This window comes from Serinus canaria, chromosome 2 (assembly GCF_022539315.1).
Source record: "Serinus canaria isolate serCan28SL12 chromosome 2, serCan2020, whole genome shotgun sequence".
NCBI lineage: Eukaryota > Metazoa > Chordata > Aves > Passeriformes > Fringillidae > Serinus > Serinus canaria.
This window is the reverse complement of record NC_066315.1, coordinates 27,289,883-27,578,240: the sequence shown is the minus strand read 5'-3', so window position 1 is coordinate 27,578,240 and position 288,358 is coordinate 27,289,883. Positions and strand designations below refer to the sequence as shown.

General features: G+C 36.6%; 1 protein-coding gene across 1 annotated transcript; it reads left to right on the top strand.

Moving 5' to 3' along the window:
* Positions 1-67,998: 67,998 nt before the first annotated feature.
* Positions 67,999-257,073, top strand: THSD7A (thrombospondin type 1 domain containing 7A). The gene is made up of 29 exons (XM_050971430.1): positions 67,999-68,321; positions 139,756-140,587; positions 156,061-156,309; positions 157,888-158,069; positions 159,767-159,835; positions 163,649-163,804; positions 166,196-166,399; positions 187,902-188,093; positions 196,217-196,451; positions 199,533-199,648; positions 201,824-201,956; positions 203,875-203,978; positions 214,366-214,560; positions 216,931-217,194; positions 226,975-227,153; positions 230,131-230,136; positions 231,684-231,817; positions 232,431-232,584; positions 233,367-233,508; positions 233,985-234,100; positions 239,331-239,448; positions 240,153-240,298; positions 240,854-241,028; positions 243,092-243,265; positions 244,247-244,342; positions 247,333-247,415; positions 247,736-247,946; positions 251,324-251,411; positions 253,079-257,073. The coding sequence occupies exons 1-29, from the start codon at positions 68,156-68,158 to the stop codon at positions 253,161-253,163; spliced, it is 5,004 nt and encodes a 1,667-aa protein (XP_050827387.1). The 5' UTR covers positions 67,999-68,155; the 3' UTR covers positions 253,164-257,073.
* The last annotated feature ends 31,285 nt before the right edge of the window (positions 257,074-288,358 follow it).

Sequence of the window (288,358 nt, the reverse complement as noted above, 5' to 3'; positions counted from 1 at the left end):
TTTGGACTCAAGGCAGGCTCAGCCAAAAAAAAAGACAACAAATCACTAGAAACACCTCCTAAGTGATTTTCAGAATAATATTGCTTAATAATCAGAATGAAGCTACTTCTAACAATATCTCAGAAAAATGGGACTTTCAGTGTAGAAATATTGTTCTTCTTAGTGAAATATTTTGGATGAAATTTGCAAGAAGATTTTCCAATGAACATTGCCACATGGGATAGTGTTTGGGTCAGTTTTACTAAGTAGAGAATGTTTGTCCTCAACTGGTCCCTATTCCTCTATTTCAAGTACTAAAAAGAGAAGACACTAGAATTGAGTTAAAGAATTTTCATTATTTAGATTGTCAAAAGAAGGAATTTGTATAGTACAAATTACAACAAACAGTAAATTTATATTCTGATTTTCCGTGGTTTTGTTTTCCGTCAATGAAGCTAATGGATAGTGCTCAGAAAAAAATAGTGATTTTTCTGTTGTGCCAACCTTTATATTAGTACTTGTTTACTCTAGTAATTAGTAAATAAAACACATAAAGCACTAATCTACCTTGAGCTGACTAGTGAGCCTCGAATGCCTGTGAATTCTGCATATCAATCTTCTCTGAGTATGGAATTCAAATGCTAATATATTTAATATGTGAGACCTTTACTGCAGAAAAAATTGTATATTGAAAAGTGATGCATCCACCTGATTAATTTATGTAGTTAGTTTTGAAGAGCCCACTCAAAATGGGTCAGGCTTGCAGTATTTGAGCTGACTTTGAGAAAGTTTGGAGGCAGTTGGTAACTTGACCTATATTTTTGAACTGGGACTTTAGAAACTGGGCTGAAGGAAAAATCTTGTAAACTTCTTTTGATGCATGGAAATATTGAGGTTTGGACACTGACTTAATCTCCTTCCAACATGAGATTTTTTCATCTTTTTTTCTTCATCTGAGAGTTTTAAGTGAAGTTCGTTATCATTTTATCTGTGTAAGAGCAGAGGAGGCTCAAGTTGTACTTAGCCAGGCATGTTTCTGTTGAAAAGGTATTGTAACTCTGAAAAGTGGTTCCTTCTGATTTTTTATGGTTTGATGCTTCTTCCAGTGGTGGAATTGAGTATTTTAGAAGTAAAACTTTATTTTTCTTTTAAAAAAGATTAAGAATGATACAGAACTGATACTGTGTTGCTGAGTGCTAGTGCATTGATTGGTGTCACAAGTCTCCAAGACTGTTTAGCTTGAGTTCTGCCTCTGGCTGTGTTCATATGCTGCAGTTTCTCAGAAAACACAGGCCCTTTTCCTATTGTGCTATTACCTGTTCATCACAGAAGAAACGAATTGTCTGACTTTAGAATTAGAAATTCTAATTCTAATTTCTTAATTTAAGAAACCCTGCTAATAGCATTAGTAAAGGTGTGATTGTTGGGGATGCCTGCTAATGATGTGACTTGGTGCATTGCTTTTTACATTACTGTCTCTACTTTTCTCAAGTGGAAAGATGGCCACCAGAATACAAAAAAGTTTGAAAAAGAAGAGGTATTTACCCTTAGTTACTGCAGTTTTTCTGTTGCTGATCTAGATTGTCCTCTTTTAGTTTTTCCAGATCTTTCAAAATCTTCTCCTAAGTCTCAATAGTTCTTATTTGCTAAGATTTCTGCATGAAAGAATCTTATATTTTTTCTTATATAGAAGACACCTGTAGTGTTCAAATAGATTTACACTTGGGCTTTTTGGCACTGACTACCACTAGTATTCTGTTGTAATTCAGTATTTTGCATGCTGACTTGGTGAGGCTTTACAAGTTTCCTGTGAGCATGTGCAAGGACCACTTGAAAACTGAGGAAGGTGGGTGTAGAAATCATCGAGCACACAGAAAAAGATGGCATGATCTCATCAGCTGATGCCAAAGACGTTGGAAAACTACTCAAGATGGGGTCCTTTTGGACCACTTTTATTCTCTCTTTACACCCATTTGCCATACTTTAAATGATGCTGCTTTCTAGGCAAACATCTTCCACGTAACAGATTGTAACAAATGTAGTTTTGAGGGTCTGTGTTAGAAGAATGTAGTGGCTTTCAGGTACAGTTTTGCCTGTCCCATTCAAGTTTTTAGGAGCACTTGGGACTATCACTTTTTTCTTCAGTTTCCCAAAAGAATCTTGTCAAGAGAGCATTTTAACTCTCTGTTGTGATGGCAGCAGATCTGGTGACCTAGCTGCTTAGTGAACTTGCACATTCATTTGAAGCAAACTTATTTGGGGAAAAGAGCAAGTAATTTGCACAGTTTTGCTACGATCAGCTTTTTAGTGTCAATTCTTTGTATCAGAGCAGAAGTTTTACTCATGGGTAGCAGTGGTATTACATGCCTTCCTTCTGAATGCTGCAGGGTCTTTGTGTATGCTTGAGGCATAATTTGCCATAAAAGTGCTACTGATGAAACAAAAGCCTTTTTCTTGGCTTTTTTTTCCTCGTAATTGCCAAATAAGAAGTGCAGACAATGAAGACTAACAATGCTTACTGAAATAATGTAAAAGAAAAATCAAGCTATTCAACTAAAGTAATTAGAACATTTTTGTTGTTTAACTTCTGTGATTTTCTTTTGTTAATATTTTTTTTTCTGTGCAATACTGTGGCTAGCCCTGCAAGCAGTTTCCTAATGTAGTATCTTTATATGGACTGAAGCACAGCTTAGGCATGGCAGGCAATTGCAATTCAGTGCATGTGGCGTGGGAAGAGTGACTTTGGGTAAAATCAATTTGTGAGGCATTTTAAAAATTAGCTTCTGTCATTTTTGTTTTCTTCTTCCTCATGAACAAAGGAGACTTTCTTTTGGAAATATAAATGGAAATGTATGCTAATGAGTAGAAAATTCCTTCATGAACTCGAAAAAAGGTTACAGTACCAAGAAGAATTGAGATTCTGGTTTCAAGCTTCAGCAGCTGAAGGATGCTGTTTGAAAAAAATTCTGCCTCAGGTCACAGCTAAAACATTTATTTAACTAGTCTCATTATAAAGCTTTATAGACTTCCAAGAGAATTTAATAATTCAGAAGGACATCTGTTAGTAAATAATTTAAATAACCATTTTTAAGCTAACAGTCATTAGTTATCTGTGTAATATTTCTGAAGAACAGTTCTTCAATTGAGAACAATGTGTGGCAAGACCATAAGAAGAGAATAATTTGACAGTGTTCAATATATGAAACACATTCATAGTATTTAATGATTTATGCCTTACTGCCCTCTGTAATCCTCATTTTTAGCATTTGACCTTCAGAGTATATTGTGACAATGAATTGCACAAAAATAAAGCTTCTGTAGAAAAACTGTTACTTGCCTTTGAGACTTGTCAGTAATTTTATTAAATGGCCTCTAGTTTGTGAGCCTCAATTTGTCTTTCACACCTTTGATTGTATGGATCTCTGCTCTAGCCACTCTGTGTGCATTTCTCTTTCATGATGAAAGGTACTTTTTTAAAATTTAAAAGTCACAGTATAATCTTTGAGCATCCATGTTGTTATGCCCTAATGTCTTTTCTAGTTCTTCTCTGTAATGGTATAAAACAAACAACCACCAGAACTGGAGCTTTCATGAAGTCACATTTTGAGGATTCTTGGTTTGCTATCGAAATCTTTTCCAATTAAATCTCTTCCCACTCTATTCCATTGCCAAAATGAATAGATTTTGCTCTGCTGCTGGACATCAGGGGGCATTTTCAGACTGCTGCTCTTGATGACTCGAAAATGCCATTTTTATAAGCTGGTATAGAGCCCATCTCTGTTTATATGTGATTGGGGTTGTGTGTGTGTATTTTTGTAATACATCACTTTATGTTTATAGGCAGTGGATTTCACCTGCAATTCAACTTTCCCCACTTGTGTGAAAGCCTTCTGCAACTTTGATCATTCTGAATTATTAGCAGGTATGTTTTTCCTTCATAACCAATTTTTGAACAGTTAACTTTTCTTCACATACATGTGGAAATGTAAAAGTCTCTATCTACAGATAGATTAAATATATTTTAGAGATCATATATCCACAATATATATTTATACCTATGTGATGTAATGAATGAATTCCTTTATAAATGCAATATATCCTCCATTTCCTGTATAATTTCTGTCTTCTATTGTGTCCTTTGTGCTACTGTTGAATACACATGCAGTAGATACTCATAACTGGTCTATTTATGATGAATAAAATACCATTTTACACAGAAGTGTGTGTATATGCACATACATGAATTCATATACTCCCATATTTAGTTTTATCATCCATATAAAAGCACAATCATATTTAATCTTAGCTTTACTGGTAATTTTCATATGTTCTGCTTAATCCTTACGCTGCTAGTTTTGTAAAATTGTCAGAGACAATTCCTAATTGTGTAGCCATTTTTTCTGCTGTCAAAATTATAATTATATCAGTGATGCTTGAGAGCCCCCAAATCTAAAACTTACATAGAGAGGCTTAAAAACAGCAGCTGGCATCATAACTAATTTTTAACAATCCCACATCTGCAATGTGGATTCACCTGAAGACAGTAATTTTTTTTTTTGGGGGGGTGGGGGGACGGCCTGGAATAAAAAACCTAAATTACTAAATTATTTTTATGAAGTTTAAACTTAGAACCACAGAGCCAGAGTTTAACAAACTTTTGCTTCAGTGGGATGGAGTAATTGTGATTTATAAACTATTCACTGTAATTTTGCATGTTTTTGGAAATAGATTTCTGGTAGAGAAGTTCCACAGCTGGAAAATATCCAGTCTGCAGAGATCAGTGACATTTCATTCCACCTGTCTCTTGTTGCTCTCTCTCTACAATTGCTGTTGTATCTTGGGGAGATTTAGTCACAGAAGAACCAGAGGTGTTCAAACTTTCTTGAGGTAGCACAGGAACTGCATGAGGACCAGCATGTGTGCACTCACCCCAGGTGCCAACACTTACATGGCAGCAGTGTTCCTAGTTCAGGGGTTTGCTGAACACATGGCGGGGTTCTGGGGGGTTTGTGAATCCTCACCTGGGGGACAGTTCCTCTTTCTGGTGTGCCTGCACTCAGACAGCAGAGCAACAGGGACTCCCTGGCAGCTGTGTGCTGTCCCTGGGCTTGTGGTGCAGGGGAGGGTTAGAGCCAGGTCAGAGCTGCTCACCTGCTGTGAAGGGTTATGGTTGGAAGCATTTTGTTGTCTTGATGCAATAGTAATGCTGCTCTATGTCACACCTGGGGCCTGCCAGACACTGAGAGGGCTCCACTGAGGGTGTTCCATGTGGTTACTTCTTAGTGTGTTTGGATGTGCTTCCACACTAGGAATCCATGAGCTCATTTAAAATATGGCTCTTAGCCCGTGGTGGGTAAGGACATCCTGGTTTGCTGTTTTCCTTGCAGTTGAGTGTGACAAAGAGCCTCTGTTTGTTGAGTAACTCAGTAAAGAGTTCAGCTGTGTCTGAACAACAGTGTTAAGGAATATCAGGCTCTCCAAACAACCCAGAAAGGATTATACCAATTTTTTTTTTTTCCAGCTGAGAGGCTGTATTAACAAAATAAATAAAACTGAAGGAAAACAATTACCTCCTTGCTTAAATAAACTTGGAGAGTTTTTTAAATGTTTTAAATCTGGATGTCACATTTAAATCTAATTAGACCTGGAAAGATGCATGGGGAGATTGAGCCAATGTCTCGCAGTCAGCCTTGCACTGCAGTGCTCCCAGCAGAAAGTTGTTGCAATGAGAAGCAGAGTTTGGACGAATTTCTCTTCCTGTTTTGTTTTTAATTTTATTCATTTTGGGTTTTGTGGGTTTTATTTTGTTTGTTTTTTTCTTCAGAGAAGTGCTTCTTAAATGCTGTTTATATGCTGTGACCTCCTGTGTGATATTGATTATAATTAATGTTGAATTAGGATGCATCTGCATTTAATTTTGGAAAGAATGAGCTGGAAGGCATTGCTTAGGATTGTAATTGTACTTTGTTTTCATGATAAGATGTGTTGCTTCTTGTTAGGAGAGGAACCAAATGTCTGTATGTGTCTTGAAATAGTCCCATTTATTGGATGTGAGTGCTTTTGTCTGAGTTCCAGTTTAAGCAGTGAGGGCAAGGCTTAGTCTGAAGATTTTTGATAACAGTACGAATTCATGTAGGAATTATCTTTTCTTGATTTAATCTTGCCTGTCAGCTATGAAGAGTTGTGCCTTGTGGTTTGCTGTTTATTAATTAGCTCTTGTCTGGCAAGCACAGGATGGAAAGTTACTCTTGTAGGCAAAGTCAAAGCCTCAGAGGGCTGAGCTAGTGTCATTTCTTACCCCTGGCCTCAGAAGGAGCCAGGATAAGCAAGAAATGTTGCCTTTCTTCTTCTGTGATGCTACTGTTTCTATAGCTCCTCATCTGAAGGCAAAATTGTTGGGAAAAGTAGACAAACTCATATGAACTTTAGTTTCTTTTGTCCAAGAATCTGATTTATGTGAGAATACTTTTTGTTTGTTGGTGTTAGAAATAACCAAAATAATTAGGACAGAGGACAACTCTGTGAGTGTTTTTCTGTGGGAGATAATTAAAAACTAAACCTGTGATTAAAATTTAGTATTTGTTAAATTACATTCAGTTGGGTTGGTAAGAAGAGGAAGGATCTAGCATTTTTATTCATTTTTTCCATTTAAGTTAGAAATTGTTTTCCTGTATGGATGATATACCATATCTGCTGAAACAGACTTGCTTTTCTGTGTGCTTCTGCTTCTTCTAGCCTTAAAAAAAATAGATACATTCCATGAAGGTACAAAGTGACACATCCTTGGGGCCCTTTCTGCCTAAGATTAATATCCACCTTCACTTTAAGTCAACCATAAGTTGGACAGAAAGTGCAGTGCACTTGTTAAGCTCTGGATGAGCTTAAATGAACTATTTTCCATTAGTAAATTATTCTTCTTACAGGTTTTTGCCTGGCTTTAATACAAAATAGGATTAAAACCTGCTGAACTTTAATCCTACTTAATCCATTTTGTTACCTCATGTGCTTAGCTGACTCCAAGTTAAATATTCTGTGACAAGTTTGCCACATTTGTCCATGCCTGGACATCTCAGGGGCCAGTGTTGTACCATCAGCCCCTCACTGTGAAAAGCATTTCACTTTCTTGGTAGCTCTAGATCATAATGCCTTGATTTTGGTGGTTTGGTTGTCCTGTTGCTCGTGGCACTGCAAGAAGTTTCTGGGGCAGGACATTACTCACGAGCCCTGTGTTGGGAAGCCCTGATCTGCTCCAGTGCCGCTCCCCATTGCTGCTGCAGGACAGAGCTGATGAGGCAGGACCCTTGCTCCAGCTCCAAGGGGAACTGGAGTAAGGGTCTGTTGTCTTGTTCTCAGGGGTCCCAGGATGAGGGAAGAGACGAGAAAGTTGACTCCATGTATCAGAAGGCTTGATTTATTATTATATGATAGATAATATATTAAAACTATACTAAAAGAATAGAGGAAAGGATTTCACTACAAGGCTAAGCTAAGAATAGAAAAGGAATGAAATAACAAAGTCTTGTCTCAGACCGAGACCGGCCGGACAGGTGATCTGAGATTGCCCCGTAATTGGAAACAGCCTGACGAGGCCAATCAGAGATTTTCCCTGTTGCATTCCACAGCAGCAGATAAGAATTGTTTACAGTTTGTTCCTGAGGCCTCTCAGTTTCTCAGGAGGAGAAAAAATCCTAAGGAAAGGATTTTTCATAAAACATGTCGGTGACAAGGGTCCAGCTTTACAAGCTGCATTTGTACTAAAGCTCAGTCACCTGGGCAGGGCAGGGACACCTCTGGCAGCTTCTGCACCAGCTCTTGCTCCCAGGCACTTGAGGAAGCTCACGAGAGCGAGCTGTGTTGTGTACCCAAAGGTGCAAAGCAGTGCCAGTGGTGTGGCTGTGCTGTCCTCCCTGCAGCTGCCTGAGGTGGGACCAGGGCCCTTCAGGCTGCCTGTGCCCCTCTGGCTGGCAGAGATCTCACTGCCTTTCATTGGCATCCCGTGGCTGTCTGCCTCCTCTCCCCATGCCTGCAATGCGCAGCACGTCCCTCTGCAGTGCCACGCTGCTGGGACTTGTCATGCTGGCTGCTGACATGGACCCTGTCCCTCTGGGGGTCCTAGCAGCAGTGCTGTCCTCAGGGCTGTTTTAAACCAATAACCATGTCTTGAAATTTGCTTAAAATTTTCCATAAGGAGAAATAGGCTTATGAGGTCTTTCTTCCTGGGAGGAATTTGCACCAGGCAAAACCTGTCACAGAGCATTTGCTGCACACTATCACACTGTGCTGCTAGGAAAAAGAGCAAGTGAAACTAAAATAGTTTATGCTGCTGTTAGAATTTCACTCCATGATTCTGTATATTACATGTGCTTTTAGGAAGACCAGACTCTTTAGGAACAAGGCTGGTTGGTGCTTTAAATCCTGAAATCTCAGGTTTCTGACACCTTTGTTTCTGCTGTAGATAGTTTTGTTGTTGAATAAAATCATGAATTTCAATGGGGAGTAAGAAGAAAAGTAACTCAGCATATGGAGAGACTTTCCCACAGAGAGGGAAGCCACAGAGTGGATGGATTTAAACACCAGGGTGAACTTACTGACCCTGATAAAGGCTTCTTCTGAGCCCTTGAAGTCATCTTTAATGATATGATCAGTTTTAATACTTGGTGGTGATTATGCAAATTTAGAGACTGATATAATGCATGTTATAAGATCTAGAGCCACTGTATCTGATACTTTTGACTAGACTGGCATGAGATAAAGTTTGCCTACTTGGCCTTTCTAGAAGCACTGTTTGTCTGCTGTGTGCTGACAAGAGCTAAGGAGTCTGTGTTTTCCCCTGGAATCTCCTAAATTACTTGTTCTTGAATCAGTGCTGAGGAAAGAGCACTACTTCATAACCTAGAGAACATGTATTTGTACTAAATAGTAAATATGTGATTTTGAAACTGTCACTTTTTGAAGAATTTTCATCTAATACTTAGTACTCAATGCAAATTTAATAACTAAAATTTATTTTGTTTGAATGGGCATCTCATCAAAAGAGTAAGATAAATAACCAGTTATTGGTGTTTTATAGGAGGATCAGGAGAGAGAGGATCTGGAAAGCTTGGGATTTTTTTATTGTTTTCTTCTTTTCTTTTTCTTCTTTTACCATCCATGGTAAAACTGATGGTATGCACCTTAGGCAGGGTGTGTTAAGCTGCCACCTGATCAAATCCTATCTATCACTGTTTTCAGTAAAGCAACTTCATAATTTGCAAACATTATGAATTATTAATATTTATTACTTTGTGCTCACTTCTGGATTCTGCAAGGATTAGTCACCAAAAAAACCCCAGTACAGCAGTACTCTTTAGCGATCCCATGTCTGAAGTTCTGTTTTATATTTATTAACATGTTTTTCATTAAAAACTCATATTTTATTAAAATAATCAGACAGTCTTAGAAGCATTTCAATTATTGGCTGTTGAGACATTGCCTTTTTAAATATAATTGTCTGTATTGTTGACCTTTCTGTGACATTTTCATAATCAGTGTCACACTGAGTGCCTATCTGGGGTCATCTTTTTTTGGTTGGCTGCTTTTGTTTTAAATACACCATTCACTTTGTCATTTTGCATTGTTTTACTTTGTCATTTTGCATTGTTTTACTTTGTCATTTTACATTGTTTTACTCTGTAACTGTTTGAACCTTTCCTTTGTTAAGGCAACACTGGGGAGCTCTGTTGGTGTTTTTAATCCTTTGGGATTTCTGTTTCTGAAGATCTAAAAATATTGTACAAATGGTCATTATTAAATAAACTTATTTTTTAATAACTGGAGCATAATAATCACTGTAAAACACTGATACATCATTTTACTTCCTTTATAAGCAGGAGAGATAGTTTTCAAACACTTTTGCCTGTTGTCTCCTAAAGAAAACCTTATAAAAAGATAGAAGCTTTTAACCCTGAACTCATTGCTTGGTAACTTAGGTGTGCCTTCTATTTAACTGTGAGAGCATCAGCAGAGTGTGTAAATGTGTGAAAGTTGATGCTTTCATGACCAGACTAGCCAGGAGATTTTCAACCATAACCTTAAGAATTCCATTTTGGGTGGGGGTTTTTGTTTGTTTTTTTTTTTTTTTAATGTCTAATGAAACTTGATCCAAATAGATCTGTGTTTGTTTAAGCATAAATTGAGCCACAATTCATCTTTTTCTCTAACTACATTGGTAAATTGGTTTTCGTCCAAAACTGGAGAATAGAAAGAGTAATGTTGAAATGTTTTAGGATCTGCTCTGTGAATGAGGCGATTAGAACAGACAGCTCCTGGCCCTGAAATCAACACAACTACAGAAGGGATTTTGGTTACTAAGAAATATCACAGTAATAGAAATGTTTCCTTTAGAAAACAGATTGGCTCCTCTTAGTAAAGAGGAGAATTTCTTTAAAACATATAATTTGTTTTAAAAGGGGTAATGTATATTCTGGTCAAAACACTGTGGATATTTTCATCACATTATCTAAGTATTTGGGAATCTTTAGGATTGTTGGAAATATTTTGGATTATTTTATCACATTCTTTTTATGTCTCTTTTTAATGTTTATTTATAAGCATTATAATATTTTAACTTCTCAACTTCTTTAAAGTATGTCCCATGATTTCAAGTAATCTATCATGAACTTCTAAGGAAATTGTTTTATTGTTAGGGTCTAAACAATGTTTACTACTCTTCTTAATTTCTCTCTGTCATTCTTGGGTGGTATTTTTTTTACTCAGGGAACTGAGCTTGGGTACTACAACGGAATATTGATACATTTAGTGCAAGCCCAGTCTGATTTTATTTTCAAATGTTTTTCTTTCCTGTGCTGAATCATAGTAAAGCAAAACCACTGTGAAATAAATCCAATAACTTGCTGAAAAACAGCATGTCAGTTGGTCAGAGCAGGGTGCTGACTATACCCTATCATCACCAAGAGTGTTTACTCATCAAGAGTAGAACTTATGAAATCTCTTATTTGGGATTTGAGTAATATCAATGTGTGGTGCCCCTCTCAGGAGCCATGCAGGAGGAAGCTGCTCCAGAAATGACATCTCTTACACACACTGCTTTCAGGTGATTTACTGCTGAGATGCCTTTGGATCCCTGGTGGAGCTGCTTGGAGGGCTTTGGGCTTTGTACTTTGAAAACAAAAGCCCTTTCTCTCCAAGGTATAAGTGACAAGTTGGTATTGAGGCAGAGCCTTCAAAAGTGTGTTTTGTTCATCAGCTGTCGGAGTGTGAGGCTTCCTCCCTTAACAAATGGTAACAAAACAGATAAAAGCCCTTACATGGTGTTTGATAACATCTTTGAAGGTCTCAGGAGGCCTGGTAACAGTTGGTTGTATGTGGGATTGTCTTCCATATAGTCCTTCAACAAAGAAGTTATAAAAATAAATCCTATGAGTTTTTCGGGAAGGAACATGAAAATGAAGGTTGCTAAGAACCCTTGAGCAGTCTGTTATAACAAATGAGTGCCAGGAGATGGGGGCTTGCTTCAGGGTCTTTGCTACCACAGAGCATTTTAAGACAAGTATTATAATTTGATCATAAAAGGAATAAGTTGAAAAATGTATCAGAAACCACAGAGCAGTTGTGGATATTATTTGTGTTTGACTGACAATGTACCAGGGAGAGAATGTAATGATACATCCTTCTCATCCACAAAGGCTTTATTTTTAGTCTTACTTTCACAGCTGTTTTCATCTCCACCACTGTAAATCATTCATACATCATAAACAATTTAAGCTGTGCTGTTTGTTCCTGAAGTATGAATTGGAGTATAAAATTCACTTTGTCATCTTACTGGTATCAATTTGTCCTCAGGTCCAAATTCTATCTGACTCTCAAGCTGTCTCCTAAGTAATTAGCAGTATTGAAAGACTTTCAATTTTCAAGACTTCCTAGTGATTGAAAGACTTTCAATTTTAGTTTAACTTAGCTTTTATTATTTGATCCTTTAATATGTTCAATCTTTCTCCTTTTGTTGCTTTAAAAACAAAGGTGTAACAATCTGGATTGATATGAAATCTTACATGAATTATCGAAGTTAATATTGCTGAGTTCTAAGGCTTCCCATGATTGCCAAAAAAGTTGAAAGATTATTTTAAGTACAAGCTTTGTCACCAAACCTAAAGCAATGCACAATTGATTTTGAGTACTTAAAAGCTAAATAAAATGTCCCATTGTAAATTTTGAATTCCCAGGTTGGGATGAGGATATTGAGCCCATTGTTTTCAGACTGGCAATTGTTAAAAGCAAATCACTAACAAGAATTCTGCTGTTACTTCAGGAGCTACACTGTAACCTGGTTTTCTACCTTAACTCTTTTAACTCTTTCTACAAAGGACTCAGAATTTCAATTTTTAGATTTTTGATTTTTAATAAGTGTCTTCTTACAGGCTGGTTTTATACCAAGGGCTTACAATGAGGGGTTTTACTGAATCCTCTTCCATTCCTGCCAACAAGTAAGCCATGCTGTGGTTTCCCTGATGTCCAGAAAGAGAAAAAAAAAAAAAAGGTGTTTAAAGTTTTTCTGTGTTATGATATTCTGCAGCACTTGATTTGCTACTGTTTATGCTCACTCCTGACTTTGATTGGAATTCAGCTAGGAAAGTTTTTAGGGGTCTTGTGCTGTGAGTTCTCATGTGAAACTGAGGCATTTTTCTCTGCTGTCTCTCAGGAGCAAGGTGGTTCTGCACACCTCATCTATAGCTAAATTTGGGAAGCATAAGTTACATTTTAGTGTTTGTCAATGCTGTTTTACAGAAGTTCCAGGTATTGTCCACAGAGAACTCTCCTTGCTTAAGAAATGGTTTAGAAAGTGTCATTCAGCTACCAAAAAGATGTTTAATTTGAATCTTTAGAAATGGGCCACCACAAATGAATTTAATTAGGACATGCTGTCCCAGAAAAAATTCCTGCTTGACTTTGAAGATCTGGAATAGTTATTAGACAACAGCCAGCTACAGGAGAGAAGAGGCAGCAGGTTTTTTGGTTGTGAGTTTTGATTTTTTAAAATTTAAATCACAATGTTTGCTTTTTTTTTTCACTTGCATGTTGATTTATCAGTTCAAAGTATAGCACAGTTCAGCATGAAAAAAACTATTTTAAAGTGATGGAAAATGGGGTGGTTGTTGAATGTGGTACTAGCAACACTGAACTAACAAGCAGTAATAATATTACATGTTAAGTTTTAAATACTTTGTCCTCTTCCCCATCCTTTTTAAATAATTAATTACATGTAATTGAAGAAAGATGATCATATGGCACAAAAGCTGTCCTGAATGTTGTTTAATCAGAACGTGCTGTCTTCTTTCATGCCCTACATTTTAATTTAGGCATAAACTTTTCAAAACAATTTAACTATAAGTACTGATTTTTATTCATTTTCATATCAGAAGACAAATGGATGACACTGTGACTTCCACTGGGTGTAGCTCACTAGATTTTATTGAAATCTAGATTTTAATATTTATTTATTCACCTTCTCCATGCTGTAGCAGTTGAGTTCTTTTTCAAAAAATAAGAATAATTTCCGCATTTGCTTTTTTAATGTTTAAAAAAGCAATCACCTGATAAGATTGTAAGGTTAATGACTGACTTTTAGGAGAAACTGAGTTTGTCATATCTACCTCTGAGTTGCACATCCAATGTCTGATTCCCTAATCAATGTGAGTTGATAAATAAGAGCTTGATTTTTTTTTTTTTAATTTTTTTGGGTTCTGTCTGCCTTTTTATTTTTGTTAATGGACCTGCCATGTTGCTTTGTCTTCTCTGCAATTTCAAGTGGAGATAATCTCATAGCTAAATAACCTTTTTCTAACTCGTCTCGTACACCGAAGATGTGGTTTGTATTTGTGCCTGTGTGCTCAGAACAAAGAGCTGGAAGATAAGAGACCTATAATGGAAAAAATCAAAAGAGTAAATGCAAAAATGAAGGGAGGATAGAAATAGAAATAGAAATAGAAATAGAAATAGAAATAGAAATAGAAATAGCCTCTCTGGTTGCAGCTTATTCAAACTCTCAAAGGCTTACCAGGAAAACCGGACTGCCAGTTTTGATCCAAAAGTTCAGAGGAGCAGGACTTTGTGTGTAAAATCCAGGGAGGGATTCCACTTCCAGTATCTGCAGAGGAGGTGGCAGGCAGATGGGTGATGGAGCATTGAAGGAGAAATGGCATGGTGACAAACCTTGAAAGGAGTGAAGGACAAACGAATCACCTTTGGGGTTTGTGGAGGATGTGCTGTTTTCCCCACGAGTTTCTGACTGTGTAGCACAGTGAAGAGTTGTAGGGATGGGGCATGGGTTGAACAGAAACTCACACAGCTGTGTCTGGGCCTGAGCTTGCCTACTTATTCTATAGGTCCTAACACTTACCTGGCATAGCAGGCCCAAAATAGATCACCAGTAGGAAAATTTCTTCTTGCTTTTTTCTCCCTTATTCTGGTCACTGTGGTATTTTCGAAACGCAGAATTTTTAATGGAAACTAGATATTAATAAGTGCTAAAATAGCTGTCCCTGAGCCAAGGTTTCACATTCCATGTTTTACATCCCAGACTTGTAAGGTGCATATCCCAATATCCAATGTGCATATGTAAGGTGAAGTCTTGCTGTGCAGGGGTAAATCTCTGTTGTTCTCTTTAGAGGAGATGCCTTTTCATGCCAGCTGAAGTCAAAGAAAGGCTGGAGATCTGAATGGGGCAGGGTGATAAATCTGGAGAGTGGGACTTGCTGCTTCTCCTGCCAGGACAGGGCCATTGCAAGGGACTCTGATTCCCTGAGGACATGCTCCTGTAATCAAACCTACATGAGCTGAAGAGAAACTAAATCTTTAGTGGCTCCCTCTTTGCAATGTCTCTTGACTAGGTAAGGAAACAAAGCTTTTATGGTTGTATTGTTGGAGGTGGTAAAATACCAGAACTTCTCTATGACTTGCTTGGTCCTAAATACAGTCCTCTGCCTTCATGGACTGTGTTCAGAGTTCAATGTAAAACTGAGCTAGTTTTAATCACCTTCAGCACCCTGGAAAAGATGCTTGAAGAGATTGTGTCATGTACTGGATAGCTTTCTTCAGAAGGGGTGCTTCTTTCCAATGCTAGTGGTCAGTTACTTTATGAATTGAGCTTCTGAAATCAATCACAGAAATCAGAGTAAGCCTCAATGGGCTCTTTCAAACAGCTCTTTTAAAAGAAATGTTCCAGGTGTCCATTTGGATAATTTATTTTAACCTCTTAGTACAATAAAATGCTTGTATTCAGTTAAAGCCATCTAATTGGATTCCTACTCATAGTCTCTTTTTCTTCATAAAAAGGTAATAGTACATCTTGACTTTTATTTTATTGCAGTCTGACCTATTTCAATTGAACTTAACTTCATTAGAGAGTGCTTAACTTGGGTAGAAGCAAAGCTTATTTTCTTACTTGTGCTAATATGGCAGTAATAATTCACTGAACAGGCTGAGGATGAGAGCAGGGTGCAACATGAACTACCGTATTGTAATTTCAGATTAATTGTATGTACCTTTTAAAAAAGATTGTTCTCATGAATATGTACAGTAGGAAGGCCTGGAGGAAGTTTGAAAAGATAAATTTGCATGCAGTTGAACATTCAAAGGACATACTGTACACATCAGCTCTTGCTGCCCTTGGTTTCAGTTTTCATAGGTGTTCATTTGTTGCAGTCTGAAAGTCAGTGGAAAGTGAGGAAGCTGCACAGGACCCTGTCTGAGCCTGCAGTGCTCACAGGGACCACAGCTATCTATTTGTTCTTTAAACACCACCTTTTGTGTCATTCACATTTCTCATGACTTTAAAATGACTAAGAGAATGTTCCAGCAATTCACAACCAGTGTGTCACTCAGTAGAATTTGATTATATTTGGGCTGTACTTGTGAGGTAGCTCTTGGAAAAAATCTTAGATGGCAAGACTTTCTTGGATTTCTTCCACATGGAATCCTAACTGTGACTTAAATCTGTATTGTGTAAGATTTGTTCTGTGATTAGATTAATTTCTTAATTGTTATAGTTACATAAAACAGATTTCTTTTCCCCTCAGACAGGAATTCTGAGCATTTGAATATCCTGATAATAATATCCTTTATAAAAGGATGGAAGTGTCACATTGAAACTTTTATGGAGTTTCTTTACTAGGCTATCAAGCATCAGACTGATGTGTTGCATTGTGTTCCCTTCCCTGGAAGTGTTTCAGGTAACAAGGTTATATGCAAGATATATTAAACCCTAGGTAATACAAAGGAACTGAATTATGCAGCTAGCTTTGCTATTTATTCCTTGCTTGGTCAAGAAATTGGGTTAAATGCAAGGTATGTATAGAGCCATGTGCAGTACAGTAACAGAAATAATTTGTTTTCATTTTCACTAGTTGCCTGTTGGATGGTGTTAAGGTTGACTTGGATTCTCATAGTTAGCAACCAAACTTGTCCATAATCTCATTGAAAGGTTAAAACAATGCAGCATTTTGTGGAAAAGGACCGTGTGCCTTTGTAATGGTAAGCAATCTCTAAAATAAAAAGTAAATAATTTGAGCTTTAAAATGAAAATTATTGTATAATTTTTTTGTTACTATTTTAAAAATTATTTTTAGATGCATACTACGACTGTCTTCACTACTGATTCCTCTTAATGGAAAGGCAATAAAAAGATACAGTCTTGCTCTAGGTTATTTGATAATTGCTTCAAGTTTTCTAAGTAGCTCAAGGCATTTTGACATAAGTCTAGGTCTGTTTCTGTTTTCTGTTTGGCAGTTTCTCTTAAAAATTCATGTCACATTTTGTATTACATCTGTAAGATGGAATATATGTTTTCTCCTTTTATATATTCTGTGTGAATAAGAGATACCTATCATTTAAGAGATAATAAATTATTATCAGTGAGTAAAGTTTGTCTTCTATTACCTCTTAACTATTTGTGATAATGTTATGTCATATTATGGGAGTTGTAGATTACTATGATGACAAAGGCAAACAGAACTTAAAATAATTGTATGAAATAAAAGAAAAAAATAGACAAAATCCAAGAACTCTGTCCTGCCATTGAAACAGATTATTTAATTTGGTGTTCAGTTTCATCACAGAACTATTGAAGTCATCTTGCAGGCATGTCTAAGTGAAAGTTGGTTAATAAATTTTGCTATGGTCTTTGACTAGAACCAGCTTCGTGTAAGAGGGTGGGGGTTTTTCCACTGTGATTTTTGGGAGCTATTCACATCACTTGCATCTCATATTTACTTTAGCTACTATGTTTGAAGTCAAGAACCTAACTTATAGTAAAGATACTTTTGGCTTGCACCCTAGAGGAGATTTACTTGTGTTATAAATGTTAACTAGGCAGTGTGAGCAGCCTTCTGGAGCCAAACTGTACATCCATGGTCATTCAGTCAGCTCCAGTGCACTCAGCAGGACTGCATGGGTACAGTAGAGATCAGAAATTGTTTGGTATGCTCTATTAGCATATATTCTTTCATTGAGAATAGTAGCCTATTCTATTATCCACTCCTTTAATGAAATCACAAAGATGTGTGTGATGAAAATGATCATTATGGGACTTTTTTTTCATGCCTTTCATGTTTGGAATTTGAATTGTTTATAAAGTGCTTTTTGTACCCAACAAAAAGCCCTCTCATTGGGAGAACTGATTTGGGTGAGTATGCTAATTCTGAGGCCAGAGTAACACTGTATGCTCATACTAAACAACAACAATCAAATTTTTAAAAGGAATTCCAGTAAAGAAGTAACTAGGCTGAAGGTGTGAGCAATACCAGGTACCCACCATAACTGGAGAAAACTGCTAGGGGCAAAATTCTGTAGGGTAAAATGAGGCAATAAGCTTTTCTAAGCCTTCCCTAGGGGGAGGAAAAAGAAGATGTTTGGCCTAAATTTACACCCTGAGAAAGAGAAAATCCATTTTAATTTCTTCCTATTAAATCTAATGTAACTTTTGCAACACCTGTTTGAAACCTCTGCACTTGGAATTAGCAATTTGTTAAGGAACTGTAAACACTACAGAGGCACTGGATATGGTAGCATTCTCTCACCCAAAGTTAAAAGTATTCACCTGAGTTTCTCAGGCTTCTTTTGTATTAATACTTGAGCTATATGGGTTTAGATGCAAACATCTGGTTCTGTATGGTTTACTAGTGTTCCACACAGCCTTGCTTTATATAGAATTTCTTGTAGAAGATTCTAACATGTTTTTTAAACAAAATGGCTGTTCTGTACATAAGAAGAATGTGAAAATGGGAATGGGTGTTAAAACTCTTCATGCAGAAGCCTAATCTGAATGCATGTTTTGTGAGAGAGTTGTGCAGTGGTTTCCCTGCTTTCTGAGAGGTAATTACCATGGCAGTTTGTTGTCAGAATGCTTAGAATGCATATATGAAGTCATCATTGAGAGACTTAAAAAACTCCTGTTAAAGCAAGTGAAGATTTGTTGAAGGGGAGAATCTGCAGGAATAATTCCAGTGTCAACAAGATCTATTTGGGATCAGATTTTTCTCTGTGCACCGTGGCTGTGGAATGAAACCCTCCGTGGGTTTCAGGGACCTTGGCCAACAGCTCCATACAAGAGAACTGAGCTGTCTTGCAAATGGTTTGACAGTGTGTCTTTATTGTAGAAAACAAGACCACATTATTGCCTGAAATGAGCAACAGATGTTGAAAGCTTCGTCATACTCAGGTCTTGATTCAGAAGGAGTTTTGAAGAAATAGTATTTATACTTCCTGTCTAAAGCTCATGAAGTTCTTTTTATGGCCATTAGTGTGTTTTGTTCAAGGTGATGTTTTGTGACAGCCAAAAACATTTTTAATTTAAGGTTTGATTTTTAGATTTGTTCTTTGATTTAGATAAAACAAAGGGCATCCTCTTTCAGCTTGGTGCACTTGTATATGTCAGGAAACAGAGGAGTTGGAACTAGAGGAACATCCATCTTTGATTTCAAATTTACCAGTGATTCAAACATTTTCTTTAGTGGTAAGCCTTTCGCTTTTGTCCAGAGGACTTGTATCCATGGTTCTGATTGCATAGAGTAGGGGAAAAATGTTTTCTGCCTTTGTGGAAGCATTCTGCAGCATGAAATACTACACTTAAAGAGGTTAGCTGATTGTAGTTGGGATAATCATTCTCGCTCTTTTCTCTAGTGAATATTCAGTATTGCCTTACAAAACTGGCCAGATCTCCTTGAGCAAGGTCTCAGGTGAATGACTCTGAATTTTGATCTCTGCTGCTCCAGTGGAATACAACTCTTACTGGAACTCGTAGAACACAACCTGTTTTGTTTGTGCAGTTGATTCTGAATATTAATGCCAAGATCTTAATGGATTAGAAGCTTCCAGGGAGGCATTAATGTTTTGTGACAGGAATTTCTTTTGCAGAAGATGGCCCCACTTTAGGAGATGTTAGGTAGATGCTTCAGCACATGCTACCTTTTGTTTTACTGTCCATCATCTTTGCAGTAATTAGTAAAAAGCTATATGAACTTCCTTCCTCTAAAGGAAACAGTGGAGAGTGAAATAATATGTTGTCTGTAGGAGTCCCTAAATTGTGTTTCCCTTCCAGAATAGTGATAGTCTTGGGATGGAAGATGAATTAAAATATTTAACATGTTCTACACGAACAGAAGGAAATGCTTATGCAAATGTCATGCAACAGTATCAGTTATTAAAACCAAGGTATATGATGAACTGGTCATGCATAGAACTTACTTCAGGCTTTATTATTTGAAACAGTTGAATGTTTTCATTATATCCAGAGGTGTTGTACATAATTAATTTTTTTTTTTTTTGTTTTAATCCTTGCATTTTTATCAAGCAATTCTTGGCTGCGATGGTGGTCAAACACTGGAACAGCCTTCGTAGAGAGATTGGTGATAACAAAACACACAACAGCATTCATAAGGCATCTGAACAATGCCCTTATAACCATATTTTACTTGATCAGCCCTGAAGTGATCAGGCAGGACCAGATTATCATTTCAGGTCCCTCCCAGCTGAAGTAGTGTATTCTATTCAAACATGAGCTGTGAGCTGGGTCTGCACTGAAAGTGTAAATTATACCTTCATACTGATGTATGTGCCATACTCCAGAGGATCTGGAAGTGTGCATTCCTCTTGAAGTGCAGCTGAATGCTGTCTGCCTGGTAGCACTGGGAGAAGGTGGCCCCTTGGAATTGTGTAACGTTCCCTAGAAAGTGGGCAAACAAAACACTTCTGTTTACAAATAAAATTGAGGGCAAAGATGTTCAAAGAGGATAAAACCAGGGCCCCGAGAATGAGATAAATTTTGGGAGACACTTTGTCCAGTCTTATGTAGAGCTGCGGGATTCTTATTCCCAGACAGAGGCTGAACACTTGGCGTATTTAAATAAACAAAGCAAAGGTAAAAATTATATGTGAGTGATACATTCGGGTTTTTTTTTTGTGTGTGCACATCTGTACACATCTGTCTGAAATTCCTGATATTTTGGCACATTTGATGGAGAAGTAGTTTGGAATTCCAGGTCCTTCTGCTTTTGCAAAGAAGTTCATGTGCTCAGTATTTTCAGCTTGTCCAGAGCATGCCAAAGTGTGTACCAGATTTCTCTTCAGTGAAGCAGAAATGACTGATTGTCTCTAGGAATGCTGCAATGAGCAGGGTGTAGGACTTGTTGCACTCTGTGGTGGGTGTATGTTGTGTGAGGGCTTTTCTTTGAGCTCTGGATAGCACACAATCTAATTCTACTGAAGAGTTGTTCTGATTTTTCTTTTTCTCAGTAGTAGTCTATTACAAGGACATAAAGCAGGATTTTGTCATTATCTACACTTTTTCTAGCTTCATTCAGTTCCAGAAATGAGAAAAGGCCAATTTAGACCTCAAAAAAAGAAATGTCCTTGCAGTGTCTTTCTACATCATTTTGCTTTTGTGAGTGAAAACATGCACTGCTGTGTTGTTATTTGGCCTGAGCATTTCCACAGATTATATGGTGCTGTCACAATTTCTACTAACTTCAACATTTTTTCTTTTAATAGAAGAATAGAACCAAATGACCCTTGACCCACAATTTTTTGTCATTGTTTTATTTTGCACGTGCCACACATTAGTCAGCTTCCAGATGTGCATCAAATTCTTGTGGTCTTTTGCTGAGCCACACATTCAAAACGGGTTTCATATTTTACTTACTTTTGGATAATAGAATATATAAACTATATGAAGTTTCATGGTTTTTAAAAACCAGAACTTCTGCTAGGTCAGCTAGCATCTGGATTTACATTCACTTAGATACAAAAGTATGCACCAAAAATGTGGACAATAATGTGATCATTTGATAGAATTAAAAATTTTTAGATTCAAATGCTTGTGTATCAATAGGATTGTAGGCTGATTTTTTTTCTTTGCAATTTTAAAATTTAATTTAATTTTTTTAATTGAAGAAATAGCTCATTTATTTTGTATGCTGTTTCCCTGTAGTCTAGCTGAATGAGAGTCTTTAAGCTGTTTAAAATACTTTATTGTGGCAAAACTTTGCTACTCTCTCTAGTGTTTTTTAGGATTAAGTGCAGTTATTTTAAAGTTCTTCAATGCCAATATATTTTTTTCTACAATAATGATTAAATAAATAGTCAATAAACAAGGCTTAGCAATATTCAGACCTTCAAATGAAAAAAAAAACAAGACAGCATGTAGAAAAAAGGATTAAAGAATATGGGAAAATCACAATCAGTTTGTATTAAGGCTATGTAAATGGCTTTGACCTCTTACTTAAAAGTTGGGATTTTTTTTAGAAATCATTTATGCATAGTTAAGGCTTTGGGGGTTTCTATTTATTTTGTACATGGGAAGGAGATGAGTTGGGGAAAAGGAAGAGGGGATTTTTTTCTATTTTTAAAATATGCATTCATCAGTTAAAAGCATGAAACATTTTGCAGTGTCTGTAATTTCAAAGTAATGTGTCTGCATTTTTTTTTTCCTTCAAGAAAACTTGGGAATTTGATGTATATGAAGAGAATTTTTCTGCCCAGCACTTTTCTGGAATGGATTTCAGTTCTTGATATTTTAGACACAAATGCATTTAATTGGAACTTTTCATGAGAATACTTCTCTCTCTTAGAATTGTTTGATTCTTCTTTTATCTTTTCAGTGCTACATCCCTGCTCTGCTTCTGCAGACCAAAGAGTTCCTCCATCTCCTGACAGATTTCTGGGAATTTAGAGCTCTTGGTCATTCCTATGTGGCTTAAATGACTTTGTATAAGTTGTGCATCTTTACCATTTCCAGTCATAGCCCTTGGTCTTTTGCAGATTTTTTTTTTACTTCTTAATGTGTAATTTACATGGAAAGGATGTTTAAATAGACTTAATGACCTTAAATGACCTTGATATTTCCCTGCCCACTGAGGTTTGCCCATTTTTCTTTCTATCTTCATCTCTATTTATATCTTCTATCACATATTTTTTTTGTTTGCTTTTGTTATTCCTTTTTCTGGCAAATTTACTTTGTTTTTTCAATTTTCATGTTTTAAAGTACTTCCTCTGGCGATAAGTATTGTGCACCACTTCTGTAGAAAAGAATAACCATATAATGGTCTGGCATATCTGAAATCAGTCTTTGTCAGTAACCTCAGACAGTTTAAAATTGGGATTTAAACTTTTTTTATTCATCACTGGTTTTAGGCACAATTTTCCTTTGTATTTAAATGTTCAGATTCATTTGTATTCATGGTTATCAAGTCTAGCTAGCTAAAGAACATTTTTGTCAGCTTACAAGGATATATTTGACTTATCTTTACTAATCTCAAGTCCCGTTTGTCTTCAAGTCTCCAGACATCAAGATGTTTATCTTAAATTCTTTCATTCTTATTTTAGCAGAGTTAGCATATAAAAAAAGTTGCTGCAGGCTTGTCCTGAAACAGCAATGACATTGGTTTCCCAGAACCACTGTGTGAAGCCTTGGGGATCTGCCTGTAGGGAGCCATGTATCTCTCTGCCTTAATCCTTTATTAAGATCAAATGGGGCAAGGACTTCACTCAGTATAAATACTCTTAGTTCTTGAGCCAGAAACTCTCCATTGTATCACTGTAATAATTTTACTGGGGGTTCCTGACTGATTGCAGCCCAGAGGCCATCCCATGCTATGCAATGATTATATGCTTTCTGTAAATCTGCTCTGAAGTCTGATCTTGTTTCTTTCCTCTCTTTCATTGTCAGCCATGTGATTTAAAATACTCGAAACATGGTGGGCCAGTCTTTGCTTATTTCCTCCCTTATTTAAAAATAATTAGGTGGGAAAGACATTGATGATGTTAATAGCCTGGGATTTTGAAAAGAATGCTGCACTGGAATGGAAATTGTTCTTTCCCTTAGCTTCTTATATATTAAAAAAAAAAGATTTTTAGGTAAACCAGAATGCTAAGACAGTAATGTTCACACATTTCCAAAAAAGAGAATTCTGTAACTCTTCAGTTTTCGACCTTTTTGTAGTTTAGAAAGGAGCAAAAACTGTAACAGTTAAGAGTTAAGGTTTCAGCACAACACATCAGCTTTTAGACATTAGAAAAGAAACTTCAAACAAGTGAAAAAAGGACTGATATAGGCTCTCTTCCTTGTATTTTCTTCTTGCCAAAATTCTGTAGGTTTGTGCTGACCAAGTTAGACTCGGCACAATAAGTCTTGTTTGCCTTTGCTGCAGCAGAGTGGATTTCAGGCAGGCATCTCGAGGTGGAGCCTCCACACCACCTCTTTGTTGGGGAGCACTGGGGGTCCTCCCTGGGGTCTTGCTTGGTCTGGTGGAAGGGTGTGCAGGGACCATCTCTAGAATAGATGTCTGGGTACAAGAATGCTTGTTTACAAACCTGTAGATATAATAATAGCTAGGTGATAAAAGTACTAGTTCTTTCAGCAGTAACTGAACAGTGATTAATTTCCTTATCAGCTGCAGTGGACATTAACTTTTGAGTTTGGTCAGTGTGAGCTGGAGTTTTCTGAGAGCCATGCTTTCTCTGTTTCCATATATAAAGAAAATAGCAAGAAGAGGCTGTTTGAGAATGTTTATTTTCTCTAACCAGAATATCATGGTTTGGTTGTAGCTTTCTTTTTTGGTTATTCTTATTTCCAGAGCTTATACCATTGGACATCATATGGAAGTGTTCTTCCTCATCTTCTTTAAGTTTCTTAAAAATATTTTTAATATCCTTCTTGATTAGATTCTGTTATTGGATTTAGGTTTAAAGTGCAGTCCCATACCTGCAGCCTTCTTAAGTCAGAATGCCTTTGCAAAATCTGTATGTAAATATTGCTAATTCTTTCAGAATTGATCATGTGTCTTAGTATCTTTCATAGGGAGAGATCTGGTTTTTGTTGCCTGCAGTGTTGCTGTGCACCACTGAGTTAGCATAAGCACCACTTAGAGCTGGGGGAGACAAAGAGGCACTTCAAGGTGTCTTTCATTTATTCTAGATGTCTGCTTCCAGGGTGACTGGCCTTGTTCATAAGCAGCATTGCCTAGGAGGCTGTCTTAGGTATCTACCTTACATCTGTTTTTAAATAGAATTTTTTTTTTATATGATAAAAGGTTAATCTGAAGACAGGAGTGTTCAGAGAGTGCAGCCTTCACTTGATAGTTTTAAAATTTAGGAGTGCCCATTGCATGAGTGCTTGGTTTAGATTAGGTTCAGCCTTATCCCAGGAAATAGGGAGATATAAAGCCAAGAATACCAAGTAGTTTCTAAGATGCTGGAATATAAATGTCATGATAAGAATGTATGGGTGAGAAAGATTAATGCTGGGGGGTAAATCTTTTCACAGAAGCTTGACATTTAAACCTGATCTGCCAGAGAACCACTCATGGATATAAAATCCAAATGTCACTTTTGTGCTTGTGGGTTTGTTTCTTTTTGTTGTGAATATCTAAAGCTGTAAAATACGTAATCAAATTTACTACAGCAGTAAAGTTTGGGGGGTTTTTGTTTGTTTTTTTTTTTTTTTTTGTCAAAGTAAGGAAATCATTATAATGACTACTGAATTGTGACTGTCAAAATCAGGAATCAAATTAATGCAGGTGGAATGCACTTTCTGGAACCATTTCCGGACCTTTTCATTGTTCTTGTTTGAATTTGCAGAATATGTGTCAGTCTGGTTGATAAACTTTTACAAAACCTGGGTATCTGTGGTTTTTTTGGATATTTTTGTTTTCTTTTTGATCACAATGTACCCACCAATATATTCCAATTTTTTCTTTACTATCAGTGTGATTATAGAAAGCGGTGAGTACTACTCATTTCTTGTGGGTGATTTACAGTACTTATTTTATAAGGAATGGCATAAATTGAAAACCTTTAGGGAACTCAGTGAGAAGTCTAATTCTTTATCTCCCTGGACTTGCAGTACAACTTGCTGGAGTTCAGGATTCCCAGCCACCACTGACACCTAATACAATGCAAAAGCCAAAGCTGTGGCCAACAGGTTGACCAAATTATAATGCTACCCACAGTGTCTTGCTTGCTTGCTAGTAATTCCCAAACCCAAATATCTATGCATAGTTTGTTTAGGTAATAAGAATATTAATCTGTAAATGAACCGCTGAGATGCAAATATAATGTGCTGAATAAATATCAATTATTATTCATTAAAATGCAAATGCAGATAGGCACTTTAGAGACAGTTTAGGCTGTCAAAATAAATGAAGTAAAAGTCAGGACATTAGTAATTAGATACTTACAAGAGGTGTATAATATTTTACCACAGTTGCTGTACCAAGACAATATAAGGCTTCCTTTTCCTTCAGCTTTATGTTGCAGCCTCACAACCCCTTTTTTCTCCTATGACTCTTTAAAGTATTCAGGTTCTGCAGCTCATACTTAAATTTTATTAGATGTATTCTAAAGAGAATTCTTTCTGTGGCAGTAAATTTTAGCTGTATTCCTTCTGCTCACCTTAATGAATTCTGCAGTTAAATCCCTGTGTGCCATGTAAAAAACCCTAATCTCAGTTTACAGAACAGCGTGAATGGCAATATTTATTTTAGCATTTGATGAGCATATGTTTTCTAGGTTTACACAGGTTTTATACTTTCAGTTCAGCACTCAAGTAAACCATTCAGCCATCTACACACAGATGTCAGTTAAGTAAGTTAAGAAAAATGATAATGAAATGTTGTGAAGTTTTCTTCTGAATGATATGAAGGGCTTGTTACAGTAAGCACTTGTAAGGGTGTAGCTCAATAAAAGAGGATTTGTAGACTCTGGTTGGTGTTTAAAGTGCTATCACAAATTGTGAACAACAAAGTTTGGGGCTTTTGTGACATGGGCCCTACTGTAATAAGTTGTTATTAACTTTTACACACCCTTTGAGGTTATAAATGTGCAGTAATCTACCAATGGCTGCATAATAACAGAGATTGCACTTGGTCTGATAACAGGGCAGTTATGGCTTCATTAGGCCATATCTGGGTGCATGTGTACTCCTGCATCATTAATGCTAAGTACAGTCACATGTCAGCTTCATTGTCTTGTGAGTTAAATCAAGTAACATGAAAGTAATTGTAGGTAATTTTAGTTAGTGATCTGTTGAATCCCTTAAATCTAGATAGGAATAGAATCCAAAGATAAATTGGATATTGGTACCCTATCTACTAATAACCATATCCTAAAGCAAATTAATTTAGAAACTATTGAGAACATGACTTTTTATGTTTTAAAATGAGTTTATTAATTTTTTTAATGTGTTCAAGGCAACTCTTCTATTGAAGAGTTTCTTGTGGTCTTTTCGACCAATAGTATTTTTAAATTTGATCAAGTAAGAACCTCTTTTAGGTGTTATGAAATAAGGTCTAATAAGAATTAATTGCCTTTTAGTAATTTCTGTTTGCACTATGATAGCACCAAAATGAGAGATTATTTTAATGTCATTAGAATTAATTAACATATATTTGGCAAATATAAATTATTATCAAAGTCCTTAGTGAATTCCAAATTACATTCAAGTTGCCCTGCTGTGAGTGTGTTTTTCAGAGGGCAGTATCCAAGATTTTCTGTTTGTGTCAATCCCTGAAGCATAATGTGAAAGAACCATTAGGTAAAATCCCATGGGAATTGTTTTGCTGTTTCCTGAAGCCAGGCATTCAGTGGCATCAAAACCAGATACAAAGTAGATGAGGTAGTGATCTGGAATTGTAATGATGTGGGGAAATGAAAAGGTACAAGAATTAAGTATTTCATAACATTATTCTGGTTAAGTACAGGAAAGGAAGAGGAAAAGGAGAGTTGCAATAAAATGCTCTGTGTAAACACTGGAGCAGGAGTTGGATGATTTCCTTCTTCCTTTATGTATGTGGACCCTTAAAGTAACTGGGAAGGTGGTGCTTGTAAATTTTCATACTGATGTGACTCACTGCATCTCTGCCTGTTATAAATGCCCTGAAGTAATAAAAAAGATGGCAGATCTCCTTTTCATATGAGGGAATATTTGGCTTGTTTTCCATAAAGGGCACGGTGTGCTGTAAAGGACAGCAATTAAATTCTCTGCATAGTGATAGGAATGAAATAACACCACTAATGAAGGCTAGAAATAAAAATCCCTCTCCACTCCTCTTAGGAAGAACACAGAAAATGGATAAAACTTCATTTCTTCCCTTGAGTTTACTTCCAGTAGTTGCATAAGGACCTAGAAATACTTGTAAAATATCATTGACTTTAGATTACCTTTTTGCTCATTCATCTAACACCTTCCATCTGCCATGCTGTTATCTCTCCCTGTCCAGATGAACTCGTCTCTCTAAAAAATAGAGTATTTTATAGTGGATTTTTAAAATGTGTATTATCTTTCATTTTGGTGTCATTTAAGGATGTTTAGGTATGGTAACCAGTAATGTCCCTATTAGGCCTGCTTAGGCCTAAGGAGTCATAGACAGTGTTAATAAATCTGAAGAAAACCTTCCAGTGCCAAAGCATTTATAGCTGTGGTGGGGATTCTGTGGTTTAAATTTATTTATTTAATGTAAGCCTTGCTGTAAAGTTGCTGTTTCTGAGCCTATTATTTTTCTGTTCTGATCTATGTGTGTGTGTGTTATAATATTTGCAGATGGGAATATTGGATACAAATAGTATATACATATGGTAAATGTCAGAAAAGACACAAAGGAAAAGAGTCGAAGTGAATTTGGACTCCTTACATGTCTGAGACACAATTTCAAGACAGATTAACATGTGCAAAATTGAGATGAAGAGCTGTCTTCATACTTCAGCTTGGGTTTAATTACATAAATGACTCTTCTGAGGAGCTGGTTGGGTGTATAGCATATAGCTTAGAGAGGAGGGTCCCAAAGGCTTGGAAACTTCTCACAGAGTATTCCCAAGTGTAATGAAAAAATCACCAACTCTGTTAACCTAAAGGAGGAAAAGGAGAAAGGGAGCTGTTGAAAATGCTCTCCCTCTGTGTGTGGGCATGCTCTGGACACATTGTACCTCAGAAAATTAGGGTTTCTGTCAAGAGGGCTTAGTTAAAATGGGTTGCATGAGCTGTATGTATTCATACAGTTCAACTCCATGGAAGGTGAAAACACTAGATTTTATCTAGGGCTGTTTAATGGATCTACATAACAGTTACAGAATGCAACAGTGTGCCACTGGCATTATTGCTGATATGCCAGTTGTTATGGAACAAGGTATTTTGAAAATATATATTTTCAAAACTGCAGTGTACATTGGTGGGAAAAAAACTGTATGGAAAAGAACTATCCAGCATTTATTTTGAAAGTCAGCATTAATCAAACAAACGTTGAAAGACCATGCTCTGATTGAAAATGAGGTTTATCAAATGATGATTGAAAAAAAGGAAAAGCAAACCACAATGAGTAAAAACAGTGTTGAAATTAGTTTTGCAGTCCATCAGCTGTCAGCAAATTCTGTAAGGTATTACTTTGTAGTTTATATGTATTTTCATATAAACTGATCACAAAGTTAGCAAGCACAACTAAAACAAAACTGCTTATGAAAAGCTGTACCTTTTGCAAAGGAATGTATCCTCTTGTGAGCAGGAGGTCATCACATCAAGACTACTATAAAAAAGTTTGTGGAAAGTCCCTGTTTCATGAGTTTATATATTTTAGTAATTGCAGCTATCACAGTAATCAAAAAATTGTCTATTTTTAAGTCTAACACATTCATATTAACTGATAAACTTCAGTGTGTTAGAATAGTAAACTGGGATATTCTGGCATTCTAGTTTTAATGGTCTTATATCTCTTTGCAAGTCAACAGGATTCATATGATATTTATAAGTTTTGGATGCTGTATTGGTGTCATGGTGTTTCATTGTGCAATCTGTTGCAGATTCTTATCATAAATGACAGCAAATGACAGCCCTCCCCTGGTTATGCATTTCTTCTGAATGCTGTTAGTGACACCACTCTTTATTAATGGAAGGCTCGGAACTAGTTTTGTTTTTTTAAAAAAGTTAAAACTTAATTATGTGGCAGAAGGTGGGAGAAATCTACATCAACTGTTCATTGCATTAAATCACTGGAGCTGTATTTAAGTCACAAGGGTTGGAACTGAGCCACAGGAACAAGTGTCCTTCTGCTTTTGCAAATGATATGTCTCATTTTTAAATACTGCTGTCAGAGATTTAATGGACCCAATTGGCTTTATGGATGAACTCCGAAGAATTTCAACTTTGAACTTAGGAAGGGAAAAGAATCTGAACTTTCTCTTGTTGATAATAATGTCCCATGAATCAAATAGAAAAAACATAAAGAGTTACAGATTCTGAATGTGAGATGTATCTTATTTCTCAGATTTAGATTCATTTATTTTGAAATGTCAAGAATAGAGAAACCACCCTCTAGCAGAAACTCGTTTGTGTGGTATGGGCTTGTCAGCATTTTATTATAATTCTGTCCTTCAGGCTATAAAAATTTGCTTTAAGCCAAAAGCTGGATGTGAAATATTAACCTTATGATAAACTTGATTTATCAAATTTGGCTGAATTTGGCTTCATTTTCAAGGAAGGTTCAGAGGTTCAACCAAAAAGGAAATTTGTTTCTTTTGACCATTCTGCTGTGTGCATTGCTCAAATTACTGCTTGTCTGTAACTGGTTGTTTTGTGCTGCTGATGTGAAACTCTCTGAGTGTTTACTTTATATGGTTGCCATTTTCATGGATGGAAAATAAACACTAATACATGGATGAGTTATCTCCCAAACTAACTCATCTCAGTTAGACCTCCATATTGCTCCAACTGAGCTTGGTCTAAAATTCTCTGAAACAGTGTTTAAAGCTGGTGGGCTGCTCGTTCCTTCTCCAGTGGGATGGGAGAGAGAATCAGAAGAGAGAACTCATGGAATGAGAACTCATGGATTGAAAAATAATGACAGTTGAATAGGTAAAGCAAAAGTGTTGTGCTGAAGCAAAGCAAAACAAGGAATGCATTCACCCCTTCCCCTGGGCAGGCAGGTGTTCAGCAATGCCCAGGAGAGCTGGGCTCCATCATGTTTAACCTTCCCTTGGGAAGAAATATGCCATGACTCCAAAAGTCCCTTCCTGCCTTCATCCTTCTTCCTCCAGTTTTATAGACGTGGCTGAGCATGGCACCACATGGTATGGAATATCCTTTTGTTCACTTAAAGGGGTCATCTGTCCCAGCTCTCTCCTCTCCCAATTTCTTGTGCTTCTTCCTGCTGTATGAGCAGGAGAAAAGGCCTTGACTCTGTGTAAGCACTGCTCAGCAATAACTGAACCTGTCATGTATTATCAGCACTGTTTTCAGTAAAAATCCAAACCACAGTCCCATATGAACTACTGTGAAGAAAGTTAGCTCTATCCCAGCCCAAACCAGTACATTGAGTTAATTCAAAGAAGACTAAAAGCAAAGTAAGATGAATTTTCACTTTGATTACTGACATAGATTTGCTGCTGAATGAAGGTATCTAACTCAAACAGCTATTGATGTAAAATAAACCACAAAGGATATTTAATTCTGTTTTCCAATGGGCTTTTTGCCTGAGCCTGAGTTATCTTTTTTGACTTTTAACAAGACAAGCTAAAATAGGCTTGGAAGCTCTCAAATAAGATCGGATATAATAATAGAATTTTCTCAATGTAGGCAAATATGTGCAGCTAGGGGAAAAGTCCTGGTTGTGGTCCATCTTCTTATATTTGACTTGTTCTATTTTTCTGTGTCCTTAAGACATCTGATAAGATGTTAGTTGAAAGGCTGAGGATTTCACTGGACTCCAAAAAAAAAAGGAATTGGGACCTAGAGCAAATGGAGCAGAAGTGAATGGCTAACCATTACTATTTTTTTTTGGTTTAGCTGGCATATTTCTCATATTTAAGGAAATTTGGAGCTGTGATTGTATAAATGCAGAATCATTCTGCCTGTTAGTGCCAATGTTCTGCACTTAGTTTACTGGATTACATTTGTATTGCTTGGTTGCCAGGCCAATTAATTGTCAGAAGGTTGGACTTTTTTTGATTTTTAGTAAACCTCTGTAAAAATTTAATCTAGATTGTTTGGGGCAGTAAGCCCTGACAGATAAAAGATGGTGTATATTTTTTAGTTTTTAAAAATAATTTCAGATTGAAAATAAAAGTGTTTTTCAATAGACTTGGTAAGGAATTGGCAAGACTAAGCCATGATTCAGAGGAATGTCCTTTTAAATTAGAACTTTGAGATGGAGGTAAGTAATGTGCTCAGATAGCATAAATAGGAAAAAAAAATGGGAGTAGAAAAGGTCCCAAACAGCTGCCTGGCAGCAGTTTTTCACAGAAACAAAAAATGTGTGGAATGTCCAAGACATGATTATACAACTGAGAGGTAAACGTTGGGCTACTTAGGGAAATTCAAAAGTGTCTAGGGGCACCTGGGACACAGTAAACTTTGAAATGTTGGGAGCTGTTAAAATATGCTTCAAATATCTTCAGATGTTCTTGGCTATACAGAGATGCTGATGCTGAATTAACTATCACCTTTGCAAGGTTTAGGTCATCACCACCTCTCCTTTAGTGAGTCCTCAGGGGAACTCGTGTAGGTAATTTGTTCAACTTTTGCCTTCTTTTGTCTGCTTATTTATAGATTGCTTTTGAATCATTGCATGGACGTTTCCCATCCTTGTGGTACTGATTTGACATGCTCTGGAATCATGATGGTTGTGAAGTCCCTGGCTGGCAGTGGAGAATTAATGTTTGGTGTGGCAGAAAGGTGCGTTTAATTTGTGCTACTCACTACTTTCCATGTGCAGCTTGTTTCTGTCCTAAAACCCCTTTGATTCTTCTTACAGAAAATTTGAAATATCTTGAATCAATAGCAATTATCTTTGCCTAAGATGTAATTTATAGATAGAGCTGCTTCTTCATGAAGCAGTCCCACAAGTAGACTGCTAAAATGGACATGATTCTTATGTGGATATCAGAGAGCTGCAGTTTATCTAAATGAAATGTAGAGAGTTTAAGGTTTATATTTTTGTTCAAGTCACAAATATGAGTAAAGAAAGTCTGAGTAAAGAAAGCTGGGAATATCTTTAGGAAATAATAGCTAACTTGCTATTGTGCACTTAGGTTATCTCACAAGTCAAAAATTGATTGAGAAATTGAACAATTCATCATAACTGAACCTATCTGAGGGTAACATATCTTTGACCTGAAATATAATTGTAGGTAACAAAATAATGTTGTTTTTTTCATCTGCAACTTATTTGTCTCTATAGTTTGACCATAAATCCTACAGTGATCAGAGTTGCAAAGATTAATTTCTGACCAGGATAGGAAAGAATCTTTCCTCTGAAATAGCCTGATTTTTAGTCAATTCTTGATCTTTAGGAACAAAGCCAGGGGTTTTTTGTGGAGTCACTATTTTAGCAGCCAATAGGCTGACTAGGATAACAGTTTTGTGCTACTTATATTTCAGTCTGACAAACCTATTTAAGTCACTTTTACATAGTGGCTTCTAATTTATTTGCTTTTTCACTGTGGCAGATCTGACCTCACAGTGTACACTTTCATAATCTGCAAGCTACTGTATTTTTCCAAATTATTTTATTTTGTTCAACAGATTTTGGACAAATTTCTATGAAACATGGGGAAATTTTGGAGCAAAAATCCTATGGTAGGGAGATATGGCTGGATTGTCTAAAAGTACTAAAAAATCTTAAATCCTCTCAAAAATCATCAACAATCATTTCATATTAACTACATAAAATATGCAGAGTGTATGGTGTAGCTGATGCATTACTGACAGTTGTCCTAACAAACAGATGTGCTGTCATTCAAAATTTATGCCAGTAAAACCACTAAAATAGTGCAAGCATTAAAATATTTGTTTATTATCTTCCATAAATCATGCATCTAACATGCTGTTATGAATATTCTAAAACTTCACTGATTTTGTTTTGTTTTGGGCTTTTTTTCTTGTTAGAAATAAGAAATAAAAGCTAAAAAAAAGTTAGTGGTTGCGTGGTAGAAATTAAAGATGAAGTAAAGCCAGAATGTTCAGATATTATCATGAGAAAGGGAGGGAGTACTAGTCTTTTTGATTTCTATATGCAACATAGAAATAATATAGAAAATATTTGGCACATTATCATAATTACATTCATGTTCATGATATCAAGGTCAAACAAAATAATATTTTTAGAAGGATGTCATTTTACGGATTCTGGCAGATATTAATTGAGGTTACAATAATTTGGTGGTGCTGAAAAGAGACAGGTGAATATCAAACCCAGAGGACTTCCACTGTATTGCATATTCTTTACCATCTGTTTTGGGAATTCCATATTCAGCCATGGACTGGGAAAGGATGAAAAGTTATATCTCCTTGTTTTCCATTTCACTTCTTTAAAAATGCTGCATTCAAGTTAATAATATGATGGAATGTGTATATTTTTAATTTGAACTTAAAGGTTTGGATTTTTATAACAGAAAAACATGTTTTCTATTAAGTGTTTATATTTTGAAGCACTGAACTCTTCACTATTTATTCTGGTTCAAATACTATTTCTTTGGTCATTAATGAAAATCATTAATAGTTTCAGCAATGAGTGCTGGCTGTTTCTCTCTCCTGTCTCTGAAATCTGTTGTAATAAGAGGAACCATTTACTCTGCCCTTTTAGTGGTAAAAAAAAAGAAGTCATTTAAAAGATTTATGCCAGTAGAACATGGAGAGTATTAAATGAGCTTCACATTGGTTCTAAACCCAATAGATATTTAACTGAACAGTATTAATGGATGTTCAAAGGCATTTTGATTAGTTCATGCAACCAGCTCAACTTCCTAATAGAGGAGGCATGGTGATAAATGTGTTAAAAGAACCCTGTTGATTAAGCAGTGTTGCTCTTTTATGCAGTCCCTGGCAATGTAACAGCATAGGAAGTATAAAGTCAAAACTTTACCAGCTGAATCAACACAAGAACATTTTGTTTGGGTTTTACATAAAACTGTTGTTGTGATAGTTAAAAGATACTGCTTCCTAAGTTCTCCAATATCTCATTTTGCTTTAATTAAATTTTCTACATGTTGAATAAATATTGGATGTAAGTTTGAATTGACAGTAAAGTTAGAAAATCAAACAGTGTGTGTGTCTTAAATTAAAAAAAGCAATGATTCTTTTCTGAGTCCAACTGGCTGATCTGATTTAGCTAAAGCTTTGCAAAAATGTCATCTTGATGGACATATGGAGCTGGAAAACATCATCTGATAATTTGTCAAATGCACATATGTGTTTAAGAAGATCTCAGAATGGAAACAGTTTTTGCTTAATGAGAGAAACTTCAGGCTCATTGATACATCCAACCTCAGCTGATCTCTCACAACAAAGGGAGCACCCAGCTGCCCTGGGTGTCCCACACAGCCCCCAGCAGCTGTGTAGGGATGGGCACTGGGCATTTTGGGCTAATGGAACTAAGGCCATAACAATGTGACTAAACACTCTAGTCTCAGCCCTTAAAAGATGAAGCAGTGTTTGCTGAAGGTGACCTTCTGTCTGAAAATGAATTGCATGTGTTACAGTGATTGTGAAACAATGGTTTTCATATGTTATGGAAGTTTTCAGTTTTTTTATTTGTGCTACAGAGCAAAATGTCTTCAACAGAGTGTGATCAGTGGCAGATTTAACAGAATATGGCTGTGCTAAATAATTGGTCTTTGAAACAAATGAAAAAAACCTCTCAATCTTGTGGGTGGTGTGTAAATGCAAGGAAAATAAATGTTTTTTCAGATCACCCAAGAAAAGTGGGTAAATGCTTAAATAGCTGCATATTTCTGTTAAAATGTGTCAGTGCTTGGCTAAAATTATGGCACTTAAACAGATTTACATTTTGAACCATGAAAAAGAAAGCATTTGGGTTCCAGCTGGTAATTAACCCCTACCACTTTTTCCCTGGCCTCAGCTCCTCTGGCAGGGTATGTATTCTGGAGGGAGGACCTAATCTGTCTTTTATCCTCTCTAATTGCTCCTGTAATTGGGTGTGTATGTCTGTACCCACTGCAGTGATTGTGGCCCTATCTTCCATCTCAGGAAGATGGCATTACTGAATCACATCTGCCACACCTGGCACAAGGATCTCAAGTTTACAATGAAAGTGGAATATTTCTAAATTTAGTAGCATGTATGGAAAAGGAGAAGAAAGGACATCTAGGGCTTTTGTTGTTCTGTTGATTTAGCCTGTTTTGTTTTGTTTTGTTTTGTTTTTTCTTTATTTTTGTATTTTTCCCTGTTTCTCTTATTTATTCTCTGGGAGCCTGTGGCAGTTGGTGTTGCATTTGCACAGATCTGAGTGACATGACTTTTGGCCATGGGCTGCATCAAGTCTCACTGCAAATATCTGATTACCTCCTGACCAGCAGCTAGCCCTGCTCTCCAGCTGCTCAGTGAAGAAGGAAATCTCCTCTCCAGCCATTAATCAGTGTAATCTGTTACTGGCCTTCTCACATCAGCCTTCACCACATTCTCCCTGCTTTTATTTCTGTTTTCCCCCTGCCTGTCAGGTACTCTGAGACCTGGGTGTCCTCCCAGCTTCCTATTACATTACTTTTCAGTGGCTGGCAGGAAGAATTATATAGTTATCCATGGACATTGCTACGAGATGCATTTAATGAATGGCCAGGCTGTCAAATGTTTGAAATTGATGCAGGAGGAATGTTTCTTGCCAGTTTGAATAAGTATCTGAAATCTGGGATTTGCTCTAAGTGTACAGGTTCTCAGCTTGTCTGGGCAGCAGCTGCCTGCCTGCAAGAGCTCTGGAAAGGGAAATTAAGCTGTGGAATGGCTGTGCTTGTAAAAAATGTCAATATTTGCCTGCTGTGTTGCTGACAATTTTTAGTTCTTCTTGTTAAATGTTCCCTAATTAACCACTGGCATGAGATGCTTCATGGGAATTAGACGTCAGAGTTTTCAGAAAGAAAGGAAGAAATATTTCTCATCTAACTGGGAGGAATTGGCAGCTGTGCCCAAAGTCTTGATATTGCTAAGTCAGTTCTTTAACTGAAATGGAGAGTCAGATTAAGGCTTGTGAAAGTTGCATGATAATTTAGTTTCTTTCTTATTGGTGTGACATGTCTGATACGCAGCTCCTCTGATTCTTTGCTCTGTACTTTTATGTGGGTTTGCATAAATATGCTGCTTAAGCTGAATCACATTTCCTTTGCCCTTACAATTCTCCATGAGCAATGCAATTAAACAGCTCATGAAAAATGGCATGGTAGTAGGATTTGGTTTAGGCCAGTGTTTATAGCACTTAAACCAGTATATCTTAGGCCTATCCTGTGTTGACATAAAAAGCTCACAGAGAGCACTACATTATTAAAGGTATAGAGCTGCTGTAATGTACATAATCATATTGTTCTCTTACAGCCCTTAAGAACTTTTTCCCTATATAGACACCTGCTTTGTGTAAGAGGGAAACTTCTAGGATATTAAGCATGCTCACATTGTGTTAATATTTGAATTTTGGCACCAGAACTGGTATTGACAGTTAGTCCATGCTGTAACATGCTGCATTCTCATGTTTCTTAAACAGTGTTTTTTCTGCTTATTAATAATAGGTACTTTAGTGTTGCTCTACAATGTAAAGTAGAGCTGGTTGAAAATGATCTCAGGTGGAGTAATTTTCAGTAAGAGACAAGTCTGGGGACAGCAGAAAGCCTGATATAGGGTCATTCCTGCCAGATACAAGAAAGTATTCTAGTGAGATCCTCATGGATAATACTTTTATAGAAGTAGGATGTTTTGTAGCAGATACAAAATTAGGACTTCGAAAATGAAGGACATGGGCAAAATCAAAACTGCTACTTTGCTTCCTTCATCTGCATACACAGGCTGTCAGTATTCTAATGCATGGTAGAAGCATGATTCCCTATTTTCTGGGGAAAAGGGCTTCCATGTGCCTGGAAGTAGTAAAGTAGCAACCAGCTCTCTGGAATTGGCTTTTCAGGATCAATGGCTCCTAATGAATAAATTGATCCTTCTCGGTTTCTTAATGTTTATTATATGCATAATGTTTAGAGAATATGTGGATGTAATCAGTAACATAATTATTAATAGTTATATATTGATTATTGCAACATTATGTAATAATTACTATTGCAATTTTTGATAAATGTGTTGTAAACTACACAGGCTAGCTGAAAAATAAATGGTCTTGAAACTTGGAAGCTGTTACTAAGAATATGTGATGACTTGCAGTTTTTTAATTAATTAATTAAATCCTTCATTTTCGTTTACTCAGAAATGTGTCTGGATTAGTAAGGATGTGCAACACATTAAAATAAATTTTTAATTATTTTCCATGTAAAAGATTTAGAGCAAGAATTATTTCTCTTGCATTGCATTTGCACCACTTTTTATGTTTTGAATAACAATTTCAGATACAAAGTGACTCCTCAGAAATATCATAAAATGAGAAAAGCTTAAGGGCAAGTTGTGCTGTTAGTGAGTGATGGTATTTCTATCTGGCACTTCAGTTGGCTTGAATAATACAAGGTTTATGTGATTTATTATCTTACAGTGCTGAAGTAGTCTACTAATACAAATGTTTCCATTTAAAAAGAAAGTGAACTTGCTAAATGGAAAAGATAATGTTTTATTAATTTTTCTTCTTGGTTTTATATTCTTGTGCCCTGCAGCTGTAGTGCAGCTGCTGTAAGTGCAAATGCAAATACCAGCTTGCTTAATGGGGTAATTAAAGGCAGTGGAGGAAAGTTATGTAATGGATACTCACTAAGTGTAAAATGTATTCAAGCCATACCATATGATATTTTAAACAGTGGAATTGTCTCCTGAGGTTGGAAAGGCATTGTATATAGCTTGTGGAATAGTTGTTTTTTTCTGAAATTGGATGTAAAAAAAATAAAAAGCTCTTCCTAATTCAACAGAATCTAGATACTTTTTGTTCATTTTACTTAAGTAGGGTAATTTGACATTTTTCCCCATTATTAACCCACCTTCTCAATATAGTTAAAAAACAGTGTATTGAAGTCCTGGCTAGCAGCTGCATTATTAGAGAGACCATTATGGAAAACCAGTTTTCAGGAAAAATGCTTTGTCTTCAGATTATGTCCATCATTGCTCTGCTCATCTTTGTGTAACTGAATGTGTCTGAGGACAGACTACAAGGACACAGAGCATTGTGTAGTTTAGCAGGGGAAATAAAAGCTGTTTAACATGTTCAGAAATCTGTGCTTAGATAATTGAAGGCTTTTGTTTTCAAAACTGCCAGGTTTTGAGACTGGACTTTGTCTTTTTCAAACAACTGTGCTATATTTTGAGACAGCTTCCAGTATGCTGGACTTCACAAATCTTTCCAAAGACAGTATTTGGCTTAGTCACTGGAATTATTTCCTTTTGTAGCAAAGCCTGAAAATCAAGTGTAGTTCACAGTGTAACTACAGTGATAAAGTTATAAATATATAGAATTCAGTGCACATTTGAAAGGAGATTTTCTACATTTTAAAGAACAAAGCCTAAAGTGGCTCTGCTATTCATGTGAATGTATATGGAACTACAACATATTTCAGATGGATTGAATGAAAGTTTGGGCAAATAAGGAGTATGGCCCCAAATAGAACCAAGGGAAGTTTAGATTGGATATTAGGAAAAATGTTTTTCATGGAAAGAGTTGTCAAGCATTGGAACAACCAATGGAACAGGCTGACCAGGGAAGTGGATGAGTTGCCATCTCTGAAGGTGCTCAAGAGATGTGCAGTTGTGGCATTTAGTGATGGAGTTGGCAGTGCCATGTGAACAGTTGGACTCCATGGTCATAAGGATTTCTGCAGCCTAAATAATTCCCTGATTCTCTTATGAAATATTAGATTATGGTACTGGAAGCCTTGCAATGGGTGCTCCCATGGCATATGAAACTTGGTCTTTTTGATTTAGGTGGGATCCAGTTTGAAATGTTTCAATCCTGAGCTTACAATATCAGTATCACCCACAGTTTTTCCTCTCTTTCCTGTTCTCAATCCACTCTCCTATCCCAGTTCATACTTTAGAATTCCTTACCTAATATTCTAGTCTGGAAATTTATTTCTACTACCTACCATCAGGTGTCTTTATGGAGGCAGTGTGGGAACAAAGGGAACCTGCTCCAGATCTGCCTTGCAGTGACAAAATCAAGTGCCAGGAAGGTCCAGGCTTGGCTGCTGCAGCAATGCTTCTCATGCTGGCAGGGTTGCACCTGTGTGATGAGTCTCATACAGAATGTGGAGTGCAGTTGGTGTAATGAAACCTTTGACTGATCTTCTGTGATTACTGCCTCTGCTAGGAATTCCATGACTTGTGATTCTTAAACTTTTATTAGAATTCTAAGAGTTCTTTTCTTGTTTTGAGTAGATCCAAAAGGTGCCGTTCTCTGCTTGCCAAACTTACAACTCTTCTGTCTTGAAAAAGTATTACTATAGTAATTTTTAGGGAATTAATTGGCAGATATTTATTTGTTAAATTGTGGGTGTTCTGGTGTTTTGTTTGTTTGTTTGAACTAACTTTTTATTCCCCACTCCATAAATAGAATCCAGGGAAAACAAACCCAAAATCATGACTACAAGAATCACCCTAAGGAATATGTTTGGTTGCAGAATAGCTAGATTAAATTAGTAAAAATCAACTAAAATATACTTTTTCAATGAAAATTGTTAATATCGAGCACAGGTATAACTCTCATTAGCTAAATATTTAAGACTAACATTTTAACTGCAAAGCTTTTTATATACATTACAGAAACATTCCAAAGGACATAATTTTATTTTTATGGGGCCTCTAATAATTTTGTTACTGTAGGAAAAATAGGATTATGGTTTTCTCTTTCTCTTGGATGATATGGTTGGTGGGAGGATGCTTAGCAGTTGGTGGATTTTAGTGTTGATGCATTTCTTACCCTTCTGTTTCATGGGCTTTTCTTACCTATTTTGGGAAATTTAACACTGCTTTTCTCTGTTCTCCTTCATGAATGCAGAAGGTAAATCTTCATTTCATTAAAAAAAAAAGTCTTTCTGCAGATTTTTCATTTTGGAAATATCTTCTGCTTACCTAAGCTTATTTATTGATCTGATTCCTCCATTCCAATGGAACTACTAGTTGAGATGCTACATTGATATTAAAACTCATGGTTTACTCTTTCCACGTAATAATTTTGCTAGATTTTCTTGTTTACTTATTTTTTTCAGCATTTCTCTCCTGGAGTTTGTCTGAGGGCTTCTGCTAGAGTTGAAATAAAACTGTTTTGAAAATCTGTTATAAAAATATTATTTCTGAAGTCTAAAATCTCATTTCCTATCAGACTGCAAGATAAGAGTCTTTTAGAGTCTGTAAGATAAGAGTCTAACAGTAGGGACTCACAAAGACATGTGCTGTCATTAATCCACAGTGATGGACTGCATTTACACCTTCTCTGCTATTTCTTCAGCTGGACACGCTCAAAATTATGTCACACTGTGATTATATTAAAATTATCTGATATTGCATGAATGTAAAAAATTCTGATTGGTATAGATACTTTTGTTTAATGTATAGATATTTAATGTGTATTTAATTGTGACCATTTTTTGTCATGCATAATGTTGGATATTGCAGTTGAAATGTTCCACCAGTGGATTTTTTTTTTTTCCTTGTGTTTTTCTATTTTTAATTTTTTACTTTTAGGCCTTTACCTTTAGGTGAGCTCCTCTTTGACAGTGTGGAGGTGGGGTTACTGTGTACCTGGAATTGTCCCTGCCTGCAGCCAGGGACAGGGTTCCCCTGTGGTTTGTGGGTGCTGTTGTTGCCACCAGTGTGAATTGAGCACTGGGGGCTCTTAGCAGCACCTACTTCTGTGCTGGCTGGCTCTTTTTAGCACTTTTCCTAAGACCCTTGGGAATCCTATAAAAAATTACACAAGATTATTGTCAGTTTGAGTCTACCATATTGAGGGTTTAAGGTTTTGAAATTCTTTTTGTGTTTGTACTTCATCTCTGAAATCTGCACGCTTCTCCACAGGATTGGCTGCTCACAATTTCAGCTCTATCACAGTTCTATCAGCCTTCAAATTAACTCAGAATATGGTGCCTTTCCCCAGCCTCCCTTCCCAGAGCTGAAATATCTCCAATGTTTTTAATGTGTTTCCTCACCATCACAGCTGAACACATGAGCCAAGAGTTGTGTAGAAGGAGTTGAATGCTTGCAATAAGAATAATGATTTTTAAAAAGTTCTTGATGGGACATATTTTCCCTTGAAATATATTGACTGGCACTTCATTATACCTTGTCTTTAATTCAGTATTTTCATAGAATCATAGAATGGTTTGGGTTGGAAGGGACCTGTCCTGGAGTATCCCAAACCAGGATAGGACCTTGAAGACCATCTAGTTCCAGCCCCTTGCCATGGGCAGGGACACCTTCCACTAGACCAAGTTGCTCAGAGCCCCATCCAATCTGGGCTGAAATACTCTCAGGGATGGGTGTCCACAACTTCTCTTGGCAATCTGTTTCAGTGTCTTACCACTCTCAAAGATTTTTTTCCCCTAATATCTAATCCAAACATACTCTGTTTGAAACAATTCCCCTTGTCCTGTCACATTTTACTCATGTAAATAGCCTCTCTCCAACTTCTCTCTGGGCTCTCTTCAGGTACTGGAAGTCTGTGATTAGATCCCCCCAAAAGTTTGTCTTTTCCAGGCTCAACAATCCCAATTCTCTCAGTCTTTCCTCATAGTAGAGGTGCTCCATCCCTGTAATCATCTTGGTGGCCTTCCTGTCCTTCCTGTGCTGGGACCCCAGAGGTGGATGCAGCCCTGTGGGTGGGGTCTCAGCAGAGCAGAGCAGAGGGGCAGAATCCCCTGCCCTGCCCTGCTGCCCAGGCTGCTCTGGATGCAGGACACACTTGGCTTTCTGGGCTGTGAGTGCACATTGCTGGGTCAATCCAGCCTCTCATCCAGCAGCAGCCCCAAGTCTCTCTCTGCAGGGCTGCTCTCAACCTGCTCATCTCCCAGCCTGTGTTGATACTGGGGGTTGCCCCCACCCAGATGCTGAACCTTCCATTTGGTCTAGTTGAACTTCAATTTTATAACCTATTTTATAACCTATTTTATGACCTATTTTATATGTGTTGCATATACCCTCTAAGGTATTTTAATGTTATCTGGTAAAGATGAGTAGCCAAGCTTTGATTAAGACATGGGAAGTGACTAGTGGAATTCTAAATAGAAATTTACTATCTGTCTAGAAGTGAGAAATAAAAAAAAAAAAAAAAACAACTGTGAGGGAATATGCATCAGCTGGATGAAAATGTGTTATTGGTCACACTGCAAAAAAACCCAAACCTGGGATCATTGCTGAATTATGTTGTTTATGTTGTACAGACTTGTTTTAGGAAACAGTGATATTTTATATTTTACAAAATAGACTGTCTTTAATTTTCAAAATCAGTGACCATGAAATTTGCAGTTGATAGCTTGTTTTTTAGAGTTGCAGAATATTCTGGACTGGCTGATAATATGAATTTATGCAGGTAAAATATGATTTGGTCTAATAAAATCAAAATGATTCCTCTAGAAACAAGAAGTGCAGGCCTTATTTTCAGAGAGCTCCTGAATTCTTGACTGAGGAAAACAGTGACTCTAGAGAGGGCTTAGGGAGTCAGAGAAGAAAAAGTAACTCCTCAAGAGCAACTAGTTTGACAAATATTAGTTCAGTCTCTGGCTGTGAAATAGTGCAGGAAAGACTAAAATTCAGCATTTAGTAGAAAGACTAAAAGACATGTTTTCATCTGTGAAATCAATACTGGAAGTATTCTCAGTGATTGATGTTGATAGGTTAAAAGCTTGCAGAAGAGCAGGGGAAGATGTAGAAAAATATCACATAAATATTGCTTGAGGAAACTGCAAGAACCCCCTGTTTATTTCATTGATAGCAATCTTTAGTATTGCATGGTATAAGAGGCATAAATCCTTCAGATGGGGAATAAATATTGGAGGCTAAAAATATTCTGTTAAAATAAATGTGGTTTTGAAAACTGGAAGGGATCACATGTAGTGATATGGAAATACCTGGAGGAGCTTAAAGTGTGGTAATAGCAAAATCTGGTCCAGTAAATCCTAGGAACATGTGAAACTCTGAGGCAGCATATTTTGCAGGTAGTCAGAGATGTGTGAGGAGTACAAGTCCCTCTGTGTAATAGTGGACACAGATAAGATAGGTTGGAATTTGATAATTCCAAGGCTGAGCTGAGATTCTGTAGCTCCATAATTTTAATTTCATAAATGTCTTCTTTTGGGGAAAATTTTGTTTTTTTAAATTATTTAAATAATAATAATTTCAGTTTGTATCCTTTTAAATCAGTTGATGGAGTTTATTTTGGGAGGGGAGTGTTGTGTCAAAGTTGTAGGCCAGCTTTTGGTGGTAAGGAAAGTTCCATCCCTGACAAATATCTTGTGTTATGCACTTTGGTTATCATCAAATCAGGGAACTTTAGGTATGGTGATAATAACTTCAATTAATAGAATAAAAATCATTGCCTTGCTGGGTGATAATATATTATATTATCCCTTAGAACCCAACCCTAGGCTCTCAAACCTACATTCCAGCCTGGCTTCAGAGCATTTTGCTTGGCAGTGGCAGCTGTGTTTTTCTGCATTTGATTATTGTTGGCAGGTTGCAGAGGCTGTTGTCCTCTCTGCCTAGTCAGATCTCTACAGCTGTCTGTCATACTGGAAGTGTAAGAAAACTTCAAAATGACCTAGAAACTATTACATGTTTATGGTCCAAATTTTGTAAATGTTTCTCAGTCCAAAGCAGTGATTGGCTGGAAGGGGAGCTTATGAGAAAACAGAAAATAGAGTGCTTTATGAATGGAGGTGCTGAAGAATTGTAATTACCATATAAATAAGATTTTTTTATTGTTACAGAAGGAAGGAACATACTCCAAATCTGAAAGCCAGATAACATGGGCCTAATCTAATTTAGGTGTCTGTAGCTGAGTTCATAATATGGCACTTCTTCTGTATTCAAAGTGTATTTTGATATTTTAAGGTGAGATGCTTCTGACTGGTTTTAGAAATATACTTCCAGACAAGATAAATTGTATCTTATTGACTAGGCCTTTATTGACTGTCATGAAATATAGCTGAAATGTAGTTAACAACAATGGACACTGATGAATCCTTTTCAAGATATGTATTCAGAACACCACAGGCAGTGCAATATTGCACATTTCCATCAAAAATGCATGTACTTCTGAAATAGTTGTGAGAAAATTATACCCATTCTTCCCAGCCTAGCAGTGTGAAAGTTCATGCACTTGATTAATAGAGAAAAAGAAATCAAATGCATTGTATGCTTGACTGATTTATGCTGAAAAATGCTCTTTATCTTTGAACTCTCAGATTGTAGGTCAGACCACATTGTGTAACTTTTGTTTCAGAACATTCTGTGCAGATGTGACTGAGCAGAAATGTGAAGAAAAGAGTTCTTTCAAACAAAAGCTGAGCAGATTTCTTTAGCCACTGTCTATCCTGGATACAATTAATGTAGGCTTGAGAAGCAGCACCAGTCCTAATAAACTGCAGTAAACTTTTAGCTGGTGTTTTGGAGGGAGAGGAGGTAAGTTCTGATGAGTGGTTCTGACCCATCTTCCTCTACTTTCTCCCCTTCAGAAGTATTTTCCCTAAGTTTCCTTTTTGTATTTGTTCATGTACCTTTCCACACAGACGTCGAGGTTTATTTATATACTTCAAAGAAATAATTTTACAGGAAGTACAAGTATTTTAAAGTGACTGCCAACATACCCAGGTTAAAATAGACATTGTTCTTTTAATCTTTGTTAAAGTTGTTTGATTAAATAGTGAACTTCTATAAGCCTTTTATTGTTTTTCCCTTTTAATGTAACTTGGATATTGAAATTTAATGAGTTTATACTTTTTAATGAGAATATTGAGATCTTTTGTATTAGTTGAAGTGTTAATACCAAGAATATGCAATATATTAAAATAATAGAGCTTTGGTGACTTAGTGGGATGCTGCCAGGATCACTGTGCTTTTGCATCAGCTGGCAAGCAGGCTTCTATATCACCTAAAGGTTTTAGTCAACACATTTCAAATTTAAAAGAAATTATTAAAATGCATGGAGGAAAGCCTTACAATGGCCTTCCTGATCAGTCTTGAAACAAGGAAAGGAATGTTTATTTCTTTATAATAATATTGAAACATTATTTTTATAATATTATATATTCTCTGTATCCTTTCCAATTTTGTGGAGAATGTAACTGTCAATAAAATTCAAAATGCAGGACTGAAGCAGTTGAAAGAATATTTATTCATGAAAAGTACAAGGTATAACATCAATGGACAGGTTGTTGTAGCTTTAAAATGTTCATGGTAGGAGGTGAAACAGAGAACTTTAGAATTCAAGAATAATAATTTCTGTTGATTTCTACTCTTTTGTTGAATAGAATAAAAGGTTGTGAGCCCCAAGTGATCAGGCATGTATTGACCACTTGGGTTTCTTCTGCTGTTTTGGACTGCTCATTTTAACACCTTGAGCTAATTGGATGTGTGAGATGCTTTAATTAATTTAACAATTCAGATATGTTTACTGTTATGTCAGAGAGTAAAGGAGACTTCTTAAGTGCTGTGTTGTGGTATGTATCCTCCCGACCCATGGAAATTCCATGGAAATACTGATTTGAAAGCTTAAGAGCTTTGATAATGCTTCTTGTTAAGGAATCTGCTCATGTTTGTATTCAGAACAGTAATTGGGAGTGGAAAAGGTCTCATTTTTGGTAATTAAAACTACAGCTCAAATGCTGTAGCTTGATGCAATTTCTTAGTTATTCTATTCCCGCTTTTATACAGTTCCTGCTGGAATTTGCAAGGCCAAGCACTTATTCCACATTCTACAGGAGTGCTGAGTCCTGAAACTTTGCTTGCTGCACATACTGGTAACACATGTACATGCAAAGAAGGGGATTTGGGACTGATTTGCACCCTGAAATGTAGCACCACCGTCTCCCTCAATAGCTCTCAGGTATTCAGCCTCCCTTTACAAATGAATAGATGTTTAGTCATTAAGAGGGAGGTGTCCTCTTGTGTACTTTGGCACAAATTTTCATCCTGTCTCTGTAAGGAGGTTTGGAAGAGTTGAAGAGTTGAGCAAACAAGCAGAGCTGCCAAGAGCTTTGTGCCTCCCAGGACATGAGTGCAGTACCCCTGGCAGCTTTGAGGCACGTGGCTGAGGTGGCTGATGCTCAGCCTGCAGGTGTGTTCTTGCCCTGCTGGGAATATTCTGGTTTGCTGTAGAGATCTGCCCCTGGAGCAGTGCTGGCCTCAGGTGCTGACCAAGGTGTGCTGCCTGGTGGTGCCACATGCCCCATCACCCTCAGATGCTGATGCCCTAAAAGCCATCACAAGTGCCTTCCTCCCCAGCATCTCCCTCAGTGGCCAGGCAACCACAGTGCTCACCATGCCACAACCCTTCCTCGCAAATATCCATCAGAAAATTGAGGTGGAGCAGATATATTTGCAAGGATTGGACTAGAAACTTTTAAACAGAAAGATGCAAGGAAGTGTAAACAAAGGAAGATAGTTCTGTTGATATTTTATTGTATAATCCAAATTAGCATCTCCATGTTATATTTGTAATATACTTAAAATTATTCTTTCAAGTTATTTTTTTTGGTTTTTGTTTTGCTGGTTTCAGAAATAAGGCAGGTACACACTGAAGGATGAGCAAATAGTAATTTCCAGCTTTTATCTGCCTTCATACAGTGGTTGAGGATGCTACTTCTGAGTACACTTTGTAGAAGTATCCCATTCAGATAATATTTCTTTTTATTGGTTTTTCAGTGGTTAGTCTTGGCTTCCATGTCTGCCAAACAGCCTCTCTGAGGAGCCTACATGTAGGAAACATGAATTTATCTGTAAATGCAGGGAAATAATCAGGAAAATGAAATAAAAAATAATTCTTCAAGGTGAATTACAAAATAGCTTTAGAGGTATTGGTTATACATATTCAGACTGTAATTAATCTCAGATCTCTCTTGTACAGCTAAATATTTTCTGTTGTAAGTTCTACTATAAGGATAGAAAAATATGTATTTAAGTTAAACATTGAGTTATCTTATTTTTACTTCCTCTGGTAATATTTAGTGGCTTCTCTTTGTAGTTCATGTTAGCTTCATTCTTTTTTTGTTTTTCTGCATGAAACAAGATCCTGCTCACAGTTTGATAACTCAATCTTAAGGAGAAGCATGTCCATGGGTGCTAGCAGTGAAATTAAATCTTTATCACTTTCAGTATATAGATTGCTTGGACTATAAATTAATTACAGCACTATGTGATTCTGTAGGACTTCTGGTTTATGGATAATAAATCCATCTCTGTATTTTTTTTTCTGTCTTCTGTGTTACAGTGATTCCTTGCCTTGGTGCTTATATATATATTTTTCACTAGAATCATAGAAGTGAGGACTACAAATAGACATTCCATCACTAGTAAGAAATCTGTATGGATTTTGATTTTAGTGTTATTTTTTTCCCAGTACCTCTTAAAATAAATGGCCTGATAATATGTTCCTCTTCTGCTTTTATCTGTAGTTCAAGGTGTCAGTCTGTCTTTTCAGGATTAGGACATGTGTTCCATTAACTTTCATGCCTCCCTGGCATGAAATGTTGATAATGAAATGATAGATATTGAAATAACAATGAGAGATAAGTGTGAGAACTCTCCAGGAGCACATTGTACTAACATAATGCCATACTTGATATTTGAACTGTCTGATATTTTTCTCACACTGTAAACTAAAAAAAAAACCACCAACAAACTCTTGGTAGAATGATGGAGTTATATGAATCCATTTTAATTTTTATGTGCTCTCACATATTAATGAAAGTGTTTATAAGTTTTATAGAGAAGATATAACCTAAGTCATAATATTACAGTTTAGAATTATGACATAATAAGAGTTTGAAGCACTTAATAGAGTCAATTTTGCAGTCATCTATAGCTTAGAACTCTCACATTTTACATAACAAAAATTGCCTAAAATACCTTTAGTGACCTTGACTGGGAGATTTTACAACAGTGCATTTGGATTTATTCCAAATTCTATTATTATTTTGAAAACAGTAGAAGCTACTCCTATATGAATTTCTTAAACAGTAACCTATAGTTTCAAATGACTGAGGACTGAAACATTGCTAATATAATTTCACTGTGGTCAGAATTCTTGAGATTCTTTGTTAGAATAATTAGAAACCATGGATTTACAAACGATGTATCTTTATACAGATATCCTCAGTAAACATAAACTTTATTGTACTGCAAAATCCTGGGTCCTGAGCAGCAACACTGACTGGTGTAAGACATTTGTGTTTTCTGTGAAATCCCATTCCTGAGCAACCACCAGCACTGCTTAGCATCTTTCTGTCTTCAGGCTTTTCTTACCATAACATTGATCTATTTTTTAGCATTAAAAAGGCAAGGTTTGGACAACCTTTGGTTGTTTTTTTGGTTTTTTTTTTTTGGGTTTTTTTTTTTTTGTTGTTGTTGTTTTTTTTTTTGGTTTTTTTTTTTTTTTTTTTTTGGTTTTGGTTTTTTTTTTGCTACAGTAGATGTTAGGAAGCTGAACTTCCACAACACAGTTTGCAATCAACACAGTTATTTTGCATAGGTTATACCTGCTGAAAAAAAATGAACTACAGGTCCAAAAAGTAAATCTTCAGAGTATTAGATTTCAGAAAGAAAATATCTGAAGTGTGTTCAGACTAATCTTGCCAGTAATTGAACATTATTTACATTCTTTTATTCTTCAGAGTACACTGCAAAACTCAGTAAATTTTAAAAGGCTGTGATGGCACGTAGGAAGTGATCAGCCTCTTTAGCCAAAATATCCAAAAATAACCAATAATATGACCAACTTATGAGGTGTTCCACAAAAATAAGGTTATTTCAACCATTTTTTTGGTTAATTTTTCCTCATTGTGTCTTTCTTTTCAGATGATCTATTATTTTTTGGTAAAACTAAATTCTAGGGTCTTGTCAAATTGAAAATGTTGAGATATGAGGGTAGATCAGTTCACTTCACTATAACAGAGCTTTTCTGTTGTGGATTTATTTGTACATATTTACTTGATCTTGCTGGGTATTAGAGCCAGTATCCAAGCAGTCTATTTAAACATAGCATGTTCACCTCAATCTAGAGAAATAGGTCAAATTCTGACATACACTATGAGTTCATTAAATTAGAATTTTGTCTTTATGCTGCCAACAGATTGATGACAAATTTAACTTGAAAATACTTAGGGTTCATCCCCTTTGCTAATGTTGGGAGAGCAGCTTCAAGCTTATTGTAAAAGATAGGAACTGTGTTTTGTGCCTTTCTCTAGTTGTGTTATATTAAATGAAAAAAGGGTTTTGCTCTGCTTCACTTTAGAAAATGTATTATGTATAGCAAGTTCTGTTGTTTATCACCCCAAGAGTTGAGTGTCAGATTGGGGTCAGATTGCTGCCAGGCCAATGGCAGATGTAAGGTGGAAAGATGTCCTTAGCTGGGGAGTTCTGTAAGGTATGTAAGTGTAGTGAAGTCCTGCTTTGTAAAGCCAGGAGCAACTTCTCTTATTGTTATTATTCTCTTTCTGTGTTAGTGCAATGGTGAATGGAAAAGAGAAGGTAGAAGCTAGAGCAGGGCAAGAATCACCCAGACATTGGTCTGAATGATCTTGGAGGTCTTAGCTGGGTTTGGCCACAATGGTCTGCTTATTTGTAATGGGGTAAACCTTTGTGGCTTCACTCTGAAGAAATGTACTGTCAGCTCTAATGAAAACTATTGCTCTCAGAAATTACACAGAATGACTGTAATAAAAACACTTCATGTCAGAATATGAAAATATTGCTTATTTGTGCTGAAAATAATCATATTCCAGATGTTTTATGCTCATTCCTAACATTATACTTACTTCTGTGTACTGAAAATAACTGCTTGACAACATGTTTTGGAGATAAGTACATAGTAAACCTTGCTTCTCTTTCCCCCATGGTGTATCACAGATGGAGTAAATGGGGCTGGAACTCCCCTGGGTTCTTAAAAATGCACTGCCTTCGTTCAGATGCTGGAGCTGCATCATTGCCTTGCTACTAAAACTGTCTGACTCAGCCTGGCATAGTGGATGCAAAGCCCTTCTAGATGAAACTGACAGCTTTGCTTAAAATCTCTTTATGGATTGTTAATCACCAAAACAGAGGCCATTCTGCAAATATTTACTGGGCTGCAAGTGTTCTTATGGCTGGATAATCTGGTAGATTTGAAAGGCAATGGTGAGCAGCTATTGTGAATTGGTGAACAGCTATTCTGAATTAAGAACCACATAAAATACCAAAGAGGTAGCTATAACAAGAGTTTTGACTTAGCTAATTCAAATTCTTGTCTTTCAGCTCAGAATAAGTCTCTCCCTGGAGTTCAAGGAAAGATTTCAGAATTTATTCTTAGAAGGATCATTTTTAAATGACAGGAGGGAGGATTTAAGTGAATGAAAGCTTTGTTTAGAAACACTTTGAATGTGTTGAATTTTCCTTTTTATTTATGATGTATGTTGAAACACAGAATACAGTTGGAATTCATGAAAATCTGTCTGCTTCTACATCCACTTCCCTTCTTTTATTTTTACCACACATTAATATGTAATAGGTGGATCTGTGAAATCTGTTTTAAAGATTATTTTTTTTCCTCACATTTTTCCCCCCCAGAAGGAATTTTTCTCCCCTTTAAGTATGGTTTGGTGTTTTCTACTTACATAAGTTGGTATAATAAATTTTAAGTAACCTTTTAATTCAGTTGAGGAGTTTGTTTCCTGTCAAAGGATTTGTTTTTAAATCTTGGGTCTTACTCTTCCCTTGCCCTATGACAAATACATAGAGGAAATTAATGTTCCAACCTACTTGGAAAGCACATTTAACAGGAAAGGGAGGGCTATTTTTAAAGTAGGAAAGGAAAGTGTTAATTGTAATAGGATTTTAAAAAACATAATAACTGTACTGAAGTAACTTATTGTATTAATGAATTTATATCAAGGTGGTATCTAAATAGAAGAAATGCAAACTGTGATGTGTAGTAAGATACACGTTTTGTCAATACAGCTCATAGGTTGAGCTGTGTTGTTATTGTTGTGTAACAAATATGTTGTGATATTTTGGTAGTTTCTGAATCCTAGTGCTGACTGAAATGTCTGGAAACTTTCATATTTCCCAAAGTTTAACATGCACAGAAAAGGCATTTCTCTGTTATTTTTGAAATTATTAATTTAACTGACGCATTTTCTGTGTTCAAAATCCTGCATCACAGCCACAGAAGTCCCAGCTGAAAGCAATCTAATGGCACAGGTGAGGAAGACAGCAGTTGAGGGATGCTAGAAAGGTGAAAGTAGTTCTTATTGCAGCCATGTGGCTAAGTGCTTTTGACTCCAGGGGATGTCAGGTGAATTCTTTATCCCATACCAATGGAGTGCTCTTCTCTTACAACTTAGCTCCTCTGTGCCCTTTCAAAGCGGCAAAATTCCTGAATGACTTCATCAAATTGGAAGTATTTTAATTTCCTCAGTTTTTCTTACATGTTTATCAGACTTCCACTATGGTTAAGGTAGCAATTTGGGATCAGGCACAAAATAAAAAGATGTTTTATGAAGGTACTATTAATATTAAACTTTGTGGTACAGCAGTGTGTCCTCTGAAGCCAAGGTCCAGCCTGTCTGATGGGGAGTGAAAGTTTTCCTGATGCATTCCCAGTTCCAGGCCCCCTCCCACAGAGGGCTCTTTTAGCACAGCCCACACTCTTGCCTGCTGCTGCTGAGCCCTTTCAGCTCATTCATTGTCCCCCAAGCCATGGCAGAGCAGCACTCTCAGAACTCTCATTCTTCTGCACTGTTGAATGAGGGGCTTCAAACTCACTGTTATGGAATTATTTTTGTGGCTCTTCTGTTTTGGACAGCACAAGTGTAGGTCCTGCACCTTTCCTGTGCTGATTTCCTGATTCACAGTCTGTGCCAGCTCCCACTAATGTCAGGACTGGGGCCATTCCAGCAATTGTTTTGGATGGAGAGCAGAGGAGGAGTCCTCGATTGAGCTCATTTTCAGCAGATTAACCTTTTATTTGCTGGTCTGTCTTCTAATTGCATTTTTGGTGTCATTACAATGTATCTATAAAGTTTTCATATGACAAAATTACTTTGCTCTTTGCTAAATAACTAAGAGGCAGTGTGATGGAGGCAGAAACACTCCTGGAATTTCAGCTTCCATATTTCTGTTGCTACCAATCTTTCCTGTTTGGGATTTGTAGTTGGGGAGCTATGTTTTTAATAAGCTGTCAGTCTGACCAGCTGTATGTAGTGGATCTGGAAGTCACTTCTTTCTGGAGTCTTTGTTTTTCTTTTTAACCTTTGTTAATGGACTGTCAGGCATGGTTGGGTTAATAGCTAAAGGACTTGTAACTGTTACCTTCAGTAATGCTTAGTTTTAGTTGTTTTATTACCACTGTGAGCAGAGTGGATGAATGTGAGATAAGCTTTGCACCTGTTTGGAGTGGGAGGGGTTCCACAAAGATGTCCAGTTTCCCTCAAAATGTGCTTCTTAACATAGTGTAACTGCATTGTTCCCCTTTTAAAGGCACATCTGAAATGTGAATTTCACAAAAATCAAAGTTTTTCTTTCAATGATTTCAACATTTTAATTTACACTTTAATTTTTATGAATTGAGTGATTTAAATATGGGGTTTTTGGGGTTTAAAATTATATAATTGTATGATAATTATAAGTATTACTTAGGTACAAGTTACACTTCTGGTACTGTAGTTCACATTGTAATTTGCTCCAGTATGAATTGATGAGTCTATTAATGTCATGATTTAGAAGTGGTGTTCTCACAGAAACATCCCAAAACATGTGCATCATTTATGAAAGTTTACCACTCAGCTAATATCACTATTTGGAAAAAATAAAGGCAAAAATAAAAATGTAACAGTGCACTGTGTTAAACCTGTGATCTTAAACTGCAATTGTTTCATTTAGCATTTCTTCCCTAGAGTGGAAATTTCATTAGGCCCATTACTATTGTAGAATGTATCATTCATCAGTCAGCCACTTGTAACATTGCTTTTTTTAGGTAACTACAAAATTGAATACCTATTTTACAAAAATGAATACCTCTTTTCCTTTTTGTTCTTTTTTCTGTTTTGTGGGTTTGATGTTTTTTTGTTGTTGTTTTGTTTTAGTGTTAATTAATTGTTGGAAATATGGGAAAAAAAATAATTTCATGGGCAGTTTCAAATGTGCAGGAGAGCAGTAGATTGGCCTGAACCTGGAGAGTGGGAAAGTGAACAATGGAGGCATGTTTTCATTAGATTAGAAATTATATTCTTTGGAACTCAAGGTGCAAATTATCCTCTGCCATAATGTTCTTTTCAAACACACAAGATAAAATTTGCATATCTAAATTGGATCAGCTTGAATGGGTTTCCCTGCTGTCTCATCCCCTCAGCTACAGTCTTTCTGAAATGGCCTGCAGGTGGATCCAAATAGTAGTTTTTAAGTCTATTTTTAAGAGCATCTTTGAGATATTTTGTTTTCTTTTAGTTTTATATTGATTTCTTGCAATGAACATCAGCAAAATTTCTCCTGTGTCACATCTAAGTATAATTTACACAATCATTAGAGGTTTAAATTTAGCTGTGCTTACATTGGCTTTAAGAATAACAATTTAAACTGAGTCAATAAAATCACAGTTGTTTCATATTGTTAAAATAATAACTTTCATTTTCCTCCTTTCCTTTCATCTTAGAAGTAGTGCAATGTTTTATTATAAATGTGACAAATTTTGCCATCCAAGGGAAGACCCTGCAAGCAATCTTGTTCTTCAATGCTGTGCTTTTCTTCTGTATTTTCAAGGTAGACTCGCTGATCCTGTACTGATTTGGATTTCTCTTCTCCCTTTCCATAAACTCTCACAACTTTGATAATATTTTATTACATTAATCAGGATGGAAGTGGATATATTATTCTCACCTCTACTAAAACAATGGTATTATTAGATTTTTATCAAGTATCGGGGAGACCTCATCATGGTCTGCAACATCCTCATGAGGGAAGGTGGGGGACAGGCACTGATCTCTTCTCTCTGGTTGGCAGTGGCAGCACCCAAAGGAATAGCAGGACACTGTGTAAGGGGTTTCTGAAGCTGGATATTAGAAAAATGCTCTTTTTCAAGAAGGTGGGCAGTGGATCAAGCTCCCCAAGAAAGTGATCACAGCACCAAACTTGGAAGAGTTCATGAAGCTTTCAGGCAATGCTCTTATGCACATGGTGTAATTTTTGGACCAGAAGTTGGACTGTGTGCTCCTTGTGGGTCCCTTCAAACTCTGAATATTCTATTATTCTAATTAATTTCATCCAGCTGTTCAATTTATTTTGTGTTCATTTGGTAGCATGACTTCTTCTGACATATCAAGGAGAAATAGCAAAATAAATAATTTAACTTCTGTGGACAACAGGGCTATAGCTCAAGGAAAATATTTTTTTTCCTGTAAAACATTTAGAAAGTTTTAAGGGTAATATTTTTATAGTGTCTCTCTGATGTATGAAAAAAAGAATTGTAGCAAAATCTTAGGCTTTGATGGTTTCTATACCAAGGAATGGATGATGACCTAAATCTTATCCCAGTTCATCTGTGTTTTTCTAGCTGTTCATGTGTATTAACTGCCAAATACTGATGTAAGAATAAGGAGTAAGCTGTCAAGATGGTCCTTGAGCTCCATTAATGAACAAAGAGAAGCAGAAAAGGGTTTGACATCAACAGAGCTTCTCCAGAGCCTCTGTCCAAGGTGCTGAGGGTTTTTGTTCATCTCAGCATTGTGGGACAGAGCCTCGTGTGCTGAGGGACTGCCTTAGGGGGTGACTCTGCTCACTTGCCACCATTGTGCTTGTCTCAAGGTTATATCCTGGGTGGGTTTGGGGTTTAGAGGCCTTTGGTTTAGGTTTGGGTTGGGTTTTGAAGTTTTGTTTCTGTTTTTGTTGTTGCTGTTGTTTTGTTTATGTTCTGGTTTTGTTTCTAAACTTCTTACCTGGTCTGTGTAGAATGTCAGGGTGTTACAGAAAAATCAGATTTGGTTTGCTAGTTTTATGTGCAGATGACTAATTCTCAACATTATCATCTCTCTCAGTTTATCTACTGTCCCTAGTTCATGTTGGTGTTTCTGTTTCTTTACATTGGAGGTCTGAAGACCCTATTCAGATCTATAAATAGTTCTCATTTATGTGTTGTTGGAGTTGGTTTCTCTTGTTCTTGCCCAAGTAATTTGAAACTTCATGAGAATAGGCTAGGATTACTGCTGTATCACATGATGATGATACTCATTAGTCAGAGAGAAAACCCACCCTGATTACTGTTTCTGTGATGCAACATTAGCATTGCATGGGTTTTTTTGAAGATCACAGTAACTGCCTTTTCCCATCTGGATGATATTCAAGGAGCTGTGATTGGCCTAAATGCCAATTTAGGAGCCCACACAGTTACAGTAAGAGATTAATGATATTACTTCTGCAAAAACATCTTGGATATCATTGTGGGGAATAAAGAATAAGAGATATTCCAGTGGTTGTTCTTGGACTGTAGGATTAGTTCTCTTGCTTTAGGCTTTTAGGGAATACAGTAAGGTCTAAATGCTATTTCTGCCATGGGGAACAAAAGATACCAGCATTTAGGGAGCAGGTTCTGACTGTGTTGTGATGGGGAAGGGAGGAGTTGGACTCTATAGACAATAGAGTGCTGTTGTGCTCAATTTGTTAGTGAACCAAAAAGGAAGGATGGGCTCTGTGCAGGAAATCTCACTTGTGCAAACACAAACATGCTTATCTTGGAAGTTACCTGACACATGCCCCACTTATCCCTGCAGTGACCTGGCACAACTGAGCTGGGGGGAGCAGAGAAGGCAGCTTTCTCTCTAGCTGGCTCCACAGGCAGGCTCTGGGCAGTGGAATAGTGACAGCCTCCTGCACTTCCCCAAATTTGGGCACTCTGCATCTGCAAGCCACTGAGCCTGTGTCTAAGCTGTACTTCCCCACAATCTGTGTGTGTGTGTGTGTGTGTGTGTGTTAGCTAGGCAGGCACAGACCACCAGGGAAATCAGCCCACACTGGCATCAGGTTGCACCTTTACTGACTTTCAGGGGTTATCCTGGCACTTGCTGATTCATGGCCTGTGCTGATGTTCATAACATTTTAACATAAAGCACATTTCCAGATGTCACGTGGATATTGTACTTCTGAGATTAGATTGAGTAGAACAATATTTTTGAATATTGTGAATGTTTAACTTCGTTTATATACCCACATATGTTAACATAATATGTTCACCATACTATAGGTGTGGTGTTTGGCTTTCTATGGGGTGTCTCAGGCAATATTTCATCATTGTTTAATAATCTGTAATGAAATTGTAATGAATTGGTAAGTTGTAATGAATTTCCTTGCTGTTGTCTCTCTGATTAATCCTTAGTCTTTTAAATTGCATTTACTGTTTATAATCCAGTGTGTTTCAGTAGAGCAGACATAACACTTGTGCTAAGTGTCATTTCTTATCTTGTAGTTCTTAGTGTTTACCAGCAGATAGAACATGGATTATTAGTTCATTAGGGAAAATCAGGATACAGAAAAGTAATTTAATAATGAGAGAGTTGTTTCTATGTAAGACAAGAAATACCTTCAAAGTTTTCCAATAATCTTTGTTAAAAAATGGTGTGTGTGCTTTGCAAAGAAACCATTTGTTCTGTGATAGTGAAGCTAATTATTCTCAGCACACTCTAGCTATGTCAAATTGCAAAAAGAACATCAGACTCTGTATGTTGTAGGAATTAAAACACCATCAGTTGAGTTAATGAAGAGCATACAATGAATATGATCTCATTTTTTGCAGTGCAGTTTAAGTGAAAGCCTTTTAAGAACTGTTGCAAAAATCATAATTTGGGGGGGAAAGAAACAATAAAGCAAATGCTTGCTATCTGTTTTAATTTCCTGCTTAGAGGTATGCATTAGGTTTATTTATTGTTTGATTTCAAATTATTTCTCTTAAATGGTTTAAGAATACAGTGGCTAATGATCCATTCTGAAATCAAATGAATAGAGTCTTCTGTATTCCATTATACAAAGCCAAAGAAACTAATTTTTGATTGTTTCATTATGACATCGTGTGAAGATCACTACTTGAAATTATAGATTAGCATAAGCATGGGAACCTGAAACAGAATATAAAACACAGAAGAAAAAGGGAATTAGTGCAATTTTTTTTTAAATGGGAAAAAAAAATTAGAATGGATTTCTGAATTATGTACCAACTATGAAAGTAGTGCAAATGCCATCCCCTATTAACATTTCAATTATTTTTCTTTCTGTAGAATTCCTTACAAAGACAGCACTGTGAAAACCTCCCTGTAATAGATCTCCTTGAAAATTTTAAATGTTTGGTGGAAAGAAGATATTTTGTTTTGACCAAAGATAATAGCAATTTTAATTGTGCATACATGTAAGAGAGATTGGAAGATTTTTTTTCCTCCTTTCCACCAATGATTCCCTGTGTCAAAACTGTATGTACTTAGAAAACTTAGGATATGAAGTCAGAAGCCTGAACTCTTAACAGAAGCAGGGAACCTTTCTGATACTTCACCAGTCCCTTCAGATATGAAAATTAAGTTTTGGGAGTTTAGAGGAAGCCCTGTCAAACTGCCTATCTGCAAATCAAGAATAATTTTTCTCAGAGATCACTGCACTCAAATAACTCAATATAGTTAAGTTTTATATTTTAAAAAATAATCTTGATTCACAAGGTTGAAAATCAAGCATTTTGTTGACTGCCAGTCAACCAGTTATTGACAGAGAGGGGGTTTGGTGTAGGCCTATGCATGTTTCAAATGTTTGATATAATGGTTCTTTGCTGAATCCTGTCAGTGTATTACTTTGCTATGGCAACCCTGTGGCTTTCAGGAGATGAATTTATAGGATTGCACCCTCCTTAAGCCTTACTGAGGTACAATGTGCTCTGCTATGCAGTGAGTTTCAGTATTTAAGATGCAATCAAAAATGATGGGATATTTAACTTCCTTTAGATAAGACCATGTACAATAATCAGGTTTGGGCAAACTTCTACATCTGTTATGGTTTTTCTTGTATATCTGTGGAAAGAAGAAAGGACTAAAAAGATCTGGGGATTTAACATTCAGTTATCCTCCAAGGTTTCCAAAGCAGGTTGCTTATAATGGTTTTCTAACAGCTTTAGGAGAAAGCAGAATATTTTTTTTTTTATGTCTTTGTGTGAAAGTCTGAATTATTTGGTTTTGGAGTTGATAAAGAAAAAATACTAAGTAGTAATATACTAGAAATAGCTTTTGTACATATGTAAGGATTGAAAATACCTCTGATCCAATCTGTCTGATGGAGAAATTAATATTTGAGCATATGTAGAAGTGTCTGCAGGAAGTGGGTGGAGGTGGACCTGGTGGTGAGAGTATTTTAGCAACATATTGCAAAATTTGCTTTTTTCCTTTCACTGTGTGGGATGTCTTAGTAAAGTAACCTTATACTTTGGCATTGATACATCAGTCAGACAACTGAAGTTGTGTGTTGTATCTGTATTTATATATGGGGGCTAAGAAAATTTAAGCTGACATAAATTGTGTTAGGATCTAGTAAACATTAATTTTAATATATGTAGCTAAATAATAAATCATTATTATGAAAACATATCTTATTTTTTCCTATTGATACATCTAGGAAACAGGTTTGTATGTGAAGTTTGACTTCTGCTTTATACATGATATATCTTTTTTTTTACCCCCCCACTGGTAAATCATGTCTATCTCTTTACCTGAACTCAGGTTGTTGTTTTACCTGAACTCAGCATCATTTGAGCATTGCCATTGTGGTTTCAAAGTCGTGCTTCAAATTTTTAATGCTCTCCACCTCACTTCATCTGTGTAAATTAAATTTCCTTGTCCCAAGGAAATCATGCTCTATTCATCTAGCTGGATGGTAACAGCTGAACTGCATGCTGATCTAGAGACACCTGCTTTGCAGGCTTCTGTAATATTTCAATAATAGTTCAGTCACTGAGAATCTCCTCCACACCATTCCTTCCTTCAGTGAGCAGTATGTCAAATGAAGCTATCTTACATTCTATTTAGACCAAGGTTAGTTTTGAGTCTCAAGGGAAAAACCTGTGGAAATACCAGGGCTCACACTAAGGGTTAATTGGAAAACTTTTTTTTATTTTCAGATACACAAATGTAATAAAGATTGGAGAAAACAAGTTATATTGTCTTTTGTCATCACAGGGAAAAGCAATGATGCCAATTTTATGAAAGTTTTTCCCATCCTGAAAGTGTCACATCACCTTAAGCTTGATTTGAGCTCTTTTAAGGAGGCTTTAGTTATAATGCTAATGCTGATAGTTTAGGATAATTTTTCAGCAGCACACAAAATGTATTAAACACATTGTGATATATATGCAGAAAATTAAATTAAATGTAGTTGTGATATCAGGTATCTTGGTGCACAGGTTTGGCTACTTGCTTTATTTTGCCATGGAAATATTGGTGTAATGAAATGGAGGTGAGGATGGTGCTCAGCAGTAGGGGAGGAAGAAAAGGCAGCACTGAGGAGAATGGGAGTTTTTTTAACACAGCTCAGAATTTTTGCAGTCTGTGTGTTCTGAAATAATAACTTGCTTTGATTACTTAGAATTTGCTAACTTTGTGACCTTCTTTATTTAGATTTACTTTTTGCATGGTGGTTTGCTCCAGAGTTGACTTTAATGAGTGACCTATAGTTTTCAATAGTAAGATTGATCAGTAGGAACAGATTTGCCTTCCATCTCCCAGTTAGAGCAACTACCATATAATGGAAGTATGACAGATGGAACAGACTTGTGAAGTTTTAGAAAGTATTCCAGAGGCTTTATTACACTATTAGTATTACAGGCTTTATTTTGAGATACCATATTTAGGGCTGCAATTTTAATTATAACCTAGGATTCTGCAAAGTATTATTATTAATGATAAAATGGGGTTCTATCTTAGAGTTTATTAAGTTAGCAAGTCCCAATTGAACCTTATTTATTAATTTAGAATAGTTTAAATCTCACTTCAGCTTACCCTGTGTCTGAATGGTGTGAGATACATTAATCAGTTTACTGAACTTGCATTACTCTTGTTTATTGATCTGTTGAAGCCAGCAAAAACCACACAGCTGTACTTTTGGCCAGCTAAATTAGGACTCTTAAGAAGTTAACAAGTTATTAAAAGCTGTTTCCACCTATATTGTGTTTGTCACTACTACTGAATGTATTGGTTAAGTTGAAAAAAGCTACACCAATGAAACAACTCACTAAAGAAATATCAGCCTTGTTTAATTTTCTTATTAATTTGTATTACTTAACTAATTTGAGAATTGATAACAGAATGGTTGAGTGATTTATGGCCTGAAAAAGAGGACCAATGTTTCCCTCCTTGAAAATGGAAATTGGCTTGTCAGACATTTAGATGAAGAATGATCAATCAATAGGATTTTAATAAGGAAAAGCTTTAAAATTGACTGAAGGTGGCTTTTGTTTAAGGTGATTTGGTATGTGCATATTACTAAGCTCTCCCTGGAGAGGATTTTCAAAGGCAGTAATGGGCACTGATTTTCTTTGTTTATTTCATTCTCTTTCTGTTCCCCTTTTGCCAAGGATTTCAGTACTTACCTTTCCATTGTGTCTTTGAAATCTCCCTGCCTGCTCTTCAGGTCCTGTGAATAATTTTTCTTATTTGCATTTAAAACTATGAGTTTTAACCACTATTTTTCTCCAGTGAGCCAGTTGTCTAGACAAACACTTATTTTCAGTCTAACTTCATGCTAGACATGGGGGGTAGCTGTTCCCATTGATTTTAGGAACACAAATTTCAAAAGTACATGCATGCACTGGAGGAACAGATTGGACTTGGAAAGATCCATTGAAATACTGTATTTTGGTTACCTCTTGGAAAATCTAGCATAATGGGCTTGGAGTTAAAAAGTAAATGGCAGTTATGGTCAACTGGGTTGGTTTGTTTTGTCCATTAGTGGAGTCCCTATTGGGCCTTCTGAAACTTAAGTAACTAAAGTTAGACTGAAAAGGCTCCATTCTGTGTGCAGTCTGATTCACATACCTACACAAACTGCAGATCCACAGCTAATGCATTAAAAGAGTAAATAGTCTCCAGCACAGCCACACAAATTCTGGTTGTCACTACTTCCTTGCAGTCTTTTTTTTTTTCCAGTTAGGTTTCTTATCCTGATTTCAGCCTTTTTTCTTGGCTCTTCCTCTCAATATTTTCCAAGCTTTCTATCCTAGTGACTTAGAGGCCACCATTATGTTCCACTTTTGTAGCCAATCTTATTTTGTTTCCCCTCAGCAGTCTGTAAGCAACTGCATACAGGGATCACAATTACAGAGGAGCTTCTAGGTGGTGAAGGCTTCTCTTTGGAGTTTGTGATGGGAAGAGCACACTGATAATTCCCAGCACAAATGAAAGGGGTTACCAAAAGTTTCTAAGTGAAAATTTCACCATTTTCCTCATGCTTTTATTTTTTCCTTTTTTATTAAGGCATAAAAAGTCATGGAGCCTGTTTTGATCTTCTCATCCAGTTCTCATCTTTGGATAGGATCTTCTTCACGTGGTTGGCATTGAAGCCAATGTAATCTGGGCAGAAAGGACAATGTTTATTCACAGTTTAAAGCCAGAAAGTAAAATCAGGCAGTTTATCTGACCTTTTTCAGTCCTTGGACCATTGCATTTCACCGTGATATTGATCTTTTTAGCCCAGTAGCCTTTGGTTACAGTACCAAGCAAAAAAACTAACATTTTTCTTGAAAACAAAGATGGTAAATACAGTTTTTCATCATGTTTCTTTGATCCAAAGCTGGGTGCCCTCCTTGATAAATTCATTGATTTCTTACTTGAATTCTTCTAGCTTGATCTCCCAGCAAGCAGTTCTAGACATACTGGCTGTACCTCAGCGTGCTCTCCTCACAAACTCCCTACTTGTTTTCTGGGAGTATTTCATGCCAAGGATGTTGTTTTTGTTGCCTACATTTTTTTTTTTTTTTTTTTTTTGTAATTGAAAAACCCCACCCTATACCTATGGCTATGAATGTGTCCAGGTATGGCTATGAAAATGAAAATGTCCAGGTATGAAATAGATTAAAAACCAAACAAACACCACCCTTCCTCCCCCAGTATAATGAAACAATAAAACCAAAATCTTTAAAAAATATTTATCTGTCCAAGAATTGCCGTCTTAACTTAATAAAGGCGAAGAATTTATAAAATCAGAACTAGATGATGAGATGTTTCTAATCATTCATGTAAGTAGAATCTTTATCAATTTTTCAAAAATAACTTTTTCTTGTGGCAATTTTTTGTAGTAATCAGGAAACACTGAAGAGTTTAAGTGCATGATTAATATACTCCAGACACTTTGTACATGTAATGCTTTCTTACTTTTCTGCAGTTTACACATATAACTCTTTAAGTTCATAATTTGTCCTCCAAATCCATGATCTAAAAGAATGAAACAAATTTAGCAGACAGGCATCATGATGGTTGCAAAAACAGTTATTCTGAGAAAACCATAAAAAACTGTACTACTTGTATGAAAGAGGCTGGGTTGCTTTTGTTTCTTTGTTTTAAAAATTACAAGTTTATAAAGGGGATGTGGCAAAAAAACCCTGAAAGGGTAAAATCAAGGCCTCTTACCTGTTGTGAAAGCAAAAAAGAAATTTCTAATAGCATATTATGACATGGTAGAGTGTGACACCTAGAGGCCATATGTTTAGGATTCCTAAAGAATAACTTCAGCTGCAATTTTGGACTTAAAAACTGGAGCAGGCATATTTTGAAAAATTAACATAATTTTTTTTTCAGATTTTTCATGTTTAGCATATTTTTGTGGCTTCCCTGACTAGGATCCCTAATATTCATATAAATAAAAATAAGAGACTGCTTCTGAATCTGATAAAAGAGTTCTTAAGGCTGTGCAGCAAAGATTAAAAGAGCCCTGTGCAGCTTATTCCAGCCTGAAGTACTCAATAACTAATGAAATTCTTTCAGGTCCCATCTGAAGAGAATTATAATAATATGCTTGTCACCATAGTAAAATATCTTCTTGAATGTCAGGCTCTCACACAATGCAGAACTAGAATTTAGGCCTGTGAGTTTGTCAAGGAATGAAGAGAACAAAATCTTCTTTTAACTGTTATGTGAATTATTTAGATCATGGATATTACAAGGAAATATACATATAACAGAACACACTGCACCTTCCTAGCCCCTCTAAAAGTTAGGGGGGCAACCATGCCACTGCATCCCATGAAATGGATATATCCAAGGACATCCTACCTCATATGGCAACAGAACCAGATCAGCACGTTACAAATTTATAATTCTTATCAGAAATATTTGCCACTCTATTGTCCTGTGGGCATTGGCTGTAATAAACTCATTATAACCTCAGAGCTAAATGAATAGGAGATAGGTGACTTGTTTGTTTTTGGCAATATTTGTTATTTTCATACCTAAAAGAGGGGGAAAGGTCTTGGAGACTAATCAAAACTAGCACAGTTCAGATGAAGAGGACTTTTACTTTACTACACAAGGAATAAAATATTTTTCACTCTCTAGAATCTGGGCTATTCTAGTACTCATTCTGGAGGGTTTTTTGTACTAGTCTAGTACTCATGCAGCAGAGAGGATTTAGTGGGGCGCAGTTTTAGAGCTTATAAAACATCTTCTACAGATCTACAGAAATTAATTAAAACTTCTCTAAAGGATTCTGGCTTGACCAGTCTGAAATTGAAGGCAGATGAAAGTGATGCTGAACACTTCTCTTTGTTGTGTATTGCTTACTCTAGCAACAAATGTGTGTATATATTTAGTAGTCTTTGCATGCTTTTTGGCCTTACTATGTGTAGAAATACAACATCATCAGGATATAAGGTAATATGATCCTGAAGCTTTGATTCATAAAGAGAAGGGTGTGACCATGGGACTGCCTGGTAGCAGAGGAATACTGCCAGATGGATTCTATATTGAAATATCTTATCGTTTCCCTCTCCAAAAAATAAGAGGTATTTCATGCTTACTTTGTCATCCTCCAACTCTTTAATGGTAGGAAATGTGAGCAAAGTTATTGGAATATTTCATGACTAACACGTAATTTTGGTAAAGGTGTTTGAGGTTAGTCATACTTTTTGAAGAGAAATGAAAAGGTGCTAAGTTGTCAATGATTTGTTTGAGTAGTTTACAGACTTTTTGTAGCTGTTGTGCCTCAAATAAAATGATAAGATTATTTAGTTTGGAAAAGATGTTTAAGACCATGGAATTCAGTCACTGACCTATCTCTGCCTAGTCCACCACTAAACCATAACCCCAAGTGCCACCTCTCTGTCTAAATATATAATTCAGTCTCTTGAGAGTCATAGGTTGGTGCTCTAAGGAGCAACAATTGCGCTATTAAGTTTGTGGTATGCATTCTAATGTCAATTATAGTTTATTTCTATGCTTTGTCTAGAGGCTTCTTCTGAGAAATACTTAACCATTTATTTGGGAATGTCTAAGCCATAAACAACTAATAAATTATGATTGTTAAGTATCTATTAGAAGATTGCCAGTAGGCTGGAAATAGTGCATTGTTTCCTAGAGGGAGGTCCCACATTCACTGTAGCAAATGGGAGAGGATAAGAGGACATCAGATACACTGGAAATGGCTAACAACAGCACTCCCAGAAAGGCAGGCTGACAGCAACAGAAACTTAAAATCAGGATATATTCCCTCTTGTTTGAGAAGCCTAATTCCTGCAGTTAGGTTGGTGAGGTTGTTGTTGGTGTTTGCGTCTTCAGGCACCAGCCTACATTTGGCCTGGGGAATCACTGGCTTTCCCTATCAGAGTAATAGATGAGTGCATGTAAGGCATAAGTGGGTCCCAAAACCAGTTCTTCAGTAATCCTCTTTTTTTCCAGACACACAAATACTTTTTGCAGAATAAATATTCCTTCTATTTTGTCTCTGTGACCTATTTCTGAACAGTTTTAATTCATTATATCTTCTGACAAAAAATAAAGTAGAATTATTATTTTGGGGTTCATCTATTTTGTGACTGGTAAAATGGTAAAACCTTAAAAAGTAGTGTGAAAATATTTTACTTTGATAATCTATATTTTAATGGTTTTGAAGTATGCAGTTCTATAGTTGCACAAATATAAGAAAATATTTGAGTGTTTGTGTACATGTGCTTACCCTCTCTCATGATGCTGCTTTGTTCTGCTGTCAAAACCCACTTTGATTCATTGTGCCAACTACATGGATGATCTGTTCCCTGATGATGTTTCCAGATGATCTGAGTCACGTACAAAATATTCTCAGAGGCTTTCTTTATACATTCATTAAAAATTCCAGATAGAACCCATTGTATTTAATAACTCTGAAAAGGGTGCCTTTTCCCCTAGTCTCTCTGTAAACTTGAGTCTTCCTCTCCTGCATAGCTCTGGCTAAAAAGCCAATGTTTACTCTTAATTTTTCAAAGGAATATATAAGCTACATATGTTTTAAGTAGGCAAGTCAATACAGCTATTGTCATAGATTTCCTGAGGTTCTCAAAACTTCTTTAAACCCTTAGATTCTTATTTCTATTTTTCATAAATTGTGAAGCTGGCATTATTTTGATTATGTCAAATACTCTCAAGTCTCTCTGCACAGCCTGTTAAATAATGTGTGTGTAATTAACCACAGATGTAGCTTTAAAATTGATGTAAATCAATGAACTCAGAAAAAATTTTGGTTTAGATCAGTGTTCTCTCTAGCACAAGGCAAAGGCTGAAGAGGAAACCATGCTTTCTGAAGCGATACAGCATGATGTAGAAGTGAATAAAATGTATCTCATGAAGTGCTTTTAGCTGAGGGTACAAGTTCTGGACCAGGATGCTATAAATTTGTTAAGATCATGGCTTTCTATGTATCCCTTATCAACCTATAATCTCCTGATTGTTGCCTGTTTTTCAACAGCTGAGGAACAGTAATCCACACTTGCTTATCTCTCTTAATCACAGCCTCATGGTGCTATAGCTCCCTGAGCCTTTAATTCCCTCTTAGAGGCGTAACAGAGTGGAAAGTAAACAAAGACGAATTTGCAACCTTCAACATTGCTAATTTGCTCTGATGTCAGAATATTTAAACAGGCAAGGACTTGGGAATTATTTGATCACAACTGATTTTAATCTAATGCATGTGAAAAGGCTGAGTCTGGGAAGGTTGTGCAAAATGACAGGCGTCCCAAGAGGGGTTGACTGAAGGTTTCTTCTTTAAACAACAATAGCTCCATCATTTTTCAACTCTGGGTCCTGTGCTCTTACTGTGTATTCTTGTTTGCATTTTTAATGTAACTTTCTGAATATGATATTGGTTTTCTTGAAAATTCCTCATTTGCTTCCCAATTTATAGGTGTCAGAAGCCCAATCTTTAGGCTTGTTATAGTGTCTGTTCACTGCTTAGTGGGTGGGAGAGATAAAGATCTCTATTTAAAAAGCTTTGTCTCTCTCCTCGTTTTTGTACCATCCTGACAGCCTAATGTACCCTGCATACTTTCATATGTAAAATGATTGATAACTTGATCTTCAAATTATTTTAAATTACACAGTTGACGTTTATGCATGTATATCTGTGTACATACTTGCTGGATAAGAAAGGATGTTATCTTGTGTTATATATTATGTGCACACTTCATCTACCACAGAGGTGATGGGCTTACACTTACATACAAATTATCATACACACATATTCATCTTTCCTCAGAGCAGATAGCTGTATGCCATTACCTGAAATAGATTTGATAAATACATGCAAGACAAGGTAGTCTTTTTTAATTTTTGTTTTCTAGATTTCCTTCAATTTGCCTTCATATGGTCTCAATTGTCTGTTCAATGCATGTGCAAACACTTATTTTTTGTTGTTTACAAAATGGTTAATGCAGCGTACATAGTACTACCAGGACAAATGTCTGATGCTCTCTTAATTGTTATATATTGTTCTGTTTATATCTGTTCTGGTTGAATGACCGGTGTTTCTGAAGCATGTCTGATGATGATTTCTTCTTTTCTTCTTGTGTGTATCACTTGGGATATTCCAGGGAGAGACGTGTCTGGGAACCCAGCCTTTTGCAGTCACTCTCTGCACTGAGATTACAGCGCCGGGCTATTTGTGTTTCTCCTCATCCCTGTTTCTCTGTCTCTCACTCTCTCCAGCTGGTGTAAATGACTGCTGCTGCCTCCCAGAGCAAGATAACCTGCTCAGTCAGCTGGAGCCCCCTGCGGACAGCTGTCTCGCTTTTAGCTGATGGAAAACTGCTATAAGCGCTGAATGGAAGAGCGTGGAGCAGCGACCATACCGGCACGAGGAGCTGCTGCAGCAGCAGCCACAGCCAGCGAGGACTCTATTGTTCCCCGGTGTTAAACAGCTTTTCCTTCCCAACTGCCATGCACAAGGGCGGGAGAGAGGTTTGCGGTCCCTTTCTCCCCGCGAAGAGGTTCTGAGGAGGGGAGGATCTTTGGAGGAGGGTTTCGCGGCGGTGCTGCGGGTTTTGGAGGCGGCAGCGGCGGTGCTGCTGGAGGCATGGGGCTGAGCGAGGGCAGCGCTTCTCTCTGCCCGGCTCCGGGGCTTTCCGCCCTGCCCGCCCGGTGCGGGGGAGTTCTGCTGCTGATGCTGCTGCTGCTGGCGAGCCGGGACACTCGAGCACAAAGTGAATTTCAAACTTCATCTGTGTATTTGTGGAAGACTGGTAAGTCAGGGTGCTGTGATAACGCAACAGCAGCGTGTTGAGTTTTTGTTGTAAGTGATAACCTTTTTGTGTGCTTTGTGTATGTGGAGGGAGAAAGTTAATCTAAATAACTAATGTTTACTGGCAGGATTATAGGGGGAAAATAGGTCATCCTACAGGATTCCACCATCCAGGCAAAGATTGCAATTAAAAAACTCCACATTTGTGAGTCTGTGGCACTGTTACTGAGATTTCTTATATATTTTTTCACTCTGTTTAGCAGCTCCGTGTTGTACATAAAGGACAGAGCATTAGTGCCTGTCGTCAGTGAGAAGGAACAATTATCACAATTGGAGTCAGCATTGTTAAAAGTGCTCTGAACATACTGAATTTTCACAAAGAAAGATGTGATTCAGCACATCTAATCTCTGTGTCCTGTGCTGACATGTAATATATTTGGTGTGGTAATTGATGGGGAGTTGGGTTTGTTAAATTTAGGTTTATTCCACGGTATATAGGACACGTGAAAGCTAATGATGGATTAGGTGAAATAATCCAAGTGATGCCAGATCTCATAACCAAGGAGCCAAAGGCAAATAGGCTGTGTGGATTCAGCACCACAGTAGATGGATAATTTCCCCTACTTTGATCCTAATGAGTTACGTGTCTGTTTTAAAGATTGCATAGTCATAACAGTGTTTCAGCCTTAACTCTGCATTGAAAATCAGTGGGGGATTTTCCTGTGTCTATTAATATATTGCATTAATTCAGGACTTAAGCAGTGATGAATATGTGCATTTTAGCTGTCTTGATACAGTTGTAGTTCAAATGCAAGTAGACTCAAACTCTCATTTAGGAAATTTAAAAATTTCTGACTGGGAAATATTTCACATTGGCTTTGGCAGTTAGCTTCCTTTTCTGTATGTTGCCAGGAACAAAACAATCCAAAAAGTAGTAGATTTGTATAAAAAGTGGTTTTTCATTAAAGGGTAATACAATAATAGGAGAGATTGCAAATTAATCATTTGTCTGAAAAATAACTTGGAGAAGACAGTCTCTTTCCTAGATGGAGGGACACTGCTTTCTGCAACAGAAGCAGATCAATTTACAATTACAGTGATATCCTGAATTTTTTAAGAGGCTCCATCTATCCAGCTGCTCAGAGAGGAGATTAAAAGGAAATTCATTTAAACAAGAAGACAAGCTTTCCAATAACACTAGAAAGAGAAATCTGAAGAAGGGAAAATCCTTTGCAACTTTCACTTCTGACTGCAAGATGGGTTACACAATGACAGTGACCTTTTTTCCCCTTTAAATTGTTGACAAATTAAAAACAATTTACAGTTCCATTACAGATCTGTAAATGTTCAACAGACACTTAAAAAGAGATGATATATATGCACAGGTTTATGGAAAGGCACAGTAATAATACAACACTCTCATAAAGCATTTCACGTTTACCCTAAGTTGCTAGGCATCAGCAGAATATACTCTCCAGCATTTTATTATGTCTCCATTTAACAGTGGATTGTAAATGTTAAAACAGTAACATAGTTTGAGGATAATAATAATTCTAGTGAACTACTACTTAAGAACACGTGCAATCAATTTGCTATGGACTTAACTCTACTTGCTTTGCACATAGTACACGTGATCTGAAGTCATGTCTGATAAACCAGCACCAAGGAAACTGCCTTGGCTTTTGTCTTCCCCCCGTTTCTCCCTTCCTAGCAAAGACTGCTCTTCAGAAACTTTAGTGTAGGACAGGTATGATCCAATTACTTTGCCTGATGAAGAGCTAGCTCTTCCCTTCATCTTCTGTGACATCTCTTGCCTGTTTTGCCTACAGTAAGAAATATTGCAGCCATAACATCAGTGATGAAATGGAAACACGATGAAAAACAAGTAATGAAAAACAAGAGTGGCTCTTTTCAGATGATGAAAGGCAAGATGCAATGAATAAGACACCGCATCTGTGGTTGGCTCCAAATTAAATTTTTGCGCTCTTTTTCTTAGCTGTGTGTTGAATTATTTTGTTTTCCCTCTCTCCAGTTGTGGGAGGATCTAGGAAGAATTGCTGGTCAGTGGTCTGAAGTGACATGTGGTATGGGATGTACAGAGTTCAGCTAAAGTATCAGAGAGAAAAACAAAACTGAACAGTAGTGAGCTCATGCACTTCAGATGGTATTTTCCTTCTCCTTCTGTGAATGAGAGAGGTCAGGACAATGTGGCTGAGACTTTGTCAAGGCAATTAGCTTGATTATAGGCCTTTTGGGACCTCTTATGTCCATTTTTTGAGAACCATGCTATTTTTGTATTGAATTTAGCCTGTCATCAGCTTTTCTAAGTGCTGTTCATGACCTGCAGCTCTCTTGTTTTTATTTCTAAAGGTTTTTGAAATAATGTCTGCTCTGTGTCTTCTATACTGCTTTACTGCCTTATGTTTTCTTAAGGATGCCCTTGACAATAATCTGCAATGGTTATGAGGTTTGAGTTGAGGCATGCTTTGTTTTATATAATAATAATTTCCTTTTTTTTGTTTTCTTATGTTTATGGGGTTTGAAAGGTTTTTGTTATTGTTGTTTTGTTGGAAAAGAGGGGAGGAGTGTTCTAATTCAAATTTGCAGTGTTTGCTTTCAATCCATGAAAAGCTCTCAGAGGACCTGATTTCCTGTTTACTACCATCCTCCTGTCTGCTACCATAAAAATCTGAGGTTATTGCAATACTCAGTTTAACCATTTGGAGGTTTAGTTATCTTTGGTTCAACATATACAATGTTGGAAATAATCTGCTTTGAGCAGGCAGGTTGAGCTAAAAGTTGTCTCCAGAGGTCCCTTCTAATCTCCACCCATCCTGTGATCCCTGAGTCATTTTTACTTCTCCAGCTGAAAAGGCTTTGAAATTTTGGCTTTTGTTACTTTTTTTTGATCTCTTCAGAGAATGGTAATTTGGTTTTCTGGTGTGTTTAATGGACATTCAGAGTTTTGAATGGCATTTAAATAAGCTTAGTTGATTAGAGCTTCAAGTGATTGAACTAGGTTTCTCACCAAACTTTCTCATTCCATTCTGTGAGGACCTGGTGTATGCATTTTATTTGGTTACAAATACACAGATGCTTCATTTTGTGTGTTCACTGGGAAAGCCATCTTGGCTTTTTAACATAAACTAAAGCAAAGTAATGAAACAGCAAGATTCCCAGAGCTGAGTCATGGTGGGGATCTGTTGATGATCTGAGCTTCACAGCAGCAGCTTTTAGCTACTCATGGAAGAGAAGCTGTGAAACTGGGGACTGGTGATTATATTGGTGTGGGGCTGACACAGACTGCCAAGTGTTGAGATATTTATGTTGAAAAGATTTTTAAATGGCATGTTTTGTTCATGAGTAATTTCCTTTCTCTGATTTAACTGATTTCATTTGCAATGAGCAGCTGTTTGCTTGAAGTTCTACACTGCTACACTGAACTTCTGGGAGTTTTTCAAATGCCTTAACTTTTCCTCTTTGCTTTAGAATTTTGCTGGATGTTATTGAGTTTAATCTGAAGGGGAGTTGTCAAGACTGGAAGAAGGCTTTTCTCAGTGTTGCCAAGCAATAAAACAAGAGGCAATGGGCAGAAACTGATGCACAGGGAGTTCCATCTGAATATTAGGAGCAATTTCTTTACTCTGCAGGTGACCATACACAGGAACAGACTGTCCAGAGGGGCTGAAAAGTCTCCTTCACTGGAGATATTCAAGAACTGTCTGTGTGCAATCCTGTCCTGTGTGCTCTGGCATGACCCTGTTTTGGTGGGGAGGTTGGACCAGATGACCCACTGTGGTCCCTTCCAGCCTCACCCATTCTCTGGTTTTCATATTCAAAGACACCTTAGGATCTTGTGATACTGCCCACCGTGGGCTCAGATATTGTTGTATCTGTAAGTTTTGCATAGAACAGTGTGATGACTGTGACTCCTAAATGAAGACACCCATGAAGTTTTCACTTTTTTCCCTTTACATGGAGATGCATACTTTTCTTAGCCTGTCATGTCATCTTGCAGGACATATATTTACCATTCCTTTACTCAACTGACTAAGCTTAGGTGCTTCTTGGCCCATCAGAAGTCTCTTTTACTTCTTTCTACCCTCTCCTTCATATGTTTTTGTTAAATGAGTTCACATGCTGATCTGTGATGCGCTGTGTGGCTGTTTACAGTTAGTAAGATATATATATATATGTATGTATATATATGTATGTATATGTATATGTATATGATATGTTGTATATATGATATATAAATTATATGCTGATTAATTACTGAAGAATGCACAAAATCAGCAAGATTTGATCTCATTAAAATTTCATCTTCCAACAGCTTGAAGTAGTGCACACTACACCTTTGAAGTGGAAGATGCAGCATTGGATTAATATCTCTGTAATAAAAGAAGTCATAAGAAAAAAAAATCCAGGAGGCAGTGCCTTGTCCATTATTATTTGTTTTAAAGACTTGATCAGATCTCAGACAGTTCAGACAGATGTAGCTCTGCAGAATTATTTTAAGTGTCTGCAACTGTTGATACCAAGACTTGGTCTTTGGTGTAACAATTGCAGTTGGACGTTTTCCTTTCTTTTTAACAAGGGTAAAACTTGAAATGGGTTTTTTGTGGACAACAGTGCTGTTTTAAAATTAAAGTGGAAAGAGGAAAAAGGCATGGTTTCCTGAAGAGAGCAATTTAGTATCTATATTTTCCTGCTTATGCTGTGTCTCCTAGATGGGAATTGGTCCTTAGATGATAACTTGCTCAACCTTTGATGCAGTCAAGAAGTAGAGGAAAGACAATAATATGTGTGTAGGCAACATACAGAATATCATTGGTTCTTTAGGGGTAGTGGAGGCCTGGAGTGAAACAGGGGGCCAGGTGGTTTCCACTGGGGCCAGAGGGGTGTTGCAACCTCTGCAGGCAAGAGCTCTTTTTAATCACTTTTTGGTCTTTTTCAGCAACAGCATCTGTATAGGATTTATTCTTGTTCCATTGCACAGGCAAGAGGGCTACACAAAGGCCTCCTATTTCCATAGCCTGTAAACAAATGTTTTTTGTTTCAAGGTGTTACTTTGTCATCTTGTAACCAAATCACCCTTCACTGCTTGATAGGAACTTGGGTCTCAATACTCTTCTGATTTTCAGCCTCTTGGTTTCCTACTTACCCAGAGAGAGCATCAAATACATCTGTACCATTGCATCCCTGTCAGGTTTTACATTCTAAGGGCCAAATCTAGCTTAAAAATAGTTTGGTTCGAAAAGTGGAATTTCCAGCAGTTCTGAAATTCCTCTTCTAACATCTTTGTTGCCTAAAATCCATAAAATCACAGAATAAAAAGTCTATTTTATTTTCCCTGTGTATGACCCTAGGACTGTCCTATTTTCACTGCACTGAGTGTTCCTATCTGCCTGAGGACGACAGAAGTCCTTCCTAGGACTGGCAATCCAGCAGGCATTTCAAATTGTACCTAAATGCACACTGACAGGAATTAGCAGAAGGGAAGAGGGAGAGAGAAAAATTACCTAACCAAACCTCTGATTAAAGCAAGCCTTTCAAGGGCTGTGTCATCCTGTTGGAGCTGTTCCGTTACATAGGTGAAACTCCCCCATTTGTTCCAGTATTTCTTTGTTTTGGGGAGGGAGGGGGAGGGTTTTTTGTCTGGTTGTTGGGTTTTGTTTTTGTTGTTATTTTTTGTTGTTTGTTTTTAAAACCTGAGTAAAGACTCTTTGAAGTAATTGTACCTTGAGACTGAAGACAGAAAAGCCTGTGTCAGTAACTAGGAAACTCCTGATTTTAAAGAGATTATGAAGAAATGATCTGAAGAGGAGGATTAGATGCTAAGGCAAATGCTAAATGAGAAAAAGATGTTTTATCTTGAGGCCTAACTGTCAGGAAGGGAATTCACATATGATGATGAAAGAGGGCAGTGAGGACCTAGTTATGGCATGGTGAACTTCAGCTGGTGCCTGCATATCCTTGAGAAGAGAGGTCTGTCAAGGTTTTTAAACTGTCATTGATTGCAAAAGGTGTTTTTGGGGATTCATCTTTTTGATTCTCTGGTCTTCAGCTACACAATAAGATAAAAAGAATATTAAGAAAAACTGTATTTCATCAGCTTTTCAAAGAATAAAAATCATTCAAGCAAAATGTGCTAAAGAAACATTACTGCTAAATATAAATGATCCTCCAGGATAGAATCTGATTAAGTGTTGGTTACACATACACTGCATAAATTCATATTAATTAGAATTTATCACTTTTATTACACTCTGTTATGTGCATCTAAGCAACCACACTCTTTGCTGTCATCTCCCAGTAAAATCTGATTTTATGTAGTCAAATAGGGCTTGTCTATCTGGGTCTTGAATAAGGCTGTATTCATTTTCATTAGGCATGTTCATCACTGTTGCTCTTTGCCCTCACTTATAAAATATCCTTTCAGATATTTTATTCAAAAGAAATTTTGCAAAGCATGCATTAAGTCTTTGATTAATGCAAAAGACTTGTAGTGCAGCCTGGCAACAGAATATTTGGCAGAGATGCAGAAAATGGGTTCTTTAAGGAAATTATTTATAAATGTTATTTAGTATTCTGTCCTTATTTAACAAAATCAAAGTAAATATTTAAATGTTTGGATAAAAATGTTGTGCTGTGAAATTCTTTTTCCTATGCATCTACTTTGCCATATTTGAAGTAGGAAAATAGAGAAGTGTGGCTGATAAGTGTAAACCTCTAGTTAAGATAAACAAGTACTATGTGCTAGGGTAATGGTTGATTTCACTTGGAGGATGGCATTTTGAAGCTGTCAGACAAGTCAAAAATGGTAGTAGGTAATGTACTGGTAGCAGAGGATGTCTGGATTGTTTTTAGCAAGTGCCCTGAAGTGCTTATGCTAACTGGATCAGCTCAATCCCTCAGCTCATAGGGATGCTGGAATAGGAGAGTGCCTCAAAAGCTATGGGTTTTATTCTGCAGGCTGGGATCCAGTCTTGAATTAATTCAGGTTTTTTAATGCCTTATAGACCGGGGTTTAACTTTACAGTTCCCTATTTCACTGGATGTCATTTTTTTATCCTGCGTGTCCACTGAGCTCTGCAGATAACAGAGTGTGTATCTTTTAACACAATAACTCCAGATTTAACAGAAAGCCCAATTCCCATAAGAGAATGTACAGTATTATCAAAGACAAGTAAGAATCAATATTTGGAGTTAAATTTTTCTATGGTATAAATTAAACTAAACTTAATTAATTGTGCATTAAACTTGGTATTGTAAGTAATTTCTGGGGTAAAGGAAAATTCAAATATTTATCTTGTTTTTTGAGACGTCCTGGATTCACATGTCTTTTTTTCTTCTATTCTTCTGTGGTCTCTTCAAAAACAAGTCTTCTCTTTGTAACAGGGCAGAAAGACCCTTTTTCTGGATGCATGTCCAGTCAACATCTGCTTCTCTTTCATAGACTAGTGAAGCTGAAAAAAGTGGTGGGTTCCTTAGGTGGGCAGAGATATGTTTAAATTCTCAGTAACAGAAGTTTAAGATCTGGTGGGTTTGTGTAGCACCACAGAGAAGGTGAGGGGCTGACAGAGCCCACAGTGGGAGGCAGCAGTAGCATTGGCTTGGGTTCTGTTTATGGCTTCTTCCTTCTTCTTATGTCTGTTTCTGTCTAGTAAGGCAGAAAAAATATATGGAGTCGCTAAAGTAATGGAACAATTAGAAGAGAGAACCATGTAGAGAAATCCTAAAAACTGATATTATAAAAGTTTTCCTAAATAATCATAATTTAAATAACTGTACTATGTGGCTATTAAAACTCAGTCAAATGAAAGTTAATGCAAGCACTTTTGTTACTGCTAGCACAAAATATTCTCCCCTAGGAAATCCCAATGCTTACCATTTTCATATGAGTGCTGTACAGTGTTAAACTTATCAGTGTCTGGAATTTCAAACAAAATCCATCAGCCATTTATTGTAGCAATCAGCACGTTCTCAGCATTAATTAGCACTCTGATTTTTGGTGCTGCTGACATTGCTCAAAGTCATCAGTAGACCACAATAGCTGGAGGTTTTTAAATTGCTTTCTGTACTTTGTGAGCATTTCCATGAGTGTTTTGGCATTTCATGTCTGTGGAATAGAGAAGGACAATCTGGTGTGTTTGCATGGATTCAGGGGAGGAGGGCCATGAGATGCAGGTCTTATTGAGTGGCTCAGGTGGAGGTTTATGTGTGATCTCTTGTGAATGATGTTGTAAGAAGCAAGTTTTCCAATGTCCAAATACCAGTAAGAGATTTCCATAGGTATTTTGAAGGGAAAGAGATTGTGTGACCATTCCTTGCAGTGTTTATTATATTAAGTGAGTTTGAGGGTACTCATTGGAAAGGGTTTCTGATGTAGTGAGACATTTTTAAGATTGATGACATCCACTAATCCATTAAGAAATTTCTTAATGAGAGACATTATTACTTTCTACCTCCTGTATTACGCAAAATGAAATGTTTTATTGGTGAACAATAGTATAAATCTCTTTATGTGTGCTGGGGAATAGCTATTTTACCACTGAGCCATTAGAGAAATAGAGAACAGAACAAAGAGAGATTGTTTTATAATGACTTGTGTTTGTGTAATGCCTAGCACAATTGAATTATCTTCATTTGCTGGTATTCCTGTATTCCACAGCTTTATACAAAACAACATAATTATGACTTGCTAAAGATGCTGTTTACAAAGATCTGAAGATTATTAACATTCTAAAGGAGCATCCAAATAACATCAAGTAGTTCAAATAGCTGATATCAAGACGCCATGCTAGAGGATGCTGGAGGAGAGAATTATTTTCATCATAAAAAACCTTGGAAAGCTGATTCTCCGTGTGGTAGTTCCAAAATGCATTGCTGGGATTGAGATATTGAGAGAAGAGGCAAGTTTGTAGAAGTTGCTTCGCATTTCTGCAGACGGTTTGCAGAGGTGACACTGGGAATCTGCTTGTCTGTAAAGTGCCATTTACATGAATATAGTTTTCTACAGGTCTGTGCAAAAACAAAACAGAAGAAACTTTGAGTCTTGAGGTTTTTGATACAGTTATTAGACAGTACCCAAGGTACCAGTGCTCTAGCACACTCATAGTACGTGGCATATGCAAGCAAAAATGGATGTAGTGGAGAAGACCAGGACACTTGAGAGAAAGGAAGAAAGAAGTTAACATGAATGGAGAATTCAAATATGAAAAGCATGGGGTAAGCAACCAGCAGGTTTAGGTTTGGGGTTATTTTTCAATGTTGAAATAAAATATTTAAAATAGACTGTGAGATTGAAAAACTCAGGGGGCTGAGAGAAGGGGAAAATTCTTTTATGAACAGATACAGACTTATTAAACTAACATGATTTTTCTAATGAATCAGTCTGGAAGCTATTTTCATGCCATATAAAGCCCTATGTGCATGCTTGCATATGTGATATGTATGTGATGGTCTAAAGGCATTGTTGAACAATGCTGTGTGGGTCCAGTAGAAGTATTAAAAAAAAAAATATAGATTATCCAAGTCATCTTCTTCCTGAACAGTGGCACAGCTTGAATTAGTGGTCATATCTAATAAGAAGTCTATTTATTTTATACCACTAATTCCTTTATAGCAAATCCACCTTCATGGCTGCTGAGCTTGCTGTTTTTAAGAGGTAAACTTTTAAGGCTGTCATTGAAATGACTTTTTTTTTTTTGCTTGTTTATTTGTTTGTGTTTGTAATCCTAAATGAAGTTCACAGTCAGCATTGCTTTTTAGATGGCAGCATAGGAAAAACTGACTTGTTCCTGCAAGGTGTTCTTGGTGCCAAGCAGGAGATAATGAAAGGAAGAGGAGGAAGTGTGATAAAGTGACAGAGCATGCAAGGAAGATTTGTAGTCTTTAACTTGACATGGATGAATGACTCATGACTCTCCATATTTCAACTTGATGTATGGATGTCAACACCTTGAGAGTAGTTTGGGTACCTGAACCATAAAGGCAGGAAATTCAGGTTATTTTCTGTGTTGTACTTCATGTCTTTGTAGGGAGCTTCAGGATAACTTTACTCTCTGTGCTCTCTGAAACTTCACAAAGTGCATTTTATGACAGATTTCTATAGTTGATTTATATTTTCTTCCCCACTGTGTTAAATATACTTTAAAAGCTTTGTGGAGGAAATCCAGGTGGTGAGCAAATGTATAAGTGAGTCTTGGTTCTTTTCTCACAGTACAGATTTGAGCTATTCTACCAGGTATGCTGCCAATTACATGTGATGAGAGTAAATTTAAAATAGTGAGATTGTTATAAAACTATAGTACAACTTGTGTTTTGAGGTAGTATCACTTTTTGCCTTTTTTAATCTTAACTCTGCAAGAAGTTAATTTTACTGCTCTGAGGATGTGATATAGTGAATGCCTTCTCTTGAAGTCTCTGAATTTTCTAGATGACATGCTTCACAGTTTCTTCTGAACAGTATACTGCTTAGTTTCTCTCTTAACAGGAAAGTAGTAGTGTTGAAGGGTCAGGGTCCACAGAAGCCAAAATTGGGCAGTTAAGAGTTTACTTTTTGGATGCAGAAGTAGATATTTAAAATAGGTATATTTTGCTGAAGCCTCACATATAAGAGGAAATTGATGGATAGAAATGGAGTGACAGTTCAGTGAACTAAAAATTACTGCCATGCATGCAGAAAAAAGTCTCTTTAAATAACAATCTGTTGCTTACATAATGTCCTCACCACTCTCATTTAAGAAATAGGTTTTCTCATACTGATAAGAATATTATTTTGAGACTAGAAAGAGACAAACCAGTGAACCTGTGTCTTAGAGGAAATGACATTGTTGCTGTTCACATATAGATGCTATTGTTTGGTGTAAGCCATTTTATGAAAGATGGTGGATAATTTTCTTGTAAAGTTAACTTATGTATCTTTTACAAAAGTTGTGTATGTGCCTTGTGAATTTGCAGGTTTAGTTCATTAAAGGCCCTTTTCAGTATATAAGCCCATGTCCTTCTAAGTATGTTGTTTCTCAGATAGTATAACACACTGCTATCCAGAAACTTGTTTATTATCATCATTATTTATTATTATTAATCTATGTATGGAATACATTCTGTATATAATCCTATGAGAGTGATAAGTAGCACAGCTAGAGGCAGGTGTTTATTAACAAAATATGGGTTTAAGGAGAAGGTGAGATGAAGAAAAGGTGCAATTTAATGAGAGAAAACTGTTAAAAGGAAGAATAAAGAATTAGTTTTCAGTCTTGTCATGCCTATATTAGTTGCTAATGCAATTCTGTGTTGCAATTTCACTCCCCTTTAGGACAGACATTCATCACATTTTATGCAAATATTCCAAAGAGAGTTATTTTGGAAAAAAAAGACAAAATATATTAAGAAGCCATAAAAAAGATGCCCTGCTTGCTGTATAATGAATCAGATAATAAATGCCTTTTTGTTAACTGTTTTTTTTTCATTGAGAGTATGTAAAAAAGAAACAAGCTGTCATTAGCTAAGGCTTATTAAATCTTCAGAATGTTATTAAAGTAGTTTAATCTAGTCAGGCATATCTAAAAAAATGAAACAAGCCCAAATATATAAATTGGAATGTGGACCATAAAAGATATCACGTCAAATAAAAAAATATATAACTATTTTGTGTTCTATCACTTTACCTGTGTCTGGAGCTGAGGCTCAGAGTTCACAAATTTTGCTGCAATTGGTTATAAAGAGGAGTCCACTTGAAGTAGAAGTGCTGCTTTTGGGTTTGAATTTTTAAAGTAAAGATGAAGAAGACTCCCTGAAGAGAGAATTCATTAAGAAAGCCAAAGACTTTTTGGAGAATATGTTCTATTCAGGGTGGTTTTCTGTTCCCCACTTTGTATGTCTCAGAGCACGCTGGAGCTCCTAATGAAAAAATAATACAGATCATTAATGTGGAAAAACTTCTGAAAGTAGCTACAGTCTCACAGCATTCTGGGAATTAGTTTGAACATAATTGGTTGGATGTCAATGTTAAAAAGCACTCTAATGAAAAAGAAAATGCTCAAGCTATGATAGTTTGCTGCTTCTGATGAAAAATTTAATGAGGCTGAATAATTAACCCCTTTTCTCTTCTTTCTTCCCAAACTGCCATGTCTTTCCTAATTTCTGCTTTCCATTTATTCTAAATATTTTAAGCAGTAGAGTTTCTATGACTGTAATAGAAAGGCTACACTATTGTCTAGATGTTGCACTATAGCCAGTTTGCTTTTTTTTTAAAAATCCTTTTTACCTTCATGGCTAGATGACTCCAGTGGACTGTTTGTCAGTTGTCATGCCCCTCAGCTATGACTTAGCTGAACTGTGCTTCATGAAGTCTAATCTTTCCAGATAAATCCACTGATCAGTGCTGTGCCAAGCAGCACAGGACCTGCCATTTACATAATGGTTACTCTAATTGGTTTAATGTGACTTCCAACCTCAGGCTGAGAATCACTTCCTTCTGAAATTTGATCATTGCCCAAATACATACACTTTCCACTCACTGAGTTTACTCCTAATCACTTATTTAATAAAGTTATGAAGCAGATGGAAGCTTTTTCATGCAGAACCTATTCATAAAGAAATATACATAACAACTGAGGAGAATAAAACAACACACACAAACAGAAAAGTCAAAAACTAAAATGTGGACATTTTCCTCTGATATCTGAGTTGCCATCAGTTTGATATGATATGCATTGTTTTCTTAAATATATTGAACTCTATGTCAAGTACAGATAGATGAGAAATGAAACATTTTGACTAATTCTTTAAAACACAGTAGGTTTTTTATAACACAGAGGTTTTACTAATTTTTCAGATCTGTAATCTCTGATTATTGTTTTGGTACATATGAGAGTTTTTAGGTCCTCATCCCAGCTTTTGCATGGCCTGTATTAGCACTTCCATATCTTCCCCTTCTTTTGTTTCAGTGGGCTGATGGGTGCTGTATGAGAGGTTTGTAGCTGTGACCTGGGTCTGTTCCAGCTGTCTGTTCAGTAACTGCTCAGCATTCTGGAGAAGAAAGGTGTTTGTACTGCCACAGGCCTCTACCTGCATCAAGAAATAGTGGTTCATCCTTTTTGTCAAGTTGTGTTAATGTACTTCCAGAGAGAAAGATGAACCATGAAGATGGTCCTATTTATCTCATGCTGTCAACACCTAAACATTTTATCAAAGTTGAATTGAAATAAGAAGACAAAGCTTGAACCAGTTGGGTGCTTTTGTGAATGATATTCCAGATCTGTATAAGGTACCAGCACTGTATAAGGTACCACATCACAATGGCAAGGCAAAAGTGGATTTAATATTCAGCTACTCTCTGTGGAGACATTTGGTGCTTCAGGAGGCTGCTGTTCTCCAGAGCCTGCGGCCTCAGAGATAACCTGGAATGCCAGATAAGGAAATTGATAAAGCTGTCAGTGGTTTGCTGTGCTCTATTTCCCAGGGTATGAGCCACCTTGTCACATGTGACACTCATGATATCATCCAGTCCATGACATTGAGAGATAACAACTTTTTCCTCACTTCCTAAGAAAGTGAGAAACTTTTAGTGTAAGTTTAATAAACAAAATGTGACACCCACCTATACTATCTGCAAACAGGAATTTTTGCTTTTAACCTAATTCCATTTCATTCAACAACTGTATGAATTTTTTTCTTTTCATCACAGTCAAGAGAGAGGTAAATTAGAATCTTTCTAGGAGGAAGTTTCATTCAGCTAACTAACTGTTGGAATAACAGTGTGCATATGTTTGATTTTTCCATTGGGAAGATTAAATTCACAGGAGATAAATGTATATTAGGTTGGACCAAGAAATTTTATTTCGTGTCTCAAGGTAACAGTGCAAGTGCTCATCATTTTTATGGGATAGTAAAGGAGGAAATTGTCTCCATGAAACATTTCTAGATGTTTCCTTTTTGCATTTTAATTTACATTTTTAAAATAAAAATTAATCTTTTTTAATATATATTTTGTAGTATCACTTTCTTCATGCAACTCAATACACTGAGACTTCCTTTGTTGCATCCATTTAATTTTAATACATATCACAATGATGGGGCTTTCCCCATCATGGAGGCATGCTGAAACTTTCTTCTGCCTTGTTGAAATTACATCTGACTTTTCAGAAGCTCATGCACTTTACTTATATATTTTTTTTCAATTTCATTTTAAGGAATGTGTCTTGGTGTTGCTGACACAATATACAATCAGACAAAATTCTCAGTGCCAATTTTCTTGTGTTTGAATAACCATGTTAAAATCTACTTAAAAAAAAAAAAAGCTATGAGTTGTCTTGACCTTATTCCCTTTTCAGAAGATTCTTGGCTATTAGGTAGCTGAGCCTGTATGCCTTAGTTAAGGAATAACACCTAATCCTTGAATCAGAAGGAGCTGGAAGCAGAAGATCAAATGGAGTTAAGTGACAGTGTTTCCTCTTGGTTTAGAATAATTTTTAGAACAGGTAACTCCCTTGTCCTTCAGGAATATGGGTGCCTGTTAGAATCTATTCTGAGCATAATGCCAATATAGCTTTATCAAGCAGACTTGGTAAGAAAACAGATATTTGAGTTTTAGATTAACATGAGATATTCTAACATCCTTTAAAATTTTCACTTGTAAGGAAGGATGTATTTTTTAGTTGAGGGGGAAGTTTAATGTAGATTTTTGATAACTCTTATAGCTACTGTACATTTGTAGTTAATGGTTCAAGATCTTATTTAGTTCTTCTGATTTATGTGCATATCCCATTTGTCTCCTTTCTGCTCCTACCAAGGAAAACTATGGAATTGAAGTAATGAAAAATGCTACTTGCTCACGTGGTTCTTACCACCTCTGAGGTGCTTTGGATTTGTAGGAAAAAAAAAATCAAATTTTAATGCAGTGTAGGTGAAAAGGAATTTACTCCTTGCAATAACAAAGAAGTCTCTGTGAATTAAATTTTTCAAGTTTAATACCCATAATTTTAAAATCTGGTAAATGAGTACCCATGGCTTGGCTGTTGGCAATGATTTTGTGTCTAAATAAGCTTTTCACAGCTATTCTGTTTCCAAAGCAGAGAATGCTGTGTGTGTTTAAAAATAACTGGTTTCAAGAGGAGTTTCAAAATGAGAACAAGTTGTTTAAAAACCTTCATAATGGAAAAGCTTTCAAATTGAAATTTACTTCATGGTAGCCATTTATGAGTCAGGCAGTTCAGAATATTCCAAGCTGCTGCTTTTATCTGCCTTGATAATAATGCATCAATCTGCTGGTAAAGATACAGAAATTGATCCCAGCAGCACAAAAGCAACACCCATTTTGATTTTAAAGGTCATGCTTGTGCAATGCCTTTTAATGAATTAGTAATTAAGTCATTATTTTTTGATAATTTTGGTTAGCCTTTGTTTTTGTGAAGTGTTCAGATGATTTTACTTTTCCAATTTGGTTTCCTTACGTAGCTTTTCAGTACAGTTTGGAAAGTAAACAATCCTTCAGCTGCAGGGATGTAACAAATGTATAAGCATCCTTGTAGCTCTAAGATTGCCTGCAGTTTCAGTGCCATCCAGCTATTCACACTGGCTAACACTATTCACACTGGCAGTTTGTTTACAAACAGGAAATTGGATAAGGCATTTTGAAATGCATTATTTATGCTCTGCCTGGTGTAATTAAGAGTTTCTTTTATTAGACTATTTTATTATTACTCACGGGCTTGTAAGAACATATTTCACAAGTGTATTCTGGTGCTTCTGTGTTTTTAGAATATTCTTAAATACTTTGTGGTGATTCTAAGTAGCCTCTTGGAAATGACTCTAACATTGTAGTGATGCCACAGAATTACTTAATATAGTTTCCTTCAGAAAGACCTTTGCTGTCTCTTTCTCAGTGTCAGGATTTCTAACATCCTGACAGATTATTGTAACTCAGCAGATGGTCTCAGACTTGATCCTTAATCAGTGAACTCAGGCTGAAAGTTTGGTGTTTATCTGCTTCATTTTAGCTGTGGACTAATAGTGGGGCAGATGGATTCACCACCCTGTTCAGTGGAGTTGTCATAAGGAGTGCTCTTTGGAACTGTAAATGTTGCTGTGAAAGGCAGCTAGTGCTGCTGACACTTTGGATTGTTGTACTTGACTTTTGATGTCTTTACAATCCTCATTTGTGGAAAAGACAATTTTATTCCACTTTTCACAAAAGCCCTTTACGATTTTCAAAGGGAGGTCAACTAACCTTGTTTAAGAAAAGATGAGTACTTGAGCCCAAATAAGGAAACAGATATCTGTATTTTGCAATAAATATATTAAATAAGGAACTTCCTTCATGTGGGTTTTCAACTTAATTGCATATTATGTAATATTTTTATTGTTTGTATTAACTTTTTCTGAACATTTGAAACAATCTGCCTATGAGTGTATTTTTGAAGAGTTTATACAGTCAAAAAAGTATATTTGAAAAATTATTTGATTATATATGCCAAGCTTATAACTGCAAAAGAGATTTGTGGGGGTTTTTTTGGTTTTGTTTTTTGAGAAGCACATATGTTAAAGCTGTCAATACAATGGTTGGTTATAAGTAAAACTCACAGAACTATTAATACTACTTTCTCAGCATGTTGTTTTCATACAATGTGTTCTCTTTGTGTCAGAGTATTCTGCCATTAGTTCAGTGGATTTGGTGACAGGTTGTTATAACTGCATTTCAGAATATAGAGAGAAAATCATGATCTCTATAAATACATATCTCTGTCAACCAGAACTAGCTTCTTCTCACAAAGTGTAGAGAAAAATTACTTTCTGACAGTTTTTAAAAAGTTGGTATTTTTTTTTCTTTGTTAAAAACAAAGTTTCTAGGTAACAGGAAGAAAAGAAACATTTTCCTGATTAAACCTGATTATTTTTAGGTGTGTTTCCTTTTTGGTACCTTGATGCCTTCAAGTATGAACCTTAATTTCATCATCATAAATTTTGATTCCTAAACCCATCTATGTTTCTTCAAAGCTCTTGATGCTATCCCTGCTTGAAAGTGCAACCTGAAATGATACTTTCTAGATTTATTCCTGGTGTTTAGAAATAACAGTTTTACATAGTGAAAAGTAATTAAGTGATTCTTAAATGAAAAATACAAGGCATACATGAGACTTTTTTTTTTGTTGTTGTTTTGGGCAACCTTCCCTCAGTAAGGAGTTATTAATGATAAATCATTTTGGTAATTATTTGTGATTGGACTAATTATTAGTAATGGTTGCATTTCAACTCCCTCTTTCTTCCCCCTAAGCATAGTATCCTGGATATTCAGTGTTGAGAACTGCATTAGAAAAACATGCCATATGGTCTTGCTTGTCTTCCCTGATTGAATGTAGCAGCTGTAGCACCAGCTGTTACTTTGCAGATTCCTGAGTAGACTGTATAGATTTCATCTGCAAGTGCTCAGGCATTCACTTTCATATTTGTTTTCAAATGGATGGATTGTCTGAAAATTAGATTGAGATTGATTTGAGAATATGAGACATCCAAGTATGAATATTGTTTAAAAGTAGGAGTATTTTCAGTTAGCAATCTGGGACTTTATAGACAAAATAAAAGCATGGCATTTTCTGACATTTTGGTAATGCATAAACTTTGCTGGGTTTTTTTGCAAAGTTGCACAAATAGAAATAATCAATTGTATCTCTTTAAAAAAAGTAAAACAAAGAACAAACCTCTGCATGGCATCAGGCTACATGTGTTACTTTTCCTTGTAATATCAACACATACAATGCACAAATGTTACATTGCGTAAAATTTTCCTGCTTGAATGCTTCACATTTATTAGGATTTTAGAATTACTAAAGTATTTTAATTTCATTAAAATGATGATATAATGCTTTTCACAACAATGTAAAGATTTGGTTAGAGTAAAAGCTAGGAGGCTTTTATTGACATTTAGAGGTTTGTTAGTAACTGGATCAAAATAACAAAACAGTTTGCTGTGTCAGAGGTTGGACAGAATTCATATTTATTTATTTAAAGTTTCCAGTAAGCATTTCTTTTATTGCATTTTTCTGGTGAAAAGGTCCCAGCAGAACTAAGCAGGTACTTTGGAATGCTGGAAAGAGCAGGGTATTCCCAGAGTGACTGTTAGAACACCCAAAAAAAACTTGAGAGGCAAAGATTCAAGGAAGGAGTTTGTACTCTCAAGTAGCAGCAGATAGGGTGGTATTCATAGTCCTATGGGAAAGACTATACTGTGTATCAATAGTTTATCTGTGTGTGTTCCATCTTCTTTTGCCCCAAACTGGTGGATGAGAACCTTTGGTCCCTTCAGGTGTTTATTTTGTGGCCTTTCAAATCCCTGCCTTACATGTGAGTGTTCTGACTGCTCTCTGTCCCCCACAGAGTGGGTGTTTGCTTTCAAACATTCACAGTCATTCTGGCTGGATGGGTTATTGATGAAATTGCTGTTCAGATCTGATGACAATTTAATACAGTACATGATAACTGAGCTGAGTGACCTTTGCTGCAATTGATGTTGGCCTTTGTCCCTGTTAAGTGACCGCCTAATTTATCTAACTTAGAGGAAGTACTGTGATTGTTGCATAAACTGTCTTGGACAAAGATATCTGCCATTCATCCTGGAAAGGTTGAGTGGACACTAGTAATCAGAAAAGGTCAAAGAGCCTGATTTAAGATTGTTTAATTTTAGTGCTCTTTTTTGGAGGTGAAAGTATGTGATGTAACCAAGTGTCTATATCCAGTGTAGGTGGGTCTGGTGGAGGCAAACCAGTGGCATAGAAGATTTTAGAGTGTCACCCAGGCTTAGATCAGTTTATAGGTATTAGAACAAAAGACAAGGTTTAGACTTGTCATCAGTTTTCACAGAAGACATCCAATTTTTTAGTTATATCATAAAATTCGTGCACATGTAGTTAATATTTCATAGAAGCAGACACAAACCTTTAGTGAAATCTGCTAGATATTAATCTATTAAAATGTGGTATTTTGGTTAATTTACCAGGCTATTTTCTGCAGTGTTTCTGCTGTTTGAGAACTCGCCTCATTCAAATGGCATTGGCTACCACTTCTATGCTGAAGCTCAAAATTGCCAAAGACAAATGAAGAGCAATCAGTCTGCATGCTTTTCTTCAACATATGTTGTTCTAATCCACAAAAATTATTTTCTGTTTGATTATTCTGAATTTTGGAGTGATTTAGGAAGAGAAGTGATGTTGTTACCTCCTGCTTTCTCTGTTAACCTGATCACATTAGCCCATTACTTGTGATGCATGCATACAGAGTGCACAAGAATTTCCTTCCTACTTAGAATATTGTTTAGTCAGTTGGGACTTTTTGCCATGTATGATAATGCCCCCCTCACCTCCTCTGTTTTTAATTTTATTTTTGTATTTCAGCCTAAAGCATTTGGAGATAATTTTTTTTTTTTGTTAGATTTGGTTCTGAGTCTTAACCATGGCTGGGGGTTAGCAGAGTGACACCAAAATTTAAGTAGATGCAAGCATTGTTTCAGAATCATCTAAGTGACCAAGTCTATTCTAACATGAATTTATTTGCAACTCATCACTCTAGGCACCCAATTTCCTAATATATTTAGAAGTTAGTCGGTTTGAAACAGTAACTATGGATATCAAATTACTTCAAATCATTGAGATTGTATAATAAAATTATTTTTTTGTATTTAATTAGGTAAATTTCAGTGTGTGTTTCCATAGCAGGGGTGCATTAGTGCAGAGAAGGGATATACTTACACAGCTGTGAGATTCATGGCTCCTTGGGATTGTCCTAACTCGACCTGTATGAAGTGCCCTAGAGGTAGAGATGGAGCCACTTTCATCTCTCATCCTTATCTTGGTCACTGATGAGATGTATGTAAACAAGGGGCACTTCAGTCTGTTTCACCCTGTTTTTATTTTACTTTCACTCATTCCACAGGACTGTAGACACATGTGCATGTGTGTGAACAAGCTTATTTACCCAGGACACAGTGTGACTTGATTGAAGTTTCATTACAAGCTTGTTAACAGCTAGGTTAAAGAGAGTGTGTAGACTGTCTGGGATTTAATTAGTTCCCATCAGCAAAATTATTAGCACAGTAGGTCAGAGTTACTCCAGCCAAGTGAGAGCTTCAATAATCAGTGCAGTATCTGGGTCAGAGACCAATCCCATCATAAAAGCTGCCATTGCCTGGGCCTGGAGGGGCAGGGTCAGAGCCAGTGGTGCTGCCAAGCTTGGGATGGGGAGCTGCTCCTCATCACTGATACCATTGAGTGCTGAACATTAGCTGTGGCTTTTTTTTTTTTTTTTTTTTTTTTATGTTTTTGCTGACACTCTGGAATATCAGGCGCTGTCAATGTTCAAGCATGAGGCAGCAGCTTGCATGGTGAATCACCACCACAGGAGATGTGTGAATTGGGATGTTTTTCCTATGAAAATATAGCTCTAATAAGGATCCCATCACAGAAAGTGGGAGATAACAGTCAAAATATGAGAAGTTGCTCTTCAATTAGCTAATCTGTCTGAATTTGCTCATAAGTTTTTCCTTATGTTTAATTCAAATGGAAATAATCTGTTATTTTAAACATGTGTGTACCTTTCTGTTCTGAGCCTGTACAGGGCATCTTTAATGCTGAAGTGTGTTTGGTGAAAAAAGTTGACAGGGCTGAGACACAATCCTACTGATGTGTCTTTAAAATGTCTGTTTATGCAGTTTACCTAAGAGTAATAGGACAGAAGGGAAATGAGAATGGGGACAGTTGGTATCTAAAGCTTTCCCATTTTATAAAGGACAGCTGTAGTATTGCTCCATCTGCAAAGAAATCCTGCCAGTAATTCCCCCAGAACTGTGGGTAGAATATCCAGCTCAGCTCCAAGGCAGAAACACTGTCATTCATAATACATCCTTTCCATCAAGGTTGTTTTCTTTCTGAGAATTACATGTGCACTCACAGGAGAACATTTGGGCATCTTCTGTGATAAACTGAAACATAAAGGTATGGGTTTGTCTCCAGGAGGGGAAAAAAAATGTGAGCCAAGTTGCATGCCAGAAAATATTGTTGATGATAGTTTTGAGGAAAGCAAAAACATATGGTGGGTGCAAATAGATAATTCAAGTAAATACTTCCCTGTTAAAGTTACTGTAGACTAGAAATTTCAAGATGTTGCAACATCCAAACTTTTACTGCTGCCAGTGGAGCTGTCCCAATGCCTGTATATCAGTGTAACATCACTGGTTCTGTCTGAAAACTGAGAAATTATTTTACATTTACAATTACTCACTTCAGAAGAATCACATTAATGTGTATTTTGATTTATCATTCTGTTCTTTGTTTTATGTCACTTTAAATACAAATACATACAATTCAGATTTTAGGGTTTTTTCATCATTTTCTTAAAAAGTAGGTGAATAAGACAAATCAGTTGGTATTGTTTTCCAGGGCAGTGTCAATAGAAGTTTCTTTTTGGTCTATTAATAGCAGAGTAAGGTGGCAATTTGGAACTGTTTGGAATATAAGGATTTTGTAAAAGGTAAAGTAGAACATCTTTTGAGAAATCATAAACCCTGTTGTAATTACCCATGGATCTGCATCCAAACATTTGAGGCTGGTTTATAATAAGTTAAACTTTATAAAGGTGGTGAACCCACATAAGAAAGTGTTTAAACAGAAAAGTATGCTGTTAGCTGTTCAGTTTCATACACATTTTTTGCTTAATTATAAATAAGTGTTCTTCAGAAAAGACTTTGTCCTTTTCTCTGCATCAGCTAGCAGTCTTTGCTGTACTTTGTGTTTTCAGTTTGCATTCATAAGGGATATTTTTTTATAAGGCTTAAAAAGTCACATCAAAAATAATGGAAAAATAATGATTGCTTTGGTGCTCTTTGAATTGCTTTTGCAATTGGAAGCCAAATGTTCCAATGACAGTTCTATGTACTCATGTTTTCTTCTCAAAACATGTTCATGGCTTTAAAAAAAAAGGAGAAATAAACAATTATCTTTAGATATTCATACATCATTATTTTGCCCAGTTATCTAAATCTCTTAAATTTTATATTTTCCGGTGGTTTTCAAGTCCCAATGTACAATTCTAACACTCAAGGGATTTTTTTCTTCCCCATTTATCACAAATTTCCCGCAGTCTTGCAGCAGTGTTAGCAACATTTAGTGTAACATTAGCAGCATCTAAATTAGAATGGCTTTATTTGAGATTGTATTTCCTTAATTGTTGTACAGATATTTTCCTTGACTGGTCTGGAGTATATAAATGCACTGTTCAGGAGACTTCACCTTCTAGTCCTAATGTCTTATGCTTAGATGGTCCCGTTCTCTTTGGGCTGGCATGATCTGCTCTCTGACACAGGCTGGTGCTGTCCTGCTTCTTGACCTTGCTTTTCTTTGTCACCCTCATCACAGAGCTGAAGGTGCACTCTGCAGCTTTTACCTTCAAGGTCCTGTGCTGCTGGTGCTTCTTTCTTTCCACTCTTTAAAGCTTTGTTAGTTGTTAGGGAGCAGCTTAGGGCTGAATGGGAAATGGATATCATTCCTTTGTTATATGCTGGTTTTTTTCACCTGTTAGTGCTAGCAATGAAGCCAAGGTCTCTTAAAAGGCAAAGTTTTGTGCCATGTGTCAAAAGGCTTCTGGAATTATTTTTAGTAAGTGTATCTTCTTAGTTGTCTTCTTCACATTCATCTAATTGCTTATTGTATGACTGAAATAATGTTGTAGTAAATAAGAAATGTCTGGGTATTAGTGATACAGAATACAACTATAGGACTCCTAACATACCAGTCTTCACCCAGTCCTTGTGAAAACACAAATATTTGGAACTGCTCTTTTTCTTACAGGCAGGCTTTACCAGGAGTTTGGTAATAGATTACTCCAATAATGAGTGGTACTGGAGGAAATAGCTTATGCTGTAAAATAAAGGAGTGCATTGGTATAGTAATAAAACATAGAACTTACTTTTTTTTGAATGTTGGTTGCAAATGTTGCCCTGATGTTGTTCTAAACTTGTCTATCCCTTACACTGCTCCTCAAGTAACAATATTTAGTCAGCTTTAATTTTTTTTGGTCATGTTGGAGTTAAAGTGGCCAAAGAATTTAAAATATATAGTAAGTGAATCCTTAGACAAAAAAAAAAAAAACAACAAAAAAAGCACTACTCCATTGTGGGCCATGTGTTTGTGTGCTGGATCTCAAACCATTCTTTAGGCACATTTCTATTTTCAGGAGAAAGTGTTAGAAAGAGAAGCCCTTGAATGGAATAACCAAATGGATTTGCCTTGCCCCTATGGTTCTCTTATTTCTTTTACATTTCTCTTTCCTTCCTCAAACCAGTGCTTCTTGTAGCACATGTTTCTTCTGTTATCCATTTCTGTAATTTTGGACCTAAGGGCATTAAATAATTAAATGTAAAATTTAAATCTAGAAGAACTTCAGAGACTAAAATAATTCTTAAAAATGTGTAGATGGGAATATCCTGGAAGGAAACCCACAAACTACTGTCCCAACTGAGAGTAATCAGATAAATGGCTTTTTCATGAACTGGCCACATTTCAACATTCTCTTTCCGTTGTATAACAGCTCTTCTGCATTTTTCACTCAAAACTAATCAAACTTCTGTATCAGTCTTTAAATTCCATCCTACAGCTGGAATGAAAGATCTACCCTAAATTCATAGTTTATATCTAGTATTTTTTTACATCTCTTCTCAGTGTATGACCTGATCCAAAATTAACCCAGTGTTTTAATTCCTGACCCTCAATCTGTGAGGCAAAACAGCATTTCAGAGAGGAGTCTTGCTCTGCTTGCCATGTGCCCACACTGATGAGTAGTGCCAGCTCTTGAGTGAGCATGGCACCACGAACTCAAGTTCATCAGTGTCATTTGGCCTAAGAAATTACTTAAAAGAAATTCTCTCAGTGGCTGTGGGGCCTGTGCTGGCAGCATTGGGCAGAGCATCCCTCTTCTCCCTCCCTGAGCCATTATATAATTGCCTGCTAGATTTTCAGGCTCTGTTAAGAATCTGGTGCAAGCCAAGCTTTTAAATAGTCATAGTGGGCACTCAGCAATGTGTGAACAGAGTGGGAGAGCCCTGTCAGGCCATATTGTGTGCTTTGACATGACTGGTAAATTGCTGCTGCTCTGGAAGAAAAGCTTCCTCCGTGCTTGAGTTGCTGTCCCCAGCTCCAATACCAGCTTACAGAAATTATAGGTTTTGTTGAGATGGGGCAAGTAACTGCTGGGAGACTTCTGGCAGCAGTGGCATGACATCTTCCTCTGCCCCATCTTCCCAAAATCTAAACTCTGCTTCAGGGACCACAGGTAGGGAAGGGGACCGATGACAGCAGCAGCAAGCGATCTGCTTTGTTAGACATTTGGGATGTTTGAACAAGTCTTGTCTTCCTTTCTGATTTTAAGATACAATTCATTGACTATAAACAGCAGGTTTTGGCATCCTACGTTTCTACAAATACACAGCAATGTACAGAATGTGAGAAAAATGCTGTCAAAAATTGGTCACACTAATGAAACATGTAGAAGAGAGAAAGAAGAGAAGACATTTTACTTTACATCCTGAGTAAGATATAACATACTGCTTAATACTGAGTATGTTATTTAATGCAATGGTTTTGGCTCCAAAATTTGTTATCTGTTTAATTGCAGACTTTTATTCACAGGATGACTTTAATCAGATATCCAAATACTTGAATGTAACATGAAGCAAGTAAGATTTTTAATATATGCAGATCTAGGAGATGGGAAATGGGGGAGCACAATGAGAAACAATCAGAAGTGGGACAAAATAAAGCATTTGATTGCTGAAAGATAAATGCTAGATACAAAGGAGAACAGGAATTTGGAGATACAAAAAGAAGAGCAAAGAGAGAATGAGGAGGGTTAAAAAAATCTAATGAAAAATTTACTGTTCAGTCTATTGACCCCTCAGGCTGCTAGAGTTGCTTTGCTCTGATAGGTACAGAAAAAGGGATAAATTCCCAGTCCCAGTTTTGGATTTTTGATGTGGATACTGTGATGAGGCAAATTCTCTTAAGCGCTCTTCACTGACTTGAATTAGGTGACTCTTGGATAGAAATTATTCCTACAAGTTGTGCCTTATTCTACTGTAGCATGGATAAATTAATTTTCTTCATGTTGTCATGAAGAGGGGGATCTTTCCCCTTCACTCAGCACCATTGAGGTTTCGTCTGGAGTGCTGTGTCCAGCTCTGATGATTCAGATGATTAAGGGTCTGGAGCTTCTCCTCAGTGAGAACCTTCCTTAATGCCTGCATATCTTTTTTTGCTACGCACTGCATATCGGTGTTTCTAGCAAAAAATATGTCTGTAGGGAAATTCAAAAAAGTGTATTTGCTATTTGTTAAATTGTGCTTTGGTTTCTGATGGTTTTCAATGAAAAACTGAATGCTTGGTGAATGGGATTTTGTGCAGCTCCAAAGGATTGCCTTGGAAAAAAATGGACACTTAATTGAAGTGTAACCCTTCCCTTCTTTTCAAGGAGTTTCTATGGTTTTATTTCAATGTTGAAATTCAGAGAATAACAAAAATAACTGTATCTGCAGTAACTCTTATTTTGTAATTAAGAAAGATGTTTTTTTCAAAGTAGTGTAAGAATGCTCAAAAATCTGTTTAATATAGGTGAGAAAGTATGATTAGAAAAACATTGCTATTGTCAACCACAAAGCTCTCCTTAAGTCCATAGCCAATTAACTGCTGATTTTAAACTGATTTTAAAGAAGACAAACATAGCTTATGTATCCTCTGTAGATAAGAGCTGTATAACTTTAGATATTGGTATGTGTGCATTTCTGTATAAAAAAGTACGACTGCAAGTTGCATTTGTACTCCAGTGCAGAGGTTAAGGTTTTGCTGTTAGATTTTATTTCTAATTTGCTGCAACCAGCTTTATTCCAAATATTCTAGTCTCTCATCATCTTCAAGAATCCCAAGTGCTATTTTAGCACTATGCAAATCTCCCCAACTGCAAACTAGAAGAAGGTAAGCACATTCCCCATTTATAGGCAGCACAACAGGACTACTTTTAGCTCAGTCTTTGGAATACGTTAGTAAAGTAAAAAAGCAACTTCACCATTAAATGCAGACATAATCAATGCAAATAAGGAGTGTAAATACTTGAAGTATGATGCGAACCCAGATCTGTAGAGTGTATTGGAAATATGGCAAACTATGCTCATGTCCCTGCCTTACCTGCTTTACTTACTGTGATCTTGTGAATTGGGAATAAAGGATTCATTCTCATTACAAGCTGTGGCTGATCTAAGTGAGTTTCATGTACCTAGTGAAATGTTTTCCTCTAGATCTGAGAACTTTCTGATGCACATTACAAAAATATGTGTGTGAATTTATAGATATGTATGCAGAGAAATAACATATTCAGAATTAGTTATATACTATCAATATTAACATACTATATAAAACATTATAATTTTATATATTACCAATAGAATAAATATATTCTATAGACAACATACTATTATAATACTATATAAAATTTGTAATGTGAAAAATGCTAAACATGGTAGACATCTTATGTATAGCACATATGTACGTCACGGCCACACATGGCAATTCTTGATACATTTTGATTTCCTGATCAGTTCATATTTTTTTCTTCTTAAGTCATCATCTGTCAGAGTTATAATTCTTCTGTATGGTTATAAATCTTTCTCATTTGTTTGTTTGAGATAGGACTAAATTAATTGCAAGCTTTGTGGTATGAAAGATCTGTTACATTTAGTGAAGTATTCAATCAAAGTTTTCATTCTAATGAGATGTATGCAAGTGTCAATTCTGTCTCCCACTTTGTTGTTCCTTCAATATCCTTCTGTACTGTGACAACACATCTTTTATCCTGGTTGTCTGAAGTTTGGCTTGTATCAGCATTCTTTTATTGTGCTGAAGAGATAGGAATCCCTGTTATTGTCAAACCTTTCTCTACAATACTTCTTAACAGGGGCTGTCTTTATCAGACTACTGTGAAAGATCAGCTGGTGTGACTTTTTTGCTTCACAAAGCCCAGTATTTTAATTTCTAGCTCATTAAAACTATACTGTGGTGGCAATTCTGACATTTGTAATGTATTTTGTTTTAGTATCTGTACATGCAGTTCTAGGGAGCAAAGTCAAAGCACTGTAGAAAATTGAATTAGAAGGAACATTTACTTCAGCCCTGGAAAGATTACTTGGTTTTAAACCTATGTTAGTAGAGGTTTCATGATATTCATGGGCAATCTGATGCTATGTCAACTGTCCTTCTTTTACATGACTCATTAATTTTACAACGTTTTATCTTCCTAATATCTAAGCTAAGTTTCTGGCAAGCAAATGAAATTAATTATTTGTGCTATTTCCCATGGACAACTTTTGAAATTTTCTCCATGAAGCAAACTTTTTCTTCTGTGAAGTGTGTTTTGCCATAATTATGTCTTTATTAAAATCAAAGATAGTATTTTTTTTTCACTCCTTACTGTAGGTTTTTTTGGTATTGTGCTTGTTATCCTTGTTATCTTGATTCTGTGCAATAGCTCTGGTAGAAAGAAGTCCTAAATAAGCTTTACTTGATTGATGCAATTTGATTTATATTTCTAATGGTATTTGATAAAATAACTCTGTACAGAAATCAAGGCCATAATTCTGAGACATTTCAGAAAAAAAGTAATTAATTTGGTTTGATATTCTGAATGTAGACATAAAAATGAGCAAACCCTTTTTTGTCAGAACTAAGAGTCTTGTGGGTAATACTGTATAACAGCTGAAAATGATGCTACTGCAGACAACTGACTCCCACAAAGCACAGGAGAGTGGAAAATAAAACCAGAGTTGGGAGGGAGACCATGCTCTGGATGATGTTGCTGGCAAGGGGAGTGAGGTGACATAAACAGGAAGTAGAGACCATTATCCTGTTTGCTTTGAGAAGATATGACATTTTAATATCTTGTCTTTCACTTTGTAATCCACCTTCTGTGGGAATGCCCTCTAATCCTATCTGGAAAATAAAGTCAGTGGCTGGGAAAAAGGGAGCAAATTACAGCTAGATGAGTATGAGGAGCTTCCTTTTTGTTGGCCACCATTTGCAGAGAACAAAAGGATGTGTTAGGGAGAGTTTTGCAAATTTGACTGGCATTGAGTGAAAAACTTGTGAGATTTATGAAAAATGTTTTGAAGAGGAATAGGATGACACGGGTGCTATGCTTGGAAGGATTGATTAGAAAAAATCACTTCATTAGAAAAATAGGCAACAATGTATTACTTGTCAATTCAGCATTATATTTTAATGCATTAACATTTAATCTTTCAATTGCTTTATACACTTAGCATTCTGATTGATTACTGACTGTTATATCCATCAGCACCATAAAAATGTTGGTCAACTTTCACAGCAACTATCAAACCAGAACTAGTAAATAAATACAGCTAGTCACAGAACATGTGATAATCTCTAGTAGTAGTGTGAATTATGAAATTCCATGATTCTATATAAATTATAAAATAAAAGAGATGAAATATTATTTACTTGCATGTTTTGGAGATTTGAGGAAAAATGATCAGTCAGATTAGGAAGTTGTATTCTCAGAAGAATATGTTTTGGGCAGCACATTTTATTGTGACCCTGAATGAGCTGGATCATGCTGCAATTTTATGCAGTCTTTAAGTAAGAAGAAATTGCTAATTTTTTTTTTCAGCAGCTGACAATGGAAGGAGAAATGCCACTTTGAATGAATAATTTCCTTTTTGCAGCCTGACTTCCTTCTTCTTAGATGTGAAGGTGATAAATCAACGGGTAAAACAACATAAAACAACAGCAGGGATCCTTATTAATAACAACTTTCAGCACTCTTTGCAATCACTCTGAATGCAAATGGCACTGTAGAAATGTAGATTATTTTAAAATCTGAAATTTGCATTTCCTGCTAGCTAAGAAATTTGCCTGGATTGAAGGGAACCTTCAGGTGTTGGATCTTTTGGTTTGGCTTTGGGAGTGCTGTGGGTTTTGGTTACAGGCATGTTGTCTACAATTCTGTATGGACAGAGCAGGAAAAGGGAATGTGAGGCAGTAATTCTGTGATGAGAATTAATTGAGATTGAACTTTTAGTTAATGCTCTGGCCCTTCTATTTCTTAGACAAAGTAAAAGAAAATGTTGGTTTAGTTTTTGGTTTGTGCAAAGTTTGTTTTTTTCTTAAATGCCCTAGTTTTTGTTGGCACTGATTTTTTTATTTTTCTGAAAAACACCCGCATCTGCAATGAGAAGCCTCAGCAAAGACTGTGAAATGGGCAGAAAATACCTAAACAGGATAAATTTAGCTTTTATGACAAAGTTAATAAGAAATTTTGATTTTTACCTTTGTCTTCTGTAAACCTTTCCTAACGTTTTAATTTAAGGATGGTAGCTTGGGAGACCTTTGTTTCTCAAGAGAAATACCTATTAATCAGGCCTGGTACTACAGGATGCCCGAGGTACATTTGCATTAGTGTTTTAATTTGGGACAGGAATGTGATTTTTGTGTGGAGCTATGCATTGGTCCCCATTTGCTGTGCTTCCCTTCATACTGGAAATCACTGGGTGCATATCAGGTTCCTTTGGGTGAAACTAAGCTGAACTCTGCAGTTTGGGAGCACAGTAGGCGTTGTCTCCTACTCCTGAATGGAATTTGGCCCATGGAATGAAACCAGAGCTAGTCCTTGAAGGCATGGATTTCTGTGTTGCATTGACACTGCTTGCTTGGGAACCTCAGTTCCACCCTGTGTAAAAGCAGCATATACAGGACTGGAATGAGGAATTCTGTGGTCACAGTAGACTTCAGTCTCTGAGAAGATTCTTGTCACTTTTTGTAAATGTTTGAGTGTCTACTATGTAGAATACATAAAACATCTACTTGTATTTGCTGGGGAACAGTTACTTCCTTCTCCACTTGGTCTGGGTTGGTTTCAGTGTGTGACTGTTCATATGTGATTGCAAAAGGATGCCACCACAGTCTTATGGTCATTTTCTTTCTTTCCAATGTGGAACTCAAATGTGGTTAACAACTACTAGGGAAGGCTATTTCTATTACAGATCTGACTTTAGCTGCTTCTTTGGAATGAGAAAGAATAAGTTTATCTAATAAAACAATTCACTCAGTAGAAACATGTCCTTTTAGTTGACTTCAAATCATACATAAATCAAGGACAGCTCTGGGAAACAACTTTTATTGGCTGAGAACTTTACTAGAAATTACTAAGTGGCTCTGAGTTGCTGGTTTGATGTTGTCATTTCTGTAGTATTAGGTAATGATGTAAACACTAGCCCAGCTATTCTCCATGCAGAAACACAAACAGTATTTAGTTTGTATTAAATTCATTTTAGAAAAAAACGAGAAACTTGCAGGTACAGAATGTTGTTACTCATCTAAGTGCACTCAGGTAAGTTAGAGGGGCTGGCTGACACACAGAGTGGTCCCCAAGTTTCTAAAGATGCCTGTGGGTTGAAACTGCAATTCAGTGTGTTGAGCAGTCTTCTTTACTAAATAGCAGTCTTTCCTTAAAATACAGTGCAGTATGAACAATATGAGCCCCAGCATCAGTCCCTGGGGTAATGTGCTTCATAGTGAACATCAGCCACAACTTGAGCTACTGTTTGCCAGACTTTGAGCCCAGCAGTCCAGACAGTTTTCAAACTGTGGTCTTGTTCACAAGGGTCCCAGGATGAGGGAAGAGACGAGAAAGTTGACTCCATGTTTCAGAAAACTTGATTTATTATTATATGATAGATAATATATTAAAACTATACTAAAAGAATAAAGGATTTCACTACAAGGCTAAGCTAAGAATAGAAAAGGAATGAATGACAAAGGTCTTCTCTCAGACCGAGACCGGCCGGACAGGTGAAATGTGATTGCCCCGTAATTGGAAACAGCCTGATGAGGCCAATCACAGATTCCCCCTGTTGCATTCCACAGCAGAAGATAAGAATTGTTTACAGTTTGTTCCTGAGGCCTCTCAGTTTCTCAGGAGGGGAAAAATCCTAAGGAAAGGATTTTTCATAAAACATGTCGGTGACATCAAACCATCTAGAAGTCTGTCCAGTTCTCATCTTGACTCCTGCAGGAGTTAACATAAGTCTTCTTGAAATCAAGTTATATTGCACTGTTTTCTCCTCATGCACAGGAATGATCTTCCCTTGGTAAATCTGTTTTGAACTTTCATGATACTGCCTTATTGTACTTGCTGTTCTTGTGAGTAATTTCTCAGAAATGTGCTTCATGACCTTGGCTGTGACCTTACTGTATCTGGCCAGGCCACTTCTCCCATTATCCCCCTCCAGTTTTTTTTAATCATAAACATGGCCTCGAAGGCACAGCAGCCTGTGTTCAGCACCCCCACCTAAATAATCTCTAATTCTATGGGTTTTCATATGTCCAGTTTCTTTGGGTAGTTTATAGCTTGTAGCTCTCCAGTTTGGGCTGTCACACTTCCCAAAGCTTGCTGTTATGGTCTGTGAAGAACAAGACAATGAAGTTTTGTTGAACTTTGTGTCAGTCGATGCCATATCATCCTTCACTAGCCAGCCCACATCCAACCCACCCAGATCTCTGAGTTTGCTTTTGCTGCTGACAATGTATTTATGGGAGTGCATTTTAAAGATGTCACATACACAGCCTATACATGTTGGGCTGTACTTTGTATAGAGCACATCTTGTTTTGGAAATTTGTGAATGTTTTTTAGTATGTTCAGCCAATTCTACAATATATAGCATTTATATCCAGCACTCAGCACTTAACTGAACTTGAATATTAGGGTAATATTTCACTTGATTATTAGGTCAATATTCCTCTTGCATACCTTCTTTGAAAGGTATATTATTATTTTTATACTTTATTCCTTCTCTTATCATTCCAATAATATTTTGAAGGTCTTGCAGGTGTCATATTGTCTCTTTACAAAAGGAAAAGCTTCCTAGGTAAATATTCACTTTTATTGTAGACAGCAATATATAAAGTTCATTTAATTTGAGTGACAGTTGCATAATTCTGTTTTCTTGACAAGTCCATGAAAATGGATGAGCAGGGTTTATATTCAAGAAAATAATGAAGTTCCTCAGATTTTGAGTAATGATAGTAAAAATCCTTTATTGTTACAATCTATATAACAATGAATTCAAAGGTTTCCTATTCATTTCTGGATCAGAATAATAAGCCCATTTATAAAGTTCCATTTCATTTTATCATTGTAATTATTTCAGCATATGAAACTGGAATAGTAAAACTCAAGCTTTCAGGAGGTTATTAGTGATTTAGCAAAGGCTGCACTTGACTTATATTGCTCCTACCCAAAAAGCTTGCAATAGAATCCAAACAGAATGATTTGTATTAACCTTTCTCCTAATAAATATGTAAATATGCCTGAGCAGATTGAATCTGGAAATTAAAATGCCTAAATATGTTATGATACATATAGGGAGACTGAAGATTATGTCCTCCAATATAAAATGAGAAAAGATAGCTGATTCAGTCTGAAGGTGAACCCTAGATTTAAATCACAACTATTTAAGTATTCTGTTACAATTAGTTTGCTATTTCACTTACAATACAGAAGAATTGTATTTCACTTAAAATACAGAAAATTTTTCAGAAAAAAAAATCTACAGAAGAAATGTAGGAGTTGGCTGTTTAAGTTTTATATTAGGATGAGTATTTTCCTATCAAATCTGCCTTCCTGTGTCTCAGAAATCTCCAAGCACAGACCAGGCTGCTGTAATATGCCTGCTGGTGTAAGAGGAGCACACATGTTTGGCTGCTCCTTCACCAGACAGTCACTTAGTCCATTATTTTATTTGCAATGCTGCAAAAGCAATATTGAAAAGAGGCACAGCTCTCTGCCCACCAGCAGCCAGGCACCTGTACTACTCGTGGTGAAGCCCAGCAGTTCTTTGCTTTAGGGAAGGCTTCACACAGGGATTGTAATTTGGTTCTTGTAGATTTATGGTATCTGGGCATGGACCACATGCTTGTGTTGATATTATTCAGTAGTTCTCTAAAGTAAACTCCTCATGACTGTTGGAAAGAGTAAACTTTATTCTGGCCAACTCCCTCACAGGCACTCTGTCTCTAGTTGCTAGAGAACTGTCATGTCTGCATTGGTGATTTTTGAGTTAACACTGCAAGAGGAAAGAACACTTTCAGAAGTTAAGGAGTCATTTAATTATCTCGTGTGCTGCATGAATAAACATTCTAACTGTGTGATACTGCCTGATCCTAAGAGAGAAAGGGTCAGCTTTTTCAGGCTCACATTTCCTAGGCTGGTGTCTTTCAGAGTGAGTTGTGTTTAGTTTTGAAAGGGAAACAGGATTCAGAATTTATAGAAAAATGTGGATTTGCTAAAACAGTACGTTTCTCTACACTTACAAAAGGGCAATGCAGTGAATTAAAGGTGATGAACTCTGTTAAACTATGCATATTTAAATAGTATTTGGATCAATTTCAGTATTCCCTTGGAGTATTGAGAACTCTTTTCTTTTGAATCTTAAATTTTATTTATAATCAGCACTGGGACAACTCTATGGAGTCTGTTTTTTAAATATCATCATAGTCAATGCCAATTTAGGACAATTTGGAGCCGAAGGATGGAAAGGGGAGTCATTAACACACATACACAGAAACCAATCTATGGTATCTGTTTGCCAGCTGACCTCAGGCCAAAATAGATTGAAGATCAAAAGTAGTCAAAAGGGAAATTCTGTGTCATTATGAAATGCTTCAACTTGTCTTCTATTATGTGAGTAATGAACCTTTAGTTTTGGATTAGCATGTTTACAGTTGCAGCTTGATGTCTGAGTCACAATTATACATGGTTTTGATAAGCAGAAATGGTTTAGACTGAGAAGCAACTGTGAAATGTTCACTGTCAGAGTAAATATTATTTTAGTTCCAAGTACAGAGAAACAGAAACAAGTCTTCAAAACTGGATGGTTAATCTTGATCAAAAGCCAGCAGTAAAATAGAATAGCTACAGCTTTCAGCCATCTGATAGAAGTTATTCTCTGGAATATTTGTGCCTGAAATGTAAATTTTCATTTTGTCCCGTTCACCAAACTATGAAAGAATTTCAGAAATATGTGGAAGGATGTAATTTACTGGCAAATTATCAGTGAAGCTGACAATGAATGATTTTTAATCAGACATTTACAGGAGCTATAGCTCAAGCTTTGTAGTTAACCATCGACTTTGCATTATTGAAAATGATAAAATTAATTTATGTTGAGTGCTCTTTTTCCCATGGTGACTGTTTCTAGTAGTGACAATTATTCATTTGTTTTGCATCAGTGTTTTTTTCATTTTGCTTGATGTCCCAGAATTTTAAAATGGGACAGTGATGGTGAGATGAAAAGCAATTTTTTATCTAATCTTATGATCTAATAGTGCTCAAATATTTTCATTTTATTGTATTGTTTTCTGTAACTATATTGCCCAATTTTAATAATAGAATATGTTGATGAGAGTTTTTTTCAACTTTCTTATGTAAGAGGAAAACATATCTTTTGAACATTTTATTTAATGCTTTAGAAGATGGATGTTTCTACAGAGTAAGGCTGTTTTGGTATAGTTACTACACATACTACACATATCTATATATGTGTAGTAACTATAGTTACTACACATATATAGATATGTGTGTGCATGTGCAGTTATAATTTTTCTCCCCTACTTTCCATTACAAAGGTTAAGAAACCCAAAAACTTTCAATTATTTTCAAGCAATAAAATAACTGTTCCTCATATCCAACACTTTTCTGCCCCCAGTTTCATACCCCAAAATATCAACATACCATACCACTAATTTTTTTGTTGTTGCTGTTCTCCTTATTCAACCAAAAATAGACAAACACTGTTGTGCTGACCATTTTGTTTGAAAAGCACCCAAACTACTGTTATGTCCATCATTACAAATAATTTGAAAGAGGCATCTAAAACAGTAGAATAAAAAGATTTTATCTGCAGATCTTGGATATATTTTAGCATATTGACATGAGTGTTCTTTACTGCTCTTTAAACAAGTGCATTGCACTAAAAAGAGTGAAGGTGTAAAAATGTGAATTGCTATCTACTTTGGAAAGTAAAAAATAAAAGGTGAAGACAGTTCTTTGCAAGGTTGCACTGCCACTGAGCAAGTAATCATATATTGACTGGAATAATTCATTCCATGCTGCAATACATTTCTTCAGAGCAGAAATGTAAAGTCATTGCCTTCTGACAGAAACACTCAAAAGTCTCTCCATAAGCTTCAAGTAAATCAGTGAAATAAGAAGCAAAATACTTTTCAAGAGAGAAAGAAAATGTAACAATTTTTCTCCAAATTTGAAAGCCATCTTGCTGTAATACCAGCATTTTGTTTTGACATACAGCTGCTTTTAACTCCTGGTGATTTGTGACACCTCTGTCATAAAAGGATGTAATGAAACTTGGGGGTTTTATTGCAGTTCATACAAAAAACAAGTCTATGCCTGGTCAGGATTCCTGTAGCATTGCTTCAGAATACTATTCCCAAATTCTGGAATTGTAGGATATTTTTTGTATAATAGCTTGGTACATTCCATTTTGGCATGTGTGTACATTAAACTAAAATATAGGAAAGTAATTTTGTCAATATTCTTATTTCTAACTGTGGGGTTTTTGATAATTGTCCAACATCATGTTCAGCATTGGTCATGCTAAAGGTACTGTGCCATAAAACAAAAGTAAAATACCACTAACAAAATAAATACTTGGTTAACTTTATCAAGCAGGCAGGAAGATTGCTTTGTTTTCTTAAGGCTTTTATAAATTTATTTGCACAAAATTCCAGATCAGGTAAGACTGATAACAACTTGGGCATATTTCATTTTTGTAACTTTTGTATAAGAGTACATTTGTGCAGAGAATTGGGTTCGATTGACCCCACCTCTGCTGAAGTGGATTACCCTCAGTGGCTTACAAATGGGTGCAGGATTTACTGATATCCAAAGTCTAGGTTACCATTTGCCAATTTCCTTCATGGACACACCCCAGTTGTGTTGGTTTAGTTGCCTGTCCCTGGCTGTTTGGAAAAACAAGTCTGTATCTGAATACCATGTGCATAGGGAGGCACATATGGGATGAGAAGGTAAAATGTGTTGGGAGGATTAAGGGAGTCTGCAGTTTAAATCTGAATGTTGTATTGAGATTTGAGAAAGCAGGGCTGGGAAGAGCCCTGAGAAGGAAGAGGCTGGCTCAAGTGGATCTGCAAGAGTGATGAGGATGGAGAGGCTGTGTGATGTGCAGGGCCAGGGTCTGCATGTATAACCACCATTCTGGATAGGTCAGGACCATATGCATAGTTTTAATAAATGAATAACATATTTCATTGATTTTCTGTTTTACTCCCCCACATTGAATTAAGGCCCAAATGCACAGGTTTCATTATATGTTATCTGTAATTATTAGTTATTAGTTGATCTCTATTGAAAACAAAAAAATACTGCTTCCAAGTGGTTGTTGCTGAAGTTACTGCACATATTTTCCATATTTTTGAATCCTTCTGTTGACAGAAGTTTGTTTCCAATATTTTAAAACCATTGGAACAGTATGGATGCGTGTCCTTTACCCCTGAAGAAAAAAGACTTGTGAATTGTCTTATTAGTCTCTCATTGAATGATTACAGCAGTTGCTTGACCTTGAGAGAAACGCGACACTGCTGGCATTCTCCAGAGGCTGCTGTTATTACTGCTGGCTGACCTCGGGGAACTGGGTGACCTCCATTTCACCTCCCAATCTCCCAACACCAAAACAAAGCTGTATTTTGCAACATCATGTGAATAACAGACAAAGGATGGTTGTTTTTATATCTAGGGGAAGAGAGAAAGAGTCTGCTGTGGATTTGATTAAAAAACGCAAGGCAATATAAATATGTCTTGTAAAAAATGGAAAAACTAGACTGTTCTACACACTCTGACACTGATTTCAAACTTGGGTTTTTCACTTAGAGGACACTGGGCATAAATCTCACTGTATATGCTACAGTTAGTGCTGTTTTTAAGGAAGAGGATGGTCCATAGTGTCCTGTCTCAATTAGAGAATCACCTTTCCCATTCCATCCATTCAGTGCAGCTGCCACATGCATGCTGTTAAACATTCACTTTTCAAGATTGTGTTCGGTCTTTTGACAAAGGGGCTGCTGTTGACTTGAAATGTTAGGCCACTGTTATAAAATCCAGCAATATTCCACCAATGCTTCGGAAAATATGACTATGTGACTGTTTCTATTTTCAGCTAACTGAAAAAAAAATTGATGAATACTTTTCCTAGTTGCTATTGATAATGTTTTGGGTAGAAGCTTATAGTCTTTCAAGTTGAAAGGAAAGAGCAAACTCTAGCATGTTCTTTTTCTGGTCAGTGACTTAAAAGCCATGCTTGGCTTGCAGCTGGACTGATTCTGCATCTATCTCAAATAAAGAAGATAAAAAGTAATCATGGTGCTATTTAACATATCACTTTTGGCCTCCTTTAACTGTAGCTGTCAGTCTGGAAGGATTCCAAAAGTTATTCAAATATGCATGGATCAGATCCTTGTGAATTGCTGTAGGCTGACAAATGCTTACCAGTTCTTCTGGAGTATAACTTGCAGTTGTTGTGAAATGCCATGTATCTGAGAGAGTGCCTTAGGACTATATTTTCTCTAAGAAAAGAAATTCAGCTTTTCTACCTCATTATTTTGGCTCAAGACCAAAATAGTTAAAACTGAAGTACAGTGCTAGATTATACTTTTTATGAGAGGTGCTTTGAATGAGGCATCTGAGTTTCAGACAATGGATTAACACATTCCAAATCTGCTATTTGATTTCATTCTGATTAACATTACTATTTATACACATACTAAGCAAACTTAATTTGATCCTACTGGTGGAAGAGCTGATTTATGTGGCTGTTCTTTAGACCACTTTAGGTAAGTTGGCCTTCCTTCACAATCCCAGAGAAGGGAAGGCCACAAAAGGTAAGCAATGGGCTTGGAAGGCAAGGGTGTGATGGTGGTGAACCCATTTGTGAAAGTATCTACCTTTGTGTCCTCTGCTGTACCTTACAGCCTGTTGCCTCCTTTCTGGTGTGCCCTGGGAGTGGTTCTAAACCATTCTATCTCTAATTTTAATAGCTGCATACATGAAATTCACTGAAATACATTCCTTGCTGTGAAATAAATGATGTATTGCAGCATAATATATCACAAATGTATTCCTGCTAAGAGACTTGTATTTTTGGTACCTGCAGTCTGAAGGCTTTGGTATTTGTTTACATGCATGCAAAGATAGCCTGGTCATTTTAATTGTGTGTATATATATGCTATATGCCTGGTTTTGTTCTCCTTTAAATCACACACACAACTTGAACTGCCTTTTCTTTCAGGGGTCGTTGCTTGTATTGTTTAGAGTTCAGTGAGATGGCAATCTTGTCAGAATATTGAAGCCAGAGGCATTTTCAGATTGGAATGGATTCGGCTAATCAAATAACAGTACTGACTTTTTTGACACTGAAAAATTATGATATATTGTAGTATAAATTGTACTTTGGCCCAGTACTGACTAACACACCTAATTGACCTTGGGTCACCTAATATTTGTAGGAGTGTGAGAGGAGAAAGAACTCCATGTCTGAGAGCAACTCTTTATCAGAGTTTGGAAGATTTACTGGCAGGTTTGGTATAGGATGGAATGAGTTATCTAATATTTGTTGTCCATAAAGTGTATATAATATATGTTTTTCCATTAATACCACTTTCTGTTGCTTCTAATATTTAACCTTCATCTTTTATAATTTTAACCTCTGTCATGCAACTTTAACTTGGAATGAATCCAAGTGGCATCATGGTTAAGTCATGAATGATCTATTTCATAACTGCAGCTGTGATAGAAAAATAATAATTAAAAAATAATTATAGAGGCATTTGTATGTCACTTGGATGATATAATAGCTAGTTCTCTGCTGCATCAGCCCACTGTGGAATTTGAGATTTTTTGGATCTTCTTGAACACTCAACCAAAGGTATGGGGTCTGGGTTTTTGTTTATTTTGTGGTGGATTTTATTTGATTTTCTAAATTTAATTTCTGATCTTAATTATATCCTATAGCCAAGCTGATTTTCTGAGGGCTTGGACCTTTTCCTTGCATTGGATTTATGGATTGTTCTTTCTGTTAAAGATTGGAAGTAAATGATTTGCAATATGTTTTACATCTTGCTTTTGTACTAAAATTTTTAATGTGCAGCAAGCCTGGAACAAATTAATAAAAATATTCTCATGTATCTGTCAGATACTAGTAGTTTATCCATTCAGGTGTCATTTGTGGCACAACTGCATTCCAAAGCCTGTTTATCCTGACTTTTCCACAGTGAACTGCAATTGTATAATCTGGAAAATAGCATGAAAGTATCAAAGGTCTGATAGTTTAAGAAGGAACTGTGAGAGGAGCAAGCACTCGGTCAGTGAAGGAGTACAGTAGGCTCTGAGAGAGGTCAGACAGATACTTTAATACACCAAGGGAAGAGTGCTTCACCTTGCCATGGGTGTCTCCAATAACTAACTGAGGAGAATGACTGGGGATCCTGAGCTCATGGAGAGTGCTTTAGAGAAGTAATGGATCAGAGACAAAGGCAAGTGTAAAGTGTTGACATGTTCCTTTGAATTTCTCTATCTCCTGTGTTAGGTATTAATTATAGCTGCAAGTGGGCATATGTGTGTGCTTCAGCTGTTACCTAAACTGGAGATCTGAATCATAAGACAAGAATACTCCTGGCAGAAATGTAGCTGTGTTTGAACTACTTGGCAGCACGAAGGGCTTGACCCTGGCTGCAGCTCCTGCTCTGTACAGTTCTATTTCTGTGGCGGTGTAATGTCTGTTTTTTCCACATGCTAAATGGCTATCCAGACACAGTCGGACTTAGGTGTCCCAGATTTAATGGCACTTCAAAACAAATACATTATTTATGTGATAGACTTCACCAGCCCTGTAAGTCTGTGATGTATATTTAGACTGGGACAGAGCCAGATCCTTAATGAAAGCTGATGATTTGAATGGGTGGAAAGCATTTAAGGGTCCATAACCTCAGCACTCTAAAAAATGGTACAAACCCATAAAATGACTTCCATACACATCATCTATGTTGATATTAGACTAAGTTAGACTGGGTGACAGAGTCTAGAAAAAATATAGAAATTAATACCATTTTATCTACTGACCCTTATTGTCCTGTAACAGCTGAAGTCAATGGCCATGGCATGAGCAAGTGAAAATATTAAAGGTTACTTATTTTACAAGACTGGAGGAGGTGGAAGTCAGCAAGAATGTGTGCCCTAGAAGAAAGCAGGGATAGGTTTTTGTTGCCTGTGGTGCAAGCATACTGACTGTACAAGAGAAAAAAAAAAAGCCTTTTGCCAGGTGCTAAAAAAGAAAAGGCGTTTAGAAGAAAAGGTTTCTCTGATCAAAAGTCTCACTGGAGAAAAATAAGGGACTTTTAAAGAACAAAATAAATGAAAGTTTACCATACACACTAGAGAGTGAAAGAAGGCCTCAAAAGAATATAAGGTAACTGTAAAAATACAGTCAGAGAGAGAAGGATAGTCTCTTACTTCATGGCTTCAAGTTGATTAATCAAGAACTGTGTCCTTCTGATTTTCATAGTAATGGCAGGAAAAACTCTGGTAGCATGATGTAAATCAAAGGACATGGTTAGCAATGGGTGCATACTACAAGTGGTGGAAAAAAAAGTTTCTGTGGCAGATGGCCTCATGTTTCAAAGAGTTCACAGGATCAAGAGGTTTAGACTCTGAATCACTGCCTACTTCATTTGGAAAATCCTCATTGCTTCTCTTTAACAAAAGTGGAATTCTTCATGGAAACCTCACAGTATTCATCCCCTTCATTTCCCCTGCAAGTTTTGCTCATTCCAGAATATTCAAATTTGGTCTCAATTTATTACTAATATAACAGTTTTTTGTTGCTAACTCAGTCCTGAAATGTATAATTTCATAATGCTGCAGCCTTTGAAAGCATGACAACAGTATGTATTTGAATCCTTACTATGTGTCTTCACTCACACAATCCATTTTCCTTTTGATTGTTAAAGCTGGTAGAACAAAATGATTTCTGGAATTTCTTTACTTTTCCCATAGATGCACTTAATTTCAAGAAGTCATTTGTAAGTAAAAGCAAGAGAGCTACCATGCCTAGTATATCAGTCAACATAAAAAGCCTGTGGCTGGAATCAGACTTGATCTGGTTGTTGATATATCTACTGTATTTGGGTCACAGTATGGCCACAATGAAGTCAAATAGTCAAATGATAGTGATAAGAGAAAGACTAATCACTTACCTAAATACAGTTGAAAGGATGGCTTATGTACAAGCTATTGGTTTTCTGCCCTTTGATAAATGCATGTAACTTTTTTTTTTCTTTTTTATCTGAGGCTTAATCTGCTAATGGTCTTCACAGAAGGTGATTACTTTTTAGCTTGGTACAGATTTGATAGGACTTGTGTTGCAAGTGCCGTGAGCATAGCCTTTGGGACAGAGTCAGACTGTCAAATCCAAATGTAACAGTCATCTTCTGGAGTATATTTTTTGCTAATAGAAGTCTCTCTAGATTACATACATTCAGCATAGCCTCTCGTGCAGATTCAGTACCAGAGCTCTGAAGCATTGTTTAATATAATAAAAACATGAGTGCTGATGTTGAGTTTACATTTTTCTGTGGTTAGAAAAAAATGCATGTATTCTTTCTGAACATAAGGCTGACACATGCAGAGCTGGAGAGTGATCACAGCACTACTGTTTATGTGAAAGCTGCACAAACACTGTTGCCTGATATATGACTCACTCCCTTGTTTACCCTTCTTTGCTCCCAAATGTAGCACATTTTACTATGATACAAGCATAGTTTTCCACCTTTTTGGTAGTGCTTATAAACCATTTAAGATCTGCATTTTGATTGTCACATAAATCAGAATACTTTTCTCAAAGATTTAAATTGGGATCCCAAAAAGCAAGCAGTAAGTGTAAGCAACAATATTTAATGAGTACAGAAATGCCAGAAAAGAATGTGATGTATAAAGGAGAATTTTTGTACATGACTTTTATTTAGACTTCTGTGTATGATGATGTGATATGACTGACATTGTGTCTGGTTTTGAACTCAATGTGTAGGTCACTGTAATATTTTTAAAATGATGGCCTGTCTAGTGATTTACAATTTTTTTCAATACAAAATATGTAACTTGGGAGGCTCTTAAAAAATTATATAGCACAGCTATGAAATTTTAACATCCAATCAGATTGTCACATCTGATATTTTGATTGATTTCACCATCAATATTCTGATGTTTGGGGAAAAAAAGAAAAAAAATAGTTAATAGAATTAATTGTTGCAGCTGCAAAAGAATAATGCTTGAGGTTTTGGCTATTCAAAGAAGGAAAAAATTAGAGGGTAGTAAAAAATTCATATACAAAACCAGTTCCTGTACATTGAATAGTTTCTTAACATATTATGTAGCTGGAATTTTTACTCATTGTTGCCAAATTCAGAATCATGGTTGAAGTAAAAAAAAAATTAGGAATTTGGCTTGAAGGTTCCATGCAGCCACTGAAACTGTGAAGTTGAAATGCAGGTTAAAAATGCTTCTATTTTATGTGGTGATACAGTTTTGTTAATCAGGCTCTTCCTCCATAAAGCAAACAAAGAGAAACCATTCAAAATCTAAGAGTCGTGCATAAAACATGTACTTGTGAGCATCAAGGAGATGTTCAGCCCCCCTTGCAGGCTGCTTTGCTCAATCAAGGCGTGAAACTTTAAAGAAAATGCGTTTCATGTTGTCCTTGAACACATTTGAAAGAAAAATATCAGAAAAATTTCTGTGAAAAGAAACTTAATTGTGCATTAACAGATTGAAGATGGAAAAAAAAATATAAATATGTATATATGTGTGTGTATATATGTATGGTAACAGATAGAAATGGAGAGGAAGACTTGGAAACAGGTTTCTAGATTTCATACCAGTACTAGCAGTTTGGCTAAAAGGCCTAATTCTTTTCAGAAAACATCATAAATTACAGAAATCTTTTGGAGAAAAAGAGAGTTAAAATGATGACACAAATAAGTTTGTTTTCAGCTCTCTTACCCCCTTGTTATCTATTGAAAAAAGAATTATTTTGGACATCAAAAAAATCTGCACCTACCTTAAGTAGAAGCAACAAATTGTCATTTAGATGTTGTATAAATGCCTCAGTTTTATATTTTGTGAATTTTGAGGGGTTCTCTAAAGCCTCTCTAGAGGGACTTGGAGCTTCTATAACTGCTTTGATACACAAATTGTGCTCCCCACTACATCTTTTGTCACTGCTTTGCTGAGTGCTACCCTACTCACTCAGACAAGAATCCCAATATGCTGATAGCAGCACCTTTCCAAGTAACTCCATTTGCCTCTAGCATTTTCCATATAGGCTAAGCCATAGTGCTACAAATACATCTGCACTTACTCTCTGCTGTCTTGTGTGCCTGTCTCCTTCCCCTTGTGTAAAGGCCTAGAAAGTCTCTGCACATCACAATATCACTGCCCAGCTGATCAAATGAGAGAGCCCTTTTCTGAAAGAAAGATGAGATCAAGAATTAGAGAGTATTGAAGAGGCTGATTCAATGCAGTGCATTTGTCACAAGGCAGTTCTCTGACATGTTCCCCTTTCTCTGTTCCCCTCTGTGTTTTCACCTCCTCAACAGTTTCAGCATCATCCATCACAGCTGTGCTGAATGACACCTCTTGCTTCTGGCCCTTCTCACTCTGGCACTTCCCCAGTGTCTTTTGCATTTCCTCTTTGATTTCTCAGAATGTTTTAAGCTTTGTGTTTAAGTTAGTTTTAAACTAACTATTCTTTGCTATTCCAACTGCATGTTTCTGATCCCTTCCTTAATTCCCCTGTCACATGCTGACAGGAATTACATTGTACACAGAACTTTTACACTGCATAAACATACAATCATCATGTTGAGAGTGAGTTGGTCCTCTAATTTGACCATGGCCATCCGGAAAGGTGTTTATCTTCACTTGTTTTTCAGGAATTCCAGAGTTAGGAATCCTGTGGCATCATGAGATAAAGTATTTCAATACTTCTTTACTATTTTTGTAAGATTTTTTTTTCCTAAAATCTAAGCTGATTGGTGCTGCAGTTTAACCACAGTCCTCTCCTACTGCTCATATTGCAATGTGAGGAGTGTAGCTCACCCTCCTTGCCTTCAAATCCTGTAACGTTCTGCACAACATTCTACACAACATTCCCAAAATCCTACATTCCCAATCCTACACAACATTCCCAAATCATTCATTAAATTCAGGAAATAGATATATTCTATAGAAAAGGATTATTTTTGATCCATGATAGTTTCATCCTAGGGAATGTTATCTTGACTGTTTTCTATCATGGTATTCCTTTATATATATCTCATGATACATTTTGCTTCAGCTGATAAGTTTTTAAAATCTTGGATTTATTTGTTTTGTCTTCAAGGCTGTATCATTGGCATGAAATGTCAGTTAAACACACCTGGATTTTTTAATGGTTTCCTCACTACAGTCATACAGAGTTCTTTTGTAAATAGGCTTAAGTAATGCTGTAAACAAATCAGCAGATTCACTTTGATTTATCCTTTAAGTTCTTCTTGTGTAGATTAAGTATCAACATTTTTTATGGCTCATAGAAGCCACTAATTAAGTAGTACACTAATAACTTCAGAAATCTATTCTGTTGCTCCAACAGTCTTTGACTGTTGCTAATTACAATCTCATTAGTCTCTATTTTACTGTCAAAACATGTTCATGAAGTGTTTCTTCTCAGCATAGCTAATATTTTTTCTGTAGTAGAAATCTCATTGGGGCTCGAGTTTCTTTTTCTTTCACAAACCAAATACATCACAACTGCTATTAATTACCCCCTTTTCCTCCACATATAATTCCTTGACATTACAACTTAATAAATGAAAATCTACAGGTATATAGACAAAACTTCTGCTTACTCTAAAGAAGAAACTCTTCTTCAGATACAACAATCTTCTAATTCTTTCAGTCCATTTATTTATTCCTTTTAGAGACTGATTAATAACTGTTTTCTTCTCATTTTTTTTCAACTTTTAGGTTTCCAAGTTCACTCAGAAAAAAAGGAAACATTCTGTGAAAGAAATAGCCTTCTTAAATACAAAAAGAGAATGGTGATCTGGGATTTACAAATATATTTATTAATGCTTTTAAATAGAAGCTATATGCAAAAAGCAGTATAAATTTTATGAGAACATGAAAGATCAAATGTTGTTAGAGGCTTGCAGTCATGTCTAGCAAATAATCATTATTCTGAGAAAGGGAATGTGCATTGATGTAATCACTTAGAATAATCTCCAAAATGACTCTAATCCTGAAAATAACTTTTTTGAATTTGTAGAAGGATAATGAAAAAAGGAAGTATTAGGTGAACTGCTTATAATACAAAATCAAAGTAGATAAAATACCCTAAACTCATGAAAGTGATAAAATTCAGATTGTCAAAAAATTTCTGTAAAACATAATAATAAAAAAGTTGAGAAATGAAGTAGCATAATAAAAGCTATACATGGTGATAGCCATAAAGATATTTTGCAGAAATGTAAGCACATAGGCACTTTGAAGCAGGATTTTAAATGCAGGCTTTTTTTTTTGCTTTCTTTTTTTCTTTTTTTTCCAAAAACTAAATAGATTCCTACTTTCTCATAAAAAGTAAGAAGTCTGAATTCAGAGGGACAATTTGGAGAATATTATCAGAAATGTCATTGTGGCTTAGGAAGTAGAAGTGGAGTTGTTATGAACTGAACCAAGATGTAAGGGATGGTGGTGCCTGGCATATCCACTGACCTGAGAATGTGTTCAGCTCCTTCATTCTTCTTGTGTTCCCAAGACTGTGACTGATAGATACATATTTATTTAAATTCCTCTCTGTGTCTTAATGCAATAAGGTATCTGAAGAATCTAAAATCCCTCCTTAGGGAATGAAAAGGTAGTTTGAAAAATAAAAATATAAAATATTTCTATGGCTTGATCAGTTTGTGATGTCAATACTCTGATATCTGGGGTTTTTCATAAATGCCATCTGTGCATTGGCATTGTGCAAGTATTGGACATGGTGTTCATGAGAGGTAGCAACATTTTTAATTACAGTTGGTACTAACCAATTCTTTGTTATTTATAAAGGATTGATTAGCACCCAGTGTGATTGAAAATGAAGATGTCCTAAAAGATTTTGTCAATGTTAATTTTTTTTCATTATTTTAACTATATAGTTTTACTTCATATAATTCAGAGCAAAAGTTTATTTCTGTTCCTGATTTCAACATTTTGGAATTTCAGAAGCCTGTGGGAGAGGGAACGAGTGTGCATCTAGTTTGGCTTCAGACTTTGGTTGTGTAGATTAGGTTTTTTTTTTTGTTTTTTTTTTGGTGTCTTGTATTGAAAAGAAGCAACAAAAGTGTTTAGGGTTTATAATATGATAGCAGAGCTAAGAGAGAATGTGAGATGCAGATTCACGTTTTAGGGGTTTGTTTTGGTTTGGTTTCTTTTTATGGTATAGCTTTTATACTATTAGGCAGATTGCCTAAGTATTAAAACCCAGCATTTTGTCCCAACTATTTTTGCCTGTTTGATGAAATGGGAATGTGTGTGCATATGTCAGACTACATAGCTAAAGAAATAAGGAATGCTTCAGTATTTGATAAAAGTGATCTCTTTTTTTCCTCTTTCTGAAAAAGGTGTTTTTCAGAAAGGCTGTATATAATTAATTCATGTGTTTGTGATTCCTGGTATATTATTATGAAACAAGAATCAGACATCTCACTGTACCAGCTGGGTTCTTCAGTGTATGGGAACTGATGCTGTTCAGCTTGTGCTCAGGCTTCACACATGGAGATGGCTGGCATTTCATATCTTGAGGAAGTTGGGACAGTGGTTTTCATTCTTTAAGGGTTTTTTGGATGTGTGAGCATAATTTACTTCTTTCTCATTAAGCTGTTACAGTGAAGATCTCAAGGTTTAATATTGTTTACTCTGGTCATTCTACACTAGTTTGTAGCTGGACAGCAAAGTTGATGCCTTCCTGATTTTCTTCAACCATCTTTTTTTACATCTTTCAAAATGACAGCTTGTGCAGCCTCTGTTAGCACAGGAATACCTTTCAGATTCTTGTTTATCTCCATGTTATTCACTGTACTTAAATGTGCAGGGCTGAGGCTGTGTGAAAATTATGATCTCTTGCAGGATTTCTTGCCTTCCTAAAGCCGATAAAGAAAATTCTAATAAAAACAGATGATAACTTATTTTGTGCAAAAAGATAGTCACATTTTAATATGAAAGAAGTAACAACAGGCATTCATAAAGTGACAGCAGTATCCAAACTGAAAATTTTTGATGATATTTGGTGTAAGTAAGGTGGGCAAAGACATATCACATGCGCTCAGTGGCATATGACAGGAACCTTGTGCTGACTCTGAAGTCAGAGTGAATCTCGGTCATTTTGCACCTCCATTCTACTTTCACACATGGTGTTTCACAACAGGGACTGACTAATGTGATAACCTCACACTAAGGTGCAGTATCAGCCTTGAAATAAAAGGTGGAGTGTGCTGAGCTCCCTAAGAGTGCAGCCAATTAGCACATTCGGTAATGGGGTCTTGCTGTCATGGGATGAGGGGTTTATTCCCTTCAAATGGAAAAATATCCAGGCTCCTTAAAGATTTTCTTCTTGAGAGCTGCTTTATATTTTCTGAGTAGGGAACAATTTGGCAAAAATTTTGTCGTCTTATAAAGCCTTAAAATTCTGATTATAGATAGAGCTATGTGAGGTTTATTTTTTAGTTACTGATTAGAATGGTAAATAAGAGTAAATTATTCCACTCTTTAGATATGTGGCTATTTCTGCCTTTTTCCTACATAATTTTCATTCTTTTCCCTCCCCCCTCCCTTAATTAATAGGGCACATATACAACCAGTTGGTGTTTTGTCTATGCAACACTAAAAGTAAACTAAATTTTATCAAAACTTGATAGCAAATTTATGTTTTCCCATAATTAATTGATAGGTGCATATGCACCCATGTAAATGTATTTAAAAAGAAAAAAAAAGGAAACAGCAGCCCTGGAAATATCATCTGTTTCTACATCATAGAAAGATATTTAATCTAATTCTACATAATAATGAACAAAACTGTTCTACAGGTATTTATCTTGCAAATGATTTACTGAAATATCCAGAATTAAAGGAGAAGAAAGCCTAGAGTTGCTCTGGCTGTTTTTCCTTTGAGCAAATAACTTTTAGGAAGTTTTCCTTTTTCTTTTAGGCTTACTTTAGATTTTCTATATGATTTTCCCCTAAAGTAATACTTTTTTCATAAGATGTATCTGTTCATGCTCTTCCACCTCACAGTTCAGTAAGAATTTGTTTTTTATGGAGCTCCCTGTGTTAAGTGTGGTGACATGTGGGACATACAGGACAGCATGGACTTTGCTGGATTTAATGAAGCATACATGATAATTTGGGGATAGAAGGAAGAATTCTATCAGCATGGATGTTTATACATGCTAATTAAAAAAGAGAGAACTCATATCAAATCAAAACAAATGTGAATTTAACAGAATATCCTTTTTGTGACCTTGCCTGTGTCTGGATGCCTGGGGAAGAGTATGAAATGAGGACAGTAATGTACAGATACCACCTCTAAATACTATCCTTGCCTCCAGCAAATTGAGTCTTTCTAAACCAATGGCAATCCCTTTCTGTGTAATAACTACTGGGAATTTTTTCCTCTCTAGCTATGTCCTACTGCTCTTTGCACACAACCACCTACAACAAGAAGTTTCCAAGTTTTTTTTACATGTTTTGTGAGAAACATCCTGTTTTGTATGATTTTAATTGCAATTTTCTTCTACTTATGTTTGAAAACCCTCCTTCATTTATTAAAAAATGTTGTAAATACTCAGTTCATGAAAAACAAGGCTTGTCCAAATCTTAGCATCGTGGGTCCCCACCACCTTATTTGTATGCAGAAGTGTAAATGCTAATCCCAGTGTGGGTCTCCAACACCTCAGATCTATGCAGTTTTTCACAGGAATAATGTGTAATTATAAAACCTGTAAAATAAATAAATGCTTTTAAAGTTCCTTCCTTTAGGCACTATTAGCTCTTCTGAAACAGCAGACAGAAAATGATAAAATTGTTGAGGTCAAGAGCTTAGTAGATTTCAAAGAAATAGATATTTATTCATTAAGGAGATCAATCACAGGTAAAATATGGTCATGTAGAATAGAAGCATTCTGTTATAAAGGACTTACAAAGATAATCTATTCTAGCTGCCTGACCACTTCAGGGCTGACCAAATGTTAAAGCCTATATGCTGATAACCCAGCTGTAATCTAGCCTTTCGCAGGGAGCAGACCTCAGGAACATCACAACACCCTGACAGGGACAGTTTGAGCATGTAGATTGTCTCTTGTCCCCAGAGTTGGATTTTTTTCCTCTTGTTTTCCTTTTGGTTTGGTACAGTTCTGGTTTTGAACTGTTTTGTTTTGTTTTCCCACAGCCATCGTGTATTTATTTAGGCCACAGCTTCCAGGACAGTGATAAAATTTACAGTTGGGAAGCAGATTGATTTACTAGCTGTGCTCCTACTGTGCTTTTTGGATTGGTGTTGGAGGATTTCCCTAGGCCACAATTCTGACCTTGGCATGATCATCAGAGCATTTCCAAAATAACAAGTGTAGAGAAGCATGCAGTCCTTCCTGTGTCTCTGAAGGAGGACATCAGCAGAAAATACAGGGAAGCCTCTACCAGAAGTTGCTGCTTAGCCATTGTTTGTTACTGTCCAGCCACCTGCTAGTGTCTTTTGGGGCTCAGCTTGTCTGGATTGCAAATTTGGACTTCATCTGGGACATCTTCTGTACATGGTTCAAAATCTGGTGTCATCACTAATGTGGTATAGCAAGTCTGTGTGATGAGCATCCCAAGTGCTAGCTCCCGTAGTCAATGGGTGTTGGAGATCTGCCTGTTGTGAGCCAAACTTTTAAATGGTGATGTAACAGTGAACCCTAAGGGACCAGAAGAGTGAAGAGAGAGCCTGAGATGCTTACAGTCAGTTCATTTGCTTCCTTTGCTCTTTACCAGCATTTTTCATTCAATCCAAGATCTGCAATGAAACAGTGACTACTGAAAAGGGGTTTGTGGGGGGTGTTAAAGAATGAAGGAAAATAAAGTTGTCATGGCTCCATAAGCATCAGAAGAGTATGGCCTAAGTCTTCTCTGAGATTTTTGTTTAGAATGTTCTCTGGGCAGGGATTTGAAGGAGGGTGTGCATCTTTGAGATGTGGCTCAGTGCCCTCGACTGCCTGTTATAAATCAAGGGCCCAGAGCTTGCAGAAGTTTTCAGTCACCTGAGAGTGACTCACACTGACTTGTGCTTGCTGCTTAATGTCTCTAAACTCATTGAATGGCATCACCTCTCTCTGCAAAGCCTCCAGGTCCTCTCTTGCCATGCATTTGAAGTGTTAGCCTGTCACGAGGTGCTTCAGTAGGAGCATTTTGTGAGCACTGAAGCCACTGCTCTTTTGACAGCATTAGGTGGTACAGGAATGTGTGTAGAGGAGGCAAAGGCTTATTGGATCATTTCTCATCTTGAGCAGTCTCAAGAGATTCCATTTTGCCACACTGTGAATGCAGTTGTGTATTTAAGATAGAGGTGAACTTGGGATTAACTTCTGAGAGCATGACTCACCTAATTATTTTGTCCATCTCTTCCATGAACTCCTGTAAAAAAAGTATCTTGTAGTTGGTTTCTAGTACTCTGAAAGCATGTGATTTCAGATAAAGAAAGCATTTCCTGTGTGGGTATTAATGATCCAGCATCTTGGACCTCTTGAAATATACAGACAAAAGCAAACTAGACTGTAAAATTGTTATATATGTGTGTGTATATCTATATCTATATAGAGATATATATATACAAATATATGTATATATATACATATGTATATTTGTGTATATATATCTATATCTATATAGATATATATAGAAATAAATATATATGTATATATATATATGTATGTATATACATGTATAGTGCTCCTGTGAGGCTTTGATGGTTGCAACCAATGGATTGTAGCTGTGGTCTTGTGCCTCATCTGAAATATATTAATGGAATTCCCTTTGATTGAGAAAATAATCTTTTTAACCTACTGAAAGTGCCATTAAAAATATGAAATGTCTTTTGAAATGTTTGTTCTCAATATGTATGTATTGTGGAAACTTTTATGGTATTATCTTGACTTTGAAAGGAGTTCTGACACATAATTCAGTGTCAAAGAAATGCATTATGTATTTCCCATGAACCAAAAATGCACTGAGCTGGAATGTGAAAGCCTTTGGTTTTGTCGCTGATTTTTTGAATTCTGTGTGTTGAAGCAAATTTTCAGGGGTCCAGTTCTTTGCTATGCTGTTAGAAGTAATAAATTCTTAGTTCACAGTACTGTTGCAGAATATAGATTTTTAGTCTGCAGCTCTACCTTTTTCCATTGCTTCTAGTTGATGTTGGTGGGAGAAAGGAAAAATAATCTTATGTTCTTCAGGATGACATCGTTGTCTCTGGGCAAGTAATTTTCTTTGCTCCCCATCAAGGTTTCCAAGCTGCAATCTCAGTGTTTCCAAACCCTGTATCCCCAAAACACTTTCATTCCCATTTTTTAAATAATTCCCTGTACTGTTTGCTGTGTTTTCAGTTAAAACCCTAGGAGGTCCATATGTATTAAAACCTCATTAAAGGCTAGAGTAATACCAGGAATAAGTAAGCATTGTTGAATAGAAATAGACTGCATGTATTGAACAGATGGGTACCACAAAGTAACAGAAACAGCCTTCCTCCCTTGCTACTATTATATGTGTGGTAGAAATCAACTCGTTAATGTCCAAAAGAGGGGATATATATGCCATTTATATTGAAATGTTGATGTAAGGCCTCAGTTAGGACTGTGAATTCTTTGTAGATTTCTTTTAAATCATGCAGCACATTTATTGGGAATGCTTTGTGCCATCTGAGAAAAGAGCATGCATCTGAATAATGGGGTGGGGAGGGAAACATCCTGATTTTTGTTCTTGAAACTTCTAGGCTTTTATGTGATGACAATGGGTCCATATCTCTACACTTTGCAAGTGTTTTATGCTTTGCAAATGTTTCTTGCAAACCAAAATCAAGACATCAGCCTGATGGTTGTTGCAGCACAACAGAAATATGGACATCCCCGGTTAGAGAAACATCTTTAATTATTCTTTTGTTTTTGACCTTTACATTTGGAAAGTTTCAAAGAAACATAAAGAAGATGAAGAATAGTTAGAAGAATAATTTTATTACAAACCATTCCAGATAATTTTTACTATCTATAGAAAACATTGGGTAATTTTATAGCAAATCTCTTGCATTGCCTTTGAGACACTTTTTTTTATTTCTGCTCTGCAGGTTGCATAGTACAGTTGACCTGTGTAGATGTTGATAGTGAAAATCCTGTTGGCTATCAAGTGTGGGAACTCAGCGCATCACCTCGGATGCTCTGAGTCCCAGGGAGACCCCTCGGGGGGCTCAGAAGTCCTGGAATGTAGCCAAAGGCACCTGGTGGCTTGATTTTGACCCTTCAAGGGTCGTGCTATCAAAGCATGAGGATATAGAAGTTTCAGAGGTTTGAATGGTGTAGGGCAGGTGTTTTTATAGAATAGAACATAGATTTTAGGATTTTGGTACAGGGGGGTCTAATGGAGGCAAGATGGAGGATTCAGGCCCGACCTCGTGGCTTTTCTCCTTCTTCTTGTCATCCATCTTCTCTGTGATGTGTGCATTTTAGATTGGTTCATACTAAAAGTGCACTGTTTAATAAAGGTGATGGGCATTGGGGAAAAATTGTAAATATCACATACGCAATTATCAGTATAAGAATGTACGACCGCCCTAAAGGGGCAGAGAGTGCTTGTGGCTGCCTTGCTGGTCAGATCTCGGCTGGGCAGAACAAAAACCTTAGAGATAAGCTTTAATAAACAACCTGAAGACTGAACTATAGAGGAGTCCAGACTCGTCTGTTCATCGCGGGCTGCCTGCGAACCGTCCCACGCGAACCACCCCACGCATGTCCGACAGAGACACACAGCCGATCGGACAATCAAGAGCATTTGAAGTGAAACATGCAAATAATACTAAATTTGCTTGGATAAAGGTTCAGTTTCTTTCAGAGAAAATAGGAAACTTAGTATCATTCCTAATAATAAAGGTCTCTTAGTATCAGGATTAGTGACTGAAACCAAGGTCTTAAAGGCCACCAAGGGAGTAGTAGAATCACTGTCTGAACTTCTATTGTTGGATTTTAGCTATTAGTGTTTGAATTATTGAAAAAGCAAAGCACTAAAAGAGCTGGGTTTTTTCCAAATCTCTCACTGTAATGTGTCTCTCCTTATTTAAAAATCAAAATGTACATTCAATATAAGCCACTGATCTAAATAAATTTAATTTGAAATTTATGAATCAGTATGCTCAGGTACTTCGTAAAATGGTGCTCTCTGCAGCTTTAAATTAATAATGGTTTGTAGACAGCATGTGTTTTATTTTATTGTCCCTTAAAAGGCAAGAAATCAAGTTCACCCACTAGTGTGTTTCAAGCAACGTTTTATGTCATATTTTACTCGTTTAACATAGAATCATAACAGATTATTTGGATAATATTATTAGACTGCTTCAAATTAATTTATGCTGGAAAAATGCTTCCTGATCAAGTTATGGTATTTTTACTCTGAGTTAGCATCTATCTTAAATTTAATTCTGGACTTGCAACAGGTGTCTTAATTTGAATGCATGGTGAGGTGCTGTGGTTCAAACAGTAATGGGACCTGACAAGACCTTATAAACCACAGCTTTAAGGAGACAGTAGGAAAGATGAGCAGCATGGCACCCATATGGCCACTCACTTAATCACCAATAGCTAACACGGGGTCATAAGAGATGCCATGGCTGTGGCAAACTGCCAGGGATGCTTGGAGTATGGATGATCTGGCAGCAACAGCCCCTTATGCAAATGCTTTTGCAGTGGGTCAGGTTAGGATGCTCCTTGGCTGCAGCAATGCCAGTGTGACTGGAGGAAGTCCAATCTCACATCAGGGGTGTGAGCAGCATTCCTCCTGCGCCGCTGCTGCCGGGGGCGGGTGGGCAGTGTGCCGGCGCTGCCAGCACTGGTCAGGCTGGGGTGTCTGCAGGCAGGGGGTCAGGGCTGAGTGAGCAAATGTTTGTGTGAACGTCCTTAGGCGTTCTGCAACAAAATACTGTGCTAATTTGTGTGGATTGCACAATTACTATCAGTTTTGAGAATGATTAAAAATTCCTGCCTAACTGAAGCAAGTAGATTTTGAGACAGTTGAAGACTTGCTACCTGCAGTAGCAGCTTCAGAAATAAGTAAATTCAGGGGGTTTTGTTTGTGAAATCCACTGTGTTTATTTCTCTTCCTTTTCTGGTTAACGGTTGAGATGTTTCTTCTTGCCTTTCTTATTGTTGCACTCAAACTTCTTACCGGCTCCTCTCTACAGTTTTCCTTTTTCTGTTTAACATAAACATTCCCAGGAAAGCCCAGCAAAGCAAGCAATCAAAGAAAAGCTTTAGTCCAACTAACACACAGTCATCAAGTTGTTTATTCTGCATGTGCATTGTACATATCTCAATGTAGCCAAGGTATCTCCTGAGCCCAGTCCGGCCTGTGAGCTCTGTGGAGTAGCACCTGGACACTCCAGGTCTCTGGAATCACACAACATCTGGCACAGGAAGGTCAGGTGTGTTTGAATCTTAGAAAAATAGAATGAACATAAGTGATTGAATGCATCTTCCAGGACAGCATCTAGTTTCATTCTCAAAGTTTCTAGGGAGAGAATTCTGTCTTCCTGGTGATTTGTTTGAATGGTTGAAAGAAAGAAGTCTCCTTTCTGATTTGAGTTCCTTTTCTATTTTACAATGCCCTTTCTCATAAGATAGAAATACATTGTCCTATGCTAAACTGGTGAAATTCTGTTTGACTGGCATGAAGTTGGGTTTCTTATTGCTATAAATGCCTTTTCTGGAATATCTTCTTTGCCTTTAAAAATCTAAACTGGAAGGAAAAATGCAGAGCTTACTAATTAAAGAGAGTGCTGTGATTTGCATATAATAATAAGATTCCCGTGGTTGGGAGTATATTTTATTCTCTTTGCTACCCAGCTGACTTTTGTTTCTTACAGTGTTTCAGCTCATACAGGCTTGAGCTTTCCTTTGCTTGCAATAACCTGCTGTTGAACAAATAAATGTACCCTTCCTAAAGTGTGACCATCGTCTAGATGAATGTGGCTGTTCTCACTTCAAGGAAAAGAAGCATCCTAAATAGTGCTGTTATAAAGTAAGAAGAGGAACAAAAAGGCACTGGAATAGAAAAGTCAATAATGAGGTCAAGGTTGACAAATTTAGGCTCCTGCATTTGATTTATAATTGTTTTATTATACTTCCCCATGAAGCAGTTGTTGTTATCCAGTCATAAATTTTATATTTTAAAAGGAAGCAAGAGCTTCTCCAATTCTTCAGTAAAATTGGAATTGAGTCAAAGTTTACATTATGATGGAGACTTTAGCGAAATTCAGATGTGTTCCTGCTTGAACACATTGCTTTTTCCCTAGTGCATCTGAAGAAGGTGAGAGAGATTTTGTGACTGCTAATGTAGCCTGGATGGGTAATTACCTATTGTACATCCTCCAGAAAAATAGGCAGTGGCCATATGATCACTTTCAATGTCCTTTGTGACATTGAAATCCCTATAACAGGTTTTTTTCTTTGTTTATGAACCCAGTGAACATTTTGATGTTGATAAGTTTTTAAAAATTATTAGGAAAGGTTCTCAGTCACTCTTACCCCGTTGTAGAGAGTCTCCTTGAGACAAAATGACCTTTCTGTTTTTCAGGGCCTTTTGAAGATATTTCTGCATAATTCAGGCTGATAAGTATCTTTGCATCACGTACTTGGCAAGGGGGCCAGTGTTTCTTTGTCCAACACTAACCTTCCTTCTCTACTCATTATCTCTGGTGAGGGCTGTTTTAATTGAAGTTATCCCTCTGGAAAGATATCTCCAGTGCAGTTCATTATTGATTTTGAAAGATCTGACCTGTTAAAATTTCCTTGCCAATGAGTTAACCTTCTTTCCTGAAGGTGAATTAAAATAGAGAATGACATTTCTAATTTCTTAAGTGATGTAGCCAAGGAGCTGTGCTAAAGTGGTATAATGTTATCTCAGTCTTTTAAAAGGATAGGATTTGTTATTTAGCTCAGTGAGACTTCTTGGGATGTGCAACAATAGCTTCCCACTAAGGTACTGTTGCCTTCTGGAATGGCCTTTAATAGAATACTATTATACCATAAAATGACACATTTGGACTTTCCCTCTTTCTTGAAGTTCTGTTTTAAGTTACACAATGCATTCAGGTATAATCAGGCATTAGCAAAATTGAAGAATGTAAAGTAAACTATTTACCTACCTAGAAATTTGATTGACCTGATAGCATAGCATCATTCAGCAGCTTTGATGACCTAAATTCTGTGGAAAATTATTATCTCAATAATTTTCTGTCTTAAATCAAATTTGCAAAAGGACTGATCCTTCACTATTTAGAAAATGAGTATTTTTCTAATACTTTGAGGTACTGGAGGGCTTTTTGAAATGAATAGAAGTATACATTGCTCAATGAATCTTAAACTATGAGATTTAGCATTTGTGGTAATCCATAAAAAGTGCATTATTAAGATTTTTCAATGTATAATTTTAAATTTTTTCTGCCATTTTGTATCTGTCACATTTCTTTCTCTACTCAACTCAATGTAATAATTACAAATACCATTTAGGAATTAGTTTCTAATGTAGTTAATGTTTAATGGAGTGTGAGTACATATTGCACATTTAAGTTTATGGTAGTTGTCTGTTAGTTAAGTTTTAAATTCTATAGATGGTTTTCATAATAAATTGTTCTTCCTTCAGCTTTCTGATACAGACTCTGTGGCATAGAATTAAATTGCCTTTTCTAGAAAGGTATAGATTTTATAAAAACACCAATGATTCATGGATTCCAAACCTTAACAGAGAGCATTTTCTTGCTGTCCACTTTTATAAATGCATAATGTCTTTAAAAATTCATATAGTGCTTTAACCTTTGGCATAGTGAAGTTAGAAAATTGAAGAGATTCTGGAAAATACATAACCAAATACTGCCTTTGTGACTTTTGAGTTTCAAATTGCATGTTTCAGTATGTGTGTTTCTCAGAATCACAGAATGGGTGAGTTGGAAGGGAGCAGCAGAGGTCACATTGTCCAGATGCCCTGCTCAAACAAGGCTGCCTGGAGTCTGTTGTTCAGGACAGCTTTTAAGTATCTCTGAGGATGGAGACTCTCTGTCATCTCTGGATACCCAGTTCTGGTGCTCAGTCCCCCTCACAATAAAAGAGTTTCTTGGCTGTCAAGGTTTAACCCCAGCTGAACCAAGCCCTGCACAGCAGCTCGCTTCCTTTGCCTGCTGAGATGGGGCAGGGAGTTGGGAGGAGAAAAGTGAGAAAATTCATGGGTTGAGATAAAGACATATGAATAGGTAAAGCAAAAGTCACATGCACAAGCAAAGCAAAACAAGGATTCATTCATTCACCTCTTCCCATAGGCAGGAAGTTGTTCTGCCATCTCCAGGGAAGCTGGAGTGAGGGTTACTTGAGAAGACAGACACCATCATTCCGAGCATTCTGTGCTTCTCTCTTCCCCAGTAATATATCACAGAATCACAGAATATATTGAGATGGAAGGGACCCACTGGGATCATCAAAGTTCAATCCTAATGCTGGGCATGATGCCAAATAGTGTGGAATGTCCCTTGGATCTTTTGGGTTCAGATGTCCCAGCTGTCTTCCCAGCCAACAACTTGTGCACTTCCAGTCTCTTTGCTGGTAGGATGGTGTAATGAGCAGAAAAGGCTTTGAGTCTGTGTAAACACTGCTCAGTAATAATGAAAACATCTCTAGATTATCAGCGCTATTTTCAGCACAAATCCAAAACGTAACCCCATGCGAACAACTATGAACTTTGAAGGAAATTAACTCTATTCCAGCCAAAACTTGCCAAGGGGAACCAAGGGGAACCTCCTGTGTTTCAGGTGGCGCCTGTTACCCCTGGTCCTGTCACTGGGCCCCAGTGGAAAGAACCTGGCTCCATCCTCTTTGCACCCTTCCTTCAGGTCTTCCTACTTTGTGGAACATTAAGTACTGCCAAGTTTTATCTCAGCAGTTGACAAAATGGTCCCTAAGTTTCTGCTGACCGTGAGAATTTGGCAACAGTCAAGGTCAGATTTAAAACATTCTTTGTTAGGTATAATGGGTGCCTTTAAAAATCCTGTAGTAATGTGAATATTGCTTGCTTTACATTTACATGCCTTTCTCAGAGGAAAACTTGGTAGAAGAAATATTGTGTGGTCTATCATCTTTACTGGGTGAGCTTCTAGAATTGTGGCTGGCTTTCTGGAAGAGCAGAAACCAAAGGATTATTTCCTTTCTCCCTCTCTCTACTTATTTTAATAGCAGTTATAACTGCTACCTGCCTACTATGTTTTACTGTATGCTAAATTCCCTGGAAGGATTTCTCTTTCCTGTAGAGCTTTTTTTAATATCTCCACTAGAATTCTGCCAGACCTATGTGTTGCCAGAATTTTTAATAATATTTTTTTTTCTTTCAAAAATTAAACCTGAAAGAATTCCCTTGGTAAATACCGGATTATTACCTCACGGTACATAACTATGTCTAATGAAAATCTAAGGTTTGCAGGTTTCTTGAAGGCTATGATGAGGATCTAACAGGAGAATAGTAGTGACAAAAAGTAGTATCAGAGGAGTAATCAATGACATCCCTCACTGCTAAATTTACTGCTTTGGCACAATTTTCAAAGAAGTAGCAGATTATTAGAAAAGACAAAAATTAATTTCTTGGTTTTGCCTTTCTGGAGACAAACATGCAGTTTGCCCTGATACTGTGTAGCTTTGCATGTGTGAAGTCTCCTAATACATTCTTTGCCTCTCACCCTCTCTGAACTGGGAGGCTTCCCAATATACTAGTCAAATAAATAATTCCAAGTCAATCAAATAAATAAATCCAACCAAATCAAATAAATCCTTCCAAGGTGATGCTAAAGAAAAAGTTATCTGTCAATAGAAAGAGAAAAAACTCTTTTAATATCTGCTAAAAGATTCTGCTGTTACTTATAAAATAGCCTTTGTGAAGTAACTCTGAAATTCAAAGGTAGTACTGGCAGTGGAAAGGTAAGTGGGTTTTATGCTAGGAGAAAAGACTAAAGAAAAGGTTGGATTCTGTGTTTCTGTTTCTTTGATGGCTGAGAGGAATTTTGCTATATCTTCTAGATATTTCTTAGAGTATACTTCTGGTGCAGTCCTTAAAATACTTGTGTACATTTAATTTTTCTGTAACAGTGATTCATTGCATTTTAAATAGGACATCTTGGGTTCTTGTGATAGATCAGTGTGATAACATCAGCTCAAGTTCATGTATTTTTAAGCAGCAGTCCCTGCTGTGATTAATGGGGATTTCTGTTCAAAAGTCAATGTTATGATGTAGTCTAAGGTGCTGAAATAACTGCCGGCACAAATATTTGATATTAATTATTTTTAAAACAAAAATTGAGAAAAGTACTTACACAAAAGGTTTTTTTTTTTTTAGATATATTTCCAATATCACAAAAATAGACAAAACAACTTATTTAATACAATTTTGCAACACATTTACCAGATGGAAATAAGTGACTAAGTAATAGTGACTTTCTTGAACTAATTATTTCTCCCAGTCCTGTCTGAATGAAAATGATTGATTACAGGGCAGTCAGATGAAGACATTGCATATTTTGCATACATTGCAGTGACAGGTGTCATATGGTCCTGATGAGATTTCTTCAAGCCTAATAGAGATCTATTCTTCTCTGATATACAGTGGCACCTGTATTTTGAGCAAATCCACAAGACTTGGTTGCCTTGCATTCACAGAGTTTTGAGTACCATGTCTGTATGATGAATGCACCACAGTTTTAAGGGAAAGATGCCATTTTAAATGGAAAATGTGTTTCAAAGGAATTTGGCAAAATGCAGATGATAATGAATAATAAATGAACAGAGGGTATATATCTCTGCTTGGGAGAATATATCTCAGCAAGACATAAAGTCTTAGTGCACTTCAGAAGAGTTATGACTGAATCATTATTTGAGCCCAACAATGAGGCAATTTAAATAATGAAATATTTAAAGGTAAATAAAGATAATTATATACACTTGACCCTTTGCATAATTTTCTGTATATGCAATTTCATTAAGCTTTTTTTGCTCCAGTGAATTAGAAGAAAGCCAAAATGATGACAGGTCCATTGCATTATTTAGGTGATATTCATTAAGTTCAGATCTGCTATTTTATTTCATTCCATTAGTGGCAAAGAATGCTATAAAGAATCCAGAGATATGAGAAACCTTCTTATTTGATTTTTGAAAATCTGTATTAACTCTCTTGTGGCCAAGGAGTCAGAGGGAAGGAAAAGATGAGAAGTATACATGCTGTGCTCTATGAATAAGATTTCTGTCAAGAGTAAGGAAAAGTATTAGTTTATCATCTGGGCTTCTTGCTTTTTTATTAAAACACACTGTTCAACACAACTGGGATTTAGAGCAAAACTCCAGGGAAAGATATTGAGTAAACTGTGTGCTTCCAGAGACAAAATGACAGAACATGTATTCTTACTGCTATTTACTTATTGCACACAGTTTTTTGCTAATACCTATAATGGGCTTTAAAAATTCATTTTGTTGTTCTTGCCTTTCACTGAAGAAGCAGAAGTGCAAGGTGACAGAAGTGTGTGTACATAGATCATCCTGCAGGCTAGTAGTAGTGAGACTGAGTATCTAAATCTTCTTATGACTTCATAAAGCTGCACTGTAGTGTTTTCTTATAATCAGCTTCTGGCTACCTTGTCTGACATCATACCTTGCAGGAAGTCTGACCTTTTAAACAATTCAGTGTGCAAAACCACTAGGTTTAATTTCTGATTTCTGGTTCTAGTAGCCTAGCTGAAAAGCTGCAGCCAGTTTCTGAAAAGCTGTAAAGAGAATTTCTTCATTTCTCAGTGGAGGAGGGTTTTGACTTGTTTGCCCTTGGCTAATGTGAGCAGAGCCTGGAATTACAAACCACTGGGCTGGCACAAGCATGATGGCCTGTGCTGACGGGCGTACCCTGTGTTTGCAGCAGCCTCACAACTAGCACTTCTGGCCATCAGCACCACAGCAGGAGGCTATGATGAACAAGGCAAAGAAATCAAAGGGCAGAAAATGAAACAGAGGCAGAAAAATAAAAGCATTCACTTGGTCTTGATGAGAATTGAAACAGAAATGCTCTTTTTTTTTTTTTTTTTAAGGCATCAGTCTGTGTGCACTAAAGAAAATCACATTTAACAAACTGAATTGCAAAATTATTTATGATAGAAATTTAATCTGATTTCAAGTCTCCATTACCTGTTCAATATGACTAATTATCATTAGATTACATGAGACTGCACAAAAATAAACTCTTCTAACATTACTGAGAAATGGGTTTTGCAACACATGCTGATGCCCGAGGTGCCATGACAAACACTAGTAGTGTGTTTACAATAGATTTAGTTGGGATTCATTCTGATGAAAAGTGGAGAGCAAGCTGCTATTAGTTAAATTAATCCAAAAATCTGCATTTCCTCATATGGTTAGTGAGAACACTCATTGACAGTGCGATTTTCAGGTTATGTGGGATGTTATCTCAGCAGTTTTGGTTAAAATTTGCTTTAAGATTTGTGGATAAAATGAATATAAAATGCTTAGAGGAAGAAAACAATGAATCTTTGTTCAAAACCAAGGAGAAAACTTCATCTTAATCTATACAAATCAAATCCTCCTCTTTACTAGGCCTTGGATTCTGAATTGATTTTCTCACTAACCTATCTCTTAAAATCAGATTCTGACAGAGATGGAGCTGTAAAAGTCTACTGGGACATAGATAAGAATAATTCATGGTGATGTTTTTTGTTACACATATTATTATAGGGCTTTCATTGTAAAATGATGATATTTACACATTATTACATTCTGAATAATAATTGGGAGTAACTGCTGGTTTCATGGATTTACTTGCAATTGGCCCTGCTGTTCATGGGATTGGTTTTTGTTTTGTTTTTCTTTGCCCATTTTATATGAAAAAAGTAGGTTAATTCCATTTGCTTACTATCATTAAATTTGTGGTATTTCTTTGCATTTTTATCATTACATTCTGGTAGCATGGAAAAAAGAAGAGTAAATTTAGGAGTTTGTAATGAGTTCTAAAGCTGATCTTACTTAGAAGGTGGTGGAAGAGATGGATTTTCTTTACCTGATGTCCATGTACAAGTATTATTTATATGAGAAAGTTTGTACCACCATGTCTGCAGTGGTGTGTGAGCTGGAATTGATGGGAAGCTGGGAGGGTAACAGGAAAGACATCATATTTGCTCACCATATTTCTGTACCTTCTTCAAGCTTCAGTTCTTTGTTGCTGGGGTGGGTAGGTCTTTGGCCTGTCTTGATGCAGCTGCCTCACAGGGGAGAGGCAGAGCAGCTTTCAACTGTGGATGATCAGAAGAAAACCAAAACAGACGTGTGGCAGAGATACAAGCAAAGGTTAATAAAACCTTTCATCCATCTTACAAAGCCTGCAAGAGTGTTTGCTATGTATGAGAATCATCATTTTGTCAGAAGAGTGTTATCTGCTTTTCAGCCACCAGCGTGACTAGAGAGGCAACATGAGGAGAGCAATGTGAGGAATATGTTAGGATGGTTAAACACCACCTCTAATGAAGCTAAGAAACATTCATGAACCAGCTTTATATGTAAACAGACTGCTGGCTAGAAGAAACAGTATTCAATATCAGAAGTATTTATTCCAACATGACTAGAGGCTCAAAGCAATGTAATTGCTTTGTAGAACATAGAAGCTCTATTTTTCTTTAAACCATGCTGCTTCAATTAAATATTCCTTTTTTGTGTTCATTTAATATTCATTTTGTCTGCTACTGCTATACTATGTAAAGGGAAAATGAACAGTGAGAGAAATTTGTGCTAAAGAAATTTGGAAGAAGAACTGTTTTAAAACTGAATAATGTTTTGGGAATTAGCTTAAGTTTTTAATAAGCCTAAAGGAGAGGATTTTTTTCCAGGTGATAACAACAGCACAACACCAGAAGTGTTCTGCACAGTGAGCTGTCAACCTTTCATGTTTGTTTATGTGCCAGTATATAATTCAGAAAAACATGTTGCACTAGTACTGCAAGCTGAAGGCTCTCGATAGCTTGGGTGCAGATAGCAATTTCCAGCGAGTTACGCCACTGTACAGTCAAATTACTTTGGGCAGAAATGTGTTATGGAAAGTGTGGATCCTGATGCAGTTTATTTTAAAAATTCAATATGTACAGCCAGAGCAACAAAATAAATATTAAACAGTGACAAATATAAGAAGGTGGTTGAGGGTTTTTTAATATAAGTATTGAATTAGGTTCTCAGCCCTGGCTGTCTAGGGCAGATGAAGAACTAGCATTATATTAAAAAGAGGAGAAAAATGTTGAGAAAATTTAATTTCTTTATGTTGGTTTTCCTTTCCTTTTTTTTTTTTTTTGTGCTGTAGAAATAGATATTTTTTAGCCTCTCAATGTTTATAACAAATGGAAAAAGAGTCAATATCTATTATAGTTGTCACAATATTAAAGCACAGAAAAAGCACAGACCAGCCAAATAACCTCTCTACCAAGTGAAATATGGTGTTAAAACTGCCATGAGTTACAGCAGAAGAAAACACAACACTGGGAAAGCATGTTGCATTCAACACTTTTGTTAGGGAATATACAACCTTGTCTTAGGTTCACCAGTGTTCTGATGTACAAAATTTAATTTACTCTTTGTTGGAAGAAAATAAATATTTGGCTCTAGTAATTGTGGGGTTCTAATATGACAATGCTGTTAGAGAAACTATGAATAAGTGTTATGCCTTTTGTGATGCTCATGTCAGAACTTAAAATGGTATGGTTACTCCTAGGTTTATATCATGTGTGTTACATTCATGATTTTTAGAGAAACTGGAAAACAGATGGATAATGTTAATTACCATACTGGGAATAGTATCAGAAACATGTGTGAATGTATTTTCCCAATGGATATTAATACAGGAAAAAACATTAAAGGGCCCTCATTTTATTCCGTGCCTTGATAAATATATGCACACCTAAAAAGATAACTAAGCAGCTGATTTTTAAATGCTTTGATTTGCCTTTATTCCACTGATTGAAGTACTCTGGAAAGCTGGGGAAAAGATGGGCAATTTATAAATTAGTTTTATTTACATTACTTTTTAATGGTATTTTTTAATATTTTATTGTTAATTTGAGAATATTCGAAAACTTGTTCTTCAGATTCTGAAATTCTTGGAATTGCATTGAGGCTTACACCCTTCCTTATGCTATTAGAAAATAAAAAATTTGATCAAAGAGTTAAATAATTTGTAGGCATATCCAGTACTTCATTGTATTCCTCTGAATCACAGGTGCTATGTTTTATTGTGTTAAGAATCCTTTCTGGTTTTATCTTTCTTCTATATTCTAAATCCCTTTTTTTTGATGCAGACACTGCCTTGCATGTTCTTTTCAACCTCTGAAAGAGGAGCCAAGAAAGACAAAAGCATTAAATAGAAATGGCAGTCAAGGTGATCCATAGCACTCCTGGAGGGGAAAATTTGCTGGCAAACAGAGCAGGCAGCAAGTCATACAGCACCCAGGGAGTCCTGCCATGGCAGGGAAAGATGCAAAAATAAGGTTTTGTCTATCAGTGCTCTTCTACTGTGCTGGCACTCCCAGTAGTATAAATTATAGAATCTGTCTGTCCAAATGCAGCCAGCATGTGGTGTTGGCAGCATGACAGACTCTGTACTCAAAAAAAAAGGAAAAAAAAAAGAAGTTACCAGTAATTGATTTAGAATTCCAGCATTTTGCTGTATTACCTTTTGCCAGTGTGACAGGCAGTGTGTCTGGATCAGTGAGATTGTTCCCTGTCTAGACTTCCACAATTAGCTACTGCCTGTGATATAAATACTTTGTTGCAGCAGTGGTTGTTTTTCCTTTATGTAAAGCAAATATAAATAATACAGGTATACTGTACCAAGTTACAGATGTGCTTATTATATTTTAATTCAGCCAAGCAGATCTGCAAGTGATTTTGGCAAAGCTCTGAAGCTGCTGTATTCTTAGTGACCTGCTGTTCATCCAGCTCTCTGACCAGCTCCACTATGCTGTAGTTTGTATTCAGGGTCATTTTCTGAGTCCTTCAAATACTTCTTGATCTGTGTCTTTTTGACCTCTCTTGAGATTTACTGCTTAGGATTGAACTCTATCTTGTAATACTTGCATTCTTCTGACTCAGCCCTGAATCACCCAGTTAACCTTTTTTGCCCTCTTCACAACCTTTTCATGATACAAAGAAATTTGAGGTCTCCAATATTAGGTAAGGTTAGCTTGTTTCTGAACTTAGAAAAAGTAGATTTTTGCTAATCAGTCTCTCAATAGTCCCATTAAATACAATCCTCTCAAAATACTGAAAACTAAGCTGCTCATTGTCTCATGCAGTCTGAGTCTCTCTCCCTGGCATTAAACTATTAATGCTACTTACAGGCACGAAACCAGTAACACAAAATGGGTCAAAACCAATTCTCATGGAAAGTACAGCAAAATTCAGTTGAAATCAGTGCAACCCTCATTTGTTAAAAATGCAGGTAATGTCTTGCTCAATGCTTTAAGATGTGTTTGGAGTTTCATGTTTGAGGAGTGTTGGGGGATTATTTTGTCTTTCTTTGTATTTGTATGAGTAGAAGAGCTCAAGGGATTTTCACATAGCCTTATTTGTCCTGGATCAGAGTTCAAAGTAAGTTCTTTTTAAAACAGAGATAATTTTAATACCTGAAACAGTATTAAAATTTACTATATTAAATATGCTATATTAAATACAATGATAGCTTACTTTGTTCTCAGCTGCAAAACTGTCAGTGCTTTTGTGGGGGTTTAGTTTTCAGTTTTTGACTCCATTGTGATCAGTCCCTGAAATTTCAGAAAAAACTTGCAGGAATGGTTAATTCACTTATGTTCCTGCTCTCTAAAATAATAAATCTTAATCCTTCAGAAGCTTAGAGGGAATCTTAATATTGTATTTTACAGTAATCTCTTTAGAAGACAAAGAATTACAAATGACATTTTAAACTCAGTAAGACTTCAGTGACAACTCCCAGAACAAAAAGAAGCAAGCTTCCTATTTATTTCTGTAGCTGCCATTTGTGAAACACTGATTAAATAAAGAGTGGATCAATGATAGTATTTTCATGAAACAAGTTCAGCTCACTACAGGCAAAGTATGATTCTTTCATCTGGGTATGTTTAGAACAAATCCAAAGAGAAGCTATTTTGCATTCACAGCCGCAGCCTTTTTACCCCTGTGTGAAATGGTTGGAGTGCTGGTGCATCCCATTGGCAAGGCAGGTCTGGGTCAGCACACAGCAGGGACAGCAGAGTGTCTGTCTGTATGAAGACTGCTTCACTGGGAAGGAGAGAACCTAAAGAATATTCATAAAGGCCAAATTAAAATATTATATAAAGCCTCGATTAGGCTTGACAGGTTTCCTAAAGACATTCTTGTTGTTACTAGTGCTTAACATCAGCTGAAGATTTGTGAAAGGGCAGCCAGCCCCAGCTCCTGCAGCCTTTAAGTAATGGTGGGTGAGACTCTGCACTGTGTTCTGCTGAACTCTTTCATTCTGAGTTGCATATGTATGCTGCTTTAGTTTCTGTGACATGAATTTTATCCCAAATTTTCATATTTAACAGCACAGTGGTAAATGTACTATCCATAATAATGACACAATATAAAAAACATAGTGCAGGTAACCTCTGTGTGATTTTCTCATACTTGTGAGAATCATTCAAAACTTTAAAGTGGATTAGCAATACTTTAAGATTCATGTCTTTGATTTTTTGGAAAAGTCACAAAGCCCCTTTACTCAGTTCAGAGACATTTATTTTCCTGTTTTCCTGTGTTTAATTTAAAAGGTCAACCATGCCTCACCTTGAAGCTTGCAATGTTTTGGGGCCACTTAAGTTAGAAGTGAATTGTTTTAGGCTCTTGATAATTGGGAGAGAGATGGGTAGTTGTAAGGAAAATTGGAGAGAAGCCTCTCCCTCTCTTTTTGTGATGTTCACATACAAATACATAGCAACAACATTCCTCAGCAAGTGCTAGAGGTTGGCTACAGTGACTTGTGGGTACAGGGAAATGTGGGTAACTTAACTGAAGATTTCAAAGGCACAACTGAAAAACAACAGGAATATTGGTTAATGTGGATGGCAGAAATTGTTTTCAAAAAAAGAAAAATTTGGTATTTCTCAGTATAATTTTGGTAAAAGCAAGTTTCTATTAATACAGCTAGAAATACATGAAATCATGATGTTTTGTTCTTTAAAAACTAAAGAAAGAAATTAAATATCAATTCTCCTTCATCCTAAATAAGATGAATTAATTAAGCTGTTGAAATTGCTTGAATATTCATAGGTGTTTTGAAATGTATTAATTGGAAATTAGCTTGATACTTTTGTTCTTAATGACTGCTGAGTGTGGAAGTGTTAGGGTTGAGGTCTTTTTTTAAATTTTTTTTATTTTTCTATATATTCCATAATCTCAAAGGAAAGTGTAGCTGGTTGTGAAGAATGGTGCCAGCTAGTTCTTTTGTTCCTGTACATATTAGAGCATGCCTTAAAAACCAAATATTCATCCTTGATTCTATCACAGAGACATAAAAAGAAAGATTTTTAGGTTTGTGATTAAAGCTTTCCAGGTTAAAAGAAACACAGACAATGAGTTGGTTAGAGCATGGTGCTGATAACACCAAAGCTGTGGGCTTGATCCCCAGAGAGACCATTCACAGAAGAGCTGGACTTGATGATCCTTGTGAGTTCCTTCCAACTAAGAATATCCTGTGATCCTGGACACAGGAAAGAGAAACCATTTGAGTGAGAGGAGGGTGTGGAGGGAGCTCATGGCCAGGACTGCAGGGCCAGAGGCATTTCTGGAGGCCACACACCACGGGACAGTTTCCTGCCATTTAAAATCAGGGAAGACTTAGAGGGTAGGGAAGAGGCTTACAGGATAGAGAAGAATTATGTATTTGTGGTTTTTTTTGTTTTGTTTTCTGCTTTTTCTTTAACACCTGCCCCCTGCCCCAAATTTTAGCTTTCTGTGCAAATGAAATTTGGTTTGGCCAAGTGCAGAAGCACTTTAGTTTTTTGAGGAAGCTCACTGAGGACAAAGCCTAAACAGATTATTGCCTCAAAGCTGTGGTTCCCTCTTAGACCCTGTCATAGTCATGTAAAGAAGTGTGGAGTAGAGTGAAAATTTAAGCTTTTTTTTACTTGCGGTCTTTTTCTCTAAGCAGGTTATTTTGTCTTTAAACTTAAAAATCAGCCTAATGTAGATAAGAGGGAGGGTCAGATACATCCCTAAGAGCTCTGTGTCAATATGCACATGAATTACTGAGCAGCAGCCTGCTCAAAGGGTTGCATAAATGTGATTTGTTGGTACCCACCTGTAATGATTTAATAAAATGTTTTACTACTTCACAGGACGAGCAAAATAAGGCAATTTTCTGCATGAGCCTATCTGTGCATCTCATCATTGTTTTGTATTCAGTTCTAAAACCAACATATTTATAATCTAATGAAAGAACATATTTTTTGTGCAGTTAGCACAGTTGCATAACAGTTTTTGTTCATATTATACAAATATCATACATTTCCAAAGGCAGTATTTACTGCATCAAGACTGAGATTCTTACAATTTTCAATAGTGTAAACCTGCCTTAGAATTGGATTGAAGATGTTTTGATGCTTTTTTGGTAACACAAAGCGTGTTTTTTAGGTACAGTATGGTTTTTTGACTATGGATCAATAGAGATGTGATAGAGTCCCAAGTCGGCGAATTTTTCATCTGGGGTACAGTAACAACTTGATCTTTAGAAAAAGGGATTTTTTCATTGAACACACAAACCATACACAAGGTGTAATGACATCGTAAGGTAGAAATTTGTAGTTTGCAAGATGAGCAATTTATTTCAATCATGAGTGGTTTTTTGTATCTCTGCTCTAATTGAAGATTTTCTTCAGTCTTTATTTTTTTAAAAAATGCAGGTGTTCAAAGAGGTGTTCTGAGGAAATGGCATCCCTCAACTTAGTGTAAATACACCCAAATTAAATGCAGCAATAAGGATGTAATTTGTGGAAGGCTGGTTAGAGATAAAGTCTTGCTGAAATGGCAATTGAAATGTGTTTATATTTAATATGCATTAATTTTTCTGGATAGCTAGATAGATCTTGGCAACTATAATTCAAACTTTATTTGCAAAAAAATGGGCTGAATCTGCCAGCTGCTATGGCTATTTTCTAGCTGGCTAGTGCTCATTCTCAGGGTTTTAAAACTACAAGTGGACTGTTCAGCCACAGTGTTCACTTAGAGACAGTGAGGAGCAGAGGCTAAGTGTATAGCCTGCCATCAGCCCATTCCCAAACCAGTACTGAAGTTAATGTTGGATGAACAAATGAAAATTGTGTGGTAGGCAATGAGAGTTTTAAAGCTCATGGGAATCAGTAATAAGATGTGGCCACATATTCCTTCCAGTCATTCAGTGAGAAGATGTAAATAATTTGTATCTCCCATAGTTCATTTCACTTATTCCTGTGCAGAGCCAAAATTATGCTGTTAACCTGCTTTGAAAATAGTAAAGGCTCAGCCTGGATTCTTCACCAGCTTTACTCACAGAAACAGTCTTGTACTTTCAGGGGTCTTTCAATGAATAAGGATTGTGTGGCTTGGCCCCAATTTCTTCATAGGACAGAGATATCCTCAGTCAGAGGAAATGTCTTCTGTGTGGTCACATGTCTGCAGATAGACAAGTTTTCTTTGATAAATAGTTGCAGGGTTTTTTTCTGAATTGCTTATTCTTTTGCTCTTATGTGGTAAATCAATTCACAGTATGTGTGAGGGGAGATCTTAAAAAATCTGAAAAATATAGGATTTTTTAACCTCTGGCTTGTGGATTGCATGTTGAACTGGGTGAATATTTTCGTTTTTAACAATGGAAAAAGCAACTACTTCATCTTTCAAGGATATAGCCTTTTATTTCTTTTTTGGCATTTATTATAACAACATGTTGCATGTCAAATATTTACCATAGATCTTGAAGATGTAAGAAAATCTTAAATCAAGAACAAGTTACTCCTAGGTGTAAGCTCCTGGGGACATTCCAATTGGACACAAGACAAAACTTTTACCATGAGAACAACCAGAAGTTGGAATAATCTCCCCAGGGAAGCGATAGAGTCCTCAACATTGGACACTGTTAAGTTGCAGTTAGAGTGCTGAGCCATCTTGTCTAGACTATTCTTTTGCCAAGAAAGTTTGGACCAGGTGATCCTTGAGATCCCTTCCAATCCAGTATTCTATGATTCTGTGATTCAGTTATTTGAAGAGTTACCAGCTGGTATGTCTCTGTCTTCAAGACATAATATCACAGATTGTGTGGAACAAACATTTTTTAGCTAGATTTTAAATTTTTATTTTGGTTGTAATAAAGGAAAGACTAGAAGTGGCCTACTTGAAATCGCCACTGTTTTTCAAAATGTATTGTGTGGTTGTTCTCATTTTTGCATGCAATATGGAAGGAAGAGAACACAATATTAATTGGCATCAAGGTATAAAGTGTAGTGCAGTAGAAATGTGAAGAAAACAATTTAACAGTCCAGGAAAAGTTATTCAAGTGAATGAGAGAGATCCAATTCATGCCTTCAAGGGAAGAGCTTTCGCTCCTACCTTGGCAGCCAAAACTAAGTTGTGAATGTGATTTCTTAGTTCATAGTTCTCTGATGTGATTAATTCATGTGCATGTTCAGGAATTATTCAATATTAAATAGTCAGTTTGTCTGGGATAAAAAGTGAAATGTTTCTCTAATCATAAAAACAGTAGGTGAAGAGTTATCCCATGCTTGTATTCTCAAAGTGTAAGTTTCTCCAAGGATGAAATTCTTAGACATACAGTAATTGCTGAGAGCTTGTTTCACAATATGGCAGAGAAATGACTTGAGTGAGCAATGTTAGCATCTTCTCTTGTTTTCCAGGTCCATGGGGGAGATGCATGGGAGATGACTGCGGCCCAGGAGGCATCCAGACACGAGCGGTGTGGTGTGCCCACGTGGAGGGCTGGACCACGTTGCCCACGAACTGCAAGCAGCCCGAGCGGCCGGACAACCAGCAGAGCTGTTTCCGTGTCTGTGACTGGCACAAGGAGCTGTACGACTGGCAGATCGGCAGCTGGAACCAGTGCCGGCCTGTCCTCTCCCGCAGCCACGAGAAGCCTCTGGAGTGCCTCAGAGGGGAGGAGGGGATCCAGACAAGGGACATCACCTGCGTGCAGAAGTCCAACGGGGTTCCAGCTGAAGATGTCATCTGCGAGTACTTTGAGCCGAAGCCCCGGCAGGAGCAGGCGTGCCTCATCCCGTGCCGGCAGGACTGCATCGTGGCCGAGTTCTCGCCCTGGTCCGAGTGCTCCAAGACCTGCGGCAATGGGCTCCAGCATCGCACTCGGAACGTGGTGGCTCCGCCGCAGTTCGGCGGGTCAGCTTGCCCCAACCTCACGGAGTTCCAGATGTGCCAGTCCAGCCCGTGCACTGTTGAAGAAAGCCTGTACAGCCTGAACGTGGGACCGTGGAGCGCGTGCTCAGTGCCCCATTCCAGACAAGTAAGGCAAGCGAGGAAACGAGGGAAGAACAAGGACAAGGAAAAGGACAGAGAAAAGGCGATTCGAGATCCCGAGGCTCGCGAGTTAATTAAGAAGAAGAGGAATCGTAACAGACAGAATAGACAGGAGAACAAATACTGGGACATACAAATTGGGTACCAAACAAGGCAGGTCACGTGTACTCACAAAAATGGAAAAACTGCTGCTTTGAGGTAATCATTATTTATGTTTGCATACTTTCATTTTTATCTGTTTAAAGTAAAACATGCATAAGTTTACATAAACCCATATCTCAAAATGAAGTTCACACTATTTCCCCTTCTACATCCATCACCAAGCTCAAGTGTTTTCTGTGACATGAAACATGCAAACTGTGCTGGTGATCATACTAAGCATCACATACGTGAGCACTGTTAAGCTGTGCTAGTCCCTAGCCTCTGTTTTCTTAACTAGATTTCCCCCAACTGCTTGAAGATTCATGCCAAATGTCTGTTCAGTTTCTGTGGGTTCAGGCAGGTATCTGATCTCTAGCAAGTCATGTATTTTTCTAATACGTGATGTAGAGGATGGGCACAAAGACTAACAGGAAACTGGACTGAGTCAGACTTACAGTAAAAGTATAAAACAAGAGACAAGGATGCATGAGAATGCAGGAGCTACTCATTCCAGTGTATTTTTTTAAATACACTGGAATGAGCCGGAAATATTGTTTATCCCTCTTGATTCCTGTGGAAAAAATTTCTGAAAGGGAGACTGTAAAACATCTTTGTTTGTTCCATGTGCTTGCCCTATTTCTTTCTCATATATACCTTTATACTGTCTGACCTGGGTTTTTTCTGATATTTATTTTTATAAATAATCTTGATTTATTATTTTACTTTTCAAGAGTTCTGTCAATCAGTGTTTTGATAATTCTTTTCACAGGTTTCTGGAAGCATTTTTAAAATTGTATTATCTTTGATTTGTTTTATCAGGCATTCTCTTGCTAGCTCATGTATTTCTTTCTTATCCCCCAGAATGTTTTATTCAACTCAAAAAAATCTTCTTTCAGTCTAGTCTTCCCTTCTTTGATGTGATTCTTTTTCCTGCCCTCTCGTTCAATGCCTAATTAATCAATTTTACTTCAGCTGTGAAATGACTGGGATATCTTGCTGAATGAGGCTGGCAGTCATTGCTGCTATGTTAGTGTTTAGGAACTTCTTTCAAGGTATTTTACTTTTGAGTTTTTGTTGTGCCATTTAAACATTCTATCACAGAACATGTAATTGCTTCCACCTTTTTAATTAGAAACCAAATAATATCTTTTTTTTTTTTTCCAAGTGTAGAAAACTTTTTTTTGAGTATAATTCCTTTCAAGAGATGATCCAGCAGTGAAACAGGAAAATGATGAGTTCCCTGGTTGCAGGGAAGAACTGAAAGGCTTGGGTTGTTTAGTTGAAGGAGGGACTTATGGGTGAAGATGTGAATGAAGTGCCTCTGAGTATGTAACAAGCCATCACAAGGAAGACTGGAACAATCTATTCTCTATATTATGGATATATTGGAAAAGCAATAATAGCCAAATCCCAGCAGTGCTGAGTGAGGCTAGGCTTCTCAATACTGGGAATAGTGGGACTCTGGAGAAAATTGCTTGGGCCATGTGTGGCACCTCCATCTTCAAAGGTTTATAGGCAAAGGCTAGAAAAATGCATGTGTCAGTGGTGACACACCTGGATAGCTCTTGCTTAGGGAAGAGGGACTGACAGAGCAGTCTTTTTGCAGTCTCTTCCAGGTCTGGTCTTCTTTAGTTCTTTAAGAGTTTGATCTACACTTCGATGAACATCTTCATAAGAAATCTTAAAATCAGCAGCTCAGGCAGTCCCAGGTGTTGGCTGCAGCACAATCTCATTGTTGGTACAGAAAAAATTGCCTTTTCTCCTTCCTTTTCCAGTCTCACATCATGCAGCCTTCACTGCGCCTAGCCCAGGAACATCATTACCCTTTAAATACAAGGAATAATTTATTATACATCAGTATCTATCAGATAGCAGCCAGGCACTCTTTTTGAAAGTCCCTAAGTTTTGGAAAGGTTAAGAAAATTATTGAGTAAAAAAAAGACAGTCATGCCAAAGCTCTGATAAATGGTAAAAGACAGTAAAAGTATAGTTGGAAGTCAGTGGCATACTTTACTCATCATCTTTACACTCACTCTTGAATTCACTTAGATCACCAGCACTGTCTTAAGTTCAAATACCACAGAGTATTGTGCAATTTCAGGCTGGTGCAGGGAAGTGAATGAAACCCTCTTGCCTAAGGCAGTGAAACAATTGATAATATGAGGTAGGATCAATACTTCAAAGAGGTCAAAATTAAACAAATGTTGCAGTGGACATTTTTATATCTAATGGAAAAAAAATATGTTTTAATTGCAGAAAGGATTTTTATTAGTCTTCACATCAATTTTAATATAGATTTTTTTTTTTCAGTTACATAGTATAAACAAGAAAATTTGATGAAATGACTGATGTGAAAAATTCTGGTGCTGGTAACATAGCTTTTAGAGACCAATGTATATCAGCTGTATATCCATTTGCATCCTTTATGCTGCACCCTTCAAATGCTTTATTCCATGACTGTCATTCCAGAATCTGAAACAATAGAATTATTTTTCTGCCCAAGGTGTCAATGCAGCCAGCTCAAATGATTTTATAATCTCCATCACACAGTAACTGCTACTAAATAATATAGACAAGTAAGGTGACTGGAAAACCTGCCATTCTCATGAGAAATACTCTTCAGCTTAAGTAGTCCATTTTCAGTGAGTTTTGACTTTAGCAATCAAAAACAATCAGCCCCCTGGCAGCATGACTGAAAGAAGAATAAAAACCCTCAGGCGAGTAATATTTTTTGCAGAGATAGCAAAATGGATATATTATAAAAAGGATTTTTTAAAAGAGCAACTTTCAGAAGGGTGCTACAGAGAAAATGGTTCTGTAACGCTGTCAGCAAAACTTCAAAAAGGCAAAATTCTCTTGGCATATAAGCACACCAAGCATGGTAAAGAGAAACAAGAAAATCAAAGTTTAATTTATATACTTTATTGCCAAGTGAACAATGGATAGTCTCCCATGAAGGATGAAATATTGGATTTTGTATTGCTTGTTCTGCAATAATATATGTGTTACATGGCCTGTGCTTGCTTCATGTTCCCCTTAGTCTGAAATTCTGGTGCTATGAAAATATTTAAAAAATAGAAATGTTGAAGGAAAAAACAAATTCAGTGTTTAGAAGTGGCTTATAAAATGACTTTTCTCTGGATAGCTAACAAAATCTGGATAGCGCTGCTGTTAGTGTAGAGGACAAAACTTGATTGTCTGAAATGTTTCCTCTCTGATGAAATTGGGGTTTACCAAACAGAGCTGTTAGACAACAAACTGGCAATGTAGAGAAACATAAAATGTATGAAGAAGCTAATTTTGACTTGCAAACCTGTTTATCCTATTACAAGTTGTGAATGATTATGCCTCATGTCAAGCCTATAATTTTCTGTTGTAATATGGACTCTTGCTGAGGTATTCTCGTGGGGGCCCTGGCATTGCGCCAGGCTCAAACGATGACAGTCTCAAACATGTAGTCAAATTTTTGTTTGTGAGCAGACTTTTATGGGAAAGTTTAGCAAAAAGGTTTGGCTGGTTTGTACAAATTGTACAAGTCAAAGAAAAGTCCTTTTTTGGGGTTTTTTTAACTGTTTTTAATTCATACAGCCTTTTTACTGAAGTGCTTTCTTGGAACCCCACTAGACTGGGAAATTTGGAAGGACTTGAGCACAATCATTTATAACTGCAAGAGCATGGAAGAGAACTAGTGTATCTTTTTGAACTGTAGGTTTCTGTGCTTCAGCAAAGATTTTGAAATCCAGTGACAAAGGGCATTATGTTCCCCTAAAGCAGCTGTTCCATAAGTGTGGGGGGACAGCCTGCCACTGCTAAGAGTCACTTAACTCAAATGGCTGGAAAGGGGGCTGTAGTTAAAGCAGTTCTTCAATGATATAACTGCCTCTTAAAAAAAAGTCCCAGGAATTTCTGTACTATTTCCTTTATTTTTCTACATGATTTGGATATGGCTTGTTATCTTGCTTAGTCTGGGACCAAAACATTTCTGAATGGGGGGAAGAATGGAGGAGACCACATAGGAAACCTCACCAGCTCTGGCTGCAGTCCCCATAAATGGTTAATACTCTCTTGGCAGCACCACTGTGGAAGAGACCTGTATGTGGAGATGAGCATTATTGGTGACCTAAATGATCTGAGTGAGAATTTAAGAAAAAAACAGTAGAATTTTACAAATATTCAGAGGGGTTTTTTTCTTTGTTAGAATATAACCATATGCAATTACAATCATGGAACAAAATGAAATGACAGAAAAGAATCCAAAATTTAAGATGCGCCAACCAATTATTTAGCAGATTGTCTTAGCCTCAATGCATTTGATCATATGGTCATCTTTCATTTGTTTCACTTCTGTTCATCTTAGAAAGTAATTATTTTTTAATTATTTTAATCTTCTTCACTAATTCTGTGCGTTCATTAAATATCTAGAAAACTATATCCACATCTTGTAACAAATTTAATTCTTGGAAGTTTACATAATAATCTCATTTAAGTGCTTTATTAATTTTCAAGTTTTGGAGAGTTTGAGCTTTTATTTATTACAATACTATAGTTGAGACATGAGAGGTGACAGTAGAACCAAAATTATTGAATTGTCTTGCTAATGTTGGGGGTATATAATGCTTAATTTTTCATCTTACTTCACAAAGATGTCCATCTGCTTAAATCAGAGTCATGATATTCACTGCTGGTCACAGGTGTTAAGCTGAGTAGCCAGAAACTAAGGAATTTGGGAATGGCCAGTTGAGTATGATTGATTAATACTCAAGATATTGTCAGGAAAATCAAGGAGAATCTGCTCCTCTAGAATGGCATTTTAGCTTTGGTTTCCTTTCCAGGTCCTTAAACCTCTTAACCCAATGCTCCCATTCCAAATCATAAAACAAATGTCTGCCTCCCTTTATGGACTTTCACTCCTATAAATTGTAAACTGTGTGAAGGAGGAAAATAAAAAACCAAGCCAAACCATCAGAAGCCTGTTGCTTTATTTATGCCATTGATTTGGAAAGCAGACAAGTCACCCAGAGGAATATGCTGTCAGCAAACAGAGAAAAGATTCAGACACACAATACAGCAGCACAGTTTGTTGGACCCTGTAGTGTATCTCTTGCTTAAAAAAACATCTTAAGAGATTCTCTGTACTTCTCTGAGTCCCTCTATGAGGCAACAGGCAGAAAGGGGGATGTGTGTGAAAGTGGCAGTGGTTAAGGTGCAGTAACTTCAAGGAGATGGGCTGCAGAAAGGTGAGGGAAATAGCAATGCAGATAGGATGGGTTGTGGAGATGAAGGAGCATAAACAACCTTTGGTTTGTCACTGAGGACCAGATGAGATCATTTATGTCTGCCCCTGCTTTTTATGTTTCTGCAAAGGCAGCTCTTCTGCTGTTTGTAGAGGAAGCCTCCAAGCTCACCATACTGTGAGGATTTAAAAGCCATAAGTGGTTCACTCATAGAGCACCTGTAAATATCACAAACTTGGATAATGAGCTCTATACAGTCATCTTGATTCATTAATTTGGAATTATTTAGAGCACATTTGGCTAACAAATGGAAAACAGGGAAGAAGACAGTTATGTTGGATGAAAAACCTCTTGATAACTAAAAGCTACAGGGTTATTTTTCAGGTGAATTGGCATAATAAAAATGTGAACTACTATTAGAGAAACAGGATGCAAACGTTGCTTTCCTGTAGTTTTCCCCTATGCCTTTACAATTTCCACAAATTTGAAAGTAGAAGCATCCTGTACTTTTTTAATGTGATTTTGGTGGAGACAGTAATTTCTGTGGATATGCATAATATTATTCAATGGGTGTTCCTTTCTATTCTAAGTACCTGCTCCATCATCTTACTGAGGCTGCTGTTTTGACAGTGTCTTGTCAGTATTGCTACACGTTTGACATACCATGCCCAAATCTAGATTTAAGATGGAAACGTACACACCGTGCTGAATAATTGAAACAGCAATGAATGATTCCTTTTTCCACACCATATTTTAACTCCTTTCATACAGTGAACATTTGTTCTGCCATCTAGATGTATGACATTCATATATTTCTGTGCGAATCATCAAGACTGGGTGCCTTTCTTGTATGTAATTGTTATTCAAATACATGTAATTGTCTTCCTTAGCAAAATATAATAGGCTATAATGTAATGAGGGTTGTACTCTATGTTCTGATAATCTCTTGTGGCAATAAATCCTATGAATGAATAAATTATTTCCTTGAATGAATGCAGTGTTGAATTTTCAGCTTCAATCTAGAGATTATGTTGCACAGTGGTAAATTGAATTAGTTGCTGAGATCTTTAATGAAGATTCTCCTAGACTGTACTTTTATGCAGCTTTTCTGCCTCATTGTCAGTTAATGTTAATTGACCTCAGTGTGACAAAAGTGTTCATCCAGGAGTATTTTTCTAAATTTTTGATTTCCTATACTGGTATTATATCATAATCTGTAAAGAGTCCTATAGGGAAAAAAAAGAGAATGTATTCCTTTTTTTTAGATTTACTTTGTGTTTTGGTTTTGTTTGCTTTTTTATTAACATGCTAAGCATATTCTGGGACTTAGAGAATGCCCTTGTTTCCTCAATCAGCTTAATAAAGTTATGGTATGGGAGCATTTGAATTGAGCATCCTCCTGGGGCATATTGTCCCTCAAGTTGGAAATGCACAGGACGCACACACAAGTCACAACAAGTTGTGACAAGAAGTCACAAGTTGTGACAAGAAGTCACAACTTTCCAGAACATCAGAGCTGGCTATTTCAGTGGCTAACTTTCAGCAGTCCCACTGGAAATCAAAATGTGTGGCTCACCTCCTAATACTGACCACATTTTTCCAAGTGTAGAACAATGCAGTGGACCCAGTGACACTGCTAAATCTAAACTAATGCCTGAAACACAACTAATAGTAGTTATATAATTTTCGGTTATATATTTCCTTATATCCTAATGTTAATACTAAGTATTTTTATTCACAAAGTTTGGCATTTAGTTTATGTTTTCTCTGCTGATAACCCTGTGAATCTAGCTGTTATTTTGGGTCAAAGTAGATTCTGATTAATGCTATGTAATGAAAATTCCCACTGACAAAGGGAAATTCCTCCCTAAAGCTTTACTAAGTCATCTCTGTAGATGCTTGCCAAATAATCTGCTCTGCCAATTTCAAAATTATCTGTAGCATGAGATGTGCATGCATGTCACTGTATCATTGGACTGTGAAAGACAGCACTCTCACTGAACACTTTTGCTTTCTTGTCTCCTCAGACACTCATGGTATCTGCAACAGCCCCACAGCAGCTGATGTTGACACTGGTTTGGGTATAGCAGCACCCCTTGTTGTTTTGCCCCTATTTTTTCTTGACACAGTAGCTGTATGTAACCTCTGTCTTCTCCTGTAGTGTAGCAAGCCTGGGTGGTTTTGTTTATTTCAAAATTGTTTGGCAGAATTAGTTAAACTTGTGAAAGGCTCATGGGAAAATAGTCTTGTGAAAAACACTTAAGTGGACAGTATTGGAATTGTACGTGAGTAGAAGTGGGCTCATTGTTTGTGTGATCATAATGGCCCATTATACCGGGAGGTACTAGCAGTTTCTCAGAACAATGTGCAAGATGACCAGTACCAAACAGTGCAGCTGTATGGAAAATTAATGAGGACTATGTCATTTTCTACTGGGAAAAAGTACAGGCACTGTATTTTCACTGACTTCCTTCAAGAAAGAAGTTGGTACCAACCATAAACTGAACCTCTCATGGGTGACTATACTTCACAAATGGCATTTTATATCTTCAGAGTAGATCATGGAGGTTATCTAAGCTCTGGATTTAAATCAATATGTTATTATTCCTGCTGTTTAGTACCTGCACATTAAATACAATTTTTTAAATTTTGATTTTATTTATGAGAAAACATCCTTTTTTTTTCTGTAGGTAGTCTCTCTCAAAATCCAGCTATACTTGTGTTCCAAGAATGGCATAGAGTTAATATGATTATTGTACTTCAGATGTTAAAGCATCCAACAATCTGAATGAACTCTGAGGAGAACACTGCATGGAAAATAAATGGTTTGTTGCAGCACATCAGGACATTGTGCTTGATTCTTGTACCCGTAACTCCAAAATCCCTCTTGCTCATAATGAGTATGTCTTAAAGTTCCGTGGTGGTCAAATAAAGAGCAAGGAGAAGACACTCCACCTGCAATATTAAGATCTGGATTTAATTCAGTTAACAAAAAAAGATTAATATTCAGCATGAATACTACTGTGTTTCCTCAGGCTTCCTGCCCACGAGTGTGATCATTCAAAGCTAAAATTGCAAAGTAGAAAATTACACACATGGGTCCTTATAATTCAAAGGCTGATTTGACCTTCTGACCTAACCAGATCGTTTCTGTGAGGTAGTTCTGTTAAGAGTGTTAGCATCTAGGCTGTGGGTCTGCCCATGGGTCATCAGATTTCCCAGCAGTTTAAGCCTTAGCTTTTTTAGGACGTGATGCTAATGAGTGGTGTGGAACGCATTTTACCCCTTCCCTCACTGTAAGGTTACATTTATGAGAAGCAGATGTGGTCTTTGCAAACTGTTCCTTATAGTCTCTAGTCTTGTAGCAATTTACTGAGATTTTAAAAAAATTCTGAGCAAACTGCTGATATTCTCTCCCCTGGAAAAAGTAAAATATGCTTGTACTCAGCTCCTATTTAAGTTCTTTTCTTTGCCTTAAGGATTCTTTGGGAGTTGAGCCAATGTTCATGCATGCCTGTAGGTTGTCTTGCAAGGATGGTACCCAGCCTTGTGGCTTGTTCTAGTGTGATTTACAATTGCTGTTTTCAAACACAAATTTGCTTACTGACTCTTTTCCTAAAGGTTCCTTTTGTTTTAGTTTGCCCTTTAGTCAAAAATGTCAGCCTTTGCAAGTCTGCTTCTGTGTATTTGTGTATGTGTGTAATTTTGGTATTCAAGTGCTAAACAAACGTGTACTGCAAGTAATTATTTATTGTTCCAAGTCTTTCTGCAGATCCATTTGTTTGGTGAAATGGACTTGTATGTCAGCAATTCTCATCTTGTGGCTGGTGGCAAATGTTGTAAACCATTTTTCTAATGGTATTCAATTAAGTAATATTTCATGAGATCAGAAAGAATCCAAGAAAAAATCTTATGGTTCATGATGATGTAGCTGATTGTGGGAGATGCCTGATGGTGAGCAGGACCTTGAAGCTAGGAAATAGTTAAATTATTCTACTCTGAGGGAGCTCAATGGGGGCTTTTTTTTAACCTTCCAGGTAGTTCTTGCTCTTCTTTCCTAGTATTTAGAGGAAGCTTTTTAACCTGTTACAGCATTTTGGATTTCCTTAGAATATTGATTGTTCTTTGATCTGAAACCTTCAGAAGCAGCTACCTTTTTCTGCTGAACTACTGAACCTCCTCTTATGAAATTCAGTATGTGTTTCTTCCAGGCAGGTAGCCTAGTTTTTTGTACCATCTTCTTCAGTCCTCTAAAGTTTTTAATTCATTCAGTCAGTCAGTCTTGTTTGTTCAAAACATAATTGGACTCTGTCAGGGTTTTGCTTTGGAAAATGCAAGAGGAATTGCAAAAAATAATAATGAAGTTCCTTCCCAATAGGTGGGAAAATAAAACAAGTTCTGACTCCACAGCTCTTCCTCATCTTGAAAGGCATGTGGTATCTCATCACTGTGACACTATTTAGTATGAGAGTCAAGAGGAGGAAGAATGCCATTTTCCCCTAGGTTTTGTGTGTGGTGTCTGACAATATAGATGTCTGTTGAGTGTCTCTTAATAATTCTGGCTGTGCTGAGCTCTCTGGCACTCTCTGTGTCTGCTTTCCACACCAGTGACAAGGGTAGGTCGCTCGTGCCAGGACTGGAGCAACTGCGCAGATCTGTAGGTACACCCACAAAGAAGCCCAGAGTGACAGGAGCCAAGACCCTGTGGACATACATAATCCACTACTACATCAAACAGTCAACCAGGATTTAAAAAAAAATTACAGTTTTTGATTTTAAAAAATGAAAAATTTCTTTTAAGTCCTTTTCAGTCAAAGCCCTGTCGTTTGTTCCTCCTGAGTGCCAAGAGTTTATGTTGGCATCGGCCTCCTGAACCGTAGCCATGTTATTCATTTCAGAATAATGGAAATCTCTGTATGCAATCAAATGGAAAATTAGCTAAAGAAAAAACAAATATATCAGAATTCTGGGAGAATGAGCATAGTGGATGAAAGTAAGGAATAGTAACTGTGAAAATTTCATTAATGAAAACCAAAGCTGAACGTGGATAATGGGAAAACCAAAGCTGAATGTTGATAATGGTTAAGGAATAGAGGCAAAATAATGCAGACAAAAGTTATTGAAGAGACTATTTAGTTTGCATTAACCTTGTCAGTTGGGCTCCATTACTTTAAATTATAGTCAAAACCAGTAAATAGCAGTTCTTGTTACATATCAGTGCTGAGTGAATTAATTGAATGTATTGTAAAGGACATGTTCTTCATTGTTCAATTTTGGATTTAAGTTACAAACCTCACATTGTTGCTCCATTACATTTGAGCATGAAAAGCAGTGTATTAGGAAAAGCACAAAATCGAACTTCAAAATGTTGACTCCTTAATACCTCGTGTTTGTGACTCCTGTTTCCACTAACTTATAGACTGTTGAGATATAGTAATGTATAGATATTTTAGGAGTGTACTCAGCATGAATATTGAACAGTTCTCAAATCCAAACCAGTTTTCATCTCAAAGTTGTACATAGAGTAGAAAGGATGTGTAGTTGCAGGATGTAATTGTAAATAAAACAAGAGCAAGTGAAACAGGACTCTTGGACCTAACAATGAGACAGTCAAGGAAAGATCTTATAGAGGTGTTGAAGATCAAAAATGCCACAGAGAAAGCAAATACACTTATGCAAGGCCTAAAGTCAGAAAATGAAATTACCTGAGCACTTTTAATGCAAAAATAACTATCTACAATTATGAGTCGGTAAAAAAGGTGTGTAATGCATTGTTTTTAAGATGATGTATGTACCAAAATCTTATTTAGTTTTAGGATGCATTTGTCTTAGTTCATGAAGGTGAACACTATAAACTCTTCAGTGCAAGGATTCAGCTTGTGTTCTATAAGTCTGTAAGCCACAGTTTGCTGGAAAACCAGAGTGTATCTTGGGATAGTGTGACTGAGTATTTGCTGTCTTTCCATTTTTGCCCTCCGTTTGCTATTGCCAAGGCAGCTTTCTGACTGCATGGTTTATTAGTTAGTTAATAGTTAGAACCTCCCAGCCATTCTGATGCTGCTCTTCATCTGTTCTCATTAATTCCTCTTTCTAATTACTAGTCCAGTCCAATATGGACAAAACATCAGCAAAAGCAGAAAATCTCTTAGTTGTACAAGTTATGAATGGAGTATGCTCATGCAGCAGAGTCCTACTGCCTAGTTTAAAACATACTTATTTTTTCTATTCATCTTGCATGTATTTAGAGATCAGTCCTGCTGTCATGCATTACCATGCATTTGGCTTCATGAATGCAGTATGCACAGCTTTATTTATTACAAAAATCTATCAGAAAAACCCATTTCTTGTCTAGTTGAATTTGTTGGGGAGAAAAGACAACTAAAAGACAACTTTTGAGGCTGAGGTTATAAACACTCATACAGGTCATTGGCATATAAAATCAAGTTTTCCTGATTTTTTAAAGTTGTAAAAGTATTTTTCATTCACTAATGGACCTTTAGGATACCTCCTAGGGATTTTTTTTTTCTCCTGACCTAATCTAATTTTTTTTGCATCTTTTAAAGCTTAATTTTGACTGAAGAGAGTTCTTTCAACTGTACAACTTGCTCATTTGTACACAGGTACTGTGGTGTAATTTGCTCCAGGCTTATGTGTCAACCTTTATTGTCCCCATGTCTTTAGCCTTAATTATCCCATAAATTACTTCAAAATCCCTAGGTGTAACCTTCCTATTTTTAATTCTTAAGTGATATTTAGTTTTTATTTATTGCTGTAGAAGCACAAAAGAGGCTGTGGAACGTGAGTAGACACAAATTCTTGACCACAAGTCTTCAGAAGAGGTTGAGCAGTAATTATGTTCTGTAGGTTGTCCTTTGAATCTTTTTCTTTACTTCTTTTGTCTAATCTATATCTTTGAGGTCAGAAATGGGTTTATTGTTCACTTAATAGCAACAGGGACCATTCATCCCCTGTGATGTATTGTTTTGTTTGGGATTGCTTTCTCTTTCCATCATGTCGTTTAAGTGCTTTTATACTTTAGGCTTCATTTCCCCACTATATCTAAATGTTGTGTGAAATGGTACTTTCTCAAACAAGAGCCTTAGTTCAATTTATATAACTCCTTCTTCCCTGCCAAAAATCTTGGGGCATTGTCCTCTGAATGTATTCACTGGATTGAGAGCCAGATGCTGCAGACTTTGTATGTTACCCCTATGCTGCTGTTTCTTGTATCCAGTTGGCTCTGGTGACTTTTAACAGCATTTTTATGTAACTCGTGCTTTTATTTGAGCTTTCCAAGCAATTATCTGGACACAGCTATGTGGGTTGATAGTGGGGACTTATTTGTGTCCTCCCTGGGCTTCTTGAATGGTTAAATTTGCATATATTGTCTACTCAGACATTCAACAAGGGCATGAAGGTGTTTGGTGCAAAACTTCTAGTGAGTTGGGCAGTATCAAGAAACAAATGTTAATTGTTTATTGTTATTTTCTGTTGTGTTACTTGGCCATTTGCCTTTTATTCTGTGAGAAGATTCACCCCAAATCTGCATGGCTAAACAAGACACATAAATCCATAAAAAAGTGCAGAGAGCTTTACTTAAAAGTAAAGCTTTGCTTTCAGTTATTTGGGGAGATAAAATCAGTAGCATTAGGTACCAGACATGGAAGAAACTATTTTTTTTAGCAAACACATTGCCAGGTATTGATTTAAAATCAGTCTGCTTCTGGTAAAATAAAGTTTTAAGTATGTGATTTTTCCCTTCCTTACTTAGTTAGAGTACAACACATATTCTTCTGCTGTCTGGAATATGAAGGAAAACTTGATAGTGGCCGTTTCCGGTTAGCTCTCACCATTTCTCTAACTTGCTCAAAGAAAACCAAGTGTTAACAGAAAAAGCAGCAGCTAATTTGGTTGTGAAACTCTTCTTTTTCTAATTTTAGTTATCTCTGCCGTCTCACAAAATAATGTGACAGTATGTGTAACAGAAAAGAGGTTGTGTAGTGGTGACTTACAGTATCAGCTTCTTGTTGGTGTTTATGTAGTACTGCAAGTGGTTTATTTTTTTTAATAAACAAATAAGAGAGTATATATAGCTCACTTTACCTCTTGCTTGTCTCCTTAGTAATATTTATGTTCCGGTTGCAAGAGAAATTTTAAATTATTTTATTTTACTAGTAAGTTAGTAACATGGTATATTTCTGTTTGGGTCTTCTTCATCCCCAGATATGGAAATAATTAGTAAAAAACATTATCCTTTCTCATGTAACACTTCTCCCAAAAAAGTTTTGAAACAAATGCAAAGCCCAGGGACTGTTACACATCATTAGTTACCCTCTTCCCTCCTCACCAAAGCTACTTTGTGTCAGCAATTCTGTGCATGTTCCCTGGCAATGTGCATCTATAATTAAACTCAGCCCCAGTCACAGTGAGTGTGACGAGGTTGGTTTACTCTGCCCTCAGAGGTGTCACGTTGGATGGGAACTTGGAAGGGGAAGATACTTCATCTGTTCTACGAAACCATTTGCAAATACTGCCCGTGTTACAAGCCATAAGGAATATGTCTTTTGTCCCGTCATTATGATGTGTCTTTGGGGGATCAATGGGTCTATATTGTTTTGTCAAAGGTACAGAAACAGATTTATTGATTTTGACAGTACCATAGTCCTATGCCGGATGGGACTACATGTAGGTGAAAAAGCCCATTATTAAAAAAACAATTGTCTCAAAAACTCTGAATGTCTTTCTCCACAAACAAAATCTAGTTTTTGTCCTTAAAAAAAGAATAAAATATGACTATCATGTGTTAGGGTTCCCCATCACCACTACCTTTGACATAATAAGAACATTAGAAATCTTCTGAGTAATCCCCTATAGTCTGTCTAGCCAAGCAGTGTCTCCACCTTATTGTCTCCACTGGTAGAGGGAGATGCAATTAAGAGACCAAAAATATGACACCTGACTGTTTTTTGCAGTCCATTAATTTTGTATTTCTCCAATAACCAAAGTAAATGTTTTAGGGATGATGGCTCACAGATTCATCAATCTGTGTTTGGACATGCTAACACTGTCTCCATAACCAGGATCTTTTGCTAGGATTGGTCTGTTTCTTGTGCATATTATGCTTTCATTTATGGTGTTTTTAAATCTCTCAGTTCCATCCAGTACTTCTAGTTCTATTACAAAATTTTGTAAATAGAGTTTCAAAATCATGTTGAATACATGGGTAGGGCCAAATTTTATATAGCAGTGAAATACTTGTAAATATTAATTTTTCTGTATTATTTTGTGTTCTTTTAAAGGGAAAAATCTAGACTTTGTAGTATAGTTTATAGGCCTGGTATTGAACAGACTGCAACTTGCAGTACCAGTAAATATTTTTCCTGTCCATTTATCTGTTTCAGAAGCCAGATTTTTATTCCAACCCAGACATGATAAAAAAAGAAATCTATGTTGTAATTGTAATTAAAGATGTAAAGTTATGGTTTATTCAATGGTAGTTTACCTTCTCTATTTCTCATTTTTCTATCGTGAATCAAACTTTAAAATAGAAATGTTAGTTTTTACTTAGAATATAAAATTTAAAATTAAGAGTGATTTAGAGGGAGAAAGTCTATCTGACAAGCTATCTAATACATGAATGGGGCAATCAGATAGAAAATGGAAATTAAATTATGGCCTTCATAAGGAACAGGAAATAAGCACTATGGGTAGCAGGGGACACTTCACTTTAGGTTAGAAATCCTGCCCTGTTTGGACCATGAGGCATCACTATGGCAATATACCAATGATTAACAAAGTAAGTTATTAGTGATCAAGCATTCAATATGCTTGCCATTGTGTTTTTAAACCATTTGTAGTCTGGAAATTAGGACAAGATGACACTGAGTATTTTTTTCTCTGCTAAAACACCTTTAGGCATCTCAGTTTTGAATTCTCCCTTACTTAGAACATAGTTCCAAAAGGAAAAAAGAGTATACCTAAAAATAAAATATAAGAAGTGAAAAATTTATATATTTCCTCTGTTATACTTCCATACATGTAGGAAGACTTATATTTTAATTTCATTCACAGATATGGCAATACTGGTAATTTTTTACTATTTCTTATTTGTCTGGTTTAAGTAGCTTTCGTCAAAAGCCCTTTGGCTGACTATTTGGGATCAAATAAATGTGGAGTAAAACTTAACTGCTTTAAAAATATTTACTGACTTTCATGTGACCATTGACAGTGCTGTTGCTGTTGGAGTTCATGACTGTGGATGTGTGTGCTGAAAGCTGTAACTCTCTCTCATTGCAGCTTCTGCAATCAGGAAAAGCTGCCCATCACATTTCAGTCCTGTGTGATCACCAAGGAGTGCCAGGTGTCAGAGTGGTCGGAATGGACCCCCTGCTCCAAAACCTGCTTTGACATGACAACCCCTAAAGGCAATCGCACAAGATCACGGACCATTAGGCAGCTCCCCGTTGGCAGTGAGAGTGAATGCCCACAATTAGAAGAAGCAGAGCAGTGTGTTTCCCAAGGAGACGGCGTAGCACCCTGCATTACGTGAGTTGGTTCATTTCAAATGAACAATTTCAATTAAACGTACAAGGCTGGTAATGGAATATCAACCAAACCATTATTAAAGAAATAATTGGTTGGACTGTAACTTTTTTCTTTATCCCTGTTTATTCAGTGTTCTTGAAAGCCCAAAATCTTCAAATGGTTCTCGTTGTAGTGTAACCAGTTCCTCCTCAAAATAAAGGAATAATAATAAGAATATTTTCTTTTCATTCATTTCAGTTTTTAAAAGACAATATTTGCACGTGTGCAGATTCAGGCAAGATGAAAATAAATTAATTGCATTGATTTGTCAGTGATCTTTTCCCTACATAAAATTTATACCAGAATCATTGTTTTCTGAATTTCTTGTCTGTTTGAGGACCAAATGTTGAACACAGGAAAGGGGTGATAAACATCTGGCTAGCTAACAAACTATATTAGTGAGAGTTGTATTCATCAAAGGCCCTAGATGGGAAGTGGGAGAGCAAATAAAACTTAGGAGAAATGGCAGAGATCACTTTACGATTCAAGAGATTGTTGTCATCCTTATCTAATCAAAATTAATATTAAAGTTCCAGCTGTGTTTTTTCTTTATCAAACTAAGAATAGGGTCTGGAGAAATGTCACTTGATATTAAACATCTTTGACTGTGGCACATATTTTTCATTTAAGAGTTGAAATATCATCTTTCTTTATCTTTCTTTATCTCCAGCTGCATTAGGAAGCACTTTGCTGTATTTAGCCTTAAAGTACTTGTGAGGTAGGGAATTCTTTGGCATTTCTTGCAGTTCATAATCCTGACTGGGTTTTAACTGTGAGTCAAAGATCTTTGCTGTGTATTCACTGATTAGGAAGCTTCCAGATTCTCATCATTCATCAGTACCCAGCAGGGATGCTTCAGTACTGCAGAATGATCTTTCTTTTAACTGTGAAAAAGAGAACTTACTGAAAAGTTTTCCTGAAGTCATAATACAAAATGTAATCATAGTATATATAATAATATACATATAATTACCTTGATATCCTGAAGAGACTTTTTGTTTCAAAGATAACAATAGGCTTTTGGGGTATCTGGGGGAACGGGAGGGGGAATTGTGAGGTTTTTCCCTCATTTTCTGGCTCTTATGTTTCTCCGCATTCACATCTCTTTCATATTTTGGATTTTGTTTATATAAATTGTCGAGCTCTAAACAAATGCTGAGAGTCACAGTCTTGAAAGTTATCTGAACACGGACTACGCGTCTCTGTATATCAAGTTTTTCTCCCTTCAAATAAAATATTTATATATGTCGTATGTTTCAGGAATTGAACAGAAAAGATCTTCCTAAAGAGTAATGATTTTAAGAATTAAATAATACAAAAAAAAGTTTCCATACTCATAAAATGTGAGATGTAATACACTTTTGTGTGTGTTTGGTTTCTTTCATCTACGGTAAATTTCTTGTTTGTATGCAAGAAATTGCGGTGCTCAGGCCTTTTATGAAATTAATGAGTTACTGAGGTGTTTCAGCTTGCATAATTGAATACTGTGTAAGATGGGTGGATGATTTCTAGAGACCCAATTAACTGAATGTGGTGCAGGTATGGCTGGCGCAGCACTGAGTGGACAGAATGCCGCGTGGATCCCCTCCTCAGCCAGCAGGACAAGAGGAGGGGCAACCAGACAGCGCTGTGCGGAGGTGGCATTCAAACCAGGGAGGTGTACTGTGTGCAGGCTAACGAAAATCTCCTCTCCTACCTAAATACCCTCAAGGAAAAAGAAGGTAAACTTGATTCAATTGCAGTTAAATTAGTGTGAAATCAGAGCATGTCAGCGTTCCAGAGCTCTTCCACAGCTTTCATTGCCTTTTGTCGTGGGTGCCTCCTTACCTTGTGAGCTACTGCTATTTTTCAATTCAGATGAAGATGCTTAATTGCTGTAGCAGAGATTCCATTCTCTATACTGCAAATATAGATTCCAAATATAAATTCCTACAAATTGCTATTTCTTAGTGTCTACTGAAAAATACTGTGCAGAGTACCTTTCTATAAGAAAGAACATGAAAAGGTGGGTCAGATATCATAGACTTGGTATTTTCATCTACTGTAAATTTCTTGTATGTCCTTCATCTGGGTGATGAACTTGTGCTGTTTGACATGCAGATGGAATATGTAAATTCTGGCATGTAAGTTCAATACAGAAAAATGTAAAAATATTATTAGATATAATTCACAGAGAATAGATTTTTTTTCCTTGATTTGGTCAAGTTTTTAAGTAGCTTTCAGTACTTCAGGCCAATATAATTTTATGGGTTTATTTACCTAACTGAAAGAGAGAAGAGATTTTTTCTTGTCACCATTAAAGCCTGCACAGCTTCTTAAGAGAGAATAGCTTAGAACACAAAATCTTTAATTCATTTCGTAGTATACGTGTTTTAGAACAACACTTGAGTATTTTACATTACATCTACTTCTGTATAGTAATGCAGAACTATAGATTCAGAAATCAGTGAATTAAGCTAAATGCATTTAACTTTTAAACTTAATTTTATTGTATTTCATGCAAACACACATTACAGGCATATACTTCAGGAAAAACAACATCAATATGCAAATCCTATGTAATACCACATTTTGTCCTGGGCTGGCCAAACAGCAGACTAGCAAGGTTCCTGCGGTGGTTTAAAGGTACTCTCAAACTTGCCGTGGAGGTAGAGTTTGTGGGGAATGTTAATGCCAACATCCATTTCAGAGTGACTGCTCGGATCAGTAGGGTGTGACTTGCGAGCTCTGCAGCCCCACATCTGTATTTATTAAAGAAGAAGCTTTCAAGCCTCTTTGTCTTATGCTAATCAGCTCTGCCCAAGGGCTTTTAGTAAATCGCCTCTGCTGAACAAAGTTTAGATGCCTCTGCTGCAGTGTGAACTACAAAAACCTCCCAGCTAAGGAGAGGTAACAATAAAACCAGTGGCAGCTTACTGTTCAGAATGGTGATTAGGATTTTGGTAGGCTGTGAAGTCTCGCCAGATTAGGCGTGTGTGAAATTTACCCTTATCAGACTGTGACAGGAATACATGGAGCCCATCAGGAGGTAATCTCTGCAGGCTCCTGAAAGCTGATTAAAATGTAACTAGACTTTGGATGCATAAACATGAGAACAGTTTTTCAAGAGCTCAAACTGGGGGTGAAGTGGTTCTTAGTTTAAAAAGGAGCTCTGGGCTGTTTCCACATTAGGGGACAGATTTTCAGAAGAGGTGCTGCTCTGCTCATCCTCCCTCTCTCTCCCCCCATAGAATAGAAAAGCAATGTGTAACTTGAGGATGGGAAAAAGCCAGGGCACACACCCACCAGATTATGCTGTGGGAAAACGCCTTCATCTCAGCATAGTTTACTGTTGGTTGTAGCAAATGCTGTCTTGGTCAGGCTGATTTAAAGACCTTCCTTCTCATATTCTCATGGTGGCGTTTCCCTGTTATTTCAGAAAGTCAGTCCCAGAGCAAGTCGAAGGCTAGTGCTGCACCTCTGCTATCAATCACTTTTGAAATAACAGGTAGGTAAATTAAAGCCTCCAACCTGACCTTTTGGTTAGAGCATGCAAAGGAGGTGATGCCCTTTTTGGGGGACCTTGTTTGCTATATGTGTACACTTAACATGTTCATGTAGCTCTGAAATAGTTAAATGGATTTGAGCATTCCCAGGAAATTTCAGATCAGTTTGAATAATTCTAGCTAAGGAAGCTCATAAACCAGCTGGGATGCTGGACCAGTTGCCTCTTCTACTCCTGAACCATTTTAGCTAGTGACTGCTTTTCCTCTCACTTCTGAGCATCAGGAATTGTATTTCAGCTTTCATCATAGCTGCTGTTTTCAGTCCCTTCTGTAGATTTAAAACACCAAGTTAGGCCTCTGGTAAAAATTTGAATACTGAAAATTTGAATACTGAAAATTTGTACTTCTAATACTGAGCTGATTCAGAATCACACTCACTCTATTCAGGTCAGTAGGAAGAAGAAGGAGCATTGGTTGTAGTAGTTAAGCAGTGCCAATCAAGTTTCCTGGAGGCCACAGTCACACTGCCATTTACTTGCCACTGACATGAATTGTTTCATCTCTGTTCACCCACTTAACTGGTTTAGTCATGAAGCTTCCCTTACAATATGAGGTGGACTGTTTCATCTTATTCCGAGTACCTTTAAAACCCTCGATGTAGAATAAAGAAAAGGAAAGCTCCTTTGTGGGCATAAATTTATTCTACATCTGCAAATACACATTTGTTGCCTTATTAACCACAGGGGAACTGCTTACATGCATGGAATTGTGCCATTTCTCAGAGCATAGGGTTCTGAATTATCTAATGTTCTTTGATGAGAGAATTCAGCATTATAGAAAATGAGAAGAAAATGCTATTTACTTGTTGGTCATAATGTGTTTTAGGCTTGGGTTTTTCTTGGGATTTTTGAGTGAGAGTACTTGGAGAAATTTCTTTGTGTTGTTTGCTATGAAACCAGTGTGGCAAATGACCAGAAAGAGAAATATGAAATTTTGTCTGCTTATACAGTCACATACAAATTCAACCTCTTTGCCAGCCTGGTCATTACTGAGCACTGGTCTCTTGAGTGCCTTTAAAGAAAGATGAAGAGTTTTATGTCTTTATAAGTGTAGCAAATGCATAAAAACAGAACTGTTTCTTTTCAGTTTTTAAAATGCAGTAATTCAAGGAGGTATTTTCTAAGGATATAAAATATATTCCACTAAAATTTCCTAATATAGGAGATTATTTGAGGAATGGATAATTAAATCTTACTTTACTTTTTAGGTTACTAGCCTCAAACCTGAAATTCCTTGAAAACTGAATCTAATTTATTAGTTAGACTGAAGGAGAGAGATTGTCAAAATGCATTAACTTTTCTTTCTAATTTTGGCCCAAAATTTGGTCAAATTTCACCCAGATCTTGTAGTATTACACACAGTCTAATTAGCATTCATCATTACTTCCAAGGAGTAAAGAACAATCTTTATTGCTGACACAAGAAAGTATGAAAGGGCAGAGATAAAACAAGGTTTTAAACTGTAAATATATGCATCCAGTATCGTCTTATGTCAGTGTCTTGGCTAAACAATACACATCAAAGCCTATGCTCAATCACACTTTTGTGATGCTGAAAGAATTTAATTTAAATTCATGGGAACAAGATGGCCATAAGATGCCCAGACAAAGCTGTTTTCTTTTTTTACTGTCATCTCAGGAAAATAATTTTGAGTAATCCTGCATTGAATTCTTCCTAACTGCTCAATGATGAAATCATTTTTTAATAACCTGAAATAGAACTTTTCTGTCCTATGGCTGAATTCTTTTGTTGTAAAAGCAAAATATAAGAGATAGCATTTGTACATCACTCAGTATTCAAACACAGCATTTGGAAAGCATTTTGGCATATTTAAAGATTTATTGTTACCTGTGATATGAAAAAACTACTACTGCTAAAAGCTTCCTGATGAAATATCTTTGTTATTTTTCTGAGTAAAATTCCCTGAAATAGTGTGATGTTAAGTTTTTTATCATGGTGAAGGCTAGAGATGAAGCATGGAATTCCTCAGAGCACTTTCTCTATTCCCTGAAGCAAGACAGTCTAGAGGTATGATTGGCCCTTAATTTCACCTGTCTCACTTTGGCAATTCCCCAGTTAAATAAAGGTTAAAAATGTATGGAGAGCAGTTAGTTACTGTTTTTCTTTTTTTATTAGAAAGTATTCAATACAAATTTAACAGGAAAATTATGTTTATTTATATCAATTTTCTACACCAAATATGCATATTATTTTGATTATCATATATGTTAGGTGTGCATGTTTAAATTACTGTAAATTTCAATTATATGTCATAAAATTTAATTTCAACATACCATTATGCAAATGTTGGAATATTAGAGTATATATTATTCTGTTTCAAGAGATTGGTATGTTAGAGACAGTAATATTAAATAATATCTGCCACCTTCATGCCTTCATTATGTGGAGCAACACAGTGTAAAACTGTGCCAAAGGAGGCAACATTGAAAACCAGAACAGGATTTTTCATTCCATTTTCCCCTTAAAAAAGTGAGAATTGGATTCTTTTTCTGAAAATGTAAAGATCAACTGCTTAGAAAATCTGAATGGAAAGACATGCACACATGGCTACAAGATTGACTGTACTTTAACAGCCTGGTGTTTACTTTCACATTCCATAAGTGGTTATTGATCTCATCTTTCAGACAGATATTTTGTCATATGCTGTATCTATTTAATCTGGGAGTCTTTCCATCAAAAGTGGTAGCAAAATTAATGATGTAACTTCCCACAGGAAAAAAAACTACTGAATAGAAGGAGAGTATTTAAAGTAAAGGAATTTTATGAGTCCTCAGCCAAAGTAAAATGTGGCAGACTTCTAGCAGATATTCTCTGCTTACTGTAATATTTTGTCAAGTCCTGTATTATGAAAGAGAATTAAAATCTTGCTTTCAATTAAATGGTACATTTGCAGTTTGAGTTCTGTGCCTTACTCTGGAACCTAATGGAATTTTTCTGTTACTTGTACTACCTGTAAAGTCAAAAGTATATAAGGAGAAGGGTGATTTTGGTTATTGATCTTTAAAAAACAGAAAACTCTGCTTTCACATGTGTCTCTATGGATTAATAACACTTAAAAAAATTAATTGTCTTGTACAGTTTTTACAACTTCATATACACATGATGTATACATATTTATCAGTGTATATATGGCAAATACAAAAAATATAAATAGCTGAAACAGAGCTTTTCTTGAGCTGAAGTTGCTGCTGCACAAATCCTGCTGCTGAGTGTGCACTTGATGGTCTTTAGAGTAAAAGAAAAAAGTTTTTGCCAAAATTTTAGCTGTGTTTCAGGTTAAAGCTTAAAAATAATCTTTTAAATATTAATTAACCAGGCCTTTGAAGTTATAGTATCTTATAGCTTACATATAAAAGTGCAAAGGGGTTTATGCAGCTTTTTGTTCAGTTTCTCAAGAGGAGAAGTAATGAGATGACAGGACACAAATTTATGTAGAATGCAAAGTGGACAATTGTTGTGTTGGTATAATTTACCCCTCAAAGGAAAGGACTGGGTCTGAGGGCATGCTGCAATATCTACAGTCTTCCCATCTCCACATAAAGGGATTTGACTTTGTTCATGCAAAGAGTAAACTGACTTCCATTGAACTTTTTTCAAGGCAGGCATTTTTCCATCACATCATCAGATTAAAATGATGAGATAGCAGCCTTTCTCACTAAAGGATGGTTCTGTCCACTTAGAGTTGAGGATTATGACCAGTGACATATGAGAAATACTTTAACTTTGTTTTGACAGCTTCAAGGCCAGTAGACCGTAAGCTGTGTACAGGACCTCTTCCCAGCACCTCCCAGCTGTGCCACGTTCCCTGTCCTACAGAGTGCGAGACCTCGGCGTGGTCAGCCTGGGGACCGTGCACCTATGAAAGCTGTGATGACCCTCAGGCCAAGAAGGGTATGTAACAATTCAGCAGAGCCTTTTAATGGTGCTATTTACCATTCCTAAGTCACTAGGTTATGCAAGCACATGAAATTTTGTACCAAGAAGTGTCTATCTAGTGCCTCTGGGCATCAAAATAAAGTCATTGAATTAGGACTGCATTTGACATCACTGTTACACCAAAGGTAGCAAAAATGTAGCCTGTTTACTAGGCTCTCAAGATCAGTTTGGGTTTTTGCAGGTCAATTTGTTTCAAACCTTCCTCTCAGATTGAAAGGGATATATTTTGTGTGCTCAAATCACAACTTTGGCACTGTCTCAAATGGAGGACAGAAGCCTCCTTTGAGGTATGTAGTGTGCAAGACAATCAAAGATTTGCAGTTCAATAATAGCTTAAGAATTCACCATTAGACCATAAATCATGATCTGGCAAAGAGATGGCACCATTCACTGTTGATTTGTGATGCTGTTTTACTTATGACATATGTGCTGGTTTCAATTTCAGCATGTTTTACTACTTATTGCCATGCAGAAAAGATTGTAGTAACCTGACATCAAAACAGGAAAGCAAGAATACAGTGACAGGGACCTCATGTTAGAAGTCTGTGGGCTTCTGGCTGTAAATGAGAAAAACTGGCCAAGTCATCACTGCAAAGTGATTATCTGATAAAATTGGGAATACAGACTTGGTCTCTTGATTGAAAACAGTCGTAAGAAAGGGCAGCCACTGGAAGGAGCAACTGTGATTACTGTGTTTGCTTAGCTGGATATTTCTGGCATGCTGCTAGCTACACTTCTGTCTGGGCAGCAGTAATACAAGTTTTACAAAGCTGTTTTGTGGAGCTCTGACCCAACCTTGATCAGTTCAAGAAGGAAAAAGCAGTTCAGTTGTGCAAATCTATCAGATTAAGTCTCGTCTGAGTACAGCTGTCAAGTAGTCTGTTATTTCTGCTGCTGTTCCATCACTGAAAGATTTGCTACATTTTCAGGGGTAAAGTTTAGGTTTGAGAGACTGATTTGGACATCTGTCTAATAGAAGTACATTAGGATGTACTTTGTGCAAGCCTTTATTCCTGCACACATGAGCAGGGATCTTTTCTCAACTGCCTTTTTTTTTTCCTTATCTGGAAATTTTTACATTTTATTTTGTAATTGCATTGACAGTTCTTCTGAGAGAATGATGTGAAAATTGTGCAGGCACTCCCACTTTTAGCAGCATGTCTGCCTACATATTTCCAGATCATTTGCATCCTTTGTTGCTGTAGATATTGGAGTTCTTTATTTTTGAAATTGTATCAGCCTTTTGTGTCAGGCTTCGTAAACCTTTTGCGCATAATTTGGCTGAACTGTTCAATTTAGAAAAAAGGAGAACAAACAGCAACTGAAGATAAATGGAACAGTATTTTTAAAGTAAATACTTACTTTAATTTAATTAAGAGGCGTATCTTCAAAGAATCATGTCTTGCACATGTGTGTTTGAAAACTCTTCTGTTCAGTTTATGTCTCGGTAGAAATGACGGAGTATATTATATGTAGTATTTTATAAAATATATCTGTATATTACTAACTTGCCTGAATACTGATATAAAACAAAAGAGACTGTGAAAAGATGTGAAAAGAGAAACTATTTCTTGAATCCATTTAGTTTGGTTAGGTTTTCTGACTGTGTTAAATCTGTTTTTTTTTCAAAGAGCCATCCTGAAAAGAGAGAGTGGGTTGCTTTTGGTTGCTGGCATTGGCCCAGTAGATGACACAGTGCATAAAGGCTCATCAGTTTGTCCATTCCAAAATAAGTTTAGGTAGTCTTAAGGAAATTTTTAGATGCTTGCAAGGGAATATTGTGATGTTTATTACTGAAAATGTATTCACAGGTTTCTTTTGAGTTTATTTTCATGCTTTTGTTTTTCTCACAAGTTGTCTTTTTATTCTTCTATTTTATTTTGGAGGGTTGGAGGGGGAACGAGTGTTTGTAAGCTGATTTCACTTGATAATCCATTTCTGTTGGAACATACCTGAGAAGAAAAAAAAAAAAACTTATTTGAGAAATGGTGACCCAGCAATGTAGTCAAGATTTATAAAATAAGATGGATCTTGCAAGAGTGACGGTCAGGAAATGATCCTGTCTCCTTCCTGGAGTATGCATGACTGTGATAAACAGGGGTTTAAGGCAAAGCGTCCTGAGCCTGAAACATTGAAACTCAAAACATTAAAACCTGTAAAATTTTATCTCTAGTTCTTTTTTATTGAGTTCTTCTACCCAAATATCTAAAGTGCATTGCTCTGCCGAGTGCCTGTGGTATGTTTTACAGAGAAGACAAACAGAACTGTTTACTCAGGTGTAGACAGATAAAAAGTGCTTCCCTTCACATTTTTAGACTTAAATCGTTATTTTCATGGACATTTCAGGCTTTAAGCTGAGGAAACGTCGCATCACCAATGAGCCTACAGGAGGAACAGGAAACTGTCCTCACCTTTTGGAAGCCATCCCATGTGAAGAGCCCTCCTGCTATGACTGGAGAATCACAGGGCTGGAGGAATGCATTCCTGACAATGAAAAGCCGTGTGGCCCTGGCACACAAGTTCCTGTTGTCGTCTGCGTCAACAGCGATGGTAAGACGGATGCTTTTCCCTACAGCCCACGCCAGCCAGAGTGAAGATACTAAAATGTGGTCCAAAAGAATATCAGTTGTTGTTCTCAGCTTTCTTGGTCCTTAAAACCAAGCTGTCTGGAATAGATATAAATGTCCGTTAATACTGGAGAGGAAGGGTAAGACCTCTAGTTGCTCTAGGACCAAGCTCCTCACCTACACTGTGTAGGGTTTCAAAGCCTCCCAAAGTGACTTAGAGAAAAGTAAAGAGAAAACAGCTATTGTTTGCCAGTAGATTGGATTCATGCCTGCAGTGGCTTGACTGAATTCCCTGATGTAATCCCACTAACAAAGCTGATCCTCTGAGCCTAGAAACAAATAAAATGCGAGCGAAGTAAGATGCATTGCAGTAAGTATAGCTGGAAGAAAAATAATATTATGTTTATTAAAAAGGATGGTTTGATGAGCGTTACAGAGTTGGGTTGACAGTCCAAGCTGTCTTGCTTCTTCAAAAGGTCAAAAAAAATACAACCATTTTTCAATTATCTTCTGTGAGGCAAAACAGATCTTGCATGACACAGTCATAAAAGCCAATTTTGAAAGCTGCTTACAGAATACTTTAATCTACTGAAGGTTCATGAATTACTGTTGTGAGAATAGTCTTTATTCATTAGCAATATCATAGTCTAGAGCAGCAGATAAATTAAAATAATTGCATTGACTGCAGTGTAGTATGGTAAGCAGCTTCTCAGTTCCAACAGAGAATTAAGTAAGAGGACACATCTGATGAGTGTTAACAGCTGGAAAAAATATTTTGAAATTAGATCAGTCAGAAGTAATAAGAACTGATTATAGAGATATTTAAATTTTGAGCTTTCCTGCTGCAGTCTTTAGGTTGTAATTGAGTTTTGGGGATTAAATTGAAATGCTTAGAGTTCGAATGTAAGCTTTATTTTTCTGCATACACCTAAGAGAACTAGTACCATCTTTACAGCTCAGAAAGAGATTAGCCTCGAATTACAATATTCAATCTACCATATTCTAAGTCCTTAACTCAAAAAATTTCCCTTTGCAATTTGATAATTTCTTGGTAACAATACTGAAACTATTTGCAGGGGTTTTTGGATACATATTCAGATGAAAAAAATGGCCTTTTCCTTGTAAATCAAGGTGTTTCCTAAATAATTGTGAAGACACTATAATATCTGTAAAACAAAAAGACTATTTTTTCGCTTTAGCAGATTGTGGTTAGTTTGGCTTGCCTTTATTTTGAGGAATTGTATTATCTCACACATCTAACATAATTTCTTTCCAAACTGTTATATAGTAATTTATATTGACTGTGACTTGTTGCATATTTGGAGCGCGCAATTGATCCATTAAGCTTTGAGATGTCTTTTATGTATATGATATTTTCTATTGAAACTTACAGGATTTGCTCTTGCCAGTTCATGGGCTTTGGTTTTGGCCAAATTTGATTTTGAAGACTTGTGTTTAACTTTATTACTCCCAGTATTGGTTTTTGTCTCTCTGTCTTTCTGAATTATATGGCATTATATATTGCTGTAAATATATCGCCTTATACATTGCCTATATCAGTAATCTGCCTCAGAAGGAGTGAGAAGTCAGAGTTTGGCCTGTCAGTCTTTAAGATTGAAGAGTTGTGGGCTTAGCTTCAAAGAAAGGAGAAAACAAATTGCAGTTATGTCTTGTTTTGTAAAGATCTGATCACCCAGTCATGGAGTCACAAAAATATGTGTTCAGTTACATTTGAGAGAGTGCAAAAGCAATGGAGAGTAACGTAATGAATTGCCCCAGCTCTTCTTTTGAAATTCCTTCTTTGAAATTCCTTCCTTTAGTAAACAATCTTTTGTGTAGTTCACCCGTAATACCAAGTGTCTTCTGCTTCACTCTCTCCTGAGAAGGATTAGCATGATGCTGTAGAAGCAAAGACCCACCAACCTCACCAATCTCCTCCCAACACTGACTCTGCTCAAGTGTCTTACTACTTTGCCTCCCACAGCACCAACCCACTAGAAATCCTGTAGACAGCTCTTAAATGCTTTCTAAACACCACCACCTCTTCCCAGGTAGTTCCCATCTGGTATTTTGGCCTCCTACCCTGGCAGTCAAGAAAATCTCTGTGGTGTCCTTCAACCAAATTGTAGGCACCTAGATTTTGCTCTGCAAAATACAATACAGCACTTTGCAGTCTGGCAAGTTTTTCTTCAGCCCCAGAGCTTCAAGCTAGTTCCAGTAAAATGAAGTTTGGAGAATGCTTCTCTTCCACTGTCGAAACAACGTGGTTTAAATTATTCATCGTAAGGAATTTGTGATAGTCAGTGTTCTCTGAGCACATCTTGGGGGAGACTGCACTGCCTGTCAGTTAAATGCTGTACCTTTATTAACAGGGTACACAATTTGTATAATAGTCACGTGTTGCTATATTTTAGATCTTAGTAGCACACAGGGAATTTAATTTCAGTGTGACAGGTAAAAATGACCCTGAAAGAAAACAGTATTGAAAGCATTTACTATTGCATAAGATTTCTGTTACTCAGACAAAACTTTGCTTGACAATATTATCTTCCATCTCTTCAAGAATTCTTCTTATTATTAATATTAGGTATTAAGCCAACCTGAAATCTTAAAGTTCTTGGATAGGAAAGGTTGAAATGAAGGGACTTAAATGTACCCCAAAAAGAACATATTGTGCACTTGGCTTCTGCTTTATAAAATAAAAAAGGCTGGTATTTCAGACTGAGCACTGTACCCTAGATGGATAAAGCTCTGTAGCTTTAATGTAAAATAAACCAAACAGTGTTTTGTATCTTCTCTTTCTGTGCACTATTACATCATTCTGTAGATCTTAAGCATGATTAATTGGGGTAATATGTCTTGACTTGGATGTTTGGATTCTCAGTTAGAATCAAGCAGCAATGTTTTTGAAGTTGTTTCTTATAATTGGAATTAGCTTTTCTCTTCATTTTGGTGTTTAGATAAGAGTTATTACAGCCTTTGAGACAGCAGCAAACAATAAGTTATCCTCCCATCTCATTGCTGGAGGCCTGTGATAGTCACTCTTTCCACAGTGGATGGCAGCAATCAGAATTTTCATTCATGCTGAAAAAAACATGACATTCCCCAGGTTGTCATTGCAGAGGCTATAATTAACTTTGATGTATTTTATTATATAAATGGAACTTCAGTCTTTTACCATGAAAAGAACATTTTCTGAATATATATTCTCAGTAAATCTTCCAAGAAATTTTACAGAGGAGTTTTTTAGGCGAAAAAACACCTTTTGGTTGTGGAAGCTCCCAGACACAACATAAAGAGATCAGAATTCCTTCATTGCATACATAATTTTAATAATTAAACATCAGTTGCTCATGTTCCATTCTACAGATTAACTTTTGGTAAGGATTAAATGCATTTTAAAAATGAATTGATATTAATATTTTTGTTGTATATGTAATATATGCAAGGCATACACACACATCATGCACACCCACACCTATGTACACACTATCTATTATTAAGTGCATTAACACAGTTCACACACAGAAGGGTAATTTTAGAACAGATTAATTTGCTCTATTTCTCTGTAACTATGACAGTCTGTGAAGAATACAGTTTCAAAAATATTTCTGCATTATTTAAAATCCATAGTGGGAAAGCTGGCTTTGTCAACAGACACATTTGTGCTACTCATATGTAATAAGGAAATATAATTTCTGGCATAAAAATCTGCAATATTAACTACTCATGAAATGCCTTAAAATGCCAGTTCACTTATTTTCTCATTTTTCCTTTGGGCTGAAGGCTGTAGCTCAGATACTGGCATTGGCTGGAGTGTCCTTCTGATCCTCAAAAATAAATTGATTTACAGCCTTTATAGCATATTGGGCTTTGTACTGTTTCATGTGTTACTCCAGACAAAACAGAACTCACTTTGGAAGTGCAGATTTTTTCCAGATCTTGTTGGAATCACTAATTGTTGGTTACAGTAGCTCTACAGGGGACAGACAGGAGTGGTCTCGTGTCCATCTTCTGTCTCTCAGCTGAGAGTCACTTGCCTTGGAAGAGGGAGCCATGGCAACATCAAGGCTCTTCAATTATATGCAAATTCCTACAACTCTATTGTTACCTCGTTTTGAGGGGTCTCAGGATGAGGGAAGAGACGACAAAGTTGACTCCATGTATCAGAAGGCTTGATTTATTATTATATGATATATAATATATAAAAACTATACTAACAGAATAGAGAGAAGGATTTCACTACTAAGCTATGCTAAGAATAGAAAAGGAATGTGTAAACTGAGGTCTTCTCAGACTGAGACCGGCCGAACAGGTGAACTGTGATTGGCTCTTAATTGGAAACTGTTTGACGGGGCCAATCACAGACCTCGCCTGTTGCATTCCACAGCAGCAGATAAGAATTGTTTACAGTTTGTTCCTGAGGCTTCTCAGCTCTCAGGAGAGGAAAAAATCCTAAGTAAAGGATTTTTCATAAACCATGTCAGTGACACTCTATGAAGTGGCAGAATTGCTGCTGAAGTTGTGTAGGCAGAGGTGCATGCTGAGGTAGCTGAGTGCCACAAGTTCCTTTCTGGCACCTGTATGGAGGTGGGTGACACAGGTCTGGTTTTTCTGACCTGTCACTGACACCACTGACATCAGTTATTTTTTGATGCAAATGTGAGGATTTTACCAGTCTTGCAATACTGGAGGCAAAGCAGTAGTCCTAGTATCAATTAAAAGATATAGAAGGTGGATTAGTCTGTTTCATTTAGACACATTACAAACCAAACGGTTTAGCTACTTTTTCAAGAGCTGAAACACTATACTGATCAAAATGGAACAGAGGACATTTCTAGGATACCTGTCCTTTATCTGTGTTTATTCTCAGCTAGTGAGACTAACAAAAGACACTATACTTCAGCAATGAAACATCCTGTGTTTTATTTGCCCTACTGTTTATCTCAAGAGTTAGAGAAACTAAAATACCTCTTCTCTGATTTTTGTTAAATTTTACTTTAAAGTAAATCTTACACAATTTTTTCATCTAGTTTAAATTTTCTTCTATAGTTTCCTGATCAATATCTCAATTTCCTTCCTTAATTTTTTGGTTGTGGCTTTATATCATCTTACCATAAGCAGATAATGAAATATGTAGAATAAGTTTCAGGAAAAGCTGAAGTTTCACTGGTGCAACAATTTTTATTTAAATTATTTTTGGCTGGTTTCAGAATTGGGTCTTTCTGTACATTTATGTTTTGAATCAAATGGTAACTGAGTAGTCTTCTGGTTGTCATTTATTTTCGTGATGGGAAACAATAAGAGATTCAATGGACCTGAGCAGAGGTATTTTATGGGTGTGCCCACATGTAAAGAATCTATTTTTCTGACAGTTCTGTTGTGCAGCTATATGCATTTGATGAAAAAACCATCAGACTGGTTGGACTTTATTATGATTATTTAGAAAAGAAAATACCACTTTGTGTCACTTTATGACTTAGTTCTTTATAAAGAATGAAGAGCCAGATTCAAGTTCAAATTACATTGAATTATTCAGTTATGTCTGTAAGAAAGCCCAGATCAAAATTTGGTCAATGCTCAGCAGTCAATTAGCAGAAAAATACAGTAGCTAATGACAGTTTCTTTGAGCTCATAGTGCCTTATGCTTACAGGAACTTAATTAGGTTGGCATTAGTCATCATTTCCCAATATTTGTTTCCTAGTTAATGTCATAACATCATTGTTTTAAACTGTTCTTTGCTTCTGACAGCTTTTTGGATGACCATCTGAGGCATTTAAATCAAATGTAAGATGCATACTTTGTTCCTCACTGTAAGTTCATAGGCTATGAAACTCATACCAAAGCCCTTCCCTCCTTTCCTTTAAATTTCTGCTAACATAAGGAACTACTGGATATGTTTCTTGGATGCTTGGTATATTTACGAATTTCTTAGTAAAATAAAAAATTTCATTAAAATAAAGTGAATTTAAAGGACTTTAAAACTGATACTCTCAGGCCATTATGTTTCAGACCATTGGACTTTTAAGGCATTTATTTTAAAAAATAATTTTTTTATTTAATATAAAGGAATATAAGGAAAAACAAGAGTACAGTATACTGTTTAAACTATCTCTAAAGTCTCAGAATAGTTTGCTAATTGATAACTCTTCTGTCAATAAAAAGTCACATTTAATTGATGACATCAATTCCTTTTTATCTCTCAACTTGATATTAGGAAAGTGACATGTCACTACTGAGTTTCATAAAGAATGGATGAGAACTTTTGTGTTCCATAAAAGAATGCATGCTTTTAGTATTTATGTAACATGTAGTAATTTATTATATGGAAAGAATTGAATACATGACTTTTTTTTTCCCTCTCTTTAATAGTTTGCCTGTAGTTTGATGTGATGATTTCAGTCAAAGGGATAAATAAGCTCAACCAATGTTACATCTGCACAGTCCAATAAACATTAGCACTTAGTGCATTAGGCCCATTGTTTCCAATTTATCATATGTGTTTGAAGATGGAGTTGCACTTGGTATGGACAATGTCTAATGAGACATTAATGTCTATAAATAATATAAGTAAGGTAAAAACAGGTGGGCCAACCTAATTACCAAAATCTATGTCTAGTGTAATAGGTCATAATGTGGCTGTCTGGTCAGGCAAGTTTGGTGTATTTTGACCAGTTTACTTCTAAAATGTAATGCTGCATTATTGTAAAACTTTTGGACTTCTAAGAGTAGAGGCTGCTGGAGTGGAAAGTGCTAATATTTTTAAAATGTACCCAAGAGCGTGCAATGTTTTATAGAATCCATATTATCAGTGTCTTTATTTTGGTTTTGATGGCACAACCAGTAGGATACTGCAAGAAGTGCATGTGACTAAATTAGAAGGGAGGGATTTTGATGCATGCATTTTGATTTGTGTCATATTCAGCAATGCAGGAACCTAATTCTGATTAGACTCCCAGCTTCATTGTGGTGAGAATGCAGAGAGGGATAATTGTAGATATACTTCATAACAATTGGAATTTCTTTAGGAGGGCAAATTTAATGTGGTAGAGTTTTTCCATTTATCACTTCAAATTATGCTATTATGAGGCAAGAAAGAAAAAGGGGGTTAGGGAGTTATGGATGGATTATGGAACAGGATTTCTAGAACTGTATTGAGCTCCTTTGGTTTAGGGTTTGTGTGTCAACTGGTTAACTCTCTATAACGCACCCAGAAAATATTTGAAATATTTTTACAAAACTTATTTAGAAGAGATAATTTTGCATCTAATTCAGTTATATATGAAAATAATGCTATATAGCTATACATTAAGTACCACTTCCTCAGAAGAATATATGACATAGCACTAGTCATTAATCTTCATGATAAAATGCTCTAAGACAGTATATTCTCACTGGGTTTGATGGGAGTCAGTTTCCCATCTGAGAAAATGTTGCACAGGCCTATTTATATTTCACAACAACTTGCAAATTATGGTCCATTTTCTAGATAAATGTTACCAAATTTCAAAGCTTTGAAACCACTGTGTTGATAAATGGTGAGGATAAAGACCTCATCATGAGCTACTCATGTTGAGACAGAATAAATGGGAATTTTGCTCTCAGTACTTCCAGCCTAGAGCAGCCCATTGTCTGACCTTTCTCATTGATCATAATTTGTGTTGAGTACTGATTAAGGAGAAAATCACCCTTATCTGCCAAAAAATACTTGATTTCACAAGACAGCTGTTCCAGTGGCCACTTAGAGCCTTAAGATGATACATGTCATTTTGCAATTCTTGCAACTCTTGTGCACAGCACAAGCAGCAGCTTCACTGAATACTACAGAAACTTCAAACTAAAACATGTGGAGACGAAATGATTGCCCAAAATCAAGGTCAACAATTGATACCAGTCTCTTCAGTGTTCCAGTGATCTCTTTCAGATGTTGGAGTGCAGGTAGTTTGTGACAACATAGCCCCAAGCCCAGCAGAGGGAAATGAGAGATTTACACCTGGGACTTGGTGAAGAAAGGCAAGACGGGAAAAAGAACTGCAATGTTCTGGCCAAAAAAATTGGGTTGAAATCTGGGGAATGGTAGGATTTGACCCTGGTTTCCTCCAGGGCAATTTCCTGAGACCAAGTAAAGAACTCAAAGTTATAAAATGTCTCTACATGACAAGCATTAGTAATGAATTTGGTGAGGTATTAATTCTGCTAAGGGTCAGCCCATGGGAGGATTTGACAAGCAGCTGGAAAGAATTTGGCAGAGCTGGGTGAAAAGCACAGTGAGGTGACAGGCAATAGTGTCTGAAGAAAATAAGGCTGGATAAGAAGCCAGAGAATGGGAAAGAAAGGAAAATTCATAACATCTAGTGGTGGAATACAATAAAGATCCAGATTCTGCTTTTGTCTCATGAGCTCACCAGACAGAGCAGCAGTTTCCAGCATCAGTGCAACACCCATGGCAGAAATACTATTTATCATTTGACTTCTGTTTTAAACTAGAAAACTGGAAATAAATATTACATCAAAAATTCATATTTTAGTTTTCAAAAGAAAGCCCTCAAACATTAGGAAATTAAGTTTGTCCAGTCCTTATGTGAATATATCAGAAGAAAGAATTTGATTGTGCCATGACATCTTCTCCACAGAATCTGCCACTTATTTGTGAGACAGATACATCTCCTTTGGTGATTAAGTGGGCATTTTGTAGTAATGAATGCAATATCTGTGAAACAACTAACCTTAGTTGTCCTATTCTTCAGGGTTTAATTTTGCTCTGCTTTTGTTCAGCATCAGCAAAATATAAATAATGCTGACCCACCACATCTTCAGTGTTCTGAAAATAATGCTGTGCTAGTGGGCATCTGATAGTCATGATAGAAAGATCTCAGGAAAAATGCCAATTCTGTTTTAATAACACTTTTAATTAGTGTGTGGTAAATAAAACATTGGATCATGACTTGAACAAAGAGAATAAAACTAAAAATACCTAATAGCTCCCATTAAGGAGTTTCCAATCTGTGAACTGATGAAGGAAGGGACCCAGTGGAGAAATAATAAGCATGTGATTATACAGTTAAAAAAACTGCATTATACAAAGGCACCTTTCATTTTGGCATTTACTCTTTGGTTTCTTGATATAGTTTTGGGGGATTAACTTGAGGATTAAGTATGTAAATCTTGCCCTGGGAATTATCAGATGTTTGTTTCTAATTTTATTTAGACGTCCTTTATTGGTACTGATACTCTTTTATTAATAGTAAATTGCTTCATTAGTGTTTTCCAGAGAAAAGATGTTAAGCAGAAAATACATGAACTTTTTTGTTCAGAATTGAGGTTTTTTATTTAAAGAGGGGAAAAAGAAGAATTACATAAGCTAGAAGCATCTTCTGTATTGTGGGAGGCTTCTAGAACACCAGTAGTGAAAGAGAACCTCATTTTCAGGGTACAATTTATTTCTGTGAGTAGGTGTCAATCTAATGAAATCTCTCAGGCTTCTGTGACTTTAGGACATTATCTTGCATAACTTATTAACAGAGTAAAGAGTTGTAGTGTCCCTGAACTTGCAGAGGTATTCCTGGGGTTTTTTTGTTTATTTGTGACAATGCTATTATATTTCCTTCCACAGAGTAGGTTTATAAGATATAGTGGAATTTACCCCTGGTTGTTTTCCTGACAGCTCCTTCTCTGAGTCCATACACGTAGAGGCTAGGAGAAAGAAAAAAGTCAAAAGGATGGGTTAGTTTTAGTCTTCCTGGGAGAAAGACTATGAAAATGTTTCCAAAAGACAAGATTAATTCACAGTCTGAGCTCCCTAAAGGCATGCTGTGCCTTCCACTCATAATGATGAGATATTCATTGCAAGATGGATAAAAAGGTGTTCTCCAAAGACTGCATTTTATCTGCCAGTAGTAGGACACAGACAAAAGCATCCATGAAATTAATTTAAAAACCATTTCTCAGAAATGTGTAAACATGACAGTGGCAGTGATCTCTCTTACACCTCTTGGGTCCTATGTTTTAACTGTGATTGAATTGAGCTGTCAGATTATATAGAGGGTGACAACTCTTTACTAGCTGCAGCTGGATGAATAATGCAAAGAAAATGTTTGCAATCATCTTTTGCCACATAAAATAATTTTTCTTATTCTTTTAAACCCCCTTTTGAGCTGCATGTGTCTTTGAGTGGCAAGAGGTGTGACAATGTATATGAACTCACAGTTGTAAACTTGCTGCAAATTCACAGTATAGTAGTGAAATACCAGATAATTGGCCAACTGAAAAATTCACTTCATATTCTGTCAGGTGCAGGCCATTAATCATTCTCTTCATCTGTGAGGTAAGATTTTGCATTGCAGAGAAGAATAATATTACTCTGTTGGTGGCCAAATTCTAGGAAAATACTGCACTGCTGAAGTATTTATGAACCCATTTATGATGCAACTTTTTGTGGGTTTTTTAGCTTAAATGTATAAATTTATTAACCAAAGATAATGTTTATGCTGAAAATGAGAGGCTTGAAGTCAGTGAAAGTTTTGTTTCTTGAAAAACCAGGCCATTTAAGGTAGCTGCTGAAAATATGCAGATTGGTACCTCAGTGCAGGGAGTCATTGAAATGATTGTGGTGAGCACTGTCATTCTACTGACATTAGTGGAACTGTCACATTGTTTTCATGCTGCTGCTTTTCTTGCCTATAATTTCCTTTTTATGCTTCTATATCCCTAAATGTTAGTCTAGTTCAGATCAGCACATCAGAAATATCTTCTCTAATCAAACTGGTTTGAAGTCACTGACATTCCATTGTCCTTCCCAAACTTGTTCTCCAGGTTACTTTGACATTACTGGATGGGAGGGGGAAATGTGTAAAATAGCACTTACAATAAAATACCTGTGAAAAGGCTTTTACCTGTGAAATACCTTTTAAAAGGCTACAACAGTCCATGTGTCCATATATTATAGAAAAAATTAGCTGAGAATACTCAGCAGTGAAAATGCAGTACAATATTTTTCAGTGCTTAATGAAACATGAGGTTTTTAAATAATCAAAAAGACAAACTGCAATAAATGCATGTTACATTTTCAAATCCATGTATTTTAAATCCTACTGTTAGCAATATTCAAATAACACTGTCACTATTTCTAAAGCCTGTGGAAAGACTTTTCTTGACTTTTAAACATAGTAAAACTTCTTTAACATTTTAAATACAAATGGAAGAAGTATTTTTAATCTTTTTTTCTGGAAGTCATACTTGAATATAAATTTTTCACTATATGAATTGTGGCTTGATTGGGAAAACTTTATGAGAATAAATTGATCTTGGAACTAGCTAGCTAGTTTTGGAAGTAGCTATATCTTTGTAAGGTGTCCTGGTGCTTTTGACAAGTTTTTTTAGAAATACAATGCGAATTTTCAAGTGATCTCATCCTCAAGGTTCTCACTGTCCTCTTTTTTCCTTTTAGCTCTGTCAGCACTTTTCCCCTCCTTTCCCCATCCTGCTAAAATGGCCTATTGGTTTGACATATTGATCCCACTTGGTCCCATGACTAATATTGATTTTATTCTCAATGGGACCATAGCCTGTCATCAAACTTATTTTTTCTTTCATATCAAGATGACATTTGATTGGCTTATTTGACACTAGAAGGCAACTCTGCTTGGTTATGATCAATACACTTGTATTCTCTGTTCCTTATCATTCTCAGTAAGACTGCATTAGCAAATGAACCATGAAAATGTTTCAACTACCTGTCAAGCAGTAGGAAAATTTTACTCCTGTTGTTAGGCAGTGTTTGGGTACTCTGCTGGAGCCTTTATTAGAATTATTGAACTTCTATCCCTATGGTACAAGTCTACTATAGCATCAAGTTAAAGACTAGGAGATTTTCAGCTAAACTCATATCATGTTTCAGTTTTTGTTTACTTTGCTTATTTGCATGAAGGCACTTTCCAAAGTTGATCCAAATTAACTGCAAAAATAATTACTTAAACTATATTAAATGTGTCTGTGAATCCTCTTATTTGAAGTTAAAGTGCTCTTAATTCTATTTGCAAGAATTTTCTCTTTAATTCTGAATAAGGATAGCCATACAAAATGTTAATACAGATTAACTAATCTCCTTCAAAGTCTCAGTTTAATTAATTTGGGTTAATTCTTCAGCATCCCTGTTTAGGTCAGGCTTTTTCACAGATACTGACTTCAGTAGTTCATATACAGCCTATTTCATGCTGTTGAATATTCAGTGCTGGAAAAAGTAGTGAAGAATTAAAGAAGTAGCATCTGTGAGAAGATTTTTACATTAGTCTTTGATGCATATGATACAAAATATGCACTGAGTACCTTACAGGGTTGTGTCAGAGATAAAAAGGCTGTGTTACTTTTTAAGCCATAGTTAGTGCTACAAGACACCCTCAGTGTGCCTTTGTGTGTGTAGTGAAGGAACTTGCCTCATCTATGTATCTTTTTTTTATTTTCAATTTTTATGTTTTTAATTGAGATCCTCACTGGTAGCCAAATGATTGTTGTATGCTTGGGCGAGCTGATACTGTGGCTGCTGTCACCCCCACCACTTAGAAATACAGGGAGAATTGGGAAAATCTTTTCCAATACTTTCTGAGCAAACTCAGGTTTTCAACCTGAATAAATCCAGCAAAATATAGTGAAAATTTAGAAGGGGCAAAAAGGAATAAGAGGTAAAGTTTCAAAGTGGTTACCACAAATCTTAATACGGCAAAACTAGAACAGTTATTTTTCACTTTTCTCAATCTCATTGAGTAAAGAAGTCAAGCCCAAACAAGTTTTCCCTTTCTTGGAAAAAAAGTGCATAATGCTCTGTTGGTTTTCATTTGGGTTTCTTGGGGTTTTCTTCCTCAGTTTTCTGTATATTTCTATTTTAGCATAGTTATGGGATATTATTTTTTCATACTGCTGTTTGATCTGGCCAAATGTCACTGCATGTTAAATAAAAATATATTATTTGGGTAAAGAAATACTATTTCTTTCCCTGGTTTTATTTGTGTCTGGCAAATTTAGACTCTGTCTACATGACTGTAATCCTGATAGATGACTCTAATATAAATGAAGGTACATATGCTCTGTTATTACCAGACGTGAAAATGGCAATACTGGAAGCATTAATTTTGCATCTGAAGGTATTACTTCATTATGTTTAACCAATATTTTTAAGTTACTGCCAAAGAATATGCTAAGATGTTTTCCATCTGAAGCAATTATAGCAAGAAATATCCATCTTAAAAATATGTTCTTAATTTTTGTGTCAGAGTTTTCCCTTTATTACTACCATTATTTCAAAGTATGGAGTGGTTTTTTTTTTTCTGCTTATTCCTGTAACTGCTTTGTATATGGTGCATGGTAGGTAAATGTATTATTTTATGGAATACTGACCTGGATTTTTTTAATCAGTGACTCACTTTTCTTGAAATTTGCGTGATTGAAAATTTAGATGAATTTAAGGACAGAGAAGAAACCTTGTAACCAGCGTTGCAAGGTTTCTTCCATTCTGCCATTCTGCTCCAGAAAACCATTCTGGAGCAGAATGGCTTTCACATTGTTCACCTTTCCTATAAATCACTTGCAGTGCTACCTGCTTCTGCCTTTTTTCTACTCAGTTGGTATATGCTGTGTGGGAAAGGTTAGCAAACACATGCCACCCTGTAAGCTGTAACTGAGCTCATTTACTGTTTGGTTACAGAGAAGGAGCTGAAGTGCTCAGGTACTATTTTTGAAATTATGTTTCTGCATGAATGTGGGAGTTCTTGAAGCCAGTGTCATCCCACTCAGCAGAATTACTTTTCCCATAAGGTGAATAAAGAAGAAATTTGCATCAAGCCATTAACAAGAAGTTATTGCTTGTAAAATGTGGTGTTTCATCTCATTAAGGAATAGAAAACAATAAAAAGATCATGATTTTTTCCTTGAGTGTGTTAACATGCTGTTATCCTTGTAAAAACACTGGACATGGTGGGTTTCTACGCTCCAGCTATTTTGCTTTTGTATACTATTACTTCCTGTCATTAATAGTCATTTGTCATTGCAAATGTTTGCTTAAAAAAAATTAAAATCATATTTTAAAATTTAGTGTTTCTTTTAAAAGGTATATGTATTTTCCAGTATTTCCATAGGCAAAGCACAGCGGTCAGTGGCTTTTTCTATAAGTCTCTGGTTTATCTATGCAGGAAGGGTAAAAATGTGAAAAAGATAATGATACCTGTGCTTGTGCTCTCAAGTTTCTTGTTTAAAAACAAATAAACAAACAAAAAGAAATAGAAACATACGTGTTTATGAAATTCACAGTGGGTTTTTTGAGTAAGTGGCAGAAGTATCTTGTTTACTGTTTTTCTTTCAGTAAGGAATAAAGTGCATGACACTACTCTGGAAGCAAAGCCACAGTAAATTTGCACACACAAGCCATCAAATCAAAGAGTTTACAATCCTGCAGTGTTTACATATCATTAAACTATTAGACCAACTTTCTGTCATTTTTGCATAATGAACAGATGTGAGTAACCAGTGTATTTGTCTTCATTGAAATCACTGCCGTTTCTACTTAGGCTTCTTAGAAGAAAATTACTTCAAGAATATTAACCATCAACTAATTAAGATGTACTTAATTAAATGCAAATGCTACTTAGCAAAAGCAATTGAGAGAAAGGCATGTGATTAGGGAATTAGCAACTGATTTAACACTTAGAGCTACCAGCTAGGCACCTAAGCATTAGACAGGAATGTAAAAGCTTCACTTGATGATAATAACACAAGGGATAGATACACAATCTTTTCACTTTTAATTTGTTGAAAAACTTAAGAGTCAACGAAGTAGGATATATAGAGGTCACAATCTGTAGTTTCTGTTACTTTATGTTTGATAATTAGAGAGGTTAAAAATTGTTCCAAATGTTGAAAATTTATTGATATTTTTGACAGCTGTTTCAAGATCTGTAATGGAAAATAATTACTAAGGTAATAGACTGTTGCTGCTGTTTTGAAAGACATTGCCATTTTACTAACATTAAAGGGGTTTTTATGAGCAAGTGTGAATAAATACCATTAACATGATATGAAGGATAGTGTGAGTAAAACATTAAAAGTTTCCTATTGTCTATCAAATATGTGCTATTTGCTAGTATTGAACTGACTGAAGGGCAAGAATTTTTCTTTCAGGCAGATACTGCTGCAAGCGCTGTTTTTTTTCCTTCCAAATACTCTTAAGATTGTTGAGCTGAACAAGACGGTAAATGATGAAGTTCACGTAAATATTATCATTTCTTCTTTCTATTTGATTAGGTTTTCAGAAAATAACTTTTAAATTCTCCCTACTGAAAAATCTGGGTCAGCTTTTTGAAGTTGTGTATACACTTTAATTAGAGACACGTGCTCTAAAAGTGTGTTCCTCAGAGAACTCCTCCTGTAAGGAAAAACAAACAACAAAACAGAATTGCTAGAAAAAAAGAAGAAAAAAAATCAATCCTGGGTCCTTTTCTGATAGTTTTAGAAAGAAAACATCACACTACTCTGGAGTTTCTAGGTTTGGAAGGAAAACATAATTTGCTGTCACCATTCATGCTAGGCATGCATGATTTTTCCTGTTGTGGTGAATTTTGGTAATCAATTAGTGATTTGAAAGAAATGCAGAAGTACTAAAAATTAAAACAATAATTTTAGTTTATCCTGGTGTTTGATTACTTTCTGCTCAGATATAAGGTGTCCTGGCATGTGAAGATGTATGAGGTTTTGATAAGTTTGACAGCTTTTCTGTAGTGTGAAGAATTTCCATTTTGCATTAGACTAATCATCCAATGTGTTGATTAGGTTATTACTAAAAAAAATCTAGTGTAGAATTTAACATTTGGATAAATTTGTACATTTTTCTACTTAATTATATTCTCAAATTTTTAAAAAATTTTCTTAAGAATCATTACAGTTAAGCTCATTAACACTGCTTCTCTACTCTTACAGTGCAGTCGTGACATTCCTGTAACTTTGAGGCAGGTGGATTATGGACTGATGACTTTTTAGTGGAGAAGAATAAGGTTTACTAACTGTGACTGTGGTTAAAGTTAGTCCAAGTGAAAACACAACTCAGCACATAGCACAGCTCTGGTTTTAGTAAGTTTTGAATATAGATAGGCATATTTTGTTCTTGGTGGACAGAGTCCACACAGGATTTTTGGTTCCTCAGCCAATCTGACACATTGTGAGATTGACAAGGGGGTCGGTGCAAGGACAGGTACAGGTCCTCATGTGAAAGGAATGCATATGGGAAACTAGACAGGAGTTCAAGATAAAGAACATTCTCAGCCATTTCAGCCTTTACAACTCATACTAGAGGCAGTTCAATATTTTCCTGTTGATTATTTTTCTACACAGCAAAGGAAGGAAACAGTCAGTGGCAAGCAACACAGCTCACAGATTTTGCTATTGTGTGAAGTAATGCTGCATTTTTCTCCTGCAGCCTCCATGCTTAGAGGCATTACTTTAGGCATTTAAATAATGATAAGGCCTCCTTCAACCATAATCACATTAAAAGTTGGGCTTTCTGTTGCTTTTCCAAATATTTCAGCTGCCCAGCAGTTTCCAATGGGTGACACATCATATACAAGATGCTGATAGAAGAGACTTTTTTCCTTCAAGTTGAAGATATAATACTAAATTTGAACATATTGAAACAAGCAATAAGTAATATGAAGTCTGCAGTTCAGTTTTAGCATTTGGGCTCAGTTGCTGTCATTACTTCTTTTATGAACTTTGAAATACAACTGTAAAATTTGTTTTACCAATGTGAGATATTACTGTCCTTCACTAATTACACAAGCATGGTAAAATAATGTCAGCTACTAAAGTTCAAAATGCTCTCTTGGTTCAATTCCACATTTTTTAATTTTATTGTCAAAATTTACTTAGTTTATATCAGGTTATAGGTCACTCTTTCAGAAACAATAACTGCTTTCCTTGTTTAGAACTGAGACCAGGCTCATTGACTTATTACATAGGGCTCCAGCAGCAACTTTATTTTATGCTGGTTTTTTTAAAGTTGTTCTCTATGCCTCATTGGATCTTGCAGTGATTTTACTGTTCATTTTAAGGCTTAAAAAGCATTTTGCTCTCTGTTAAGCACTTGCCTTCCCATTTACTACAGGTCAGAATTTGACAGCAATTTTTTACTGTGCACTGAAGCATGCACTATGTTAAAGATGCACAATAAGCAAGAGGGTTTCTTTACCATGTCTCTCTAGTGATTCCAGCTCTAGGAATGCTTCCCATTGGAACTTAAAGCATTTTACAAGAAACTTAAATATCAGATACATTTTACAGATGAGTAGACAAAACAAAGGGCTGACATGATTCAACTGCATTAACCACACAGCGTGGTCCAGCTCAACTTTTAGCGTCCAGACTAAATTTTCACAGATACAATACCTGCTTTGTGAATGTAATAAAACAAGAATGGTGATATGAATACTGATATTTATTAATCGGTTTCTCCTGAATGCTATTCACAAGCTACCTCTCTGATCTGTAAAATGTGCCTGTTCTTTAGTTTGGGATTTTTTTTGTTGGCTTGGTGTTTTTTGGTTGGTTTTGTTTGTTTGTTTTAAAATGACGAAATAATTTTGTAGTTCAATAGTGGCTCTCGTGTGGGCATATATATCAGGAAGTCTTTGAGCCAAGAACTTTGCCAAAAGGAGGTTTATGTAGTGACTTGCTTTGCTGATTGTTCAGATGGATCCAGCATAATTATTTGATAAAGAGATGTGTATTCAAAAGACTATCCTGTCACCACTCCTCACTGATGTAAGTCTGTAAAAAAATATCCCAGGAAAGGTTTAAACAATTTTTGACATTTTAAATTTTTGAAAAAAAAAAAAAAAGCCTTTTTCCTCCTGCAATTTTTATGTGCTGTCATTTCAAGTGTTATTTGGAGTTTTTAATCCAAAATGTGTGTCTCTTGCCTAAGAGAGAAATACAATTCAACAACATAGGCATTGTTTGCAAATGTGGAATACTGCTAGATTCCATTGCTAGATTTTAATGAACAAGTCAACTGATAAGTGGTGAAGATTCCTCTTGACAGAAATGTCATATTCTGTTTTCATGTCTCTGTTTTTTACTTTTCTGTCATTCTGTTGTTTAGAGTATGAGTAACCCAGGGCAGATGCCTTTCAGTAATTTTTTTTTTTTTTTGAGTTCTGTCTCCAGTACTTATGCCACATAAATTTATACTCGCAATGTTCAAATAAAATCATATAATCATTAAATGGCTGGGTTTGAAGGGACCTTAAAGGTCATCTTGATCCAATCTCTCTGCCATGGGCAGGGACACCTTCCACTAAAACAAGTTGTTCACAGCTCCCTCTAAGCTGGTCTTGCACACTTCCAGGGATGGAGCATCCATCATGTCTACAGACAACTTATGCAGTGCCTCTCCTCTCTTGCAGCAAAGAATGTTTTCCTTAATCTCTCTTTTAGTTTAAAGCTTTTCCCCCTTGTCCTATCATTGCATGCATTTTCAAAAAGCCCCTTTTCATCTTTCTTGTCAGTCTGTTTCAGGTACTAGAAGGCTGCTATAATGTCTCATTGGATTCTCTTCTCCAGGCTGAACAACTTCAATTTTCTCAGCCATTCCTCATGGGAGACATATTCCAGCCCTCTGCTCACCTTCAGGGCCCTTCTCTGGACTGGCTTCAACACTCAATGGCAAACATTTTCAAATGGGACTTTTTCTAAGTAGTCTTTACACTGGCACTGTTCCCAGCTTATGGTTGAGTGGTTCCTGGTGGTTGACTACACTACGCCCTATAAAAAGGAAGGCAAAAAAGGTCAAGTTGTTCATAAAACCATTAGTGAAACGTCAGAAACAATTTAGTATAAATAAAATATTTCCCTGAAGATAAGAAGTACCCATTATAAGGCATTTCTTCCAACTACATTTCTATGCTATTGAATTCATCAGATAACAATTGAACACATGACAAAAACAAAATGCCAATATGTGAGATAGGTATCTCTAGAATGTTTTGTCTCTAAAAGCAAAAAATAAAATAGGGCTTTTGATTTTGGGAGAGAGTGAAGGCTTGGTTTCATTTGAGATATAAACTCGGACTGAAACTAAGTTAAAAATATTCTTTATTGTGACACAAATTAAGCTTGAGTTTAAATTTAAAATAAAATTAAAAGCCAATGAGTGATAAATAAATTCAGTATAGTGCTGTTTGTTTATACTGTGACACACTATTGTAATAGTAGCATTTCTTGCAAAGTGTGCATGTGTACTAGCAGTTTACCTGATTGAGTCTTATCTAGCAATGGAATAATTTGAGAGTAGGTTTCACCCCTTTTCGAGCATTTTTTTTCCTGTCTGAAAAAGAAGCTTAGTCCTCTCCTCTATCTCTTGTCCTTGAGCCCTAACAAATGCCCTTCTGATGAAGCAGAAAAGAATCCCTCCTGCGCAGGTGTCAGGGTGTGATGACCTGCAATATAACAGAGAGAACAGTTGATGCAAAGACTGAGTCCAGTGAGGGAAGCAGAACTTGGCATGGGAGAACCGTGAAGCCTTTGGCAGGGCTCAAATTTGTATTTTAATATGGGAAAATATAGCTGTTGAGACTGACTTGATCTCAAAGGTCTTTATAATTCAGATGAGTATGACTTATTTTAAAAACATGAGTTGCAGGATTTTCCCAGGTTTTTAGAACCAAGGAAGATTGATGTTTGTACTTCTGTTGTGCCTAAATATTCTATATGACTAAAATACTTGGCACTGTTCAAAAGGATCTAATATTGAATGGATGGCCTTCATCTTTAACTCTTTCACAAAGAATTTGGTTAACGCTTCTGACTTAGTACTAAACATCTTCTGGTTTCAGGAACTCCATTTAAGAGATTCTTATTTAAAAGAAGGTAAACTTTGAATGACAAAAAATGGAGTTTATGTAGTTTCTGTTTTAATTAGTATTTGAACCAATTCATTATTATACATCTATTGAGCAATAAAGTCTAACTTGAGACTTGGTAAAAAGGAGTTTTTACATCTCTAGCTTCATTTATCATATGCTCAGTTCTTGCTGAAGTAGCTTTCAGAATCCATTGTGGTAGTTACTAACAGTAACTGATGCCTTTATGATTCAATTACAGGGTGTTTGATCAATATTTCTAACAAACATTTTGTTGTATTGAAGACTTACATTCATTTGCAAATATTGATAAGTCATTATTTTGTTGACATTGGCTATTAAAACAAAGGGGCTGACATGATGGGTCTTAGAAAGTGCATAATGTAGACTACTCATGTTTTGTCCTGTCAGGATCATGTAAAATTCAAGAGTGTTTCAGTAGATGAATCATAACAGAAGGTTTTGTACCTGAGTACAGCAAAGATCATATAGCACAAAAGGCATTGAGATGCTTTGAACTGTTATCCTTTTTAGAAAATTAAAAAAAAAATAAGTTTTATGTTTATAAATGAGCTGGCTCTTTCATGCCTTAATTGTATGTGGTCGTCAAGGCCTCAGAAGTTCAGTGTACCCTTAGATGCAACATTTTCAGTTCCTTATAACAGGCATTATGTTGGGCTAACAAGGCTAGAATTCCAAAAAGTGGACCCGAGTCTTTCTCTCTTTCATTTTTTCCATCATTCGCTCCAACATGAAGATTTATCATGATACTTACTGATATGTACCACCAGAATATGTGGTCATTCATTCTTTCCCCCTTAATAAATATTAACTTCTTTGATCAAGAAATCATGTCTCCTCACAAAACTATCCATATTGTGATTAAGGTGCTGTTTGGACAGATCTCAGACATAGTGGTCCTATGATGATCTGATGGAAAACAAAAGCAACCCTGCTACTTAAATATTAGCTAATATTTCATTAAGCAATTCACACCTGCCTGGATCTTATTATTATAGTGAAATGTGTACCTACAGAATACAAATGCATAGATCGTGTTATATCTCCATGACACAAAGAGTGATGTGTTGCTGATTTGCTAACAAATGAAGATGTTTCTAACCAAACAACACTCTGACTGTAATTTACTGCATATTTTGACAGATAGCTGCAATTCAAAGGAGGAATTGTGGATTATAAAGGATGTTTTTCCCCTTTTCCCACAAATCTCGATGAAATATGGGTCATTTCTATACATGCATCTCTATGTACACAGTTTTCCATAGGGTTGTTATATACTCGGTTACATTTGGATTTTGTGTGGGAACATATATTACAAAACAAAAGCCTAAAGACCACCCAGGCTGGCATTCAGTTCATGAGAATATCTAAACAACTTAGGTTTAAGTATGCTCTTCTAGAATCGAGGCAGAGGAGACAAGTAATAAAAAAATCTATTTACCTTGTTCATACAGAAGAACAGAATCTAATTTATTTGTGCACCCATCTGGACTGGATTGCTCATTTTGAGTTAATTTAGCAAATGATAGACTGCTATGGCCTTTTCTTTATTTTTTTTTTCCTCCCAGGAGAAGAGGTTGACAGGCAGCTGTGCAGAGATGCCATCTACCCGATCCCGGTGGTGTGCGAAGCGCCGTGCCCCAAGGACTGCGTGCTCAGCATGTGGTCTGCCTGGTCCTCCTGCTCCCACACCTGCTCCGGGAAAACCACAGAAGGGAAGCAGCTGCGAGCCCGCTCCATCCTGGCTTACGCAGGTGAAGGTAAGGGCTCCCCTCTCCTCCTGGATTGGCAATCCTCAACTGCCCTGTAATGTCAAATTTCTTGATCGACAGAAACGAATTATTAGGTCACATTGTGGGTTTTTAAATACAGCAGAATTGTTGAAATGGTTATCCTATATTTACTCCTGGTACCTAAAGCTGTTTTAAAGAGCATTTATTTTGCTCATTTCAGTTAATGTTACTATATGTTTTTAGTGTGCCTAATGTTACTGTTTCTATTTCAGATATACAATTTTCTTGTTTTCATTAAAATTAAACAACACAAACTTTTCATCCGATACAGATTAACAGTGCTAATTTATGTTCAATTTGGAAAGGTACAAGTATCCTGAATGGTGAAAAGATGAGAATTTTGCTGATTCAAATGTTGTCCAATTTTTAAAGGTACAAGTATCCTGAATGCTGAAAAGATGAGAATTTTGCTGATTCAAATGTTGTCCAATTTTGAAAGGTGCAAGTATCCTGAATGCTGAAAAGATGAGAATTTTGATGATTCAAATGTTGTCCAATTTTGAAAGGTGCAAGTATCCTGAATGCTGAAAAGATGAGAATTTTGATGATTCAAATGTTGTCCAATTTTTAAAGGTGCAAGTATCCTGAATGCTGAAAAGATGAGAATTTTGATGATTCAAATGTTGTCCAGTTTGGAAAGATACAAGTATCCTGAATGCTGAAAAGACGAGAACTTTAATGGTTCAAATGTTAGCAAAAGGGTTTTGTATTTTCTTTTCTCTAGCTGGTAACTTATGTTACCCCACTAACATTGTTATTCATAGCAAAATTTTGGGTTTTGCCCTGCAACTCTTCACTCTTGAATGGTTTCCATTTATTCAAGTGATCCTTGTGCAGTGTCTGCAGCATATGCAAAGAGAAGACATAGCTGGAATATAAAGGAGAAGACAAAACAGGTTTTAGATACAGGTTCATGGCTATTCTTTGATGATTTCCCATGGTTCCTACCGCTCTTTTTTGTTTTGGTTTTAAGTATTTGGGGGGGTGGGTGTGTTTAGAGGAAATGTATCTTGTCTATAACATTATTCAAAAATGGTCATGTCAAGTGTGCAAGGGTCCAGCTGATAAAATGCCTCGTACAGGAGCCAGGAGACATAGTCACCAAAGAGTTCTTGGAAGATGTTTGCTCACATGTGTTACTGACATAAAAGTGAAATGCCTCAAAAGAAAATTATTACATGTATGTGTTAGTTCTTCTTTTAAACTGTTAAGCATTTTATTACTTTATCTTAAGATCAAATTTAGCTGAAAAGTGAAAGCTGCAAGGTATGGAAGCAGTGAAACAGAGTAACTGTTTGCAGTTTAGTTTGCAGGCACAACTAAAATTGCTAAAAGTGTACTGTGTACTTGGCAGAATTTGGGTGATTGTAAAAAAAACCATAGCAAGCACTTTCAGCCTTTTCCCTGAACGGAATATTTGCTAGAAATGTAAGTGGCAATCAGAACTGTACTCTATTTTAGTAGGTGATGCAAATAATAAATTACTTAGATGGATCTAATGTAACAAAGTAGAAACACTTTTAAAATAATAAAAAAATTTAGTGTGTGGTGTCCCTTTTTTTATACAGCGTGTTGAACAGACTCATTTGGGAGAAACACAGAGCCATATAATTCAATTAAAAACATATATTCACATGCTTGTTGCTTCTCCATGTATGTCAAGACAATAGAACCTAAATTACTGGAAAAATTATTCCACTTTCTTATGCTTAATCTTAAAAAGTACTTTTTATTCTGACTTTGATACTTAGTACAACCTAGGTTAATTTACAAGGCTGCAGATGCAGCAAAGTTGTTCAGCATCACCTGGATTTTGGGTATGTGAATTTTATTAATATTTGTTGTGCAGTGATCAGAATCACCACAGAGTTATCACCAAAGACTGACAGATCTCAAACCACAGAGGCCATAGTGAAGAAATCCTTAAAATAAGGCTGAGAAAGCTAACTCATTACCTGGGTGTTGTAGTGCTTCAGCTTTGCTCAAACCTTGCCTTTTTTCCCATTGTTTCAGGTGAAGTTATTCTGTGCTCTTTTCAAGGATGCAAGCTGCTAGGTCTGCCCAGCTTACCCTGCAGTGCACTCACATCTCAGTCAGATCTCTTCCATACAGTGCTCCTTTGCACTCATACAAACTGCAGAGAATGAAAGTGTATAAATAAATGAAAGAACCTTCCAAGCCTTAGGGTATTACAACTTTAGCTGGAAAGTACTTTTCACCTTTTCTTGTATTATATTAAAAAATGTATCAGTTTAACCTTTTCTTATGCTTCAGTGGAATTAAGAGTTATTTTCATCTTTCTCCTCATAGTCCTGTTATGCCTCTTAGTCATTTGTTACATGACAAATAACTGAATGACTTTCCACCTCCAGAATCCCATGACCCAGATCAGCTGTGTTCCCAAAACATAAAATACTGGGTGCTGGGAGGTCATTTCTTGTTCTAGGAGCACAGAATATATCCATGTGTTTGAGCATCTGCATTCCACTGATATAAAAGGAAGCTTCACATGAACATTTTTTGGAAAAGATGCAATTCTCAGTTCTATTCAGAACTTGAAATGCACAGAACTCTAGATGGAAGCTCTGTAAGCATCATGTAAAACTAAGAATTCCAAGTCTCATAAATGTAAGACTGATAATTCCATCTACATGTTAAAACTGAGTTTTGAAAACAGCTATCAGTTCTGTTCAGGTGAACAGTCACACAAGTTTTCTTTTGGATTTCTGAACCTTTTCTTGAGCAGATCAGGCTAGGTAAGCTATTCCATAGTAATTTCTGTATCCTGTTACCTTGAGTTTTTACTCAAAACACAATAGGAAAATGTACATAAATATATATTATTCCTATTATATATCAGGACTGGATATTAATTAAAGAAAAATATGCAAGACTGTTGCAAATCCATGAATAAGGCTAAATTTGTATTCTAAAATGACATAAGGAGTCCAGGTGTGAGTCCTTGATCACACACATCCTTCTGCTAGTCATTCAGTGCGCAAGCCTAGAAAGATCAAAGCATTTCAGGCCTTGCATAGACAATGAATACTGCAATCTATCAAAGTATCTGGTGCATTTAATTCTCATTCATTTGGGTACTTAAACATGAACACCTCTTGAAATTTTTGAGGCTCTATAGATGTGAAATAGGTTTTTCATCTGGCTCAGATAGCTTTTTATCAAGTATTGTCTGTGACTGTTCCGTTTCTCTCCTCTTTGAAATGAAAAATACTATATTCTACCATTTTTCTTGTTAACATTGGAATATAACTGTCTGTAACAGAGACATGTCATTTCACACCTAAGAAATTTTTTTTCCTCTTATTACCAGTCTATCTTTGCTGCTGAACTGGTTTGAAGAAACCATCAAGTTTACATGACTGGCCAGCAGGAAACAAGCGCAGTCTAATCAATTTTTTAATTTGATTTAGAGTTGGAATAATTCAGCAGTATTATACTAATTCCTCAGTGTAAATAATAGGTTCACAGAAAAACTATAAGCCATATGTAAAATACAACAAATTTAAGCAATATGTAAATTACAACAGTGACAAAGTTTTCTAATGAGCTCTGGGGTACGAACTGCTCCTCCAGCACCACAGAGATTTCTGCTTGAGCCAGGAGCTGACCTCAGTTGTGGACCCTCTCATCATCATTTCCTCATTCCAAACAAGACCCTTTTCATGGGGTCAAGCCACATGCTGCAGGGCCTCAAGCATGGTGTGGTCATGCACATCTGGGATGGGCTTATTTACTTGCATTCAGTGGAAAGAAAGGAGTCTCTTCACAAGATAAAGACTTACTGTGCTTTGTGAGATGTGGAAATGAGTGTCACAATAGCATTTTTTGGATATTTTTTCTGAGATCATTGTCCTAAGCTTGAACGTTTGAAAGGCAAAGTGATTTATAAATTTGCCTGTCTGTGAGACTGCCTATAGTGTTAGCTCATTTGTGTCACTGTCAAATATATCTTCATGATACAGTAAGAAACTCAGAAAAGTCACTGTCTTAAAATATAAAATGACAGCAAAGGACATAGTGATGTTACCTGCTACATCATACAGTTGTTCTGCATAAATCTAGGAAGGTATTGTATACAGCTCAGCCTATCTCTTGAATGTAGGTTTGTCTATTTTTGGTTTATAGTCTGTTTAATATTTCTATTCTTCTTTTTATTCCCTGCTTGCAATAAATCTTATATAATGTGTAGTGTGCACTATTTCACATTACTACTGGACCTGAGACTCAAAAGTACTGAAAGTACTGAATCAATCTTAGTTTTTCAGTAAGTAATAAATATGTAGATTGATTCTGTTTTGATTATACACTGCCATAGACTGGAAAATTGGTGTAATACAGCATAACAGTAATGTTGTGGGTACATCCAAAGTTTTATCATTAAAAACAATTTTGGAAAAGTAAACACCCCACCTCCCAAATAAACCCCAAACCAAAACCAAAAAACCAAAAGTCGAATGCAAAGAGGAAAATAAGACAACTTAAAAGCCTAATGTATTAAAATGAGAGGGAAGGGAAATTTTTTTATTATTATTCTCTTAGGGGAGAGATGCACATGTGCAGTAGGACTTTGCTATGGGTGTTATATGCTCATAGATCAGCAAAGTGTAATGCCAGAAGGACTATTTGGCATGGCCACACAGTACAGAGCACTAAGCATCACAGTTAGATAGTATAGAATATCAGTTGTCCATCTCATCAGATAGTCTGTTTGACAGGGACCAGCAGCTCTTATCATCTATCTGCAGGACTAATTTATTGAATATGTAAGAAATAGCTGGATCAAAGGACTTTCTTATCAATACTTAACAGATTATTGTTGATATGCTTAAAAATTTTATTCCTGTTAAATTCCAATACAGTTTGACTTCATAGTTGCAAACAAGAAGTTATGCTTAGGGGTTTTTTATATATTTACTCTTCCTACATTTATTGAGTTTGTTTTTATTTATAACAGCACTTGGTAATTAAATCTGAAAGCACAGAATTGAGTATTTATTTCTGCTGCAAATTGCTCATTCACAAGAGAATAGCTTTTGGAGAACATGAGGTGGTTCATGAAACAGGAATAAAAAAACCCCTTAGTTTTGGAACTGTGCAAGCTGAATTTTTAGGCAACATTTACTAAGTGACCTGACACCTGTGTGAGAAAGGTGAGCCAGGGCAGGGTATATTACTGTTCTTCTTTTGCTCAGGAGCCCACCAGCTCAGATTGCTGAGTGTGGTGAGGGTCAGGGGTTCATACTCTATCCTGGAAAAGTCTTGAGGACAGACCTCACATTTACCATGAGTCCACTCTGCATCCTGACCTGTTGTGTATTTAGGACAGGTCTGCTTGGTTTGTGAAACTGATGTAAACCAGTGGAGGAAGCATCAATGTTTGCAGAACAGGAGTTCTGACTGTGTCTGTCTTCAGGAAGTGCAGATGCCTTGAGAAGTGCCTACCTCCTGTCTACAGCAAAGAAATGAGGAACACCCATTTCACTCACTAGAATACAAGAGGCACTTCAGTCACATCTGTTTTCTCAAACTTTAAGATTATTCCAGCTGTTTTGAAATGCAGTTATAAAAATTTGCAAAAACAAATGATATCAAAATGATTACTTAAATTGATCCTAAGTGCTTTAAAAATGTTTAACAGTTTGAAATTTCAAAGTTATCTAGTCAACATCACCAAAAAAAAAAAATTAAAATCCAATAATTGAATATCCTAGAGCAAGGTCTTACCCCTTTAGCAGCTCCAAACCAGGCAGAAAAGCAATCTAAATGTATGACAATTCTGTCAGATATTTTATGAGCAATATGCAGGTCTCTCTGCAAAGCTAGTCTTTCCCTTCCAAGTCTACTTTGCTTAAAAATCCAAACCCAAAGCTAAATTCTTCAGCCTCAATTGGTTTTTGTATCCTTGAAATTATTATTTTTAGTACTGCCAAGAAGTGTTTTTACTGTCATCTGATCATTTATTATTAAAGGATGTGTTTATTATTGTATGCCTCTTTTTCCTATATTCTGATGAATTCAAATGTCTATTCAATTTTTTTTTTCTGCGATACTCATTAATACATTCAAACCTGTCCTCTACTGGGGATGTGCTCATAAAGTTGTTACCCCTACACAGATGTTGTAAAGGGCATCTCTAACTGCCAGTTTTCCAACCCCTTCTGCATTTTCTGTACCTAGTTAAATTGGAGGAAGCACAAGAGAATGCTGCTTTCCTGGACAGAATGGCACATTGATTTTTATTTTAGTAGTATTATTTCCACATTTTGTTCAGTCTTTGCATGTTTTTTAACTCCTGATTTAAACTGAACAGAACTGGATTCCCACTGAGCTGCAGACATTCATGCCCCAATGTTTTTCATTTACAAGTCAATGTCAATCTCTTTTTTCCCCCTGAATAGATATTCTTGCATAGCTGCCAAAACTGAACCTCAGTTGTCACTTTATTCTCAAATGTCTTAAGAACTGGTGCCTGTGGCATTTAATATTTTAAACATATTTTCAATATTTAAAATATATTTTAAATATATATTTTAAATATATTTTAAACAATTCTGACAGGCTTGAGTTGCATCCATTTTGTACCAAAAAAAAATTCAAGTACTACTTTAATTAGATTCACATATTTTTGAAGGTTTTTCCAATCCCCCTTTGCTAAATTTAAGATTAGCTAGTCTGTTGCATGACATCTCAACTAATATTATGTTTGCGGTTGCTTGGCTAAATCAATATTTTTAGGGAAAAGCCAGAAATTAAAAATATTCCTAGAGAAAGAAATTGAGAATTATGATTTTATCTTGCATTTTCATTTGAATGAACCTTTTCTTATGTTTGCTGCAGATCTAGATCATGCAGAGCAACTTGTTGTATAAAGTATTTTTATACTGGCAACTTGACTTTCTTGTGTTGGAGTATTTGAAGCATCCATGGTTTCTTTGATTACATTTACTTTTTTTGTTTTATTTCAACAACAGGTGCTTAAAACCCCTTCCCTTCCCAATATCTGTAGAGCAGACAGTCAACCTGAAGTTCAATGTTGGGGTATAAATAATGTACTCTACAACATGCATTTGGTAGAAGCATACATTTTAGAGAAAAGTCATATGGATCATCAGCATTAACTAATTAACCGTTTTCAATTGTCCCTCTTACTTTTCTTGTCTTTGGGAGAGGCCAAAATGTTGCTTAGATTTTTTTTGCTGCCTTTCCATCAGATGGAGAAAGGAGCCCTTTGTTCCTTTAGGCCAGAATCTCAAACCTAGATTCTAGTAACCCCAGATATTTAGCGGGTGTGATGTCTGCTCACAGGGCTGGACACGGAATAGCCTGTGATCAGCTCTGGTAGGAAAGACCTCTTCATTTCTCCTGGAGGACTGGGAGGCCAAAGTAGGTTTGAAGTGCTTGAATATAATGAGCTGAACATACTATCAAAGAAACCAAGCACAACAAAGATAGCATTATCTGAGCTTTTCTTCACAATCATTGACACTTGATTGCATTTTAATCTTAACCTGCAATAGGCTTTGTTTTCTTAATCTGGACCTGGAATTGCCAGCTGTGCCATCCTCTTTGGTTTACATAATATGGATAAACATCCACTGGGAGCTAGGACAAGAGCTCCAAAATTTTCAATTCATCCGTGAATTAGACATAAACAGTGGTTTTTACACATGTATAATTAGAATAATTATCCATTTCTTCTGTCTACAACCTTCTTGCATCCTTGTGTCATCTCTTTCAGTCTCTTCTAGAGAATCCTGATATAATCAGGCTGTAGATCAGTCCAAGCACATTAGTGTAATAGAAGTTATGATTATTTTGTTATCCTTTTGGTACAGATTTACATACTGTCCATGAATAATTTGTTCTATGTGGCTTGTTGACCGAAATTTGTCAAAGTCACTACTGGGCATATGAAGAGGAGGAAAAGGGAACAGCATTTCTTTCATGTAATCAAACTGATAACATATAACTAAGAAAATTTCAAGGTGGGTTTGTGGTACGTGTTTTTTTTTAATAAAAATGGTATCTGCTTCCAGTGAAGGATGTTTTGCCCTCTTTCCTTGTTGCAGGAGGAGCACAGTGCCCGAACAGTAGTGCCCTCCAGGAGACGCGCAGCTGTAATGAGCACTCTTGCACTGTGTATCATTGGCAGACTGGCCCGTGGGGACAGTGCATAGAGGACACCTCTGTCTCTGCTTTCAACTCCTCTGCCAGCTGGAACGGGGAGGCCACCTGTTCCGTGGGGATGCAGACAAGAAAGGTCATCTGTGTGAGAGTCAACGTGGGACAAGTGGGCCCAAAAAAGTAAAGATCTTTGAAAGTATCTTCATGCTGTAAATTATGTTTGGATTTTGCTGCTTTATATCTATATCACCAATGGCTGCTTGCAAAGGCAAAAAGCCCCTCTTCTGTGTGTTCTCATGAGGGGACATTTCATCTTCTAAAAATACAAGACTGGCACAAGAGGAAGACTAGATAATACTTTTCTCAGTATGGATTTTAACGGGTGGTATTTACAATGGTGGTTCTGCTGACAGCCAAATCAATCTAGTTGGCTCCTTACTACCATCAGGTTGAGTCACAATAAAATTATTGGGGTATCTGTATGAAATGCAGAGCAACACCATTTCCAAGATCCTCGTGTTGCCTCCAAACAAGGAACACACTGTATGGATTAGTGCATTTCCACTCAGAAATAGTGATATGAATCTAAATACACTAAAGCCATTCTCAGAACCAGACCAGGGAGCTGCAGCATAGTGGAAAATAGCATGACATTAATTTGAAACATTAGTTTGAAATTAGTTTGACAATCTTTGTGATTTTTTTCCCCATTTATGTGGGTTTTTAGTTATTCCTTTGGCCCAATGATTTAGTTTTACAGTTTAATGTGTTATCAGGGTTAAATACAGATTAGCTGCTAGTAAAATGCATTTGATAATGTCTTTGTAGGGATTTGCAGTCTGTAAATATATCCCACTCAGAATAGATTCAAAACTCTAAGAACTGGTAGCGGAGGTCATTTAGAAAGTTCATGAGGCAGCTATTTTCACACAAAATGTTTGCTTGATGTCTGCCACTTGCTGTTTTATTTGGCTGTAGATTTAAGCCTAATTTACTTTAAATGGAAATGTGGGGAGTAACGTCTGCACAGTCAGTAATCTAAATTGTTGTGTATTAAGTTGCTGTTCTATTTATTCATGATAGAATTTATTCATGATAGATCTTTTGTTTGGAACATTTACATAAAAAATCTCACAAACTTCAACTGATTTTTCCTCTTTTTTAAATCTGCTGTAAATGCCTCTACCTTTGATTTGAGGTTAAATTCTGGGAGGAGGACTGTTTTATACTTTCATAAATGGATCATGTGAAGTGAAAAAAGGTCTTGGTTGTTCCTTCAAATTGTCACATCAAAATCACTGAATCATTTTAAAAGATCCAGACATTTAACATGAAAATGTAAATAGGAACCTTGTTTTAAACTCCCCTTAATAAAAAGGATTACTGTGGTATGATACAATCAATATTATTGGCCTTATCTGCCTCACAAGTTACAGACCCCAGCATGTATCTTTTCTGTTTAATTTGACCTTGAGTAAGGACTGAAAAAAATCAATACTTTGCTTTAAGCCATATATAGTAAATACAAGCAATATAAAGCATAGAAATGGTGTTCTAATTGAACTAATTGCCTTGCCTAAGTATCTGAAGAGCAATTGTAGTGCTTAGCACTCCTGAAAGATGAAGCTCTCCATGAAATAGTGAATGTGTGTATTTCAGACTGTTTTGTATGCTTAGAATTTCTCCTGTTTTTAAAGGGAAAAGCCAATTCAAGAAAAGCCATTAGCAAGCCAATGTTCAATGCTTCTCAGAAACATTTTTTTTTAATTTTAATCTTAAAGAAAATTTCTGACAATATTGTCAATATATGTGATTGGAAGCAGAAGTTTTTTTAAAGTGTATCTGATCATATCTAAACACACCCTTGCATATAGAATCTGATTTTATGAATCACATAGAACCAAGGCACAAGGTGACTTAAAATTGTAGAGAGAACTTACAGAGGGGTGATGGAGGTTTTTGTTGCTATAGCTGTATTATTTCATGTTCTTTCACATTGGTGGGAGGGGAGAAAAGAGAAGGGGTGGAGATCCCATTTTAAAAGGGCACCAAGGAATTGATGCTCGTTCATGGTAATTGATCATATTCTGAGTAGAATATGTGAGTTGACAGAGAAATGCAGAGACATCTGATGGAAATCATGCACAAGCAAGTATTATTGTTGAAAAGTGTGTTCCTGTAAAACTGCAAATCAGCTTTTGTCCTCCTCACATCGCACAGGCAGTGCTCTCTGCTGACCATGGAGACTAGATTTTCCTGAAAGTTTACCATTAGACTTGCCTCTCTTATCTCTCTGGTCCCAGTTGCCCTGGACTGAAAAGAGGAAAAGCTAATCGTAGTAATGTTTTTCTGTAATGATCCAAAAGCTCTCAAACATGGATGTGATGTTTTTCTTACATCTTTACATATTGTTCAGACAGCCCACAGTCTGTATGTTTTTGGAGCAATAGAAATTTTGAAAATATTTCAAATATTTTCAGTACTTCTGCAAGAGTTATTGTATCATTCTGGAACAAGCATTGTGGCATAGAGAGTTGTTTTTCCTTGATGAAAAAAGACAGAATCCCCACAGAATGGGGAAAATGACCTGGATAATGAGTACCATATGTAGTAATAATATAATTATTATAATATAATTAATAATAATAATTTTAATAATAATATTATTATTTTAATAAATAATAATATAATTTTATTATAATAAAATAATCCTTTTTATATGCTGATCAAGCCTCTTCCTAAAACAAGTAAGGTTTTCTGCCTTTTCTGACAGTCTCTCTCAGTCTCATTGATCTGGCACTTTTAAATTCTTTTCTGGTTTCTCTCATAATCACAGCCAGTTTATACCTATTTGTTCCTGGGTTGGCAGTGTTATTTATTCTATATATGTGTCCTTCCAGAGTTTGTATTTATGATAAAGTGATGAGGCCTGAAAATGTATTTTACTAAGCTAAATGGGATGGCTTTTCTTCATAATTATGTGAAAGCTTGGAAATTATCCTGAAAGTACAGAGTCTAGCATGGTGAGTGAGGGATGATGGTTATTTAAATCCTGAGGTGCAGAAAACACTAGATTTGGCTTGCTTTCACCACATGTATTTAATTGCTACTAGTTTTTATAGCTGTGCTCCATCCTGGTGAATTCTGGGCAGCAGGCACTGTCCTCATGTGCCTACAAGCATTGAGTATCTCACACAATTCACTACTTCATTGCAGAGTGATGGTTTATTTGATAATGCTTCTTTGTAATTTTTTTGGTAGATGCCCTGAAAGTCTTCGACCTGAAACTGTGAGACCTTGTCTCCTTCCCTGTAGGAAGGACTGCATTGTGACTCCATTCAGTGACTGGACACCATGTCCTTCTTCATGTCAAGAAGGTAATTTTATCCATTGCATGCTAAGAAATTTTAAGAATATAAAACATGGGGAGTCAATTACTTCCAATCCATTTTGGCAGAATGCTTATACACATCTCTTCCTGACAGAGGACTTGTAATATCTGGTACAGCTGCTGCAGGGAGGACATAGAATTTTTGCTGAACAGAACAGTTATTTCTATCCATTTTCTATATGCATCTGTTTGGAATTTTTTCCGCATTTTGCCTAATGTTACAAACTCCTATTTGCATCTTATACTGATAAAGAGATAACTAGTTACGGGGTAGACACATAGCTGTTATCATCAGCTTATCATCTTAACATCAATACTTACACTGTTAGTATTTCAATTGTCAGATTATAAAATGGGGTTTGGAAATACCTAAGTTTATGCTGTTTGCTCATCAGAAAAAAAACCAAGTTTTTATATACAAGGAGATAAGTATGTAGCTAAGTAGATATGCAGTTGTACATAATTTTGTCTGGCTGCTTCTACTCCAAGGAAAATTGAAGGAGAGTTAATAAAAATCAACAGACTTTACATTGATGTGAGTGGTCTGATTTAAACATAAAATCCAACACCATTTTAATACACTTGGCAAAGCTCTTTAAAACAGTGCAGGTCACCCCTGAATTTTTATTACAGTGAAATCACACATGAAGTTAGCCTGATGCTAGAATTAGTGTTTTTTTCTCTTCTTAAGCTTAAATGAGGCACTTTCTAATGTGTACTGTTACAGACAGACTGTAATACTCCCTCTTCCACGGGGTGCTAATCCCCGTGTGGGACATGGTGATTACTCACAGCTACTCTCAGAATGTAAAAGATATTGTTACATCAAACATACAGACTTGGGCTGTCACGGCCAATTCTTTATGCTTGGTAAAGGACACAAGCATAAAGGCATTTTTGCAGTAATTCCTATCAGTGTTCAAGGCATTCTAACAAATGAAAAAAGGGGTTAGGAAGACTAAATTCTTAACCTTTGAAAAAGAGAGGGGAATTGAATCTATGAAATAGATATTCATTATTATATATGTGTTATTTTACAGCAGTATTAATTGTTCTTTCTGAAATATTTTTGTTCGGGGAGATCATACTGAGTGAAAATGCCGTCCTTTTCTGTTCCAATTTCTGTGGGTTTTAGGAAAGTTCTTGATGCAATGAGCATACCTTCCTGAATATTTACCACAAATTATTGTACAGGCTTCTATAAACAGTATATTTGTGAACTACAAGTGCTTTGTCTATTCAGTGAGTCAAACTCTCTTTATACTACAAAAACATTTGTTTTTTCATGGGGTTTACCCATTTGTGCCAGCAAGCAGGTCAGTATCTTTGCTGGGCTGCACGTCTGCCTTGCCCCTTGTGCCAGCTCCTGGCATCTCCTGGAGCTGTTTGACTCAGGAGTGAAGGGTTTCCTCTGTGCTGAAGAGTGGCCAGGTGGTGGAGAGCCACCGCCGGGATTCTCCTACTGCTCACTCCTAATTACAATTGCTTGGCTGTGGTCCAGCACACTTCTGCGATCAGACAAGCTGCAGCTGCTGTAATAACCCACCCAAAGCTGATATCAGCCCAGTCAGCCAAATGTCTGCTCTACTGCTCTCTGTGAAAAAAAATAAAAACCTTCCAAGATTTTTACCTAACACAGGCATTGCTGTGGAACTAATACAGATCTGTAGCTTTTCTCTTAATTTTCTGCCTGAAGAACCAATACCTGAAGATGACTGAAAACAAAATTCCTACAGGAACTATTCACTGTTTAGCATTATAATGGATGACCATAATAATTAAAAACTGCAAACTGTAAAGGAATTCTAGAGTGGAATTTCTGTTTCTAGTTTTACATGCAAATGTTTAGAGCAAGCTTACACCTTCAAACTGTAAAGTGTAGCAGCAAACTAAGCTGGTTTAATTTTTGTTCTCTTGAACTGTTTATTCATTTCAGCTGTCTGTTCCTTTGTTCAGTATTGCTGGTATTGCTTTCTGTTTAGTTCTTCTTCCTCACCTATAGATGAAATTGAAGCTTTTTTACTATTAGGCTAAATTTTTCTGCTTATGGGCAAATTAGCATGTCAATATTATGGCAATTGGTTCAAAAACCTTGTTTTCACCCTAATTAGTTTCAACCTTAAGTAGCAGCAGTAGAAACCAGCTATTCTACTCTTTGCAGGAGGTGTCACAGTCAGGAAGCAGTCCCGTCACCGAGTCATCATCCAGCTCCCTGCCAATGGCGGTCGGGAATGCCCAGACTCTTTGTTTGAGGAAAGGGAATGTGAAGCTTCTCCTGTCTGTCATAGCTACAGGTATGTGAGACAATCAACCAGAAACAGCTCAGATATGCTTTTTAAACTTGTACTAACTCTAGAGCTTGCTGAATTCCATTACTTAGCAATAGTTGTTTTTCTTCCATGCACTATTTAGAAAAGTAGGATACACATCTGAATCAAGGTTTCACAACAGATATATAGACTAGTTGGGCCCAGAGGGAATCTGTGGCACATTTAGTTCCAGCTCCTTGGAAAGAACATTGCAAAAACTAAGAATTACTTTCCAGAATAAATTTTTCCTAGAAACTGTTATGACATTCTAAAGATATAAAACAAATCTTTCTGAAATATCCAAAGCTCTGAACTTCTAGCTTATATGTCTAGGAGAGCTGATTTCTGGTGCCACATTGTTCGACCTTCCGTAGGCTTCATTTTTCAATCCCTGTAAGCCCTGAGACAGTCCAGAGCTGAAGATATCCCCCATATGCCCTGTGTCCTCTTCATTGCCCTGTTCTTCACCACAGAATGTTAAGGACTATTCCAGAAGGTGGAAAAATTTTTGCTTAAGAAAATGTTTGGGTAGTTCTGTAATATCTATGAGTGTGTGGGAAGGTCTTGACATACAACAAGAACTTGCTGTTGATGGAGACAAATTTTAGAACATTTTGATGCCATTAGTTACATTTACTTGCCAAAATAATAATAAAAAAAAATTAATGAATAATAACTCCCATGAAACTACTATCTGTTGCAGAGGTACAAATAGAATTTAAGCTTATTTTAATGAAAAGAAATTGAGATTAAAGATGATGTTGCTTTCATCATCTCATAAGAATTATCATTGCAAATTCATTAGGAGATCACACTCTATGCAGTTAAAAGGTATGAAAAGATTGAAAAAAGCATTGGGGAGCTACAAAAATCAGTACTCTAAACACCAGAGAAATAGAGCTCAAGAACTTTTTATAGTCAAAATAAGAGTCTGAGTTTTGTCTTTAAAATGCTGGCTGCTCCTCATCTCTTTAGTATCTTCCATATCTGAGCTACATGATAATGTGCTGAGCATAAGAAAGAAGAGTTTCTGGAGAGTGGTAGATGGGGTTATTTATATTTCATGACATGAACTAATACTAAACACATGTTCCATATATTTCCTTTAGCATCTTTCTGACCTGCACACATGCTGTGACAGATGGACTCACACACTCAGCTGGCTCGTGCCTTAGTTAGTTGCTGTCCCATAGAGGCAGGTTGCAATGAAACTCGAGGTGCAAAACCATTGGGTTAGTTTAAAACATGCCAACTGCTGATGGCTCGAGCTGTGGATTATTTTAGAGTTGTGACAACAAACAGACTTGCCTGGATTTGTTATATTTAAGGGCTGGGGTGTTCCGCAGCACTAGCAGGGAACTTTTTGTAAAAGTTTCATAGCAGTTTATATTAATGATAGAATAATTTAAGCAGTGCAGTATTGCATTTGTTATTGACAGTTTTTTGCACGTTCTTTGTGTTTTATTTTTAATATGGTGGACCCATCGTGTTGGCTTTTTTGGCTGGCTCCACATTTGTAAGGTGTTGCCCCTCAGCAATCCCAGGAATTTCCTGAGGCACCCTTGCAATCACTCAAGCCCACTGTCCCAATACTTTCCTGCAGCTACCTTTCCTTTTGGTTTCTTTTTTCTCCCTTTCTCTTTTTACCTTTGATTCCTCCTTTTTTTCCATGTGATCTTAGTGGTCTCCGAAAAGAAGAAAAAAAGGTCCTAAAAGAAGAAAAAAAGTTAACAGAATAGGGATAAGTTTATCGTACTGTTATTGGTTGTTTTGTGAACTGCCTGTGACCAGTCAGTAAAAAGAAGCAACAGCTTATGGTGGTTTATAACACTATCTAGCACTTGTGCTGGCTGAGTTTTGATGGCTGCAAGGTTTAGATGGATTTCTTCCCCTCTCATTTCAGGTGGAAGACGCACAAATGGCGCAGGTGCCAGCTGGTACCGTGGTACGTGCGCCAAGACAGTCCGGGAGCACAGGAGACTTGTGGTCCTGGGCTACAAGCACGAGGTTAGACCCTTTTGTTTCTGTCATTCATTCTCAGAAATCTATAGATGCACTGGTGTGGGAAATGCCTTACAATTTAGGCCTTCTAACATTAATTTAATCTATCTTTATGTGCATCAGCAAAGGAAAATACTGAAAATGCTCAGGGCCATGTCTCAGTATTTTTGGAGTCTCTGCTGACATGGAGAACTTACAGACTCTTCTGGCACTTGTTCCCTGATGCAATTTGTGTCTGTGACCCCCTTATCCCTTCTCTGCATATCTCCAGGAGCATTTTGGCTATTTCTTCTCTATACTCTCAAATTAAAGTAGTTGCAGAGAGCAATAGGATCATGAGAGATTGAAGACTTTGCATTTACACTTTAGAATTCAGTGCCAGCCCATTTCTCCAGGTTGTGAAGGTCCTTTGAATGGCAGTCTTTCCAGGTAGGTACTCAGTGCTAAAACTGCCATTGTCCTCAAACTTGCTGAGCATGCTTTCTGTACAGGTTGTTAAAGAGACTAAACAGAACTGTGCCTGGAGTTAACCACTGAGGTGAAACAATCTTAACCTGCTGCTGGTTAGACTTCTAAACAACTGATCCTTGGAGCCCAATGATTCAGATATTTTTGCACCATTTCCATTATATGGCAAATAATTTTTGCATCCAAATCCAGCTTTATTGTCACTTGTCTTTGTAGAGAATTTTGTGGCTTTAACAGAATTGTGCATGTGTGACTGTTAAATATAGCCAGGATAAGGGCTTTTTTAGGTGAATTAAATACATTCAATAGGAAAATAAATGCAGTTCCTATTTACTGTTATAGTAATTGAATTGCTTTGAACTACTGGTCAACCTTGAATTCCAGGAAGACTTTTCTCCTTTGTTGTTTCTGAGTGCAAACTTGTATTTGTTTAAAGCACTATTGGCTCAGCGGATTGTGCCATTGCCGAGGAAGGACATTGCAGAAGTGAAATGTTCAGGTCATTAACTTCCTTGCAGTATTAAAGGAGGTCATGGTGTACTTAAAAAGTTATGGAGTAAATCTTAAGCTAGTAGCTCCTACCACTTACTCAGAAAGTGTAACAGGAGATCAATTTAGAGCTTACCACAGAATGAAACCTTAAGGCATTGCCTGCTAATACAAAAGACTTCTGGCTGCGGTAATTATTTCAGAGGTCTATCACAATGGAGTCTATTTCTAGCAGCTCTGGAGGATACATTCAGATTGCACACTGAGAAAATAAGATTTCTGTCTTTGATGGGAGGAATTCAAATAGTGAAAAGTGTTGTCTTCTGTGCTCACATGGTAGTACCTAAATCCCTTGACTTTGTCTCAAAGTCAGTTAATAAAGAAAGATAGTTAATAATAGTGCATGCAGATTGGACTTTATTATTCTTTTGTGTCATGAGAGTTTTTTTGTATTTTCTTAAATGTAATTCCAAACATGTACAGGGCACACATACATAGAATAATACATGATTTTGAAAATAATGGCCATGTAGTTTTTCAAATCTATTAAAACAGACTGTCAGAATTTCCCTTTGGTACTGCACAGAGTTCGATCTTGTGAAAGATTATGTATTCAAGCAGTAATCTTGTTCTCACAAGCAGATAAAATGCAAGTACCTCTCCAGTGTAATGTGGTCAAGTGGTAGGATGAGTAATCCTTAATTAGGAACCCCTGGAGCAGCCAAGCCTGAAGAAAGCTGGTGGTTTTGATAGAATTCTGTGAATGTTTCTGAGATCGATTGTTAGAAAGGAAGATTTTTGTTTACTACTGCTTTTTGTCAGGTCTATCCAATGTATAAATTCCATTGTAGAATTCACAGAGCAAATTATTCAAGTTGGAAAATGGAAGTTTATTTGTACCTCAGTCCAGATATCAAAATATGAATCTAAATGTTGTTTAGGCCTCTGCAGTGGTGAAAGTTATAAGCATTAAAGACAGAGAGGGTTTTGGCCAATATTTTTTCCCATTTATGTAAATGATGTAAATTAACACAAAATGTAAGTTTCCAACTCAGGTTTATTATTTATCATGTCTCAGTGTTGTAATACCTCACAATGTGTTGACCATATTTTTATACTGAGTAATGTAAATTGATAATCTGTGGCAGCTAAACACAGTAGTACAGCTTTTCCTTAGATTGGCAGAAGTAAAATATTTTCCTGTTACAATGAATATGACTTGGAAGTACAAGTTGAATTTTTGCACAAAAGTAAATTTCACTTTGGAAAACACACTTCTCTAATTCTAGAGATTATCAGCTAATTTTTTTTTTTACTTCACACCTCAGAAAATTGTATTTTGAACATGAATAATGTGTTTTATTTGATTATATAATCTATCTCCTGCACAGGGCATCAATTTCCTATCCCCTCTTACCTTTCAAATTCTGCCATCAAAATAGCCATGTGTGAATTTTAAGTGACACACATCTTTTTGTTTGGTCCCCTGCACAAGAGCTGATTTCATGTGAGGTGCTCACTGAAGGGAGGCTGACCTGAAAGCAGCCATCTGCCTGACTGAACTGTGCACTGGACAGTATTAGAGAGATTTCACCAGTTCCTAAAGGAAGACTTCAGAAGTAGTTTTATCTCCTCTCCCTGTTAATTCTTGGCTCCCTTCTGCACACTTGGCTGCTCCTAAACAAAAATTCTACAGGCTGTGGAAAACTGCATAATAATATGTCACTAAAAAATTCTGTACTATAAATAATTTCTTTAATAGCTATTTTGTGATATAGATACAGAAAAGACTGAGCTACTGCTGTGAAACTCTTTTTAACCACCCCAAAATCACAAAATGCTAAACACTGAAATATGAAATCCATTTAGTATAACATCCTGATACTGCATTTATGATTGCTACTGTAATACAGAGATTTTTATCAGTGCATTTAATTGTTTGTTGGTGAATTCTGTAGAAATATTGACCATACTGTGAAAATTTTTGACATACCAGCATTTATTTCCAGTTGAGAAAGAGTTCTGTTTCAAGTTTCTGGTGCTCATGCATGCAGAATCACACATTGATCCATCTGTTTGTGCCAATTTGCTTTTGATGACAAAGCAAAACAATAATCTTTTAGAAGTAATCTCTGCCATTTGGTTTCCCATGCACTGCTCTTTCATTTTGTGTTAATACTCAGTAGAGCAAGTAATTGCTCTACTGAGTATTAACACAAATATTTCCACATTTTTCTTTGTGGAAAGAGATCTGAGTTCCTCTTTTTCAGTGCAAGGAGATATTGCCATTGCTATCAGCTTGTCCTATTTGTGATCTGATTGCCCACACACAAACACTGTAACACATAGACTCTCAGCAAATGTGTTAAATGAGACAGTATAGGAATGTACACCAGGGAAAAGGCACATCTGACCATGCATTCATTAGCAGTTTATTTTGAACAAAATAGTCTGCTGCTGTTAATGTTTTAGTTAGAAAGATAATTAAATCTGAAGGAAAAACTAGAAGTTAGAAATCATTAGAAATTACTCTTAGGTATCTGATCTTAGGAGTCTCTCAGTAACTAGGACATATGCATGCCTTGCTTTGTATCACAGCTTTACTATTTAGACTTCCATTCTTCAGCTTTTTTTTATCACATTTCATCCTTCTTGGCAAAAAAGATACTTGGGTGAATCATAAAGTTTAGAATTCTGATTCATTGTTAAAGACAGCTTTGTTTCTATCTGTCTTGAATAATGAAGGTTTTGTTACAAATCATGTCAAGTTGAATGAATGTTGTAAAACTGTAACTTGGGCCAATGCAGAGGAAAGAGAATAAAAGAGCTTGGTGGTTTCTGGGTTTTGTTTTAAAAAAAGATTTTCTCTAGAAGTATTTTTTTAAAGTGTTTGTTAGCTATTCATGCAAATAATGGGCAAGTATTTCTTTCTAATCCTAAGCACAGCAAAATAGCATTTAATACTGAGTAGCAAATTCATTGCTGTAGTCATGAACTTTACTTGAAGAAGGTTGGTGGTCATGACAATTGTATTGAATTCCTATGATGAATGAAAATCTGAATTTGTACCGCTGACAAAATGTCTTCTAACAGTGGGTAAGCAGAGCAGGAGTCTATTACAGAAACTGAAGCAACTTAAGACTTCTGTCTTTTCTTCAAAACCCTCAAGAGGAGATGATGTGTGTGCATCAACAAGGAGTTTGACACTTCCTTTTTATGCCACCCAGAAAGAACAGGAAATACAGAGAAAAACCATATTTGACTGCAACAAAATTTATGTTTATTTTCATAAGTTTTTTCTCAACTAACAAAATTATTTGATCAGATTCATTGACGAGTCACCTGAAATCCAGGAGAGAGAGGCACAGTGGTGGCAAATACAAAATACACCCTCCCCCTGCAAGAAAATAAAAATAAGACAACAACGACCAGCCAAAATTAGACAAGAGAATAAATGCTTAGTAAACCCAAGCTACTATGTTTGAAATTGTGAACAATTTAGGCAGGTATGAGTATTATGCTCATATATTAAATCTGGGTTAGTAAATCTCAGCTTCAGTGACTTGTGAAGGAACTTAGAAATACAGCTCAAATCCCTTTTGAATTGTATAGGAAAACCTAAGAAAGTTAATAAAACTTGTTTTGCCTGTAGCTCCTGCAAATATAAGTAGGGCTTGTTGGGCTGCATCCCAATGCTAATGAAGAGTACACGTAGCAGATGAGAAGCTTGAGTGCCCAAACTGCAATAACTGAATCACATCATGGTGTGTATGGATGGATGCACACGGTAAGGGCCGTCCCAGTGACCGAAAAGAGATTTGCAGAAGGATGCACAGCCTGCAGTCCTTGCCATCATGAATCTTCCTCAGAGTTTTGTAGGAGAAATGGGATGAAAATTGTGATGTCAGCATATGCTGTAATAGCACGAGGAAGGTTATTTGTAAATTTAAACAGAAGCTAAAGTAACCTGGATGTTAGAGAAAATACCTGAAGAGCTGTGCTTTATGTCACTGAGAATTGGCCTTTATTAAAGACCTGGTCTTGAGCTCTCACTGTTCTTCATTCACAGAATGTTTGTAGTTATTTGAAAGAGGAAGGGGAGGAAGCATCCCAGGATGGCCATGGGCACACAGAGAGGCCTTGCAGGCTTGTTAGAGCCGTGGGGAGGCTTGGAGGCAGAACCAGTGGTCAAAATCTCTTTTCTCACTCCATAGCTAAACAGGGCCAGCAGCCTCCCTCAGCAGGCATTGCTTATGGAGGCAGGAGACTTTGATGTGTGGGTGTTACATGCCCTTGTTGAAAGGAAAGAAGTCAAAATCATGGAGTGCTGATCTTCATGGAGCTATAAACTACTATTTTAATGTCATTGAGCCTTAACAGATGAGAGTGCTCTATTGCTTGGTTTGTGTTTTAGTCACTGCAAAGTACAGTGATCACCTTCAGGAGTCATAAGAAAGAATTTGTACAACTGTTCAAAAGCAGTGTTTACATGAGAACCTAATTTTTTATCTGCAAAAAAAAAAAGCAGCCACAATCTCCAGATAAATTTATTTGGCAGAAATACATTGTTATTGTCCTTAGAACATAAAGAGCACTCAGTCTTGTAATTTCACAATATTATGGGCATATGCTCCTTCTCAAGATACTTTGTGGTAGGAATATTTTGTCACACTGTCTAGTCCACTGTGTACCACAAAGAAAGAAATAAACATAGATGAAATCCTAGCTTAGACAACATGGATAGAAGGCATAAGAAAACTTAGTGGGCTGAAATAATTCTTGTTTTCTAGAATTGGACAAAAATATTTTTTTTCTTAAAATACTTAGCAATTGAAAAAAAAATTATATCACAAGTGTTTTGTAAAAGAAAGGACAATAGAGAATCTTAATTTTAAAAAAAATGTAGGTATAAGAGGCACTGAATCTCACACCTCAGTGAAATGTCAGTGAAGTATGCTAATGATGAAACACTGGAAAGGTTTTTATAAAAAATCACACATGACATGACTTGCTAAAATACAGTGTCAGTGTTTCATTATGCCAACAAGAAATATATTAGCCTGTAGTCTCCTGTGGATACTTGGTGGAAACAATGCTATCCAACAAAGTTTTAATTACATCAAAGTCCCTTGTCTATAAAATTTAGACTGCTATTTATTTCACACCTTTCTTCTGGGAGCTAATAGTTGTTAAATAGCAGAACAATTTTATAAGTGAATGGTTTCTATGTTAAATTTGATTTTTCTGTTAGCTGTACTCTTTTTATGTTTTCACTTAATAATTATTATGTTTAATTCAGTAACAGAGGAACCATGCTCTTTCCACTAACTGCTGACGTCTGCAATAAATACAGGGTGGTTGTATAAGTGAAATAATTAGCCTGGTACGGTATAGCTTTATAGTAGCTGAAGACACTTCTCTGTAGAGTGAGTAAATCACCAATCTCAGCAACCTCTGCTTTAACACCCATAGGTTTGATCAAAGAGGAAAGGGATGGGTTTGCCCAGGTTAGCTTGTGAGTGGAAAAAGTAACTCCTCTAACAGTGAGAGCATTTCAGGTGTCAAGACTATTGGCTGGCCAAAAGCATGTATTAATGGAATGTATGCAGTTGTCAAAGCCCCTGTTTCTAATAATGGAAAAATACCCACTTTCAGCAGTCATAAGGGGTATAAACCTTGATACCCAAATTTGGAAAATAACAATAGGAAAATGGAATATAGAGCAAATCATCCAAGTCTTATCAACTAAAAGTAGCATGAATAGTTACGGACAGGCGCTGTGAAAATTAAGGGAATTGATTTAGTATGCCACGCTGTCCTCTAATTTGTGTTGTTATTAAGGTGAAATATTTAGGTCTTGAGAATGAAGTTTCCCTTCTTTGATTGCTGTGGTACAACTGGCAGTTAATCTGGAGAAAAACCAAAGTGTAAATCCTCAGGGGAGCTTTTCACCTGAGTCTGCCGGATGTAAATTAGATGCGTTAATATGAGTCTGAAACAATTTATGACATAATGGGTATCTGCTCTTGGAGTAATATTTTATAACTAGAAAAAATGAGGGAATGAATATTGGTTTTAAAAAAAGCCAATTTAGCTAGAAGGAAGGAATGTTCTTTGGTGGGCAGTGTTGATTATCCTATCCAAGGACTAGATGGAGAGGCAGTATGTAAGATGAGTATTAAACTTTTGAAGAAAGTTATTAAAGGGTATTGCCTAGTTAGTTGACTGTCCTTTAGTCATTGGCTAAGCATAGTTTTCACTGCTAAAAATGGTGACCTGTATCTCCCTAAGAGTGCAGTGAAGATAATACAATTAGTTTTGCTAATGTGTGCATATAGCAAGGCCAAACTCAAGACAGAGGATTTAGGTTTGACCTCTGTGAATTTCCACATGGTAAAACTAGTCTGAACTATGTTTTTACCTTAGGGATATTGGTGTGTGCCATTAGCAGAGAAGAGCATCTCACAAGAATCCAAAGCTATAGCCTAGGCTTCTACTGGAAGATAGCAGTTTGACTTGTGTTTTTCTAAAATATTCGTGTACTCTTAGAAATCTGATAGTATGGATTTGATTTTTCTCACTGAAGCACTGTAATTTATATCTGAAAAAATATTTCCTCATGTAAATTACACTAATAGTAATGGGATTTGACAGAATAATTGTATTAGGCGGTGTGCAGCTGGCCAGCCCCCCAGTAAGCACAACTTAATGCAGTACTGAGCCTATTACAAACAGTGCTGGCAACCCTGCTCCAAAGGGCAGTTAAGGATCAGGGAAGTTGTTTGCTCAGTATCTCAGGAAAAACACACCCCCCTCCCTCTCAGTGTTTTACAGTAGATGTGTGGCAAAAACAATTCCCTTGGGACCTTTGGGTATGTTTTAGTAGGGACATGGACTTGAAATGGAGCACATGGGTCATCAAGTTCAGCTTCCTAAGTCATCATGAGGCAGAAATTTAGTTTAGAACTGTCAGACTAAAAAGCTTTCTTAAGAAATCATAGGTCCCTAGAGCATTACAATTATCTTAAAGCAATTTGAAAAAAAAAAAAAAAAAGTTCCCTTAGTTATGCTTCCTTTTTTTCCTCCAGGAGGAAATAGTTATAGAATCATAGAATATCCTGAGTTGGAAGGGACCTGCAAGCATCACTGAAGTCCAACAGCTGGCCCTGCACAGGCAGCCCCAAGAGTCACACCATATACCTGAGAGTGTTGTCCTAATGCTTTTTGAACTCTCTCAGGCAGTGACCATTTCCCTGGGAAGCCTGTTTCAGTTCCCAACTGGGTGAAGAACCCTTTCCTAATGACTAAATTAACACCCCCTGACACAGCCTCAGGCCATTCCCTCACATCCTCTCAGTGGGCTCCAGAGAGCAGACATGGGCACCTGCCCCTCTTCTTGCCCACTTATGGGCAGTTTTCTCTTTTATTTTGAAGTGCTGTGCTCATACTCCCCTTTCCTCCAACAGTTGAACTTGATTTTTTTTCAATTCATGCTAATAAAGCAATTCTTGTCAGCACAATTCAAGAGCTATGTTTAAACTATGGAGTGTAATATTAAAAGAGATATTCCTTCATATGAATACAGAATATTTGGATGCAATGCTACTGCAACAATTGGTGGCCCAAATTATTTTGCAGTTGAGATGCCAATCTACTGTGTGCTGTCAGATGCATAAATATAATTCTCTTGTGTGAACAAACTAGAAGTTGCCTATCTTGTTACCACATAGTAAGTCTTACGATGTTTTGGGGAAGGAACTAAAGTTAGGTTTATTGAGCATAGAATAGATAAGCAACCATGCTTAAAAAAAAAAAAAGAGAAACAATTATAGAGCATTGTTGGCTTTCATGAAGGGGTAGAGTTTGCTGGTGATACAAAACAGCAAGTTTGTTGGTGATACAAAACTGGGATGAGTGGTTGATACCCCAGAGGGCTGAGTAGCCCTTCAGAAGGATCTGGACAGCTGGGAGAGATGGGCAGAGGAGAACTGTATGATATTCTGCAAGGGCAAGTGCAGGGTCTGGCCCCATGCACCAGGACTGACCTCCTGGGGAACAGCTCTGTGGAGAGGGGCCTGCAGGTCCCAGTGGACAATGAGTTTTCCATGAGCCAGCAGTGCCCCTTTGTGGCCAAAAATGCCAATGATGTCCTGGGGTGCATTAGGAAGAGCATTGCTGGCAGGTTGAGGGAGATGATCCTGCCCCTCTACTCAGCCCTGGCGAGGCTGCACCTGGCATCCAGGTCTGAGCTCCTCAGTACAAGAGAGATATGGAGCTCCTGGAGCAGATCCAGCTGAGTGTGACAATGTTGATTAAGGGACTGGAGCATCTCTCTTGTGAGGAAAGGCTGAGGCCTGGTATCCTTGAGAAGACTGAGAGGAGATCACATCAATGCCTGTAACTATTTGAAGGGAGGGTGTCAAGATGATGAAGCCAGACTCTTCTTGATTGTGCCAAGTTTTGGGACAAGAGGCAAGAGGCAGAAACTGAAGCATGGAAAGTTCCACCTGAACATGAGGAAGAGCTTTTTTACTGTGAGAATGACTGAGCACTGGAACAGATTGTCCAGAGAAGCTGTGGAGCCTCTTTCCCTGGAGGTATTCAAGAGCCTTCTGGGCACAATTCTCTGCCATGTGCACTAGGGCACCCTGCTTGAGGAGGGGCCACCAGTGGTCCCTTAACATTAACCATTCTGTGATTGTTAAAGACTGCATTAATGCCCTCCCTATTCTTTGTAAATCCTTATGTTCCAACTCTTTATTTTTGTGTGACCTGATGTTTCCTTAAGGAACTTGCTTTTCTTCTTAAGCAAGAAGCTTTTATTCAGGACATGGCTATCCTGTTCTACAAAGTTGCACCCCTACTGGCTGATGATATTTCCCTAGGAAACACACTGTATTCCTCAAATCATTTTCAAGACCAAAAATTGCTGAAGAACATCAGGCAGCAATACTGCTGTAAAGGGTTAAGTGGTATCCAGAACTCAAATATACTTCTAAATTTTAAGTCTATCCATCTTTCTGAAATTCAATCTGCTGATAAAACTTTATAACTGCTACAATTAAGTTACTTAAGATGATATTGCAAATTTTAATGTCTGTCTGAGATGTAAATTGTGTCAGTGGTATCAGGAGAAATGATGTATAAAGTGGACAGGAGTGGATAACATGGTGCAGCCTTTATAATATTTACAATTGTCTGTAATTTTTTTTCCCTGGTAAGTCCTGATAAATTATTTTAAACAAAATCTTAAGTGAGAAATGACAAATGTATTCATTCAAGGTAAAACTGGCAGCAAATATCAAGTTGTATAGGTATTCTGGGCTTTCAGTGTGATAGAATGATAGAATACTGTAGACTTAACTGAATAGAGACATTTATTAAAAAAAAAAAAAAAAAAAAAGGTGAATTAGACTCCATCTCTTTTTGCTTCCAGTAATTACTTGTCGCAGACAAGACGGAGGACAAGCTGACATCAGTGAGTGCCTTAAATACTCTGGCCCATTACCACCCTTAACACAGATGTGCCAGATTCCCTGCCAAGACGACTGTCAGTTCACAAACTGGTCAAAATTTTCTCCCTGTAATGGGGACTGTGGAGGAGTCAGGACAAGGAAACGCACTCTTGTTGGTAAGAGTCTCAAGCAAAATAATGCTTCTTTTATTTATTATTGATAATGTTTTGTTTAAAACCTGAGGACTTCAGAGGTTCCCTTTGACAAGTGTTACAGTGGCAGAAAGCAGATCCAGTGTCATGCTCTGTATAGTGCTGGCAGAACAATACCCAGGAGTAGAAACTCACACCATATGTCAGAAACTCTTGATATGGGTAAGTGGCTAGAGAGAAGATGGGAGAGCATAGAATACATTTTTCCCCTAAATATAGTGCATATAATAGGGTTTTTTTGTTCTGTTGGGGTTTTTTCTAGTTTTTTTTCTGTGTGGGTTTTATTTTTTTTTGACAGACAAGGCAGGAATCATCTCACTTTAACAGGATCAGGTGTTAACCCACTTCTCTTCTTCTTCCCACACCTGGTCTCAACTAAAGCAGGCTTCCTTCTCTCATGGTGTTCCTTAGTGCATTTAGAACTATTTTGGCAGCTGAGTGTGTTTCATCATTTTGCTATACACCACCATTTTCAGCCTTAAGCTTTGGCTTACCTCTTTTGAACTTAGCTGCAGTCTTGAATGTCAGATTTATGATTAAGCCAGTCCTTTCTTTGGCTGAATATTTCCTCTCCCAGTTCTTTCTTTTGCCATTCTTCATTGTTTACATCCAGACCCACAAACCACATGAGGCAATACACTGGCTAATTTTTTGCCTTATTTCTTGAGATAAGTAATAATGCTCTTTTTTTTTGTGTCCCAAGAAGGCTCTTTAAGTTTTATTTAGCAGAATAAAAAGATTTACCAGTGATGACCTTGCCACAAAATTGTCCTAGTCTGGACACTGTTCCACTTTGAAGCATTTTTTTCTTCAACCTCTTTTTAGTCTATTGTTTGCTAGTTTTGGTGGTTTTCTTAATTATTTTTTCTTCTGCATAAAGTGAAAAAAAAATGCCCTGCTTCTAAATTATAATTGAAACCTCAAGAGTGAGGCTTGGCCTCTGTCACAGCACTCTTTGCCAATTAGTCTGTATTGTCTGTGGTGCAGGAAAGCTAGCTAAGGGGGGTGCCCATTAGCAGGCTGAGAAAGAATGTGATAGGATCCAAACCCTATCCCTGTCTCCATCCCCCTGTAAATCAGAAGACCATTGGAAAATGAATAATTCATGATCTTCAAGAAGCCTCACTGTGACTGTCTAATAATTCCAGTAAGCTTCATGTCAGGTTTGCTTCCACAAGGGAAAAAATGAACAAAACTGACTAAGAGTATTTTTTCTTATTTTAAAAACAGAGAAAGAAAGTACGTGTTCTTCCTACCACAATTTTAACACTTTGTGATGCTTCCTGTCCTCATTTAAGTTACCCCTTCAAACTTGCTAATTCTGTGTTATGTGCTATGGTGTATTCTCTGTGGCAATGTGTTACCCAGACTAATTCATAGTACTTGACTTGGAATAAATTGATAATTATTCCTGGTAAATACTTCCAGAGGAGAAGCATACATTTAGTGTCATCAAAAGAATGAGAAACTTTTCTCCAGGTACCCATTTTCTATTTTACTATTCTAAATGAGGAGAATAGCAAATACAAGAACTAAGGCTGCTGCAATGTCCAGTGCCTTGTTTTGAATAGCAAGGAAAATGCTACAGAATATTACATTTACAGTATTGTCCAAGTAACAGCTATTCAAATACTACTTAGTAACAACCACTACTTTTGCAAAGACTACTGCATTAATTTATATAAGCTGGTATGGAAAGGAAAACTAAGTAAACTTTACCAAAGAGAAGGTTTAAATGTATTGAGTAGATGGCTATGCTCTAGTTCAGGAAAGAAAGCAAGAACAGTACTGGATGGAAACAAATTCAAAGGAGCTTATTCTATTAGTGGGAAAGAATTGTAATTATGAACAAATGTACGGTAACAGGTGATTAAAGAATTTTGACATTTTGGAGGAAGGTACTAATGTAGCAAAGATGCATGTTGCTCCCTTCTTGACTTCTTTCAACTTGAAAAAGCTTGATCCAGATAGAAATCTTGTTATTGAACTGCACACTGTTGATGAAATAGCAGGAAAAGAGTGTATTTGTTTAGCTGCTAACTTTCTCTAACTTTACCCCTGAAACATTTTTATCCAAATTAAATGTAAACTACATCATCTTTTAAAAAAAAATTGCCTTTATGCAAATTGTAGGTATCCACTTCTTTGGAAATCCAATTTAATAATTATTAATTTAATAAAGATTATTGTAATAAGTATTAGATGTATGTATGTAGTCTATGTATGTAGACTATGTATGTAGTCCCAAGCACTTGTTACAGAAGCCTAAAGTAAATTTTTGGGAGATAAGCTGTAAACTGACAAAACTTGCTAATAACTATTTCCTCTTTCTAGGAAAAAGTAAGAAAAAGGACAAATGTAGAAATTCTCAGTTGTATCCTCTGATTGAGAATCAGTTTTGCCCGTGTGACAAGTACAGCGCTCAGCCTGTGGGAAATTGGTCAGACTGCATTTTACCAGAGGGTAAGATGGAAGTGTTGCTGGGAATGAAGGTGCCAGGAGATGTTAAGGAATGTGGACAAGGCTATCGCTACCAGGCCATGGCGTGCTATGACCAGAACAATCGACTTGTGGAAACATCGCGATGCAACAGCCATGGTATTTCCAAACCTCTTTTCTTTCGTCTGTTTACTTACGTGCTTTAGTCAAGTTTAACATGATCTATGTACAAGTAGAATTAGCAGATTAATGTTTATTGGTTAGGCTGCCTTTTATCCCAAGATACCTTCAAACCTAGCATGTTTTTGCTGACTTTTAAAATAGTAAAATTAAGTAAAATCAGGGTAACCTACTAACTAGGTATTTTACTTGAAAAAAATTAATACCTTGTTATTTTTCCTGATAACTGTAGATGGAAATTTGAGAATAAAGCCATTTAGAAGGGGCAAATTAAAACAAAATAAACAAACAGAGGACTATTTTGGAAAGGCTGAAATGATTTCCACAGAATCTTTAGACAGCTTTAAAATCTTAAGTAGTCTTATCTCTACCATTTGCTCTTCAGCACCTTCACTAACTGGCATGAATTGACCTGAGTTCAACAGCACACAGCATTTTTCTCTGTGTAAATCTGTCATGTGTAAAACTAGGAGGGTTAAAGACTTTATATTCTTTGTATTTACATTGCTCCAGGAAGGAACAGTGTTCCTTCCTAAAGGGGATGAATCTGTAGCATTAGGATCAAAACGGTTTTCAGTGAGCCAGAAATGTGCTAATTGACATCAGTGGAGTTTTTGTCTTCATTTTTTTCCTGCTTGCAGTGCAAACTTGAATCTGAGCAATTGGTATGAAAAGCTGGGTGTTTGTGCCATTAAAAGGTCAATATAAGTTTAATTCACATATGGATTCTACTTTGTAATGTTAAATTAAGATAACAGAAATTTCATTTATTTACTTGGATATATTTAAAATAGATAATCAAAGAGATTGAATTAAATAAGACAATTTTAATTTGCACTATTAATTCTAATTTAGAATTATGATTAGCTAGAAATTCAACGTATCAAGTCATGGTGTTAGCATATGCTATGTTGGAAATTCATCACTTTCCAGCATTAAGTTCAGAATGACCTTTGAAAAGTGGAAAATTGTAAAAGAACCTCAGTGTGTAGGAAAGTAGGGGAAGTGATGGCCTGCTGCCAATCAATTTTCAATGACTTGAAGAATGTGCACTGCCAGCTTTTGTGTCGGAAAAAAAAAGGAAAGAAACTGTTTGTCCAAGAGCATATTGTTGGTGGTGTATGTGGTAAGTAACATGCTGCTGCTAGGAACAACTTTTTGTGTAGAACAAGTGTGGATGTAGCTGCTTTCAAGTCCTGGCAGTGCATTTTGAGGTGCAATGCCATTGCAAGAATCAAAGAAATAGAAGAGGAATAAAAAAGTACTAAAAAAGTGTATTCTAAACCCTCATTGTTTACCCTGATATAATTCTCTCTTCATGATAGTAATTTCTGATCCAATAAATTTTATCAGGGAATGTGGCCTACATTCACAGTGGCCACAATGAATAATAATCCAGTGGAAAAGCTGCTAACAATGTGTTACTGTTATTCCTGCTATAGCCAGGGCTACTGTTTATATTCTGTTAGCACTCACAGGCATCCTTCCAAAAACACAACATTGCAATGCTTTGTTGTGTTCTTTCTTTCTCAAGTTCCATCCTTTGTTTTTGGGGTTTTTTTGTCACAGGAGACTTGAAGTCTCTTTTAACTTTGTAAAATGGAAGTGTTTTCTTGTCATTACTGTATTTATTGTAGGTTGGGAAGCCTGAAACCTTTGTTTTTAGGTGTTGTTTTCTTTCAAATTCTTTCTTTCTAGATCAGTTCACTAAGATGTCTGGTTCCTTGATATTCCACTTGACCACCCCCACCTCACACCCCTCCTGTCAGTGTTTTCTCATCAGATCCATCTGAGAGGGAGTGTACACATTAACTGGGTCCATGCTGTAATGTGTGAGCAGATGAAGCTTGGAAGTCATATTGAACTAATCCTGTATTCCTTCTACTTTCCTAAAATTGTTTCACAGGAGTTTCATGTACACAGGGAATGATTTTGATGATAAAGGTTTAAACTGATGCTAATGAATACATCATTAAATTTATGATTTCCTTTCCAGTAGATCCTCTGTTATTGATAGGTATTGTACATGCACATATCATAGACTTACATAAAGCTTACCTAATTTATTGTTTGCCTTCAGCATTTTTCCAGGTTTAGCATATTTTTGAAAATACAAGGGAGCTAGAGCAAATCAATTTTCAATCTAATTTCAGTATATGTTTACTGCCTTTTCTGAATAACTACTTTGTATTCATGGATTATATTCTGATGATTTGTTTTATTTTTTGCAATGTGTGCAAACTTCAACTTTGCCAGTTAAATCTTATTTTATATTTTCCCAGTACTTATATATGACATTTTTCCTGTTATTCTCATGCTCTTGTTGTGTGACAGTTCTTCGGTTTGGTGTCTTCTCTAGGTTTTAGTATGCTCTTTGTTTTGGTTTGGTTTTACTTTGGTTGGTTTTTTTGCTGTTGTTTGGGTTTTTTAGTTTTGTTTTCTTTAAGAACAAACATAAAAGCTAGATGATGCCAAATCAACAAGGGCCTTCTGTAGTATCACAATAGTACCTCACCTGCTAGAAAATAAAAGTGCCTTGTAGCTTCCCATCAATCTGCATTTGGCTTTTCAAGCAGAACTTGACAGGACATATAATTCAAGCCTGCTTAGGTTATTTTTGTAAATTTTAACAGAGGCTCTTATTTTCCTACAGCAATGATTTTTCACTGGATTTTTCACTAATTTTTTTGACTGATCTAAAGTGTCATCAGGTTTTTCTTCTATGTTACCTGTTTTACTCCTAGTTCCTCTGGGTCTCCTATTTATTTTCCAAGTAAAATGTAATTGCAATTTTTCTAGGATATGATTTGGCCAATTAGCTTGTACTAGGAGGGAAAATAAGACCAACATTTAAGGGAAGATATTTCCAGTCTGGTATCCAACTTGAGCTTTTGTTGTCTTCTCACACTGTGAAATCCTGAAATGGGAAATGGAGATAATTGAACTTCTTCAGCTGTGACAACAACCTCTAAATCTGACAGGAGGGACAAACTGCATCCAAGCTGATGTTATTAATACATCATGAGATATGTTTTGTGATATATTCAAATAACACAAAAAACTCAAATAATGAGACTTTCAAAAGTTTTGTGTAAATATTACCATGTAAATTTACAAAGCCATGAATAGGTCGGTGTTGCAAGCCATGTTGTTTTGAGTGGAAGAAATGAGAAGACAGACCTGCTCTGCTGTGCCAAAAAATTCATTAGCTGGTTTTTTTGCAAGATGTTGCTTGCTTATCATCACAATTCAGAAAAGAAAAAGAAAACAGAGTCAGAAGAATAAATACTTCAGGGCTCTCTTTCCTGCACGGCACATCTCATGCTCAGAAGATTTAAGAAGAGTTAACTAACAGACTGTTTCACAGCCACCAAGGACCTAAAGGACAGATGGGACACAAGGGCCACCCTAATTTAGTATACCCATCTGAGAATTCTTGTGATAATTTTTGAAATTTTGGGTGCAGTTATAAAATCCCAAGTGCAAACAAGTTTCTCAAGAAGACAGGAGGGACTGTAAAAGAAAAGTCAAAATATAGTTAAATAACTGTATTGGTACTGCTAGGTTAGAGCTGTGGGAAGAAGAGGGCAGAAGTCCTTCTGCAGAGGGTCCTTAGCTTTCTGTAGCTTAACAGGGGCTTCAAAAAAAATCCCAAAGAAACAGTTTCAAGTAGAGTTAAGTTTCAGCTGCAGGGAGACAAGGTGGTTTGTTTTTTCCTTACTTTCTTTTTTATCTGTGTTATATATGCCAAATATTTTGATTTCAAATTTCAAAATATTTTGTTTTTCATTTAAGTTAAGTTTGTTGTTAAGAAAGTTTACACTATTCAGCAGCCATTTGAAATATTCTGCCATGGATATTTTCATCCATTCTAGTTCTGCAGAGTGTGGGCAAGAGCTTAAAGCTTCCAGGTGTCAGCAGGTGTGGGAGCATCAGCTAAAAGGGGTAACTGAGCTGCTCTTCACTTGTTTCCCTCAGTGGAAGACACATAAATTGCCCTTTCTCTGCTTCCTGGTTTTCAATTCTACATAGATAATTTTGTTGGAGAAATATATTAACTTATTTTGTTAATCAAATGTGAGAGGATTTTTTTCTCCACCAGAAAAGCTGCAGTTGTTTTTCATAGCTTTATCCTTGACACGAGTAGTGTACTAGAGCTTTGTGGATAATGGCATGTGTCTGCCAACAATCTGTTTCCACATATTTGTCAAAAAAATGAGATTCTCTTCATTGTTCCTTTAAATTGTACCTTGGAATTTTCATGACAAAAATAAAAAAAAAAAACCAAAAAAACAAAAGCAAGCCACTGCCACGCTTATGAACTAAACTATTTGCTCTTCAGTGTTCAGTTTTTCTCCACCATATATCAATTATGAATCATGACCCACATAAGCTGAGTGGTGGTTGTGTTTGTGTGTGCCTACTGAAGGCAAGCAGAGTAGCATGGCAGACAGATGCAGCATTTTTATATAGGTCGTATTACTCTGCTTAATTCATGTCCGTTTACTGTTAAGACCTTAGGCACAGTCAAGCAGTCAGGATAGTTTGTCTGCTGCCTTATTAGTGTGAGATTATTTCCCCCTTCAGCATTAATTAAATGAGATGCATTGATTTGTGCTGACTCTACAAAGCCCTCTGTGGCTACAAGGCTTATGTGGAGGATTAGAGAGGAATATCTGCATATCAGTGAATACTTTTGCAACAGCTGCTAGGAGTATCAATAGAAATGGAGGAATTTTTTATTTAATTGCTTATATGTGCAATAAAATAAAATCTTGTATGGTATAACAGAGTCTATATAGTCTGTCACAGCTTGCTTTATCCACTTTTATTAGGATTTTTAGATGTGGCTTTTTCACTCTCAATAGTCTAACCTGAAGCAATGCAAATTTATACAGAAAACAAAATCAGTGTTAAAATTTAATTGGGACTTTCTGTTGAATGTTTATTCAAAAGTAAATATATTTCCCCTTGGAAATTCTAATCTAGTATGGTAGTAAGCCTAAATTCTCAAATTGTTATTAAAACACTTTACTGTTTCATAGCCTATATATTTTCTCATATTTTTAAAAATATATATGTATATCTATCTCATGTGTTCTCTAGCAATATGTTACCTTTTGCCCTGCACCAGAAGTCCTGCCTTAGGCCTCTGAATTCTGGTACCTCTACATCTGTCTTGTCAACAGGATATCAGTCTTAAAGCAGTCATCCATCAATCCAAAGAGCTGCAGTTAGTTCACCAGAGGAAGAATTACTGATGCAGGAGATAGTTAAGCATGAACAATTGCTCTCAAATTTTGAGCCTTTGAAGGGTAATCCTGAAAAAAAAATGGAAAAAATCTTATAGTGTTCAAAATAACTTTCCATGGATCAACAGAAATATGAATAGTCTCTAGAAACACATATCTTCTGATGCAAATGAAATGCAAATAGTTGTGTATTTCTTTGTCCCAGAAGATGAGATCCATGAACTTTCTATATTCTGAAAAAAAAAATCTATGAGAACAACATAAACCATTTTTTTCTTTGAAACACAGCATGACATTTAGTCCTGAAAGTTGGAGCATAATTCTGTCAGTCCTAGGGACAAAAGAGTTCTGTAAAAATCTTGTGAGATGTTTATGTTTGCACCCTTCAACTGGAGTAGAAGGTCTGCTCCTACTATATGCAGTTTGTGGGGAAAAGTCTTGTATCCACCTACTTATCCTGCTTGGTCATTGGAGAAAGTGTGAAGTCCATTAAAGTCCTCCCTTATAAATTATCCATCTCGTCTGTTAATTACTTTGCTCTAGGAGTCCAGATTTTATAGCCAATTAGCAATGGGACAGTAAACTTTTCCCTTTTACTAATGAGTTCAGTTCATACTCCTAGTGGTTCAAAGCCATTTGTTTAATTGTGGTTCAGTAATCTTCAATGACAGAATAGCCATGCTCTCATTCATAGCAGACAACTGCCCACTTCCCAGCCTTATAGGAGCTGAAATAACTGAGAAACTACTGCCCTGGGATCAGACACGGGCCCTTAGACATAGGCAACTCTTTCCAACACTTCTCTGGACCATGCAGGGCTGTACCCTGTACCACAGCACACCACGGTCCCATCTCTCCAGCATCCCTCAGATGCTGTGAGGAGAAGGAAATGAGGCTGTGGAACACTTCAGTCAGGATGAGAAACAGCAGGCAAAAAGTGAACTGCTGATGTCCAGAGAACATATCTTCAGCCATTTAACTGTTTGGTTTCTATTTCATTGTCACTCCTTCATCTTCTCAGCTCTTCTTCATAGACATTTCACTGCTCTCATTCTTTCCTTCTCTCTATCATTACCTTGGCAATTACCTTGGTAATTTCTTGCTTCTTTGAACCTCAAAGTTCAGGTATGACTTTTGGTGCAATTATATTAACAACCAGTCTGTGTGATATAACTGGGTGACATTCCACCACAGAGATGTTTACCCACACTCTAGAAGCTTGTTTCTGTAATAAGGTAACACACACAGGGCTGGTCTAAGACAAGCAGCACCTTTCTAAAGGTGATTTGATCAAACTGAAAAGAATACTGAAAGCTTAAAAATGACTCCTTCACATCCTTTTCATGTCAGAAACTATGTATCTTCATCACCAGTCTCATTTGCATATAGTATTTCTGGTGACTTCATCTCAATATTTTTCTATATAACAACATTCTGTCTTCTCACTTGCTAAAATGTTTGCAGCGTGAACAGTTTACAAGTAAAATCATCTGAAATTTAACAAAAGCAACAGCAACAACAACCAAGTGTAAACTTTTCAAAGTTCCTTAACATCTGCTTTCTTGGGTTTGAGGGAGGATTGATGTGAATTTACAGAGATCATCCTTAATCACCCTAAAAGATATGCTGACTTCATACACAAAGAAAGGCATCTGAGGTGATGACAAGGCCAGAGAAGCTTTTCCTGAAAAGTACCATTTGCTAGGTAGTAAGTGGAGTGGAACAAGTAATTTTCAACAAGTAATTTATTTTTTTAATTCACTCTTCTCTCTTGACTAAAGTGCTATCTGTAAGCAATTTGAAGTGTGCTTCTTCCTCAGTTCTAAGGGTGTCCAGTAGAATAGCTAAATGTTAAATAGTCTGTTGAGCAAAATACTGAGGCCCCTGAGAGGAAATATATGCCAAGGGATAAATATGCCAAAAACTTTTTGATGTCAGATATAACAAGGTAATTTTCATTCTGCATACTGATGACATATGGAATACGAATCAGAGAGCACAGTGTTTGTATTTCTTCACTTTGTCCTCTATTTTGACTTGTGAGAACATTCTTTATTACATTTCACTCTCTGGCCAGAGAATGCCAGCATAAGCTCTTGAGAGGATTTTGTTCTGTTTGTGCCTCACCAAGATATTACTTTTGTCTGGATGTTTATTTCTTTTCTCCTCTTTTTTTGTTTCCATGTAGTGTCTCCTTACAATTCTCTTGACTGTATGTTCTGAGCCATTTATTTGGTAGGCTATGAAGTGCTTTCAAAATCCCAAAATACCATGGTATCCTGGAGAAGATTTTGGCAAAGACTGGGAAGATCCCTTTTGAGAGTTACTAAGACAATCTCAAAGGTCTATGGACCTTAAAATAAAGTCTTCCTGAAGCAGCCTGTAATTTAGGCTACATGCTTAAGGATGTACAATATATTTAAAACAACTTAAATTTGGGTTTTTCAGTCCTTAATTACCAGAGATAGAAATTTCACAAATGGTAAATGGCATAAATGTGTTATAGTAGAAAGATTTCTCCAGAAACACAATATTCAGAAGTTATGTTGAAAGTAAAAGCAGCAATTTCAGAATCACAAGAAATTTCATAGAGCAATGAAATCTTCACTTGGTTCTATTAGATAATAAATATCACTAAATATTTCTTGCTTGAAGAGAATTGTTTAACTTGCTTTGGTTATTTTCCATTTTCATTCAGTAGCTTCCTGATTGTGTGAGTACATGGTTTTGTCTAGCACCTGAGAGGACTTGTTGAAAGCTCATTTCTGGTGCAAGTACAGACTTTGGTATTTATGCAATCAAACTTCAGTGCAGGATGGAGCTCTGAGATAGGGTGCATCAGATTTCTAGGAGTCAGAGATGTCAGGTAAAGTGAAATGTAATCAATTTTGCATCTACTTCTGCAGGGAAATCTGTGTCAGCACCTCTTATATGCAGGGATGTGATCCTCAAAAATTTATTTTGTCTAGCACAGTGTCCCCTTCATGTACTTTCACTGAACTCGTTGCTCAAATAGCAACAGATATTTAATAAATATGCTTGTATTCAAGGTAATAGTATTCTAGTCATTTTAAGGAAGACACGTTTGGTGAGCAGTAGTTTCACAGTCCAGGATATTCTCTTTATATTTATTTAAATATTTAACACTTCTAAACAAAGTAAAACCATACAAAATTAAAACGTCATCTGAATTTGACCATAAAATACTATAAATGCTAATGTATGGGGGTTTTTAAAATATTTTCTTTATCTAAAACAAATTAACTATATCTAAACCAACAAATTAACTAGAAAGAGGTATACAGAATTGAAATCTAAGTGGTTTGATTCTTTACAGACCTTGAGATTGGTTGTTATTGGTTCCTTTTAGAAGAGACAGAACAACTTTACATAGAAGCACAGGTTAAAAACAATTCAACTCTGATGAAAAGATTGATCCCCTTCAAATTTAAAAAACTCTATATATCTGAAAAATAGTTGAAACATTTGAAGCCTAGTGAACCATGGTAATCTTTTGAGGATGATCTTAACCAAGTATGGCAAATTTTGCCGCTGTTTTTATTAAATATTTTAATTAAATATTTTAATACAAGTTTAAATACACCAAGGTTTTTAATCTGTAAAGTATTTGCTAATGGTAAATACTTTGCAGTTCTGACACAGGAAAGGGGAGAAGAGAGTTCAGGATATAGTTGTAGTAAACATGCAGTTAAGGCCAGCTTTTTATTTGATGTATTATAGCTTCTCCCTTAAATACTTGAATAAATTATACATATTGTAGACCTATGACATATGTTGCTTTTGAAAGAAAGACATTTTCACTTATTCAGTGAATTGAGGCCTCATGTTACTCCCTGCAGACCATGTCATTCCCCCTTCCAACCTCTCTGGACCAATGACAGAACCAAAACAAACATCTGCTTTTCCATTCAGTGCAATTATTCAGTGTGCTGCTGGGGGCAGATGGTTGTTAATCGGCAGATCATTAATGTGGCAGGCTACTCTCTCTTTCTAGCCTTAGAAAGGTCACAAGGTGTTAAGTTCCCTTGCTCCAGGCTGGCGAGATGCATTTCTTCTCAGTTGGATTTTTGATGTATAACTGCAATTGAATTACTTGTTACAGTTGTGGAGTATCCTTCAGTTAAACCTTTTTTTCCTTAAAAAAATTACACATATCATTTTACAGAGTAAGATTGATGCTGCCAAGAGATGGTCAATTACACTGTAGCTGTCAGAAAGTTGGAATGCTGAAATCTGGAGAGTGTGAATGCTAATCAGATGGGATGATGAGCAGTGAGGATGCTCAGCTGCTACTCCAACAGTCTCCAGCTATATGTGTCAATTTTCTGCAGAATTTAATTTATCCCTAATGATGAAGAGATCTCTCTATTCACACAGCCCTGTCAAGTCAAACTTTGGAGAATCTAAATGAAGCAGACGAGGGCTTCGGGGAGAAGTCACCAACTGACATGCTGAAGAGATTTCACTTTCTTTTCTATTCACCCAGGGTATATTGAGGAAGCCTGTATTATTCCCTGTCCCTCAGACTGCAAGCTCAGTGAGTGGTCCAACTGGTCTCGCTGTAGTAAATCCTGTGGCAGTGGGGTAAAGGTTCGGTCTAAATGGCTTCGTGAAAAACCCTACAACGGTGGAAGACCCTGCCCAAAGCTAGATCACATCAATCAGGTAATTTGATTTATATGTACATTATTGATATAGCTTTTCCCAAACTTCAAATAACTCTTTTATCTGTATTTTTTGTTGTAGAAAAACTGTATAACATAAGGAGCAGATGGAGGTAGAAGGAGTATGTGTTGGTTTAGAGTTCTTCAGGCAGTAAAGGATCTGTCTTAGTTGCTTCCTCAGCTGAAAGAATTTTGCATATTTTGTGAACTGCAGATTGCAGACAACAAAACATGCTTACATGCAGATTTTGAAGACTGTGTTTCCAAAGATTACTTACCTGAAGGGATCCTCCAAGAAAGATGGAGAGAAACTTTGTACAGAGCCATGTAGTGACAGGGCAAGGGGGAATGGCTTCAAACTGAGAGCAGATTTATATTATACATTAGGAAGAAATTCTTCACTCAGAGGGTGATGAGGCCCTGGAATGGGTTATGCAGAGAACTGGTGAATGCCTCATCCCTGGAAATGTTCCAGGCCTGATTGGATGGGGCTCTGAGCAAACTGCTCCAATGGAAGATCCCTGCTCATGGTAGGGGGCTTGGAACTAAATGATCTTTAATGTCCCTTCTAATCTTCTAGTATATGACAGGGGATAAAATGTCTCTTTACAGTTGCTCAAATTGGCAAGATTTTTAGTGTCACTCCCTGACCATCTTAGATCAGAAAGTAAAACTCTCAAACAGTCATTCCAGTGCCCCTTAGTGGGTTCTCCTCAAGCTGGAGCTTGACCTTCTTGGGTACGCTTGCCCTGGCAGTGCAGTTCAGTCACAAATGCAACTCCCAGCTGTCCCACAAACTGCACTTGCTATTGCAGTATGTCTGACCATACAGTCTGGATCTTCTTCAAGTGAAACCAAACCATAAAATGTGACCCAAGAGCACCCTGAGAGTGCTGGAAGGCTTGGACCTCTAACAAGCATTTAGTCTTTAAGAACAAGTTTAGCACTAGCCCAAGTTAAACCCTGAAGTCTCTTTCCTTGGAGAGTTTTAGAAAGGAAAAACATTTCTTGTCAATTAACTTATGCTCTTCAAAGTTGATTTATATTCATATTACTGTTGAATTTAATTTAGTCTGCAGAGGCATGTTAAACAACCACGTTTTTTTTCTGTAAATATTCAGAGATTTTTAAAAAAATGAGCTCTCAATTTACATTTGAATATAAATGCATGTACTTCATATTATCCTATTGACATTTTGCTAGAACAAAATGAAATGGCTTGTTGATCTAATTTTCTACTTTAGGGGATGTAATTAGTTCTAATTTCGAAAATCATAAGTGTTTAACCGCAGCTAATAAACCAAGTTTGTGATCTACTTTAACAAAACATGAACTAGAATGAGGGTTGCTGGATTTGGGTCAGCATGTAAATATGCTTTAAATTGGGAGGAACGTTTTTCAATAGGAGCAAATTATAGTCTATACAAAAGTCTTTTCCTTCTTTAATATTCATGTAGTACATAATAGGCTTGTATTTTTCTGCATCGAAGGTGATTTTCCGGGAGGTCTGTTCGCCACTTTTATGCAACACTATTGCCCTCTGCTGGTACTTTGACTCATTTGATTTGTGGTTACATGGTCTTTGACAAAAAATAGCTGATTCCAAATGTAATTATTGTAAAAATATAATTGAAATATAGTACTTTCATGAGAAAGAAATTCCACCGATAATGAAAGGATGTTGAAAAATATAGAGCCTGTATTTTTCATTTTTAAATACATTCCCTTTCAATTCAGATACATGCAGAGAAATGCACAGGTATTCCAATTCTTAATTAGTTATTTAAACTGAATATGATCCACCATTCAGCTGGAAAAGAACTGACTTTTCAGAGTCATCATTCAATAATCTTTTAATATAATGTGTATAAGTTACATATTTATTACTCAATAATGTAGCACTCTTTTTTGCATACATGTGACCCATAGTGGTAATATTGGATCTTTGGTGCCCACAAGTATGTGTACTGTGATTTACAGAGGAACTATGCTGTAAGATGCCATCTAGGAATTATGCACCTGGGCAAAGACTACAACGTGTTGTCTAGCCCAGGGAACGGGAGGTGGGAGGGAGGATGTTGGCAGTCTGCTAGTACAGACATAAAGGGCTGCTGCAAAGGAGGAGGAAATAATCCATTTTCCATGGCCATCATGGATAGGATAAAAGCAGTGGGCTTACACTGCTGCAAGCAGATTTGGGTTAAGCCTTGGGAAAACTTTCTAATAGTAAGGCTAGGGAAACACTGAAATAAAATCCTTAAGACCTTGTTAAGAAGTTGTTCAGTGTCTCTCGGGGCTGACATGTGTGCCTGTGATTTGAGGAAGGATGAGCACAGTGAAAGCTGGATGTGTCACTCAATGTCTTTCCTCCTGGCCGTGCATGCCAGGGTGGCTCCCAAACCACACTCCAACTGAATAAAGCTTGCTCAGTACTCACTTCAATAGGCTAAAAGACATCATAATTATAGTAATAATGGAGTCAGGTTTGATATGAAATCATGTCAATGGCCATAAGATGGTTTCAAATGAAGAGACTTACATGAGACTGTTAGAGAAATTAAGGACATCCATCTTTTCATTGATTACAAGTATTGTTTTTCCTCTTATCAGGAACAGGATGGGTATGCAATTCTTATACCACCAAACTGCTGTGGCCTGCAGTCATAGTTGCAAAAATGCCAGCGGAGAACACCACTCACATGTGAAATGCAGTATAAAGTCCTCCTCTGGCTTTCTGTCAGGATTTCCAAATTTTATGTTACTGCAAAAGCTGTTGAGTGTGTGGGGTTTATGTATTTCTTATGCTAACCAAGGTCAGACATACAGACATGTCCCTGAATTAAGGCTTTCCTATTCTCATTTTGGAAATCCTGGAGAAGAATTCTAAAGAAGAAATTTTCAAGAGTCCAGTACCTTCCCTAAGATGCATTTTCACCACACACCTTTATGCCTTTTATTGTTAATGTAGTTCAGAGAAGGCCCAAGTATGCTGACTATGCTGGTGGCCTTGTGCATGGGCTGATCAGCTGTATGGTGATAGGATATCAGACTACACATTTAGTGTCCAAGGCATTCTCTTTTCTGTGGTATTTTGTTGCAGGTTAACCCTCAAATATCAGCAATCTTTTTCTACACAAGAAGGGTTGTGAAAAGAAATCAAGAACTTTTTTTTTCTACACAAGAAGGCTGAAAAGAAATCAAGAACTTTTTTAAGACAAGTCTTGGATTTTTCATCAGTTTTGATTGTGCTGACTTGATACCTAGAATGATATGTCAAATTAGCCGGTTTAATTTCAAGGCAATGGGCTTTAAGTAATTTATGCATAATTAAGATATTCAATGAAGGATGCAGGAACTTCGGAAGGATGAGAATTGACAGTTCCATTTATTTGTTTGAATATATTGCACTTAATGCTGTCAGAAGAATTTCAATTGATAGAGAAGTCCAGTATCCTCCAAAAACATTGAGGATTTTCTCTTATCTAAGAGAGACTTGATTCCCTACTGTGTAAAAGTTTGATGCTCATTATAGGCAAAAAGGGAAAACAGTTCAATTGTCTAACCAGGAGACTAGGTAATATACAGTTTCTTTCCACCAGTTGTGATTTATAAAATTTATTTTCTTCCAAGGGCAAACTTTTTGCAAATTGCCTTATGATAGCAAAGGAGATCCAAGAGAAAAAAATAAAGCTCTTTTTCTTTGCAGAACTAACAGAATATTGTCTATAATAATATTGTATATTTTCTATAATAAAATTGTGCCTACATTTATTCTCTTTAAGTACTTATGCTTCACTCATACAATTCTAACTTTTTCTCTTTGCTTTTTTTTTCTTTTGGGTTCATGAAAATTCTTCAGGCACAGGTGAGTGTTTATAAAATAGAGATTTAAGTTCAACATCTGCTTCTCGCTCAGCATGTGCTGTCTGTCCCATTTTTTGTAATGTGTGTTTGAGTCAGTACATGGAACACTATGTAGAAATTGCTATGTGAGATGCCATTTAAAAATTTGCATTCCAATCTAAACATAATACTAATTCTGGTATACAAATACATTAGAGTGATTGTAGGCGTACACAATGAATAAATAAAATGAATCAATATATATTGGTATAATTACTCTTGAGGTCACCTCTCCTAAGTGATACAAAACCCCCACAATTAATAACTGGGATAGTAATATAATAGTGGGATGGAATCATAGAGAAGAGATGTGAAGGACAGAGCTAAAGTGCTAGCAGAGTGTTAACAGCATTTTTTAAAAAGCTATACTCATGAGCTAGCCTAGTTACAGACCTTATGTTAGTTCTGTTGATGTTTTTGGTGGAAATGGCACAGCATGGGCTTAGTGGCAGTGAAAACCAGAGAAGTTTTCTAGCAAGTATTTAATCTGTATTATTACTATAGTGTCTAAATCATCACATTCATATTTTTTATTCTTTCCAAGAGCAATAATGCTTTTTTCTGTATGATCACTTTTGCATGTTTCTTACTTGTGTGCACCAAAATTGACACTGGATGTGGATTCCAGGTGTATGAGGTAGTCCCCTGCCACAGTGACTGCAGCCAGTACATATGGGTAACTGAGCCCTGGAGTGTCTGCAAGGTGACCAACGTGGACTTAAAAGAGAATTGTGGAGAAGGTGTTCAAACAAGGAAAGTCAGGTAAGACAATATTGCTCCTCCTTCACTTTAATGAACCTTCACTTTCAGTTTTGGCTGTATTTTATTTGATGTAATTCTATGTAATGCCTAGGGTTGAGTCCAGAACTGGAGCCTGGCTGACAGAAATCAGAGTAGATTCGGGGAGTGCAATATGACTCTGTCTACTTGTTATGGATATAGACCTTGATTCCTAATTTAACCTTTTGGTAATTAAAAGGCATCTGTGTAAGTTAAGGATTAATACTAAGAATATAAAATTTTTTGAATTTTTAATAGTTTTGGATTTAAAGTTACCAGCTGAAGTATGCACAAGATATGTCTAAACAATAAGTGATCTGCATTATTCTGGTTTAGAGGTTAGCTAATGTCAAGCAAATCACCTGCCCAGGAAATCACTGATAGGTATTGTCTAAATTATGTGCATGCCTTTATGTTGCTGTCATCTGTGAAAACAAGGATTGTTTTTGACTCTTCAGCTTTTCTCGGGTATTCATAGATCAATAATGATTTCATTTATGTGCTGACAGAATGTTAAAATGCCTCAGAGTACTCTAGAGCACATACCATACGAAATCCATGGCAAGTGAAGTTGATGTGCAGTTCTTTTTTCCAGGTGCATGCTAAACACTGTGGATGGTCCTTCTGACACAGTAGAAGACTATCTGTGTGATCCTGAAGATATGCCACTTGGTGCTAGAAAATGCACCTTGCCATGTCCCGAGGACTGTGTTATGTCTGAATGGGGATCGTGGTCTCAGTGCTCTTTGGTAAGCAGTATATCAAAGTGCCACAATTATAGTTTTGGGAGGATACCTTAAAAGTGTATGTGAGATGTGTTTTGCAAAGATGCTGAACTGATAACACCTGTAAATATCGATATATAGTGTCATCTTTAGGGTTGTTTTGTGTTGGCTGCAAATGAAGTGTGACATTACTTTCCATTAAGCTAAATTCTTCCAGAACACAGACTGAAATGTGCCCAGTGGTCACTCTTCCCAGTGTGGGGTGCCTTCTATGTGATGGAATAGCTTTGGCACTGGCTTGTGAGTTTGTCTTTGAGCCTAGCTCTGAGCCTCTGCATAGCAGCACAGTCACTGAACTAAAAATGTCACTGGTACGAGTGATGAAGTCTGCAGATCAAGACTGAGTATAGAAAAGTAATTTTGGGTCTCCTCTTCCCTTCCTTCCTGACAAGAATTTAAAAAAGGAATGTAAAAAAAAAAAAAAAAAAAACAAAACCAAAAATTGTTTTGGGACCTCTGTCAGGCTTTGGTGCACTACATTATAACATTTGGAAAGTGAGCATCTCAATATCTTGTTAATGGGTGAAATAGTTCCAAAGTACTAATACTGAAATATGCATTGGTTAGGAGGATAGAATGGTGTTACCAAGTTAGGTTAAAGAAAATAATTTCTCTCACACATTAGCAGGAACCTGTTATTTATACTTGTGTTTTGGGAAGGGATTATTTAAAAGGTTGTTGTATTTCTGCATAAAGAGGTATTAGGGTGTCAAAATATTTAAGCTGTTTCCAATCTTACTTGCAAGCCATGCAATGGAAGTAGTGTCCGTGAAAGGTCAGCTGAATGCCTTAGACAACCAGATGATGGAAAGCCTTGTCCTGCTGCCACTGAGGCAGAAGCCTGCACTTTGAACAAGAACTGCTACCACTATGACTACAATGTGACAGGTATTTGTGTTATTATGCTTCTAGTGACAGCCTGGGACCACATCTTACAGCTCATTTCCATTCACCTTACAGGATGGATTTTTCTGCTTTCCATTCTTACCCAGATGCAGCTCTGGAACTTGTACTGAAAGCTGATTCAGGCTGTTTGATCCAGATAAAATATTAAATTAAGAGTTTGCCTGTGAAATGTGCACAATGTAACTCCAGGAAAAGTATTTCTCATATAATTTTGTGATTTACTCAAAATTCATAGAGACAAAACCAAATATGAACTTTTCAGGAAGGTACCATGACGCTGACTATTTTCAGTAAAGGTCACTGTTTCCAAAAATGTGTAGCAGCTGAGCTCTGTGAGCCTTTGCATGTGTAAAAGTTGCTTGTGAGGGTTATTTTAGGCCATCAGAATTAGGTGGGAGGCTGGATCATTGGGAATTCTATCTGAAAGTCTGCCATGCTAATGAATTCCTCCTTTGCAGACTGGAGCACGTGTCAGCTCAGCGAGAAGGCTGTCTGCGGCAGCGGTATCAAAACGCGGATGCTCGACTGCGTTCGCAGTGATGGCAAATCAGTTGACCTGAAATACTGTGAACAGGTGAGTGGGTACCTGTGAGAAAGCTCCCTTCTAATTGTGCTAATTAATACTGAGCCAACTGAGCTGTATGGCATCTTCACCAGATGTTTTGCAACACTCTTCATGGATTGTTAAGTACCTCTGAAATGAACCGAGCCATCAACTGATTTTTATACTATTTCCTTTGGTTACTTTTAAGTGCCTCTGTGAACATATGCTAATTATTATATCCTGGAGGAAATGACTTAGAAACAATAATTAATAAAGTAGAATAAAGGTAATAAATCTCAATCAGAATACTAATCATAATTCTAATTTGATACAACTTCTGCATGGAGTCTTGGACACCTGCCAGCATCAATCATGTACTCAATGTGTTGGAAAATATTTCTCACGTGTCGTTCTGCAGCTGGGCTGAATGTTAACTTCTTGTATCCAGCTGTGTGATGCAAAAAATACCCAAGCTAGTGTGAAAAAGCGTGCAGCATGAATGTAATATTAAGTAGGAGTTTTTAAGGAGAACTAGCTAGCAGAGAGGAGCACTTAAGTTTTGAAAGAGCTGTTTTGCAAAAGTTCAAACTTCCACTTAGACAGCATTGGTTTCCTGACATTTTGTGCATTGATCCTAGCCCTTTCAATTGCATGGAGTCTGTAGTATGAAAAAAATAATGAAAACAGCACCAGTGTTACTTTAAGGGCAATCCTACATGCATTTCTGATGGAAAGTAACTGCACTTGTTTCAACTGCCATTCCCCCACCACCATGGCATCAGAAATAAAATAACTGACAAAGGGGGAAAGGCCCCCACAGCAGTTTTGGCACCAAGCTTTTCTGCAGAACCCTTCTGGCTACAGGCTGCTCTCAGGATGTGCCCATAGAAAAGAGTCTCAACAGAAGTGGAGGGAGTCAGGAAACTCATCATTTCTTTTGGACTATAATTTTGTAATGGTATATCTGACCTACTTAAACTTCTCCTATCTCCTCTGACATCCTGGATTCTTGAATCAACAAAGGCAGAGAGTTTCAGCTGAGACTAACTTCTGTCCCATGTTCCTCCTTCTCTCATGGTTCTTGGGTTTCTAACAAAATTTAATAATTTCACAGAATCATAAAATGGTTGGGGTTGGAAGAGTTCTTAAAGATCATCACCCTAAAGAATAAAATCCCTTCTGTGGGCAGGGTCACCTTTCACTCTAGCAGTTTGCTGAAAGTTTCCTCCACCTGGTCTTGTGAACACTTCCAGGAATGGGACAGCCACAAAAATTAGGTCTCGAGAAAAAGCTCAGAGTATGACTACCCTAAGTCATACCAGCAAGTTGCTGTGAAGTTAATAAGGCAGGGCATTAATGCTTTTTAAAATGTTTTAATGTGTTAGAAAAGAGAAGGAAATGTCTGTTGTTTCTAAGAGGTTGCAATATTGATTAATTAATACCAAGACAGGATGTAAAATATCCATCCAAATAAATATTTCAATAGAAAGAAATATGATTTATTTGATTTTATGTATTTCTTTTACTATAAAACCAAGAAATTCCTCCTGTCAAGCAAAGATTTAAAACCACATTTAGAACTGATTACATTTTACACTGAAATCTCATTTTAGAAAACCTCTGGAGTTTTCCTGAATTTAAGAAATGAAATTTTATTATTCAAAAGAATAATGAGGGCAAGAATATAATATCTCAAGAGCTACTTGCTGTAAATAACTGGCCAACAGGCATCACTGCAGTGATGTCCTGGCTTTATCAACAGATCATCTTGAGATATATCTTGTAGAAAGCTCTGATCCACTCCCTAGTCACACACTTAAGACTCTTTGTTGAATTATGGATGTGTAAGCAGTGGTCCAACAAGGTCAAAGGCTGATCCAATAACTGAGGAGTAAAACCTGTTAACCTGATTAACAGGAAAGCCAAGCTGTTCAGATCTTAACAGACCCTTCACTCTAAAGATGTGAAAGCCAATTCTGTGACCTTGCAGGTCATGAGAGCAGAGTATTCAAGAAATTATCAAAATGTGAATACATACTATACACTTCTTGCAAATGATCATTCAGGGTGGGGGTTTCTGCTGTGTTTTTGCGTTATAAGTGCTGTGGAGAAATATTAGGTTAAGTTCCAAATCAGGTGCATGTGGTTAGAAAAGTTGATGAATAGGAGAAATATTAAGTAATTTTGTAATGACCTAGCTAATTCATTTTCTCTGGGCTATCATAAAATTTGGTACTAGAAGTATGAGTAAAGATTTGCTTAATTTATGTGTAGGTACATTTACTGAATTATGTTTCTTATTATTATATGCAAAGGAGAGAGCTCTTAATAGATAAACCTACACTGATCCCTAAGAAATTAAGACTCATTATTGCAGTGAGTTTCTATATAATATATAGTTCAAGAAAGCAATAAAGCTATATATAAAAGAACTCCTCATGCTGAATTTCTTCTATAACCATCTCCAGGTCTGAGCATCAGCAGAGTTAAATGCTGACATTCCATCTGAACCCCTGTGTTCTGATTTCCTTATGTGTCCATATGATGTTGTGTTTATTTGAGTTGATCAGCTAAAGAAGGTAGCCAGTCATCTGATTATTGCCAAGATAAAACAATTTACAAAGCCTATTTCCAAGTCCTGGTTATGTTAATGTAGTTCTCTTCAAACTCTCAAAGCATAGTAATACTGGATTACTTGGTTTCTATTTATCACAAGAACTTGACTTCCCTTTGTTTGAATATTTAAAAAACAAATCACCTAAAGCAAGCTGATCCTGTTCATATTCCTTTTTATAGACTAATTTGCATTCATTTACCATTAATTAAAGATGAGAAAAGCCTAGAAACCAGCAGTTGTGCCTGCATTAAAGCTGGCTTTGCTGGTTTATTGGTGAGTAGTCTGCTTGTCAGATTACATGATTAACCTCCAGCAGCAGGGTTTAATCTTTGGTGCCAAACATTCCCATAAATGAGAACAGATACTTCTTGTGGGTCACAGGATTTAAGGAGCATGCTGGTGTGGCAGCCTGCTGCCCCTGGCAGCAGCCCCTGGCTGTGTGACCAGGAGCACAGAGTGCACAGGGGGAGCTTTCAGTACTTGACGTTGTTGAGTCAGAAACCACAGCTCATCCAGAACAAAAGCTTTAGGGTCATGGAGCTAATGAACACTTTTTCAAATATTTTCTAAGCTCTTCAAGTTGAATTGTGATTCATCAGTTCAAGGAAGGAGAAGGACAAGAGGGAATAATATTGAACTGCAACCTGTCAGTCGTTCCCCAGATCTATTTAAGCAGCACTTCAGTATCTAAGACATGCAAATAGGAGGTCACTGTGGGTAATCTGGCCTTCAGCTTTCTCCTCTTCACTGTTAATATCTTTCTTGGGCTTTTCCCTCTTGAGCTGCTAAAGTCCAGCTGAGAAAACCAGTCTTGAAAGAGAGCAGTCATGTTTCTATAATTGGCAGGAATCAATTCAGCAGACTTTAAAGCCTTTGCTCAGAAGGTTTGACCCAAATATGGACTTCAAAGAGGGTTCTCTAGCTTCCTAATCATCCAAATTCCAGATTATCCAAAGGTTTCAGGTTGTCTGTGTGTGATAACTGTATAATCAAGGCTATACTGAACCACCACAAAAAGCCAAGAACTCATTCTTTGATGTATAAAAGCAAACAGAGGTCTAAACCCTCATCTGTCTCAATAAATGGTACTGCAAATGCAAATTTAAAACTTGGTGAGTCTATCAGGAGGAGATATTTTCAGTACTTATGGCAGTTTACTTATGGAGGGCATGTTAATGTTGTGCCTAATTATTGCTCCATGCTTGTGTTTAGTAGGGAAGAGTGGGTTTATCTCCTTTTTAAGGTCTTAAATGCTGGTTTTATATAATTATCTTTTCCAGTCATTAAAATTAATAGGTTTTGAAATCTCTAGTTTGCTTTTTTTTTATTTTCATAAACTAGGTGGTGATTTTTTTCTAATTAAAGATATTCACAACTGCCTAGGATTCTGAAATGCCTCAATGAACAGCAAGGTCTGCTGGTGAGGTCCAGTGAAGAGAACAGTCTTTTCTGTAGATCTGTTCATGTTGGCAGGACTGATTTTCTTTCATACTTTAGATCATACACCCTATGAGTGTATGATACTTCCTGACCTACCCTTTTCGCTCAGCTGTGCAGGATTCAGGTGTTATTATGCTAATATTTTTGCCATCAGTCACATTTCATCTTGCATCATGTATTCTCATATGTGTTAGTGAGAATATCTCTTTCCTTGCATGGATGGGGAAAATCTGGAGAGTTATAAGAACATAGAAATGGCTGTCCAGGATCAGACCAAAGGAGCATGTAGTTCTTGTGCCATGTCCTGAGCATTATTATAAAACTCTTCCTTCCCCAGAGCAGGATGTTAGGCTGAATCATACCCCCAGAAAAACAGAGAACAGAATATATTTTTGGGAAAACTTGAGTCTTGAGATAAATTTCTCTGTCCCCTTCTCTCAGACTCCTCCAGCAACTGGAGCTTTTACTTTATGGATGTTAGAGGATTCTGGGTTTTTTGCAAAGTTTTTCAGAAAAAAATGCAAATATGTATATTTTTTGGAAAAATCATTGTCAGTGTCATGTCAATATCTTTGTATGAACAGCATGATAGAATAGAATAGAATAGAATAGAATAGAATAGAATAGAATAGAATAGAATAGAATAGAATAGAATTAGTAAGTTATGAGTAAGAAGCACAGACATACAAGAGTTTCCACCTACTCCTTTCATAGCTTCCACCTGTTTTCAACTCCTGAACTACATTTGCCTGTGTGTTTAAACCTTCAGATTTCTCTTCCATTAACTTGTTCAGTCTCTCTTGAGCTCCTGTAAACTTTCAGCATCTGCAACATCTTTTGAATATCTAGTACATGTTAATCCTCCTCTTTTTGCTAGGTTTGAACTTGGCTTCTAGTCTCACTTCAATTCACTTATTAAGAGCTGTTCAGTATTTTTGCATTCCTCTTTCAAAATACTTCATAAATTATTTTGGCCTTCACCTGTTGCAAAAAGTAATAGTGTAGAGATTTAGCCTCATTATAGGTTCTAGTTTAGAAAATGATTCTTGAAAATGGGATTTATGCATGTATATGAAAATCAGTATATGCATTAGGACTGTCTTGAAGTGAGAATTTTAAATGTCTTAGTAACTTTACTTTTTTACCATGCACTGGTGATACAGGCCTGGAGTTTTGTGCTAACCATTCAACATTTTCTTTCAGCTTGGTTTGGAAAAGACATGGCAAATGAATATGTCCTGCGTGGTGGAATGTCCTGTGAACTGTCAGCTCTCTGACTGGTCTGCTTGGTCTGAGTGCTCTCAAACATGTGGCCTTACAGGTCAGGACATACCTTTGGCATATTTTAAAGACTAAGACTTTCTCTTTCAGTTTATACAAGTATTTGAAATAGAAACTGTATCTCAGTGAAGCTGGGTAGCATATCATGGCTGAAGAGGAGATAATGGTTGGATAAGGCTATTGCATTTTAATTGTCTTTGGGCCTGAGTGAAGAATCCTCCATTTTCTGCAAAATCTGCATGTAGTGTTTCCCACACAGACAGTGGCAGAAAGTTTTAAGTTCTTGTTTGCTGGAATCAAACAATTGTAGGACACATGTTTCTGTGTTAACTGAGGGAAGAACACAGCATGCTGGCCTCTTCTAGCAGCAAGCCCCAGATGAGGAGCTGGAGTCTCCACTGAAATGTACAAACATGTTGTCACATTCATAAAGAATATTCTTCTTTGGGCTTCTGAACTAGGAAATTACTGCTTTTGTTTGCTGTTACAGTAGCAATCCTAATCAGGCATCCTCCTGCACTTCTTACACTGCAAACAAGTGACAGAATATAAAGTGTCTGACTTGGAAAATATGAATCCACATAACAGACAAGAGCCAACAGATCAGCTTCATAATTCAATTTGTCAAATCTGGAAAAAAATGCTTTATTCAAACACAATACTTTTCAGCAAAATAGAACCATCTTGAGGAATAAATCAGTCTAAGCACTTTGTTGTTAGTTATATTGTTGGTTTTTGTTACAGGAAAAATGATCAGAAGAAGGACTATAAATCAGCCATTTCAGGGTGATGGGAGACCTTGTCCTTCCCAGATGGAGCAATTCAAGCCCTGTCCAGTCAAACCTTGTTATCGATGGCAATATGGTCAATGGTCTACATGCAAAGTAGAGGTAAAAGCCATGTGGGACTTGGAAGTTGTGGAAAGTGTGGAGTGAGGCATATATGTGATATGCCTGGATACTTCCTTAGTAATTCTTTAAACAATTTGCTTCCACTTCTCTTACACAAAAAATAAGTTTGGTTTTTTCCTTAGATTTCATATTTATCAATAGATGCAACAGTGTCTTACAGATATTCAGAGTATAAATGTAAACTTTGGTACCTGAGCAGCATCTTTACTAATTGTAAAAGAATATCAGCAGAAATATATTCACATATTAGAAAAGATCTTCACTTGACTGCAATACTGCTCTGGTTGTAATTCAAAAGCATAATTAGCTCTGTAATTTAATTTACCAGTGACCAGAAATTTTGGGTTGGGTTTTTTTTTTTGTTTCAGAGGTAATGAACCATGTCTTCTCCTTTTTGTCTTCTTTTTTCTCCTTATTGGAATGAATAAGTAGTTAAGCAAAACTAATAGGGGATAGAGTGACATGTAACTGAGATCTAGTCTTTTGGCCCTTTCTTCTGTTCAGTTATAATCACGATATGTTCTCCTTCTGTAGGATGCTCAATGTGGAGAGGGAACACGAGTGAGGAACATCTCCTGTGTGGTTTATGATGGATCCATTGAAGATGTTGGCAAAGTAGTAGATGAGGAATTCTGTGGCGAAATAGAGCCTATTATAGATGGTGACAAGAAGATAATACTTGAGGAAACCTGCACTTTCCCTTGTCCAGGTAACAAAGCTGTTCAAATAGATGTTGCATCTCAACATTGCTTGGGTGTCATTATAGCTATTAGAGCCTAGGCAATTAAATCTTTTTCATCTGCTTTACTGATTGGATTCATCTAACAATTGAACAACAGAGTTACTTTTTAGGAGTGGCTTCATGATAATCAATCAATTAGAAAAAAATACTAGATTATAAATTTATAAAAGACATTATCTCTCTGTCACAGATTATATCTAAGACATATATATTTTTTCACAAAATCCTTTGAAATAAAACCTGTATTCAACTGTATAATAAAGGGTGTTGGTTTACAGATAAATATTAGTGTTAAGTCTGTAGACTATGTAACAGCTTTATTAATACTTTTACCAGGGACTAAAAACTTGATGCCTTTTATAGGTGCCTAAGGAAGATAAGATCTCTTATTTTTTTTCTTTAGAGGTTTCATTCCAAATGAAACTAAAGTTTTGACCTCTGAGAAAACTTGAGTGCCTCTAGTTGTTTAGCTCTCTGGATGTGGCATGCTCTATCATTGCCTTTGAATCTAAAGGAGCTGTTTTGAATGATCAGGCCCATGATGCTCATACTGAGAAGGATTAAGAGCATATAAGAGCTGTTTAATTTGCAGTAAAAACACTCCAGTTCATTCCAAACACCTACTTGTAGAATTTGAATATATTGCTGTTGTTTAGTTGCCATTAATAATGAATCTTCAGAAGAGGTGATAAACTCCTTCAGTTCTAATGTAGCTATCATTTCATACCAGTACTCTATTTTCATTCTCTTGAAACTCTCCTCTTTCCCAGAGTTTTTTCCCCAGGTCATTTCAGATTGGACGGAAGGTAAAGTTGTCTCAATTAATAGAAATTATTAAAAAATTGAGAGATTTCCATCATTGCTTTGTACATAGCATTCCAATTGCATAATTTTCTTGTATTTTTACTTCTTAAATGGAAACTGGAAGAATACAGAGACTGTAGTTATGTTTTCATATTAGTGAATTTTATTAAAAAAATATAGCTGCTCACTGATTGCTTTAAAAATTTTGCTGAGCAGGGACCTGTTCTTCAACAATCTCACATTTAGCCAGCAAGAATAACTGTCCTGTGGGGATGTGCTAATGATGCACTCCAGCTAATGTTTCCAAAAATCACTACTTGTTTTCCTATTATGTATACATCAGTTCGTCAATTATTCATTTCTTTGCATGCTTTCCTAAGGTTGGCAAATAAAATTCCTTCATTAATCAGGCATCCGGTCAACATAGTACTGATTATGTCTGTCATCAGTATAATGCGAGGTAGCATGAATTTTTAATGGCTTTCTCTCTGAAATAATGAGAACTAAGAGGTTTATTTATGAGTTTGTGCACAGTCTAGTCCCATTTTCAACTGCAGTTTTAACAAAATGGTTTCTTTGTGTTGTGCTTCAGATCTTCCTTAAATGTTCTGTAGCTGATTGTGCTAATTAGTGTCATTAGTATAGTTTTATTTTTCACTTTTACGCTATAGAATTCTACAGGTCTATTAAATTAACATGGAATAGCAAGAACAGATATTTTAATCACGTTCCCATTTCCCTTTCTTGCAAAGGATTTTCCATTAGTTGCTTCTACATCTATTTAGAGAAAGATAAGCAATAATTAATCTTCTTAATACTAGACAATGTTTTCTAAGATCAAAGATGTATTTTAAAAAGTATGTAAATTTAGCATAAGACATAAAATGCACAATATCTTAAAATGTACAAAAATCTAGACATTGGGTAGAGCATTGCAAAGAGATTCATGATGAGGGTGATCTCATGGGAATGCTACAAGAACAAATTGCTTTAGAACAAATGGGCCCTTGTATAATCTTTATAATATTTTCTACAACACAGATATTCAGATAGTATCAAAATGTTATCTTTTCTACACTATGAGTCAAGTTTAAAAAGAGGAATGAAAGGAACTAAAAAGAAGGAAAATAAAAAAACTGTACTTGTGACATTTTTTAAGACATATTCACTAAAAAACCCTCTTCACATACAATGATAATTCATCTTATAACACTGCTCTTTGACAGGGGACTGTTACTTGAGAGAGTGGTCAGAATGGAGCCTTTGCCAGCTAACCTGTTTTAATGGTGAGGATCTTGGTTTTGGAGGAGTACAAGTTCGATCTAGAGCAGTGATCATTCAGGACTTAGAGAATCAACATCTTTGTCCAGAACAGGCTTTGGAAACAAGACCATGCAATGGTAAGCACCAAAATATATTTAAGGCTGGTTCCTGTAAGAAAAAAAATACAGAACAACCATGATATTTTCTTTCTGTCCATGGTATCAATTTTAGGCAAATGCAAATTTGATAAACAGAAATGCACTTAAATTGTTGTTTTCCATAGATCAACCATAAAGAGAAAACTTTCAAGTGGTAACTATAACATGATAACCCTCTAGAGTTATTCTTCTTTAATAATGACATTTCTTTTTATATAGGACAAAGAGTTTCCCTATACGATTAGTAGCATTAACAAAAAGAAATCTCTGAGTTTTGATTCATAACCAGATTTAGGTATCTTTCTACCCTTTGAATTGTTAATTGCATGACAATATCATTAAAATTTCTCAACCATGCTTACTACTGCTAGTAAACAAATGTCCAAGAAAAGTAGTTTCCTGTACCAACTTGGCCATTCAGAGGCCAGATCTGACAAAAAGGAATTTTGTATTTATGATAGAGAGCTAAGGTGCAGAAGGGCTCCATGATTCATCCCAGACCATATGAGATGTGCACTGAAGAGCTGAGACATGAAGCCAGATGCAGCCCTAGCCACTTCACCAAGCTCTGGAGCACTGGCTGAAGCTCAGTATTACCAGGAAAGGAACCCGACCCCTAAATGAGTTTTGCACAACAGATGGGCCACAACCATTATGAGTTTATTGGAAACATTTCTTGTATCCATTTACTCCATTAGGCTTGCTCATAATCCTAGTTAGTGTCTCAGACACATCTGGTCTATTGTCCCTGTGTCCAGTAAGTGCAGGAGACCCTGGGAGCTCCATGTGTGTGGTTCAGCGCTGGATGAAGGAGAAAGGGGCATCCTTAACAACTGCACAAGCCATTGATCATAACGAGTGTCATAAAATGAGTATGGTCACTGATGAGAGTGCCTGCTGCCCATGGTAGTCTCAGCCCTTGTCATTAAAGGTGTTGAAATGTGAACATTCTCTGTGCAGATGGGCAGTGCTACGAGTACAAGTGGATGGCTAGCCCATGGAAGGGATCTTCTCGGACTGTGTGGTGCCAAAGGTCAGATGGTTTAAACGTCACAGGTAACTACTTGTTTTATATACACAAAAAAAAAAAAAGCCTGGAAAACAGGTGGATAATGTGTTTTCCCAACAAACTGAAAAATAAACCCCAAACCTTCCTGGGGTATGGATCAAAATCATGTATTTGCATATTAAAGATGTTTCTTTTCTAGAATCATGCAGCATGTAATGCTTATAATAAATATAAATATTATCTTCTGTAGTGGACCTGAAATGTTTTACATTGTATATGTTTGGGGTTTTTTTTAACCACAGACATCTTTACACTTCTAAATGTAGGGTTTCAAATTTCAGCCTTACAACTAATAAAATTTGTATGTATTACAGGTCATTTCAGTGCCTATACAAAGGCAGAGAAAGTTGCACAGCTTGATAATATCATCTATGTATGATATATCTCCTTAAAGCTGCAAAATATAAAATTTTAATAAATGTGCTAATATGAGTTTATTTCTTTACTTCAGTGCCATAAATCTGTATCAGGATATATAAGGGACTGCTATGGGATGTTGTGACTTTTTGTGCAAGCCAAAGCACAAAAAAATGAATTAGGAACGACTGAGATCTCAGAAGAAAACCTTCATATTAATCTATTTATATGGGTTTATAGATGGGCAATAGGGATTCATTTAAGCTAAGCTTTATGCATTTATTTAAATAATTTTTGTGTCAGACAAAGTGATAGTAGAAGAATCCCAGAGACTGTAAACATATCCTCAATGCCAGCTGCTGTCAGGTCAGTCACAGCAGAGGGGCTGTTATTTATTGCCACCACAATACTTATTCATGGTGGAGTCCACCACTAATGTCTGTTGTAACAGTAGAAATAAAATATTTGTGTTATTTTTAAAAGGTGTTGAAATAATAGCTCAAAGTCTCTTGCAAAACTTACCTGGTGATGTAGGAGTATTAAAACACATCTTGTTCACAAGAATTGCAGCAGGGCCTTATTCATGCACCTTGATTGCTTCCTGCTTAGCTAAGATGTTTCTTTGGTAAGTATAACTATAAGAGAGAGCTCTTATTGAGATTATATATAGGATATTATCTATGAAAGGTTCTATAGGATTTGAAGTAAATAGCATGCTGGGAGATTATGGCCCTGAGATGTTAAAATCAGAATATATTCATAAATGTCAGTCACATGAAAATAATAATTTATTCCAAAGTGACTGAATACCCCCTTGTGATAAATTCTAGGAAAGACAAAAGTATGCCTCTGTATTATTGGCAGATTTTTCATAATGGGACCTCCAAGGCAGACAAACCTCAGACCTATATTGTATCACTTTTTTTTCAAAGTTTGTTTGTATGTGGCTTTAAGTCGTGATAACTTTTTGATTTGAAGGGAAGACTAACATATTATTCCAGAACATGCAATCACTGGGCTTCATGCAACACAAAACTATATTTTTCATATGTTTCTGTTAAATGCAAAACTATAATTTTCATGGATTTTATGATAGTTTTCAAACAAAGCATTTAAATATTCTATTGTACTAATATATAATGTAGAGGGAACTTCTCTACATTAAATATACAGTCGTGGACAAGATTTTAATTTGCATTTGTACATTTTCTGAAAGTGTTTTGTATAAACTACAGTATTTATGAGTTCATTGATGTGGTAGATGCACATCCATGTTTGATATAAATTGAGATCACCTATTTTGATTCAGAAGCAGCTCCCATTCTCGATTACTGTGTCTTGTCAACCTTATTCTTGCACATTTGGATTCAACATAGCATATTTTAGTTCAGACATTATTAAATAACCAATTTGAGTTCTGTTGGTATTTTAAGGTCTTTTTCTATTTACTCACTTTCATAATATCATTGTGCTGAATAGTTCTTTTTACTTGAAGGTCTTATTTCCCATGGGCGATGAGGCAACTCTTTCCTTCTGCTTCCTTGGATGACTGATATTTTATTACCTAGATTCCCACAGGCATGTGATTTGTATGCTAGGATGTATGATTTTCTTTTCTGGGGGTGGGGAAAACTTATGGCAACCAGCAGGGTTTTCTTTGTTCTTCACCAGCCATCCTGTTAACACTTGGATCTGCGTAACCCCAACTAACTGCATCTGCTATGGTTGTGACCAACCTCAGCTATCAGGATTTCATCATCACATCACACTAGTATAAAAATGGTATTAATTTGGGAGATGCATGATAAGTTTTCCTGTAGCAGTATAAATTTTAAACAATGTGGTTCATATTGCTCTTCTATGAGCTAAAAGGAAACACAGGTAAATTCAAACTGATTCTAAATGTATTTTAAAGTCTTTCTGGCTGAAGTGATAGTGAAATCCTGATTGTGTGTACTGGTCCATAACGATAACTGCACTACATATAAAGCTGTAGAAATGAAAACTAGGTCTGTAGAAAAAGGGAAAAGACTGAAACCCACAATATCATCAGTATTGTAATATTCAGTACATGCTTTACTGATAAATCTACTTTCCTTCGTAAAATCTCAGACTAACATGAAGCCTTGATTCATAAAGGCATGTGTAAAAGTGACCCAGTAGCAGCAGAAAACAGGCATCCTTTCATAAACAGGATGAGCAACTTGTTTTCAGTTCAACAGGAAAAGATATAAATAATAAAGATGGTTTTATTTCTATTGTGGCCACAGTTACAACATGTGAGTCATAAGGAGGGCCCTAGAGAACCAAATCTGTTCCCTTGAGTACAACAAAGCCTTTAAATTGTTTTTTTGGGCAATCCACTAAACGAAAAAAGTGGAAAACAAAAGGCTTCATTGCCAAATATTAGTTTTCCAAAATGCACAGGGAATTAAATGCATTTGCTGTATCCTTACTCTACATATAAGAAAACCCTTGATTCCAATTATGCTTTACTCCGAAATAAAAGGACTCTTACATTCAAATTAGCAACAAGATTGTCATCCATGATATGCTGCAGCAAGTAATTTCATCAGTGGTGAGGTATTACCATGTGAAAATATGATTTTCTGTCCTACAGGGGGCTGTTTAGTGATGCGCCAACCAGATGCTGACAGGTCATGTAACCCACCGTGCAGCCAACCCCACGCTTACTGCAGTGAGGTATGTGCTACTGCATTGGAGCATAGAACACCCCCATGAGGCCTTCCCACACATCTCTTGATTACAAAGAGCATGCCAACAAATGTATTTTCAGTGATTTTACAAGTCACAAATTTGTTAAAACCCACCTAGCACAATTTTCTACCTTCCAATTAAATGTTAAATAGTTGATACGGTATGAACTTGCATAAAAATATACGAAGAGATACTCTCCTGGCTAGCACTCATCCAAACAGTCTTCTCTTCCAGCCATCCATCTTTACAGCTCACAGAAAACCTTGTTTTCCTGCTGCATGTTGTAAAACACTTGTTCCCTGCAGACTAGGACATGCAGTTGTGAAGACGGATACACTGAAGTGATGTCCTCCGATGGCACACTCGAGCAGTGCACTCTCATCCCGGTGGTGGTGATCCCCACCATGGAGGACAAAAAGGGAGATGTGAAAACCAGTCGAGCTGTGAACCCTACCCAGCCTTCCAGTAACCAGACAGGACGAGGAAGGACCTGGTTTCTGCAGCCTTTTGGGCCAGGTGAAGTCATGCAATGAGCAGTTCTTAGTGCTAAGTCCTGCTGCAGGTCTGGCATTTATATTTTTGTATACCTAGGAGGACCACAAAAACCCTTGGCTGTTCCTTTAAAAAGGCAGGCAGGTACTCTCACTGAAAACAAAGGAGGAGACATAAGTAAGCACCTAGCCCTCTCACTACTCCATCAATGTATTTAGTGAAATCTTATGTTGCAGATTTCCTTTTAGCCATTCTACCTGTTAAAATTCACAGAAGCTATTTGAAGTGTGACTGTGAAAAGGGAGTTTGCTGAAAAGGTGCAAGCCAGGATAATAAATTAGGGTATCTTAACCAATAATTCTGACAGAGGGATGAAAGGATAGCACTGAAGAATGCAAATAGTAAAGGCTTCTTAAAATTTGCAGACACAGCACAAATTGTAGGAAAATGATTGGTATAGGCATGCTAATGCCTTTCTGACATATCCATATTTATACTAATTCATGTTAGTCAAATGCTAACCATATTACTGATATTTAACATAGGCCTGCTCTAAGTCTCTATGAACAATATTTGCTTTTATGATGGACCATGTTCTTTAGAGCTGAGCAAAAACTTACATGCAAGAGTGATGTAAAATATAAGTTATTTAATAAAAAATACTTCATGAAGTCCATCATGTAATCAGATATCAGTAAATATTTTTCATCTTACTAAAATACTAAATATTTTGATTAAAAAATTAATTAAAAAATACTTTCACATAAGAGATATGTTGCTTTCCAAAATATTATTATTATGAAAGAGGGCAATTGGTTATCATCTTAAGTGTCTCTTAAGTCACATAGGGCTAAATATACTAATATACTTGTGCATTAGTCATTTATTTCTGAAGGGTTTATTGATGTTTTTAATTGCAGAATTCAAAGTAATATCTTTATATGCATAATCCATAAGGTGTTTCAAATTAAGATTTAGAAAAATATTTCTAAAATGCAGATTAAATAATGTTTGGGTTAGAAATTAGAAATACTTATATTAGATCCCATTAGTCCTACTAGTATTTATTATTATTTGTACTTTGATACTATATTTGATACCTGCAATAAAATGGTCTTTGTTCCAAGTACTTTAATCAAAAATAAAAAATAGAAAATCAAACATTTCTGGTCCTCTTTTAAAAAACAGCATCTCACCAAATATGTTATCATTTACTCATTTTAGCTAGCCCCTCCTGAAAATGCCAGAGGGTGTGTTGTAGCATGGAGTGTGATAGAAATAAGCAAATATCAGACAGTCACCTTCAGCAGTTTTGGAATATAGATGCTCATATGAGTTCAGGGAGGGTTTTGGAGCAAGGTACATTTGAGAAACTTCATGAAAACTCACCAATTTTATGTAACTTGAGTTGGGAAGGAGACATAGCTCAGTTCAGATAATCATAAACATACTCAATAGAACTAATACTTTATGCAGTGAAGTTATCAGCAAATGTGAGAAAGTGAACATTTTCCAATTCTGGTGAGATTTAGGTTTGATTGTTTTATTTCAGGATTGGATATCTATTGGAAAGGTTTGGGTTTACTCTGGCATGATTATTTTTTTCCTCACAGTTTCTAAGTCTAGATCTAAAAGAGATCTTTCATTTTCTTCCACAAATTACATTGCAGTTCCAGAAAAGAAGGTCTTAAAACTCTCCTCTTCAGTTGTCTGGGCGGAGGTATTGCCACAAAAAGATGAATCTGAGATGCCAATTCCCTTGCATACTTAGAAATAATCTGTCCAGAGAGAATTCAGAAAGCCTGATTCAACAGTCAGTAGTTGCATAGTAGGAATGACCTCATTAACAGAGTTCCTTGCTATGACAAAACCAAATAAATCTGTATACAAGATTGCCAGCCTTTTTTTCAAGGAGATGTTACTAGCTTAGAAGAAGCCAACCTGAAAAAAAACCTAAGCCTCTCACATATACCAATGGAAATAAGCCAAGGAGAGAGGAAATAAACCTATTTAGCAGAACTGAAGTCTGAATTCTTCTCCTTGATATTATTGTATCATAGGATTTGTCAGGTCAAATCTACTGTTCCATTAATCTTTAATGGATCAGTTATTTCAGTTATGTCAGTTATTATCAGTTAAAATGTTTCATTAGGTTGGTTAAGGTAATGAAGGGAAAATGTTCTGATATTGCTTAGTCTTGAACAACTTGTCCACAAGACAGCAAGACTTTGCATTGCTGCAGACCAGAAGGCCTGAGCTACCTGCATAGCAATGGTGAGCACTACTGTGTAACCAGTCTTAGTCTAACTTCTGTTAATATTGTTGTGGAAATAAAAACTGCATTGATGATCTCTTTTGGTTCTGCAGCACAAGAACAAGAAACACTAAATGTTTGGTCAGAAAAATTTCAGCTGTGTTTCCTTACATTGAAAATACACACAACTTCATGAAATAAAACTTGTACCACTTGAATATGAAATAATTCAGTTTTATAATGGGGATTTTCTTTTTTGGTGTCAAGGAGATGCAACAAGGCTAGCTAATCCCCTGGACAACAACGTTTGTAAAAAGCCACTTAGAAATTTGAAAAATGAGTTGGATAAAACTAGTGAGTCAAAAAGCATGCACTCCTTTAGTTTTGATATGATCATTTGGGGGCAGAGCAAAACCCCACAGACAAAGCCACATCATTTTCCTCATAGACATGGGTGCATCTGCAAGAAGGAGAGTGGTATGTATGCCCAAACCTCCAGGGACATCATGTCCCAAATACAAACTGCACAGGCTGCACATCAATACAGTCCTTATCAACAGTTGTTCTATTTAGGAGCATGGGCTGCCTTTTTTTGTATATTTTTATTTTGTGAGGTGAAGTTAATTATAGCAACAAAACTTGCATTTAGTAGGGAAAGACATTTTAAAATTTTGCTACTTTATGCAGTAGTAAAAGTTATGTGCAGCTAAGGGATGGATGATATACAAAATGCTAAGGACATTTAAAAACATACAAGTAAATAGGAACAATAATTTAAATAACAGGCAGATTGCTTTACCAGAGCTAGAATAGAATGTGATGCTAAATGAGTCCCAGGATGATGCACTGCCCTGTGATCACACTGAGGGATCACAGCTACCAGAGGGCCCCAAAACTGAACTTCTGGGTCTCTCACCTGCTGCCTCTGCCCCAGATCTCAGTTCCATTTGAACTATCCTGACTCCAACTGAAAAGCAGAGCACAGAGAAGTCATTGCTCAGTTATTTAACAATATTTACTCTGATTGAACTGTAATTGCTAGTCAAGACATTTATTTTGGATTATTAAAGTATTTCTATGCTATATCAGAACTAATAATTCAACTAGACTAACTCAAACACTACTGACTAACATTCATTCCTTTTAGATGGGAGGCTGAAGACCTGGGTTTATGGTGTAGCTGCTGGTGCATTTGTTTTACTCATCTTTATTGTTTCTATGATCTATCTAGCCTGGTGAGTTCTTTAATTATTTATAAGAAAACAGTCCCCTCACAGACTGTAATGAAAATGTTTACATCTGCTGCTGTAGAAACTGCAGACACTTCTGTGAACTGTAGTGTTTAATTTGCCTTGTCCTTTGTCCAGACTCAGGTTAGCAGATTCTGGTTGTACTCTAGATGATGGATCACCACATGCTCTTATGAGGGTATAAGAACTTACAAATATGGGGTAGCTTAGTGTATAGCTCATTTTTGCTCAGTTTATCCTGGGTGTTATATACAATGTCCAGAATAATTTTATTGTGTCTGTATCAAAAAAATGCTGAGAGTAATAGCAACAAGGACATTGAATAACCAGACAAATCATATTTTATATATGACAAGATATAGAGATGCAGAACCAGAAAAAATCTGAAAACTTTCTCATCTTTTTAATACATGAAAGAATTCTTTTTTTGAACAAGTCACTTTTGAGAATGTGCTCCCTGAAATTTTCTAGGTCCTGTTTGGAATCTCTGATCCAAATGACAGTACAGGTGAAAGGTGAGGGAAGTGTGGTCATATACAGCAAGCTCTAGGCTGTACTGCATTAGTAGGTGTTTGGGGAGCTTCTGGGTATGTTTGCCATTCAGTAAACTTTCCCCAAAACCTCACTTCTGTCTAGATAATATAAAAATTCATTTGGTGTTTTTGTTGTTGTTTTTTATTTGATTCATTGTTTGTTTTTGTGGGTTTGTTTGTTTGGTTTGTGGTTTGTTTTGGTTTTGTTGTTGTGGTTTGTTTGTGTTTTCTTTGTGGTCTTTCTTTTTCAGTTGGTTGGTTTTTTGGGGGAGTGGGGCTTGAGGAAAAGGAAATCCATTAGTATTCAACACCACTACAGATTATTTGGACTGGAACCCGTGGCTACTTCAAGTCATTGAAACAAAAAGTTTCATATAAAAGATTCAGATTTGAGCAGCTAAGTGACACAGCTGAAATAAGATTTTGGACAAGACTGAGAATGCACAGGCCTGAGTAAAGAAATGCTTACATTACACTCAAAAAGATTAGCACTAAAGCATGGATAAACATTCAATTTTCTTTGGCCTGGTAATTTTTTAAAACTTTATCAAATGGATTGGAAATACTGCTGGATTGAAATCTAATTCAAGGCTAGACAAGGAATATCATGCCAAACAACCATACCTCTGCTATTAATGACTGGTTTGATTATAACTTCTAGAATTGATTGTAAGCATTCCAGCAAGTATAATGAGATAAAACCACTCAAAAGATGGATCTTTCCTGGAGAAACCCTTGATGTGTCGAGAGCAGTTTAATATTTGAGTCGCGTAATTTAAAAGAACCTGATTTCAGCTTTGATACATGACCAAATATTGCATGGCAGGCTCTGGATTCTTCTGAAAACTGGGTGATGTTGCAAGAGTGCCTGCCAAGGATTTCATCAAGTCACATAAGCATCATAACAGCTTGTTTCTGAACAACTGAGTTTTGAATTAGCTATTGGTTTGGGTTGATAAAGAGATAATTAGTGATCCCAGTGAAGGTTTTCAGCTTATAACTTTTATAAACAAACAATTGAAGGCACTGTCAGCGTGCTCATCTTTCATTTAAGACTGAAATATGTTTTTGATTGTTATTAGTTGCTTGTTCTATTTACAAATTATCTTATTGTTTCAGCAAAAAGCCAAAGAAGCCCCAGAGAAGGCAGAACAACCGACTGAAACCTTTAACCTTGGCTTATGATGGAGATGCAGATATGTAAACTACAACTTCTCATGGTGACAAATGGAGTCTAAACTATAGGAATGGAATCAGGAGGTGTCCAAAGCCACAGGGATTTTCTATGGAGTGGATTAAGTGTTTTGAATTTTTCTTTTTTGTAACTGCACCATAGATAAAGAAGGATGGATTTCATAATGCCTACTGATATTCAAGGTATTATTGCTTTACTTTAGACCATCAGCACCGAGAAATCATGCAGAATCACATTAATAGACACTGCAGTTGGAGATTTGTGGTGTTTCCTCAGTCTTAGAACTGAACACCACTTCTGCCTCCAGAATACTGTATCTGACATAGTATTAACACTTGGAAGCCCCTGCATCATTAACCAAGTATAATCAGTACGCATGAGGAGTTTGTACCAAGCTATGACTCTTTGTATTCAAACATAACACATATACTGAGTTGAACCATATGTATTATTCTATCAGATTATATATGTGATGAAGAGCATTTTAGTGCTTAGTACAATATTAACTTTTAACTGGGATTCACCCACTGAGCAAGTTCAACAATTTGCCAGTTGATGATAACTTGTGTTAACCTGCATTTCAGAGGGCAATGACTCACTTGCAAAATTCTGTCCTGTTACCACTCCAAATTATAAAGGCCTCTTGTGTACATCCAGAGAAGAGGCATTCTCAGATTCACTATTTTCTAGTGGTTGGTGTCTGGAAAAAATACCTGCTGTAAATGTTACGATACGTTTCTACTTTCTCTAACTCAAACTGTTGCCTGCATCTTTTTTGCTACATGTAAGGCAAATTTTTGCACTATATTAGTGCAGCATGATATGCACTTAACTAGTATTGCCATAGAAACTGCCTCTTTTCAGAAAGGATAATGATGTATCTTGTGCAAGGAGTGTCAAGTAGACAGGTCTTGAATCCTGAAGAGAGTAGTGTTCAGTTTGGACTGCGACGGGATGGAATCAGCTACGACGTTTGCTGTACACGCGCCGTTCCTCATCACAGCAGCCACTTGTGCTCTACACCATGGCAGTCATACAAGTGTCTAGTTTCTTGCCCCATCTACCTATACTGGTATAGATTGTCCTGCTGGTTTCTAATTGTACTTTGAAGGCTGTTTATGACTAGATTTTTTATATTTGTTAACTTTGTTAGAAAAAAAAAAGAAAAGAAAAAGAAAAGTGGTTGCCCTGTAATCCTGAGTGACATACTTCTTGTCTAAAAAGGTGTTATGATTGTTCAACTAAAATAAAATGGTTTTACTTTGCTTTCCTCCTGTTAATGAGAGCTCTTTCACTGTTACTGGCAGTGCAATACTCAGAGACGTTTTGTCTTTTCTAATTAGGATAATTCAATTGACTCTTTTAATTATTCAGTTTAACTCCTGAGTGTGCTGGCAAGTAAACAATAAGATCAACAGTTCTGCCATTTTAACGCTCGTGACTTTTTTAAAAACTCTGGCAGTGTGAAAACTCACTGTTAACCTCTTCCATGCTTATGGCTTTTCAGTGTTAGGCTTCCAACATGAAGCTCATTGACTTGCCACTCATGTGACATGGCTGTTACGGATGTGCTCCATGACCTGAGAAGGGTTATTCTCCTCAAATGGCTTCTGTGTGCAGCCGGAACGTACAAGTGACTGTGCCACTACTAAGCAATACAAAACTTTTATCAGGCAACCTCTCAAAAATAATTGTTACATAAAGTTCAATATTGGGTTCTCAGGTCTTTTTTATAACCTAAACCACTTCTGCCTACTCATCACTCTATTTACTCAAGAAGCACCAGTTTTTGCACACTGAATGAAACTAGCTTTGCAAACTTTGGCCCAGATCCACTGAAATCAATGATAAGACTCTCATGGACATCAATGGGTAATATCTGTTCTTGAAAACACACACCTTTGTTCTATGTAGAATAATTCTTGAAACCAATGAGCATTTTGTGGATATTCAAGAGAGATTATGGTCCTGCTTTAACTTAGCTGCCATATTACCAGTGCAGTGTTACTGCATCAAGAAAATTACCTTCATCCCACTGCGTAGGTATTCCCCCAATGGGAATGATTAGCAGAGGAACAATGGTAACAACCTTTGGTGCAGGTTTAATTTCTCATTTTATACCTTGATCCAGCTGCAGATGATGAAGTTTCATGGCCACCTGGCACAGCAGTGGTTCATTCCTATATGTGTTTCAGGACTGGAGTATTCAGTCTTACATCACTTTGTAAAGGTCCATTGCAAAAATACCAATCTTGATAATTTTAATTTTCAGCATTCTTGAGTAGAAAACAACAAAAACCTGCTTGGTTCCTCTTTTGTCAGATACAAAAAAAAAAAAATCCATGGAAAAATTCTAAAGCATTAAAGAACAATAAATACACATGGAGACAGATTTTAGTAATGATTTCTGTTTTTTAATAGTCTGATTCTGTGTTGTCGAATAGTTTTGAACCAAGAGGGCATTGAGGGAACAGGGTTTCTTTCACTGGCAATGAGTCATCTTTATTTATGACACTGGCTGGTCTTAGCAGGAGCTGTTACCTAGTTCTTGCCTTGAAGAATTTGATGTCCTAGACCTAAGCATTTAATAAGTTAAAGGTATGACATCTCCTTTTCCTTACCACATTAAATAGATAAACAGAGAGATAGGAGGGTTTTTTAAGTCTGTTTGGCCTTTGCAAGCCATGCAAGTATTTTAGTATGTGTTACATTTTATATCTGATCAGTGAATATCTGGTGCTCATCTGCATCATACTAGGGCTGCATTTAAAATCTAGAGTGAGTTTTTATTATTATTTTTTCTATGAACAAAGTGCATGGAAATTTGAAGCCAGAGTGGCTTCCCTCATTATCAAGAAAAAAAATACTAGGCTGTAAAGAAGGCTGAAATTTTATGTAAATCTAAATATTGCAAAGGTGATTAAGCCCTCTAGCATTGAAACAGAAGTAAATAATATGTGAATCATCAATACAGAATGAAAAGCAATTTGCTTTAAAAATCTGAGTGCTTCTACAAATCCAGTGCCTAAAGCAGCCACTACTGTAGATTATTAGTTTGTGAAAGTAATGTTTCCAGTGATCAAATAAACCATTCAGAAAATAGCAAAGTAGATATTTTCCTGTTGATGTGGTGGTTTATAGTTTTCTTTTTAAAACTGTAGTTTCTAGCTTACGGTGTCTGCTTTGAGTCCTGGAGCAGTTCCTTTTTGAAGCTTTGATGCAACTGCACAAGCCTGTTTATATTTGACGTAAAGCATCAATTTTGAAACCCCCTTCCTCCTGCCAAAATGTAATAAAGTTTTTTTTCAATCTTACAATTTGAAGAGAGCAATTTAAAAACTCTATGTGTAAATCACTGTAAAATATACCTTGAATTAAATGGAAATCTGTCTTTTTACCTTCATGTAAATCATTAAGAGTTTATTTTGCCTAACATAATTTACTTGAATATTTATTTTGTAGAAGGAGGAGGCAGCTGTCTGAGGAATGTTTACCTTTTTTTTTTTGGTTAATGTTATTTTGTAAATTGTGTAATGCATTTTTATTTTTTAAATTATGTACATTTCTTTTTTAATGCACAAAATGTTTACGTACAACTACTACTGCAAATTTGTGTATAATGTCACTAAGCTTTATTCAGTTAATACAGATGATGGGAAAATGTAACAAGTCTTACATTTTCATCTGGGTTATTTTTACATAACTGATGTATTGCTGACAATAAATATAAACACAAAATCATTTAATGTCTTTTTTTTAATAAATGTAGTATTCTATACTGGGATAGACTAACAATAAAAGCCAGATCCCTAAAATATGACCACCTTTTAAATAGTCTCTTCTTTTATCTGGAAGGCATTTGCAAACATATTCTTGTTAAAAATTAGTCTTTCTATTTAAAAAGAAAAATACTTTCTGATGCTATGGTAACAATCAAGTCTATTGCTACAGTCCTAGCTGACCTGGAAATTTACAAAACATATTTTGTCAATTGATAAATATCCAATAAATGAAATTTTAAGAAATAACCTTTTCTTCCTTGCCACTTTTATATCAGAAAAAAAACACCCTTCTGTAGAAAATAAGGGGTCAATCAAGATCTCACTAAAAGACATCTGTTCACTTCAGGTCAAGCTGAATCTGTCACTGTCCTTACACAAGAAGAAAAAGAAAAGAAGTCACTTTGCACTTTTTCGTAATTGCTCATATTCAATCTCTGTGCTCTCCAAAACTCAATTCTTCTCATGTCCAGTTCTGCTGTGTAGTTTTCACACCATATCATGGGGGTTTGTCCTGTTTCAGTAGCTATTACCTGCCCAGTAACCTTTCCAAGCTTACCCCTAAAAGATTTAAATACAATTTTGAGAGCACACATCTCTGATTTTCAAGGCATTTCAGGATTTTCACAAGTAATTCCCACCTACATTCTCTCCTGCTGGAATCCACAGAAAAACCAAAGAAGCATTGGTCTTGAATTCTTACCTAAAACCTAATAGAGGAATAGAGGAATTTTAAGATTATTTAAATGTGTTTAATTCAATACAGGCAAAAATTTTGTAACCAGTTAAAAAACATCTGAGAGGAGAAAATTTAAATTCTCATTTAAATTTAGAGAATTAGTTGTGGTATACTAATGAAGATGATTGAGACTTGACATTGAGTAAAGGAAATGTGATAGGATTTTGGCAACTGTTTGCAAGACTTTTGAATTACTAGGAAAGGGTTGTCTTTATTTTAAAAAGAATCCCAAAACATCAGAGGAGAGTATGATTTTCTAGTACAAGTGTGATGGAAGGACATGAAGTGAGAGGTAAATCAAGAGACTTAGATAAGCTTGGTAAAAGTTTTAGCCTTCTAGTAATGTGAAAACTTACAATATTGGAGAACCCGGAAAATCTAGAAAATTTTCCTGCTGAAACAGAAGTGAACTTGAGCAGCTTGAGCTGCTTGGCATCACTCAGTTTAGCTACAGAAAATGTAATCTCTAAAAGTCTGTAAAAATCTTCTGTTGTGGTTTTTTTGTTTGTTTGTTTGGTTGGTTGGTTGGTTGGTTGGTTGGTTGGTTGGTTGGTTTGTTTTTTTTGTTTGTTTTTTTTTTTTTTTGTTTTGTTTTTGTTTTTTTTGTTTTGTTTTTGTTTTTTTTTTTTTTTTGATACAGAAAAGCTGTCTTTCTATCCAAAAGCAGGTAATGACCAGGCAGATGAACAAACACTTACATTTTTTGGGACAGGGTAGGGGTGGGCTGGGTGTGTATGTGTGTGTATCTTAGTCTCTGCTTGCCCCTTCATTTATTTTTCAGCAGAGGCTGAGGGTGTGTCATTTTGCTTACCTTCATTTGGGCAGTGCCCCTGGCTGTGGAGAGCATTTCCTGTGGGGACATCCTGGTGAAGCATCTCTACATCCTTTTGTAAACAGGCATCTTTGAGCCCTGCTTAAACAGAAAAGTGGGAAGGCTTATTTCATGGCACATCTTAATGCATTGGGATGCATTGGGCATTCCATTTCTGCTGTCAGGCAGCTCTGGACAGGACAGGACTGAGCCTCACAAGAGCACAGCAGTGTCAGGGGGACAGGTTCTCAACACCAACCTGTAGTTAAATCCACACCCCTGGCCCTCCCAGCCTGAAGAACAAGCCATTTCTGGGGCTGATAGTCTGACCTGCCTTGGGGAGTTGATGCTGTTGGATGCTGCCTAATCCTGCTGGTCCTGGTTTGGTTAGGTAAGAGCTCTGCTGGGAAGGGCTGGGTGGACCATGTGCTGAGCACAGCCCAGCTGCAGACCCTGGCACTGAGGGAGGCAGAGCACACAGCCTGCATGCACAGAGCTCCCAGGAGGTTATTGCACCCCCACTCCCCCAGCCTTCTTAAGGCTCTGCTGAGAGCCCCAGGACTGGTTTGGACCCCCTCTAGGCAAGGGAAAAGCCCTTTGATTTGTCACTGTGGTGAAGGTAAAACTTAGCCACAGGATCATAATCCATGATCATAGCTCTTGTTGTTTCCATTTTAAAAAAAAACTCATTTCAAACAGTTCAAGTACTAAACCTATCTATTTATATTATGGGTTGATGTATCTAAAAATCTTTGTCTTTTCTGAGAAAATAAGATTTGGTACTTGTCCATTTATAGATGAGGGGTTAGAGGCTCCCATGTCTGTGTTAATATTTTGTGGACTTTATTCAGAATGTAGCCCTTAAATTTATCAGAATTATATTCTGAAATTGCAATTATAAAATTAATGAGGTTTTCTTTTATTTTCAAAACTACCCTTTAGAGTATCATCTAATTCTTTAAAATGGCAGAAAATTGTTTCTCAATCAGCTTTATTTAGCTTATAAATAAAAAATGTTTCATCACAATTTCAGTGTTGCATTTCAAAATGAATATAATTTTTTCCTTCTCTGAATAATTGCAATTGGAGAGCAAACCCTCTTTCTTTCCTATACAGGTCAAAATGTGACTTAATTCCCATCTTCTTAACCCTTTCCAGGGCTGCCTCTTGAGATATCTATAGGGAAATAGCAATATGATTTTAGCCTGGGACCAGAATTTGGTTAACAGTTCTGTGACTGGACATTCAGTTTGTTGGTGGTCCAGTACTGACAGGTTATTTTTAATGCACTGCCTAATGAAGTCCTACAAAAACCTCTCCCAAACTAATTTACACAACTTGTGCCATGTAGAACTATGAAATTGTCATATAAGACAAAGGGTTACATATTGTGTCTAGCTTTCATCCTCCAGCTCAATTCCCTTAACAGCTTTATTCCTGTGCCCCCATTGTGTCTTGATGCTTGACACAACTGCCAGATTTCAGCCTCATGTGGAACTTCTCTGATTTGCACTGAGTGTTATCATAGTCTTAATTCTCTTTTGATGTGTCTTCTCACTCTTAAGATTGCAGTGAGACAAGAGTTGTCAGCTGAAAACTTACAAGTACTTGAAGACATGCTGTCAAAAGTAAAAATATGCATATTGAAAATGTGAATTTTGAAGATGAAGTAATTTTTTCCTCTCTTCCTGCAACTAGAGAAGCAACGTAGAAACCTTGAAGATACCTAATTCTATATATTTTATCAATGTCATTCTATTATTGTTACTTTACATTTTTCACTGCTGTTCCCTTTCTATACTCATTTTGTGTAAATTTTCGTTGTAAAATCATAGTAAGGGCTCACTCTTCTGTGTGTATAATCACAGGAGGGAGAAGTCTCTCTTTGAAATTCTGACTGTGATTTGACAATGAACAATCATTAACATAAGTTCAAATTCTCAGTACCTATTATTTTTCCAAGAATTCTGTGGTGAAACATTGGTGTGCTAGTTTGGAAATATTCTTAAGCTGTAACATCCCTAAAGAGTGAATGACCACAGGAATCAAACAAAATCCCTATTCCATGAGGAGCTGCATGGCAGGAGGTTGTTCACATTTCCTGCTTTGGAATGTGATTTCAAACACACATGGATGTTCTGATTTTAGGTACTTTATCTGTAAGCTATACCAACAACTTAAAGCCATGGGTAGTACAGATGATCTTGAGCTATATTTAAAATAGTTTCTAAGAGGTGTCTAGCATCATCCAAGTGTTAACAGAGCTGTGTTCAGGTAGATATTCTGTATGCAAAGTCAGGAGTGACATCTCCACACATGTATCTTTAAATTTTGGCTCTCATTTCAGTTTTGATTTTCCAAAAAATGAAATTGTCATAATTTAGTTTGATTTATACTGAGATAATAGAGATTAAAACATCCCATGTACTCAGTACTGAGGAAAATTGCTTCTCAGCCCCAGGTCTGCTCCTTTTCAGCCAGAGGACTGAACCCATGTAACCTCCAATTTGGTCATTAGTCCCCAAAACATAAACCAAGAGTTATTAATAAAGGCTCTGTGATCTACTAACAAAGAACCAATTTCCCATACAGAGTCTGACTCCCAAGATAGTCTGAAAAACTGGTAGGAAATGAAGTTCCACTGATTCAGTCTTACTAGATTTGAACAAAATAATGTTGGTGCCTTCCTTACTGCTTTGTTTCTTCAGTCCTCACAATGAAGAGTTCTGTAGCTCCATTTTGTGAGAGGAAATTGGTGACACCAGGATTCACTCAGCCAAGGAAAGAAAAAATAATTAGCTGGCTGTTTTGTGACTGCCTGAAGTTGAATTTAATGAACTGCAGCAAAAGCTTTCTGCAACATTAGAGCAGCAGCTGGAGCTAAATCCTACATTTCTGTCTTAAATGGCCTTCACTTACAAGTTGATGAGCAAAACATTAGTGGAAGTCATTTGTTCAGTTTTACAGAAATATAAAAGGAAGGTTTGCAGCACAAGTGAGAAGTTAATTGTGAATCTCACACTGACTCTCCAGCCCCATTGCAGAACTGCAGTGCAGAAGAAGCCAGAGCAGAGGCCTGATGGCCTCAAGACTGCAAATGGGTTCCTTCAGAAAGGCAAAGAATTATTTACATTGAAAATTGTAAATAATCCATCTCTCTAACTGCATTCACTTTGAAAGGAGGTGGTACTGCAGGTGATAAGGCTTTCATCTGCCACCTTAGATCAATGAAATGGCAGTACAGCAGGTTTCTCCAGAATACTTCATGGGTCTCATCAAAATGCTGTGCCATGACATATTAAAAATTGTCTTTATGTTTAACAAATTCTTATGAGCTATGAAGCTGCCTGCTATTAGTTAAGGATTCATATACCAATAACAACACTATAGACATTATAAGAAAATAATAAAAGTGATAATACCATTTATTATTACTTGATTTACATTGTTTAAAGCTTTTCAAGTTCTATTTAAGCAGGTGTCAATTAGCATGCAAAACATCCTGGGCAGTGTCTGCTTAACTACACTGAGTTATGTGGATAGCAAGAAAGCACATATGCAACAGGATTGGGAGGGTTGTTGGCTTGCTGATTTTTTTTTTTTTTTTTTTTTTTTTTTTTGGTAGTAGGGTCACAGGAAAATTGAATAAAAGCACACTAAACTGATTTAAAGAAGGAAAAATATTATTTAATGAATCCTCCAAATTGCTGTATTCAAATTGCTGTTAAAAAAAGCCTCCCAGAGCTGCTACTAACCATAGAATTCCTAAGGAGTTAATTGTGGTCTCAGTTTCCCTGTGGAGAGTTTGGACAATCAATTGCTTGTGCATGTCTTCAAATTCTCAGAGCCTTTTTCTTTTTTTGTTTGTTTGGTTGGGGTGTGTTGTTTGTTTATTTATGGCGGGTTTTTGTTTGGTTGGCTTAATTTTGGGGTTTTCTTGTTCTTTTGCAGGTGGTTTTTTTGTTTTTTTGTTTTGGGTGGGTTTTTTTGGGTGTGGGAGGGAGGAGAATCTTTCCCATTGTTCTATTAATCAACATTGTACATGAATCCACATCCATGTGTTTTTATTCTACATCCATGAGGTTTTTTATAATTTATTCTGGAAGTCTTTTAACCCAGGTGAGCTAGTTGCTAAAGGAGAACAAGTTGGAATAGCAGGAAGGATACCACATGTCTGTATTTAATTTTTACAGTAGGACCACAGTTTCATAAAGACAGCAGTAAGAAGCAGTGGTTCTGTGCAGAATAGTGTTTAAGACTCCAACATGATGATTGCAGACCTGGAGCTGGACAGAACTGGTTTGAGAGATAACAAAGAAATAGTGTCTAACATACACAAAACACACCATATGTAGTAAATTGGCTGTAATATGGAACAACAGAGCAATGCAGACAGAGCAGAGGTGTAAAAGGGTTTTGTCAGACACATAAAAATGGCCCCAAATTGATCCTAGACTGAGGATTAACACAAAAATCATATTCTTCTCACTGAAAAGCTCCAGAGGCTGACAATTCACTGACACCCCACCACTGCCACCAGAATGAAACCCCACCAATCTCAGCACCCAGAGGAGCAGAGGAGACATCCCTAACCCTGGGAAATAGGCACTAGGAGCATATATAAAAACATTTTAACTGCATTCACCTTTTTTAAACAGTTGGCTCTGGACTAGCAGTGGTTAGAGTGCTTCACTTTCAGTTATGCTAAAAATTTTTTAGCTTTACCTATATAAGCAAGCAAGATTTTGGGTGTAACAACTCTACAGCAGAAGAGAGAATTCTGGGGCAGATTGATGAAAAAAAAGGATAGATGACTTTTTGAGTTATATGAATAGACATACATTAATCTTCTCTTGGTACATCAAGTTCTGAAAAGGAAACAAAACCTTGAAAGCTAGATACACTCTGGCTTCAAATCATTAGAAAAATGTGTAGAAATGAAAGAAAAGGTTGTCATTACCTTGGAGGCATTTCTTGCTATTTTTAAATAGGAAATCCAAACTAGTTTTGTAGGATAGTTTAATTTAGAACAGAAGCAAAAATCCTAAATTTATTAAAACTGCATTATGTGCAAAGCAATGTGACTAAAGAATCAACAATTATAATTATTATACCAATATATCAGTATATATATCAGTCTATAATCAGTATATATCAGTATATAATATATCAGCTAGAAAACTGTTCAATGTGGACAGACAACTGGTTAGTGCTATAAAATACTGACTGAGCAGATATGATAAAGAAGCCTGTGGGCTAGTTATGGAAAGTATTAGAATTATGAGCAACTGGAACAAAAAAGTGCCTGAAGTGAACTAAAGAGTAGCTAGAATTAACTGCAAAACACTGCAAGAGAGAAGTAGGGGAAGAAAGAAAAGCAAGGGGAAATATGTCATAAAGCAATGAGCCACAGCAAAATCTGATATGATCAAGAAGATGACAAAGCATGTGCTGTGAGGCTTCCTCAAGAGCATAGTAGAATTATTTCAAAATATCTTACATTTGTGATAGTTGATAGACAAATAGTGTCTTTAACTACAGCTCAGCAAATGACTGGTGAAGACAGGGACAGAATAAGCAAAGAATTGCTTAGCAGCTGTACAATGTCTTATAAAACAACTTACTAGCAAAAGACATTAAAGAGCGGAAAACCTGAAAATAATCTTTAAAGAATAACAAAAATGAAAACTTTTCACAGCACCCTGGCAGGCTTTTTTTCTGCATTTACACTCTCAAACCAAATGTTATTTGTGTCAGGACTCCCTGGGCCAGCAGCTGTCCACCAGCCACTGTATCTGGCAGACTTAGGTGACTTCAACTTTTATGATGAGGACCAATTTTTTTCTGAATTTCTGAATAGATGCTAAGATCTCTTAGCATCTATTGCCCTTCTGGTTCCAGGTTAGGTTAGAAGCAGATCTGGGTTACGGTCTACAGCAGGTGCCATAGCCAGCAATCACACAAGACAAGAAGCAGGGGAGCTGGTCAGTCTTCATTTTCATCATTGTGTGGCTGTTCCCTGAGCAGCAAGGACCACAGCACACAGGGAAGCACCTGAAACATGCCTGCCACAGCATGGTGAAAAGAGATTTGGCCTGAAGAGAGAGGAACGACATTCTTATGAAAGGAGGATTTGAAGGAATGTAAATGTTGTAGTGTAAATGAGGGGAATTATGAACACTCTAAACTTCCAGCAAGTTCAGATATTCGGTGTTCCTTCAGAATAAGGCAAGAAAAACCTGTAACTCAAGTGCATGTAGACAAAAACATACTTTGATATGTGGTCTGATATATGGCCTTGAAGAACATCAGGGCAAATTTCAGCTCCAACATTCATTATTCTTACAATTGAAGCATACCCCCTCCAGGCAGTAGAGAAAAGGAAGCAGAAGAAGTCCCATCTTGCAAAGTACTCAAACCAAACTGCCTAGAGCAGTAGAGCTTTTGCAGGGACAAACAATCCTGCTGGCCAGGGAGGGCACCCAGCTCCCTTCCACTGGGGAGGGCAGTGCTGCTGATGGGCCAGGTGGTCTGGGGTGACACCTTTGCAAACCTCACCATTATGGCAAGTTGTCTTGCTTGCTTATATTTTCATTGATCTTTATGCAATTTAATATTGTTTTAAAACTTCAGCTAAAATTGGATACCATATATTGACTTTCTAATTAAAAATAACCTGACAGTTCCTTGGTAAAAAGCCTTACCTTTTCAGTTGTAGGCCCTTATCTTCATCTACAAGTGTGTTGCAAATTTTCTCTAGACTTTGGTGATGTAGTTGCACCTGGATGTCTTCTTTAGCAAAACCAATACCTATTTAATAATCTTTCAATAGCAAACAGAATCAGGCTACTGTTTTTTCTCCACAGAAAATCACTATATTGCTGCAAGATGAAATAGCTCAACCACCAGGTTTGGCTTCACCACCTATAACCAGAGCCTTCATGATTTCCCAAAACTCTCTCTAACAATTGGCATTCTCATGCAGTGGACTAGCAGGCAAAGTACCTGAGGTAAAATTATGGATTTTAGCCAAAAATCAGGTCCAATCAGTTTTGATTCCCAAAAGTTCCCCTGTGGTTTAATGAGACCAGGGCCAAGGCACAAGGCTTGAGCACCAAGTTCTGTGCATGGGCACAGTGGCATGAAGCACAGCTGTGTGAGCCTATGGAAAACAATCCACAGCCACAACACTGGAACAATTTATAGGCAATCACGCTGTTAGGAAAGGGTAAAAAAACCTGGGGAAAAGCAGCAAAGCTTATTTGCATAGCAGAGGGCCAGAGCAGCAGCACAGCTCTTCTGACAGCATGTAATAGCAAATGATTCAAAGCATAAAAAAAGTCAACTTCTCTGAAGTGGGTATAAAAATAACTCACTGGTCAGCCTGACTCAACAACCTAGATGAGACATTTAAGTAAACATATAAACTTTACAAAACTTCCTAGCACTAAACTCCTTAATTATTGTGATTTCTTCTGTTTCATAAATAAAAGCTGAAAAAAATAATGTCTGGGTACATGGCAAAACAACAGAAATTACAAAAGCAATGACAGGTTGTGAGGACTTTAAATGACTCAGGAGATCAATTAATAGACAATATGTGAAATGAAGCAATACCAAATAATCTTTTTCACAGTATCTGCTTTGATCTTACAGCTTGCACTAGAAGCAGCAGTTCCAGTGAGTACTGGGCTGTGAAGAGCAGAGAGCTGCAACAGCATCATGAGATTGTGCAGCAGCAGCAAGAACAGCCAGAGAGAGCTCCCACATTGGCATGTTTCTCTTGTCCAATGCCAACAACTGTTCAAGAAACAATAAAAAACAGAGAGAAAAGAGAGTATTCCCAGAACATGGGCAACCTGATGTGAAAACCCACAAGCATCTCCTCCCAGAGACAATACCAGAGAATTTCAGATTCATTACAACACAGAGTCCACCAAGAGTGCTGTGGTATCTTGACAGCAGTTTAATTTGAAGGCAAAAAGAGAAGTATTTATTTAAACTACAAGGAGAGAAATAAAAAAAATATCAAGGTCATAGAGGATCTGTTATGTCTGATTTCATATTATCAATTGCAATTCTAAGAAGATTTAAAATTTTAAAAATAAATGAAACATGCCTCCTTGGAATATACATACAGTAACATAATACTGTAAATATCTATTTTCCTGCTCACTTTTACAGAAGAGACCCTTGCTATATACAACATACATTTGCACACCACCTTGTAAGTGAAGTAGCCATGGCCTGAATGTTGTGGAAACCCAGAGCACCAGGAATATTTCTCTGTCTGCTCTGGGGTGCCCTGACTCCCAGGGGAGCACTGACTCTGACCCTCATTCATGGAGAAAGTTTCCTAGACTTCAAGATTGACTAGAATCCACAAAAGTGTGAAATGGATCATAGAGAGTAGTGTAGGTGTATCACTAGGTGAGAAATTTAGGTTTTGGGATTTTTAGTGTGTTGTGGATGGAAGCAAGATGGAGGGCACAGGGTGTCGTCCTTGATTTCTTCAAGCTTCTTCTTCCTTCTTCTCCATGGGTTTGGGTGGCATTTTGTAATTGAGTAGAAAGGTCTGCATTGAGGGCTCTTTATTGGGTTAAAAGGGAAAATAATCTAGGAGTCAGTTCTTAATTGGATAGTTTAGTCTCAAAAGACCTTGTAGCAAGAGATTGTTGGCCATTTTGTGCTTTGCTAATGAAAAGCTGCCAAACTCACAGTAGTGAAACTGTTTTACTGATAAGAAATAATCAGCTCCTGAGTCTGAACATGAGCTACCATCTCAAGTACCTCCAATCCAGACCCAGAGAAACTGACAGAATGCCAAGGATGGCTCACCCTGCCGGAGCTGGGAATTCCCCAGGCAGTGCACAGATGGAACCATCACCAGGCCTCTCTGGGCACTGAGGGGTGCTTTGGTGCTGGTTTAAGGAGAGGCAAAGAGGTGCAGCTCTGTCGAGGCCAGCTGTGCCATGTTGGTTGTTCTCAGTTCTGGAGAAGACACCAGTCCGTGGGCCATCATTAGTGCAGATGCATCCACAAGGGCTCCAGAGGAGGCTGTTAATGGTTTAACTTCTCAGAGAAGTGCACCTATGCTGCCAGGTGTCACTGTGGCACCTGAGAGGCTGCAAAACAGAGAGAGCCTGTTAATATTTTCCTAGAACTTCATCTATGTGTTCCATAGAACTGTCTGACTTTTTGCAAATAACATGTTTATACTTCTGTGTGCGTTTTCAAGTACATATTGTATGGAATTGCTTCGTTTCCTTTAACCACTCCATTAAAACCAGGTGCCCCCATCTTCTTTACTGCTGTGAAGGTAATAACACCAGTTATTAAAATCCCATTGTGTAGGCTCCCAATATTCTTGACTTAGAAAAAGAACAAAGACTCAACAGTTTCAAACATTTTTCCCTCTTCCATTAAAAGCCCCCTGTAGTCTGAGGCAAAAGCAATTTAATAAAGCCTCCTTCTGATGCTTGCAGCTTTAAAAAGAAGAAAGGATTAACTTCCAAAAAGTTTAAAAGAACACTAAAACAAATTTGGGGCATGTTTTTCTGTCACTTTTGTGATGTCCTCTAAACACTTTCACATGTCATCAGACCAATTAGCCAAATGGAGACCTATTGGTGAAAAAACTGAGCCAGAATGACTTCATTATTTAGCAGGAAGAGCACCTTTTCAAACAATACCATCAACTTTCATTTCTTTGAACCAAAGAGGGACTTCAAACATGTTAGATTATCAGCAAAGAACCACAACTGACAAAAAAAAGTGATGGACCAACAAAAGAAGATTAATCAGACAGAGGTGCAAATGAAAGCAATGAATCTTTGGCAGGTTTTTTTAGCACAAACATTTGTCTTTGCATGTCAAAACACGAATGACGAACAACTTCACAACATTTTTCAAGTGCTAATTATCGCAAACTTTAGACTCCTGAAAAATTTACTGGTGGTTTAAAATCTTGTCTATATATAAAGTTATGTGCATATAACTTTAAGTGTGTGTTAAGATGTGTGTAAGGAATTACCAGTGTGTTACATTGCCAGGGTACAAGGCCAGGGAGGGAAGACAAAGGGTTGCATCAGAACCCTTCCTACAAGCATAAGGTGGTTTTAGTTTGTGTGTGTCCCACATCCATTGCTGGGGGCCCAGCTCTGGAAACCATACTAATGATACCATTAATAAATTTTAATAAATGAATAAATAATACCATTAATGACAAATGGATATAGGAACAACTGCACACAGGGTACCAGCTATCTGAGCAAGGTACCAGTGAGCCAAGACATACTTTTAAGCCCAAGACATAAGATAATTTTTGAATATGTTAGGCCTTAGCTTGGATATGTGGATGACAATTCATTTTCAAAGGCTTCCCCTTTGAGGTCCCGACTGTCACAACCATGTTTTCATTCTTGCAAAAAACCAGAGAGAATACAACACCTAGGAGCCCCCAGGAGGCACCCAGCTACTTTGTCTTGCATTTTTGAGGGGCTGAAATAAATAATGACACCCTCTGGATAAGTATTTGTTGAAGTCAAAGATAATTATTAAGCTTAATATTATCCATTACTAGCTCTGCTTGTGTTTATAATTATTTTCCTCCTATCTTAAAAATCAAATAACATCTCTCTCAGAAATGAAAACACATTCACTACCAAGAAAAATAACATCTCTTTTTACTATCAATGCTAAGCACAGTTCAGCTCCCAGTGAAACCTCCCAAAACTAAGGTGGACACATTCAGATGTATTACCAGGTTAAAGAGAAGAAGAATAAGACACCTCCCCTGGAACAAGAGGTCCCTGTGGTGTCCTGGGAAGGGAATTTTCCAAGTCTAGGCCAGTCAAACCTGCCCTTTACCAGAGGTTTGACCTAGGAAAGTTAATCATGGGCCTGCAACAGAGACCCATATACAGAAGAATAAGTTTGATACCTTGTTTATAAAACCGGGTTCTGCCCTGTTTTTACTCTTGGAGTCTGCAATTACTAACACTGTTACCAGAGGTTTTGTTACTCTCTCTTCCTGCCTGTGCTCCTACAATGCAACAGCTACTTCCAGTTAACTCCTCAGTAACAGATGGGTATGAGAGCTCCTGCACTGAGCACATGAATAATGAACAAGGCACATTTCTTGGATGAGAACTACACAACTGAAGCACCTCTCCTGCCCTCTGCTTCTTTCTGTGTTGATGTTATTCCTACTTCATTATTGTCCTTTCAAAGATTTTCTTTGGAGAGAACACTGGAATTAAATAACTTCTCCACTTCTGGCTGACTGCAAAGCTGCTGTCAGGTAGCCAGTGTCACCAATCTCCCTCACAAACTACAGCAAATGGCTTCTAGGACAAACTTTGCCCAGCCGATTTTGTCTAGAAGTGCTGATGCTGAAATGTGCACTGGGCTTATACAGGAGGAGAGAAGAGTATTTGGCAATGGGCAGTAAAGTGAAGAGACAAACCTCGTGAGATTCTAGAAAAAAGATAGAAAATGAGAATGGAAATGAACACATGTCCAAGGTAAAAATTTCATATTTGGTTATTGGAGGCCCTCATTACTGAAAAATATTGAGTCTTTTATTGTGAAAACACCTTGGCTGGCTCTGAAAAATTTTGTCTCTGTATTCCTCAGAGTCTTTAGATGATGAATATTTTGGATATGACAAAATGACTATTTTTTTTTCTAGCAAAGGACCCACCTAGTCTAACTTACTCTTCCCACCTAGACAAAACACCTGACTCCTTACAACCCACCAGCATTTGTCCACTTCAGCATCAATGGCAAGCTGTGGGTCTGAAAGAGCAGGACAGTGCCTTTGCTGGAGCCCTGGAGCTGGAGCACTTAATGGCACAGGAACTCTCTCTGCTGCTACGACATGACAATCCTGCACTTGGCGGGCAAGATGCAGAGATGAAAATAAAAAATGCAAAAAATAAATAAAATAATGAATGAAATGAAATGAATGAATGAAATAATAAAATAAAATAAAATAAAATAAAATAAAATAAAATAAAATAAAATAAAATAAATAAATAAATAAAATAATGAAATGAAATAAAATAAATAAAAAATAAAATTAATAGATGAATAAAATGTAATAAATAAATAAAATAATGAAGTCATTGGGTAGGGAGAAGGTAGGAGATATCAGCCAGCGCTTTCCCTGTGAGAACACCGCCTTTTGGGAAATCAGGCAGGATGCAGCACTGGGCAATCCCTGTAAATTTGGGAGCCCTGTGAGTTTCCCCGCGCCGGTCCCGCCGCGGTGCCCGCAGTCCCTGCAGGAGGCGGGAGCGGCCGGCAGGCGGCGCTGCGGGCCGGGCTCTGCCGGACATTCCTGCCGGGACCGCGGATCTGCCACGGGCGGGAGAGGCGCGTCCCGAGAATCCTCCCCACATGCCGTCTGTGCAGCAGACGCAGAAATAAAATCAGGGCAATGTGGAGATTTAGAGGCCCGGATTACTGCTCTGGGAAGGTCCCATCAGAGACCAAAATTTCCTTTTTCTATTCCTGCTCTCATTTGCATCTCTTTGTATGCAGCGTTGCACTATCCACTACGGTACATCTGGCACATCCCTGCTCTGCCAAGGTTTTCCCTGGCTTTAGCTGTCACTGCTGCCACTGCCCAAACCCTTCGTGCTGCTTTTTTGCCGATTTAGCACTCCTAGAAATATGGACATAGAAAACTGCAAGATAAAGATCTCCCATTTGATACCAGACATAGATATAAATTCAGGGCTGAACAGAGAGGACCGTGACCTCCTTCATGCAGCCCCGTGTCTCTCTCGCTGCCAGCATCCGCAGCTGAGTCGTGACACATGGTAAAAGTCTGATGAGCACACAACAATTTTGAGGAAATGTTTCAGTGCCATGAGTAAGCTTTAAAAAGAAGCTGAAGGTAAAGTGACAGAAGGAAACAAGACAGAGGGAAACAATGTAATGGCGTTTTCAATGAATGAGATGATTCCAAGCACAGCTCATGCTGCTGATGAAGAGCAGGTACAATCACATGCACCAATCAGCAGCTTCTGTAAAGAAATGGAAGAAAGGAATAAGAACCAGAAGTTTAATAAGTTTTTCAAACATTTTGGGGAAATGGAGTCATAAAGGCAGAAGTGAATCCTGGGTAAAAGACCAGTCCTGTGAAGGGAGTAGCATTCTTGCAGAAATTAAAATCTGCAGAGTGGTTTTGTCTTTCTTATTCCCTGCAGAAGCTCAGCAAAGAGGACAAATGGTACAGGAAAGAAGCTTAGACACAATCATTTGCCATACATGTAACAGTGAGGCCATTCAAAACAGCTGTCTAGGTTTCCATTGAATCTCACATCTGTCTTTTGGGTGTTAGCAATGATACAAGTGAAATACAGTGGCTCCATTAAACACTGATTTTGATACTTTGCTCCCTTTGGATGAGTTTTCAGTGGGGTTTTATCAGAAATTCAGGGTGCCAATGCCATTCTCCACTTTATCTCAATGGTCCTCAGATCTTAGCTGAGACACCCCACTTCTGACAGATTAAAAGTCTCTAGCCCAATTTACACAACATGAGGCAGTTCTCATCTCTATTTCTTGCCTAAAAAGCTAATGGTGTAACTGCTGTGTATAGAAGTCAGGATTTTTTATACCCTCAAGTAGGCAACAGAGAGTCTGTGCAGTAGCTTTTCTTTATTCCTACCCCTTTCTGGAAAAAAGTTAACAGCCACTACTTGCTAAACTAGTTATGTACTTTGCTTGATGATTTCAAAGGTGAAAAGAATAATTTAAAGATAATTAGGAAATAAGAGATGCAAATAAAAAAAGAAATATTTCCTTAAAAATATTGCAGGGAGAATGCAGAGGTGCTAAGATGGCTTGCAGGTCTGGCAATGAGTCCTGGTGGGCAACACACTGACCATGACTCAGCTGCAGAGAAGCCAGCTGCACACAGGGCTGCATTAGGAACAGCTTGAAGGAGGTTCTTAGTCTGCTCTTCTAAGCACTGAATTTATCTCTACCAGCTTCTCAGAATCAGAACCTAAAGTAGTAAACAAGAATGACCCCTGATTCTTTATTAGTAATAAATAAACATATTCTTCTATTCCATCACAATCTGCATGGATTGATTATTATCATGACTGCCAGTGTTTTTTGCTGTCTGCATTAGGTAATTTTCATATTATCTTTACCTGTCATGAAGGGCTCAGCTTTCAAATATTTCATTAAAACCAATAAACAAATATTATAATTCTTAAAAAATCCCGTAAGTCTCTTGAGAATAAATTCAATACTACTCTTTATGCCCTTAAATATACATTCAGAAAATGCAGGGGATGTAACAGACTCATGCTAATCTTACTGCTAGTAATAGGCAGGATTAAGCTGTGATACTTATTGATGTGTCATGAATACTGATAGTCCTATGTCTGAGCCTTCTCTGGATGAACACATTTCTAGAAAAGGCAAGAGAGACCTTTTCCACATCATGTGTACACCCAGTACCTTACCCTCACCTCCCCAGCACCCTCCTAATAAACACTGCTTAATTTTTTTCTTTTAAAAGTCCTTGAAAATAAGCTGGACAGGGTTAAAAAGTCATCTAAAAAGGAATGAGCAGTCATTTTGGTAAAAGCTCGTCTCTTCTCTGCACTGTTAAACCACCTGGAGCTCCAAGGACAAAGAAGCTGTTCTGATGGTCAGCTTGTCAGCCCCTATCCATCCTGTGAACAAATAGCACATTGGAAAACTATTCCTTTGGCACTGGCTTAGCCTCTCTCTAAAGAGGAGACATAACAGAATATCATAAAAACCACCCTCTCCCAACCTCTCCTGAAATATTGTACACTCAAAACCTACTGACTTTTCCTTCGTGGCTCTCACTCCATTTCACAGAAAACAGGCTGGGTTCCTCCAAGGGTTACAGCAGACCAAAGGTGTGAATCCTTCCTCAGCTGACTGGACAAGACTTACTCAGGAAGGGTAAATTCAACCTTCTTGAAAGTGCCTGTGTGATTTTAATGGTGGTGGTGCTCTAACATAACTCATCTTCAAAAATTATTGCTTTAAAGGATTATTAATCATGCTAAGGAGTTTTTTTTTTCCTCAGAAATGGCAGCAAGTACTTATAGGAGGGAATGAAGTGTTTCTTTGTAGTCAAGCATTTTGCTGTGCGTGTGTTATATCAGTGAACTCAACCAGATTTCCCAGAAACAAATAAAATATCAGGATTGCAATAGAAATTCTCAGGGGGGATGCTTAGCCTGTCTATTGCTTAAGGATTCTACTGGATAAAATATGCTGCAGAATATGTAAGAATGTAAGGCATGGTCAGGCAAAAGATACAGCTTATTGTTATTGTGATTATGATTCTATTATGATTCTATTATGATTCTACTATTATATGTTTTCCAGGTAAAAAAGGTAATGAAATTGCTCTGCCTCTATATCCCACAATAATAAATAACATTTTTTACCACATCTGACAGAAGGGCTACCTCAAACACCTCTTTCTTGTAATGAAAACATGTGTCAAGGTAGAAAGGTGCTCTTTATGACAGAGCAGTAGCCAGACAAACTCAAATACATATATATTCACAACTATTCCTTAGAAAGCAAAGAATCTCACCCTGCAGACATCCTCAGGAAATTGGTCACCCAAAGCTCTCCTGCTTGTGGAGCTCTTTTATCCCAGGGCCTCAGTGAGGATGGCTCTGGGGCTATACTGCCTCCATTCTTTGGCTGGACAGGGATGTACCTTGAAACATTATTCTAAAAATTCCACTCATCACTCAGTTTCATAATACACAAGACAAGATTAGAGAATCCGTGATTTGAACAACACCCCCCACAAAAACAAACACCATGCAGACAGATACCCAAGTTTTCATTCCCTTTTTTAAAGCACTTATTTTCTTACTGAGGTTAATTGAAAAAGTGAACCAGAGAAAACCACAGGTGCAATTCAGCATTACCTAAAGAGTAGAAGAGGCAGTTTTCCAGAATTAAAAAATGTATGTTTATTTACAAACCTGCACAAATCAAATTCCAAGTGCAGCACACAACTCTATGTCAGCAATGGATGCTCACCATCAAAATGGAAAAAGAGCAGTACATTAACAGGGAAAATTGGTATTTGTATTTAAAAAACAAATCTGTTACATCATATGCACTTAATCTGTCTTAGTACTATTCAATAGACTGAAATAGAAGTCAGAAAGCAAGGACACCTTTATCTAATGCTTGGAACTACCACAGAATTTCCACAAGAGAGCAGCATATACTTGAATTTGAGAAAGGAATGACACAGAGCTGTTCTTTTCCCATCCTTTCCCCTCTCCCATTACTATTATTCCACTGCAAAAAGATAATGAATGCAAACACACCCAGGCTGTTGGTATGGCAGCAGTCCCTGAATGTCAGGGAAATGCCATCTCACTCCAAGCTGACGAAGTAGAAGGTGGCCACATGAAACATGACAACTACTAAGAAATTATATATTAAAAATTATAAAATAAGGCTGACCATGAAGCTTCTAAAGAACATATTCATTTATAGTAAAGGGATATATTTTTGTTAATGGATCACAGATATATCACGGAACATTTAAATCCATTATTTGGGATATGTATCTGAAAATATTTTGAGGTGGTAAAACTCATTACTGTTTCAAGAGCATTGGACAACTAAGCATGAGTAGAAAATTTGTTTTTTTCATCTTCAGTTCATGGAAAAAAAAAGGGTTTTTTTCCATGTCCCTGTGCTGGGAGTTTTGCACTAGTAGCAAACAGAAGTAGGAGTATTCCTATAGAAAGAAGAATTTTTAACCTCTTGGACATCACAGTTTTTTTACCCTGAAAATTCCAGAAAAAAAGTCCAAGCTTTTATAGATGTCTTTAGCTGCATGCTTTCCACTCTTCCATAAACCCTGTAATTCAGGTGAGAACACTACTGGCTCTACAGAAACAACCACAAAGTCTCCAACGCCCAAGCAGAGCTGCAGAAATGCACCTGTCACTCTGCAAAAAGAAAGACCAGAATTTTCCATGTTAAAGCAGAAATACTTGCAGTAGCATTGAGGAAGAAAAGAAATATTTTGGAGGACAAGTCTGTTTAGGTTAAAAAACCTGATTAAAACTCCTCATTTAAGGAGGAGTTTGTGGAACACAGACACTTGTGGAACACAGGCCCTGTTAAAGGGGCCATGACCAGCAGTAGGCTAAAATTATTTCTATTTATAATAAAGAAGCCAAAATATCTGACTGCTCCCATTAGCATCTTCTGCCAGTGAACTGTTGTGCTGAATGTGGTTTCCACCAGTGTCATACTCTGTGAAAGGCAGGCTTCATTCAACAGAGATTTAGAAAATGCCAAAGGGAGAGGAAAATCACCAGGCACACACTTAAATTCAAGCAGTGCTTGGGGGAGAAGGATATTTGTATAATTTTGAAAGTGATGTAGAAAACAGCAACCACAGATGCCAATTAACATTAAATCAGCTGCAAAACATCTACAGATATCACACAGGCTCTTCCTTCACTTCAGTGCATCTGGAAATCACAGTATCTATCATTATTTGGGCAAGATGCTTGCTCTCCCCTCCCTCCTGACCCTGCACCTTCTGTTGTATATGTCTTTCAGATTCTCTCTTGTATATTAACTTATAGAATAATGAAAAGAACTACTAAGGGACAATCATGCAGGGAAAAAAAGAAAGATTTCTGATCTTTTTCTCCCCAGAAGCAGCAAAGAAATTGTGCTACAAGAGGTGGGTCATCAATAAAGAAGAAGCCATCTGGATGGCTGTAGCTGTTTGACTAGCCTTTTGTCTTTCTGAGGGTGAGTCTCAGAGCCTCAGAGGCAACCCCATCAAAGAAATTTGTGGCAAGATTGATACGTGAGCAAAAAGCCTGTCACATATAATCTTTTTAAAGAAACCAACCATGCAAACAACTGCAATTTGCATCTTCCAGTCTAAAGATCACATTTAACTGTGCCAGAGCAGTCTCATAAATGAACAAATAAATAGCCTTATGTATGATTTTGTTTTCTTGGTATATTCTAAATATTTTGGACTTCAGGCTTCAATAAATGGTCACTCTCCATCAGTCCAGGATCACTAATGTGACCCAGAGGACTCATGTTAGTCCTCAGCTCTGTGGGTAATTAGGCTGTGTCAGTCTACCAAAGATAAAGAGCAGGGAAAAAAACCCAGCCCAACATTTACAAATAAGGCCTTTGGATACAACTCCATCAGAAACTGGGAGTTTTTTCCATTATAATTGCAAGTTATTTAAAACAACAGTGACAAGGATTTAGCAATGATTCATGCAACCTGTCTTCCTATTCCTTAAATCAATTCAAAGATGCAAAATTCAGCTGTACTTCATGTGCAAAACAATAGGGTCCCAGAGATTTTTTTTTTCTTTTCCATTAATTTTATAAATGTAGCTTTATTAATATCTGATAAAGAAGCACCATTTTTATTAGCATCATTTAGAAGTCCCTTTGTGCTAGAATGGTTTATCTGCAAATGTTATCTACTGCTCTTGGAAATCTTGTGGTTGGTGATGGTCTCTGCTCCTCATAATCCTTCTTTTTCCTGAGAAAAGCTCCATCACAAATTCTAAGGAACTTTATATGAAGGGTTATACTGGTTTGCAGTCATTAGTAGTTCATGTCACTGTGCTGTAGTTTATAACAGACTGCAGGCATTTGCAAAAGATGTGAGTGCAAGAGAACTTTGTTCCTTGGGAAATATATGAGGCTGGTGGGTTGAGACTCATTTCAGGACAATCCATGGACCAGACAGAGTATTGTAGGACAGCACTGTGTGTCTGACACTTATGAAATTGCATTTTAGGTAATGATACACTTCCCACCTGCCTAATATCTATTTTCCAATCAATTCCAATCTGCTTCCTTGGACAGTAAAAAGGTTTGTTTCTTCCTAACACACACCTTTCTCTTACTCTTACCTTTCTTGCACATAATAGGCTGAAGAAACATTAGTAGCCATAATTCAACCAGACCAGTGATCAAGTTTATTTTTTCTTTAATAAATTCTCCACTCACAGATTGCCAGCACATTCTATTAGCAAAAGAAAATAGAAAGTAATGATATATATGGGGAAAAATTTAAAAAATAAACACCAAAGATAATTTTATTAATTATCTTAAAGGGAAGCTTATATGAAGTGGCTGAGATCATGGTCTGTTCAGCCTGGAGAAGAGGAGACTGAGGGGAGACCTAATTGCAGTTATAACTTTCTGTGGGGGGAACAGGAGGGGCAGGCACTGATCTCTTCTCTGTGGTGACAGTGACAGAACCCAAGGGAATGGCCTCAGGGGAGGTTTAGGTTGGATATCAGGAGAAGGTTCTTCCCCCAGAGGGTGGTCACTGGCAGAGGCTCCCCAGGGAAGTGGCCACAGCACCAAGCCTGACAGAGTTCAGGAAATGTTTGGACAATGCTCCCAGGCACGTGGTGTGATTCCCCTGGTGTTCTGTGCAGGGCCAGGAGATGGACTTTGGTGTTTGTGCTTCCCTTCCAACTCAGGATATTCTGAGATGATTCTGTGATTCACAAATAATAGAAAGTTTTTATGACTGCATATTATATAGTTTCAACTTAGCATAGGCTTCAAAACCTGGAAATATTACTGCTTTATATAACACAAAAATACTCCATCAAACCTTTTTCAAGGGAGTCTCATCTGAGTCATTTATTCTTGTGACACTTTGGAAAGATAAGGGCTTGAGGACACTAATTTTGCTCCTATATTTTATCCATTTTGACCACTTTATTCAGGGGAGATGTAAAAAATGTGTCACATTATATAAAAAAGCATGGCACATTCCCAGGTTTGGACACAAATGACAAGGCATATTTTCATGCATAATTTATATTATTTTGAGAAACTTGGTCTTTTTCCTTGATGCAGCATAGCTAGGTTATATGAACCATAAAAATAAACTTTAGTTATCTTTCAAATACACTTCATGTCCTGCTAGGTGGGGACCTTATCTCTCTGTCAGATATTTTGGCCTCTCAAGGTTAAGGTCCTGGGGATTCTGCCAGAAGGCAGGTGCTGGGCTGGCAGACGGTGTGGTGTGTCCTTTCAGGTGTGGGGGTGCTGTCCTTCACTACTTCTGAAAGAAAAATCTTTTGGATAGCTGTGCAACAAACTCTTTTACCTTGCCTTTTTCGACTGAACAAGGCAGTAATCCTGTAAGAGCTCCTTTGGGATCCCTTCCCACTCTGCCCTCCCCAAGGTGGTTCGTGGTCTCATGACCATCATGACTTTAACTTTTCTTCTTCCTTATGAGGAATAGCAACAGAATTATGCTACGTTCTTACTTCATCCCTTTGACAGAGCAAAGTATTCTCCAATTTGTTCTAATACACGACAAATGTTTGTGTTTCCTTACCTCCCATGCCACATTCCTGATCCCTGTATCTAACTGCTAATCCTAGCCAATGGCAAACAATGGTAACCCTGTCAGAAACTGGATTAGCAGCAAAGCTCCGAGCTTGGTTTGTAAGGAGATGCTGCCTAACTGATCTGCACAGTCTCCCTGCCCTACTTAGTTTTCCAAGTGTGGGATGTGAGAACAAGAACAGCTGTATGACCTGCACTGGAAGAATTGGAAGGGGCAACATCACACAAAAATCATGGTTTTGAGTAAAAACGAAAACTACGTGAAGTGACGGAATGCAAAATATTTTAAATTATTAGAGAATCCCTTTTTTCCTCTGCTGGTTAAAATTTTAAATCTTTTATTCAATCCAATATGTCTGTTAGGGGACAGGACTGTCTTTGAAGTTTCAACTAGTTCATTTATAAGGGACTTTCTTTACCATCATAGTGTTATTTTTGAGGGAAGGAAAAGAATTTCATGCCAAATGATCAAGAGATGGAATTATTTCTACTTGCAGAAATGTGCATTTTAAAAGTGGATCTCTCTGATTTTCCCATTACATCTGCCATTTCAGTACAACTCCTGTCCTCTGTAACTAGACCTCTTGTTAGTATGGCAAGTAGCCTGAGAGCAATTTCTGTCTTTTTCCCACTATCTGCTCTCACCTCACTGATTTCTGCTTAAGGCAACAGAACTACCTCAGCTGTTAAAGACAGATGCTCAAATAATCAAATACCTAACCAGTTATACAAACTAATTTCATAAGCAATCATAATTTCCACCTCCTTTTTCTGAAACAAGAGGAAAAACTTATTTTCGAAATAGAAATGAAATTGCCTGGCCATGTGCATTTTCGCTTTTGCAAAGTAATTATTAAACTGCTTAACTCTGGCAATTTCAAACCTCCTGCTGTGAGAAGCAGGTATAGAAAAAGGAAGAAAATTCTATTATGAGTTTCTAAGAGGACAGGCTTGAAGCAAGATTTGACTACAAAAGCCTGCATTCCCAGCTGATTCTCAAGCCACGATGGCTGTGAGGCTGAACCTCCCTGATGCTGATCTGCTTACCACTGATGCAATATGTACATCCAGAAGTGCCAATGGTATATAGAAGAGTGGTTCCTGCAATGCTGGAACAAAATAAGTCTGGATACAAGAACTTCCTTTTTTATTCTTTTTTTCTTTTTAATAAGCACATTGTAAGAAAAATTCTCATAAACAAAACAAAGGAAAACTTAGTAAATAAGCCAGGAGTCTCCCTTACATGGAGATTACATGGTATAATTATTATCACATGGTCTAATTATCATCTGTCAACAGCAAAAGAGAACATTGTTCAATTACAACACGGTCCAAGAATTTGTAGGTGCTTATTTCACAAGCCCCAAATACTCCAGCATATTATCTTTTCCTATGGGTAGAAGATTGGTATAAGGAAGAATAAATGTCTTGCCTTTGGAGGCAAAGATTGCTCATAAAGACTAAGAAAGGAGTCAATTTTTCCTGCTGTCTGAGATTTTTTAAATAAGGCTATTTTCCCCTCTTCATTTTGCATTCTTTTTTAGCAAGTCTAATTATCATCCTTTGGCTAACATTACATTGGGCCAAATTAAAATGAAATTAGATTAGACATAAATATTTTTCTTACTTCTTTTTCAAAGCTAAAAATTAAATTAGAAAGATACAAAAACTGAAAATACAGGACAGAGTGAGCATCCTGAATTTCTTTATACCTCACATGACAAAGAACATAAAATACTAAAGAAATGCCTAATTTTCTTTTACAATATATGTTTTGATAAGTACATCTTGTCAGATTTACTTTCAAACAGGAAGTTTAACTTGTTTGCAATATTCCCTACTGATTTACACAAGGCAGTGAAAACTACAGCCAAAGGACCTCTCTAAAGTCAGGATTTTGGCTCATACATAGACCAGTTTCTGTTCAAATGTTCTTTGTGAATAATAAATCAGGTGAATAGCATAATGAAAATGAGCCTTCCTCTGGAAGCACTTTTATACTAAAATTTCTTTCAGAGAAAAATTTGGTTTTCCCTTTGTGAATCTGGTAAAATAAAGAAAAATAGTTGATATTTCTCCTTATCCCCACATATTTTAAGGATAATCATTTAAATTTTCATAATTGTTGACTAGAACTATTTAAAGAAAAACAGCTTCTTATTTTACAAGAACCATTTGGAAGATAAGCAAATCAGATCACTGCTGTAATCAGAATGGGAACGACTACACAGAACTGGCTCTGAAATTTTAAAATTTTTAAAATGAAAGTCAATGAATAGCAGTGATCTTCCAGATATTCTCTTGGGAAAACACCACTGTATATTGTCAACACTCTATAAATCTACCCAATATACATGGGGTAGCAGGAAGAAAGTAAAAAGCAAAACCAATGTTACAATCAAGGTTGGAAGGAGAAACTGAAATTACTAGAGATATGGAAAAGCTCACCAAAATGCAACTAAAAACCTTGATTGCTTATAAGAGAAAATTGAAAGAATGGGTACACTCACTGGACACCAGGAATACCAAGGGCATCAGCTCCTTTTATGTTGCCATGGAAAAACTGTTCGTTGCTAAAATTGCCGTCTCTATTAATGAAGCATCACATGCCATTTCTATAGAAAGCTATTAAAAAAAAAAAAACAAGCAAAACTAAAACCAGCACTACAAAAAGAGGGAATAGGCAAACTGTGGCAAAACCAGTTAGCTGCCAGCAGGACTCTGCATGACAGAGCTGGGAGGGCACCCATATATACCCAGTGGGTCTGGCTGAGCCACCAAGCACATTCATTTCTTGGAAAAACTGTGTAGATGTGAAATGTAATTCATCCTTGCTACCTGTTTCTTGGGAGAAGGAAAAGGAATCCAGGCTGGTAGGATGCAGGGACAGTGTGCACAGGGACAAGCCCTGGAGAAGTTAAACAACTGGACAGCTGTTATTGTGTTTACTGTTTCTGTTTTCGTAACCTTCTCTTTCCTAACTTGTATTTTTCAAAGTTGGACCTGAAAAAACTAATTTTTGATTTACAATTAAGCCTGCCTGGTGTTGGAGGCAGCGAGCAGTGTCTGAAACCTACAAACTTTCAGTGTTTCATACAGATGAAGCCAGAAGGAAGGAATGTGCTCTCTGCAGCCTTTGCTTTCTAATTGCAAAGAAAGACTTTAGGGACCTGGCATGATGATTAGGAACAAGTGCACTCCAGCAGGCACAAAACAACCCCTCCCTCTGCCATGATCAGAGAGCTGAGACAAATCCCATCGCTCTCAGCAAATCCTGAGGCAGCACAGCAGCAGGGGCAGACAAGATGATAATGAGTGGTGTAGAGAAGAGAAGGTGGCAGTTCCTTGTTAACAGAAAAGGGGAGAGAGAGTAAACAAAAGGAAAACACGGCAAAATTCAAATCTGAGAATGATTTTTGTTTCTTCGCGCTGTGTTTTTAGGCAGACCTGTAGTTCAGGCAAACCGTGTCACTGATTTCTTGACATTAAAAGTGAAAAGGAGAGATTTGAGTAAATGTGTTAGATCATTTTACAGCCACAACAAGAAGTTAATGGTAGGAAATAAAAAATGGAAAAGTTATTTTATGAGGATTATGTGTTTATGAATCCTTCTGTTATTGAATTGCTTTGTTTGGGGTTTTTTGGTGTCGAATTACAAAGTTCACCATATATGAGCAGGCAGTTACATGCAGTTACATGTAAAATTTTGCTGTTATTAAATAGGCTGCTTTTAATCTTCCATGTATATTCAAACTACACAGTCTTCCAAAGACAAACACCTTAAAAATAAGTTCTCTAGTTTGTCACTTATCAATGCAACTACTCTACTAAAAGACAAAAAAAACAGGTAGACATTAACTTATCTACAAGTAACAAACCTAGGAATAGAATCAGGAAATAATATAGATTAATATTCATAGCATTAAAAAATTAAATAAAACTCTATTATGATTTTTCAACGGTAATAGCATAAAAAGATGAGAATTCTGATTTGGAAGATGGGTTTCTTAATAATGCAGTGTAAAAGCTAATACAGAGGCAAAACCATCAGACTTCTGCATCAATATTTAAATTCCTCTTAAGAAGCATTACTGACTTTAGTAGTCAGTAGTAGCCACATTTTAATAATTTGACCAAATTGTCTTTGATTATGCAAATAATCTCTGCATTTGATTTTTTTTTTAATGGAAATAGGTGACTTTAAATTAATGAACAGCTGTCATAACTCAAGAGGCTGAAAAGGGCAATAAAGGACTGTGCCTCACAATTTTCACCAGTGTTCCCAGCACTACTTGCATTCACAGGGAACAATGCTCTTGAAGAACAAGAGATTTGGCTTTACAAGCCAAAACTACCTGTAAAGCAATCTCTGACAACTTCTGAAGGACTCTCATAAACAACACAATCACTTTTTAAAGGCAGAACTGTGGATACTGTGTAAGGAAGATATTTAAGATATAGATAGGTTTCTCAATCATTGGACCAGTCCTCAGTCATTAGGAGATGGAAATAGGAATGGAAGCTGCAATGAGCCTGGAGACCACTGCCCCAGGTGCTTTGAAAAATACATAGGAAAAGACCTTAAAAAATAGCAATAAAACTGGGAGGCATATTTTTGTTTACATTTATGCATTTACATTTGAGCTCCTAGGTTCTGGAAAACAGGTGGTGGGATAGACATCAACTTGCATTTTATATGAAGGCTGGCAAATTTTTTGGGCTTTGCACCTGTTGTTCTGAAAGCAAAGAAATGAATTAAACACCATGTACACGTAATAAGGACCTGTATTAATAATGGTGTTTTATTTAACTCCTACTGATTTGTTGAACTAAGGAAACCAAATTCTGTGAAGAAGAAAGTATTAATTTAATATGTGTGAAGACCTGCATTTGTGGCTCTTCAGAGGAAAAATACATATAAAGGATGAAAGCAGTGTTTCTATGAAAATGCTAGGATACAGAAAGGTTTGCTGAATAATGTTCCATTACCTAGGAAAGAAAGAGAATATTCCCTTCATGGCACATACCCAGTGAATTAAATTACTTCCAGTAAAGGAGTCATAAAAAATAGACAGTCCTGGACAATGCTGAGTGCAAAAACTCATGGCATAAATCAAGAAAAGGTACTTGGTGAACAAGAGCATCCCAAAGATTAAAAGAAAGACAGAAAGACACCTCCAGACAGACACTTCTAAAGAAGTGCTAGGAAAGATGGTGAAAGTCTGGAATTCAAATAAAATTATATGAAAACTTGTTTCAAAGGGAGAAAAGTTTTTTTGCTTAGGAGTTAGCAGGACTCACTGAAGGAGCTTTAAACTAGATTTGAAAGAACAAAGGGATAAAACAAAGCTCACCAGAGATAAGCCTGGGGGCTGCACACCGGTATTTGAGGGACAATAAGCTAGCAAGGTCCTTCTCTTCTTGTTCTTAAAACAGGACCTCATTGTCCTGGGATATGTGATGAGAAAAGGCTACTACTGGCTTAAAAGGATTCATTTTCTCATGAAGTAGAAACATACAGATAGGCTCAGCTGGGACAAGTTTATGGAAAAATTAGTACCCTCTTCATTGCTTTCTGTGATGATGCAAAACTTCAACTGTTACATAAAAGTGTGAAAACTAAAATAAGTTTATTTACTGACACTAAGGATTTATATGTGAGGATTGGAGATAAAAATTGCAATTCCACCCAAGCTTGTACATGAAATATCTTGTATTACTTTCCTTAAGTCAGAAGAGCCATTATTAGGAGTGCAGCTCTTTGTGGGTAAGAGTGGCAGATGGTGCATAGGAGTAAGTGGTGAGCAATTTACAGTAAACAAATTCTTTATCTCTGACGGGTCATGGGGAGAACTAACATGGTCCCCAACTCAGTCAGGGAATTGTCTGGGAAACGGTGCCATTCAAATGTACTAATCATTGAAAAGAAAAACAAAGCCAACACAAAAGCTTTAGATCACCAAACTGAATCTTATTTTTTCTACAGAAATTTGTCATTCCTCTGGGACTGACAGCATGATGCAATTTGTAAAGGTGCTCCAGCCTGCTCAGCATCTGCAATTGAGAGCACTGTTACAGGCTTAGCATGACTGAAGCAGTCAGATTTAATCCAGGTGTTTACTGGCACACCTCAGCTATTGTTAGCAGCTTTATAGATGGGCTATTATGTGCAAATAGGAATTTATAACCACTTTAACCAGGAGCCCTGCAAGGAGGCACTCAGCACAGATCTGGGATTGCCTTCTCTTTTGAGAAGATGAGGAAACTTGTGTCAAAAACCAAACCCATCTCTTTGAGTAAAGCAGCCCTAACTGAGGGGGTGTGAGTGAAGCACTTCTGGGATTTTCCTTTGCTGCTCAGACACAAGGAGCCCACATTGCCTGTGTCCATCTGCAGTGGAACTCTGAATGAATTGTGGCAGAACTATAGCCATCAATGCATCTTCCCTGTCTTCTAAATTTGGACTCAAACAGCAGTCTGTGCCTAGGTAATAGTGCCACTAGCTATGAGGGGAATATCTATGTGCTTTCTTAGGCAGATTATGGGCCTGCCAGGCTGCAAATGTTGGAAAATGATGTCTGGCTCTTTAAAGTAGAATTAAACAACTTTGCATGGAAAAATAATCTATTTCTTTTTAAAATTAGATCTAATTATTCTGGAGATGTTTTTAGCTTGAAAGAGAAGTTGGTAGTTCCATCAGTTATCTTCTCTGTAATTTCATTTATTGTTAAGAAGGAACAATTCTAACTTTCATTGAATAGACACTACCAAACTAGAACACATTGCTTCTCAGTTAATCTCATGCAGTTTTAAAAGTCTCAACTCTTCCTGGTAACAAAACAACCATCAAAGCTTTTGTAGAATGTACTTAATCATTTCCCCAGAGAAATTACAGTGCCTATCACTGGCATCAAAACCAACAAAATCACTTCTCTTCCCTCCCCACCACCTTGAGCAATTAAAAGATGTGATGGGTTTTAAGTAAATAAATATTCAATCCAATACTTGAATTCCAAGTATTTCAATCAAAAAAAATTTCATCATGACTGATTTTCCCCATGTACAACAGTAACAGAAAAGAAAATGCAGCAGCAGGGTTGAAGAAATATCTTGGGTTTTAAAACTTTGGGATTTTCAAATCAGATGCAGTAAAAGTTATCAATAAAATAACTTTCATTTATCCTGGTTGATTTTGAATCTGAGCTTTCCTGTACTGGTTCAGCCTGAACTGCCATTTATCTGGGTTTTTTTTTTTGTTTTTTTACATTAAAAAATGTAAATTTTTACATTTTTAACACTCCTTAACCACTTTGGCTAAGCCCACTTAAGGCAGTCTTAGCAAATTAAATTAAACTTATCCATCTGCATCTGTGCTTAAAATGAAGGCAATCATCACTGAGATTCCTGTTTTGGACTTGGCTACACACAGAGCAAATACTCTGGACTTCAGCATCTCCAGTGTTGTGGGCTAATGCTGTGAGAGGTACCACTGTGAAACAGAATCTAAAAGCTGTGGCCTGGTACTCATTTATCCCAGCAGATCCTGAGTGCTCTTGGTTCTTGTATGTGCAGTGCAATGAGAATATTGTCTTCAGAGAGGTCTGGGAGCCCCATCCCCAGGGAAGTTTAATGTTTGCTTTCCAATGTCTGAATAACACAGCAATGCCTAAGAAAAAAAAAAATAGTGCAAGATTTATTTTCCTTTTAATTAATATCTGCTCAAGAGAGCTTTGGAACATTTCAGACATTGCAAAATATCATCTTTGTTTAAAGTTAACAGAACTAAATCCAGGGCATCAGGCAGAATTTAGATAAATTATTGCACTTTTGAATCACTTGCATAAGACACAATTCTATATGCCTTTTGGGAAGTTATTCAATAGTTCTTTATGAAAATTGACTCACACTGCTTCAGGTTTTTTTGGTCTTTTGTCAGGTACTGATTTGTATTTCTTGATATTACAAATTACAAAATAAATTATGTAAAACACAAAGTGAAAAATAAAGTTAATTTTTACTGGAATAATAAATTAACTGCTAATTAGAAATAATTATCCAGTTGCATCCCATTTTTGGCTAGAAAGTTCTAAATAACTTTGGACAATTAACTAGAAAATATATGAAATCACTGTTTATTGAGATCAAAGATGAGAAAAAACATAGGAAAAAGCAGTGAAGGTTATTTATATGAACAACCATTGCTGATATATCAGATTCAGTCACACAGCTATTTTTTGAGAATTCTAGGAAAGTGATGAAATATCTTCATATGACTTTTGCATCCCATAAAATAAAATAACATTTATTTTTCTGACAGAACATTGTCCCTAACAATCTACACAGCAATGTTTCTATATATTTCTATTTATTTCCATAAAGAAATGCTTATGTATACACAGCATCAAGAAGACATGTGGCCAAACATTTCATTTTCAGTGGTTGTTTTACCATGATATACATCAACCCCTACTAGTGGTAGCACTGTTTGAGAAGTACAAATTCTATTTATTCTACATAAATATATTTATTCTGTGAGCTGTAATTATTGAAACATTATTCCAAATGAGATTTCTGTGTACTTTAAGTTCTGAAATTCCAGAAAAACACTGAGTCCCCTTGCAAGAATGAAAGCAGGTGAGTTTACTTCAGATTATAGCTCTTGAATCCAGAGGTGTTTCACAGAGTAATGTTCTGTACAAGTTCTGTCATGCCCATGTTTTATTTTTTTCCTAATAAGAAACATATTACATTTTCAGGTTCAAGAACATGAATTTCAAGATTTCTTTGCCCAGATCCTTCTTCTTTATTTTTTTTCCCCCCCTTTTTATTTCATTTTTGGGCACAGCAGCCAGGAACCTTTGACTGCCCCTTAATGAATGATCAAAGCCTTGTAAAATACTCCAGACTAGCTGCCATAGAAATGGAAGTGTTCAAATTACTTCTTAAAACCCTTGATTATGACACACTTCCATTTTATAGCCTTGTAGGTCAATTAAATTTTTCATGGGTTTTTTTTACTGAATAACAAACAATTTTCATTAGGTTTAGGTTTTTGCTTTTGTTCCATTTTGGAGAGGGGCATGACTACTTTACTTATAGGGGCATTTTGTTCATAATGCCCCTATAAGTAAATCTCTAAAAATGAGATTTTTTTTCCTGTTGCTCTTTTTCCAGTAATGTACTGTAGCTCAGTATGCAAAGCAGTTCTCTCTCACACACACATATTCACATGAATATTTCTGCCTCCTTCTCAACAGCCAGGGCCCTATGCTATAAAAAGAAAAGAGGGATTCTGAAATGGCTTGTTATCAGAAGCAATCAGATGAACTTATTAATATTATTTATAATTGCTGCATTGTTGCCTGAGGAGCTGGTTGCCAAGGGAATTATTAAACCCACTGATTTCCACTTTTGTAGAGGATTTGAGAAAATTGCTTTTAAAGGAAACATCTTTCAT

Excerpts from the sequence above, each read along its gene's own strand:
- THSD7A (XM_050971430.1), top strand. The coding sequence starts at position 68,156 with ATGGGGCTGAGCGAGGGCAGCGCTTCTCTCTGCCCGGCTCCGGGGCTT. Across the intron at positions 159,836-163,648 it reads AATCACTTTTGAAATAACAG|CTTCAAGGCCAGTAGACCGT; the intron begins GTAGGTAAATTA and ends TTGTTTTGACAG. Across the intron at positions 247,416-247,735 it reads CCCACGCTTACTGCAGTGAG|ACTAGGACATGCAGTTGTGA; the intron begins GTATGTGCTACT and ends TGTTCCCTGCAG.